A 262502-nucleotide genomic window follows, 5' to 3' on the forward strand; every position below is an offset into this window, starting at 1 on the left:
GTGAGAGCATGCATCCAGCTTCACGTGTTTTGCTCCTATTGGTCAGAAGTCAGTGATCCACTGACAGATGGAGCTGGACACGTTCAGCTGGGAGAGTTTGTCTTGTAGCATTTCTGGGATGATGGTATTGAACGCACAGCTAAAGTCCACAAACAATATCCTTGCCTTGCATATGTCTTTGGGTTGTCAAGGTGTTTGAGGATGTAGTGGAGGCCACTGGCGTAAAGCAGTTTCTATGGACCCCTGCAAGGTCTCGTGCTCTCTCCCAGCTTGGATAGAAAGTTGTTGTGCATAAAACCAGTCTATTAATGCCGAATTATTCAGCAATACACCCTCCAAACACTAGCTCACCAGGGATTGTTTCATTATGCAGGGTAGCCTACTATCTATAGCTATATACTGTAGCCTACCATATTTAGCTGCTATTTAGGGGCTATTTATAAAAGAGAAATAAAGGGATATGAGAGGCTCAATTAAAGATGTTGCAGAACTGCTTCAATTCAAAGGGCTTTATTGGCATGGGGAACGTGTGTTTACATTCCCAAAAGCAAGTGGAATAGAGAATAAACAAAAGGGAAAATAACAAGGGAAGTAAACAATGATAAATGAACAGTAAACATTACTCACAAAAGTCTTAAAATAAAATAGACATTTCACAGTTATATTATTGGCTATGTACAGTGTTGTAACAATGTGCAAATAGCTGAAGTATGAGAGGGAAAATAAATAAACAGATAAATATAGGCTGCATTTACAATGGTGTTTGTGCTCCACTGGTTGCTATTTTCTTGTGGCTTCAGGTTACAAATCTTGCTGCTGTGGTGGCACAATGTGGAATTTCACCTAATAGATATGGGAGTTTATCAAGATTGGATTTGTTTTCAAATTCTTTGTGGGTCTGTGTAATCTGAGGGAAATATGTGTCTCTAATATGGTCATAAATTTGTCAGGAGGTTAGGAAGTGCAGCTCGGTTTCCACCTCATTTTGTGGGCAGTGGGCCCACAGCCTTCATTCCCCTGAGAGCCAGGTCTGCCGATGGTGGCCTCTCTCAATAACAAAGCTATGCTCACTGAGTCTGTACATAGTCAAAGCTTTACTTAATTTCTGGTCAATCACCACAGTGGTCAGGTATTCTGTTACTGTGTACTCTATGCTCAGTTTTTTGTTGATTATTTTCAATGTGTCAAGTAATTATCTTTTTGATTTCTTATAATTTGGTTGGGTCTAATTGTGTTGCTGTCCTGGGCTCTGTGGGGTTTGTTTCTGTTTGTGAACAGAGCCACCGTACCAGCTGGCTGAGGGGACTCTTCTCCAGATCCATCTCTCTGTAGGTGAGGGCTTTGTTATGGAAGGTTTGATAATCGTTTATTTTTAGGTGCTTGTAGAATTTAATTGCTCTTTTCTGGATTTTGATAATTAGTAGGAATTGTCCTAATTCTGCTCTGCATGCATTATTTGGTGTTTTACATTGTACACAGAGGATTCTTTTGCAGAATTCTGCATGCAGTCTCAATTTGGTGTTTGTTCCATTTTGTGAATTCTTGGTTGCTGAGTGGACCCCAGACCTCACAACCATAGAGGGCAATGGGTTCTATAACTGATTCAAGTATTTTTTACCAGAACCTAATTGGGATGTCAAATTGTATGTTCCCTTTGATGGCGTAGAAGGCACTTCTTGCCTTGCCTCTCAGATCGTTCACAGCTTTGTGGTTAAATGTGGTGATGATGTTAAGGCTGAGGTAGGTCTAGTTTTTTGTGTGCTCTAGGGCAACAATGTCTAGGTAGAATTTGTATTTTTTGGAACACCATTATTTTTGTTTTACTGAGATTAACTGTCAGGGCCCACGTCTGACAGAATCTGTGCAGAATATCAAGGGGCTGCTGTAGGCCCTCCTTGGTTTGAGACAGAAGCACCAGATCATCTACACACAGTAAACATTTCACTTCAGAGTCTAGTAGGGCGAGGCTGGGTGCTTCAGACTGTTCTAGTGCCCTCGCCAATTCATTGATATATACAGTATGTTGAAGAGGATGGGGCTCTGTGTGTTTTTTGCCAATTTTAACCACACACTTCTTGTTTTTGTACACTGATTTTATAGTGTCATATGTTTCCCGCCAACAACACTTTCCATCAATTTATATAACAGACCCTCATGCCAAATTGAGCAAAAGCTTTTTTGAAATCAACAAAGCAAGAGAAGATTTAGCTTTTTATTGTTAGTTTTTGCCAATAAGGGTGTGCAGGGTGAATACATGGTCTGTCGTACGATAATTTGGTAAAAAGACAATTTGACATTTGCTCAGGAAATAGTTTTCACTGAGGAAATGTAGGAGTCTGCCGTTAATGATAATGCAGAGGATTTTCCCAAGGTTGCTGTTGCCGCATACTCCACGGTGTCACGATCGTCTTGATAAGAGAGAGAGGACCAAGGCGCAGCGCGTGAAAAATACATCTTCTTTTAATGAAAGGAAAAACAAACACTTACAAAATGAACAAAACAACCGATCGTGAAGCTAAGAAACATAAGTGCTGACACTAAACACTTTGTCTATGTCTATCTCCCACAATCACCTAAAGCCTATGGCTGCCTTAAATATGGCTCCCAATCAGAGACAACAATAACCAGCTGTCTCTGATTGAGAACCAAACCAGGCAACCATAGACTTTCCTAGAACTCTCTCCTGAACACAACCCTATACACTATACAACACCCCCTAAACAATACACACACCCTAAACTAGACAAAACACACAAACTTCCCATGTCACACCCTGACCTAACTAAAATAATAAAGAAAACAAAGAATACTAAGGCCAGGGCGTGACACACGGTAGTTATTGGGGTATATTTGATAATTTAACTTAGAAAACCATCAACACCACAGGTCTTTTTGTGTTGAAGGTTTGTTATTTTGTCCTGTGGTTCATTCAATGTAATCGAGAGCCGTGCGTCCTCCAAAACACAACCCAGCCAAGCCGCACTGCTTCTTGACACAATGCCCGCTTAACCCGGAAACCAACCGCACCAATGTGTCGGAGGAAACACTTTTCACCTGGCAACCGTGTCAGAGTGCATTGCGCCCAGCCCGCCACAGGAGTAGCTAGAGTGCGATGGGACAAGAACATCCCTGCCGACCAAACCCTCCTCTAACCCGGACGACGCTGGGACAATTGTGCGCTGCCCCATGGGTCTCCCGGTCGCGACCGGCTGCGACAGAGCCTGAACTCGAAACAGGATCTCTAGTGGCACAGCTAGCACCACGATACAGTGCCTTAGACCACTGCACCACTCAGGAGGCCCACCTTGTCATTGTTGTTAATTTTCTTATTTTGTCTGGTTGAAATGTTTAGATCTGAGAGGTCAAATATACTATTTATGCTTTCTATTGCCAAGTTACACCTGAAATGTTTTGTCAGGAAGTTGTCTAAAAGGGATTGAATTTAATGTTGGCTAATTGTTTTCTGGTAAGTTTCTACACTACTTCCATTTATACCATTTCTTAATAGTATGCAGTTTGTTCGGCTTTGATGCTTCATGATGGAGCTCTGGTCTGTTCAAGTAGGCTGTGAATTTGCTCTGATCTGATAGAGGTGTCAGTGGGCTGACCGTGAATGTTCTGAGAGACTGGGTTGAGGTCGGTGATAAAGTAGTCTACACTACTGCTGCCCTGATATGAGCTGTAGGTGTACCTACCGTAGGAGTCCCCTCGAAGCCTACCATTGACTATGTACAGACCCAGCGTACGACAGAGTGGTGACACATTTTTTTATTTTTTTAATCGTAGTTGTGTCTATGGGGGGCATATTGGGAAGGGAATGCTGTCACGTCCAGGTAGATGTTTGTCCCCCTGTGTGCTTTGGGTGTCAGGTTCTTGTTCAGTTCTGGGTTACTGGGGATGGCAGAGGAGTAGAAGAGAGAGGAGCCTGGAGAGGAGAGGAATGGGAGATGTAGGGACAGGGTAGAAAGGTGAGCGGGGAAAGTGTAAAGGGAGGGTGGTGTCCTGGTGATTGAAGGGGCTTTGTGAGTCAAATCTGCAGTAAAATTGGTTAGGTTTATTCGGAAGTAGGAGATCGTCTGCTGCCGTGATGTGTCAAATAATCATTGACTGGCGGATGCACCCCAACTTTTATGGCAGAGGCACTTTCTCAATGACTATGGGCTCCACAGTGCCTGAGTTTGGATGGTTTCACCAGTCACAAGTGTGTAGCAATCCATACGCAATTGTAACCCAAACCACATGGGCATTTACAATAAAACATGCAATTTTTGAAAACTATGGTTTTCAGTGTTGAACTCAAACTAAGAAAATATTGTTTTTCAGGACATTATCCAGGGCATTAAGTTAAATTAAAGTATTGCTGCCACAGGGTTGGGCAGCTTTGCATTTGGGTTTTTCTATAAATAAAGGGGCCAATGTGTGGCATCAGGGTCAACATTTCAAATTGGTTAGATACACATTTAAACATGATTTTCTTGCAGCTTCACATATGTAGTTACAGGAATAAGAGTATATATAGGCACAATCAGACCATAACTCCTATCAACAACAAAACATCTTCATGTCATTCAAAATGTCGCATGGAACATGGACACCGCATGTTTCATTGTCATGGTAGCCAGGTCTGTTTGTGCTTTAGTCAACTTCTCTATCATTTAGAGCCATGTTAAACCTTCTAGAGGAATGAAAAAGATAAACAGCATTTCTGTATGTTTAATAGTTTATATAATAATTTAATACAATAAAATAATACAATGTGTTCTGTCAGTAAAATCATTGACAATAATAACCAATAATGAAATAATTATAATCAGTAACCTCTTCAAGCAGTGTGTGTGTGTGTGTGTGTGTGTGTGTGTGTGTGTGTGTGTGTGTGTGTGTGTGTGTGTGTGTGTGTGTGTGTGTGTGTGTGTGTGTGTGAAAACTAGACATCACATTCTTGCCTCCTCTGTCCTGGTTTCCTCCACTCCTTGAAAGGGCATTGGACCCTGAGGGAAGGAACCTTCCCTCCTCTCCCAAAATGTGCTTTGCATTTCTTTCGTTCCTCAAGTCCTCTCTCCTCGCCTAATTCTCAAAACCCATTGGATAAGAAGGTGAGAGGGGAGGGACCTCTGACCTCATCCAATGGGTTTTGAGAAAGAGACGAGGAGAGAGGATGCAACGAATCAAGGAAATGCATTTGAGAATCTCCCAAGGACAGAGGAAGTAAGTATTTGACCGTTATTAACATTTTTTGACAGTGCCAGACTGACTGACTACCATAATACCCATGGCATGTGCAGAAACAACCCCTAGCCCCTACTGCCCAGAGTCTAGACAGTTGTGGAGATCTGAGAGGGGTTGAGGGATGGTGGCATGGTGAGAGCTCCACCTTACCCTCCGATAGGCTTGGTGGGATTTTGGTGGTATTGCTTACCCCTGTTCAATTTTCTCAGATCTCCTTGGTAGAGAAAAGGAAAGATTGGTCAGATTGGTCAAGTCAGTGAAATAGGGACACAGGTTGACAATTACATTGGTATAAGTTTTTATGCTTTTTTACTGCTTTTCACAGATGGATCCAAGGACCCAGAGAGTGGGCGCACAGAAGCAGGCATTTACGTTCCTGAATTTGATGTGCAGATACGTAGAAGACTAACAGATGAACTTTCAGTATACTCAGTTGAACTGTTGCCGATAATAGTTGCCCTCCAGTGGGTAGAGGACATACAACCTGTTAGAATTATAGTATGCTCAGATTCTCTGTCTGTAATGAATAGTTTATCATCTGGTAAATCTAATAGGAGTGACCTCCTATTGGAGGTATTAATGTTATTATGAAACATTTAGAGAATATGTGTATTAGTGAGATCCTGCTGGGTCCCAGCACATTCGGGTGTGGAAGGGAATGAAATTGTAGACCAGTTAGCCAAAAGAGCTTTGAAATGAGATATAATTAATATTAATGTTCCACTGGGTAGAGGTGAGGCCAAATGTAAGATCAGAGACAATTTGATAGATGTGTGGCAGAAGAGATGGGACTCTGAGCCCAAGGGCCGGCATTTATATGCCCTCCAAAAAAAGGTCAGTGGACCAAGATTAAAAAGTCAGATTAGGAAGGAATAGGTGGTACTTGCTTGATTGTGTTTAGGACATTGTACATTGAACACCTCATTACATCTGGTTGGCTAACATGTGAATGGTTTGTGTCTAGAGTGTATGGTCGATGAAATGGTGGAGCATGTGTTGTTATATTGTTGTAAGTATGTTGAATATAGGGGAAAATTGAAGTGTAGGATCATTGAGGTTGGATGGGGTTGAGGGGGTTTGGAAGGGATTTGGGGGATTGGGGAGGGTCTATTAGAAGCTAGTAGGGTGGCGGCATGCACCTTTAACGTTGGTTTACGGACCGTCATCATATCATAGAAGAAGAAGAAGAAGAAGAAGAAGAAGAAGAACCCTTCAGCCTAGACGAGTGTCTAGGGACAAGGGTTATTTTCTGGACACTGCTTGAAGAGGTTACTGATTATAATTGTTTCATTATTGGTTATTATTGTCAATGATTTTACTGACAGAACACATTGTATTATATTATTGTATTAAATCATTATATAAACTATTAAACATATAGAACCCTTCAGGTGTGTGGTGGACCTACAGCATGACACTTGAGGCATTGGTTGGATGTTTAATTCCATTGCTATATACACACAGATTTACACAGGTAAGATGGACACACCCATGGCACCTATTAGGCTGATCCAACAGGTCTGGGTAGCTGGAGTCTTGCTGTCTATTTAAGATGGAACCAGAGAACAAGGCTGATGTTTTACATATTCCTAACCAATTGTGTTTTTTGTTTCTTTCTTTGCGTTGTTTGTACATAATGTTGCTGCTACCGTCTCTCTTATGACCGAAAATAACTTGTGTACATCCGAACTGTGATTACTCACCACGGACTGGCAGAATCCTTTTTTCCCTTTAACGAGTCCGACGAGCCCAACGTGAATGATATACTGCTTTCCCGGGAACAGGCCCAGATCCCTGTCATTTGCATGAAGAGAAGGCGGAGAAAAAGGGGTCAGAGGGCAGGCTGCCTTCTGAGAATGCGTAGGCGATCGAATAAACCCTGACTTCCTTCCATTCTGCTAGCAAAATTGCAATCTTTGGAAAATAAAATCGATGACCTACGCGGAAGATTAAACTACCAGCGGGACATTCAAAACTGTAATATCTTAAGCTTCATGGAGTCGTGGCTGAACGACAACATTATCAACATACAGCTGGCTGGTTATACGCTGTATCGGCAGGATAGATACAAGACAAGTGGTGGCGGACTATTTATTTTTGTAAATAAGAGCTGGTGCACGATATCTAAGGAAGTCTCAAGGTTTCGCCAGAGGTAGAGTATCTCATGATAAGCTGTAGACCACACTACCTACCTAGAGAGTTTTCATCTGTATTTTTCGTAGCTTTCTACATACCACCACAGACTGATGCTGGCACTAAGACCGTACTGAATGAGCTGTATTCCGCCTTTAGAAAACAGGAATCCATCTTACCAAATGTCTATCAGCATGTTAAATGTGCAACCAGGGAGAAAAAAAACTCTGGACCACCTTTACTCCACACACAGAGACGCATACAAAGCTCTCCCTTGCCCTCCATTTGGCAAATCTGACCATAATCCTATCCTCCTGATTCCTGCTTACAAGCAAAAATTAAAGCAGGAAGCACCAGTGACTCGATCAATAAAAAAGTGGGCAGATGAAGCAGATGCTAAGCTACAGGACTGTTTTGCTAGCACAGACTGGAATATGTTCCGGGATTCCTCCGATGGCATTGAGGAGTACACCACATCAGTCATTGGCTTCATCAATAATTCCTTCCAAGATGGCGTAGCAGTGCAGACGTGGTTTGTCATTCTCCCATGTACATTTTGTATTTTTCATATTATTTTGTATATATTTCAATTTATTTTCAATCTCTTTTCCATTTTTAAATTAAATATACCTTCCGGCAACACGCCTCACCCAATGTGATACGGATCCGCTATTTTTAGACCTTATAGCCAGAACCTCCATCAGAAGCTGGCCATCAGAATCTAACCAGCTAATTAGCTACTACCTATTTAGTCATTGTCAGCAACTGCTAGCGGCACTTACCTTCTGCAAAAACACCAGCCGCTTTGAGCCTGGATAATACTTGCCAGCCTGCCAGTATCGGACTGTTTTCTCCACTACAACACTGGATTCCTGCCGTAAGCCCTGGACCATTACTCCTGATCATCACAGCTAGCTCGCTGCCACCGAGAGGCCCAGCCCCGAAGCTAGCTCTGAGCCAGGCCCACCTCCCGGCCTGCTCAGTGATCAATCAGCTTCACAGCTGATGCCTCCCGGACTCTACCTCAACACGGCTAGAATCCACTACTCCACCGGATCTTTGCCGTAAGCTCGGGACAGGGCTAACGGCCCTGTCCCGAAGCTAGCACCAGTTAGCCGCGAGCCAGGCGCATCTCCCGGGTAGCAAACTAAATTACTACAACTACAATACCTCTTTTGCCAACTGGCCTGGACCCTTTGTCGACACGGCGCCCCTTCGTACCACCACGACTGGTCTGCCGACGTAACTCCATCCGCTGTGCCCTCAACCGGACTTTGCCGGACGTCGGAGCAGACGGTTCTACTAGCCCCAGCCTGCTAACTTTAAACGGCGTGTCTCCCGCTTGCTAGCGTAGTAACGACTACCCCGGCTTCCCTGTTTCATCTATTGATGTTCATTGGACCCTATGATCACTTGGTTACATAGCTGATGCCTGCTGGACTGTTCATTAATCACGGTACTCCATTTTGTTGATTTTTTATTTTATTTTTTGTTTATCTGTCGGCCCCAGCCTCGAACTCAGGCCCTGTGTGTAGTTAACCGACCCCCTCTGCCCATTCATTGCCATTTTACCTGTTGTTGTTGTCTTAGCTGATTAGCGGTTGTTGTCTTAGCTAGCTCTCCCAATCAACACCTGTGATTTCTTTATGCCTCGCTTTATGTCTCTCTCAAATGTCAATATGCCTTGTATACTGTTGTTTAGGATAGTTATCATTGTTTTAGTTTACCGCGGAGCCCCTAGTCCCACTCAACATGCCTCAGATACCTCCTTTGTCCCACCTCCCACACATGCGGTGACCTCACCCAGCATAACTAGAGCATCCAGAGATGCAACCTCTCTTATCATCACTCAATGCCTGGGTTTATCTCCACTGTACCCGCACCCTCCCATACCCCTGTCTGTACATTATGCCCTGAATCTACTCTACCACGCCCAGAAATCTGCTCCTTTTATTCTCTGTCCCCAACGCACAAGACGACCAGTTTTGATAGCCTTTAGCCGTACCCTCATCCTACTCCTCTGTTCCTCGGGGGATGTGGAGGTTAACCCAGGCCCTGCGTCTCCCCAGGCACTCTCATTTGTTGACTTCTGTAACCGAAAAAGCCTTGTTTTCATGCATGTTAACATCAGAAGCTTCCTCCCTAAGTTTGTTTTACTCACTGCATTAACACACTCCACCAACCCTGATATCCCTGCCGTGTCTGAATCCTGGCTTAGGAAGGCCACCAAAAATTCTGAGATTTCCATCCCCAACTACAACCTTTTCCATCAATATAGAACTGCCAAAAGGAGGAGGAGTTGCAATCTACTGCGAGATAGCCTGCAAAGTTCTGTCATATTTTCCAGATCTATGCCCAAACAGTTCGAGCTTCTAATTTTTTTAATGAATCTCTCCAGAAATAAGTTTCTCACTGTTGCCACCTGTTATAGACCCCCCTCAGCTCCCAGCTGTGCCCTGGACACCATATCTGAATTGACTGCCCCCCATTTATCTTCAGAGTTCGTTCTGTTAGGTCACCTAAACTGGGATATGCTTAACACCCTGGCAGTCCTACAACCTAAGCTAGATGCCCTCAATCTCACACAAATAATCAACGAGCACACCAGGTACAACCCTAAATCCGTAAACATGGGCACCCTCATAGATATTATCCTGACCAACTTGCCCTCCAAATACACCTCTGCTGTTTTCAATCAGGATCTCAGCAATCACTGCCTCATTTCTGCATCCGCTATGGGTCTGCAGTCAAACGACCACCCCTCATCACTGTCAAACGCTCCCTAAAACACTTCTGCGAGCAGGCCTTTCTAATCGACCTGGCCCGGGTATCCTGGAAGGATATTGACCTCATCCCGTCAGTCGAGGATGCCTGGTCGTTCTTTAAAAGTAATTTTTTCACCATCTTAAATAAGCATGCCACTGGCCTCCCGGGTGGCGCAGTGGTCTAGGGCACTGCATCGCAGCGCTAGCTGCGCCACCAGAGTCTCTGGGTTCGCGCCCAGGCTCTGTCGCAGCCGGCCGCGACCGGGAGGTCCGTCGGGCGACGCACAATTGGCCTAGCGGGTTAGGGAGGGTTTGGCCGGTAGGGATATCTCATCGCGCTCCAGCGACTCCTGTGGCGGGCCGGGCGCAGTACACGCTAACCGAGGGGGCCAGGTGCACGGTGTTTCCTCCGACACATTGGTTCGGCTGGCTTCCGGGTTGGAGGCGCGCTGTGTTAAGAAGCAGTGCGGCTTGGTTGGGTTGTGCTTCGGAGGACACATGGCTTTCGACCTTCGTCTCTCCCGAGCCCGTACGGGAGTTGTAGCGATGAGACAAGATAGCAATTACTAGCAATTGGATACCACGAGAATTGGGGAGAAATGGGGCTAGAATTTAAAAATATATATATTTAAAAAATTTAAATAAAAAAAAGCATGCCACTTTCAAAAAAATGTAGAACTAAAAACAGATATAGCCCTTGGTTCACTCCAGACCTGACTGCCCTCGACCAGCACAAAAACATCCTGTGGCGGACTGCACTAGCATCGAATAGTCCCCGGGATATGCAACTTTTCAGGGAAAAGTCGGTCAGGAGTCAGTCAGGAGAGCAAAGGCTAGCTTTTTCAAACAGAAATTTGCATCCTGTAGCTCTAACTCCAAAAAGTTTTGGGACCATGGAGACCATGGAGTCCATGGAGAATAAGAGCACCTCCTCCCAGCTGCCCACTGCACTGAGGAAAGGTAACACTGTCACCACCGATAAATCCACGATAATCGAGAATTTCAATAAGCATTTCTCTACGGCTGGCCATGCTTTCCTCCTGGCTACCCCAACCTTGGCCCACAGCTCCGCACCCCCCGCAGCTACTTGCCCAAGCCTCCCCAGCTTCTCCTTCACCCAAATCCAGATCGCAGATGTTCTGACAGAGCTGCAAAACCTGGACCCGTACAAATCAGCTGGGCTAGACAACCTGGACCCTCTGTTTCTAAAATGATCTGCCGCCATTGTTGCAACCCCTATTACCAGTATGTTCAACCTCTCTTTCGTATCGTCCGAGATTCCTAAAGATTGGAAAGCTGCCGCGGTCATCCCCCTCTTCAAAGGGGGTGACACTCTAGACCCAAACTGTTATAGACCTATATCCATCCTGCCCTGCCTTTCTAAAGTCTTCAAAAGCCAAGTTAATAAACAGATCACTGACCATTTCGAATCCCACCGTACCTTCTCCGCTGTGCAATCCGGTTTCCGAGCTGGTCACGGGTGCACCTCAGTCACGCTCAAGGTACTAAACGATATCATAACTGCCATAGATAAAAGACAGTACTGTGCAGCCTTGGTTTCTCAAATGACTGCCTCGCCTGGTTCACCAACTACTTTTCAGATAGAGTTCAGTGTGTCAAATCAGAGGGCCTGTTGTCCGGACCTCTGGCAGTCTCTATGGGGGTACCACAGGGTTCAATTCTTGGGCCGACTCTTTTCTCTGTATATATCAACGATGTCGCTCTTGCTGCGGGTGATTCCCTGATCCACCTCTATGCAGACGACACCATTCTGTATACATTTGGCCCTTCTTTGGACACTGTGTTAACAAACCTCCAAACAAGCTTCAATGCCATACAACACTCCTTCCGTGGCCTCCAACTGCTCTTAAACGCTAGTAAAACTAAATTCATTATTTTCAACCATTCGCTGCCTGCACCCGCCCGCCCGACTAGCATCACTACTCTGGACGGTTCTGACTTAGAATATGTGGACAACTGTAAACTCTCCTTCCAGACTCATATTAAACATCTCCAATCCAAAATAAAATCTAGAATCGGCATCATATTTCGCAACAAAGCCTCCTTCACTCATGCCGCCAAACATACCCTCGTAAAACTGACTATCCTACCGATCCTCGACTTCGGCGATGTCATTTACAAAATAGCCTCCAACACTCTACTCAGCAAACTGGATGCAGTCTATCGCAGTGCCATCCGTTTTGTCACCAAAGCCCCATATACCACCCACCACTGTGACCTGTATGCTTTAGTCGGCTGGCCCTCGCTACCTATTCGTCGCCAGACACACTGGCTCCAGGTCATCTATAAAACTATGCTAGGTAAAGCTCCGCCTTATCTCAGCTCACTGGTCACGATAACAACACCCACCCGTAGCACGCGCTCTAGCAGGTATATCTCACTGGTAATCCCTAAAGCCAACACCCCTTTGGCCGTCTTTCCTTCCAGTTCTCTGCTGCCAATGACTGGAACGAATTGCAAAAATCGCTGAAGCTGGAGACTTATATTTCCCTCACTAACTTTAAACATCAGCTATCTTAGCAGCTAACCGATCGCTGCAGCTGTACATAGCCTATCTGTAAATAGCCCATCCAATCTACCTACCTCATCCCCATATTGTTTTTATTTACTTTTCTACTCTTTTGCACACCAGTATTTCTACTTGCACATCATCATCTGCATATCTATCACTCCAGTGTTAATTTGCTAAATTTTAATTACTTCGCTACTATGGCCTATTTATAGCCTTACCTCCTCACGCCATTTGCACACACCGTATATGGACTTTCTTTTTTCAATTGTGTTATTAACTGTACGCTTGTTTATTCCATGTGTAACTCTGTGTTGTTGTTTGTGTCGCACCACTTTGCTTTATCTTGGCCAGGTCGCAGTTGTAAATGAGAACTTGTTCTCAACTAGCCTACCTGGTTAAATAAAGGTGAAATAAAATTAAAATAAATTAAAAAGTGCATCGATGACGTCGTCCCCACAGTGACCATACGTACATACCCCAACCAGAAGCCATGGATTACAGGCAACATCCGACACTGAGCTAAAGGCTAGAGCTGCCGCTTTCAAGGAGCGGGACGCTAACCCGGAAACTCATAAGAAATCCCGCTATGCCCTCCGATGAACCATCAAACAGGCAAAGCATCAATACAGGACTAAGATCGAATCGTATTACACCGGCTCTGACGCCCGTCGGATATGGCAGGGCTTGCAAACCATTACAGACTACAAAGGGAAGCACAGCCAAGATGGAGCCGACGGAGACGGTCGCCTCGCTTCGCGTTCTTAGGAAACTATGCAGTATTTAGTTTTTTTACGTATTATTTCTTACATTGTTACCCCATCTTAAGTCTTATTACATACAGCGAGGAAGAACTATTGGATATAAGAGCAACGTCAATTTACCAACATCACGACCAGGAATACGACTTTCCCGAAGCGGATCTTCTTTTTGGACCCAGGACAATGGATTTAATCCCAGTAACCGAACCAAAACAACGGCGCCGCAGAAGGGGCAGACGGAGCGGCCTCCTGGTCAGGCTCCATAGATGTGCACATCGCTCACCGCTCCCGAGTATACTACTCGCCAATGTCCAGTCTCTTGACAACAAGGTCGACGAAATTCGAGCAAGGGTTGCCTTCCAGAGAGACATCAGAGATTGAAACATTCTCTGTTTCACAGAAACATGGCTCACTCGGGATATGTTATCAGAGTCGGTACAGCCACCCAGTTTCTTCATGCATCGCGCCGACAGAAACAAACATCTCTCTGGTAAGAAGAAGGGCGGGGGTGTATACGCGACTCGAGCTGGCAGCATTCTGGATCATTGCTACTCTAACTTCCGCGACGCATACAAAGCCCTCCCCCACTCTCCTTTTGGCAAATGGGGCGGCAGGTAGCCTACTGGTTAGAGCGTTGGGCCTGTAACCGAAAGGTTACTTTCTGACGGGCCACCCCCAGGTGGTGAGGGTAGGAAACAACATTTCCACCCTGCTGATCTTCAACACTGAGGCCCCACAAGGGTGCGTGCTCAGCCCTCTCCTGTACTCCCTGTTCACCCATGACTGCGTGCCCATGCACCCCTCCAAATCAATCATCAAGTTTGCAGACGACACTACAGTGGTAGGCTTGATTACCAATAACGACGAGACGGCCTACAGGGAGGAGGTGAGGGCCCCCGGAGTGTGGTGTCAGGAAAATAACCTCACACTCAACAAAACAAAGGAGATGATCGTGGACTTGAGAAAACAGCAGAGGGAGAACCCCCCATCCCCATTCACGGGACATTAGTGGAGAAGGTGGAAAGATTTAAGTTCCTCGGTGTACAAATCACGGACAAACTGAAATGGTCCACCCACACAGTCAGCGTGGTGAAGATGGCGTAACAGCGCCTCTTCAACCTCAGGAGGCTGAGGAAATTTGGCTTATCACCGAAAACACTCACAAACTTTTACAGATGCACAATCGAGAGCATCCTGTCAAGCTGTATCACAGCCTGGTACGGCAACTGCTCCGCCCACAACCATAAGGCAAACTACCTGCCCTCCAGGACACCTACATCACCCTGTCACGGGAAGGTCAAAAAGATCATCAAGGACAACAACCACCCGAGCCACTGCCTGTTTACCCTGCAATCATCCAGAAGGTGAGGTCAGTACAGGTGCATCAAAGCTGGGACCGAGAGACTTAAAAACAGATTCTATCTCAAGGCCATCAGACTGTTAAACAGCCATCACTAACATTGAGTGGCTGCTGCCAACATACAGACTCAAATCTCTAGCCACTTTAATAATTGGATGTAATAAATGTATCACTAGTCACTTTTAACAATGCCACTTTATATAATGTTTACATACCCTACATTACTCATCTCATATGTATATACTGTACTCTATACCATCTACTGCATCTTGCCTATGCCGCATGGCCATCGCTCATCCATATATTTATATGTACATATTCTTATTCATCCCTTTACCCTTGTGTGAATATTTAGTTGTTGTGAAATTGTTAGATTACTTGTTAGATATTACTGCACTATCGGAACTAGAAGCACGAGCATTTCGCAACACTCACATTAACATCTGCTAACCATGTGTATGTGACCAATAAAATTTGATTTGATTGATTTTGACATGAGCCTACCAGATGAGCTAAACTACTTCAATTCTCGCTTCGAGGCAAATAACATTGAAACATGCATGAGAACACCAGCTATTCCGGAAGACTTGGTATAGGCGGCCAGGAGAGAGCTTAAGGGCAGGTAGGGTACAGGCCGGTGCTGATGGAGGACGATAGCACCCAGCAACAGTCAACAAAGAGCTATTTTAAAGTTTAATACTTAAAACCAGCAAATCAAATTGTTTTGGGACAGACTTGGTGGAGACAACCAAGCACTGAAGGTGATCCTTCGTAAAGATTGCCACTCCCCCACCTTTGGAAGATCTATCTTGCCGAAAAAGGTTATAACCAGAAAGGTTAACATCAGTATTCAAAACACTCTTCCTTAACCACGTCTCAGTAACGACCAACACATCTGGATTGGAGCTGTGGACCCACACTTTCAATTGATCCATTTTAGGTAATAAGCTTCTAGTGTTAACGTGCAGAAAACCCAGGCTTTTACGGGAGCAGAAATCAGTGAAGCAGATATCAGAGGACAAGTCAGAATTGGGGCTAGCAACAGAGGATGGGCCAGGGTGTACATGCACATTTCCAGATATCATCAACAGTAATAGAAACAAGGCATCGCATAGGACAGGGAGAGAGCTCTGCAGTGCTGATGTATGACATCTGAATGTTCATCAGATGGCAACAAGATCATATTGTACATCAATTTCATCAGGTGTTTAGAATAGGATGGGAGGCCAAATTCTGTGTATTTAATAGAGAGTCAGAGTCCCGAGTGTAGGAACAAACAGTCTGTCACACGGTTGGGTAAAGAAAGTTCGTAGTCAACAAAGCATGCAAGAGTCATGAGGCAAATAGCAAAATAGCAAGGGGGAGACAGGCCAGGGCAGATTGCCACGTGGAATCCAAGCAGCAGTGCAGCAGGCAATGGGAGTAGGTGTCACCCACTTGGGAGAAGCTTTTATTTCTGGAGGCAGATTTCTTTAAGAAAATGCCAGTGGATGGTCTTTGAACAGCAGGAGGGGGCTTCAAGGCCTCTGGATCTGGGTGGGGTAGCCTGGCATTTGTTGGGCTCAAAGGCTTCGACACCTCTCGCTTCACACTCCTAATTGAAGTTGAACTCTTTGTCCTAGCAAAGCTTCGTAACCTGAGCATTCAGTCCTTATGAAGTAAAATATATCATTGTAATTGGCTTTTGAAAGTTAAAAAAAATGCTTCAGACTAAGCATTACTCACTCAGCTACAGGTGGGATGGTGTTTTCAGCTCTTTGCTTGTTTGCCAGAGGATTTGATGTATAGTTTGTGAATAATAATCATTGAGTGTAGGAAGCATTCCAACTAAATTCCATCCAAAAATCAGGTTGTAGGTTTGGAGTTTCGATTTGGAGTGAAGGTTATGTTGTTTAGGGTAGCATCCTGAATATTCCCCCCCCCAAAAAATCTAAGTTTGTCTAACTCTAAATCTATTTTTAAAAACATGCTGAACAATGTGAGAGCTCATCTGCTCATGACCTCTCTCTCTCTCGGGTAACAAACACTTATCTAATGTACTCACATGACAAAAATGTGCCTATTATCAATCACTTTGTAACGATCCAAACAGTTGTCCACGACAAAAAAATGCTCACTGGTACCCTAGTTAATAGAAGGACCCATTTAGAGGTGTGGCCCATGCCTAGAAACTGACGTATTGAGAATGTGCTCAGTGCCAGCAGCCAGCGCTGGAGGGGGACATGAGCCTATAAAACATCTCGAGCCCTCTCTAACTTCCTTACAGGCGGTGCTCTTTCAGACCGGTTTTACTTCCTCCAGTCTCCCTCGCTTCTCTCTTCCTTAACTCATTGTTGGATTACTTATCTAGATCCGTAAACATGGCAACGCTGAGAGCTCTGAGAAAATTCTGCCAGCAATCTAAGCATCAAGTGTGCAGTCTACATATGTCCGCATCAAGGTATGTATTAACATTGAGATATCAAATAGATTGTTTATCTGTCTTGGAGGACTATGATAGGTTACTTTCTTTCGATATGAAAAATGCTTCTTCTTTTTGGAAGGTAGCCTATCCGGTATTTTCTCCTTGTCAATGATATTTAACGCTCGACACTTTCCCTTATGTTTGTTTTCTATCCTGTACACTGTTACCCGATGTCTCTGCGGATACAACGTTTCTGGTTGTGCTTTGATGACAACGTTATGTAACATTTTAAATGATACATTGTAGCGAAGAGCGATATTGAAGCAATGATCTTCGTAATGCGCCCCCTAACGTTATGCCGGTATCACTGCAAATCTGCATGGCTGATGAAATCGCACAGAGCACTTGCATTGTGTGTATTGTAGGCAGGCAAGTTCCCAATGGGGGAACGTTGTCACCAACCAAAGTGATCAGTATTCTCATGTCCTGTGTGTTTAAAACAGGCTTTTGCAGACTATTCTGTGCTGTAACTGTTTGCCTAAATGTATTCGATTAATTCCAAGAAACCCTGTTTTATTTGAGGCATGCCTTAATGCAGCACGTTCCTTATGGCAAAGTAATGTTCCACACAGTCACCCAGAAACATAAACCACGTGTGACTATGCACATGATTTACATCACAACTGATTTAGCCCCTTTTAATCTAGCAGGAGATGAGTCTCTTTTGGAGCATGCAAATGCATGATGCATTTGAGTAGTAAGTTATGGTCAACATAGGACAGTATAAAAAAAAAAAAACTTACACTAGTTTATAAAACCATAACAACACAGACCATGTATACTTGAGTTACCTGTATACTACAAGTTATATGAAGGCAAACCTGTTGGGCAAGGATACTCAACTCTTACCCTAGAGGTCTGGAGCCTGCTGGTTTTCTGTTCTACCTGATAATGAATTGCACACACCTGGTGTCACAGGTCTATATCAGTCACTGACTAGAGGGGAACAATGAAAACATGCAGCGTTGAGTTTGAGGGCTGTAGGGGCTACATTTCAAACTTGCATTAAGACAAATCCCATACTTGGGAACAGAGTTTGCACAGCCTTGCTGATCCATCCATAACTGGGAAACATGTTAAAACACATTGGCTTGGCTTCTAGTTCAAAGATAACAATCTTAATTATTTGGGGCTGCTGAAAATCCTTTCCCTATCATGGTACTGGTACTATGTGAAGTAGAACTGGTCTGGGAGGAAAGGCAGCTAAGTGAGAAAAGTATATGCATTTTTGTGAAAGGTGTATTCTTTGGGTAGAAGTTAAGGCCTATTGAGTCCGCTCTGCATTTGCAGTTCTCCAATTGCTTGTGATGACCACTCATGTACTTTATCCTGTCAGAGGTTAACAACTCATTAACATTGTCAGTTGTCAACTGTTTGCTGAGAACTCAACACATTTCCAATAAGGTTGTCCAAAAATACTTAGTCTAAAACATTATGTTCATGCTCTGTGTGCGTGTTGGAAGCTGGGCAGTGGGGGTGTTGTTGCCAAATTTTATGCCCTAGTGGAGTCTCCTCCAAGACCTGCTATCCTGCCCCCATAGAAGATTTGAATGTGTCTATGGGTCTTTAATTACTAGTGGCAGAATCAAGGGATGGTTACATCACTTTGGACGGCTCATTACTCCTCAGTTATTACTCCTCTGTGTGCATGCTATTACATAAGCACTGCTATCTAGTTTAACACATTGGACATGAATGTGAATAGAGCAGCATTCAGGTTTCATATTCACCCACTCTGCACTCCACCCTAAGGCCAACCAGTTGACTTGAAGCCCGGGGTTTCCAATAAGTTTCTTAAATAGCCTGAACCACATTGTAACTCATGTCTTGCTATGTTTAGCCGCCATACTCCTCATGCATGGGTAACCCAGGAGCCCTGTACTTGGTGTGACTGTACTTGGCCATCGCTGGCTTATGGCGGCACTCCTTGCTGGTTGAATGCCATGCACTCTCACTTTGGTATCGACAACTAGTCTGCAGGACTATAAGTCACGTACCCACCACAGTGTATACTTTCCCCTGACTGTTTACATGTTCTGCTGTCCTTTAACATCTGCCTCCGATTCTAAAGACAGGAAGCTGTGGTCATCTCAGGCAGGAAGTTGGCCCGTCAGATCCGGGAGGAGGCCAGGGCCGATGTAGAACAGTGGGTCTCCACTGGCAACAGGAGACCCCACCTGAGCGTGGTCCTTGTAGGAGATAATGTAGCCAGTCACTCCTACGTCCTGAATAAGACCCGGGCTGCAGCTGATGTTGGTATGTAAACACACACACTCAATACTTTACTTACCTGTGCTGAAGCTGAACTCTACACAGCAGTGTACATACATCAGCTTGACTTTGAAACTATTTTATGAGTTCTATGACTCTTCAGTGTGGCTTTCTAATTCCCTTTTTCTTCCTGGTCACCATTCATCTATGGCACTGCTCATATTCGTTGGGGATATAATGGGCTCATAATTCCTTTTCTCTTTTTCTTCTCTGCAGGTATCAGCAGTGAGACCATCCTGAAGCCCTCCTGTATCGCTGAGGATGAACTCATGGACCTGATCTACAAACTCAACACAGACCACCGGGTGGATGGCCTGCTGGTGCAGCTGCCTCTGCCAGGTAAGTAGTGGCTTTAGAGCGAGGTGGCGAGGCATTGCTTTGGAAAGGGCCTATGGAAAGGGACATAGAAGGAATGACAGTTTGAAGCTGTTGTTTTGAGTATTTATGGCTATTATGGGCATATCCTTGAATGATTTGGCCTATTTACTGGACAACATCCATGTATATGCTGACTGGTAACCATCACTCTCATTGTCTTCTCACAGAACACATTGACGAGCGGCGCATCTGTAATGCTGTGTCCCCCGACAAGGATGTGGACGGCTTCCATGTGGTCAATGTAGGCCGCATGTGCCTGGACCAGTCCAGCATGCTGCCCGCCACTCCCTGGGGAGTCTGGGAAATCATCAAACGCACAGGTGAGGTAGTGGGAGGAATCTCTCACCCTCTGTTATATGAATGGAATTAGACTGTTATGGGGAGCAATGTCAACTCTGTCACTGACTGTTTATCTCCGGTTCCCAGGAATTCCTACCCTTGGAAAGAATGTTGTGGTAGCGGGACGCTCCAAGAATGTGGGCATGCCCATTGCCATGTTGCTGCACTCGGATGGACGCCATGAGAGGCCAGGGGGTGAGTAATGATGTCAGGATAACTAGGGCCAACAGTAATAGGGTGTATGTAAAGGTAGATTAACAATGGTTAATAGAGACAATACAGGGTTTTCTCTTAAAGTTTAAATATTGAAGTTGAAAGGGAATTTGTGGATCATGGCCCTGGCATTTACTTATTTTTTGGTTCCGCAGGTGATGCCACGGTCACTATCTCTCACCGTTACACACCAAAGGAACAGCTCCGTCAGCACACAAGAATTGCAGACATCATTGTTGCTGCTGCAGGTATGGATCCTCTCCTCCTACTGAAGATATATCTTTACCTTGTCTAATACCTGTCTCTCTTATTCTGCATATTTGTAAACATATTCCTGTAAGTTTATAGAGCTATTTTTGTATCTCTTGAGGAGGTTGCCTTGGGTGGGTCTCTTATAAACTGATCTCACTCTAAACCCTCTCCTAATCTTAGGGATTCCAAACCTCATCACCGCAGACATGATCAAAGAAGGAGCAGTCGTTATTGATGTTGGAATAAACAGAGTGCATGACCATGTGACTGGCAAGGACAGACTTGTAGGGGACGTGGATTTTGAAGGTAGGAGTTTCTAATCTAGACAGACTTCACAATTTGTCTTATTTTACATTTATCCTGACACCTACTGTGTTCTCACACACATTTTCTTTCCAACACTCACCCTTTATCTCTCCATGTGTAGGTGTGAGACAAAAGGCTAGCTTCATTACCCCAGTGCCTGGAGGAGTAGGACCCATGACAGTGGCCATGCTTATGAAGAACACAATCAAGGCAGCTAAGAACCTCCTGCTGACTCCCGCTGAGAGGATCCGCATGGTAGCCTCTTCATAACAGGCCATACCTGACTCCATCAAGTGACACATTCCATCCCGCCACCCCTTCCCTTTTTACTCTGAGCAACTCGGCGAACTCCACTGCACACAGACACAGATCGAAACATGATTGCTTTAGGATTCTCAACTTGCTGGTACCTTCCACTTTCATAATCTCCACCTGCCATTTCAGACAATTACCATTTCAGCCATTCAGCTACACACAAGCTATACGCCTTACAAAAGTATTCATCCCCCTTGGCGTTTTTCCTATTTTGTTGCATTACAACCTGTAATTTAAATGGATATTTATTTGGATTTCATGTAATGGACATACACAAAATAGTCCAAATATGGTAAAATGAAATTTTAAAAATAACTTGTTTAAAAAAATTCTAATGAATTAAAAACGGAAAAGTGGTGTATGCGTATGTATTCACCCCCTCTGCTATGAAGCACCTAAATAAGATCTGGTGCTACCAATTACCTTCAGAAGTCACATAATTAGTTAAATAAAGTCCACCTGTGTGCAATCTAAGTGTCACATGATCTGTCACATGATCTCAGTATATATACACCTGTTCTGAAAGGCCCCAGAGTCTGCAACACCACTAAGCAAGGCATACCACCAAGCAAGCGGCACTATGAAGACCAAGGAGCGCTCCGAACAGGTCAGGGACAAAGTTGTTGAGAAGTACAGATCAGGGTTGTGTTATAAAACATGTCTGAAACATTGAACATCCCAAGGAGCACCATAAAATCCATTATTAAAAAATTGAACGAATATGGCACCACAACAAACCTGCCAAGAGAGGGCCGCCCACCAAAACTCACAGACCAGGACAGGAGGGCATTAATCAGAGAGGCAACAAAGAGACCAAAGATAACCCCGAAGGAGCTGCAAAGCTCCACAGCGGAGATTGGAGTATCAGTCCACTTAAAGCCGTACACTCCACAGAGCTGGACTTTATGGAAGAGTGGCCAGAGAAAAGCCATTGTTTAAAGAAAAAAATAAGCAAACACGTTAGGTGTTTGCCAAAAGGCATGTGGGAGACTCCCTAAAGATATGGAAGAAGGTACTCTGGTCAGATGAGACTAAAATGTTGCTTTTTGGCCATCAAGGAAAATGGTTTGTCTGGCGCAAACCCAACACCTCTCATAACCCCGAGAACACCATCCCCACAGTGAAGCATGGTGGTGGCAGCATCATGTTGTGGGGATGTTTTTCCATCGGCAAGGACTGGGAAACTGGTCAGAATTGAAGGAATGATGGATGGCACTAAATGCAGGGAAATTCGAGGGAAACCTGTTTCAGTCTTCCAGAGATTTGAGACTGGGACGGAGGTTCACCTTCCAGCAGGACAATGACCCTAAGCATACTGCTAAAGCAACACTCAAGTGGTTTAAGGGGAAACATTTAAATGTCTTGGAGTGGCCTAGTCAAAGCCCAGACCTCAATCCAATTGAGAATCTGTGGTATGAATTAAAGATTGCTGTACACCAGTGGAACCCATCCAACTTGAAGTTTTGCCTTGAAGAATGGGCAAAAATCCCAGTGGCTAGATGTGCCAAGCTTATAGAGACATACCCCAAGAGACTTGCAGCTGTAATTGCTGCAAAAGGTGGCTCTACAAAGTATTGACTTTGGGGGGGTGACCAGTTATGCTTGCTCAAGTTCTGTTTGTTTTTTTGGTCTTATTTCTTGTTTGTTTCAACAACAAAAAAATATTTTGCATCTTCAAAATGGTAGGCATGTTGTGTAAATCAAATGATACAAACCACCCCCCCCCAAAAAAATAATTCCAGGTTGTAAGGCAACAAAAATAGGAAAATGCCAAGGGGATAAATACTTTCGCAAGCCACTGTATTATTTTTATAATGTACTTTCTATGAGACCTTTTGTTTTAGGTGAATTTGAACTACCTGTTTATTTATTTCTCTGCGTTCATTTGTCAAATATGTTAAAAGCATTCAAAAGTGCAAGAGAGACCGGCAAGAAAGGCAGTTATGTCTATCTCCACAATACCCTTTAGATCACACAAGCACTGTGAGTTAAGAGGATTAAGGGCTAGAGTTATGAAATGTCCGAAAAAAACGAGTCTGTTAAACACACCATAAGCTTGACATTTACAGTGTTTCAAAAAGACCTTTGTAAATATAATTTTTAAATAAAATGTTATTGCAAATGGATGGACTTCATTACTGCATTGCCATGTTGTGGTTGTTTTTTTGGGGGTGAACAGGTGCTTATAGCATAGCTCTGCAACAGACACACATCAGTCTTACTATGATAGGTCATCTCTATTGTAAAGATTTACAGGTAGGCCGTTATATTTCCAAAATATCACATCATCCAATAATTGTAACCCTCTATTTCAACCCTTAGAGGAGGTGATAGTTTTGAGTATGATATAAATCTTTATTTTATATCAGTCCTATTAATAAGAAAAAAATAACAATATTCTGACAATGATTACTCTGTCCATATTATAGGAGGCTCATAAAATTATATGATCAGTGTGCAGGAGGACCGTAATCGGAAGCAGACATACTTACCAAAGTTCCCGGAAAAGCTTCGTGGAATAAAAACAGTTGCACAATACAATTTTTTTGGGAGTGGACATGTTTTGTATTTCTCCATTTATTTCTAGAAACATCGGCAATTCTTTAGAGACATACGACTAATTGATTGACCTAACGTTAACATACACCGCGTACATTTTCGACTATGGGGCGCAGTAGATCGCGCGACAGTTCCGCCGATACGAGCACGAACAGCCAAGGCAGAGAGAAAAAAAACATCCAAAAAGAAAAAGCGAAGACGTTCCTCTTCATCCTCGTCCAGCAGCAGTGCAAGTCCGACCCCTTTAAAGAAAGCCTCACATTCCCTCAGCAAGAGCCAAGGTTTTCGTCACTCGATTATTAAATCATCATTAGTAGTAGTAGGCATGTAACGTTAAACAGTCCCACTAGAATGTGTATAACTGCTATTAGCAACACTGATACACTACAGAGTGGCTTCTTTTTGTATTGGGTTGTTCAAAAACAGTCCGTGGGAAGCCAGAAGTTGAATACAATTCCATTTCAACTTACTAGGACGGTTGGTCATTAAAATGGGGGAATTTTAGTCAAACTATCTAAAGGAACGTATTATTAAACGGACTTTCCAAACGTCGGTATGTTATAGACCCACTTCCTCTCTGCTTACCTGATGTCAAAATAAAAGTACCCCACAAGTTATACCATTTATTGCGCACGTACAGGACTTTATTTTGAATGAGGTATGAAGCGAGGAAGTGGGTCTACAAACGCTAATTTCTAACCGACGTAGAATTCAATGCAATTCAACTTCGTGTTCAACAATGTGTAGTGCTTCAGACAATGCACATCCTCACACAGACATATCTATTATCTAATGTGTCAGAATATGGTAATGAAATGCATTTTATTATCAATGCCGACAATGTACCTTTGTTATACCTTTGCTTCAGATGGGAAAAGGAAGGGAAAAAAAGAAAAGTTCCTCATCTTCCTTGTCAAGCTCTTCTTCATCCTCATCATCCTCAAGTGATGAAAAGGCCAAGAGGAAGGAAAAAAGGAAAAAATAAGAAGTTAGAGAAAAGAAAGTTGAAGAAAGATGAAATTGGAGGAGAAAAAAAATAAGTTAAAGCAATTGGAAGAAAGAAGAGCATCCCTGCTTGTAGATTTGATGCCCCCCCCCCCCCCCCAGCCTCTAGGCAGTGCCCCCCAGCCCTTCCTGGAGTTGTGGCAGAGTGGTGATAGCACAGAAGATCACGAACCAGGTATGGTCAATGAAATCATTTAGGAATTTGCGCCAGCAGTTGAGTTTACACTTGTAGCTGTCTCACGTGTTCGAATTTTATGAATCACATGCGCCGAATAGAACAGGTGTAGACCTTACAGTGAAATGCTTACTTACGAGCCCCTAACCAACAATGCCGTTTCAAAAAATACGGATAAGAATAAGAAATAAAAGTAACAAGTAATTAAAGAGCAGCAGTAAAATAACAATAGCGAGACTATTTATACAGGGGGGGTGCGCACCGGTTGGTTGAGGTAATATGTACATGTATGTTATTAAACAGAGAGTAGCAGTGGTGTAACGGGGGGGGGGGGGGGGGGGGGGGGGGGGGGGGCAATGCAACTAGTCTGGGTAGCCATTTGACTAGATGTTCAGGAGTCTTATGGCTTGGGGGTAGAAGCTGTTAAGAAGCCTCAAGGCTGTCATAGTGCCAGCCTCCGTCTGCGGTGGTATGTAAACAGCTATAGACCACACTACCTCAGGCGAGCAATAGAATTTTGTCTTATGTTGTCAATGATTGGATGTTTCTTTGTTACCTAGCTCAACAAGGAATGGAAAATGAAACCAGACATAAAGCTGAGCAGATGGATCTTTTGTTTTGTCCATTCTTTAGCAATGACAGGTGAGCAGAAAGCCAGGCTATCCACCAAGAGGCCCCTAACGAAGGAGGAGTATGAGGCTAAGCAGAGTGTCATCCGCAGGGTGGTAGATCCTGAGACTGGATGCACCAGGTACACCAACGCTATAGACAACATGAATGTTCCCAAGGCATCTATGGCTCAGTAGTTTCTCTCTATTCCTATATGGGCTGGGTTTGTGCTGGTTTTTATTCCTTGTGTAAGGGGAGAAGGAGAGATCATTGAGGAGATTGTCAGTAAAGAGAGACACAAAGAGATCAACAAGGTAAATGGAAATCCATCAAAGGCCACGTAGCTGTGTGTGCTTTTGGGGGTTAAAATATGTTGTCCTCTACCCCCCAAAAATGCCTACCTAACATTCACCCTCCAATCTTGTCACAGCAAGCCACAAAGGGAGACGGAAACTCCTTTCAGAAGAAACTAGGATTGAACATGTAGAGGATCACCCCTGATGCCAAGGTTATGGTAGAAAGGAGCCATTTATACTATTCTGTCTAGATAGGACAGGAGAATAAAACTCCAGTGAATGTTTGGCTGTGACATGATCACTATGTGTCTCCAAAATGAAAGTGAAAAACAACCCTTTCTGTGCATATCTATGACTGTACTGTGACTCAATCATATGATGTTTGGTCACACTTTAAATTAAGTTTGGCCAGACTTTACATTTAATTGCTCAAATTAAATGTAATAACATTTAGATTTTACTTGACCAGCATCCTTTCATCACAATTCACTTTGGACTTTCTCTGAATGCATCAGAACGGCCATGACGGCCTGACTGTCAATGTTTTATTATTCAATTCCATTATACATGCATTCAAACTGAACCCAAAAACCCAAGTCAGCTGTGTAATGCTGTTTACGTTATAGTTTTTTACCATGTACACTGAACAAAAATATAAATGCAACATGTAAAGTACTGGTCCTGTGTTTCATGTGCTGAAATACAAGATCCCCAAAATGGTCCATATGCACAAAAAGCTTATTTCGCTCAAATGTTATGCAAAAATTTGATTACATCCCTGTTCGTGAGCATTTTATCCGTTGTCAAGATAATCCATCCACCTGACAGGTGTGGCATATCAAGAAGCTGATTAAACAGCATGATCATTGCACAGGTGGGAACAATAAAAGGCCACTCTAAAATGTGCAGTTTTGAGGGAGCATGCAATTGGCCTGCTGACTGCAGGAATGTCCACCAAAACTGTTGCCAGATAATTTAATGTTAATTTCTCTACCATAAGCCGCCTCCAATGTCATTTTAGATAATTTGGCAGTACTTCCAACCAGCCTCACAACCGCAGACCACATATAACCATGCCAGCCCAGGACCGCCACATTCCCGCTTCTTAACCTGTGGAGTCGTCAGTAATAAAGCCACTTTTGTGGGGAAAAACTCATTCTGATTGGCTGGGCCCCTGCCCAATCATGTGAAATCCATAGATTAGAGTCTAAAGAATGTATTTCAAGTGACTGATTTACTTATAAACTCAGCAAAAAAGAAACGCCCCTTTTTCAGGACCCTGTCTTTCAAAGATAATTCGTAAAAATCCAAATAACTTCACAGATCTTCATTGTAAAGGGTTTAAACACTGTTTCCCATGCTTGTTCAATGAACCATAAACAATTAATGAACATGCACCTGTGGAACGGTCGTTAAGACACTAACAGCTTACAGACGGTAGGCAATTAAGGTCACAGTTATGAATACATAGGACACTAAAGAAGCCTTTCTACTGACTCTGAAAAACACCAAAAGAAAGATGCCCAGGGTCCCTGCTCATCTGCGTGAATGTGCCTTAGGCATGCTGCAAGGCGTCATGAGGACTGCAGATGTGGGCAGGGCAATAAATTGCAATGTCCGTACTGTGAGACGCCTAAGACAGTGCTACAGGGAGACAGGACGGACAGCTGATTGTCCTCGCAGTGGCAGCCCACGTGTAACAACACCTGCACACGATCGGTACATCGGAACATCACACCTGCGGGACAGGTACAGGATGGCAACAACAACTGCCCGAGTTGCACCAGGAACGCACAATCGCTCCATCAGTGCTCAGACTGTCCGCAATTGGCTGAGAGAGGCTGGACTGAGGGCTTGTAGGCCTGTTGTAAGGCAGGTCCTCACCAGATATCACCGGCAACGACATCGCCTATGGGCACAAACCCACCGTCGCTGGACCAGACAGGACTGGCAAAAAGTGTTCTTCACTGACGAGTTGCGGTTTTGTCTCACCAGGGGTGATGGTTGGATTTGCGTTTATCGTCGAAGGAATGAGCGTTACACCGAGGCCTGTACTCTGGAGTGGGATCAAGGTGGAGGGTCCGTCATGGTCTGGGGCGGTGTGTCACAGCATCATCGGACTGAGCTTGTTGACATTGCATGCAATCTCAATACTGTGCGTTACAGGGAAGACATCCTCCTCCCTCGTGTGGTACCCTTCCTGCAGGCTCATCCTGACATGACCCTCCAGCGTGACAATGCCACCAGCCATAATGCTCATTCTGTGCGTGATTACCTGCAAGACAGGAATGTCAGTGTTCTGCCATGGCCAGTGAAGAGCCTGGATCTCAATCTCATTGAGCACGTCTGTGACCTGTTGGATCGGAGGGCGGGGGCTAGGGCCATTTCCCCCAGAAATATCTGGGAACTTGCAGGTGCCTTGGTGGAAGGGTGGAGTAACATCTTACAGCAAGAACTGGCAAATCTGGTGCAGTCCATGAGGAGGAGATGCACTGCAGTACTTAATGCAGCTGGTGGCCACACCAGATACTGACTGTTACTTTAGATTTTGACCCCCCCTTTGTTCAGGGACACATTATTCAATTTCTGTTAGTCACATCTGTGGAACTTGTTCAGTTTATGTCTCAGTTGCTGAATCTTATGTTCATACAAATATTTACACATGTTAAGTTTGATAAAAAATAAACACAGTTGACAGTGAGAGGACGTTTCTTTTTTTTGCTGAGTTTATGAACTAACTAAAATCTTTGAAATTATTGCATGTTTCGTTTATATTTTTGCTCAGTATAATAGTATTTTTGGGGGGGATAATTATCCTTGACCATTGCTGTGTGCATCGGATATTTACTATTTCAGTTACAGGTTAAAAACCTAATCTTACACCTGCCATTAAAAGAATGTTGAGACAAGAACCCACACATTTCATTTCTGTTCTTCATACTTACTTTATACACTGTACATGGAAACACAAAGAATGGGTAAAATAACTCTAAAACTTCAGAGTAATACAAAGTATGTTGATACTGTATATAGCCACGGTATTGGGACATTTTTACAGCCAGGTAAGGTAATTTTGATGTGATCAAATTCAGTCAGCATTGCCATTTCAATAAGCGTGAGATGAAACATTTTTAAGTGCAGAGTGGAGGCTTGATATGATACGGGTGCAAGTAGTTTTATTTGTAATATATTCCTATGTACATGTATACTATTTCCCTGTCGATACAACCAAGCAGACATAAAAGTCATACCAACGTCTCATTGGTAAATAATGGTCCTTTTCATTGACCATACAGCAAATCCTACTGGAGGATTATTCCAGAGGCAGAACAGGGAAACAGCAAATTTAAGGCAAAAAGGGAAATGTACTGTAAGGCCTCTGGTAATATCTGCATTTGCCAGTAGGATAACTATGGGGATTGTCTTTGTGTAGAGGTGTCTGAGTTTAACTGATGATTGCACAGATCTACCTTTACATTCTCCAGGTGTCAATGTCCAGTTGACTGATACAGTATCTCTGGAGCAGGATGATGCTTTAAAGAGCAGCCATGTAATAATTGTTAGAAGGGTGCATGTTTTCTTTAAGCTGGATGTGCTAAACTGTCTTATCCAATTTCACTGTCAGGATGCACAGAAAGACTCAGTGTTATCTACAGAGAAATCCATGTGGGTTGCCCTTAGAGTTATGTGCTACTTAAAGAAAAGGTAACCATATCATATGAACAGTGACTTGTAGCCTACTACAGTATCAGTTACAACTGCATTGCTTTACCACATAAGCCCCTCCAGCTCAACTGACTGGATATTTACCATGCCTGTTGCATGTTTGTGTATTTGGGGCAATGCTTTCAGAGTCACCCTGGAATGTGCCTATAGTCAGAAATTGAACAGGAATAGCATGATCTCATATATGTATGAGATTAATTGGTGGTTAACTAAGGATTCTAGAACATTGGGTTCACAATAGCCTCATTCAAACCTTGTGCTAACATGCGAGTTTTATGATTTGATCAATATGATCCAATCACTATCTGATCAAGGTTTGTCGCTTCTAGATATTGTATTACAATGAGGGAGTTCTGTTAACCTGAGCTTCGGTGCACTGGTCTATGGCCCGTGAAGTGAACGGGCAAATGCGATGAGGGAGGAGCGCCCTTCTAAAAATTGAACAGTAATCTGCGCAGCTCGGCCATGTTGTCAACAAGGAAGCATGCTGTATCATCCAGAAACATACAGCTCTTTTTCCTTAAATATATGTTCAAATTTTCAAACTAGTTTTCATTGGGAAGGTAATCACAATCACAAAGCAATCACTTTTGCATGCGAAAACACAGAATCCTACTCATTACTTCACGTGCCTTATCTAGCCTAGGCTAAACTTATGTTTTGAGCAGACTGCAAACTGTAAACCTGGCCAGATAATTGAATCTCATCAATGGCTGCATTTACACAGGCAGCCCAATTCTGATATATTTTTCATCTAATTGGTCTTTTGACCAATCACATCAGAAAAAGATCTGATGTCATTGGTCAAAAGACTAATTAGTGTATTTTTTGTTGTTGAATTGGGCTGCCTGTCTAAACGCAGCCAAAGTGCCTCATCCTGACACCGTGTTCGCATTGTGAACAGATTAGCTGGTGCCTCCCTGTATGCAAAATATTTGACAGCTATTCTTTCAAAAATAAAAATATATATTTTAAGACAATTACTGATGCCATAAATCAACCGTGCTACCTGTCAATAATTTGAGGCCGTTATAACGATAATTTAACACGATTATTTGACCATCCAGATCTGTTTACCCTTGATTGATATACAGACACAATGTGTGCCTAACTACCTACGGAGGTGATCAGGAAGGTCTGATGACAATCAGATCACAATCAGAATCAGAATGTGAACAAGATCAGGACAAAGTGTGAATGTTAGTGCCAGCTTGGCTGTGTTTGCACAGGCAGCCCACTTCTGATCTTTTTTTACTAATTGGTCTTTTGACCAATTAGATCAGCTCTTTTTCCCTTAATTGGCCAAAAGATCAGAATGGGTCTGCCTGTGTAAATACAGCAGTATAAATAGGGCTATAGACAGTCTGGTGCCTCATTCATTCCCTACCAGAGCAATCTGTTTGGATTGAGACGACCCCACTTCACCATGATGGTCCTCCCTCCCCATACATCCCTCACACAGTCTTCCTTATTTTCCCAGGATCACGCAAGAAATGTAATTACAGTTCAACCAAGATGCCATTTGTCTAAACAATTTTCTATGATCATGTTTATACTCGTATGTCTCAAATCACACGGCACCAAGACATTCTGTTTCTCTACTTCTGCATGTGCCTGCTTAACTGATTGTCGATGCATTGTGGCATTCTTTCTCTATGGTGGATCTGCTGCTGTGGCATGTGTGTGGGTAATATTGAACCTTTTCACTAACATTTCAATTCTCATTGGTCGATTACTGTTATAGTTCTACACTGGTTTGAAACAAGTACAAATAATTTCAATGATAAACTCACGGTCAATCATCTTAAATTATGAATCAACACTATTGAACAAATCTGAACTCTATGTTCCTACTTTCCAAAGCATATTTTTTACATTATCTACAATCTACAAATTGTTCATCGGAGGCTTCAACAAATTACTCCCAATTGAACCTAAATAGTATTGTCTATGTGCATAATCATCCAGTGCCTTATTTACAGCTTAGGAAGTGATTGTATTTCATATTTTCTAAATATATCGTACTGTGCTTTCGGAAAGTATTCAGACCCCTTGACTTTTTACACATTGTTACGTTACAGCCTTTTTCTAAAATTGAATAAATTGTTTTTTCTCGTCACCAATCTACACACAATATCCCGTAATGACAAAGCAAAAACAGGTTGTGTGTGCAAATGTATTATAAATAAAAAAACGAAATATATTTACAAGTATTCAGACCCTTTACTCAGTACTTTGTTAAAGCACCTTTGGCAGCGACTACAGCCTGGAGTCTTCTTGGGTATGGCACTACACGCTTGGCACACCTGTATTTGGTGAGTTTCTCCCATTCTTCTCTGCAGATCCTCTCAAGCTCTGTCAGGTTGGATGGGGAGTGTTGTTGCACAGCTATCTTCAGGTCTCTCCTGTTGGAAGGTTAACCTTCACCCCAATCTGAGGTCCTGAGCGCACTGGAGCAGGTTTTCATCAAGGATCTCTCTGTACTTTGCTCCGTTCATCTTTCCCTCGATCCTGACTAGTCTCCCAGTCCCTGCCGCTGAAAAACATCCCCACAGCATGATGCTGCCACCACCATTCTTCACCGTAGGGATGGTGCCAGGATTCCTTCAGATGTGACCTTTGGCATTTAGGCCAAAGAGTTCAATCTTGGTTTCATCAGACCAGGGAATCTTGTTTCTCATGGACTGAGAGTCCTTTAGGTGCCTTTTGTCAAACTCCAAGCAGGCTGTCCTGTGCTTTTTACTGAAGAGTGGCTTCCATCTGGCCACTCTACCACAAAGGCCTGATTGGTGGAGTGCTGCAGAGATGGTTGTCCTTCTAGAAGGTTCTCCCACCTCCACAGAGGAACTCTAGAGCTCTGTCAGAGTGACCATTGGGTTCTTGTTCACCTCCTTGACCAAGGCCCTTCTCCCTTGATTGCTCAGTTTGGCCGGGCGGCCAGCTCTAGGGAGTGTCTTGGTGGTTCCAAACTTCTTCCATTTAAGAATGATGGAGGCCTCTGTGTTCTTGGGGACCTTCAATGCTGCAGACATTTTTTTGTACCCATCCCCAGATTTGTGCCTCGACACAATCCTGTCTCGGAGCTCTACAGACAATTCCTTCGACCTCATGGCTTGGTTTTTGCTCTGCCATGCACTGTGGGAACTTATATATGTGCCTTTCCAAATCATGTCCAATCAATTTAATTTACAGGTGGACTCCAATCAAGTTGTAGAAACATCTCAAGGATGAGCAATGGAAAAAGGATGCACCTGAGCTGATAGCAAAGGGTCTGAATACTTATGTCCTTTACATTTTTTTATTATTTACATTTGCAAACATTTCTAAAAACCTGTTTTCACTTTGTCATTATGGTGTGTGTAGATTGATGAGGAAAACATTTAATTTTATCCATTTTAGAATAACAACGTAACAAAATGTGGCAAAAGGGGTCTGAATAGTTTCCGAATGCACTGTAGTAATAGCAGATACATTAATACAAGTCTTGTGATTTGCATGATCAGTCAATCTGGTAGAAATACAATACTGTGCAAGGCAAATACCTCTGCTGTGTATTGGCTGCTGCGGATGATTGCTTGAGAAAACGAAACACTATGTAGTTAACAGAACTAAAACACTTAAGTTCACAAAAAAAAGTATATATACATTTATATCTATCTAAAAATTATTAAAAAGTGTATCCTGAATGTGATTGTGTATCTCCTCAGTGTGAAGAGGATACTAGATAATGGCCCCTAGGTAGACCTGACCCCAGCTCAACATACAATATTATAGACAAGCCGTGATCATCTTCAACTATACAATCAATCATCCCAAACGAGGTCCACAGAGCAGTTTCAGCCTGTCTCAAAGGACATCTTGGATTCAGCTTATCCCTTCACATATAGTATACAATTTCATACGGCCTACTTTGGCACATCACCTTACAGTAATACAGGTTTGCCCTGAAAGTGATATCTATAAATATACCTGTTGTGTAGGCAATGATTGCAGTAGCCTATAGCTAATGTAACATGTTCTGTATGATAGCACAGACAATAATTGGGTTCTCAACTGTAACCAAAAAGCAATTGGTACACAAACCTGGGAGTATTGCAGCTGCTGAAGAAATGCCATGATTCTATATTGGCTGTATTTGTGTGGTTCTGGAGACTGTAGACTGCCATGGTGCAAGGAGGATAAAACACACCTGTATAACCCAGGGTGGAAGATGGGGGACATTGATTTATCAGGACTTAACCCAAACCTGCAGCATGGGGGCGCTGAATTACCACAGAATGGAACCAGCTCCACTCTGAAGCCCCAGTCCAGGACACACTATGTATATTGATATGGTATTACAGACATTGATAAATAAACACTAAAACAATATTTAACTTTTTCTTTAGCACTCTCTTGCTATTATTGGCCAATGGTTTGTGTGTTGTGCATGCATGTTCCTTGCTTAAATAAGATGCTTCTTAAAAGGCTTTTCTCCATTGTATCACTGTCTGAAGTAAAAAGAGCCTCTGACCGTAGATTTTTGTTGATTCAGGTATATTGATGGTGTCGCTTTACAAAGACTGGTTCGTAGCACCTAAGGTTTTCAATGCTGTATTCTCTCATTCTACTTCCTGTCTCTATATTTAGAGCCTTGAAAGCCTACGTTCAGCATCTCTCCCCCATCTTGAAATTACTTGTCATTTTAATTTATTTAATTATTTTGCAGGCTTTCCTCCTTTCTCAATTTCATCCTCTTCTTCTCTAACTTTACACACTCTCCTTATCCTCCCTCTCTTATCTACCTCTCTAACCCTACTTTGGGTTGAAAATCCCCGGTTCCAGCTTGGTGCTGCCACTGCGGCCCCAGCAGCCTGCTGCCATGCTCATGCTGCGCTGGGCTGGTCCCGGGCCGTGCTGGCTGTGGCTGTGGCTGTGGCTGTCTGACTGGCTCTGTGTGCGTTCTGGTCTGCTGTGGCCGCTGCCGGTGGACGAGCTGGGGGCCGGCTGGGCGGAAATGGTGCGCAGCAGGTGGTTCCGCTTCCGCAGAAAGTCGCTTTTTGCACCCAGACCAAAGCTGCCTTTCCGTAGGACCATGCGGGCACTGCTGGTCTTTGGTGGCCGGGAGCGCTGGTTGTACTCCAGCTGAGAGAGGTGGGTCGCATAGCCCTCAGTAATGAACTGTTGGGACAGGCAGGGGAAAGAGACAGTCATAAAATGTAATGGTGTGCTGCATATAGTAAACTATAGGACCAGGACTAAACTCAAAATGTCAGAAGTGCATGTGTATCGTACCTGGCACTGAGCTTGCATCTTCTTGGAGGGTCGGCCAATGATGTAGATCTGGGAGGGAGAGAGGCCGATGGAGGTGTAGACGGAAATGTCTTTGGTAGAACCGTAGCCAGCAAAGATCTTCATGTGAGCCTGTGGAACCAGCAAATTAAGTGTCATCTATAAATTCTGACCAAGACAACTTATTTTCTTGAAAGTCTCTCTCATCTTTTTGTTTGCCCCATCTCCTCAATCATCTCTTCTCCCTTCATTGTCCCCCATCATGCATTTTGCACCATTCCCCTTAGCCCTCAACCTACCCCCAGCCTGTTACCCACCTTCAGTCCCCTCCAGAAACCCACCACCCAACCCCCACTCCCATCCTGACCTCCATGAGTGACTTGAGGAAGTTGGCCTTGTGTCTGAGTGGGTCGTGGACCAGGCCGTCACAGAAGGACACGATGCCATGGGGAAAGTTATGCTGAGACAACCAGGCCACCACTCTCTGCTTCTGCATGTCTGGACGCCCTGTCACATAGACGATCAGATAGCCCAGGTCCTGCCAGTGCCTGGAAAGAAATCAAACAGTATAAGAAAGAGTGGAGAGAGTGCAATACAATGGGTTATAGAAACAAAAACAGAGATCAATCATTTTGGTGGTTATGACTATCCACCAAGTGATGCCAGGTGCATATTACCTGACCACGTCGACTGCTCCGGCGCGCACTTTGGGGTCGCTCCCCATGATGGACACACTGGCAGCAAATGAGCCGTCTATACTGAACACCACAAACTCTGTCCCACGGGGAAGCACTGTCAGGTAGCTGTCTGCAAATGTGTGGTCCCCCCTGGCAGTGATGGGACACAAAATAATTTAATGATGGAGGAGGAGAGACGGATACAAATGGAAAGAAATTAAGAAACATATTATAAAAAGTATCAGAGAAATGTAAAAGCGAGGTCACCACGTATCAGGCCTCAGGACTGGATTGGCTGAACGAGGCCATAGAATAGCGTGCCATAGATGCCAGTCTCACCTGACCACCAGTTTGACCGGATAGACACCAACCCCCAGCCGTTTGCTCTCTGGGATGATGAAGGACACGCGGCCGCTGCTGTTGGTCAGCTCCGTGTCAAAGTACATCCAGTCTCCAGAAGGGGGCTGGGTCATGATGTGGATGTCCACCTGTAAACATAGAGATATACGACCACTATGAACACAAACATATAGGATTTGCACATACATGTGCTGTGTGTTGGATTGAAAACAAATACAGATATGACTCATGGATGGAGGGATTAGTACATAAGATGGGAGGTACATATTTGTATATAGGCCTTTGTGTTACACACATACTGTTTTCATTGTTGTAATGATAAATAAAAATAATGATTGCTGAGAGAGAGCGAGAGAGAGGGCCCACCTTCTCCCCTGTCAATGTGACCATGTCAAGAGGTCCGTACATGAAGCGGCCAGTCACGATCTGCTGCCCATCTTCTGTGAACACTGCATCGTTCACACGATGATTGGCTGTCACATTCTGTCAAAGACACACACTCATGAATAGATTGAGACAATTACAGTGTTAGCCTATAGAATGAATCTCTTCAAGTGTTCAACACTGTTCTGATTGGACCAGACTGTACCCTGATCTTGACGTGGGTTCTCTTCCTGAGCCACTTCTCCCGAGGTTTGGTTGGAGTGAACTCTGACACCTCCTTACCATCCAGCTCCAGTATGCTGGAGTTTTCATGCCTCATCACCTAAAAGAAACATATAGATGACCCCATACCTACTCACCATGCCTACACTAGTGTAAAGAGAGCGAGAAGCACAGGCCATGGATGTTTGGGGGGTGAGCTTACCTGTCGCAGCAGGAAGGACACTACATCAGTGGACTCCCAGTAGGATGCATGGAAGAGGTGCGGTAGTGCCACCGTGGGGAAGGCTGTCAGGGCATCAGGGCAGTACAAGGCAAAGTCCATACGCTTGGTTCCCCACCAACGTGCTGCGACTGCACGGTGAGAGGGGGTACATGGGTAAGGGTGGGGTGGCATGGGGGCAGAGGGGCAAAAACATCCCAATACACACCCCTGGAAAGGTTAAAACATGAACCGTTTGAAGGAAGACTGCATTCATTCATAAACCACTATCAAAGCCCAGATAGTCCACAGCAGTTCCTCAGCTAGAAGGGAAGTAAGACAGGAGTTGAAGAGTGTTACTCCCAGCTGACAAAGCTTTGAAACAAATATAGGAGGGAAGATAATGTTTATGCAATAATTATATTGTTAAAGTTAGTACAAGAAACATGAGTCAATGTTAAAGCAGCGTAGTTATTTGTATTAGTATATGAAACATGAAGATGGGATTAAAAAGACACCAAATAAAACATAACCAAGTGGATTCACACTGGGACTGTCACTGATCAATTAATGTTTGCCTCCAGAACAGGCTGGGACAAAAATATCTGAATAACATTTTGTTATTGTTTCACTCTATTGAACCTTATCTGTTACAGTGTCCATAGGGCTCCACCACATGGCAGTGGTAAAATTGTGTGATGGTTTTGTAAACATATCTTCCATTTTGTTGGTGGTGGACTGCTCATAAACTCACCTATGTTCAATGGTGTTAACTGTGAGGCAGAGACTGGTAAATTGGGCCAGTAGCCTTCCCGCTATATCATTTGGATGATGGGTATGTTACACTTTTAAAGTGTAAAGTTTGTTGGGACTATTGTATACAATAGACATATTCCACCAGGGAAGAGGGTTGGGGTCAGTCCTTTCAGAGCAGAGTTCATCATAGAAACAGAGAGGGAGAGGGAGTCAAGCTGGGAGATGTCTAGGGTAGACAAGAAGCATATTGAAAAGAGATTGATTGCACAATAAATTAGGATTTAAAGAGGAGGAGGATAGGAGTCAGTAGCAGCATCAGCCTGGCTTTGGTACAGAGTTGATAAGGTCCAGTCTCTTAGAAGAATACCTTGATCCACCTCTGCCTGGGAGTCCAGGGAGACCAGGTCATATATGGTATAATCCAGGCCAGCTGACAGGTGTCTCTCTAACTGACCAGAGCCACAGGGGCTTACACCTCTATTAGCGTCTGGGTCTGCCTCTGGGTCTGGTTGTGGCCCGTTGTCTGTGTCAGTAGATCCTCGGACTGGACCAGTCCTTTCTTTTCTATGGGATTTAGGGGGGCCTCTCAGGGAGAATTTGGTTTGTGATGTCAGGGCAATTTGGGACAAAAGGCTGAGTTTTTTGGTTTGGTTAATTTGGCATGGTTGTGCTATGGGAAACAAAACAAAAAGAAAGAAACCAGGTGAAAATGATTGATGGATAATGACAAAGGAAATTGGTGTCATACAGTATAATGCAGTTAATTCCAGTTTACAAACATACATGTGAAGTACTTTTGCTACAACCAGAAAATGTCTTCAAAACAAAATATTCAATTGAGTGTCCGATTGGGCCTCAGATGAACTGAAAAAAAGGTTGTAATTATATATTCAACAAAACCCATTTTCATACTTTTTTTCACAACATATTGTGCACTCTCAGTTTTGTTGTATTCCTAAACAGTGAAAAAAGTTTTTCATGGCATTTCTTCCAATAACCATGAACTAGAAATGATCTCATCAATGCACTATTGCAACTTCCCAACGGAGTACATTGTTAGTAAATGTTTTTAAAGTCATGTGATACTTCTGTAGGTGTTATTAGGCCTTATATAGGACATATCCGCTACTTTGGGAGAAAATCTTTACATCAAACACAACAGAAGCTTGGTCACCTAGGCAGACAGTGCGACAGGGAGCGAACAATGCAGGAATGATTCAGCTAAACGGGTCTCTACATGCATGGCAAACATTAAATAAATGCAGAACACAGCCTTTGCATTTATATTCAAACAATGGGTCAGAGTAAGACAGACACGCAGTGAAAGGAGGTGAGCTTTGGTTTCTTTAGTAGTAGAGTGATAATCTTCTGGCACATTGTATTTGAACAATGGACAACGTTCACTGTTTGCTCCCTCTATGATGAAGGGGCTTAGAGCAGTGCAATGCATCACAGGTGTCATAATGTGTTGGAGCTAGCTAGCAGGTAACTATGTGGTTATTCCGTGAATGCAGGCACAACTGGGTCCCTACAGAGCCGCTCGGGATCCGGTGCACTGAGTGATGTGTGCAGTCTGAGTAAGGACGGTTAGAATGAGCGAGAGAGAAAAGATTGAGAGGAGATTGAAGGAGTGCGGTGGCGTAGGAAGATAGAACAGGACAGAAAAGAAAAGCGGGGGTCGAACTAAGGAGAGAGAAGAGATTGACTGAAGGAGGAGTTGAGAGAGAGAGATACTTGTGGTAACGAGAACACTTACTGTTGGCTATGTTGGTGGCAGTGTAACTGTCTGCCATTCCTGAAACCTGGCTGGCAATGCTGACCTCACTGGCCCTGCGCAGGCCCCGGCAGTGGGGGCCCGTAACGGGGGAGGAGGGGTACGAACTGTCCATGAAGACACCACCATGAGACTGAACAACATCCGCTATTGAGTCGAAACAAGGAGATCCCATTAGACATAGACAAGACAAGAGGAGGATGAACAGCGAGGGAACAGGATGAGAAGGAGGGGGTTGCAACCAAGAAATGTGATGGACCACACCATGGTTTCAGAAACCAGCAGGTGCCAACGTCAGATTTCTTGGACAATCAGTGAGTGATCAGATAGTGAACTGATTAATACAACAGCATGTTAAAAGTGAGATGTTACTCCATTGGTTGTCACAGCACTATGCCTCAAAGTTTTTAATATCTGTCAAATGACTAGCTGGATTATTATTACCATGCATTACTAAAGTGGTAACAGTCTCATTTAGTATGTGAAGCTAATCAACATGTTGTTGTAACAAAAAAGTCAGGAGATACTATATTCACCACCATCACAAGCAGAAAAACACAAGGATACACAATTACAATGCAAGGGGCAGGGTTCCATGATTCAAGCAGACATCTGAGCAACACAGTCAGTTCAGCTTCCAAGCCTCAGATTTGGCTAAATCCACCAGAAGACAGTTCTCTAGTCACAGTGTTATGGTTTATATGGAGACCTTTGCCTACCACCTTAAACACAACCCCCAACTCTTGTATTTGATGTTGAGGAGATGCTGCAGCAGCAAAGAAACCACATCACAACAATGAGTGCAGGAAGTGGCACGCTATTTTCATACCATTACAGAGGACATAAATCATTTATGGTAATAGCGAAAGAAGGACAGACTCTTCCAGGTCAAGGTTTCATTCACTGTGGTACCCACTGCGGTCTCTGTAAATCATAAAAATGCCAACAATAATGACTATTGCATTTTGATGAGCAAAATCACCTCGTTGTTTAGAGATTCCGAGGGCCATGCTAATGAGCTATAATAAAAGGCAATGGACTGAATCCTGCAGAACGAGGGCTCATATAGGACATGATTGACCTGGAACAGCCAGTAATGTGACCCCAACTCTTGACTGGGGTAACATTCCCAAAGCCTTCTAATACACCAGTATTGGTAAGGGTGTGAAAACATACACACACAGACAAAGTTGGTGTGGAAAGAGGGTGCAACTAACACAAAAAGACATGTACGACACAGAGTGAGAGACATCGGGGGGGATGCAAGTGAAGAGGAGAGGCTACACACACTCTAGAACAGCAGGTGTGGCCTTGAGGGAGCCCTCCTGCCAGTTTAGCACGGGCACAGGGATGCAGGTCTCGCTGATAGGTTCCTGACAGCGGAAAGAGAGGGGGGTCCCACTATCGAGCAGGAACTGAGGGTTGCTCTGGACTGTCTCCACTAAAAGGGGAGGTGGGGGATCAGAGGGTAGGTGGCAGAGTTTTCAGGGTAAGGGGGTAGGTTTTTTCAGAGATGGGGGCAGGAGGTCGAGAGAGGGGAAAGGAAGACAATGAAGACACAGAAAACATGAAGCAATAACAAGAACAACAGAAATGTGAAACAGGAATTGCGAGTCAAGCCCTTAGAGCTACAGGAAATACTGCAGTAGAAGTAACTAAGGCAACAACAGGTTGTAGTAGAGCTAAGGAGAGCAGGATGATGCTGTTCTTGGATTCTAATTCAGGCTCTGTTGGTTCTAACCAAAGCCATATATAGTATACAGTGCATTTGGAAAGTATTCAGATCCCTTGACTTTTTCCCACATTTTGTTACATTACAGCCTTATTCTAAAATTGATTAAATCGTTTTTTCCCCCTCATCAATCTACACACAATACCCCATAATAATAAATGGTTTTTTGAAAGTTTTGCAAATGTATTAAAAATAAAATACTGAAATATCACATTTACATAAGTATTCAGACCCTTTACTCTGTACTTTGTTGAAGCACCTTTGGCAGTGATTACAGCCTCAAGTCTTCTTGGGTATGACACTATAAGCTTTGCACAGCTTTATCAAGACAAAGGATATGATTGTGGACTACAGGAAAAGGAGGACCGAGCACGCCCCCCCATTCTCATCGACGGGGCTGTAGTGGAGCAGGTTGAGAGCTTCAAGTTCCTTGGTGTCCACATCACCAACAAACTAACATGGTCCAAACACACCAAGACAGTCGTGAAGAGGGCACAACAAAACCTATTCTCCCTCAGGAGACTGAAAAGATTGTCATAAGACTCCTGAACAGCTAATCAAATGGCTACCCAGACTATTTGCATTGTGCCTCCCCCCGCACATTGACTCTGTACCGGTACTCCCTGTATATAGCCCTGCTATTGTTATTTACTGCTGCTCTTTAATTACTTTTTTATTTTATTTTTATTTTTTGTATTTTCTTAAACTGCATTGTTGGTTAAGGGCTTGTAAGTAAGCATTTCACCTGTTGTATTCGGCGCATGTGACAAATAAAATTAAATTTTGGGAGTTTCAACCATTCTTCTCTGCAGTTCCTTTCAAGCTCTGTCAGGTTTTAGAATAAAGCTGTAACGTAAAAGGGAAGGGGTCTGAATACTTTCTGAATGCACTGCATAGAGTTCCCCCATTTTATTTCTTCATTTTTCTCAACTTGAAGCTATTTTCGGTGCCTCTCTCTATAGCAATCAACAGACCACTGGCAATAGGTCTCGGAGACATTCCCGGCACGTGTGGGAAAGAAGTCAGAAAACAAACAACATAATCCATCACATTTGTCAGTTTCTACACACTCTGCTACATCACACAGAGTCCCCAATGGTTAATCAAAACAAGGGCTATATGACCAATGAATGTAACAAATGAGTACATTTTTTGTTTGTATATATTTCCACAACAGATATATGCTCATACAGGTACTGGCGTGTGTGTGAGTGAACTCTTCCAGCTCTCATTCCAGTGTGCTCACCCAGTAGAGCGGAGTTGCCGTCCCCCAGGGGAAATCGTGTGTAGCGGGGTACGTTGAAGGGGGGCAGGAGGTGGAACTTCTTCTCCAGGAGGGGCTCCAGGCGCGAGGCCGAGGGGTCGGCTGGATGGAACAGGTTGTAGACCTGCTGGCAAGCTGGGCGCAGCTGGGCCACTAAGGGGTGACAGACGTTGACAGGCATAAAAGAAGGGGGTTTCAAGGAGATAAGACCCCACAGTACCTCCTTGGTTTTCACTACCCGATTCATAGCACAAAAATGTTCACATATTAAAATAACACATTTTTAAAGCACTTTATTCATTTTCCCTCTGTTTAGGTGGGATTACCATCCAGCACAGGAATGACAGTCTTCCTCAGGGCAAGGACAAGGCCCAGAGGAGAGCCGAAGAGGAAGAAATCTGCCACCTCAAAGTCAAACTTCCCCAGACAGCCTGCATCCTGGAAGGTGCTGCTGCTGGACCTGCGGGAGCACGGGTCGGTCCGCAGGACACTAGAGTGTAGGCTGAGGGGACAACAATAGACAAACAGCAAGAGTCAGAAGGAGGGAAGCACATACACATCCACATGTATACACACAAACACAGAACACAGTAAGACAGAGATCAATGTAGGTAAAAGATAACAGCAACCCATGACTCTACAATATCACATGCATAGCCATACCCTTCTCAGTACAGTGACAGTAACTATTATCCATCAGCTACTTCAATGATGGAATGTAACTGTAGTAACATAGATCCCGTCACACCTGGTTAGGAAGGCCTGGTGGTGTTTGATGGTGTCCAGCTCGTATGTGGAGTCGCCGCTCCTTTTGCGCGGCTGCTGTCTCTTGGAGTCGTCTGGTCCTCCTGAGCGGGGGATGTCGATGTTGCTGAGGCTCAGGTGGCGGCTGCCCTCCAGGGTGGGAGAGGCAGAGCCGGGCCCACTGTTTATGATGATGCCTGGGGAGAGAAGGTCCTGGTCCTGCAGGGAGGGATGGGGGGGGCAGAGGTTGGGGAATGTATGCTGAACTTGACTGACATGCAAACGGCACCAGACCTAGGTTGGACGCTGGATAAGTGTCCTTCTCAGCGGAGAAATGTGGTGGTGAAATAGTAGTGTTGTAACTTTTATTTCGAGCTAATAGGTGAGTGAGTGTCTGTGATTTGGAGTATGCGTAACGATGTAAAGCTTAGGAACAGAGAGAGTAAATAAGCATCAAGGTTTAGGTCTTACCTGTACGCTGATTACACTGCCCCTGCGGCTGCTGTTCTGGCTGTCACCAATAGTTTGGTTGCTGCTGCACAATGCGTCAAACCCCAGGATCCCTCCCACACAGTCCCCAATCAGGCACACCTACACAGAGGTCACAGGTCAATTTACTAAAACAGATCAGGTCATTAGATATCAAACAGGATGCAGATAACGGCTTCCAACCCCTTTTAAAATAATCAGCTGTAATAACCACATAATCAAACACACCCACAAACACACATTTGCAGGCGCACACAAGTCAAAATAATCTGTCAAATGATGTGAGCCTCTCAAATGATGTGAGTCTCTCACAATTTGTTAGAAAAATGTATACTAAATTCAACTTGCGACAAATATTGAATGCTAGTGTCATTTTTCTTACCTAAAAAGAAACAGAAAACGCCTACATAATTCAGAAACAGAAAACACCCACATAATTCATTTGGTGCTGAAAGGATTCAAATCCAAATTATGTTTTTCATAAGAAATCTCCTCTTTGACTTGGAAACATGCTCTTGCCATTTTAGAGCTCCAAATAAAGAGCAGGCCAGGCCCGTATCAACGGAGAGGCTGACAGGCCCGTATCAACGGAGAGGCTGACAGGCCCGTATCAACGGAGAGGCTGACAGGCCCGTATTAACGGAGAGGCTGACAGGCCCGTATTAACGGAGAGGCTGACAGGCCCGTATTAACGGAGAGGCTGACAGGCCCGTATTAACGGAGAGGCTGACAGGCCCGTATCAACGGAGAGGCTGACAGGCCCGTATTAACGGAGAGGCTGACAGGCCCGTATTAACGGAGAGGCTGACAGGCCCGTATTAACGGAGAGGCTGACAGGCCCGTATTAACGGAGAGGCTGACAGGCCAGTATTAACGGAGAGGCTGACAGGCCAGTATTAACGGAGAGGCTGACAGGCCCGTATCAACGGAGAGGCTGACAGGCCCGTATTAACGGAGAGGCTGACAGGCCCGTATTAACGGAGAGGCTGACAGGCCCGTATTAACGGAGAGGCTGACAGGCCCGTATTAACGGAGAGGCTGACAGGCCCGTATTAACGGAGAGGCTGACAGGCCCGTATCAACGGAGAGGCTGACAGGCCCGTATTAACGGAGAGGCTGACAGGCCCGTATTAACGGAGAGGCTGACAGGCCCGTGTTAACGGAGAGGCTGACAGGCCAGTATTAACGGAGAGGCTGACAGGCCCGTATTAACGGAGAGGCTGACAGGCCCGTATTAACGGAGAGGCTGACAGGCCCGTATTAACGGAGAGGCTGACAGGCCAGTATTAACGGAGAGGCTGACAGGCCCGTATTAACGGAGAGGCTGACAGGCCAGTATTAACGGAGAGGCTGACAGGCCAGTAGCAGCTCCTCACCTGGCCAGAGAAGGTTGCCCCGTTCAGGGACCTGATGAAGTCATTGTACACCTGGTTGGCTCTCATGATGACGGTGGCCACAGCCTCCTGGTACTGGGGGGCGGAGGTGGCCAGGAGAGGCAGGGCAGCCAGGGGGATGTGGTCCTGACTGCTAGACATACAGCTCTCATCATAACTGTATGGGCTGAGACTGAAGCCAGGGATACGCACACAGGGGAAGGTTAGTAATAGTAGTTGGTTGTGTACACAATATCTACAGTTGTGTAGTGTGTGTGTGTCCCTCACTTGGTCACCAGGGAGAAGGCCTCAGCGCAGATGGCGGGACAGGGAACCAGACGGATGGCGATGCGGCCCAGCGCAGTGGGATAGTGCACGCGCATCACTGCGTCAAAGGCTGTGCTGATAGTGTTGATGTCGCCTTGCTTACTGGTCTGGTCCCCTCCACCCGTGTCCAGGATGTTGCCCCCATGTAACACCAGGATCAGCACATGAATCTTAGAAGGCTGCAGACACTGCTGGGAGGACAGGTCCTATTATGGGGGAGGAAAGGAGGGGGAATGGATGGAGTGAATGGGAGGTAAAGAGAAAAGGCAGGATGAGGGACATTAGAGAGATCTGTTAAACAAGGGAAATGAAGCCATTCACCATAGAACCATGCTTCTGGCTTGGCTACTAAAGTATCATGACCACTGACAACATGCTTCTTGACTTACTCACAAAACCACACTGAGACAATAACAAGGCTCTGTGGTTGCACACACCTCTTTAGTATATAGCGAAACATCTCATTGTGTGTTCAGTGTGCACTTCCACTTCCTTCAGATATGAAACTCAGGAAGCGTACACAGTTTGTGATAACTACACCCTATCAAGCAACAGCATGCCTGTGCAGCTTTCCTCTTCACACTCAGAGCATCATTAAGAGACGCTGATCAACCTACACCCCAGCTGGTCACACTGCAAACGCTTCCAACTTTAGCCAACCACTACAACAACAAGAAAAACCAAGGGCAAAGACACATTTGTATACAAATACAAAACCACACTCACATAAAAAGGGAAAACGTAAATGTGAAGTTTTTGTGTGTTCAAAAACTCACATTTTTCACAGAGGCTGTACACAGTACACTCCACGGCACGGCTACAGTTCAGAGGATATTTCATAAGGGATAGGGGGTTTGAGGAGTAGAGGGGGTGGGCTAGGGCAAAGACAGGAGCAGGGCGGTTACTACTGGGTCTGTTAGGGTGTCTGTGGATCTACTCTGGCCCATAATGCAATGGGACAGGAAGTTTACTTACTGACTGGTGCTTGGTTACGGTGATGGTGGGAATGGTAGAGCTATAGGCTTGGCTGCTAACAGAGCCACGCATCTGAACACAAGAGGACAGAGAGTCTGAAGGAGTGGACCTCTCTCTGACTGCCACCACTAAAGCCCTACACAGAATATTCACTTCAACACCTACTGTTAGGCTTGAGCGCTTTAGTGGCTGGGTGACTGGGATTTAAGTTTCCTTTTAGCTCATACCTCCTGCATGTTTAATGTTAATATTTTGTCTGAATATGATCTCAGCCAGACCGCATCTACAGTTGAAGTCGGAAGTTTACATACACTTAGGTTGGAGTCATTAAAACTAGTTTTTCAACCACTCCACAAATTTCTTGTTAACAACTATCGTTTTGGCAAGTCGGTTAGGACATCTACTTTGTGCATGACACAAGTAATTTTTCCAATAATTGTTTACAGACAGATTATTTCACTTACAATTCACTGTGTATCACAATTCCAGTGGGTCAGAAGTTTACATACACTAAGTTGACTGTGCCTTTAAACAGCTTGAAAAATTCCAGAAAATGATGTCATGGCTTTAGAAGCTTCTGATAGGCTATTTGACATAATTTGAATCAATTGGAGGTGTACCCGTGGATGTATTTCAAGGCCGACCTTCAAAATCAGTGCCTCTTTGTTTGACATCATGGGGAAATTCAAAAGCAATCACCCAAGACCTCAGAAAAAAAATTGTAGACCTCCACAAGTCTGGTTCATCCTTGGGAGCAATTTCCAAACGTCTGAAGGTACCACGTTCATCTGTACAAACAATAGTACGAAAGTATAAACACCATGGAACCACACAGACGTCATACCACTCAGGAAGGAGACGCCTTCAGTCTCCGAGAGATGAACGTACTTTGGTGCGAAAAGTGCAAATCAATCACAGAACAGCAAAGGACCTTGTGAAGATGCTGGAGGAAACAGGTCCAAAAGTATATATAGCCACAGTAAAATGAGTCCTATATCGACATAACCTGAAAGGTCGCTCAGCAAGGAAGAAGCCACTGCTCCAAAACCGCCATAAAAAAGCCAGACTACGGTTTGCAACTGCACATGGGGACAATTATCGTACTTTTTGGAGGAATGTCCTCTGGTCTGATGAAACAAAAATAGAACTGTTTGGCCATAATGACCATAGTTATGTTTGGAGGGAAAAGGGGGAGGCTTGCAAGCGAAGAACACCATCCCAACTGTGAAGCAGCATCATGTTGTGGGATTGCTTTGCTGCAGGAGGGACTGGTGCACGTCTTAAAATAGATGGCATCGTGAGGAGGAAAATTAGGTGGATATATTGAAGCAACATCTCAAGACATCAGTCAGGAAGTTAAAGCTTGGTCGCAAATGGGTCTTCCAAATGGACAATGACCCCAAGCATACTTCGAAGTTGTGGCAAAATGGCTTAAGGACAACAAAGTCAAGGTATTGGAGTGGCCATCACAAAGCCCTGAACTCAATCCTATAGAACATTTGTGGGCAGAACTGAAAAAGCGTGTGAGAGCAAGAAGGCCTACAAACCTGACTCAGTTACACCAGCTCTGTCAGGAGGAATGGGCCAAAATTCACCCAACTTATTGTGGGAAGCTTGTGGAAGGCTACCCAAAACGTTTGACCCAAGTTAAAGAATTTAAAGGCAATGCCACCAAATACTAATTGAGTGTATGTAAACTTCTGACCCACTGGGAATGTGATGAAAGAAATAAAAGCTGAAATAAATCACTCTACTATTATTCTGAGATTTCACGTTCTTAAAATAAAAGTGGTGATCCTAACTGACCTATGACAGGGAATTTTTACTACGATTAAATGTCAGGAATTGTGAAAAATGTAGTTTCAATGTATTTGGCTAAGGTGTATGTAAACTTCCGACTTCAACTGTGCGTAACATGTTACGGATTTTGGGTCTGGCTGTCATGGTGTTGTTGGTATACCAATGTTCAGTTGAAAAGCCCTTCACCCTCCCAAGTACCTACCTCATCTAGTCTCTCCTCACTGGCTGCCCTCTCATAGTCCCCTGCCATATCCTTGTACAGCTCTCCTGCAGAAACATCCACAGACACACTTTAACGTCGAGAATCAGAGTAATATAACACTGTCGGTAAAAAAAGACACTGACACGAACTCCATCTCCTCTGTCTCGCCTATCTCCCATAATACAACACACAGCGTTCGTCTCCATACCAGGGATGTCTTCTGCGTCAGCTGCCTCAATCTTGTCTATGAGGTCATTGGAGTTCCACTTGGCGATCTCCTTGGGGAAAATCTGTTCATCATCTGACAAGTCCTCTGTGGGGAGAAGGGACAGGATTTGTTTTACCAGGTGTCCATATTACCAAGTATAACACCTGTTCAGTCAATGTGCCATTTTATCCCATCTACAATATATTCAGCAGTGGTGGAAAAAGTACCCAATTTTCATACTTGAGTAAAAGTAAAAAGATACCTTAATAGAAAGTTACTCAAGTAAAAGTGAAAGTCACCCAGTGAAGTACTACTTGAGTAAAAGTTTAAAAGTATTTGGTTTTAAATATACTTAAGTATCAAAAGTAAATGTAATTGCTAAAATATACTTAAGTATCAAAACTAAAAGTAGAAATAATTTCAAATTCCTTATATAAAGCAAAGCTGACTGCACCATTTTCTTGTTTAAAAAATGTATGGATAGCCAGGGGCACACTCCATCACTCAGACATTATTTACAAAAGATGCATGTGTTTGTGAGTCCACCAGAACATTGGCAGGCAGTAGGGATGACCACGTGTTCTCCTGGTAAGTGCGTGAATTTCACAATTTTCCTGTCTTGCTAAGCATTCAAAATGTAACGACTACTTTGGGTTGTCAGGGAAAATGTATGGAGTAAAAAGTACAATATTGTCTTTAGGAATGTAGTGAAGTAAAAGTTGTCAAAAATATAAATAGTAAAGTACAGATACCCCCCAAAACATAGTACTTCAAAGTATTTTTACTTAAGTACTTTACACCACTGATATTTAGGGCCCTGTTTTTCAAAAGTTATCTATCTGGATTTTGCCTATCAGATAGGATTAAATGCATAGAAATAGAATGAGGGTGTCCCCATTCAAGTCAATGATTCATCCGTTCTTTTCATTATATTTCTATGCATTTAATCCTACCCTAGAGGCGAAATCCAGATAACATTTGAAAAACTGGGCCCAGATGACCAGTCACAGATCATTCTCAAACATTCTGTGACAAGGAACACTGAACTTTTTAGACATTTATATGTTCACAAATGTGAAATGGGCTTCCGTGTACTGGCTGAGTACAGATAGAGATAAACATACAGTACACCCTGATCTCTACCATAGGATATTATGTGGCCAATCATTGTAGATAAATATTAATACTGATAAAGTAATTACTACCCTGAATTGTATGTGTTCCTTTAGAAACCATAGTGGCTTTGGAATAGCATAGCCTCCTCAATCAAATCACCAAGCCACTGGGATCTTTCAGTGAAATCACATTACACAACCTGTAGCCTATGCACGTCTGCTTTATCGAAAGGTCACCACTCAAACCTCCAAAACAATGTTTTGCTGGTCCTCAGTTGCACAGATCAGGGAGAAGCTCAGACCAGGTAAAGAAGCTGAGCAGTATAAAAACTGCTACATGAGCAGGAGCATTTATCAGAGTACGCTCAAATACTTTTCAGCGTGAATTTATTCAAATGATGCTACAGAGCAGTAGCATTCATGTGTCACATTGGTTTAATCATTCCATGATCTGACATGCAATGGTCATGAATGGATACAGTGTAAGTACTGTGGCACTACGATGACGGAATGTTACAGCTATATGCCTACTATCAGACTTGATTCTGTCAATTTAATTACAGACATATTTATGCATATTACATATGCCTGTATGTATGCTATTGTCATCCTTGTAATCTCTATAAATTGTGTCACCATCTGATCATGGTAATCTTAATGAACGGCTCATACAGGGACAAGGCATGGGTGTTCTCAGCTCTTATATGCTACTGTACTACTCACAAGGAAAATGTAATGAGGAAAAGATTCCATGGAACCAATGTCAGTACTTACTGTCCTATTACATTACAAACCCCACCAAACTGCTGCTCTAGAAATCCTTGCTCATTATGGCAATGTTTTCAGAGTTCATTACCAAGGGATTAACTCATGAAGAGTTTGAGTAGGGTTGCTTGTATAATAAAATAGTTACAGTGAAATATTATTTGATTATGTTTCAGCATTTAGTTTCCACATTTTAATTGATTTGAAATTTACTAATCAGGTGTTCAATGAAAAGTTAAAGACTCCCGATAGCCACATACTGGGGTGTGCTTAATGGTATATACATACCACACTGTATGATGGTTAGTGGAAAAACAGATGAATCCAGGGATGAAACAACAATTTATATATTCACCAGAAACAGCTACCATCTCATTGTGAACATAAATAATGGCACAAACACCAAAAGCATACAGCTATATGTATTTGAACATGCAGGTAAATGCACATTTACAATGCAGTTACTTCATGACATCTCATGAACAGTTTCAACAGTTGATACAGATTTAATCCACATTGTATCTATTTATTTAAATGATACTGATGCTAAGGAAACATGCATCGCTTTATTATTCTTATTTCATTACTTCTTACTTTATTATGTCATATAAACAAATCTAAGTTAATCATGCTTCCACACATACAGGTAATATAACATTTTGTGGATTGACATGATGGGATGATTGACTCAACAGGCAATGTGTGGTGGATGTGGGGAGGTGATGAGCTTTATGAAGTACAGACTTAGTCTTTACGAACTGTCTGATAAGTGCAATAGGGAGGGCGTAAAGGTGTGTGTTGTGTGTGTGTGTAGGACGGCAGGGTGAGATAGTTTTGTCAATGGGGAACAGGTGAAGGTAGAGGGTGATGATTTCAGCACTTCTTCAGGACAAGCCAAAACCCGGGGTGAGTCCTCTCCTGGGCTCACCCAGCAGATGAACCGAAGTGTTGAGCTACACCCACCTATTTCAACCGCAGGCCAAAAGCATGCTGGGTATCTGGGTAGCTTAAGAACTGATCTGTGTTGAAGAGACGCATGCAGAGTCAAAGGAGGAAGCAACAGTAGGGTTACGGGAATGGAACACACTACTAGTGTTGTCTACTGTAACCTACTCTAGGACTCTAAGAGGACTATATCAAAATGGTGGTTTTACCGTGAGCATCAAAGAACTCCTCTTCTGAGCTGTCCTCGGAGTCTCGTGCTATGCTCTGCATCCTCCATTCAGAGAGGCTGTGGCGTGATGGGCTCGCTGAAACAGAGGGGAACAAACCGTACTGCTGTTATTTTAAGACCCAACTGCATCATATTCCCACTGATGCACACTCCTACTGACGCACGCGCACGCACGCACAGTCTCTGTTATGCTTGACTTAATCACAGATCAATTGCTCAGTGGTCAGGAGGGGGCGTGAAGAGTGGAGTCCAACATAACACAGACACACTGACAGTCAATTAGCACACAGAAATGTCTCTTTGAAAGCCTGGCTGGCCCATGCTGGATGCTCATGGGCTAGGGAGCGCAGCTGTGCCTGTCAACCCAGAGAGGGGAGCAGCAGAGGTGGAGCGGAGGGTCAGTGTGAAGAGAGTCCGCCTCCTCTAGCCTGTGATGTCAATACAGCTGCTATAAATAGCCCAGGAGAGTGCAGTAGAGGGGGATAATAGTAGTAATGGGGGGAAAAAATTCTATACAGTTACATATCGGGATATTATCTTTGACGATATATCGTAACGTATTGACAAAAACGCAATATTATTTTTGCGCTAGCTGGCTGTACCTGCACCAAAACTCGTTTTCTCATGGCTCTCTCTTGTACTTCTGCAGCAGACACATGGTGAGCAATATGTTTGGAACATTGAATCGCAATAAAATCACAGTACCAAATAGCAATACATATCGTACCGGCACCTAAGTATCGTGATAATATCGCATTGTGAAGTCCCTGGCAATTCCCGGTCCTAGGTAATAAGGGGTGAAATGAGGCTGACTGGCGGAGAGAGAGGTTCCAGGTGGCAGGCAGGATTCTGACTGGTGCGTAAAGGTGGGGATGGGGGTTGTACTGTCTGTAGGAGAGGGGTTTGTCCTTAGACTGTATATTGAACAGGCAGGTAAACAAAATCTGGATAAAGCAGAGACAGTACTCAATAACACATGATGTCTGTACACCACCTGCTTGTTAAACAGTCCAATATCTCCACACGGATACAGATGATTGGGCTCAAACATCTCACCTCCTCTCTTGGATGAGCGGGAGGATCTGGAGGAGGTGGACCACTGCTTGGTGAGCCCTGCTCGTTTTGTTTGGAGCGTGTCTCCCCCGCCCCCTGCACTGACCACCTCAGTTTCTAAGGAGCTAATGGTATCTTTGGCCTCCTGGTTCTTGTCTGGGGATGAAGCAGCACCATTGGCCTCGGTGGCCTCCTCTGCCTGGCTGAACTGGGCCATCTTCTGGGCCAGGGCCAGCTGGGTCTCAAGCTCCAGCTGTCTGATGTCCTCAATGGTCAGGCCGTACCACTCATCCTGCCAGCACCAGGCCTGCCGGTGGGCCCGCACCATCACCTTTCTCAGCCCTGAGGAAGGGGAGGGGAGATTGTTTTAGACAGACAGCACTGGAAAACATAAATGCATCCCACCTGGCCACCACCTCCAGCATCTTGACACGATTTCAGCTGAAGTTTGCTAGCTAAACTAGTCAGCAGCAGCATGCCTGTAGTATGGAAACACTACTTCTCTTGGACCAAGCACTCATATAGCCAGCACCGGGGAAGGGATATATTAAGGTACTGTTCATAGTACTCTTTCAACGCCTAATCGCATCTCATACGCACCTACATCATGGATGAAGCGCTCAATCTTGGACTGCATGCCCCAGTAGCGGAACTCCACCTTGCACAGTTTGTAAGCACACATGATGGGCGTCTTCCCCGGGTTGTTGTTGTACTCCTCGATCCAGTCCTCCTGCAGAGGGCCTCTCTTGGTCTTGTCTGACCTGTAGATCCGAGGGTCCTCCTCTTGCATGTACTCATGTGGGGGGATGGGATCTTTGACAATGTCAATGGGGTCTGCAAGAGAGTCTGATGTGAACACGTGCCAAACATAACATGTACATATGAGCAGGTGGGTTGTTGGGGTGTCCACATTTTCCTATATAACATAGCCAGTCGTTTATGGCTGTTGGTCAAAACAAAATTGTTTAACAACCAAGTTATTTTGACACGTTAATTAAATCTAGGACACTTAATAGTACACACTGGATTTGGTATTTCTAGGATAAACCTTTTCTCTTTTCGGTCCACAGCTGCGATGAACCAGGGTAAAAATGTAATTCATGACATATCAGGAACACTGGCAATGAATTGTGTAAATTGGGTCACTGCATGCCCTCAAACCATGAGCATCTGAGCAGCGTGACAGCCTCTCTGTTGCCGCCAACAACAGGAAAACAGCTGCAGTGGTAGCAAACGGCCACCAGTGGGCCTCTACTCTACTGGCTGCTGTGTGAGCCCAGGAGCTTCCCTCTAACCCTTGTGGAGGTCATGCGTCAGGAAGCCCTCAATACTAATCATGACTATTTAAAACAAGACCAATTCCATAGGTCTGTCATTTTGTGAGGAAAAATCTTCACCATCTAACAGTGCTGTCAATTTAAACACTATGGTCTCAGGCTATAGTGTCCTTCTAATCTCCCACTATTTGTCCCAGACTGGCACCACAGGTTCTTACCCAGAGTCCTTAGCCTCTTCTCGACTGGAGACATGTTGAAGACGTCTGGCTGGTTCCCTGTGTCTGGCTTGTAGTACGTCTCAATGTCAATGGAGAACTTCTCAACAAAGGGACAGGTGTACCTGGAGGAGAAAGGACAGCAAGCTTAGAGGTCACAGTAATAAATAACCACAATATGGTGACCTGGCCACACTATATACTCACAGGGAAATGACTGGTGGAAACATCTTGATGTCTCTGTTATTGAGTGGGTTCTTTGTTAAATGATGGGCAGGCCCAAAATATGCCTACATGGCAAGAGTTAGCTACTGCTTGTCTTTGTCTCTGTCTGTCACTCTCAATCTTTCTCACCCGCACTCTCTCTCTGTTTCTGGCTCCAGGCGAGGTGTAGAGGTGCTAGCCCTGCCCATCTCTCAGTCGTCTGCAGCAGAGCTGTCACTGCTTTGATAAATGTGTCAGCAGATGGCTCCAGTCTATCAATACCTTGACAGTGTTTTCAAGGGGCGCTTCTCATTTCAGCAGCCTCACACCTGCGGCTCTGCCCAGGCCCCAGACAGACAGACACTAAGACTGGGGAGGGTCATCAACTCTTAATGACAGGCTGGCTAGCAGAGCTGCTGATCTGAAGACTGTCCATGTCTTGGTTGGCATGCTCAGCAGTGTTCTGACAACTGCTCTGGGAGATTTGCTTGGCTCTTTATTTGGCTCTTAGTAACAGTATTTTCCTGAAGGGACAGATTGGATAAACAATCACTCCCTTATGGATAAGGTTTGACGTTGAGTATAAGCTTAGGGGAAACAGTCTCATCATACTATACTGAAGGGGTTGCCGTCTCAACATGTTAAGCTTTTCCTGTGGAAGTGGGGGAGGCGCCCTGACTGTATAGGGGTATAAGGGTAGTACTTCTCTGTGTGGGGTGTAAGGGTGGTACGCCTGTGTGCGTGGGGGTGTAAGGGTGGTACTCCTGTAGGTGGCAGTAGTCTCACACCTTGTGCGGGTGTAGGGGTAGGCGTTCCAGGACTCCTCCTCCACCCGGAGCGCTGCCTTGGGCAGGATGGAGCGGAACCAGCTGGGGATGTGCATGCCGATGTGGTAAACCTTGTGGGTGTACTGTCCGATTCCCCCTGGGCCGTCATCGTACGGCTTGTTCTCCAAGATCTCTACTCCGCTGCCCTCGCCACAGGTCTCATCCCGGCTCTTTTTCTGTTCAGATCAGAATAGATTTTCAGTGACGGGTTAGGTGAGGAAGCATAGGTCAAAGGTCAACTGAGGACTGAAATTAGGTTAAACAAGGGAGGTCAGGAGAAGCACACTGCTGGAAAGACAACAAGTCAAGTGTGGCATCCCCCTAAACCCAAAACAATTCAACTGCTACAAATGTTGTTTTTATGAATCTAAAACACAGATGACGTGGTCATTTAGCATCAACAAAATCAGTGAATCACCAAGACATGATGTTGCTTGAGTACCTGATTCCATTAGGCTCAAGGCTGTTTCTAGTAGGTCTAGAAAGCACCAGGTCTGTTATTTCACTTGTTCCATAGACGACACAAAGGTTTTCTGCCATAAAACTAATGTTTGAACAAACTCTACCCTGCTGGTAAAGTTCCAGACAGCTGACAGTTGTAAACACACCATGTCATGACTCATGTGTGGACAATAACCATTGCATCCAGGTATGACCTACACTGCTTACTCAGGAGAGTTACCCAGCCAGCTCAGTGAAAAACACCTTTCCCATATTTACATTCCAGGTACACCACAGAAAGGGGGGAGAGTGGGGGGCTGAAAGGAGACGTCATAGGGGACTAAATGGTTGGATGACTTTACTGTTCAAACAGAACGCAGTGAGATCCACCAGGGAGAGGCTTCATGATGTAAAAATGAGGGAAACAGGAGTGCTAAAGGTACACTAGGTAACAGAGTCCAAGTGCTGAGGACGCTGAAAACTTGAGGAGCAAAGGGCAAGGACTACAGTACAACATTTCCAGAGAGTCTGAGTTAATAATAGAGTCAACATGTAAATGTAATGCCTGAGCCACTTCTATTCTTCACTTTGAAACTCTGATACATGTACTTGACTAATTACAGACAGCATTTCCGGCATGGAGAAGGAGAGCAGGATAGTGAAGGAGAGCAGGGTAGTGAAGGAGACCAGGGTAGTGAAGGAGAGCAGGATAGTGAAGGAGCGCAGGCAGTAAATCAGTGGTGTGGTGGGGAGATGAGATGGTGCGTGAGGTGTCCAGCCCTCCGGCCCTCATTACCTCTGACAGGTCGTTCATTAGCCACCCACCCTGCTCTCAACAGCCAGACACAGCTCCGCAGACACAGCTCCGCAGACACAGCACCGCAGACACAGCACCGCTCCACAGACACAGCACCACAGACACAGCACCACAGACACAGCACCACAGACACAGCACCACAGACACAGCACCACAGACACAGCACCACAGACACAGCACCACAGACACAGCACCACAGACACTGACTGAACAACTGCTCTTTCCATGACAGACTGACCAGGTGAATCCAGGTGAAAGCTATGATCCTTTATTGATGTCACTTCTTAAATCCACTTCAATCAGTGTAGATGAAGGGGAGGAGACAGATTAAAGAAGGATTTTTAAGCGTTGAGACAATTTAGACAACGATTATGTATGTGTGCCATTCAGAGGGCGACTGGGCAAGACAAAAGATTGAGGTGCCTTTGAACAGAGTTTCCATGGGTATCAAGTCTGGCCCACCACCCAAAGGACATCCAGCCAACTGAGGTAAGCATTGGAGTCAACATCCCTGTGGAACGCTTTCAGCACCTTGTAGAGTCCACACCCTGACGAATTGAGGCTGTTCTGAGGGCAACAGGGGGTGCAACACAATATTAGGAAGGTGTTCATAATGTTTTGTACACTCAGTGCACACACACACACACACACACACACACACACACAAACAAGCAGAAGCTCAAAAACACTCCGCAAAGCATACAGTATAGGCCAATGTACGCACAGCTGCACACACACACGCCCACAGCCAGACGCTTACACAAACGGACATACTGTAGTGTTATACACCCACACACACTTGCAAGGCACTTCATTAGCCTGCTGACAGGTGCCTGTGGCCTGCGAGCCTGTGTGCCACTGGCCAGTATCAATCCTGCTCTCCTGCTAGAGGTTGGCTCTTGGTGCTCTGCATCTCACAAGAAACCATCAGGAAGATAAAAAAATCTGCCAGGTAGCCTAACGGTTAAGAGCGCTGGGCCAGTAACCGAAAGGGAGCTGGTTCGAAGCCGAATAGGTGAGAAATCTGTCGATGTGCCCTTGAGCAAGGCACCTAACCCTAATTGCTCCTGTAAGTTGCTCTGGATAAGAGCGTCTGCTAAATGACTCAAATTGAAATGTAAAGCTGAAGGAACCCATTAACCAGAAACAGGTTGAATCAACATGGGTTCTACATCATTTCAACTGAAACGTTCAATATGATGGCGTTGAATCAACATGGAAAACTGATTGGACTTGCATAAGGGAATTGTCTTTTTTTCACCCAACCTTTTACCTTAATCCAATGACACGGTGAATCTTTTAGTTGATTTGACGTTGAATTCACATTAGTTGACAGTTCAACCAAATGTAAAAACTAGACGTTGAACAGACGTCAGTGCCAAGTGGAAATAGGCCTAATGTTCTGGTTGGATCTGTGTGTCAACCATAAAGGGTCTCTAACAAAACTGAAACAAAGCAAAAGGAAGAGGAAGGGAATGCAGGCAGGGGTAATTCATTGCTATTTCAGTGTCTTTCCTCATGGTTTTGACAGGCTTCCAGGAGTTAAACCCAAACAGAAAGAGTATGTAAGGAAGAATTACATTCAGGAAGGAAGGAAGCTACATTATATGAAGCTATTCAGGAAGGACTAAATATAGAGGACAGTCTGTCATTAAACTATCTGTTGGTGCAGAGTGATTTGTGCTTTTTGATGTAAGTTTCAGTATTATTATAATTATTTTTACATTAAATGCACTATGCATTACATGGGTTGAATGCTGTAACACAGAATAAAACAATTCTAAAAAGTCCCCTGATGGTAATGACTGCCCATGACTGGTTATCACTTATTAACCATCAGTTATTCATGTTACTGAAGGCCTACCTTGATAAAATATTGTATTTGTTGTATTTGATAACTTTATTATTTCATTCCAAGTCATCATCTCATCTCCATAGAGCTGCTGTCTGACAAAAATCACTATTTTAGTAGTTCTTCAAAGTAAATAAAGCCTACTATTTTGACTGCTGAATACCAATACCTTGCAAAGCAACTGCTCTCTACGTATCCCCTCTTGATCTCGCATTCTTCTGCCTCTTATGTAGCAAGCGTAAAATAAACATAGGCCGGACATGTAGCCGCAGATTATGGATTATGGTCATAGTAGTTAATGATCACGTTTTCTGTGCTAAACCATGTAGAACATTGGCCTGTTGGAAACTACAGCTCCCTACTACATCGCACAGTTCGGGCATGATCGGATTTATCTCTACAGAAACTGCAGCCCAGTGTGCACATTGAGCTCACAGAAGAAAAATAAATAATTGAATTCAAATAATTTAACCGACATCAGTCAATTAGTTGTTTAAAAAATGAAAAATAACCGAAATGTTGGTTAAATCGCTCAGCTCTACTTTCTGTTCAGCTTCCTCACAACTACATGGCTGGCTGTATTGACTGGAGGACAGCATTATATCCTGGTACATGCCATATGGTATCAAATCAGGGAGACATAATTCCTGCTGAGAAGGTTCTCACTTTTCTGAAAGAGCAAAATGATGGGTTGTGATTAAACACGGGAGGGGGGAGGAAGAGAGCGAGAGAGAGTGCCGACTTAATTTCACTTACACCCTGCATTTGTGATATCTTTGTAAATTTAAGTCGCAATAATGAACTCACAATTAACTATCAATTAAGGAGGCAGCGTGATTAGGTATGAAGATAAATGAGAGACAGCAGTGTGGAACATGGAGTCAGGAGGAGTCTGGCCGGCTGGAGTGACGATACTCATACAGTACAGAGAAGAGTTTAAATTGAACTGAGAGGCCCAGGCAGGCTTGAGCCACTATGCTTACACTGGGGATGAGTCAGGGACCAGCATGCTGCCTGGGGTTGCCCTAGCAACATACACTAATGAAGACAGGGTATCCACACTGCCTTCTACTCTCTCCAAAATATTTTTCTCTCCGTTTCTTCACTCTTCTCTCCCCCTCTGTATCTCTCTCCTACTTTTCCCCTGTTTTCCCCCCACTGTTTCTTCTCTCTCACGCCTTACTCTCTCCAACTCTCTCTCGAACAAAACCTGACTGCCGGCACGCTGCTGATGTCATGGTTACCATGGTCACGGAAACTTCACACCAGCGAGAAAGCGAGGCAGCACAGAGAAGGCTGAGGTCAGGGGGACACGTAACTATGGGTCACTGATCCAAACGGACAATTTGACGCCATCCCTCCTCCATCCCTCCTCCATCCCTCCTCCATCCCTCCTCCATCCCTCCTCCATCCCTCCTCCATCCCTCCTCCATCCCTCCTCCATCCCTCCTCCATCCCTCCTCCATCCCTCCTCCATCCCTTTCCTGCCTGCCTCAGATTGTTAACAACCCATCCATGTGGCTTACCTCTCTGTTCACTTTGCTGAGGTTTACAATGTGCTTACGGCACTGGCCCAGAATCAATGGCTCTGGAGCTCAACCCCATTCGTTAGAAATAACTGATCAGCCTGACTTCCTGCTAGTGTCAAAGCCCTTCCTCTGATAAAGTCCAATTAAAACATGTCTAGTACAAGTCCACACACCTGGATCATGTAGAGCTGGGCGATGCGGTACTCGTCCACGCTCATTGGCATTGGGATCCGATACTCCTTGATCAGCATGGTGAGTCTGGGGTGGGGGGAGAGGGGTCAGAAGGAGGGGGGAGGGACAGAGGGAGGGGAGGGGGGCTGGAGGTGGGAGGGACTGGGGGACTTCTATGTGTGGCTCGTCAATTCACTGCTGGCGTCCTCATCGGTGGTGCCTGTGGATGAAAGGAGAGACATAAATGGTAACATAGATGAACAGTTAACAGCAACTGATGATCTTGTCCCGTGTGGCTCAGTTGGTAGAGCATGGCGCTTGCAACGCCAGGGTTGTGGGTTCAATTCCCACGGGGGACCAGTACGAAAAAGTATGAAAACGTAAGCACTCACTACTGTCTGGATAAGAGCGTCTGCTTATCCCTGGATAAGAGCGTCTGCTAAATTACTCAAATATAAAATCAACAGCTTCTAGGTGGTAGTTGGTCATAGAGTGGGTAAAGTTAGCCAGCAGTGGGTCTTGAAAAACAGACCTCTTAAAACACAAAGAAAATGAAATCCACGGCCTAGGAACGTTCTTAAAGCAGATTCCACAGAATTAATCCACAAATAACAAAACCATTCCGCATGCCTCAAGGCTACAACAGTGTGGCTGCAAAGAACAAAAGTTCAAAATCCTAACCAAAACTTTCCTGTATTCAAAAACAGTCCTTTGCCTTAGGAAGTGAAATACCTCTATTTTCACAACTAAGGACATAAAATGTCATTCTCAACTGGCTCACACCCAGATAGACAGAAATGGATGAAAGGAAAGATGGAGTCTCCGGTGTCGTTCGCTCAGATCCACAGCTCCTTTTTGAGGGAGATTATAAACTCCACTCCATCCAACAGTGGTCCTTCTGCACGTCTCAGATCCCAGGAAAGCCCCCCCCAACCCTGGGCTCAGTTCTTATATACCCCAGCCCAGAGCCAGAGGGCAGGGGCACGCACCTGAACGCCACACAGGACCAGAGTGTGGAGAACAGCCAAGCCTCTAAATGCCACAGCAACAGTCACCTCAGCACCACATGCCAAGAGCCAGCCACTCTCCCAGACCTGTTGCTCGATCACATAGGAGGCTCATTCAGCATAAGAAGGATTACACCCGCTGGGGGTGGGGGGCATTGCAAAACTTCCTCAGAGCCCCTTATGCATGTATGCTGCTTAACAGTCATTACTATGTGGAATTATGCATATCATAATGTTAATTTTTAACAATATGACCGGAGACTGAGACAGAGTGTACTGTATCTACCTGGACCAATAGGGCAGAACAACACCTGATGACTACACAGAAACAGAACACTGAGCTCTGGTCAAAACACACTTCCTCATTCCAGGTCCTCACTGCCAACCATGTGTCAATAATCCAACTGAATTGTAACTAAATTGTCTATGTAATGCAATCACTGATCTGTATTATCATACCATTATCATGTATTATCATACCCTCCAGTTAGTCTCCAGGATCTGTATTCACTGCCTTAGATTGTTTCCACTGATCCAATCCCTTTTCCCTATTCTCCTGAAACCTAACCTAGGGAGAGAGAGAGAGCAGAGCACAGAGCAGAGTGCAGGCCTGACACTGGCAGCCCACGGTCATCCACTAGTGATTACCCCAGCATTGCATAACCATAGCAATCCCCCCAATAGCAGCAACTGTGGTCCTCTCTGGCTCTCAGCCATTCCATCTAATCACGCTAATATTCCCACTGCGTCACTCATCCACTGAACAAAGGCTGGCTTTGAGAGAGGCTCCTAGTGACGCCGCCTGCCACGCTCAGGTCCTTGACCTGTCGAGAGCCCCCCCCCCTTCCTCCCTCCACTTAACCCGTTAAAAGGTGAGTGACGCACCACTAGAATACAGAGGACATGGAGGGGACCCATCCAGGTCGACATAAACACTTCTACATCAACACTTAACAGTGATTGAGAGGCAGGCAACACTGGCTAACAGTGTGGGAGGGCGGTGGAGTTGTGCAGTTTTTAAATCTCTTCCTCCTCCGCTATTTCTTTCTATTCTCCACACAGCGGCCTGCTCTAGATGGGACGACACATCCACAAAAGCAGAGCGGAACATCGTGCTCCGCTTAAAATAACCACTCTCCTGGGAAACACTGGAGATAAAAGTAGGCTAGAGAGGGCTACAGAGGAGGCAGGGGCACAGGAGGGAGCCCGGGGGGGTGCAGAAGGACATGCCCACGTTGTTTGGAGAAGAGATAACATTACTGTAGATAGAGAATCGAATACAGACCACCACTCATCATGCTGACACGCCTGAAGCTGAACAGGTCATTTCAATGTAAAAGGACCCATGAGCACCAACATGTGAACCATAGGAGCATGTCAAATCTGGTGTCAAATAAAAGCTAAGAGTATCTATATTTTTGAAGATAAGGCATATATACATTTTTCACCATTTTCTATCCTTAATGTTAAGGAACAAGCAAAGGCTTTGATTTCTGGTCAAACGGCTCAAAAAGGAATCTTAGAAAACATCTGGCCTTGATTTCAACATCCAAAGTCGTTTTTTGGCACGTTCCACCCCGGCTTTAATTTCAATTTCAACAATGCAAAGCAAAAAATGTATTTTTTTGAAATATTTGCTAATTTATATAAAAAAAAAAAAACTGAAATATTACATTTACATAAGTATTCAGACCCTTTACTCAGTACTTTGTTGAAACACCTTTGGCAGCGATTACAGTCTTGAGTCTTCTTGGGTATGACACTACAAGCGTTGCACACCTGTATTTAGGGAGTTTCTCCCCTTCTTCTCTGCAGTTCCTTTAAAGCTCTGTCAGGTTGAATGGGGAGTGTTGCTGCACAGCTATTTTCAGGTCTCTAAAATTTCTAATAACCAGTTTTTGCTTTGTCATTATGGGGTATTGTGTGTAGATTGCTGAGGAAATAGTTTTATTTAATCCCTTTGTGTACCTATATAGGATACGTCACCGAAGAGAATGACATTCATATACATAATTATACATTTTTGTGTAGTACAGATCAGAGACCTATGATGAAATTCTGTTACCACAATTCTGGGTGTCAATCCACTTCACTTAAGGTAGTTTAATAACCAAAATATATTTTCTCTAAGTCAAGGTGACATGTCATAGCCGAAACCCCATTCCTTCTACAGACATCTTTTAATCTTAGCAGATATTTAACCGTTTTTTGGAAAACGTGGTCACACACTGAAGGAGATTTTACCTAAATTCTGTTACCAAACTTTGCATCTGCACAGTTCTTCTTCCAAAACTTTCAAAGTAATGTTATTTGTTTGGCATTAAGTTTTAAAGTGAAAAATCTAAGTGCAAAAGCGGACATAAGCGCTCATAAAAACAAAAAGTTTCAGCGCAATTCCGTTTCTGTGGAATTGCCCAACACTACCTTTTAATCACCCTTTAGCCTGGTTCCACTGTGCCAAAACACATGATCTAATCCCTGCAGCTTTGTAATATTGAGCATTGATGTGGAAACAAAAATTGTGAAATCGATTTTCATAACTCCATGCTCTAGTGCTCTTATAGTCAAACTCATAATGATGAAACGGTCCATTGCGATCAATGTCGGTCAACACAGCAGCAGCAGGACTGATTCAATTCAGGCACAAGCCGGGATAATGATTGGGGTTTAAGATAATTAATTAAATAGCCTATAGCAAGGGAGGGTGCATACTGGTAAAAATATTTATTTTATATATATTTATTTTTTAATCAGGGTAGCTCATTGAGACCAGGTCTAATTTTCAAAATGGGGCAAATTCAACACGAACATTCCAATAATAAAAAAACTACAGGTTACAATTTCTAAAAACTACAATTTCAACACAATACATTTTGATATTTGATCAAAACAAATGTATTCTCATTTAACAAATTCAAAATTAGACTCTAAATTGCCCTAGTGGCACCAGGGAATCAAGACGCAGGGAGTTCTGCAGGTTATCCAACTTGTAAGTCGCTCTGGATAAGAGCGTCTGCTAAATGACTTAAATGTAAATGTAAATGTTATTCCAACAATTGGGGTCATTAAAACTGAAGGCGGACTTACCCAATGCAGTCCAGACCCAAGGAACCTCAAGAGTTTAACAGGTTTGGTAACTCATGTTTTCATACTTCAACAACAAAGTTAGGTAAGTCAGAAGCTTGTGTTGTAGAACTTTGTAAACAAAAATGTAACAGTGAAGGGATCTATGGGACTTTAATGAGTACCAGCCAACCTTTTGATACAGGATGCAGTGATGCTCATTAAAACTGTCCCCTGTGATAAAGCAAAGGGCACTATGGTAGACGGCATCCAGAGGTTGAAGATTCGTGGCTGCTGTATTCTGGTAAATGATGTCACCATAGTCAAGAACTGGCAGGAAAGTTGACTGTACAATCTGTTTCCTGCTGTTTAGAGGCAGAATAAGGCAGACACTGTTTAGATGTTATCTAGGGGAAGTGGAACAGGGGGAAATCTACACAGAGAGAGTGAGTGAAAGATTAGGCTGCGTTTTAAACTCAAAGTAGACAGCCCTTGGCTCTAAACCCTCAGCCCTTGAATTACGTTTTACATCGTCACATCCGAGTGTACCTTAAATGTCCCTTGCCCAAGCTAGGGAGAGTGATGATCGGAGAGGCAAAGTCCTTGAAGTGACCTTAAAAACAACCAACCTAAAGCTATTAATGTAATGTTACCTAGTAAGCTAACATATCTAGCTATCACTCATGTCAGGTAGATAGATACAGTTACCCATAGCTGGCTAGCTAGTTTTATAGTTTGGTAATTTATTCCAATGAATCTAGCAACGTTTTATAGTCTCCTCACTATGAGACTAAGCCAATTTTCCAACACTAAAATCAATGTATATATACATTTTTTTAGCAAGCTAGCTTCATACTTTTTCCTGACATGCCGAAAATGCATCCTTTTTTATAAAATTTGACACTTCGCAGCCACCAGAGTTTGACATGTGACTACAGTTTGTGGGTCATATTTGAACTGTGGGTCATATTAACCACGCAAGTGACCAAAGTTGTTCACTCGCTCCCTCGGGCTAAATCGAGGGCTGAGGGGGCAACGTTAGTAAATTGGACCTCCACTTAAGATGGCAATCAAACTGCATCCGGTTTCGATGGGGATTCCCCTAAGGGAAAGTGGATGGGCAAGGGCTGAGGGGGTAAAAATAATATGTTTGGACTGCAGCCTAAGTAATTGCATCACCACCCAAATGGACAAATTTAGGCCTACTTCTCTAGTGCTATTTTATGAAACACACCCTCTTACACCCACAGATGCTAATGCAGTCTTGAATACTGAAACACGCACAATGACAGAAACATACAGTATTCTGCCATGCTCAAAAACACACTGCTGACTGTTCAGCAGTCAAGACAGAGGAGAGAAAGGCCCCTGTGTCCTTGTCCCTACAGACCTCTGGAGTCAGAAAATGTGAGTGAGTGAGTGATGAGTGTATGAGTGTATGAGAGAAAGAGAGATGGATAGAGAGATTCCGACACGCCGGTGCACTGTCACGGCGTCGCTCTGTCCAGGGAGACCTGACGGGAGCCTGTGGGCAGCAATGATGACGCTGCAGAAAGGGATTGTGCTGACGCTTGCGAATATGGCCCAGCCCGCCTCACTGTCTGCCACACAGCCATCAACATATAAGACTCATGAGCCTCTCGCTTCACCACTCAGAGATGGGGGAGAGGGAAGCCTCTCCTCTATCACAGTTACTCTTCTGCTCCCTTCCCATCTTCTCCCTCTGTCAATGTCTCTTTCAATAATCTATTTATGGCGCTCTCTCAGTCTCTACCCAACTTGCAGAGCCTCCTGCAAAAGACACACTCACGAACTAACACACCAGTAAGGTCAAACTCCTCTAAAACCTTTCTGTGCATTAAACAGACAGGCTGGAGAGAGAGACCGTAGTAGGGCTGTTGCGGTGACCGTATTACCGCCAAACCGGCAGTCAAGAGTCATGAAGACAGTCAAATTCCACGTTACTTTTTAGTCACAGTAATTAGGCTTCTCCATGCTCTGATGCTGCTGATGGTCATTAGTAGCCTACCAAACTTGCTAACTGCCTGGTACTCAGCCCTCTCTTGTCCCTCTAATCACTCTAACATCACAGCAAATGTAATCAAAAATCTAATCAAACACTTCCTGAGAGCCCATCAGCTCATGTTGCGCAACATTTCTATAGGCTATGCAACTGTGTGAGAAAACAGAGTGATGGCCTCTATTAAAAAGAGGAGAATCCCATCAGCTTTCTATAGGCTAGGCCTACTACACTGCTCAAAAAAATAAAGGGAACACTAAAATAACACATCCTAGATCTGAATGAATGAAATATTCTTATTAAATACTTTTTTCTTTACATAGTTGAATGTGCTGACAACAAAATCACACAAAAATTATCAATGGAAATCAAATTTATCAACCCATGGAGGTCTGGATTTGGAGTCACACTCAAAATTAAAGTGGAAAACCACACTACAGGCTGATCCAACTTTGATGTAATGTCCTTAAAACAAGTCAAAATGAGGCTCAGTAGTGTGTGTGGCCTCCACGTGCCTGTATGACCTCCCTACAACGCCTGGGCATGCTCCTGATGAGGTGGCGGATGGTCTCCTGAGGGATCTCCTCCCAGACCTGGACTAAAGCATCCAGAGCGAGACATGATGTCCCAGATGTGCTCAATTGGATTCAGGTCTGGGGAACGGGCGGGCCAGTCCATAGCATCAATGCCTTCCTCTTGCAGGAACTGCTGACACACTCCAGCCACATGAGGTCTAGCATTGTCTTGCATTAGGAGGAACCCAAGGCCAACCGCACCAGCATATGGTCTCACAAGGGGTCTGAGGATCTCATCTCGGTACCTAATGGCAGTCAGGCTACCTCTGGCGAGCACATGGAGGGCTGTGCGGCCCCCCAAAGAAATGCCACCCCACACCATGACTGACCCACCGCCAAACCGGTCATGCTGGAGGATGTTGCAGGCAGCAGAACGTTCTCCACGGCGTCTCCAGACTCTGTCACGTCTGTCACATGTGCTCAGTGTGAACCTGCTTTCATCTGTGAAGAGCACAGGGCGCCAGTGGCGAATTTGCCAATATTTGTGTTCTCTGGCAAATGCCAAACGTCCTGCACGGTGTTGGGCTGTAAGCACAACCCCCACCTGTGGACGTCGGGCCCTCATACCACCCTCATGGAGTCTGTTTCTGACCGTTTGAGCAGACACATGCACATTTGTGGCCTGCTGGAGGTCATTTTGCAGGGCTCTGGCAGTGCTCCTCCTTGCACAAAGGCGGAGGTAGCGGTTCTGCTGCTGGGTTGTTGCCCTCCTACGGCCTCCTCCACGTCTCCTGATGTACTGGCCTGTCTCCTGGTAGCGCCTCCATGCTCTGGACACTACTCTGACAGACACAGCAAACCTTCTTGCCACAGCTCGCATTGATGTGCCATCCTGGATGAGCTGCACTACCTGAGCCACTTGTGTGGGTTGTAGACTCCGTCTCATGCTACCACTAGAGTGAAAGCACCGCCAGCATTCAAAAGTGACCAAAACATCAGCCAGGAAGCATAGGAACTGAGAAGTGGTCTGTGGTCACCACCTGCAGAACCACTCCTTTATTGGGTGTGTCTTGCTAATTGCCTATAATTTCCACCTGTTGTCTATTCCATTTGCACAACAGCATGTGAAATGTATTGTCAATCAGTGTTGCTTCCTAAGTGGACAGTTTGATTTCACAGAAGTGTGATTGACTTGGAGTTACATTGTGTTGTTTAAGTGTTCCCTTTATTTTTTTGAGCAGTGTATATTTATTTCTCAACTTTCCTAATATTAAGCACATTGCTTATCTTAACAACAGGAGTATAGTCTACCTAGATGGCATGAAAATGAACCACAGGAAAAGCATCCTCCATTCACTATTTAAGTGCAGAGATGTATTTTCCCCCCTGCCCTTATTTCGGAACAGGTGCATGATAATGGTCCATCCTAAATAAATACAAATTTCACACATATATTATTTAGTATATGTAAAGACAATATTAAATCAAGAATAGTCTGATGGGTGACAATATTAGCCTATCACTTGTGAATTATATATCATCACTTGTGAATGATGCCCAGCTTAATGCAAGAAACAATGCCTTTTGTTTGTGACTTTTTGTAATCATAGTCGGACACCTCATGTAGCCTAGCCCATAGGCCTATATGTTTGATAAAAGGTTTGTATCAGAACTAAAGTAGCCAAATAACTTCTTAAATGAAGCACATTCATCTGCTTTACGACGAGTGTATAGCCTAACTGGCATACTGAGCGTGAGCTTCAAGTTTGGGAAAGATAGTTTTCACCATAAAAATGCACCTTTATAATAAAATAATTACATGTATAATGGCATTTGTGGTCACTTTTGATAATGCTGTTTTCCCGCTAATGGAACATTTGCGCTTAAAGCCTACTGCCATGTGAGCATTGCTGCGCTTATAATGTAAAAAAAATAGCATAATAGTTTACCAACATTTAAAAGCTAAGCCTCATTGCTTTTAAACTTTTTTTTATGCTTGTGGTTGTAATAATTTGGGATCTATCGCATCCCACAACTGTCTCAGACTATGTTTGGAATATTTATTTCTTGCACAGAATAGGTCAACTTTTGTACTATGGGGGATAGTAGATTGGCATAGGTTAGTGCTTTTGCTGTTTGTTAGGCCTACTCATCTATTTGGCTGATGAAAAGTAAATGTGGACAGTTGTTCCAATATCTTCAATATGCACTTGTAGCATGTGAGAAAGACCCAATCACTTGATGGAGAGCTGTGTGAGTGAGATGAGAGGTGCTTCAGAGCGGGCAGCATTTATGGAGAAGGCATACAATTTTTTAGGGTACATTACGGCCACATGCAGGGGATGCCGTCGGGAAATTCGAGGCATTATCATGTGCTTCTCAAAATGTGAATGACAGACTGATGAAGTGTGTACAGCTGGCGCAAAAAACAAAGCAGAGCTCATGCCTTTCAAGCGACTTTTTTCAAATCAGAGTTGCATCGCGCAGCCTTACAATGTATTAAAAATCTAAACATGTAGCCAAACGTTTGTAGAACAACTAAAGTTACATTAATAACTCTAAATTAAGCATATAGGAGTACCTATTTCTTTGTTAACCGCTCAACACAGAATAGCTGCATGTGCACACTCCCTCAAATCTTTTGGAGAAAATATCCTTTCTATTTTATTCAGCTTAGTTCAATTGTATTCTTCATACTATCAAATAATATAAAATAATGCCACAGAATTCTAACCAAATCTTGTCTGCTAAATGAACTAGTGTAGCCCACAGACATATGGCATAGCCAGATCAGGAACAAACAGAAGGACAACTCATGGTATGCTATTCTGTTATGAAATAGACTACATTTTCTTCATATCATGTTTCTTTAGAGCTGTCTAAAATAAATAATGGATTTATTGTGAAGATGTAGACTATGTTACATGGATTTAGACTTTTTAAAACATAGATGTTCCAAAAGGTCTGCATCAGTAGCTTGTAGGCTGTGTGTGGAAGCCAGGAGATGCCAAATGTGTTTGTTAATTAACGGTCAAATACCGTGACAAGATTTCGTGACCGCCACAGCTCTAGTCTGGTGCACTGATGGTTGACACAGGTACTTAAGGGGAACGGAGAACAGCATCCTAGCAAACCTCCCCATCAAACAGGTAATTACTTCAATTACTCTTCTTAGTCTTTTTTACTCCATCTTTTCTACTGAACAGTGTAAATCAGCACTGTTCCTCAACCGAACACCATAATCTTTCTAATAATGGCTTAGTAGTTTTCCCAGATTGAGCAGCACTGATACAGCAGCACTGTATCATTTTAGTCAATAAGATTTCTTGCAACGTAAGCTTAACTTTCTGAACATTCGAGACGTGTAGTCCACTTGTCATTCCAATCTTCTTTGCATTAGCGTAGCCTCTTCTGTAGCCTGTCAACTATGTGTCTGTCTATCCCTCTTCTCTCCTCTCTGCACAGACCACACAAACGCTTCACACCGCGTGGCCGCTGCCTGGTGGTCCCAGCGCGCACAACCCACGTGGAGTTCCAGGTCTCCGGCAGCCTCTGGAACTGCCGATCTGCGGCCAACAAGGCAGAGTTCATCTCAGCCTATGCTTCCCTCCAGTCCCTCGACTTCTTGGCACTGACGGAAACATGGATTACCACAGATAACACTGCTACTCCTACCGCTCTCTCCTCGTCTGCCCACGTGTTCTTGCACACCCCGAGAGCTTCTGGTCAGCGGGGTGGTGGCACTGGGATCCTCATCTCCCCCAAGTGGACATTCTCTCTTTCTCCCCTGACCCATCTGTCTATCGCCTCCTTTGAATTCCATGCGGTCACAGTTACCAGCCCTTTCAAGCTTAACATCCTTATCATTTATCGCCCCCCAGGTTCCCTTGGAGAGTTCATCAATGAGCTTGACACCTTGATAAGCTCCTTTCCTGAGGATGGCTCACCTCTCACAGTTCTGGGTGACTTTAACCTCCCCACGTCTACCTTTGACTCATTCCTCTCTGCCTCCTTCTTTCCACTCCTCTCCTCTTTTGACCTCACCCTCTCACCTTCCCCCCCTACTCACAAGGCAGGCAATACGCTTGACCTCATCTTTACTAGATGCTGTTCTTCCACTAATCTCATTGCAACTCCCCTCCAAGTCTCCGACCACTACCTTGTATCCTTTTCCCTCTCATCTAACACTTCCCACACTGCCCCTACTCGGATGGTATCGCGCCGTCCCAACCTTCGCTCTCTCTCCCCCGCTACTCTCTCCTCTTCCATCCTATCATCTCTTCCCTCTGCTCAAACCTTCTCCAACCTATCTCCTGATTCTGCCTCCTCAACCCTCCTCTCCTCCCTTTCTGCATCCTTTGACTCTCTATGTCCCCTATCCTCCAGGCCGGCTCGGTCCTCCCCTCCTGCTCCGTGGCTCGACGACTCATTGCGAGCTCACAGAACAGGGCTCCGGGCAGCCGAGCGGAAATGGAGGAAAACTCGCCTCCCTGCGGACCTGGCATCCTTTCACTCCCTCCTCTCTACATTCTCCTCTTCTGTCTCTGCTGCTAAAGCCACTTTCTACCACTCTAAATTCCAAGCATCTGCCTCTAATCCTAGGAAGCTCTTTGCCACCTTCTCCTCCCTCCTGAATCCTCCTCCCCCTCCCTCCTCCCTCTCTGCGGATGACTTCGTCAACCATTTTGAAAAGAAGGTCGACGACATCCGATCCTCGTTTGCTAAGTCAAACGACACCGCTGGTTCTGCTCACACTGCCCTACCCTGTGCTTTGACCTCTTTCTCCCCTCTCTCTCCAGATGAAATCTCGCGTCTTGTGACGGCCGGCCGGCCGCCCAACAACCTGCCCGCTTGACCCTATCCCCTCCTCTCTTCTCCAGACCATTTCCGGAGACCTTCTCCCCTACCTCACCTCGCTCATCAACTCATCCTTGACCGCTGGCTACGTCCCTTCCGCCTTCAAGAGAGCGAGAGTTGCACCCCTTCTGAAAAAACCTACACTCGATCCCTCTGATGTCAACAACTACAGACCAGTATCCCTTCTTTCTTTTCTCTCCAAAACTCTTGAACGTGCCGTCCTTGGCCAGCTCTCCTGCTATCTCTCTCAGAATGACCTTCTTGATCCAAATCAGTCAGGTTTCAAGACTAGTCATTCAACTGAGACTGCTCTTCTCTGTGTCACGGAGGCGCTCCGCACTGCTAAAGCTAACTCTCTCTCCTCTGCTCTCATCCTTCTAGACCTATCGGCTGCCTTTGATACTGTGAACCATCAGATCCTCCTCTCCACCCTCTCCGAGTTGGGCATCTCCGGCGCGGCCCGCGCTTGGATTGCGTCCTACCTGACAGGTCGCTCCTACCAGGTGGCGTGGCGAGAATCTGTCTCCGCACCACGTGCTCTCACCACTGGTGTCCCCCAGGGCTCTGTTCTAGGCCCTCTCCTATTCTCGCTATACACCAAGTCACTTGGCTCTGTCATATCCTCACATGGTCTCTCCTATCATTGCTATGCAGACGACACACAATTAATCTTCTCCTTTCCCCCTTCTGATAACCAGGTGGCGAATCGCATCTCTGCATGTCTGGCAGACATATCAGTGTGGATGACGGATCACCACCTCAAGCTGAACCTCGGCAAGACGGAGCTGCTCTTCCTCCCGGGGAAGGACTGCCCGTTCCATGATCTTGCCATCACGCTTGACAACTCCATTGTGTCCTCCTCCCAGAGCGCTAAGAACCTTGGCGTGATCCTGGACAACACCCTGTCGTTCTCAACCAACATCAAGGCGGTGACCCGCTCCTGTAGGTTCATGCTCTACAACATTCGCAGAGTACGACCCTGCCTCACACAGGAAGCGGCGCAGGTCCTAATCCAGGCACTTGTCATCTCCCGTCTGGATTACTGCAACTCGCTGTTGGCTGGGCTCCCTGCCTGTGCGATTAAACCCCTTCAACTCATCCAGAACGCCGCAGCCCGTCTGGTGTTCAACCTTCCCAAGTTCTCTCACGTCACCCCGCTCCTCCGCTCTCTCCACTGGCTTCCAGTTGAAGCTCGCATCCGCTACAAGACCATGGTGCTTGCCTACGGAGCTGTGAGGGGAACGGCACCTCCGTACCTTCAGGCTCTGATCAGGCCCTACACCCAAACAAGGGCACTGCGTTCATCCACCTCTGGCCTGCTCGCCTCCCTACCTCTGAGGAAGTACAGCTCCCGCTCAGACCAGTCAAAACTGTTCGCTGCTCTGGCACCCCAATGGTGGAACAAACTCCCCCACGACGCCAGGTCAGCGGAATCAATCACCACCTTCCGGAGACACCTGAAACCCCACCTCTTTAAGGAATACCTAGGATAGGATAAAGTAATCCCCCCCCCCCCCCCCCCCTTAGAGTTAGATGCACTATTGTAAAGTGGTTGTTCCACTGGACATCATAAGGTGAATGCACCAACTTGTAAGTCGCTCTGGATAAGAGCGTCTGCTAAATGACTTAAATGTAAATGTAAATGAGTGAAGCAAGTTTCCTGCAAGATGCTACCTAGAAAATGTCATAACAGAAAACAATCGGTAATCTTTCAACAACTAGAATCAACTGACAATTATACAGATGCCCGTCACTCATGTACCACCAGCAACCTTCACATAGACCGCTTGCGCCACGCTTTACCTAGAAAAAAAAACACCCCCTCTCAAGTCTAAAAATAGAATGGACACAATAATCCAAGCATACTCAAGCGAGCAGAGCGCTTGACGCAGTACGTTCATAAACTCAGCAAAAAACTAAATGGCCCTTTTTCAGGACCCTGTCTTTCAAAGATAATTTGTAAAAATCCCAATAACTTCACAGATCTTCATCGTAAAGGGTTTAAACATTGTTCCCCATGCTTGTTCAATGAACCATAAACAATTAATGAACATGCACCTGCGGAACAGTCGTTAAGACACTAACAGCTTACAGACAATAGGCAATTAAGGTCACAGTTATGAATACATAGGACACTAAAGAGGCCTTTCTACGGACTCTGAAAAACACAGAAAGAAAGATGCCCAGGGTCCCTGCTCATCTGCGTGAACGTGCCTTAGGCATGCTGCAAGAAGGCATGAGGACTGCAGATGTGGCCAGGGCAATAAATTGCAATGTCCGTACTGTGAGACGCCTAAGACAGCACTACAGGGAGACAGGACGGACAGCTGATCGTCCTCGCAGTGGCAGACCACGTGTAACATTTGCACAGGATCGGTACATCCGACCATCACACCTGCGGGACAGGATGGCAACAACAACTGCCCGAGTTACACCAGGAACGCACAATCCCTCCATAAGTTCTCAGACTGTCCGCAATAGGCTGAGAGAGAGGCTGGACTGAGGGCTTGTAGGCCTGTTGTAAGGCAGGTCCTCACCAGACATCACCGGCAACAACGTCGCCTATGGGCACAATCCCACTGTAGCTGGACCAGACAGGACTGGCAAAAAATGCTCTTCACTGACGAGTCGCGGTTTTGTCTCACCAGGGGGTGATAGTCGGATTCGCGTTTATCGTTGAAGGAATGAGCGTTCCACCGAGGTCATACAAATAATTACACATGTTAAGTTAGCTTAAAATAAACTCAGTTGACAGTGAGAGGACGTTTCTTTTTTTGCAGAGTTTAGAATATGCCCATTACCTTCTAAAAATACAGTCTCCGCCACCCCCTTGGTAGTGACGCAATAGCAGCACACAGCGACCTCACAGCACTTATCTGGTGGGCTGAGGATTTTCTACTAAAACTAGTCTACTGAACCAATGTGGATGGGTGTTATCTGAAGGGTTTCTCAGGGGTTTATAAATAAAGTTATTTGAATTCAAATGAATTGATTAGTGGTGGCCAGCAGCAAGGGAGTAAAATCTGGTGTAACATCTTGATGTGTGCTGCACCCAGATCTCTCCCTGCTAACCTCTCTGTACTGCTAACTTGAAAATCCTCCATATGATTGCTTGAGCACAAGTTTGTGCCATCACTTGCTCCCCTCTCAGGTGGCACACTGACCTCTGTCTTGTGGATGGTGTTGCTGTAGGTCTTGCTAACCAAGACAGAGTATGAGCAGGACATCAAACAACCCTCCTCAAAACCCCTGACACTGTACTGACACAGCATCTCTTTTCCCCCTGACATGACTGTGAAAATCCTGGATGACACTGCTGACTGTGAATACACCTTTCATAATGTTAGACATGGAAGAGCACAGGCTGCGTTTGCAATGAGACTGATACCTCAATGTCCGCTACTAGCCTGAGGCCCCAGGTACCTAGGGAGGTCATTCAAAACTAGGGCTGTTACGGTGACCTTATTACCACCACACAGGAGTTATAACCACAGTCAAATACCACTTGATAAGTACTCAGCGCTCTATTGTCCCTCTAATCACTCTGACATCAATGCAAATGCAATCGAAAATCAAATCAAACACTTCATGACAGCCCTGACATTCAGAGTTTGAGCAGAATAGGATCACCTGTTGCTCAGTGAGAGCCAGCTCCTCATAGCTGGTGGATGCATGGAATTAAATAAGTGTTCCTTTAAGCCCATGTTGCACAGCATTTTTATAGGCTATGCAATTGTGTGAGAAAACAAGAGTTTTGATGGCCTCTATTAAAAAGAAGAGGATCCCATCAGATTTCTATAGGCTAGGCTTAACTCAACTTTCCTAATATTAAGCATATTGCTTCGCTCTATAACCGGAGTAGCTTACCCGGCTGGCATGAAAATCAACCGTTGGAAAAGCGTCCTTCATTCGCTATTCTAGCGCATACGGATGACGTAATTTTATTTACCCTGCCCCTGTTCCGACAGGTGCATGATAACTGCCCATTATAAATCCAAACTAATTTGACACATATTATTTTGTATTTGTAAAGACAAGATTAAATTGAGAATAGTCTGATGGGTGAGAATATTATCACTTGTGAATGATGCCCAGCATGGGCAAGAAACAGTGCATGCATTTTTTTTAAATCACAGATGCTTGCATCATGTAGCCTAGCCAATAGACCTACATGTTTGATAAGGTTTGTGTAAAAACGGCTAGCTGGAGCCGTCTGAGCAATTGACTTCTGAGCTCTCATCTGCTAGTGACTTGAGCACTCTACTTTGGTCTGACCCCACTAGAAACGGTCTGGTAAGAACCAGACAGATGTGTCCATATCCAAGCAGGGCAGGAAACTGCAGACGGAGCAGCTAACTTAAGGTCTAGCATGGCAGAGGGCTCCAAGCCTGGTGGGATAGGGAGCTGCATACCCGATAAGCCAGGGGCCCACGAACCGAGCAAGCAAAGCAAACGCAGGGCCTAGCTTGGTAGGATACCTAGAGACTGACAGAGCAGCAAACTTAGATGCTACTACTGCAAGGGACTGTGGACAGAATGGTAGAGGACTGGGGCCTTAGTAGTAATGCAGAAGGCCAGGGACGTAAGCCAGAACAGTGTGAGCCTGCAACTAGGGCCAGAGACTGAGGGCCAGGTAAGGCCAGAAACCGAGAGCCTACTGGGGGAGGATAGACTGAACCTTCCAGGAAGGCAGGGAACTCTAGATCTACCATGGGGGCAGGATAGGCTAAACCAACTTAAGGGGAAGGACACTCAAAACCTTAACACTTCACATCTACCAGGTAGGCAGGAAACAAACTGACTCAGGCCAGGAGGGCCTAGAGTACGCCCTCCTGAGCTCTTCCTGCTCATGACACAGGTCCTCGTATTCCCTCTGCAGCTTCCAACTGGAGAGGGTGTGGTCACTCCATGACCACAGACAGGGCCTGGAGCAGGGCTGGTAGTCTCTTAGATGAGAGAGGTGTGTAGCGCCTCGCAGCTCATCTTCCTCAGGTGCATGACGGCTTTGTGTGACAGTGTAGGCTGAGGTGGGTGGGGACAGTCGTCTCTTGGCATGACGCACAGACTCTTCTTCGGAGCACCTCAACTATAGCAGGTCAGAATCCGGCAATATGAAGGACCATGTAAAAAGGGCTAGCTGGAGCTGTCTGAGCAGTTGGCTTCTGAGCCCTTACCCGCTAGTTACTTAAGCAGACTCTACATTGCTCTGACCCCACTAGAGGGGGTCCGGTAAGAACCAGGCAGATGTGTCCATATCCAGACTTTTATTCTGTTAGTCACCACCACACAGTTGCACACACACATTTTCATCAGAAGTGATCTTGTGGTTATTGCAAATGCACGCACACATTTTTCTAGAAAACACACTGAAAACTTGGTCCCCAGCCAAACTTCTGTCCTCATTGGCTGAAGACGACAACTACTCTGAGCTAGAGTGGGAGAGTCCAAATGTCCATCCAGGCACACCGATTGGCTGAAACCAGGAGACCGTGATAGACAGCTGAGAAAGGGAGAAAACAGGACTGTGGGGAAAGTCAAGTGCACAGGCATGACCTTTCTTACAGTTTGTATCACAACTAGTGGCCTGTAGGCCAAAGACCCCTGGATCACGGTTGGAAAGCTCATAGCCTACAGAAATATGTGTTCTTATAAGCTAAATCGCTATTCGAGTGTAGGCTACGGATTCCATTTTTTTGTGGGCCATTCTAAAATCAAAAATTATTCCACACATACAATACTTTCTGAATGCACTGTAGCATACTAATGTAACGGCCCTGGGTTTATAAGCGCGAATATCGACTCTGCCGCTTGAGCATGCTTTTGGGGCTGTCGACTTCGGGCTAAAAGGTTGAGGTTTCGAGACCTGCGCCCTGCCTGTTTCATTACATTGGTGTCAGAAGTGATTGGACCTTGCATCCACGAACGCGCGTGTGCTTGGCCAGTGAGCGCATTCCTATAAGACGTTGAGTCGCAAGCTAGCACGAGGGCACGCTCTTTGAAAGGAGGGAGTTGTGTAACGACCCTGGGTTTATAAGCGCGGATATCGACTCTGCCGCTTGAGCATGCTTTTGGAGCACAGTCGACTTCGGGCTAGAAGATTGAGGGTTTGAGAACTCCCTGCCTGTTTCATTACAGTATTCACACCCCTTGACTTTTTCCACATTTTGTTACGTTACAGCCTTATTCTAAAATTAATTAAATTGTTTGTTTTCCTCATCAATCTACAGACAATACCCCATAATGACCAAGCAAAAACAAGTTTAGACATTTTTGCTAATGTAAGGTAACAAAATGTGGAAAAAGGGAAGGGGTCTGAATACTTTCCGAATGCACTGTATATGTAATGTCCAGATTAAATTGAGAATAGTCTGATGGGTGATAATATTATCAAGTGTTTGTGAAAATGTGAATGAGAGACTGATGAAGTGTGTGCAGCCTGTGCAAGAAACAGAGCAGCCTTAGGCTATATGTTTTTATACACTAATGTTTGTATCACAACTAATGCTCATGATTTTGGAATGAGATGTTCGACGAGCAGGTTGTCCACATATTTTTGGTCATGTAGTGTATGTATAACTTTATGAGCTGGATTGACTGTCTCTGCAATTAATTTATTTTTCTTTGAGCTTGTTAGCATATTTAGCTAGCAGCTTCCATGGAAATGTACTATTACTAGTGCTAATTTTGTTAGCATTCTGGTAATAGATGTCCAATGTGCTTTGAGTTTTTTGTGTACTAACCTGGTAATACCGTGAATCCCGGGATGAGAGAAGGACGGTATGACACTGCCCAACCCTAAATTTAACTTTCCATGGTTCCAGAGATGAAAGATGGCGTCGACGGAGACAGGCAACATCTTATGAGTTCCAACCCAATTTTGCTAGATAGTGACTTTTATCTTGTTTATCTTAACTTTTTTTGTACAGAATGTTCATACTATTATCACATATGACCGCCAAGCACTTCTGGATAACAGATCGACAGTTACTAACCTTGATTTCAACTTCGAATAGAATTTCAACTCAGCTGTTCATACCAGACCCTATTCCTTTGATCCATGGGCTACCAAAACACTGCAGGCGTAAACGCGGGACATGACGTTGAGTCCTAGTGAAAATGAGGCGAAGAGAAAATCGAATGGTGCTCCCCTCCGTTCTATTAGCATATGTCCAGAGATTTGAAAAGCTGCAATATTATATGTCTTACTGAAACGTGGCTGGATGATGATGCAATGCACGTAGTACTCGGTGGATTATCCATGCAGTGGCAGGATAAGACGGCGGCTTCAGGGATAACGAAAGGAGGCGGTGTGTTTTTTTTCATTAATAACAACTGGTGTGCTGCTTCGAATGTGAAGAAAATCTTGAGCTCTTGCTCACCCGATATAGAACACCTTATGGTAAACTGCAAATACTTTTGTCTACCAACAGAGTTCTAATCCGTAATTATCATGGCTGTCTACATTCCTCCACAGGCCAACACCACTCTGGCACTCAACAAACTATATGGGGCCATAAACAAACAAGAAACCGCTCACCCAGAGGCAGCATTTCTGGTGGGTGGAGACCTTAATGCGTGAAGACTTAAAACCGTCCTACCGCACTTCTACCAACACGTCTCCTGCGCCACTAACCTCTAGACCACTTTTATTCTATCCACAGAAATGCCCTCCCTCATCCTCCCTTTGGCAAATCTGACCATGACTCCATTCTCCTGCTTCCCGTTTACAAACAAAAGCTCAAACAGGAAGTACCAGTGATGTGCTCAATACGAAAGTGGCCGGACGAAGCAGATGCGAGGCTACTGTTTTGCTAATACAGACTGGGATATGTGTTACAGGATTCATCCGACATGCATGCTGGGCTAAAGGCTACAGCTTACAATGAACGGGACACGGACATGGACGCATACAAGAAATCCCGCTATAACCGCAGACGAAACATCCAACATGCATTAGGACAACATAGGAGGAAGGTAAAATCCTATTACACCGGCCAAGACACTGGTCGTATGTGGTAGGGCTTGAAGACGATAACGAATTACAAAAGGGAAACCTAGCCATGAGCTGCCCAGTAACGCAGAACTCCCAAACGAGCTAAATGCCTTCTATTCTCTCGTCGAGGAATATAACACTATGCCTTGCGTGAAAGCCCCTGCTTTTCCGGATGACTGTGTGATCTCTCTCTCCATGGCCGATGTAAGCAAAACGTTTAAACAGGTTAACAATCACAAGGCTACCGGGCGCGTTCTCAAAGCAGATATTTTCGATCTCTCCTTGTCCCAGTCTGTAATGCCAACATGTTTCACGCTGACTACCATTGTCCCTTTCCCCAAAAGCTCCAAGATAACCTGCCTAAATTACTATCGCCCTGTAGCACTCACATCTGTAATAATGAAGCGCTTTGAAAGGCTGGTCATGACACACATCAACACCATCATCCCAGACCCACTCAAATTTGCATACTGCCCCAACAGATTACGTAATCTCAATTGCACATCACACTGCCCTCTCCCACCTGGACAAGAGGGGAAATAACTACAGCTCAGCGTTCAACACCATAGTCCCCTCCAAGCTCATCACCAAGCTAAGGACCCTGGGACTGAACCCCTTCCTCTGCTACTAGATCCTGGACATCCTGAAGGGTCAGCCTCAGTTGGTGAGTGTAGGCAACAATACCTTCCCCACGCTGACCCTCAAAACAGGGGGCCCTCAGGGGTGTGTCCCCTCCTGTACTCCCTGTTCACCCACGACTTCAACACCACCACCACGGGGGTGATAGGCCTGATCACCGATGGTGATGAGTCAGCCTACAGGGAGGAGGTCAGAGACTTAGCAGTGTGGTGCCAGGACAACAACCTCTCCCTCAATGTCAGTAAGACCAAGGAGCAGATCTTGGACTATAAGAAAAAGAGGGAAGAGCACACCCCCATCCATATCGACGAGGCTGTTGGGTAACAGGTTGCGAGCTTTAAGTTCCTTGGTGTCCACATCACTAAGGACTTAACATGGTCCACACACACACACACACCTGCACAGTCGTGAAGGTGTTGAAAAGTCACAAGGCTAAAAAGATTTGGCATGGGCCCTCAGATCCTCAAAATGTTATACAGCTGCACGATCAATAACATCTTGACTGGCTGCATCACTGCTTGGTATGGCAATTGCACAGCCCTTGACCGCAAAGCGCTAGAAAGGGTGGTGCGTATAGCCCAGTACATCACTGGGGACTAGCTCCCTGCCATCCAGGACCTCTATATCAGGCAGTGTCAGAGGAAGGCCTGAAAAATTGCCATAGACTGTTCACCCTGCTACTGCCCGGCAAATGGTACCGGAGCATCGGCTCTCAGACCAACAGGCTTCGAGACAGCACAATCACTAAACTTTATAATACACACACACACATTCAAATACTACTACGCACGCGCACACACAGAACACAAACAAACATACATACACAAACACATTTTTACACTCATCCTTTGCTGCTGCTACTCTGTTCTTTAATTTATTCTTATCATCATCATCTAGCCAGTTGCCTAGTCACTTTACCCTGTATCATGTACATATCTACCTCAAGTACCTCGTTCCTCTGCACATTGATCTGGTACTGGTACTCCCTGTATAGAGTTCCATTTTTGTGTATTTTATTCCTCGTGTATTTTATTTTAAACTCTGCATCATAAGGAAAGGTTCGTAAGCAAGCATTTCACTGTAAAGTCTACACCAGTTGTATTCGGCACATGTGATAAATACAATTGGAGATCCTGGGCTTAAACCTCACATAACATGAAGCTTAGCACTACTGGAACCAGCAGGACAGGATCAGTAAACACACAAACATCTGTGCATCTTGACTGGTGGGTAACAGCACACACACACACACACAAACTTCCCGTTTAACACCCTCTACTACACCCCACTTATTTTTTCCAGGTAGCGCTCTGTGGCTATTCTGTGGTATTCAACTCCCACGGAGGAATAGGCCTACTAGGGAAGGGCTATTCACGTAATAGCAGCAAAAGCTACGAGTAAAACAAGCTAAACAATAACATTGACCTCTTTCTTCACATAATTCGTATCATAGTGAACACAACATTTACTGTACATAAACACATCTCACAAACAGGCAGTAGGAGCAGTGCGGAACAGCTGGTGCTGGCTGTCGTCACGGCGACATGCGGAATCCTGGGAGGGAGGTGCTGAGTCACAGGAGGCATTTTACCGGTCTCTGTTAATGAAATATAACCCCGTTTCTGAGAGGACGGCTACGAGGGGGAGTGGCTGGGGAGGGTTGTAATGGAAGAGTTGGGAGGGTTCCCTCATGATGCACCAATAATAAAACCCATTTAAATACAAGTGAAAAATGTTGGGCCCTGGTCAGCCTAAAATACCACATATCACTTTCACACAGTCGCCTTGACGTTGCAGGAACAACGTTAGCCATGACAACCACTCCAAACACAGCTCAGTGTATAGTAAGAACCCCATAAGTGGCTCTGTGGGCTTATCTCCCAATCCAGTTAAAATGTCAAAGGCTTAGGACAATAGTCTGTGTGACTCGTGGTAAGAATTGCCAGCATGTCTACCCACCTCCCATGACCAGATAGGAGGAAAACAGATGTGGACATACCGTGACTAGAAAAAACTAAGTAGGAAAATGTATAAATATTGTTTAACAACCATGGCAGCCCAGGGGCTGGGCTCTTGCCATCCCCACAGGGCAGCCTCCCATGGTCCAGACAGTGTGCCATGAAGCAATCAGTCATGGCCTCCCCCTGACCTGTGCCCCTCCACAAGCTGAGCAGGAGGGATGCACAGCACAATCTGCCCTGGCCCTGTCCTCTACTCATCATTCCGCTACGAGGAGAGAGTTAAAAATACTCTACACCCACCGAGCATCTCTTCCATCATGTACCTCCTCCTCCAGCTGACCCTAGTTTAATCAGAGAGAAAGAAACAGAGCTGGATTTTGCTACTCCTATAACTTCTTGATACTCCTATAACTTTGTGTACGTGTTGAGCTACTGAACGCTTCCATGATACGCAGCTCAAGTTGAGCAACAAGTAGGTTGTTAATTATCCACCGACCGTGATCTCTCACTGCACATCAAATCCTGTTGCTAAACCAGCTGCAGTACCCCAATGTAAAACTCACCTTACTCTGATTAGTTAGATGAAGTACGGCTGTAAACATCAGGGGATGAATAAGTAGAAGGGTGCAGGACTAAATTGTTTTACAATGGAGGAAGGGGATAGCCACTGATGATTAGACCACTGTGATTAGTAATTGGACCAGCATCCAGGCCGCCAGGTTGTCATTGGTGTAGTGTATAGTAAACAGATGTTGGAGTGCAGGCATTGATTACAGTGAGCTCCTGCACGCCAATACTGTACTAGTAGCCTACAGTAAGAGGGCATCATTTGTTTTAGGCTATGTTCTGCAAGCCATTGTCCTGCCTTGTTAAGGCCAGAAACCACAGGGTCTCTTTCTAAACTCGGCCCGTCACTCAAATCAACACCATACCGCCACCTGAAACACTGGATGAGGTGAGGTGACCTTGTATGTAAATCACACTTGAATTGATCAGTTAAGTGCCGAGGTAGAATGAAAACTCCCATTGGTGACATTCTGTCCGGGTAGCTTGCTCGAAGAGCTGGAATGTTCTGCGTAACAGAGAACGGCCTTACGTAACTCAAAGACGGAGGGGAAAAACACCCCTGCTGCCACCATTTTTGGCCCTCAGTTCATCCCTGCAAGTCCAACCAGACCAGGTCTCGTCCTGCTAATGGTTTCCCTGTACCCATGCCAAAGTTGTATTTTAGCCTGTAATTTAACATCCCTACTCTTCCTCATTCCTCCCCACGGGTAAAAGTTCCAAACATCTTCAAGTCATTTAGCAGTACATCATAGCAAAACAGAAAAGAAAAACAACCGGCTAAGCAGTGTTAGACACCTCGTAATGTGCTTACAATGAAGTCAAGCAAAAACCTTCAGGTTTGGGAGAGACCATTTCCATAGAATTACATATTAATTAATGTCTCTCACTCCATAATTTAGACTTAAAAAACTAACTTACCACCAAAAGGTGTGTGAATTACCACAGTTCTCATGTATTCATTGTTGCCTTGAGTCGAGGTCCTCTGCTACCTATAGCCTAACTCATGTTGTGAATGATATTGCTGCTGTGTCCTGGCAATGAAATCTACTACTATACAGACAATGTAAGAGGAGGAGAGACAACGTGCATATTCTGTGTGATTTTTGGCCAATGGTTTTTGAAGAGGCGGGAAGTATTGCTCTTCTCCTCTACATTGAGCCCCTAAACCCAGTCTATACTCTCAGTCACTGCTTAAACTGGAGGTTACCATGGAGACATAGAAGGCTCTGTCATGATTGGCTGCTGGGATGCAGTCAGCGAGAGAGTAGAGTGGAGACCAGACTGCCAGAGCTTCCTCCCTCTCTACCCTCTAAAGCTTGTGACAAATAAAATGTTTTCTTTGATTTACCCCTCACTATATATATATATATGTTTCCCCATTCTTCCTAATAGTGCATCAGTTCCATTTTCCCATGTTCTCCCACTTGTTTCCTTCCTCTCCCTCTTGTTACTATGTTGTGTAAATGTATACAGTAGGATTCTCACATTCCTCTATGCTATGAAGCCAGTGTCTTGGTCTCAGTGTAGTCCACATCATGTAAATCCACACAATGCAATTTCCCTCTGTTTTATAACATGGTAATAACTTCACAAATATAACCATATATGTAGGCCTATTTGTTGTACAAAATTAAGAATAGAAAATATTAACCACTAGTCCAGGGATTCTCAAAGTTCGGAGTTTATGTAACATATTAAACCAATTTTGGCCAAGGGATCTGTGGAATAAGTTTAGAGGGTGTAATACAATAGAATGTAATATTATGAATCTTCAATTTGTTCTTATGCAGCGTTCATGAGCTAGTCAGACCTATGAGAATTTGCCTCATAGCAAAATGTGTAGAATTGCAGGACATTAGCTTTAAAGGTGCAACAACAAAACATCTCTGCCCCATGACAAAATGTGTAGAACTGCAGGACATTAGCTTTAAAGGTGCAACAACAAAACATCTCTGCCCCATGACAAAATGTGTAGAACTGCAAGAAATTAGCTTGAAAACTGCTAAAATGTTCTCTCCGATGCCAAGAGACGAGCCTTTAAAATGTTTCTTCCCAACGCCAGGGACTTGGTTTGCCCAGCCATGCACTGCCAAAATCATAGTAGAACTCCTTATATGCTATTTTTATCTCACTCAGAAGTTTTCTGATTATGGGAGGGTCCCCTGATGAATTTTCGATCACAAAAGGGGTCCCTGGCCTTAAAACGTTTGAGAACCCCTGCACTAGACGTACCATGGTGTCTCTCTCGTCGTGGAGAGATAGGCACTGTATTAGTCAGACGACTAGGATGATCCCGATAACTTGATTGATTTTATGGTGATTATGTAACTTGTTGGGAAGCATGTCCTGCCATCTCTGTCTGAAAATAGAAGTTATAATTGAATGTAGGCAAGTACTTACTTCAAGCAATATTTCAAGCAAATAGATATCATCCACTGGTACACGTAGTAAGCACATAAACCCGATAGGTTATCCTTGACCACTTCACATTTCAGTCATTTAGCAGATGCTCTTATCCAGAGTGACTTACAGAAGCAATTAGGGTTAAGTGCCTTGCTCAAGGGCATAGACAGATTTTTCACCTAGTCGATTTGGGGATTCGAACCAGCAACATTTTGGTTACTGGCTTAATGTTCTTAACCGCTAGGCTACCTGCCGCCCCAGATGCTAAGCATACACACAAACAGAGAGACAGAGAGAAAAAAAGCCTGTGATGGTGATGTAGACTCAAGGGGTAAAGTGAAGCGTTAGTTAGTTTGGCTGTCCTCCTGCAATGGGGACAGAGGGACAGAACAAGAAAAAAAAGTGTGCAACGGGAGAGGGTAATACCTTTGTCTCAGATTATTCACCTTGAAATGTATGCCAAACAAACAATTGACTTCAAAGTTCAATAAACCATCAACTCTATGCACAAGGACTACTTTGAAAAATGTAGACAGAACATTTTACAAACATGTAGTGGAAGAACTGTGCAGATGCAAAGTTTGTTAACATAATTACAGTAAAATCTCCCTCAGTTTTTTTATACCATGTTTTCCAAAAACTCTTAAATATCTGCTCCGAATTAAGATTCAAAGATGTCAGCAAAAAGAATGGGATGTCAGCTATGACATGACACCTTGAGTTTGAAAAACATTATTTTGGTTATTGAACTACAGTACGTGAAGTGGATTTAAAATCAGGTAACGGAATTACAGTAACAGAATTACATCATGGGTTCCTGATCTGTACAATACAGAAATGCATAATTATGGATATGAATGTCATTCTCTTCATGGTGATGTATCCTGAATAGGTACAAAAAAGGTAGAAATATGCAATATCCTTCTTTTGCATATTTGGGTATTCTACACAGTGGCTATTATTGTAATGAGCTCCGGACCAGACTAAATCTGAAACAATCATTGACATCGGTTTCACAAGTTTGGACATCGCAGTAAAGTTCAGTACAGTAGATAGGTTTTCTACAGTAGCGTACAATACACTGTACTCTAGTGTGCTCTACTTTTCTTTACTGTACTCTTCCACTGTGCTGTCAAAACATGTGAAACATAGAAGTCTATGACTGGTTCAGATTTGGTCCGACCTGGCCTCCCGAGTGGCGCAGTGGTCTAAGGCACTGCATCGCAGTCCTAGCTGTGCCACTAGAGATTCTTGGTTCGAGTCCAGACATTGTCGCAGCCAGCTGCGACCTGGAGACCCATGGGGCGGGCGCACAATTGGCCCAGCATTGTCCGGGTTAGGGGAGGGCTTGCCCGGCAGGGATGTCCTTGCTACTGTCCTCGCTGTGGCGAGCCGGGCTCCTGTAGCGGGCCGGGCGCAGTGCACACTAACACGGTCGCCAGGTGTACGGTGTTTCCTCCGACACATTGGTGTGGCTGGCTTCCGGGTTAAGTGGGCATTGTTTCAAGAAGCATTTTGGCTTGGTTGGGTTGTGTTTCGGAGGATGCACTCGACCTTCGCCTCTACCGAGTCCGTACGGGAGTTGCAGCGATGAGACAAGACTAACTACCAATTGGATAGTTACGTGGTGGCATTGTGGTGGCATTGTCATGCTGGAGGGTCATGTCAGGATGAGCCTGCAGGAAGGGTACCACATGAGGGATGAGGATGTCTTCCCTGTAACGCACAGCGTTGAGATTGCCTGCAATGACAACAAGCTCAGTCCGATGATGCTGTGACACACCCCCCCAGACCATGACGGACCTCCACATCGATCCCGCTCCAGAGTACAGGCCTCGGTGGAACGCTCATTCCTTCGACGATAAACGTGAATCCGACCATCACCACTGGTGAGACAAAACCGTGACTCATCAGTGAAGAGCACTTTTTGCCAGTCCTGTCTGGTCCAGCGACGGTGGGTTTGTGCCCATAGGCGACGTTGTTGCCAGTGATGTCTGGTAAGGACCTGTCTTACAACAGGCCTACAAGCCCTCAGTCCAGCCTCTCTCAGCCTATTGTGGACAGTCTGAGCACTGATGGAGGGATTGTGCGTTCCTGGTGTAACTCGGGCAGTTGTTGTTGCCATCCTGTACCTGTCCCCCAGGTGATGTTCGGATGTACCGATCCTCTGCAGGTGTTGTTACACGTGGTCTGCCACTGCGAGGACGATCAGCTGTCCGTCCTGTCTCCCTGTAGTGCTGTCTTAGGCGTCTCACAGTACGGACATTGCAATTTTTTGCCCTGCCCACATCTGCAGTCCTCATGCCTCCTTGCAGCATGCCTAAGGCACATTCACGCAGACGAGCAGGGATCCTGGGCATCTTTCTTTTGGTGTTTTCAGAGTCCGTAGAAAGGCCTCTTTAGTGTCCTATGTATTCATAACTGTGACATTAATTGCCTACCGTCTGTAGGCTCTTAGTGTCTTAACGACCGTTCCACAGGTGCATCTTCATTAATTGTTTATGGTTCATTGAACAAGCATGGGAAACAGTGTTTAAACCCTTTACAATGAAGATCTGTGATGTTATTTGGATTTTTACGAATTATCTTTGAAAGACAGGGTTCTGAAATAGGGACGTTTCTTTTTTTGCCGAGTTTACTTACATGTACATATGACCTCAATTACCTCGACTAACCCGTACACTGACTCGGTACCCCCTGTATATAGCCTCGTTATTATTAGTGTTACTTTTTTTACTTTAGATTATTTAGCAAATATGTTCTTACTATGCATTGTTGGTTAAGGGCTAGTAAGTAAGCATTTCACAGTAAGGTCTACTACACCTGTTGTATTCAGCGCATGTGACAAATAACATTTTATTTCATTATCTTGTGTTGATGTATTTCCAATAATCATTTAAGACTTTCTCTCGTAGATGTTGTCTAAGACCCCTTTTCCATCTGTTTGACCAGAAATCAAAGCCTTTGCTTATTCCTAATTGTTAGGATGGAAAATGGTTGAAATGTATATATGCCTTAATTGATCAAAAATAGACTCTTAGCTTTCATTTGACACCCAATTTGATATGCTCCTAAGAACTTCACGTTGGTGTTCATGAGTCTTTTTAGATGGAAATGCCAGAAAAATCAATAGAATATAGCGAGAAAGAGAGAGAGCAGACAAAAGAAAGTAATGAAACAGATAAGGGGAGAAAGAGAGGGGAAGGAAGAGAAAGAGAAAGAAAGGAGAGCACATCTTGCCGTGACGCCAAGACCTCCGTCAGAGAAAGAGAGAGAGCAGGGGTGGGTGAGGAGGGTGGATGCTGGTTTATTTATAGAGATGAGAGATGCCTCTTTTACTTCTTCATTTATAAATTACAGCAGTAAATCAGCCCTCATCCTGAGGGATTTGAGCTCGGAGCTCCCCACAGTGTGCCACTATTCAGGGCTATTTAAAAACACTGCTCCCCTCACTGGGCTCCCAGGTTCTGGAGCGGCATTGCTGCACCAAAACACAGCAGCAGCAGCACCACAACAACCCACTGGCCACTTATGCAACAGGCTAGCACACTCCTCCACCCGATTAATACTCAACGAAGGAACAACACACAGAATGAGAAAGAGTGCTCATCTCCACGCAACACACAGAATGAGAAAGAGTGCTCATCTCCACGCAACACACAGAATGAGAAAGAGTGCTCATCTCCACGCAACACACAGAATGAGAAAGAGTGCTCATCTCCACGCAACACACAGAATGAGAATGAGTGCTCATCTCTACCTGGGTATTTTTGGTCTCCTCAGGAGATGAGCAAAGCAATTTCTTGACATAGAAACTAGGGATGCACCGATATGACATTTTTGGCCGATACCCAATCCTTTCCTTGCCAAAAAAACGATTTTTACAATGTTAGCAGCCTTTTAAGCATTCTAGTACAGTTAAATATTTTAAACACACACACTGACCAAAAGGTTATTTTGTTGCCATATACGTATGTTCCCATTATCAGTAAAACATAACCTATTTCTTTCACTTATTTGCTGTGCTGTTTCGTTGTTCATTTGTTCAGTCATTTCATCATACATGTCAAGCGGTGACGTTTCAGCTCTGTCCATCCGTGTCCTCTTGTCGTGGGTGCTCTTCCATGGTGCGCACTGTCACTGTCCGTTTCCATCTTGTCCAGCTGTATCTAACATTTCACGTAAACTTTGTTTCTTGCAGGCAGCTGTATGCTAGCTGTGAGTGTATAAAATGACCCACTATCTTCCTACCTGTTGCCACTGTGTCAGATATGCTGCAATGGGCCAAAACACCTTCGTTCACAGCCAGTTGAGGAGTGTGTGCCATGCATGGCAAACTGGCGACTCCGCATTCTTCCAAAGCCTTTGTCATGTTACGTGCATTATCACGTAGCACAGCGTGTACTTTGTTCTTGGGGATTTTCCAAGTCTCAAACATGTTCTCCAATGCCATTGAAATGGCAGCAGTGGTATGAGAACCAGCATATTCTTGAGCATGCAGACTCAACATGCTCATGGGGCTGACATCGCTGGTCCAAATGTCAGGCGTGAAGCTAATAGCAGTGACGCCCATAGCAAGTAGCTCATGGATGTGCATTTCAACAATACTGTGTAACTCCGGTAGGGCAACATCTGAAAACTAGCGCCTACTTGGTAGTGTGTACCGGGGCTCGAGGTGCTCGACGAGTCGGCAAAAGCAAACATCATCCACAACAGAGAACGGTTGATTGTCAAGGGCAATGAATTCCATTATCTTGCCGTTAATGGATTTCGCCTTTGAGTTGTCTCGCTGAAATTGTCTTACTCTTTCAAACGACTGCTGGACTTGAACTTGTTTAGCTGTTGGAAGTGTGCGCTTTTTTTTTTCTGCTTTTGTTCTCAGTAGTCGCTGAACGTCTGGGGGTGATGCACTTTCAAATGAGTAATTAGGTTTGTGGTATTGAACGATTTCACTTTCTCCCCTCCTCGGGAAATAATAGCAGCACAAACATTGCATATGGCTTTTTGTTATCTTCCTTTGAAACTTCAAAATAGATCCACACAGCAGACATTGTGGGTTAGGTTAGGAATGCTGTGTTGCACGTGTAGCGCTGTATTTTTCGTGGCTTCATTATGTCATCTACCTACGTTATCCAGGTATGCACGTCACCTTTGACATCGGTTTTCCACATCGGCATTAAACAATACATAAAGCCGAGGTTAGCATTTTTAGCTAATATCGTCCGATTCCGATATGCTTACCGACATATCGTGCATCCCGAATAGAAACCTCTTACTTTTAGGCCTAGTTAGATAAGTCTTGGCAAGTTGGCAAAGGCCTATACATAAACAGTCTTATTCTGCATAGAAACCATGGTTGACTGAGTGTAGGCTATATGACACACAGCTCCATACATCTACAAATTACATTGTAGTCATGTCTGAACAAACTCAAATAAAAAAATGTCTAACAATAAAACCGGTATCCACAGGTCTATGATACAGAGAGATACACAGAGGTCCACAGACAGAGAGTAATGGCAGAAATATGGACTGGTTTTGGCAAGCATGTAGAATATAAAAAATGGAGAACCATGTTCTTTAATCATTTTAACATCTGGGAAACTATAAGCCATTTCAGACAAGGAAACTGTTCACCTTCACAAGGTGTATGCTTAAACAATCCTTATGGCTTATTTTCCAGGCAGCATCCACCAAAGAACTAAAGAGGGACAAATGGGAGATTGGTGTGTCTGAGTGATGTCTCATGCACTTCGTTGTGCCAGTATGCACTAATGATGTGATCACAGTCTTCCCAGAAGGGTACTACTCCGTGTAGTGCGGAATTTCTCCCACTCCAGTAACTCCAATTCATCGGGCCTCTGTGCTGTGGTCAAACTGTTTACTCTCTAGAGAGGGCCCTGTGGCACAGGGAGAGAGGGGATAATGTGGACACTTCCGACTGCAGCATACGCACAGGGAAAATATTGGAGGACGGGGTGAGGGGTGATGAGATGCTGGTGGTGGGTTCTGTCTATTTTTAGCTACATAGAAGTCAGGTGTCTGTGGCCAGTGGAAAAGAACGAGGAGCGTGGGTAAAGTGACAAGAAGCAGCGCTGTCGCTCTTATTTGACATGATCCCTGTGAGTCAGAGAGCGCCGACAGGCACACTCCACAGGGAGAGGGAAAACACAGACACAAACTGACAGACATACACAGTCAGGCATATACAGTAAAGGAGAGAGGGACACATACAGTGGGGAGAACAAGTATTTGATACACTGTCAATTTTGCAGGTTTTCCTACTTACAAAGCATGTAGAGGTCTGTACTTTTTATCATAGGTACACTTCAACTGTGAGAGATGGAATCTAAAACAAAAATCCAGAAAATCACATTGTATGATTTTTAAGTAATTAATTTGCATTTTATTGCATGACATAAGTATTTGATCACCTACCAACCAGTAAGAATTCCGGCTCTCACAGACCTGTTAGTTTGTCTTTGAGAAGCCCTCCTGTTCTCCACTCATTACCTGTATTAACTCCACCTGTTTGAACTCGTTACCTGTATAAAAGACACCTGTCCACACACTCAATCAAACAGACTCCAACCTCTCCACAATGGCCAAGACCAGAGAGCTGTGTAAGGACATCAGGGATAAAATTGTAGACCTGCACAAGGCTGGGATGGGCTACAGGACAATAGAAAAACAGCTTGGTGAGAAGGCAACAACTGTTGGCGCAATTATTAGAAAATGGAAGACGTTCAAGATGACGGTCAATCACCCTCGGTCTGGGGCTCCATGCAAGATCTCACCTCGTGGGGCATCAATGATCATGAAGAAGGTGAGGGATCAGCCCAGAACTACACGGCAGGACCTGGTCAATGACCTGAAGAGAGCTGGGACCACAATTTCAAAGAAAACCATTAGTAACACACCACGCCGTCATGGATTAAAATCCTGCAGTGCACGCAAGGTCCCCCTGCTCAAGCCAGTGCATGTCCAGGCCCGTCTGAAGTTTGCCAATGACCATCTGGATGATCCAGAGGAGGAATGGGAGAAGGTCATGTGGTCTGATGAGACAAAAATAGAGCTTTTTGGTCTAAACTCCACTCGCCGTGTTTGGAGGAAGAAGAAGGATAGTACAACCCCAAGAACACCATCCCAACCGTGAAGCATGGAGGTGGAAACATCATTCTTTGGGGATGCTTTTCTGCAAAGGGGACAGGACGACTGCACTGTATTGAGGGAAGGATGGATTTGGCCATGTATCGCGAGATCTTGGCCAACAACCTCCTTCCCTCAGTAAGAGCATTGAAGATGGGTCGTGGCTGGGTCTTCCAGCATGACAACGACCCGAAACACACAGCCAGGGCAACTAAGGAGTGGCTCCGTAAGAAGCATTTCAAGGTCCTGGAGTGGCCTAGACAGTCTCCAGACCTGAACCCAATAGAAAATCTTTGGAGGGAGCTGAAAGTCCGTATTGCCCAGCGACAGCCCCGAAACCTGAAGGATCTGGAGAAGGTCTGTATGGAGGAGTGGGCCAAAATCCCTGCTGCAGTGTGTGCAAACCTGGTCAAGAACTACAGGAAACGTATGAACTCTGTAATTGCAAACAAAGGTTTCTGTACCAAATATTAAGTTCTGCTTTTCTGATGTATCAAATACTTATGTCATGCAATAAAATGCAAATTAAATACTTAAAAATTATACAATGTGATTTTCTGGATTTTTGTTTTAGATTCTGTCTCTCACAGTTGAAGTGTACCTATGATAAAAATGACAGACCTCTACATGCTTTGTAAGTAGGAAAACCTGCAAAATCGGCGGTGTATCAAATACTTGTTCTCCCCACTGTACATAAACAACATCCAATATACAAATCTAAAAAAATACGAGTGTGTTTTGTTTGTGAGGCTGTGAGTTAGTGTGAAGGCCTACTTCACACTAACGCACAGCCTCACAAATAAAACACACTCAGGTGACAGATAGGCCTTGGCACAAGAGGACCACAGAACGGTGTGATGAGTGGGGGGCGGCAACATTAATTTTAAGCAGAGCGTGGAACTTGCTGATTAAATTTGCCAATCCAGCATCTACCAGGGGATTGAGGTCCTTGCTTCGTTTGAGCAGGCATAATTGCATTTTCTGCTTTAATAGCTGTGCACTTCCCTGATGGAGATGGTGGGTCCCAGAGTCTCTGGGCTCGTCACCTCTCTCCAACCAGCCCTTTAGAATGACACCACATAACACAGCTTCATTGCACAAGACACTTCACGTCCACAAAGGATTTGGCTGCAAATTTGACAAGAACCTACCCCACAAAACATGAAGCATAGATGCCTCTAAAAGTCGGACAAGGCAAAACACACCCCCACCTCCCAAACTTAACACTCAATACCTTTTAGGGCAAAACAACACTACAGAGAGGCAAACTGCAGGATTCACAGAACAAAGGACATTTTCACCAGATACCTCTGCAACCTTTTCTTTTTCAGCTGGGATAACCTGTAACAGGTTCCATAAAACATCATGACACACGTTATTAGATAACTAACGTTTAAAGGTGAAAAAAATGACAATTTTGATTACAAAAATTATAATTGTCTCATGGTAGGGTGGGGTATGCAAATAGGTGAATTTATGCACTTCCATCTCCTAAATGTTTTGGCGTTCAGGTCCAAAAAGTTACTTTCTGACCACTTCTACCACGGACAAATATAAATCTAAAAAGTTATGTTCAAATCAAAAGGGGTGCAGTTAAAAAGTGATTGAAATGAAATGGAACGACCCAGGAGAGAGGATGTGGACTACACAGTGAAGGATGAAAAAATAATGACACCCCTCCACCATAGACTCAGTGGGGAAGGAGACCTGGCTAAACAGAGCCCTCCTTAGTTTAGGAGCCCCGTCTCACCATTTTTGGAACAACCACCACCCAGGAGGGGGAAGGCAGAACAGTGTTCTCCTACACCAACACCCCACCTTCTTCCTGTCCCAGACTGCACCTCTGTGGGAGCGTTAGCAGTGATGTGCCATTAATCAGTGGTCTCATCAGGGATGCGTGGGGACAGGTTGTACTACCATAGTCTCCGTCATCGGCTGAGTGCGCCAGACCAGCATCGCCTGTTCTGTTGAAGGGAGGTGAGACAGGGAGCAGGCAGGGAACGGCTGTGTTTGTGGGGGGGTTACAGAGTTTGTGGGGGGGTACAGTAGACAGGGATTGCCATGGTAAATGTGCCGAAGCACAATGTTCCATTCAGGACTTGGCAGCCAAGTAAATGATGAAGGCTCATTTAAAATATTGTCAAGACAACCACTTCAAGGACCAACCATGGTAAAAGTTACATTAAAACGAGCAGGCTTGTTGTAATAAACTCTGGTACTCAGAGGCACAAACGCAAATGTCACTTACAACAGCACATATATAGAAACAGTACACAGGAAGAAACTGTATCTAAATCTGTGGTCCATCGTCATAATCACATTACTAAGCAGCCCGTCTCTGAAGTCTTGAGGAACATGCAGATATTCATTCAACTCATAACAAGTAGAACAATGCACTTTATTTCTTACACAGCAGATAATGAACTGTGGTAAGAGAAGAACCATGTGCCAATGACATCATCATCATTGCTTGTAGATAACATCTTTGCTGACTAGCACCATGCAAAATTGATAGAGCCACAGACGTCGGTCAATAAGGTTGACGAGGAATGCATGGAAAGTGGACACATCAGAGGTCATAAAAGTGACATAGTGGTCCTTTCAGTTCAACTAGCTACATAAATCCCTGTATATATATATACAGTGGGGAGAACAAGTATTTGATACACTGACAATTTTGCAGGTTTTCCTACTTACAAAGCATGTAGAGGTCTGTAATTTTTATCATAGGTACACTTCAACTGTGAGAGACGGAATCTAAAACAAAAATCCAGAAAATCACATTGTATGATTTTTAAGTAATTAATTTGCATTTTATTGCATGACATAAGTATTTGATCACCTACCAACCAGTAAGAATTCCGGCTCTCACAGACCTGTTAGTTTTTCTTTAAGAAGCCCTCCTGTTCTCCACTCATTACCTGTATTAACTGCACCTGTTTGAACTCGTTACCTGTATAAAAGACACCTGTCCACACACTCAATCAAACAGACTCCAACCTCTCCACAATGGCCAAGACCAGAGAGCTGTGTAAGGACATCAGGGATAAATTGTAGACCTGTACAAGGCTGGGATGGGCTACAGGACAATAGCCAAGCAGCTTGGTGAGAAGGCAACAACTGTTGGCACAATTATTAGAAAATGGAAGAAGTTCAAGATGACGGTCAATCACCCTCGGTCTGGGGCTCCATGCAAGATCTCACCTCGTGGGGCATCAATGATCATGAGGAATGTGAGGGATCAGCCCAGAACTACACGGCAGGACCTGGTCAATGACCTGAAGAGAGCTGGGACCACAGTCTCAAAGAAAACCATTAGTAACACACTACGCCGTCATGGATTAAAATCCTGCAGCGCACGCAAGGTCCCCCTGCTCAAGCCAGCGCATGTCCAGGCCCGTCTGAAGTTTGCCAATGACCATCTGGATGATCCAGAGGAGGAATGGGAGAAGGTCATGTGGTCTGATGAGACAAAAATAGAGCTTTTTGGTCTAAACTCCACTCGCCGTGTTTGGAGGAATAGAAGGATGAGTACAACCCCAAGAACACCATCCCAACCGTGAAGCATGGAGGTGGAAACATCATTCTTTGGGGATGCTTTTCTGCAAAGGGGACAGGACGACTGCACCGTATTGAGGGGAGGATGGATGGGGCCATGTATCGCGAGATCTTGACCAACAACCTCCTTCCCTCAGTAAGAGCATTGAAGATGGGTCGTGGCTGGGTCTTCCAGCATGACAACGACCCGAAACACACAGCCAGGGCAACTAAGGAGTGGCTCCGTAAGAAGCATCTCAAGGTCCTGGAGTGGCCTAGCCAGTCTCCAGACCTGAACCCAATAGAAAATCTTTGGAGGGAGCCGAAAGTCCGTATTGCCCAGCGACAGCCCCGAAACCTGAAGGATCTGGAGAAGGTCTGTATGGAGGAGTGGGCCAAAATCCCTGCTGCAGTGTGTGCAAACCTGGTCAAGAACTACAGGAAACGTATGATCTCTGTAATTGCAAACTAAGGTTTCTGTACCAAATATTCAGTTCTGCTTTTCTGATGTATCAAATACTTATGTCATGCAATAAAATGCAAATTAATTACTTAAAAATCATACAATGTGATTTTCTGGATTTTTGTTTTAGATTCCGTCTCTCACAGTTGAAGTGTACCTATGATAAAAATGACAGACCTCTACATGCTTTGTAAGTAGGAAAACCTGCAAAATCGGCAGTGTATCAAATACTTGTTCTCCCCACTGTATATCTCAGACTATGCACTGAATCTTATCTGGCCCATAGAGATAATGCAGCCTCCAGGGGGAGTGGCGGAGCATGGGAGAGTGTGACAGTAGGGGAGGGTGGGGCTCAGGAAAGGGAAAGGGGATACCTAGTCAGTTGAACAACAATGCATTCAACTGAAATGTGTCTTCCGCATTTTACCTAAACCCTCAGAGAGGTGCGCGGGGCTGCCTTAAAATTCACGTCATCTGAGGATGGTATGGTCAGGCCAAGACGCTCTCCTGCCCCTCTCACCGTTCTTTTGCTCCGGTACAAAATAGAACTTGCATAAGTGCTAGGGTGAAATTCCACATGTCAAAGCCAGAAATACACTCAAGGAATTAAGAGGCACTCCAGGTTACCCTGTCTCCCATTGGCTACATAGAAACACCCAACACACACACAAATCAACAAGCAAATAAAGACACAGACCTACACACACAAACAAACAGGAACACAAACACAGCCTAGTTAGTTATTGATGTGGACCTGGTGACTGAGAAGGGGTTGTTACTTGAGAATGATTCAGTTACAGTGATAGCCTCTGACAAGCCAAAGCAGATGAAAAAAATGAACATAGAACAGTAAAAGGTCGCTGAGTCAAGACAATTAACAATTTTACCTCAGTACAATTAGGACAAATATTGACACCAGTTGTGCACATACAGAGTACATAAGGTTGATGCGCTTAACATGAAGCGCCTCTTATTAACTTATTAAGGAGTTTCCCCCAAGAAGGAGCATTTAGGCTGTAAGCTCGTTTGTGTTGAGTCTGTGCACTCTGCCATCTACTGCGATCGATGCTCATCAGTCTCTCTGCTCTCCATGCTCAGTGATCTCATGGTATCTTGTATCTAATCAACTCAAATTATACAGGTTCAAAAGGAACAAAAACAAGCACCGCACAGCCCTGAAAGTCTCAAAAATATCAACTGACAGGAAGTGTGTCTTGTTTTGTTTCCTGAACGCAAATCTGATTATGCCAGTAATGTAGAAAACACTGGTGTTCTAGACAGGCTTAGTGTGGGAGTGATATTTAATGCATTTTGACTACAATTGACTCAAATTACGTCAAGAATGTAGACTTATGTTATAGCTACAAAAGTAGAATGAATTAGGCAAAAGGCTTAATTCAAACATGAGCATGGCAACAATTTAGGTTGATGACTTTTAACCAGGTAATCAGATAATTGTATTGGAAGGTGTTCTTATAAACTGCGTATGAACATTATTTTTGTTATTAGGCTAAACGGAGTGAATACACGTACAATGCTGTTTGGCCATGTTTTATTACAGGTCCTAATAACAAATTGCTTTAAGTAAACATGCATTGGCCATAGTGATATATACACTACCAGTCAAAAGTTTTAGAACCTACTCATTCAAGGGTTTTAATATATTTGACCATTTTCTGCATGGTAGAATAATAGTGAAGACATCAAAACGACAAAATAACACATATGGAATCAAGTAGCAACACCCCCAAAAAATAGTGTTAAATCAAAATAGATATTATAATAGATAGATATTTGAGATTCTTCAAATAGCCACCCTTTGCCTTGATGAAAGCTTTGCACATTAGGCATTCTCTCAACCAACTTCACCTGGAATGCTTTTTCAACAGTCTTTAAGGAGTTCCCACATATGCTGAGCACTTGTTGGCTGCTTTTCCTTCATTCTGCGGTCCAACTCATCCCAAACCATCTCAATTGGGTTGAGGTCGGGTGATTGTGGAGGCCAGGTCATCTGATGCAGCACTCCATCACTCTCCTCCTTGGAAAATAGCCCTTACACAGCCTGGAGGTGTGTTGGGTCACTGTCCTGTTGATAAACAAATTATAGTTCCACTAAGCGCAAACCAGATGGGATGGCGTATCGCTGCAGAATGCTGTGGTAGCCATACTGGTTAAGAGTGCCTTGAATTCTACATAAATCACTGACAGTGTCAACAGCAAAGCACCCCCCAACATAACACCTCCTCCTCCATGCTTTACAGTGGGAAATACACATGCAGAGATCACAAAGACACGGCGGTTGGAACCAATTCTCTAATTTGGACTTCAGACCAAAGGACAAATTGCTGTGGTTGCCATTCTGGTTAAGTGTGCCTTGAATTTTAAATAAATCACTGACTGTCAACAGCAAAGCACCATCACACCTCGTCCATGCATCACTGTGGGAACGACACGTGGCGATCATCCATTCACCTACTCTGCTGGAACCAAAAAATCTCAAATTTGGACTCATCAGACCAAAAGGACAGATTTCCACTGGCCTAATGTCCATTGCTCGTGTTTCTTGGCCCAAGCAAGTCTCATCTTCTTATTGATGTCCTTTAGTAGTGGTTTCTTTGCATCAATTCAACCATGAAGGCCTGATTCACAGTCTCCTCTGAACAGTTGATGTTGAGATGTGTCGGTTGCTTGAACTCTGTGAAGCATTTATTTGGCCTGCAATTTCTGAGGCTGATAACTCCTCTGCAGCAGAGGTAACTCTGGGTCTTCCATTCCTGTGGTGGTCCTCATGAGAGCCAGTTTCATTATAGGGCATGATGGTTTTTGCGACTGCACTTGAAGAAACTTTCAAAGTTCTTGAAATTTTCCGGATTGACTGACCTTCATGTCTTAAAGTAACGATAGACTGTCGTTTATCTTTGCTTATTTGAGCTGTCATTGCCGTAATATGGACTTGGTCTTTTACCAAATAGGGCTATCTTCCGTATACCACCCCTAACTTGTCGCAACACAGCTGATTGGCTGATTAGCTGATTCCACAAATTAACTTTTAACAAGGCACTCCTGCTAATTGAAATGCATTCCAGGTGACTATCTCATGAAGCTGGTGGAGAGAATGCCAAGAGTGTGCAAAGCTGTCATCAAGGCTGTCATCAAGGGTGGCTACTAGAATCTCAAATCTATTTTGATTCGTTTAACACTTTTTTGGTTACTAGTTGATGTTTTCACTATTATTCTACAATGTAGAAAATAGTAAAAATAAAGAAAAACCCTTGAATAAGTGGGTGTGTCGTACTCATATATACACACGCACTGACCTGTTCAAAACTTAGGGGTCACTTAGAAATTGCCTTGTTTTTGTCCATTAAAATAACATCAAATTGATCATTAATACAATGTAGACATTGTTAATGTTGTAAATAACTATTGTAGCTGGAAACAGTGATTTTTAATGGAATTACAACTTAGGCGTACAGAGGCCCATTATCAGCAACCATCACTCCTGTGTTCCAATGGCACGTTGTGTTAGCTAATCCAAGTGTTTCATTTTAAAAAGCTAAATGATCATTAGAAAACCCTTTTGCAATTATGTTAGCACAGCTGAAAACTGTTATGCTGATTAAAGAAACAATTACAGGTTCGATTACAGGCTCAAAATGGCCAGAAACAAAGAACTTTCTTCTGAAACTCGTCAGTCTATTCTTGTTCTGAGAAATGAAGGCTATTGCATGCGAGAAATTGCCAAGAAACTGAAGATCTTGAACAAAGCTGTGTACTACTCCCTTCACAGAACAGCGCAAACTGGCTCTAACCAGAATAGAAAGAGTGGGAGGCCCCGGTTGCACAACTGAGCAAGAGGACAAGTACATTAGAGTGTCTAGTTTGAGAAACAGACGCCTCACAAGTCCTCAACGGCAGCTTCATCGAATAGTATCTGCAAAACACCAGTCTCAACGTCAACATCGAAGAGGAGACTCCGGGATGCTGGACTTCTAGGCAGAGTTGCAAAGAAAAAGCCACATCTCAAACTGGCCAATAAAAATAAAATATTAAGATGGGCAAAATACCAGACACTGGACAGAGGAACTCTGCCTAGAAGGCCAGCATCCCGGAGTCGCCTCTTCACTGTTGACGTTGAGACTGGTGTTTTGCGGGTACTATTTAATGAAATACACTCAATTAGTATTTGGTACCATTGCCTTTAAATTGTTTAATTTGGGTCAAATGTTTCAGGTAGCCTTCCACAAGCTTCCCACAATAAGTTGGGTGAATTTTGGCCCATTCCTCCTGACAGAGCTGGTGTAACTGCGTCAGGTTTGTAGGCCTCCTTGCTCGCACACGCTTTTTCAGTTCTGCCCACAAATGTTCTATAGGATTGAGTTCAGGGCTTTGTGATGGCCACTCCAATACCTTGACTTTGTTGTCCTTAAGCCATTTTGCCACAACTTCGAAGTATGCTTGGGGTCATTGTCCATTTGGAAGACCCATTTGCGACCAAGCTTTAACTTCCTAACTGATGTCTTGATATGTTGCTTCAATATATCCACAATTTTCCTTCTCATGATGCCATCTATTTTAAGACATGCACCAGTCCCTCCTGCAGCAAAGCACCCCCACAACATGATGCTGCGACCCCCGTGCTTCACGGTTGGAATGGTGTTCTTCGGGTTGCAAGCCCCCCCCTTTTTCCTCCAAACATAACAATGGTCATTATGGCCAAACAGTTCTATTTTTGTTTCATCAGACCAGAGGACATTTCTCCAAAAAGTACGATCTTTGTCCCCATGGCGGTTTTGGAGCAGTGGCTTCTTCATTGCTGAGCGGCCTTTCAGGTTATGTAGATATAGGACTCATTTTACTGTGGATATAGATACTTTTGTACCGGTTTCCTCCAGCATCTTCACAAGGTCCTTTGCTGTTGTTCTGGGATTGATTTGCACTTTTCACACCAAAGTACGTTCATCTCTAGGAGACAGAACACGTCTCCTTACTGAGCGGTATGACGGCTGCGCTGTCGAATGGTGTTCATACTTTCAGACTATTGTTTGTACAGATGAACGTGGTACCTTCTGGCATTTGGAAATTGCACCCAAGGATGAACCAGACTTGTGGAGGCCTACAATTTTTTTTTTCTGAGGTCTTGGCTGATTTCTTTTGATTTTCCCATGATGTCGAGCAAAGAGGCACTGAGTTTGAAGGTAGGCCTTGATATACATCCACAGGTGCACCTCCAATTGACTCAAATTATGTCAATTAGCCTATGAGAAGCCTCTAAAGCCATGACATAATTTTCTGGAATTTTCCAGCCGTTTAAAGGCACAGTCAACTTAGTGTATGTAAACTTCTGACCCATTGGAATTGTGATACAGTGAATTATAAGTGAAATAATATGTCTGTAAACAATGTTGGAAATATTACTTGTGTCATGCACGAAGTAGATGTCCTAACCGATTTGCCCAAACTATAGTTTATTAACAAAAAATTTGTGGAGTGGTTGAAAAACGAGTTAATGACTCCAACCTAAGTGTATGTAAACTTCCGACTTCAACTGTATATACATACATACATATAAATTCAGCAAAAAAAGAAAAGTCCCTTTTCATGACCCTGTCTTTCAAAGATAATTTGTAAAAATCCCAATAACTTCACAGATCTTCATTGTAAAGGGTTTAAACACTGTTTCCCATGCTTGTTCAATGACCCATAAACAATTAATGAACATGCACCTGCGGAACAGTCGTTAAGACACTAACAGCTTACAGACAATAGGCAATTAAGGTCACAGTTATGAATACATAGGACACTAAAGAGGCCTTTCTACGGACTCTGAAAAAAACAGAAAGAAAGATGCCCAGGGTCCCTGCTCGTCTGCGTGAATGTGCCTTAGGCATGCTGCAAGGAGGCATGAGGACTGCAGATGTGGCCAGGAGAATAAATTGCAATGTCCGTACTGTGAGACGCCTAAGACAGCGCTACAGGGAGACAGGACGGACAGCTGATCGTCCTCGCAGTGGCAGACCACATGTAACAACACCTGCACAGGATCGGTACATCTGAACATCAAACCTGCGGAACAAGTACAGGATGGCAACAACAACTGCCCGAGTTACACCAGGAACGCACAATCCCTCCATCAGTGCTCAGACTGTCCACAATAGGCTGAGAGAGGCTGGACTGAGGGCTTGTAGGCCTGTTGTAAGGCAGGTCCTCACCAGATATCACCGGCAACGTCGTCGCCTATGGACACAAACCCACTGTCGCTGGACCAGATAGGACTGGCACAAAGTGCTCTTCGCTGAAGAGTTGCGGTTTTGTCTCACCAGGGGTGATGGTCGGATTTACGTTTATCGTCGAAGGAATGAGCGTTATACCGAGGCCTGTACTCTGGAGCGGGATTGATTTGGAGGTGGAGGGTCCGTTATGGTCTGGGTTGGTGTGTCACAGCATCATCGGACTGAGCTTGTTGTCATTGCAGGCAATCTCAAAGCTGTACGTTACAGGGAAGACATCCTCATCCCTCATGTGGTACCCTTCCTGCAGGCTCATCCTGACATGACCCTCCAGCATGACAATGCCACCAGCCATACTGCTCGCTCTGTGCGTGATTTCCCGCAAGACAGGAATGTCAGTGTTCTGCCATGGCCAGCAAAGAGCCAGGATCTCAATCCCATTGTGCACGTCTGGGACCTGTTGGATCGGAGGGTGAGGGCTAGGGCCATTCCCCCCAGAAATGTCCGGGAACTTGCAGGTGCCTTGGTGGAAGGGTGGGGTAACATCTCACAGCAAGAACTGGCAAATCTGGTGCAGTCCATGAGGAGGAGATGCACTGCAGTACTTAATGCAGCTGGTGGCCACACCAGATACTGACTGTTACTTTTGATTTTGACTCCCTCTTTGTTCAGGGACACATTATTCCATTTCTGTTAGTCACATGTCTGTGGAACTTGTTCAGTTTATGTCTCAGTTGTTGAATCTTATGTTCATACAAATATTTACAAATGTTACATTTGCTGAAAATAAACACAGTTGACAGTGAGAGGACATTTCTATTTTTGATGAGTATATATATATATAACATTACACACACATTTGCAAAAAAAGGTTAAGGGGATTGAAAGTGATTACATTGATGGAAGCTACAATCTATCTGCAATATTAAAGCTGATCTCCCCCCTAAAAAGATAAAAACGATTATATGTTGGCAGTGGTTGCAGCCGGATACCAGTCATTTTCTGCAAACATATCCCTAATTGCTGATGGTAAGTATCGACATCATCAAGTGTCATGATGAATGAATGGCTAATAATAATATAATGAATGATTAACTTAAGTCATTACACACAGTAACTGTAATATGAAGTGTAAACGAATCTGGTCAATGATGAATATGAGTTGTACACAAACGTGCTTCTGCTCTTTCCGTTTGTTTCTCCCAGAAAGGAAATTAAGAAAACATGAGCTCCCTGTTGCAGGCGGAACAAAAACAAGAAAAGAGAAATGTCTGATGAGCTCCTGTAAGCACGCACGAATGCACACACAATTAGCCTCCTGTCCACCTCTCCCACCCAGAATCCCACTCAGTGCAGTGGAAAAAGAGAGGCATGCTGTGACCCAGGGCCCTGATGCTCCACTGTGCTGGATACGCTGGACACACACCTCAGGGTGAAGGAGCTCTCAAGTTTCAACCTCCTCACCACTGGCCTATCACACTCCTTGCTTACTCCGAACTTGTTCTCTGTGTGTGCGTGTGTGTATGTGTGTCTCCAGACTGACCATTTACTCACATTTTGTGACCCTTTGATATGGTTGTGCTAGTTACATTTTATTTTTTTTATTTTTTTTTATTGGTCGCATCGGTGCGAGCTGCACATTCTACATGGTCACCTCACTCCAAACTAAAACCATGATTTGGTCAAACACTTATTCCTGTAATAAAAGTCTCTGCCCTCCACCTGTCTGTCATGCGCCTGTTTCGCTGTGGCCTGCTGTTGTGATGAGCGAGCCACTCTCTCCAGCTCCGCCCGCACTCTGAGGAAAAAAAAGTGTTCTGATTGTAGGCTGAATAATGATAAGTGAGAAAGTAAGACGCACAAATATCATAACCCCCCCCCCCCCAAAAGTGCTAACCTCCCCTGTTATTGTAATGAGAGGTTAGCACGTCTTGGGGGTATAATATTTGCGCATCTGCAACTTTCTCACTCATCATTAACCACATGGTAGCATCCACATTAATGTAGAAGTGTTCATTAACATATTATATTCTTATTTACAATAAAAGTGACTCCAAAACGACAATAGATTATTTACCACTAATTTCTATTGGGCACAAAATAATCTGAAACACAACCAAAACAAACAGCAAATGCATAGAGTCACAAGCTTGATGTAGTCATTACTTTGCCAGCAGCTACAGCAAACTACACACCGCTGTCTGAGTTAAGAAGTTAAGCTCCGCTGTGCTGTGCATTACAGACTATTTAATTCCCTTCATCTGAACATCGGAGTGTCATCAACAATCATGCATGTCAGGTCAGTGTACACAGCGTAATAGAGAAAGAACAGACATGCTTCTGTCATCTCCAAAACAGAAACTGCATAGACAGGATTTTGAAAGGCTTGAGTTTTAAAGGTTAAGACTGCCTCCGAGGGGTGTGGCAAACACTAATCTCTAGTGGACATACTACGTAAACGGTACCATAGAACTGTCATAATACAACATGATCCGTGAGATCGACTTGTATTGGTTTCGTGGCTCGGGTTTTTCGTCACTGGTTATTTGGATAAATCACAATTTCGCAGGAGTTAGCATCTTCCAACTTTTAGAAGGGGAGGGGACATTTGGCCCATAGACTTGCCCGTAACTTGCAAAGCGAGAGGGTGGAGCTCTTTGTTTAGTTTCCGATCCTCATTCAATCTCTAGTCTTAACATGTATGGACCCTGAACTTAATTGAGCACCTAACCAAGTACGCAAAACTTTAGTTCTGGGTTAACCGAGATTAGACTAACACTGCCTGAGGGAGAAAGGATCCTAGCACTACACATCTGTGCATAACTGCTGTGTGAGAACTAGGGATGTTGGCTGTCACGAAATTTCATCAGCCGGTGATTCTCAAGCAAATAGCTGTCGGTCTCATGGCAATTGACCATTAATTAACATAAACACATTTAGCATTTCCTGGCTTCACACATAGCCTACAAGCCACTGATGCAGACCTTTTGGAACATCTACATTTTTAAAAGTCTAATAAATCCATGTAACATAGCCTACATCTTCACAATAAATCTATTATTTATTTTAGACAGTTCTAAAGAAACATGATATGGAGAAAATGTAGTCTATTTCAGAAGAACAGAATAGCATACTCTGATCTGGCTATACCATATGGCTGTGGGCTACACTAGTTCATTTAGCAGAGAAGATTTGGTTACAATTCTGTGGCATTATATTATTTGATAGTATGAAGAATACAATTGAACAAAGCTGAATAAAATAGAAAGGATATTTTCTCCAAAAGATTTGAGGGAGTGTGCACATGCGGCTATTCTGCGTTAAGCGGTTAACAAAGAAATAGGTACTCCTATATGCTTAATTTAGAGTTATTAATGTTACAAACTTTAGTTTTTCTGCAAATGTTGGGCTATATTTTTAATCAATTTTAAGGCTGCATGATGCAACTACTGAAGATTTCAAAAAAAGTTGCTTGAAAAGAATGAGCTCTGCTTTGTTTTTGCGCAGGCTGGACACACTTAAATCAGTCGTTCATAAACAATTTGAAAAACACTTGATAGTGCCTCGAAATTCCCGGCACCATCCCCTGTGTGTGGTCGTAATGCACCCTAAAAAAATCCATGCCTTTTGGCTGTTGTTCCTTTCTCCCTGAATGCTGCGTGCTCTGAAGCACCTCTCACTCACATGGCTCTCTATCATGTGATCAGGTCTTTCTCACAGACTACAAGTGAAGACAGACACTTTGCCAATTTAGAAAAACATTTAATCAGACCCTTTGCTATGAGACTTGAAATTGAGCTCAGGTGCATCCCGTTTCCATTGATCAAACTTGAGATGTTTCTACAACTTTACTGGAGTCCACCTGGGGTAAAATCAATTGATTGGACATGATTTGGAAAGGCACACCTGTCTATATAAAGTTCCCACAGTTGACAGTGCATGTCAGAGCAAAAACCAAGCCATGAGGTCGAAGGAATTGTCTGTAGACCTCCGAGACAGGATTGAGTCAAGGCACAGATCTAGGGAAGGGTACCAAAAAATGTCTGCAGCATTGAAGGTCCCCAAGAACACAGTGGCCTCCATCATTCTTAAATGGAAGAAGTTTGGGACCACCAAGCTGGCCGCCAAACCAAAAACCATCAAGCCCTATGATGAAACTGGCTCTCATGAGGACCGCCACAGGAAAGGAAGACCCAGAGTTACCTCTGCTGCAGAGGATAAGTTCATTAGAGTTATCAGCCTCAGAAATTGCAGCCCAAATAAACGCTTCACAGAGTTCAAGTAACAGACACAAGACACACTTCAACAACAACTGTTCAGAGGAGACTGCGTGAGTCAGGCCTTCATGGTCGAATTGCTGCAAAGAAACCACTACTAAAGGACACCAATAAGAAGACTTGTCTGGGCCAATAAATACGAGCAATGGACATTAGGCCAGTGGAAATCTGTCCTAATTTGAGTCCAAATATGAGATTTTTGGTTCCAGCAGAGTAGGTGAATGGATGAACGCCACATGTGTGGTTGCCACCGTGATGCATGGATGAGGTGTGATGGTGCTTTGCTGGTGACACCATCAGTGATTTATTTAAAATTCAAGGCACACTTAACCAGCATGGCAACCACAGCATTCTGCAGCGATACGCCATCCCATCTGGTTTGCGCTTAGTGAGACTATCATTTGTTTTTCAACAGGACAATGACCCAACACACCTCCAGGCTGTGTAAGGGCTATTTGACCAAGAAGGAGAGTGATGGGGTGCTGCTTCAGATGACCTGGCCTCCACAATCACCCGACCTCAACCCAATTGAGATGGTTTGGGATGAGTTGGACCGCAGAGTGAAGGAAAAGCAGCCAACAAGTGCTCAGTATGTGGGAACTCCTTCAAGACTGTTGGAAAAGCATTCCATGTGAAGCTGGTTGAGAGAATGCCAGGAGTGTGCAAAGCTGTCATCAAGGCAAATGGTGGCTACTTTGAAGAATCTAAAATCTATTTTGATTTGTTTAAAACTTTTTTGGTTACTACATGATTCCATATGTGCCATTTCATTGTTTTGCTGTCTTCACTATTATTCTACAATGTAGAAAATAGTAAAAATAAAGAAAAACCCTTGAATGAGTAGGTGTGTCCAAACTTTTGACTGGTACTGTATGTGCAGGAGGTTTCTCTCTCCCTGGACAAGATCACCTGACTGAATACCTGCCATAACCCCACCATGGGGCACTCTGTTCAATGTTGACATCAGCAAACCGTTCGCTCACACGAAGCCATACACGTGGTCTGCGGTTGTGAGGCTGGTTGGACGTACTGCCAAATGCTCTAAAACGACATTGGAAGCGGCTTATGGTAGAGAAATTGGTATTCAATTCTCTGGCAACAGCTCTGGTGGACATTCCTGCAGTCAGCATGTCAACTGCACGCTCCCTCAAAACTTGTGTTGTGTGACAAAACTGTACAATTAAGAGTGGCCTTTTATTGTCCCCAGCAAAATGTACACCTGTGTAATGATCTTGCTGTTTAATCAGCTTCTTGATATGCCACACCTCTCCTGAATGTTTTGGCATTTTACATCCAAAAAGTAACTTTCTGATTACTTCTACCATGGGCAAATATGTATGGACAGTTCTGTTCTAATCAAAATGGGTGCAGCCAAAAAGTGACTTAAATCCAATGGAACGACCCCTTAAGCATTTTTAATCCCTTTCTTTTCTTTTCTGGCAATAGACATGCAATGTTGACGTCATTGAGGAGAACATCCGCTCTATCAGTGTGTTGAAGCTGTGTGGCTTGAGAGACGCCATGTTGCCCTTTGCACAAGCCTGGAGGGTCTTCACAACCGGCTACAGTAGGGGGGGTTCAGCTACTTTGTCAACAAAATAAAGGGAAACGTGCGCCTTTTGGCCCGACAATCATACATTTCCTGAAAAAGTGTGCATGCTTTCAGTACGGTTCCACTGGGAGAAGGGGCAACCTTGGGTTGAGTGCCCCTGTGGTAGAGCGGACGCCCATCAGAACAGTGGCATTGCATCAAGTCTGCCCTTCAGTGCAGAACCATCATCTGGGCAGCAGTGGCCACAGCCCCCTTTCAGCACTGGAGAATGAGTCACCCTGTAGTGGGGAGTGCACCTCACCATGGAAGCCCACAGAACCTAACCAAACTGACAGCTGCATGAAGAGACATGGTCAGGAGTTCACAACATAGTACTAACAAAAATTGATGGATAGCACATCACTCTTCAGTTTGGCAGACTAATCAAGCGAAACAAACATGCAGGTGATGCTGCAGTCAGAGCTTAATAATTCCAGTTATTAAAAAGACTGATGAGAGACCATTACAAAACCTGGATAAAAAACACAAGATCAGTCTAAGAGGCTACCATGTATAACTGATCTAATCAATATCATTATTTCCTTTTCATAACATAAACGGTTCAGTTGCACAACTTATATTGTAAAATACATTGTGAAAATAGCAGTTGACAAAATATGAACACAGAGACCAAGATGTGTCACGGTGTCAGGAGATAACTGACTAATATTTACACCCTAAAAGACAGAAGGTCAACAAACAGGGCCTTCCTGCTACTGCTCTCAATATTCTTGAGCAGGGATGGGAAACTGTTGGCGCCCACTCAGTCGGGGTTTTAACTTACTGTTGAGAGTTAGAATAGTAGAATATGGGGATGTAGGTAGATACCCGATAGGTTGGACTATTCTCTTCATCACTCATTTTGAAAAAACATTTACTAAAAACTAAGAAATCAATCTACCATCATTTAACACAATGGAAAAATCGAATGATTTATTATTTAAATATTGAAAGTGTGTGGGCTACAGAGAGAAACAAAATGGTGCAGTTTCAGGCCATGTGGCAGAAAGTGATGCGTGCGCTGGAGATACGGTTGTGTGCACTTGTGGTGTTCACTATATATACACAAAAGTATGTGGACACCCCTTCAAATTAGTAGATTTGGCTATATCAGCCACACCCGTTGATGACAAGTGTATAAAATCGAGCACACATCCATGCAATCTCCAAAGACACACATTTCAGTAAGGCCATTCTACTGGCAAAGCTCAGTAACTTTTAACATGGCACCGTCATAGGATGCCACCTTCCCAACAAGTCAGTTCATCAAATTTATTCCCTGCTAGAGTTGCCCCGGTTAACTGTAAGTGCTGTTATTGTGAAGTGGAAACGTCTAGGAGCAACAATGTCTCAGCCGCGAAATGGTAGGCCACACAAGCTCACACAACTGGACCGCCGAGTGCTGAAGCACGTAGCGTGTAAAAAATCATCTGTCCTCAGGTTACAACACTCACTACCAAGTTCCAAACTGCCACTGGATGCAACGTCAGCACAAGAACTGCTCATTGGGGAGATTTGTTAAATGGGTTTCCATGGCCAAGCAGCCGCAAATAAACTTAAGATCACAATGTGCAATGCCAAGCGTCGGCTGGAGTGGTGTAAAGCTTGCCGCCATCGGACTCTGGAGCAGTGGAAACGCGTTCTCTAGAGTGATCTGGCAGTCTGACGAATGAATCTGGGTTTGGCGGATGCCAGGAGAACGCTACATGCCCCAATGCATAGCGCCAACCGTAAAGTTTGGTAGAGCGGGAATAATGGTCTGGAGCCGTTTTTCATTGTTCGGGCTAGGCCCCTTAGTTCCAGCGAAGGGAAATCTTAACACAAAAGACATAATGACATTATAGACGATTCTGTGCTTCCAGCTTTGGGGAAGGCCCTTTCCTGTTTCTGCATGACAATGCCCCAGTGTACAAAGTGAGGTCCATACAGAAATGGTTTGTCGAGATCGGTGTGGAAGAACTTGACTGGCATGCACAGAGCCCTGACCTCAACCCCATTGGGATGAATTGGAATGCCAACTGCAAGCCAGGCCTAACCGCCCAACATCAGTGCCCAACCTCACTAATGCTTGTGGCTGAATGGAAGCAAGTCCCCGCAGCAATGTTCCAACATCTAGTGGAAAGCCTTCCCAGAAGAGTGGAGACTGTTATAGCAGCAAAGGGGTGGACCAACGCCATATTAATGCCTATAATTTTGGAATGAGGATGTTCGACTAGCAGGTGTCCACATACGTTTGGTCACATACTGTAGTTGATGTTTGTATGATGTTGTCATTTGTATTGTTCATAAAATAAAATCTTACCCAAAAATTATTAAAAGTTTGGCTGTGCATCAGCAGTTTCTCTCTTGTCATGTCAGTCACTCAATTAGTCTAGGCAGCTGACATGGGCTATCTAAACTTGTATTAATCATGGCTTAATTGCAGACCGGGGGCCCCCAATTTATTTTGTCACTCTCTCTCAAAAATCATTAAAAACTGCAAACATTTCTCTCCACCCTATAGCAAAATGTGTAGAATTAAAGGAAATTTGCTGTAAAATTCCACATTCGCTTTCTGCCCATAGCAAAATGTTGACTGGCTACCCAAGACTCCTTGCTCTGGCCAATGCTATGCCACGCCCAAGGACATTAGCTCCTTCTCTGTAATGAGCCTGAGTACCTCCCTGACCCTTCACCGAACGCATTTCGGGCCCGTCCGATTGTTCCAGAAACCGATGGGTTGAGCCAGAGCCACGTGGGTAAAGCGGTAGTTTGAAAATTCATCATTGCCTTTGATACTCTGATTGGTTCGAGATGATCCAAATAGCTGATTTCACCGTTTTGTACCATGCCCCTTGTGCCCCTCACCACAAACGACTTCAATTATGACAGTCTCAGACTAAAGTATAAAGCAAACGACATAACTTTTTGTGAGTCGTCAGGCTAGGCAAAATGTGTAGAATTGCAGAAAACTTGCTTTAAAACGGCAACATTTTCACTACGCCCCATGGCAAAACGGGTAGAATTGTAGCAAATTCACTTAGGGCCCCCAAAAGGCTCAGGCCGGCTCAGACTGCATATGTGGGTACACAGACCCACAGCAGCCCCTCAGGATGAGTTTAAAAAAATTGTGGCCCAAAGTTGCCCATCACTGTTCTAGAGATAAGCATAGGTTGGGCTAAGTTATGCATGTGCATGATGAATTAGAACTGAATCCATAGCTGCAGATTCTCAAGACATTAAAAGGTAGTGTTGCAATTTTATTTACACCTCACATGTGCAACATGTTACACAATCTTCAGATGATAACAAGCACCACTACAAGTGACAGGCTGAGGCAACAATGAAACCATTCCCCAAACCAATAACAAGATTGAGGGAATGAAGTGCTATAATGCGTCTCTTTTCAACAGCATTTAACAAATTCAGAGTAGTTCATTAGTTCTCTCGTGCATTAATTGATCTCTTTAGTGTGCTGATGAAGACATTGTTGATAGTGACTTGTTGACTGCCTTTCTTGGATGTGATAGCCGTTTCTCAGGCTCCCTCTCCGGAATCAAACCCTAATTCCCCGTTACCGCATCGCATCATCCACCTACTAGGCATACACTTACATCTGATCATGAGCTATGATGAGAACATAGTGAACATTTCATTTGCAATTGGATATTGAATTGCTGTTCTCTGTGGGGGGAAAGGACTGACATTGTTCCTAGATTTTCACTGTGATCCAAAGTAAACCCACCATCTTTACACCAAGTCAGTTACCTAGCAACATCACGGCATTATATTCACAAATTAATGGATTGCAATGTTCAGCGCATACCCTGGATAAAAAGGATGCACACCAGTACGCTGAAATAGAATACTATAGCACTCACCCAAAATCAAAGTTCATTGGCCCATTCCCTCTGTTTTTTCAAGAGCGCGTGCTTATTCCTCTACTCAGCAGACATAGAAATACAATACAGGGTGGCATTTAATACCAGCTTGAAATGTTACAATGTACCCCACAATTAATTGAGACAGTTTCCTTTCCTTTGTCTTGAGGCCGTTTGATAGTTTAACGACTTCATGTAAAACAGGAATTAGGGACAGCTGATCATCAGTCTCGAGCTGCATCCAAGTCCTCACATTTCCTTGACCAAATAACTACGGTGGCCCTAAGCTTTATGGTAGTACACCGACGGAAAAGCCATGTACTGAACGTCCTTGACTTCACTGTATCCAATAGTAATTCACACACGAGTTGCCTTCTGCTTTCATTTCAGTTCCCCCTCAAGCGAAAGAGACGCTCAGATAGTGCAGCGGATTCAAACACTGGTAAAAGAGAAGTTCGTATATCCTCCTGAATCAAGAGTATATGGTGAAGAGACTCGCCATCCTGAGCTTCGGAGAGCCGTCTAATCTTGTTCGCTATTCGTGAACCACAGCTATGCATTTGCTTCCCTCTCGCGCTCAGGTCAAATGGAATGCGCCTCCTGTTGGCCAAATGATCGTGCACAACCCATTTCCGCAAACAGAGCAATATGATGCATTCTTATGAAAGGATAAAGTGACGTCAAGGAAAAATTCAGGTTGTGCATATGACAGTGGTAATGCTATAGCTATACAATCAACCTGGACTCATAACATCACCAGCCGGTCGATCTTCAAGGCATTCCGATCACCAAATATAGAAAACCCAACGATAAAGCCTTGCGTTCCTATTGCTTTTCATTCGTTTCACGCATTGCGGGGGATGCACTTGATTCAGCAGCCCGAGTGCCGGGAAGGCAAATTCTTCCTATTTTGAACCATTTAATGTATCTGAAGCTTGTACTCAGCCTACCCGGCAGGCCCAGAGAGCAAATCAGGTGCACCTACAGGTTAACGATGGGCAATCAGATAGCTCAGATCGCGGTGTCGGCACAGTTTTCTTGAGCCACAGACTGTTAAAAGCCTCGAAAGCACAGCAAAGTTGATACTGTGGGATTTCAAAACTTTTCAAACCATGACTTGAGAGAGACTCAACGAATACATCAAATAGGTGCTGTTTTTATGTGTACATTCATGTTTAAATTGTTAGTCAGCACCACTGTCAACACTTTGTTCTATACGTTTTATAAGCCATAAACTGCACACGTTTACAACCAGCATTACAGCTGCAATGAATGAGTATAGCAAAGTGTTCCAATAAACTTGCTTTGTTATTATTAGAATATAAGGCGAACGCGGCAAATGTTTCTTGTTCTAATCTCATCATGGACAACTTTAGCATTTTAGCTACTTTGCAACTATTTAGCATGTTAGTCAACCCTTCCCCTAACCCTTATAATAGCCTAGCTAATGTAACCGTTAGCCAATTAACAACAAGTAATTGAAATTCGTAACATATCACTTCATTTGTATAGCAAATTTGTACTAATTGTAATTCGTAACGTTTCATTTGAAATATATGATGGACGTCCACAAATTAATACATGCCATATAAAACGTAACATATCATGCAAAATGGTGGAGACATATTTACATTTACTATGTTGGCTGGTGATCACTGCTTTAAAGCAATGTAGGGCCTTGCGGCCAGATGTTGTTGCATTGTTTGTAGACAGACCTTTATATACAGTACCAGTCAAACGTTTGGACACACATACTCATTCCAGGGTTTTTCTTAATTTGAACTATTTTCTACATTGTAGAATAATAGTGGAGACATCAAAATTATGAAATAACACATATGGAATCATGTAGTAACCAAAAAAGTGTTAAACAAATCAAAATATATTTTATATTTGAGATTCTTCAAAGTAGCCACCCTTTGCCTTGATGACAGCTTTGCACATGTTGGCATTCTCTCAACCAGCTTCATGAGGTAGTCACCTGGAATGCATTTCAATTAACCGGTGTGCCTTATTAAAAGTTAATTTGTGGAATTTCTTTAATTCTTAATGCGTTTGAGCCAATCAGTTGTGTTGTGACAAGGTAGGGATGGTATACAGAAGATAGCCGTATTTTGTAAAATACCAAGTCCATATTATGGCAAGAACAGCTCAAATAAGCAAAGAGAAATGACAGTCCATCATTACTTTAAGACATGAATCTCAGTCAATCCGGACAATATCAAGAACTTTGTTTCTTCAAGTGCAGTTTCAAAAATCATCAAGCTCTATGTTAAAACTGGCTCTCACGAGGACTGCCACAGGAAAAGAAGACCCAGAGTTACCTCTGCTGCAGAAGATATGTTCATTAGAGTTACCAGCCTCACAAATTGCAGCTCAAGTAATTGCTTCACAGAGTTCAAGTAACAGACACATCTCAACATCCACTGTTCAGAGGCGACTGCGTGAGTCAGTACTTCGTGGTCGAATTGCTGCAAAGAAACCACTACTAAAGGACAGCAATAATAATTTCTTGGGCCAAGAAACACGAGCAATGGACATTAGACCGGTGGAAATCTGTCCCTTTGGTCTGATGAGTCCAAATTTTAGATTTTTAGTTCCAACCGCCGTGTCTTTGTGAGACGCAGAGTAGGTGAATGGATGATCGCCGCATGTGTGGAAAAGCATTCCAGGTGAAGCTGGTTGAGAGAATGCCAAGCGTGTGCAAAGCTGTTCAACAAGGTAAAGGGTGGCTACTTTGAAGAATCTAAAATATATGCTTCGTCAACATCTGGAATGTGCATTGTAGTCTTCATCAAGCCCAGGCTGCTCTGTTGTCCATTATGTGAGCGATAATGCCTATTACTACTATCTATACGTTCATCACACATTCACAAAAACACTAGATAGATCTACTTCCCTCACAGACCAAAGTTTGATTGTGAATAGGTCAACAAATTATAGCATATGGAGGGTGCTGTCTTACTGTTTTCCCAAACAGATCCTGTTTACCATTTGATTATGCTCTATAAAATATTTTTAAGGGGCAAAAGGAAATCATGTAAGCCACGATAGCGTTCACTGAGGCACAGATAGAACAATGAGCCAGATATTTCACCAGATGTGTAAATGTGAAGCATCCGGGTGGCGTTTCCACCCACTACCAAATATGGTGATGAGAGGAAGCCCAGTGGCCGCTAGTGGAAAAAATGGGCCGAGATGGATTTTGGCCAACATTCTGCACCTTTTCTCATCGATGGAATAGTTTTCTTTCTGTTTCCAAAACTAGAATCTGTAACAAACCGAGTGGACTGCGTTTTGTAGACTGTACCCTTTGCCAAAGTTTCAAAAATTGTTTAGAAGTTATTGCGCACAGAGTAGCCGTTCCCCTAAGGGAAATATGCAAATAAATGTCAGCACGCGCCAATAGGCTCTCACTAGCTCGTGTTTGGTTCTGCCAACCTCCTTGCTTGTTCGGCCCACTATGATACATTTGCTCCCGTTGGAAACGACAGGCTCTGGTCTATCTTGGGTTAGTTATACAAATCTTTGACTGATGTGTTGGTCCGTCTGACTCCAGGTGGTGGCGATAGTGCGCAACAGTATGGAGCCAATTTCACGCCATATGTATTGAATTTAAAATAAAATAAATCGTAAACATGAAAAATAAAGTTGAAAATGCAAACAGTATATTTTCGAGGAAGGGTGAAATAATGGATGTTGAAATCAAAAACCGAATAATTAAAAGCAAAATGTATAGATTTGTAAACAAAAATAATGACATCAAAAGCAAAACCTCCAAACTTGCAGGCAAATAATTTTAAAGCGAGAGCTAAGCTTTATGACAAATGATTAAAACAAATATTTGAAAATGAATGCAAAATCGTTTTCAGTTTAACTTTCCCAACAACCAATCATATTGAATCAATTTTGCCTACGCTCTTGCCTGCATTTACTACATTTTGGTTACGTTACTCATATCTTTGCTTTCGATGTCTGTTTTTTTGCTTTCTCTCCCAGTGTTTTCAATACCGAGTTGTGTCATTATTTTTCCGTGAAGGGCGGGGTTTAGAGGGAGGCGTAGACAATGAGTCTCCATTGGTCCACTAGTTCTGGAGTGACGGTTCATCCTAACCCAATCAATGAACATGATATACAGGATTTTCTTTCTATTGGCTACTTAACCAGACGGCCTGACTCCACTACCACCCGCCAAATCTTTCCCCCATGTACTAAACAGTTATCAACACCTGCGCCGAACTTTGGGCAACAGGGGCCTGTTGCACAAAACTAGGATAAGGGATTAAGCCAGGATATCTTGGTGATCCTGGCTCAATTGACCCGTAATCCGGTTGCACTAAAGATGGATAGGGGGCAGGAGGATATGTTATGGTATAAATTACCATGGAGATTTATTCTGTGGAGCTAGCCTGCTCCAGACCAGGCTAAATTCCAGGATCTATTTAATCTCATCCCTAATGTCAGTCAGCAGTCACCACAAATGGAAACCAATAGTTATTTCACTGCTCACTATACATTGTTATCACATATAACTAGACCCACTGTTATTATTTAAACGTTTGTGATCATTAATTTCAATGATTTTGGATAAAAAATGATTTTTAGATGATGTTGCTATCATTAGATAATTTACAGTTTCCCATAGACTATAAGGCTATATATAAAATGATAGAATATTAGGGCCACAGAGGGGAAAAAAACACAAGTCATAATATTGTAACCAGTTGTTTTAAAGGAGGACAGTTGTTAAAATGACAGATGTGGGGCATTTCGTGAAATTGTACTTCAGTATGGTTTCATAAACAAAGACATGCTGATGTGCCAGAATATTAAGTATCACATTGTCATAAGTATCAAAACTGTAAAAACAATATGTAGCTTTTCTGCAGAAAGAACCAGCCTCATAAATTTATGACTTTATCCTTTTTCTTCAGTGTGGCCCTAGTACTCTGTCATATAAACAAATACACATTCCATATGAATATAAAAACACAATGTGTAACATTATGTTCCTTTATTGAATAAGGACAAAACAAAGCAGGTAAACCATCAGCTCCTTTCGAAACTGAAGTCACAGTGACTCTACAAGATGGAAAGCACAGAATCCAAGCATATTATACAAAATGATACATACACATTCAAAGGTCTGTATATAACACACCCTGCATGTCTGCACACTAAAATAAATGCAGGACAAATCCATACACATCAACTGAACAGACAAATGAATGGATGCAGTAGCCTCCCTGCAGCCTTGTATTACACACAGTATACCGCACAAACATCATAAGAGGCCAAATTCGTCAAAAAACGAACCCAAAAAAACCCAAATTCCTCTGCCACCGCAGGACATATTTAACCAAAATTGAAAGCACACATACTAACTAAAATAATTCAACACATATTGGTCCCTCAGCAGCCGACCACTGTCGTCATCAGGGAAGATTGCCGGATTGTCCCAGTCCATGGCTGGTGGCACTCTGGGGGCCCTCTCCTTCCTCAGGCAGGCCACATTGTGGAGGACAGCACAAGCCACAGTAATATCACATGCCCTAACAGGGCTGACCCTTAATTTGTGAAGGCAGTGAAAGCGTGCCTTCAGGAGGCCAAAGGTCATTTCAACTCTGGCCCTGGTCCTGGCATGGGCATGGTTGTAGGCCTGCTGTGCTTCCTGGGGGTCTGTGAAAGGTGTCAGGAGAAAAGGCTGGCAGCCATACCCCCTGTCTCCCAGCAACACACCAGAGAATTCACCTGTCAACACAAAATCTCATCATTACTACCTCATAAACACAGTGATATTATTGACACAGCCATGATGGTTATAAATAGGGGTTGTGTGGCTTACCTTGTGATAGGCACTGATAGATTTCAGAGGCCCGAAAGATTCTGGAGTCATGGACTGAGCCAGGCCATTTTGCCACAACATTGCTGATCACACAGTCAGCATTGCAGACCATCTGAAATCATAAGATGAGGAATATTACACCAATCAATGCACATCACTGGCAATGCAGAGTGTTCGTCAATGGACAATATCAAAAAGTTATGTTCACCTGAACATTAATGCTGTGAAAGGATTTCCTATTCACAAAATCGGCCTCATGGGCACCTGAGGGGGCTTTTATCCTTATGTGTGTGCAGTCCACTGCACCAATGACATTGGGGAAACCTGTCACACAAAGTAATGAGTATCCTACTATGTGTTAACAGTTGTCCTGTAATTTGTAGATCCTCTTACCTGCAATCCTATAGAACTCCTCTTTGATGTCACAGAGTCTTCTGTGGCCAGGGAAGGAGATGAAGACATCTGCTAATGCTTTGATAGCCAGACACACACTCCTTATTGTGCGGCAAATTGTGGCCTTGTTCAGCTGTTCTGCATCCCCCACTGAGTACAGGAAGGCTCCACTAGCAAAAAAGCGCAAGGCCACACAAACCATTTGCTCCACACTCAGTGCATGGCTCCGTGCAGTGCGGTGCTTAATCCTGGGACCCAGTAGTCTGCATAGATACCTGATGCCATCTGCAGAAAACCTGTATCTTTCATATAGATGGTCATCAGGGAAGGCCAGTGGGTCCAACCGGTCCCTGAAGACCCTTTCTCGCCTGAAGGCTCTCCTCAGCACAAGTGCTTCTTCATCCACCACATCTCGCACGAATGGGCATGCCATTGTCAGAGCAGAAAGGAACACACAATTTTGGGCCTTCATATAGGCTAGTGGCCACACCTGGTGCTGGGGGGGTGGGCAAAAGAGGGCGATGCCTTATAACGATGACTTGGTTGTACTGATTGCTGGGAAAATAAAAAAAACCTTAGAAAGATGCCACCGTCCTGTGTGCTCACAATAAGAGCTCATATGTCATGGCTCACTTGACTTTACGAGAATATACCAAATTTTTATTTTGAGCTGTGTCATCTTCTTGGAGCTGGGGGAGGAAAGAAAAATAATGATTAATACATTTGTGTTACAGTTAGCATACAGTGTACATTGAAGGCATATCTCACCTCCCTCTCAAGTTTTTTTATTTCAAGGTCCAGTTTCCTAATTGTCCTCTTTTTTATTTCGGACTCCAGTGCAAGATTTTCCATCTTTTTCTTCTTGTACTGAATGTCTATGTCTGCCAGTTCTATTTGGCGCCGGAGGTGGTTGCCATACAACTTTCTGATAGCTTGTGAGCTCTGTGAACACAATACAATTAGCGCAGCTGGAATTTGGCAGGATGTGGTGTCCTTTTATTAATACGCACTATGTTGCCAGGCTGGTTTTCCCACTGTATAGCATCTGGGTCCTGTAAAAGAAATTAGATTTTTTGATTTTGATGAGGACTCCTCACCATTGTAGAGTAAATAGTACTTTCACAGTCTTAACATGATACCTCATGCCTTCTGGAATCCAGAGAGATGGTCTCCTCCTCATCATCGTCTCCATCATGTGCTGTTGCTGCTGCACTGGGGCCTTCACCCTATCACATTTAATCGGATTCATATTGAAGCTAGTAGACAAGACATGCCAGGCCTACAGTATGCCTTTGATGGAGTACTCACTGGATCAGCATCGTCTGGTGCTTGTGCTGGTGGCTCTAACAGGAACACAGTGCTGCCAGACACTGCAAGGCAATAGGTAAACCAAAGTCAGACAGTCCAAATTGATTCAATATGAATGTGGTTGTATCCCATGTAGAGATGGAAGGACATACCTTGAATGAAGCGGGTGGCATCTTGGGAGGAACCTATGCTCGTCTCTTTCCCCCCAGGGATCCCCTCTAAGACGGGCCTGCCTTTATTTAGCTCCAAGGCCATGTCCTCTGCTGGGGTAAGGTCAGCCTTTGGTGACCCACCACCCGTGCCTTGTCTGTGGGTATTCTTTTTCACTGCTAAAACAGTACAGACAATGTGTGAGCAGGCACCTTCTGGGTACAATATATGCTTGTGCTTTGTTAAATATTAGTCAGGGACCATACCATTCTGCAGAATGTTCTTGTATTTGATTTTGACCTGCTGCCATGTCCGTTTTGGCCCGTTCATGTTTAATCTACACACACACACACACACACACACATTTAATGGAGTCACACTGCAAAAAATTACTTGGTATTTTTGTCTTGTTTTCAGTAAAAATATCAAAAAATTTATCATAGCTTTATACAGTGTGATGGAGTTACTTTACACAATTTCACTCATATCTGCAGTGCATTTCAATTAAAAATTTAACCGTTTCATAATTACAGTACAACTGCATTTTTGGAGATGTGAATTAAATATTTGAATTGTAATTGTGATGTTTCAGCGGAGCGGTGAGTGTGTAATTGTGCACTACTTACGCATTCAGGCGGTCTGCAATACTTTGCCACGCTTTTTCTCTTTGCTTTATCACTGTGGCGGTGTTGCCTTTCTTCTTAATTATATCTTTTACCTCCTCGTATGCCTCCATGAGGATTTGTGCTTCCGACGGGGAAAAGTACGCGGCTCTAGTTGCCATGGTAAATCAGTTAATCTGTGATCTGTGGCGGGGTCTATTTGAGTGAGCCGTGAGCGCGCACCTATCCAGGATTGGTTTCACCTGGCTTAATGAATCCGTGTCTGCTCATCCTGGCTTGGTCTTTGTGCAACCAATTAAGCCTGGACGCACATGTTTTGGCTTCATTGAGCTCAGCTGAGTCATTTATCCCGGATGTCTTAATTCTACTTTTGTGCAACAGGCCCCAGGTAATTAATATGTTTACCTAAGTAGTTACATGTTTTGTCATTAAATGTATTAGATAGATAGGCATCTAATATCAGTACATTATTGACCCGTGACTGACAATTTTTGAAGTACGTTAGCTTAGTTGGCTGGCTTTGGTGTCAGACCAGGTAGCCAAGTGGAATGAATCGCAAGACTGCATGTCTGTAACGTTACAGTTAGCCACTGCCAGCCGTAGTGAAAGGTGTGTCTTAGAGAGAGAAACATGCATGTGTCTTATGTCCTCACAGGCGTTATGGAGAAGTTCCTCAACAGATTGCAGCAGGCAATGCAACACCTTCCTCTGGTTTTTGATTAGTTTGCCAGCATCATTGAGATTATAATTATCAGATCACTAGCAAATCAAGTAGACTTGCCTCAAAAGGTAGTGCAGAGCTTTCCAACCTATATAGTCTAGTCAATGCTGAAATGGAAGAAAGATGTGCCCCATCAATTGTTGAGTTGGATGGTGAAATGGGACGTCCTAAACTGATTGTGTCAGAACAGCACCTTCGACAGGTGATTGAAATGGATCTGCCTGTACCTTGCAACTGCTTGGCATCTCATCAAAAACTGACTAACGTAGAATGCAGGAATACGGTATCATGGTGAGGGGAACATACAGCCAAATGATAGACGAGGAGCTGGACAATCTGGTGGACACAATCAAGACAAGTTCACCACAATTAGGATGGTGAGTTAACGTCTGAAAGCACTGGGTCATCGAGTCCAGTGGACCCGAGTGTGGGACTCAGTGCATCGTGTAGATGATGCAGGAATACAGGAAAGAATGGCACAGGAAAGAATGGCACAACTTGGATGTGTTGTCAGAAGAACATACTCTGTTCGTCTTTCACTCATACATGTGGACACCAACCACAAGTTGATCAGGTAAGCTAAGACCCCTTCAGCTCAGTGGTACACATTTAGTCATATAACTCATAGCCCATACAATGCTGCATCTGTTGTATTTTACTGCAAGATTGCTGATTTGGCAAGTATACAAAACGGTCTTTCAACAGATATGGCTTTGTAATATTTGGTGGCATACTCACCGGTACTATACTTTCTAGAGTATAGTTAGGTGTAGGCCACCTGCCTAAATTCTAATCCCTACACTGAGTAGAGAAGACAAGCTGTGCTGTTTCATGCATAACTGTTAGTTGGACATGGTGCGACCTTCTTGCTGGTAAAATGTATTGTGCGAGAAATGGCGGTGGAAATGCCTTTTATGCACAAATATTGATATAACCATCATATCGAAGTAAACTTGAAGTCACACGATGATACAGTATGTTGTGTGGTCTTCCCACTACGACTCCCACTTTGAACAGTTATGGCGGGATGTGTGGATGGCCATGTCAAACATATTTTACAATGTCCTACACAGTTTGGAAGATGAGGGCTCCCTTGACCCGTCAAATAGCCTTCACCTATTCTGTGCGCACTATGTATTCCTCCCGCGCCGCCAAGCAGAGCTAGACACCTTTACCAATGGATGGGATAAACATTCTCTGCACACTGAGCAAAATCTGACCCCCAACCAACTGTGGGATATGGGACAAGCACAGAATCCTGTCACTTTCCGTGGCAATGTAGAGGTATAGATTTAAAGGAGCTAATATGAAAATGTAATTAAGTCTTATCTAAAAAATAAAATAAAAAAGTGGTTGTTTGTAAATTAGCATGATTTTCCATGTTTAGGATTTAAACAACTTGGACGGGGACAATGCCTGCCTCCCGGAGGAGCATGCCCAGGGAATTGTGGTCCCACCAGTGGAGTGCCCACTGACAGAGCAGGATATGACACTGCTCAGAGCAGCCATCGAGACAATGGACAAGATATTTATGCATCTGTTTTGAACTATGTGCTGCTACTTATGGCTGAGTTATCCTTATACCTCTGCTTGATACTGTCGCGAGGAATAACTGTCTAGTCCAGTAATTCTACATTGCTGCAGTGTTATTAAATGTGGTCGCAGCAAAATGAGACCAATTGGCTGATTTTGATTGGTTACTAATGTTGTGGAAAATTTGATCCAAAGATTCAGGTAGATTATTTAATTGTATAATAGAAAAATATTTAATCAAGCAGCTGCAGGGGAGATCTCTGCTTTCACAGGGAAGAACTCGAAGAGTAAATGGTTACATGTCCCTTATATAGTGAGAAGTAATAATACAATCCTATTGTTACACAAGTTATTTATACAAGCAACAGTTCCAGAACACAATGGCCTTGTGTTAGGGTGCAGACTTAACATGGGTCTATGAAAGGCATATCACAGTCCAACACAGAATAGGCTACAGAACAGCTCACCCAAATTCTGCCACCACACGATGGACAACATAATCAATGTTTATTTAAATTACTAAAATGTAGTTTAAAATAGAAGTGTTAGAATACAAATAGCTGCAGTCAGTAAATGTGAAAACGTTTCATTTTCCTTAATTTTATTTTAACTATATGAGAAAAGGCAATCCTTTTGATAGAAAATAAACCTTCAAATAGAAACAAACTGTCATGTGATACATTATGTAATGTAGAAACAAGTGATAGAATTAAACAGGTGGAGTAATGAATAGGATTCTGTGTTCACATGGAAAAGTGATTACTTTTGATAACGTCCCAATGAAAACTAGTTTGAAAATTCCAACATTTTATGGAAAAGATATGGATGTTTTTGGACGATGCACCTTGTTGACAAAATGACGGACACTTCATGGGCCATAGACCGATGACCTGCGGCTCAGCATAATCAATAAAACACCAAATCTCACATTTATTTTAGACTAACATTTAATTTTCAACAGCGGAGATTTGTATAAACTTTGATGTCTGTCTCTGACATTTGCAACACTGTTTCAATATTCAAATTCGATCTCCAGCTATCCCATTGTAATGAACCTGTTAGGAAGAGACAGACAGGCAGTGTTTATCAGCTCGTTGAAATCATGAATCAGCAGAAATGTGAGATGTCTAGATGCTTTTTATGGTGGAGATCAAGTTTATAAATTGTCTGGCTGGGCTGATGAGACAGTGGATTGCGCAGTCAGATGGAAAATAGGCATTTTAACGTCATAGATTTAGCCCGTGATAACTTATGGAATAGACACTGGCGGAAATGCTGTTTTAACCAATCAGCATTCAGGATTAAACCCACACATATAATTAAGTGATAATGGCCGAGAAGATGGTGTTTGGTGCCAATATTATCCTCCAAACACCGGCTTTGAGGGCATTATCACTTTTATACAAAGGGTTACCAACATATTCAAATAATGATTGACATATTCCCATAAATGTTGATGAATATATTCATACTATTTCATCCTTCCACAAGATATAGTCCAGACCCCCCCCCCCCCCCCCAATTGTATAATAGTAAAAAGATATGGGTATTTAAAGTATTTTGCTCTGTGATCCAATCTGATGCACAATTTAACGGTAGAACAGACTTACTTTTTACGTTTGTAGGCTACGAATACTGTAATGTCAAATCCCGAGTAGCCTAGACATTATTTGTAAACATAATACATATAACCATTGCAACTTTTCTGGCCATGAGTTAATATTCCCAAAGTAGCCATACAACCAACAAATTACCATGTGCATCCTTCATTTAATTGGGCCTATTAGATTATTTTTATATATTTTTGTTCTCTATGTATCTGAAAGGGAGTGCAGTTTATAACATACAGTAGTATTTTGCATTGAAGCGTATAGGCTACCACTAAGTAGGCCTACTGTATTTTTTTGAGTAGACAATATTTCAGAATTCGGAGGCAGTTTTAGGTTAGGGAGAAAGTAAATGCAAAACATTATTGAATTCAAACGATCTGTTTACATGTCGACAACAGTTAGCAATTGTTTGTGTTTCAGAAACCGTCAGATCTGCCGACACCTCTAAAGACATTTGATCAAGTTCGCCATTGATATTTCTTTTAGATATAGGCCTACAGTCTTGGCCTAATTCCAATACTTCCAAAGTATGCAAGCACAGTATTAGTTCATGATGACCATAACACAACCAATCTTACATATGGAAAACAAGGAGAAACCTAGCAGTATCCTTCCTGAGCCATGGGCATCTGATGTATGGGGTTATTTTATGTCCCCCATAAATTGTACCATTTAGGAGGTACCATAATCTGTCATTTTTATTTCTCATACCTTTCTCCTAATTTAGTGTCATCAAACCAGATCTGTGGTCACAAACCGGAAAAGAGCTCGGGAGATAATGAGCGAGAATCTTGAGGTCACCTACAAGGGAGAAGAGCGTGACTTTCTGAAGAAGGAGTCAATACAAAGGAAACAAGACGAGGAAAAAGGCAAAAGAGAAGTTGGAGAAGACTGCTCAAAGAGGCACTGTTAGCAGATTCCAAACCAAGGGATGAAAAGGCTTCTTTTTTTTTTACCCTGTGAAAGGATGAAAAGGATGCATGAACATAAAATTCAGACTGATCAACAAATGTGTCCTACCTCATTGTGATCTGTGTTGTAAATAAAGAGCACCTATTGAAATCAATTATATTTATCAATCTGTCTAAGAGGAATGATGTCAGTATTTTCTATAATTTTAATGGAAATAAGTTGTATTATACTGGGCAATAAATACAAAGATGCAAACAATGACTTTAGTACAATAGTTTATCCATAATGTGGTGTGTAACAGTGTGGTTGGCACTATTCCTTTTGTACATACACTTGAAAGCAACGCTATTGTATTGGGTTGCACAACAATCGTCTGTGGGAAGCCAGACTTACTGTGCCGGTGGACAGGACTTTTGGTCATGGGGGGGGGGGGGGGTTTAAACAAAATATCTAAATCGTATTATTAAACAGACTTTCCAAACGTGTGTCTGTTGTAGACCCACTTAACTCTGCTTACCCCATGTTTAAAAAATAAATAAATAAAAAAGTCCCCCAGAAAGTGTATTGAATAATACCATCCATTAGATAGTTTGTCTCAAAATACCCCCGCCATAATTACCAACAGTCCTGCCCACCGGCAGTAAGATGAAATGGATAACTTCTGGCTTCCCACGGACTGTTTTTGTGCAACCAAATACAATTAAAAGCAACGCTAGTGTATGTAAATACATGCTAAAAGCACCTATCCCTTTTGCTGTTACTCATTAAATATGTTTAAAAGATGCTATAGCTACTATAGTAAAAAGATACTGTAACTATTATAGTATATGTTATATTTACTATAGTAATATAGTTAGTAGCTACTAAGTATATTAGCTATAGGTAGAACTCATCCATTGTCAAAATGCCTTACACTATAAAATCCATGCACGTTTCATTAAATGATAGGGGCATTGCTACATAACATGCATTTTGTTTGTTTTCATAATTTTTTATTCATACAAGTAATATTGAAATTAGGCATTTCCAAGGGGAGCACAAATAAAACCAGGAAATTCATGTCAAGTACAGCTCATAGGTCACTTTTTTGGTCAAAGCCCAACGTGCCATCGCAGTAAAAAAAAAAACTTGTAGTTTTTATCGGTCCAATAAAAGTATTGACTAAGAGCTTTGTCTTTTGAGTCTTGTAGATCTTTAGCCTGGAGAGTTGGTCCAATTAAATTCAATAACATTGCACTTTGCCTGTTAGGATCTTGCATTTCTCTCTGTTTCTGCCAAGCATTCACGTACAAGCCCCCTGGCATGAATGATACCTTCAAATAAAAACAATAGAAAAGGTAAAAACACAATTAACTGCTGGAGTCCATGAAACATCAAATTATAACTTTACAGAACCCAATGGTGCATTGTAAGGTTCCACAAGGTAAGCACTAGCTCTCGAGAACCAAAGGGGGCATACAGCCCTCCCTAGGGTTCTCAGTCAAACATATGGACCACAGCTGGGCCAATATGTATTACAGTCCTGACGCTCTGTTTTAACGTTTAGAAATGTTAATAACCCCTGCTTGCGATATGGTTATGGACACCTTTGGAACTTTCACATCACAGAGAAAAGAGAAAATACCAAAAATACACTTATTGTACTCCTTTTTAAAACCAATTCCCACAGGTGTTTTGTGTTGCACATTTTGTGCGACACTTCATAAGCTAATGAAAACTCAGGAGGGACCAAAAAAGGCTTGAAGTTGTGTTACACCAAAAATCTCAGTGGGAATATGTAGTAAATGAGCTAACACTAAGTGTACCTCTACTGGTTACCTTTAAGGACCTGGATTTGTCTTAAGCATTGATTTGGGGAAAACTTTGCCACAGATGGAAACCACTTGCATATTTGACTTCACCCTCTATTGTGATCTCCAAAGTTTTGGCATCTTCCATAAATTGCAGCTGCGAATCCGACATAGAAATAATTAGAAGATGAAGCTCCGGTAATATGGATAACTATTGAAAGATAGCTCATATGCATTTTTCTACATTGTAACGGTCCAAACTTTGGTAGGTAGGCTGCTGGCAGGCTTCAGCCGCGGTACAGCAATGCCAAGTCAGCACATGCTCATGGTTCTCAAAGGGGAAGTGAAATGACAGGCTACAATGACTTTGCTCATGAATGCCACAAATTACATGTAACTATAATTCCTAGAATTTTATTTCACGGGTGACTTTTCATTATCTGGATAGATACTTGTGGTTTCTAGCTAACTTTACACCAATCAAAGCAGTGGAGCGTGTAGTGAAGCAAAACTTTAGTGGTCAAAATCATTAATCTTGGCGTGACGGTGGAGCGAGTTTGCAATCATATTGCTATCATATCACGCAATTTAACCATTTATAAAACGGTCATATACAGTACCAGTCAAAGGTTTGGACACCTACTCATTCAAGGGTTTTTCTTTATTTTTTTCTACATTGTAGAATAATAGTGAAGACCTCAAAACTATGAAATAACACATGGAATCATGTAACCAAAAATTCTCTCAACCAGCTTCACCTGGAATGCTTTTCCAACAGTCTTGAAGGAGTTCCCACATATGCTGAGCACTTGTTGACTGCTTTTCCTTCACTCTGCAGTCCCAACTCATTCCAAATCATCTCAATTGGATTGAGGTCGGGTGATTGTGGAGGCCAGGTCATCTGAAGCAGCACTCCATCACTTTCCTTCTTGGTCAAATAGCCCTTACACGGCCTGGAGGTGTGTTGGGTCATTGTCTTGTTGAAAAACAAATGATAGTCCCACTAAGCCCAAACCAGATGGGATGGCTTATCACTGCAGAATGCTGTGGTAGCCATGCTGGTTAAGTGTGCCTTGAATTATAAATAAATCACTGACAGTGTCACCTATTGTTCACCGAATACCTTTTTTGCACTATTGATTAGAGCCTGTAAGTAAGCATTTCACTGTAAGGTCTACCTGTTGTATTTTGTGCACGTGACAAATAAACATTGATTTGACCAGAAAAGCACCCCCACAGCATCACACCTCCTCCTCCATGCTTCACGGTGGAAACCACACATGCGTGGAGATCATCCGTTCACCTATTCTGCGTCTCACAAAGACATGGCGGTTGGGACCAAAAATCTCACATTTGGACTCATCAGACCAAAGGACAGATTTCCACCGGCCTAATGTCCATTGCTCGTGTTTCTTGGCCCAAGCAAGTCTCTTCTTCTTATTGATGTCCTTTAGTAGTGGTTTCTTTGCATCAATTCAACCATGAAGGCCTGATTCAGTCTCCTCTGAACAGTTGATGTTGAGATGTGTCTGTTACTTGAACTCTGAAGCATTTATTTGGGCTGCAATTTCTGAGGCTGGTAACTCTAATGAACTTATCCTCTGCAGCAGAGGTAACTCTGGATCTTCCTTTCCTGTGGCGGTCCTCATGAGAGCCAGTTTCATCATAGGACTTGATGGTTTTTGCGACCGCACTTGAAGAAACTTTAAAAGTTCTTGAAATTTTCCGGATTGACTGACCTTCATATCTTAAAGTAAAGATGGACTGTTGTTTCTCTTTGCTTATTTGAGCTGTTCTTGACATAATATGGACTTGGTCTTTTACCAAATAGGGCTATCTTCTGTATACCACCCCTACATTGTCACAACACAACGGATTGGCTCAAAAGCATTAAGAAGTAAAGAAATTCCACAAATGAACTTTTAACAAGGCACACCGGTTAATTGAATTGCATTCCAGGTGTCTACCTTATGAAGTTAGTTGACAGAATGCCAAGAGTGTGCAAAACTGTCATCAAGACAAAGGGTGGCTACTTTGAAGAATCTCAAATATATTTTGATTTGTTCAACACTTTTTTTGGTTACTACATGATTCAATATGTGTAATTTCATAGTTTTGATGTCTTCACTATTATTCTACAATGTAGAAAATAGTAAAAATAAAGAAAAACCCTGGAATGAGTAAGTGTGTCCAAACTTTTGACTGGTACTTTGAAATTGTAGCAAATTTAATCAAAATAAACAGAAATTCCTTATTTACATACGTATTCAAACCCTTTGCTATGAGACTTGAAATTGAGCTCAGGTGCATCCTGTTTCCATTGAACATCCTTGAGATGTTTATACAACTTGATTGGAGTCCACCTGTGGTAAATTGAATTGATTGGACATGATTTGCAATGGCACACACCAGTCTATATAAGGTCCCACAGTTGACAGTGCATGTCAGAGCAAAAACAAATCCCTGAGGTTGAAGGAATTGTTCGTAGAGCTCTGAGACCGGATTGTGTCGAGGCACAGATCTGGGGAAGGGTACCAAAAAATTTCTGCAGCATTGAAGGTCCCCAAGAACAGTGGCCTCCATTCTTAAATGGAAGAAGTGTGGAACTACCAAGAATCTCCCTACAGCTGGCCGCCCAGCCAAACTGAGCAAAAGGGGGAGAAGAGCCTTGGTCAGGGAGGTGACCAAGAACCCTATGGTCACTCTGACAGAGCTCCAGAGTTCCTCTGTGGAGATGGGAGAACCTTCCAGTAGAACAACCATATATGCAGCACTCCAGCAATCAGGCCTATATGGTAGTGGCCAGTCAGAAGCCACTCCTCAGTAAAAGGCACATGACAGCGCGCTTGGAGTTTGCCAAAAGGCACCTAAAGACTCTCAGACCATGATAAACAAGATTCCCTGGTCTGATGAAACCAAGATTGAACTCTTTGGCCTGAATGCCAAGCGTCACATCTGGAAGAAACCTGGCACCATCCCTACGGTGAAGCGTGGTGGTGGCAGCATCATGATGTGGGGATGTTTTTTTAGAGGCAGGGACTGGGAGACTAGTCAGGATCGAGGCAAAGATGAACGGAGCAAAGTACAGCGAGATCCTTGATGAAAACCTGCTCCAGAGCGCTCAGGACCTCAGACTGAGGTGAAGGTTCACCTTCCAACAGGATAACGACCCTAAGCACACAGCCAAGACAACGAGGAGTGGCTTCGGGACACGTCTCTGAATGTCCTTGAGTGGCCCTGCCAGAGCCCAGACTTGAACCTGATTGAACATCTCTGGAGAGACCTGAAAACAGCTCTACAGCAACACTCCCCATCCAACCTGACAGAGCTTGACAGGATCTGCAGAGAAGAATGGGAGAAACTCCCCAAGCTTGTAGTGTCATACCCAAGAAGACTCTATGCTGTAATCACTGCCAAAGGTGATTCAACAAAGTACTGAGTAAAGGGTCTGAATACTTATGTAAATATAATATCCGTTTTTTATAGATTTGCCCCAAAAATATAAAACCTGTTTTTGCTTTGACATTATGGGGTATTGTCTGTAGATTGATGAGGGGAAAAAACAATTTAATACATTTTTGAATAAGGCTGTAACGTAACAAAATGTGGAAAAAGTCAAGGGGACTGAATACTTTCCAAAGTCACTATATATATATATATATATATATTAAATACACCATGACAGCGCAATACACAAGGGGTGGAACAGTGGCAAAGGTACCAACAGGACAAACAGAATAATATTAGTCTGAGGAGATATTAAATAAGGGAATTAAGTCTCGAAGGGAAATACGTTTTATTGTAATTTACGCCTCACACTTTCATTAGTCGGATCCTTTTGTGATATTTGGGTAACCATAATTCTTTTTATTTATATATACAGTGGGGAGAACAAGTATTTGATACACTGACAATTTTGCAGGTTTTCCTACTTACAAAGCATGTAGAGGTCTGTAATTTTTATCATAGGTACACTTCAACTGTGAGAGAAGGAATCTAAAACAAAAATCCAGAAAATCACATTGTATGATTTTTAAGTAATTAATTTGCATTTTATTGCATGACATAAGTATTTGATACATCAGAAAAGCAGAACTGAATATTTGGTACAGAAACCTTAGTTTGCAATTACAGAGATCATACGTTTCCTGTAGTTCTTGACCAGGTTTGCACACACTGCAGCAGGGATTTTGGCCCACTCCTCCATACAGACCTTCTCCAGATCCTTCAGGTTTCGGGGCTGTCGCTGGGCAATACGGACTTTCGGCTCCCTCCAAAGATTTTCTATTGGGTTCAGGTCTGGAGACTGGCTAGGCCACTCCAGGACCTTGAGATGCTTCTTACGGAGCCACTCCTTAGTTGCCCTGGCTGTGTGTTTCGGGTCGTTGTCATGCTGGAAGACCCAGCCACGACCCATCTTCAATGCTCTTACTGAGGGAAGGAGGTTGTTGGTCAAGATCTCGCGATACATGGCCACATCCATCCTCCCCTCAATACGGTGCAGTCGTCCTGTCCCCTTTGCAGAAAAGCATCCCCAAAGAATGATGTTTCCACCTCCATGCTTCACGGTTGGGATGGTGTTCTTGGGGTTGTACTCATCCTTCTATTCCTCCAAACACGGCGAGTGGAGTTTAGAGCAAAAAGCTCTATTTTTGTCTCATCAGACCACATGACCTTCTCCCATTCCTCCTCTGGATCATCCAGATGGTCATTGGCAAACTTCAGACGGGCCTGGACATGCGCTGGCTTGAGCAGGGGGACCTTGCGTGCGCTGCAGGATTTTAATCCATGACGGCGTAGTGTGTTACTAATGGTTTTCTTTGAGACTGTGGTCCCAGCTCTCTTCAGGTCATTGACCAGGTCCTTCCGTGTAGTTCTGGGCTGATCCCTCACATTCCTCATGATCATTGATGCCCCACGAGGTGAGATCTTGCATGGAGCCCCAGACCGAGGGTGATTGACCGTCATCTTGAACTTCTTCCATTTTCTAATAATTGTGCCAACAGTTGTTGCCTTCTCACCAAGCTGCTTGGCTATTGTCCTGTAGCCCATCCCAGCCTTGTACAGGTCTACAATTTATCCCTGATGTCCTTACACAGCTCTCTGGTCTTGGCCATTGTGGAAAGGTTGGAGTCTGTTTGATTGAGTGTGTGGACAGGTGTCTTTTATACAGGTAACGAGTTCAAACAGGTGCAGTTAATACAGGTAATGAGTGGAGAACAGGAGGGCTTCTTAAAGAAAAACTAACAGGTCTGTGAGAGCCGGAATTCTTACTGGTTGGTAGGTGATCAAATACTTATGTCATGCAATAAAATGCAAATTAATTACTTAAAAATCATACAATGTGATTTTCTGGATTTTTGTTTTAGATTCCATCTCTCACAGTTGAAGTGTACCTATGATAAAAATTACAGACCTCTACATGCTTTGTAAGTAGGAAAACCTGCAAAATCGGCAGTGTATCAAATACTTGTTCTCCCCACTGTATATATATATATACCGTGTCCACTTGGCCGCCTGAGCCATCGAGCAAATTAAAATAGGGGGAGCAAACTTATGTTTTTGCACCTCCACTTTTTTGGGGGGAATAATTATAATAATGCATTGGATAATGTGTCAATTTTCACTTAATTTTGAGCTAGTCTGTATAAAAATTATAATTTTATGTGTGTGTGTGTGTGTATGTATATATGTATGTATAAGAGGTGCAAAAACATAAGTTTGCTCCCCCTATTTTAATTTGCTCGATGGCTCAGGCGGCCAAGTGGACACGGTTTGGCTCAGTCGCAAAGAGAATTAACTTTGCAGTGGTTTCTGATTAATAAACAACGCCACACTGGTGGGTGGTAACATTCAAATAAAACCCAGCCCTGAAATTAGATGTAGGTTGGAAATAATTTGTATTACATATCATGGGAAAAGACACCGCATTCACACGGATTTGCACGAAGTGGGCAGTTCGGATTTGTCACTTCAAACTAGAGTGGTGATGATACCAGTATTGCAATATTTTTTCTATGGCAAAAATTACAACATGAAGCAGACCAAACTATTTGATCCTTTAAAAACCTGCTGCATGTAATATATTGGAAAATAAATAAATGTGACTGGATGACAACATAATGATGTTCGTTTCCAGCATTTTCCGTTTTCCTAAAGAAGTTTAATCCGCTTCGTGCTTTGTTTCCTTGCCACGACACTAAAGAGTATCGCAATACTGGTATCGTCCCAGTCCTACTTCAAGCCCAAATATATCATACTTTTGACTAAAACGATCACTTATTGACTTAAATAGTTGTGCAAATCATAAGCTCTTTGGCGTTTAAAGCGGAGATCTGCATTTGTTGAAACATCGCCATTGGTCGCACCAGTCGCATTTGTTAATATTTTTGAAAACGGGGCAGAGGTGCATTCTGCATTGTGGTAAAAAAAAAAAAAAAAAAAATTGGAGTACATACATACTGTACTGTTCTACCATGCGTGCAATGGTGTGCAATGATGTCAGAGGGAAGAAAAACTATATTTGTTGTTTTAAGTAACATCTTTGTTGTTGTAATATCGCAAACGGATGTGGCAGTTTCAACGCTACAGATTCCAACTTTCAGTTATTTTTGGATGATAATTAAGTTGAATTTTCAAAATGTCAAAAAAAGTATTGCAAGCGAGGGTATTGAACCATATTGCAAGCGAAGATTAACATTTTGTCAGAGTGTCTGGGCATTTCCACCGCACGGGCAGATAATTTTGTGAACGGACTAAGGCGCTAGCATTACAGTGCATGAATAGGCAAGCACATACCTCGCTTTAGTCTCTCCATGGCACTTTTGCTCCCAGCATAAGTTGGTCTTATCTCCTTCCCAAGCTCTTCAATAATGGATAGCAGTTCTGCATATTTACTCTGAGGCACTTGACTTCCACTTGAACTCTGTGATACAATGAAAGAATGGTTTGAAAATGAAACAGTGTGACTTATGTCAATTACATTAGTCACCAACATACACTCAGTGGCCAGTTTATTAGGTGCACAATCCCGTTCATGAAAATGGTTCGCTCCTACAGACAGTTAGTCACATGGACGTGGCTTGCTATATAAAGCAGGCAGACAGGCATCCAGTTACTGTTCGATTGAACATTAGAATGGGCAAAACGAGTGACCTCAGAGACAGTGTAGTATTTCAAAAAAAAAATTGCCTTTATTTATCATGCCAGGCAGTTCCATTATCTCAGAAACGGCCGGCCTCCTGGGCTATTCAGGCACGACAGTGTCTAGGGTTTACCGAGAATGGTGCAACAAACCAAAACAACATACAGTCAGTGGCAGCCCTGTGAGCAAAAACAGCTCGTTGATGAGAGGTCGAAGGAGAATGGCAAGAATCGTGCAAGCTAACAGGCGGGCCACAAACAGGCAAATACCGGTGCAGTTCAACAGTGGTGTGCAGAACGGCATCTCGGAACGCACAACTCGTCGGTCCTGGTCACGGATGGGCTATTGCAGCAGACGACCAAACCGGGTTCCACACCATCAGCAAAAAAAAAAAGAAAAAAAAAAAAGAGAAGCTGCTCCACAATCACCAACACTGGACAATATTGAGAAGTAGACAAACGTCGCCTGGCCCGATGAATCCCAGGTTCCTGTTGAGTCATGCTGATGGCAGAGTCAGGATTTGGCGTAAGCAGCATGAGTCCATGTCCCGATCCTGCCTGGTGTCAACGGTACAGGCTGGTGGCGTAATGGTGTGGGGAATGTTTTTCTGGCACACGTTAGGTCCCTTGATACCAATTGAGCAACAATTCCATGCCCAGAAGAATTCAGGCTGTTCTGGAGCCAAAGGGAGGTCCAACCCAGTACTAGATGGGTGTATATAATAACTGGCCACTGACTGTAAATGATACCAGAAATATTCTATGGAAATTCATGCTTTGTGCTGCAAAAAAACATTTGGCAACATTTAAAATGTGTGGTATAATCTATCACATTAGATAATGCATTGCCATCATCCAAAACATATTTTACAATTTCAGTCTTTACCTGTGAAAAGCTGAAAGATGGTGGTCCATAGTCATTCACTACTGGCCTGTAAGATTGTAGTGTTGATATGCTTGTTGAAGTAGAGTGAACAACAGCAACTGTTGAAGGAGTGAAAAAATTAAAAGATATACAGTATACTATATGCCACATGCAATACATGCATGCATTATTAAATTGATTTGGAATGAATCATTTAAAGTTGACCAGGAATAAGTGGCTGAAACGTTAGACTTTTTTTATTTATTATTTACGGCATTGTTTCAATGAGTGTGTTGCATTACTTTTGTCCATTTTAACTTGACATACATGGAGACTAATGGAGGCTGTATGGAGGGGTGAGATGGAGATGCAATGAGGCTCAGAGAACACTGGGTGTCACCAAAGGGTCAAAGAACGGTCCACATCCAGATCAATCATTAGCCTTGGTGAAACAATCATGGAGGAAGCCGTACGGGTAGAATTAAGAAGCCAAAGTGATACATTTAATATACACTGTTACAGCATCCAACCTGACAGAAAATCTGACAATAGAGTACGCATGTTCTGTTTTGGTAGACGAGTGAACAACCGAATTATAAACTTTACGGATGCACGAGAGGGAAAGGGTTTTATGATTAGTGATAATGGCGGATATGAATCAGCTCTCAGGATCTGACCCTATACATATAACTGGACAAAAACTACAGTCACGGGCTTCCCCCAGGTATTCATTACAACATCGAATTTTACAACCGACAAAACAGAGTGAAGACTAAACATTAACTGAAATGTCCTCCTCACCTTGGTTCACGGAAGTTCCGAGAACATGCTGATGGAGGTTGGGCTTGTAAGACATTCCTAAAGACATTGTAAATTAAAGAAATAAAAATCGTCCTAAAATCCAATGAAGCGTCTCTGTCTCCCTCAGACACTTTTTGTTTACAGCAGAGCAGCACCGGCAAATATGGCCGTCACTTTATATTGACACCCACAATGCAATATATCCTCACAATAGCAAATACATTCTTATTTGACCCCAAAAACGACTTTCTTACGATAACTATTACAAAATTAATTTAAAAAAATACACGATTTATTCAATTATTTTTCTTTAAGCTTTTTGTTATAGTGTATTGGGTTATAGTCTTAAGGCAAAATATAAAAAAGTTCATGTCAAACTCGGATGACTGAATAAAAAAAATTGATGACTGACCATACAGCTCCTGTAGCCTGTGCTAGTAATACGGATAACGTAACTCAAAAAATATTGCTATGCAATGTAATAAGGATATTATTACAATTAAATAAGTATTATCCTACACATATTGTTGTTACAGTATAATGTTTAATAATGAAAAAATATATCCTAGGCGTAGGCCTACTCTTACGTCATTTACGCTACATAATCATGACATACTTATTAAGCAATTAGTTACGAGGTGTGGTATATTGGCCTTATTGCTATTATAAACTGGCTACAAACATATTTAGAACATTAAAAATATATATTTTGTCATACCCGTGGTATATGTCTTATACCACGGCTTTCATCCAATCAGAATTCAGGGCTCGAACTACCCAGTTTATAAAATGTGAATAATAACAAGCATTGAACTACTTTGCTTGAGGCTGTGTAGTGGGGGGGGGGGGGGGGGGGAGCAGGTCCTAAAATAGATAGGTAATAGGTAACATTGGTAACATAGGTAACATTTATCGTTATCAGATGAAAATATATATCAATTGACACATATTGGGAAAACCAGATAGGTAACATTGGTAACATAGGTAACATTTATCGTTATCGGTAACATTTATCGTTATCAGATGAAAATATATATCAATTGACACATATTGGGAAAACCAGATAGGTAATAGGTAACATTGGTAACATAGGTAACATTTATCGTTATCAGATGAAAATATATATCAATTGACACATATTGGGAAAACCAGATAGGTAACATTGGTAACATAGGTAACATTTATCGTTATCAGATGAAAATATATATCAATTGACACATATTGGGAAAACCAGATAGGTAATAGGTAACATTGGTAACATAGGTAACATTTATCGTTATCAGATGAAAATATATATCAATTGACACATATTGGGAAAACCAGATAGGTAACATTGGTAACATAGGTAACATTTATCGTTATCAGATGAAAATATATATCAATTGACACATATTGGGAAAACCAGATAGGTAATAGGTAACATTGGTAACATAGGTAACATTTATCGTTATCAGATGAAAATATATATCAATTGACACATATTGGGAAAACCAGATAGGTAACATTGGTAACATAGGTAACATTTATCGTTATCAGATGAAAATATATATCAATTGACACATATTGGGAAAACCAGATAGGTAATAGGTAACATTGGTAACATAGGTAACATTTATCGTTATCAGATGAAAATATATATCAATTGACACATATTGGGAAAACCAGATAGGTAACATTGGTAACATAGGTAACATTTATCGTTATCAGATGAAAATATATATCAATTGACACATATTGGGAAAACCAGATAGGTAATAGGTAACATTGGTAACATAGGTAACATTTATCGTTATCAGATGAAAATATATATCAATTGACACATATTGGGAAAACCAGATAGGTAACATTGGTAACATAGGTAACATTTATCGTTATCAGATGAAAATATATATCAATTGACACATATTGGGAAAACCAGATAGGTAATAGGTAACATTGGTAACATAGGTAACATTTATCGTTATCAGATGAAAATATATATCAATTGACACATATTGGGAAAACCAGATAGGTAACATTGGTAACATAGGTAACATTTATCGTTATCAGATGAAAATATATATCAATTGACACATATTGGGAAAACCAGATAGGTAATAGGTAACATTGGTAACATAGGTAACATTTATCGTTATCAGATGAAAATATATATCAATTGACACATATTGGGAAAACCAGATAGGTAACATTGGTAACATAGGTAACATTTATCGTTATCAGATGAAAATATATATCAATTGACACATATTGGGAAAACCAGATAGGTAATAGGTAACATTGGTAACATAGGTAACATTTATCGTTATCAGATGAAAATATATATAAATTGACACATATTGGGAAAACCAGATAGGTAATAGGTAACATTGGTAACATAGGTAACATTTATCGTTATCAGATGAAAATATATATCAATTGACACATATTGGGAAAACCAGATAGGTAATAGGTAACATTGGTAACATAGGTAACATTTATCGTTATCAGATGAAAATATATATAAATTGACACATATTGGGAAAACCAGATAGGTAATAGGTAACATTGGTAACATAGGTAACATTTATCGTTATCAGATGAAAATATATATCAATTGACACATATTGGGAAAACCGAAACATGATGTAGCCTACTTGCTTACTGAGATTTTGAATAGATTTGCAATGCACAAATTTGTGCTTAAAAAAAAATCAAGTCAAGGACAGACAACTCATAGAAACTAGATACATTTTGGCTTCTGACGTGTGTTTCGCGCCATGCCAATCACATGCTACTAGAGTAGTGTTTAACCAATCAGGGACGCAGTAGCTAGATTTTTAAAATAGTTGTTATTGTGGGCACAGTGCGTGGTGGTGACTTGGTTAGTCGGTTTCTGGTTATGCGTTTGTTTTCTAGCTAGCGTAACGAGGAACACTGCAAAACCTATAACGCAAATTCGTGCATATACTGTCTAGTTGTTGGAGATTTGAGATGGCGAAAGGTAAGTAGCGAAACAGGGGGTTTTGAGGAAGTTAACTTAGTTAGTTATCCAACGTTACTGTATCTAGCCAAAGACGTTAACGTTACTTAGTACAGTCGTAACACGTTGCGTCTCTAATTTGACAAAAGTAAGCTAGAGAGAGACGTTAAATGTTTTTTTATTTTGATAAAATTGACAAGCTACATTTGAGATATATATTCATAAATGTACATTTTCAAAGATGCCCAGATTTCAAGGCTTCAGTCAAGTAACGATTAATTTGTAGTTTTTACTAAATTGCCTCAAATTACATAACTAGTAACAGTGCATTGTACAGTACAAATAATATTTGATGTATGATGAAATGCGATCTGTCCTCATTTTATTAATATTTTTCTGTATGGTGGCTTTTGTATTTATGTGCTCTGCTCTCGTGCCCGACTTGTTTATATTTGTCCCCAATTTTTGGGGACTAACTAGCTAGCTAAAATAAACCTTGGATATGGTAGGCTATATCAAGGTCAACCTAGCTAACCTCCTGACATGTTTGCCTTCAAAGGGAAGAAAAAAATGCTGACCACCAACAAGGGACCCGAGGGAACCCTTCAGCCCAAACAAGTCGAAAAGGAGACAAAGGAAAATAAACCAGAATTTAATGGGGTAACTTGTTATTGTGTTGGAAATATAGCACTAATACAGGCTGGTATTGGTCATCAATACTTTTCAGGTGTTAGCTAGCTAAGTTACACCAGTGCATGTTGCATACATTCACCCATTATGGAAACATTAATGTGTTGCAGGATGCAGGTAATGGTGAGAGCACGTTACCAAGTCTTCGGAGTCCCAGCAAACCTAAATCTCCTCTCTGCAACAACTCAAGTTCTCTCAGCCAAGAGGAAAATGTGCCTGAGAAATTGACTCTACAAACTGAGAAATCAAAGCAAGGGAAAGGTAACCCACCATTTGTTTTTCCCATCCACCACCAATAATGACAATGGACTTTTACCATCTCGTTTTCTAAACCATACAATATTGATTATCGTCTGAATAAGACCTTAAAAACCCACCAGATGTCAAATAAAATTGTCTTGGTCGCGTATACGTATTTAGCAGATGTTATTGCGGGTATAGCAAAATACTTGTTTTGTGTTCCTAGCTTGAACAGTGCAGTAATATCTTAATACACACATGTAAAAGCATGGAATTAAGAAATATAAATATTAGAACGAGCAGTGTGTGTATACACTACATGACCAAAAGTATGTGGACACCTGTTCATCAAAATTCTCATTCAAAAATCATGGGCCTTAAATTTGGTATTGCCCCCCCACTTTCTGCTACACTATATACAAAAGTATGTGGACACCACTTCAAATTATTGGATTTGGGCATTTCAGCCAAACCTGTTGCTGACAGGTGTTTAAAATTGAGTCATGCAATCTCCATAGACAAATATTGGCAGTAGAATGCCTTACTGAAGAGCTCAGTGACTTTCAATGTGGCACCATCATAGGATGCCACCTTTCCAACAAGTCAGTCCGGTCAACTGTAAGTGCTGTTATTGTGAAGTGGAAACGTCTAGGAGCAACAACTGCTCAGACTCATAGTGGTAGGCCACACAAGCTCACAGAGTGGGACCGCCTAGTGCTGAAGCGCGTAAAATAATCATCTGTCCTCGGTTGCAACATTCCAAACTAACTCTGGACGCAACATCTGCACAATAACTGCTTGTCGGGGGCTTCATGAAATGGGTTTGTGTGGCCGAGCAGCCGTACACAGCCTAAGATCACCATGATCAATGCCAAGTGTCGGTTGGAGTGGTGTAAAGCTCGACGCCATTGAACTCTGGAATAGTGGAAACGCATTCTCTGGAGTGATGAATCACGCTTCACCATCTCGCAGTCCAACGGACGAATCTGGGTTTGGCGGATGCCAGGAGAACGCTACCTTCCCCAATGCATTGTGCCAACTAAAGTTTGGTGGAGGAGGAATAATGGTCTGGGGCTGTTTTTCAAGGTTCAGGCTAGGCTTGCTAATGCCCCCATACAAAAAGTGAGGTCCATACAGAAATGGTTTGTCGAAATTGGTGTGGAAGAACTTGACTGGCCTGCACAGAGCCCTGACCTCAACCCCATCGAACAACTTTGTGATGAATCGGAATGCCGACTGCGAGCCAGGCCTAACCACTCAACATCTGTGCCTGACCTCACTAATGCTCTTGTGGTTGAATGGAAGCAAGTCCCCACTAAAATGTTCCAACATCTAGTGGAAAGCCTTCCCAGAAGAGTTGAGGCTGTTATAGCAGAAACGGGGGGACCAACTCCATATTAACACTTACTTTGGCCGCCTTTCCTTCCAGTTCTCTGCTGCCAATGACTGGAACGAATTGCAAAAATCACTTAAGCTGGAAACATATCTCTCTCTAGCTTTAAGCATCAGCTGTCAGAGCAGCTTACCGGTCACTGTACCTGTACACCGCCAATCTGTAAATAGCACACCCAACTACCTCATCACCACATTATTTATTTTCTTGCTCTTTTGCACCCCAGTGTCTCACTCCAGTGTTAATGCTAAATTGTTATTATTTTGCCTCTGGCCTATTTATTGCCGTACCTCCCTACTTTAATACATTTGCACACACTGTACATAGATTTTTTTTCTATTGTGTTATTGACTGTAGGTTTAACTCTGTTTTTGTTGCGTTGCTTTGCTTTATCTTGGCCAGATCGCAGTTGTAAATGAGAACTTGTTCTCAACTGGCCTACCTGGTTAAATAAAAAAAAAAGAATGCCCATGATTTTGGAATGAGATGTTCGAGCAGGTGTCCACATACTTTTGGTCGTGTGATGGAATGAATAGACTATAGGGCTAGAATATGTAGTATATGTACAGCGGTAGTTATAGGATGGGCCTTGACTAGAATACAGTGTATACATATGAAGTGGGTAAAACAGTGTGTACCGTAAGCATTATTTAATGTGACCAGTGTTCCATGACTGTACATAGGGCAACAGCCTTTACTGTGCATGGTAGTGTAACCGGGTGGTAGCCGTCTAGTGACAGAAGTTCAGGGCAGGGGCCAACTAGTGGTGACTTTAACAGTCTAATGGCCTTGAGAGAGAAGCTGTTTTTCAGTGTCTCGGTTCCAGCTTTGCTGCATGTGTACTGATCTAGCCTTCTGGATTGTAGCGGGGTGAACAGGCTATGGCTTGGGTGGCTGAGGTCCTTGATCTTCTTGGCCTTCCTGTGACAGCGGGTGCTGTAGTTGTCGTCCTGGAGGGCAGGCAGTGTGCCCCTAGTGGTGCGTTGGGCAGACCGCACCACCCGGTGGTTGCAGACGGTGCAGCTGCCGTACCAAGCGGTGATGCAGCCAGACAGGATGCTCTCAATTATGCATCTGTAAAAGTTTGTGGGTCTTATGGGCTGCTGTTGCACCTTCACCATCACCCTGTCTGGGTGGACCATTTCAGATTGTCAGTGATGTGTACGCTGAGGAACTTGAAGCTTTTCACCTTCTCCACTGCAGCCACGTCGATGGCCACGTGCTGTCTCCTGAAGTCCACAATCAGCTGTTTTGTTGAGGGAGAGGTTATTTTCATGGCACCACTCTGCCAGGGACTTCACCATCGTTGTTGGTAATAAGGCCTACCACTGTGTCGTCTGCAAACTTGATGATTGAGTTGGAGACATCGTGCGTGGCCACGCAGTCATGGGTGTACAGGAGGGGGTGGAATATGCACCCATGTGGGGCACCTGTGTTGAGGATCAGTGTAGTGGTGCTGTTGCCTACCTTCACCACCTGAGCGGCAGCCCATCAGGAAGTCCAGGACCCAGTTGCACAGGGCGGAGTTCATACCCAGGGCCTCGAGCCATGCAACGATTTCGCTCCATATGTTTTGTTTACCTCTAAATTCTTTGATAGTCAGGAGATCGAAGTTAAGTGACCTTCAGAATAATTTCCTGTGTGTGCATAGCAGCAGTGTCCACTGACCTATGTCTTATGACACAACTAATTGTTTATTTAGGCAGTATGTTTTGCTTATGAAACCAGGTCTGATGTACATTGTGCTTCATTCCCAACTATTCTATTCAGTGAGACAGAATCAAGTTAACTCTCAAGCTGGCGTGTCTCGGCAAGAGGAGAATAAAGTGAGGACCTGCTTGGCTCTTCGACCCAGAGAAACAACTACCTTGAAGATCAAGGAGGATCCTAAATCGCACCCCAACCCAGGGCGTGCGCCAGATGTCCCCATGCCCAAATCTAAGGGGGGAGCTAGTCAAAAAGTCAAAAAGTAAGTAGTGCTGACACGTCAATAAAATATTTGTTTAAATGGAGAACAGTATTTGTTGGTCAGGCCAGCACTTCGTGACCAGATCATCTGACCATTGGCGCATACGCTTGTTTCAGAATGGATTAATGTATTCTCTTTTCATCCAGAGCACAAGGCAGTGCTGCCCAAAACAGGAAGGTCACAGATTATTATCCGATTAGACAGAGTTCCAGAAAAAGCAAAGCTGAATTGAAGGTCAGTATATAATGCCAAAGTGAGTTGTGCTTTAGGATCACCCATACTACCCCCACAAAAAAGTATTGCTCAGAATTGAATAATGTGCAGTAGATGGATGCCTCTTGAACGCTAAACTTCCTACAATGATTTTAATCAGAACAGGACATCCATTCATCTAGTGTGTGGTGGTTTTTAGTAAAAAAATATATTTAAAAAATGTAATTCTCGGGTCAGAATTTAAGCAAATGCTCTCAATTCTAGTAGTAGCAGCTTGAACTAGTTAATGTTGAAGAACATGGTTATGAATAAATAGCCTAGGCTACATCTAATAGCTGTATTACATACATGAACTCAGACCTGGCTGATCAGGGATTGTCTTCTGTGGAATTCATAATTGTTGGACAGGTTTAAATGTTTTTTCTTATCGTAAACCCTCCAATTCGAACTTGGGAGAGGATCATTTAGAACGCCTGAAGCTTAGAGTACTTGTGTTCACGCAAGTGTTAAACTTCAAGAACATTGATCCTTCCTTTACAATCGGAGCATAGTATGCCTGTAAATGTAACCTTTATTTAACTAGGCAAGTCAGTTATGAACAAATTCCTATTTACAATCACTGCCTACCCTGGCTAAACCTGGACGACGCTGAGCCATTGTGCGCCGCCCTATGGGAGTCCCAATCACGGCCGGATGTGATACAGCCTGGATTCGAACCAGGGACTGTAGTGATGCCTTGCACTGAGATGCAGTGTCTTGAACCGCTGCGCCACTCGCGAGCAACACAATGCGCTGCTTTTTAAAATGGACAAATCTTTCTTTAGGGTCTAATTTGCGCAAATTCAAACTACAGAGTCAATTAAAAACATATCTGTATTGTTTGACAGCCTCAATATTTATTGAGTCACTATAATTACTCATTAAAAACCACACTCTGCCAACAGAACGAAGAACACCGACATCTTGATGACCTGATAAAACATGGAGTTGAAGAAGGACTGCAGGTTGGTTTTGAAATGAAAGTCATATTTTACTGACCCTGATCATCTGAACCTGGAATTTGATTTTTACCTACTTAAACCCCAATAGGTAAAAAATATAGAGGGGAAGGGAAGAGGAGTGTTTGCCGTCAGATGTTTCAAGAAGGGTCAATTTGTAATTGAGTATCATGGTGACTTGTTGCATCTGACTGATGCCAAGAAGAGAGAGGCTCTGTATGCCCAAGACCCTGGGACTGGCTGCTACATGTACTATTTTCACTATCTCAGCAAAACCTACTGGTAAGTCATCTACACAAACTTAATTTTCAGTTTATATTAAGTAACCCTGACATACACGGAGTACACCAAACATTAGAAACACCTTCCTAATATTGAGTTGCACTCCCACACGCACACACACAAATGGTGTGCCTGGCACCTACTACCCTACCCCATTCAAACGCACTTAAATCTTGTCTAGCCCATTCCCCCTCTGAATGGCATGTAGATGACAATCCATGTCTCAAGGCTTAAAAATCCTTCTTCAACCGGTCTCCTCCCTTTCTACACAGAGGGTTTAAAAAATATATATATAATGATTTTTGAAGTAGATTTAACAAGTGACATCAATAAGGGATCATGGCTTTCACCTGGTGTCATGGAAAGAGCAGGTGTTAATGTTTTTGTATACTCGGTGTATGTATTGCCACAATATTGTCAGCTAGCTCATGGATGTTTTCAAATCTTTCATTTCCTTTACAGTGTTGATGCTACAAAAGAATCAACTCGCCTGGGAAGGCTGCTAAACCACAGTAAAAATGGCAACTGCCAGACCAAGCTCCATGACATGGATGGAATACCTCATCTCATACTGGTGGCTTCCAGGGACATTGTGGCAGAGGAAGAGCTGGTTTATGACTACGGAGACCGTAGCAAGGAATCAATATGTGCTCACCCATGGCTCAAATACTGATGTGCCACCAGAGTATTCTCTCAAGAGAATGACTAGGTGCATTAATTTCTTCAAAAAGAGAACCTGTTCTCTTTGTTTTTTAAAAATCCATTCCATTGGCCCTAAGGTGCAAACTGCTTTCCGGTGAGACAAATTAAGTGCGCCTGATGTTTTTCTGTCTTCTGCTTTTTCAAGCTTTACTTTTGGGCAAAACAGTGGCAGTATGAACAAGGTAGAGGACATCCTTTTAAGATTGCACATGGGTTAAATTTGTTTTTAAAACTATCAATTTATTGCTGGATTTGGATGGAGTTTTTATACATATTTAGGCCAGTGTGTCCATGACGTGTGAAATATATTTTTTAACATACTAGCTATTGTTTTTAGGTTGCTTTTATATAAGTGATTCATTTATCAAGCTAGGTATGGTACTAGTTGACGCAACAATTTTCATATGAGCGTCAATGTCCTGGCTTCGGGGAGAACAGCTTATACTTGATTTGAAAATGTAGCTTTTGTTGCAATGGGTGAAACATCCTAATGAATTTTGAATACAATGTAAGTTGCTCTTTTTGAGCATAAATGAACTGTGTACATAGACAAATCTTTTCATAAATCTGGCTAGCATGGAAGCTCAGTTTGCAAAGCATAGAAAGGCAAGCTTATTAATATTCAGACGTGCAACAGTCCAGCATCCTTGTATGAGTATTTCACAACGTGCAACAGATTAAATATATTTGGTGTGATTTTCTAACAGTAATATTTTTAAATGGTTTTCTTTACAGGTGCTCTATTGTTTGAGAGGTCAAATGGTAGAGTTCAGAAGCCCTTTGCGCTAGTATAAAAGTTATGTTCAATCACTCAGTAAAAAGCAAAGAAAATGTCCAGAACTTGCATTAAAAAAATTCGGGGTGAACAATTTTGTCAACACTTTTTATATAGACTCTTATACCTTGTGGTGCCCCCCTGCCCTCAGAAAAGCCTAAATTTGTCATGTCATACACTCTACATGGTGTCAAGCGTTCCACAGGTGTGCTGGCACATTGACTCCAATGCTTCCCACAGTTGTCAAGTTGGCTGGATGTCCTTTGGGTGGTGGACCATTCTTGATATACATGAGAAATTGTTGAGTGGGAAAAAAACCTAGCAGCGTTGCAATTCTTTGACACAAACTGGTGCGCTTGGCACCTAATACCGTACACCGTTCAACGGTACTGGTCTTGCCCAGTCACTCTCTGAATGGTACCCATACACAATCCATGTCTCAAGGCTTAAAAATCCTTTAACCTGTCTCCTCCCCTTAATCTACACTGATTAAGTGGATTTAACAATTGACACCTATAAGGGATCATAGCTTTCACCTGGTCAGTCTCGTGGTAAGAGCAGGTGTTAATGTTTTGTATACTCAGTGTACATTCAAAAAATTAACTATTTGCTAAAACATTCCAATGGCAGTAGGGTGCTCATGTAGTCTTGGAGGTCCTGTCTCTAACCCCCCGGCTTGAATGTTGGTCTTTGCAAGGTTCCATCTGTTCATCCAGAGTTTGAGCCAAATAGTGATGAATGTTCAACCAAAAAGGAATCCTGTTACAGCTCATTTTTGTACAAAGTTCAAGGAAACATGAGTTTGGCGTGCATCTACCATGTTATCTACCTATAGTGCAGAAATAGGAATTTTCCCTTAACTATTAATGACATGACACAAATCTATAAAAACAATGCCGAGATACTTTTAAAAGGCGTAATTGTTCTAGAGTTTAAAAATGCCATTAATTCATTAAAAAATGTAAAATTATTCTAATACAAAGAAAGCATAGGGGGGAAAAGTGTGCATAAAAATGTTTGGTTTATCGTTAGTTAGTATTAATGCTTTAGGTCCTTCTCACACCGGTTGTCCTCATTTCCGCCTGAATGAAAACCTACAAAAAAAAGACATTAGTTCAGAATGCATTTGAGAAAGCTTGCTCTGCAATCTTTTTTTGCCAACACAATTTAGGTTCCTAGAAGCTACTGGTCTTTACAAAGGAGGTGAAGGGGGAGTGCAGACCATAACAATGCTGACCACAACAGCCAAGCTGGCCTCGAAGTGGTCAGCAACAATTACATCTGCTTTCTCTCTTCATTCAATCACACAGCATCAGCACAAACAGCCAGCCGGTCACAAGCAGGTCATTATAAGGCAGAGATGGACTGTGAGAACAAACTACCCCTGGTTGTCCATCCTGTGATACCATGATGAATGGCTCTGAAATACTTAATGTTTTTTCAGAGTGTAAATCAACCTCTTCAAACTACATGCTTTTCACACACTTCACTATGGATGTTAAATTGTTATGCAACTTTCATTTGTGAAAAAAGCTCATTGCTTACAGCTTTCTGATGGTATTTTCCTCTTTTGGTTCCTCTTCTTTAGTCTCATCTGTTGTGTCAGGAACCGAAGGGGATGGAAATTCCAGGTCAGCCTTTACCATGGCATGCTTGCCCTGTGAGTGCATCCCACTGCAAGAACAGAGCACTTCATTAAAAGGGGAACAGCAGCAAATTTATGGAATTTGTCTCACTACCTAAACTTCTCTGAATTAGTGTTGGACTATCTCAAAGTGCCTCTCCCCTGAGGAAAACAGCAAATCTACTGACAGTAATTACATTCTGTCAGCGAACATGCACTGAACAAAAATATAAATGAAACATGTAAAGTGCTGAAATAAAAGATCTCAGAAATGTTCTGCACGCACTAAAAGCTTATTTCTCTCAATTTGTTTAAACCCCTATTAGTGAGCATTTCTCCTTTGCCAAGATACTCCATCCACCTACCAAGTGTGGCATATCAAGAAGCTGATTAGACAGCATGATCATTACACAGGTGAACCTTGTGCTGGGAACAAAAGGCCACTCTAAAATGTGCAGTTTTGTTACACAACACAGTGCCACAAGTGTCTCAAGTTGAGGGAGCATGCAAATGGCATGCTGATTGCAGGAATGTCCACCAGAGCTGTTGCCAGAGAATTGAATGTTCATTTCACTACCATAAGCCGCCTCCAATGTTGTTTTAGAGAATTTGTCAGCGCGTCCAACCAGCCTCACAACCGCAGCCCAAATGTAACCATGCCAGCCCAGGACCTCCACATCTGGCTTCTTCACCTGCAGGATTGTCTGAGACCAGCCACCTGGACAGCTGACAACTGGGTTTGTACAACCGAAGAATTTCTGCACAAACTGTCAAATTGTTTCAAGGATGCTCATCTGCGTGCTCATTGTCCTCACCAGCGTCTTGACCTGACTGCAGTTCACCGTCGTAACCGACTTCAGTGGATAAATGCTCACCTTCGATGCCCACTGGCATGCTGGAGAAGTGTAATCTTTACGGATTAATCCCGGTTTCAACTGTACCGGGCAGGTGGCAGACAGCATGTATGGCGTCATGTGGGCGAGTGGTTTGCTGATGTCTACGTTGTGAACAGACTGCCCCATGGTGGCAATGGGGTTATGGTATTGGCAGGCATAAGCTACGGACAATGAACACAATTGCATTTTATTGATGGCAATTTGAATGCACAGAGATACCGTGACGAGATCCTGAGGCCCATTGTCGTGCCATTCATCCGCCGCCATCACCTCATGTTTCAGCATGATGATGCATCGCCCCATGTCACACAGATCTGTACACAATTTCTAGAAGCTGAAAATGTCCCGGTTCTTCCATGACCTGCATACTCACCAGACATGTCACAGATTGAGCATGTTTGTGATTCTTTGTATCGACGTGTACGACAGCGTATTCCAGTTCCCGCCAAAATCCAGCAACTTCCCACAGCCATTGAAGAGGAGTGGGGCCTAAATAATTTAATTCAATTGACTGATTTCCTTATATGAACTGTAACTAAGTAAAATCTTGAAATTGTTGCATATTGCATTTTTTTGTTCAGTGTAAATTCGGGAAGCCTAATTGATTAATATACCACAAACATTCACGGGTTCACAACTTTTGACCTTTTCTGAGATCTCTGCCAAGCAAGAGGGGAACAGCAGCCCGTGGGTTTATTGCACATACAACAACACACGAATGAGGGAACTCTTAAAACAACACTGTCACCGGCAGTTTTCAAAATACATCAGACTTTACCACATCACCCAACAAGCCTTTTAATATAGGCGTATTGTCAGAAGCTATTTCTTTTTTTCAATGCCTTTCGCTGTAGCCTAAACCAAGCAGAAAATGCGCAAGTCCTGTGCAACACAACACAACTTTCACTTGAGAAATGTATACAGAAGCAAACATTTCACCCACCTTTTTAGATAAGAATATATCTGCATACCTTTCTGTCATGTCAACCATCTGCTTGTCTTCATAAACGTTCACTCACGTAGCCTATTATGGGGTAGCAAATCTAGTCCAGTTTCTAGACCAGGGATGAGCGACTGATGGTGGTGGGGGCCACAAAAAAATCTGAATGTATGATACTGGGCCGCAGTGGCTCACAGGTCTGAGTACCCACATCCATACCCACACGTGCGGTCAGAACCGGCCCTAGCCTTTTGGGGGCCTTAAGTGAAATTTAGTTTTGGGGTCTCCCCTCCACCTTGCGAGCAAAACAGTTTAGCGGCCCTCCTCTCTACAGTGTTTTAAAGTTAATTTCCTGCAAATCTATTTAGCAATTTTATAACTCATTCCATGCAATTCTATACATTTGGCTCAGGGAGATCGTTCAAGATTGACTTTGAAATTGGATGTCTTTCCATGTCCTGAGGACGTCGGGAAATTCCATCAAAACCAGCCACTAGGGGCAAATGTGTGCTATTACCATCAAGTAGGCTTGAGTTTTGTTACGGGGATGGCAGATGGGTGTAATCCCATGACTCTGGATCAGAAGGTTGTGTGTTTGATCCCAGTTGTGGACACTTTTTTTTTAAACTTTTTTTTATCCCTATCCCAACCCTTACCTTAACCATTCGGGAATGAGTGCATAAACTTAACTTAGAAATTTGATGTTTGGAGAAATGGAACGATGCAGAGCAGCAGGAGCAACCCAGGGTGTCAAAAACACTTTAAAATCTGACGTTTGGAGAAACGTGGATAAACGTCTATTTCTACAGTGAGATTGTGAGAGCTTTTTAATTTTGCCATAGGGTGGAGAGAAATGTTTACAGTTTTTAATATGATATCTGAGTGAGTGACTAACAAAGTCAATGGGGGCCCCCCAGTCAGTAATTCGAACATGATTACTACAGGTTTAAATAGCTGGCTGCTAGACTAACTTATCAATCTAAAAAATGTTAGCTGACATGGGCTAATTGAGTGACGGTCAGCAGGAAAACTGCTGATGCACAACCAAATTTCAAAATTGCACCTTGTGTATTCTACTATTCTAACTCTCAACAGTAAGTTGAGACCCTGACTGAGTAAATTTGTTTGTCTTGTTAAATTGATCCACGGGCCTACAAAAGCTGCCAGTTGCCCATCCCTGTTCTAGACAGACATACAAAGTAAATTGAAAGCAGGTGAGGGGTTCTGGTGGTTCTGTTATGGCTGTGTGGGGCATTTCCCTGAAATGGCTTAGGTCCAATAAACCCCTTAGAGAGCAAGGTAAAAGCCAATAAATACACAGCCATTCTGAGTGATCACCTTCAACCTATGGTGAAATATTTATCTTCCAATGACAATGACCCCATCCACAGGGTAAAGTTGTCACTGAATGGTTTTATGAAAGTTCTAACTATGTAAGCCATATGCCATGGCCGTCTCAGTCACCAAATCTATATACTTTGTATCCCTCATTAACTCGAGTGTTTCCTTTATTTTGGAAACTGTATCTCTGTCTATGGGATAATCTCTGTCTAGATTATCCCATAGTAGGCTATGTGAGTGAAAGTTTATGAAGACAAAAGCTGTGGAATTATTAGACTTTCTTATATAAAAAGGTGGGTGAAATGTTTGCTTCAGTATACATTTCCCGAGCACTAAAGTTGCACTGGACTCCGGCATTTTCTGCTTGCTTTAGGCTACAGAGAAAGGCCTTGAAAGAAATAAATGGTTTCTGACAATTATGCCTATAGTAAAAGGCTTGTTTTGTTGGGTGATGTATTTTGAAAAAATCTATCACACAAAATGTATATGTCGTATCTCACAATTGATTGGGCTTTGGTATGTTCACTGTAACAGAACGTTTATTTTTTCCCTATAGATTTGCTGTATTCCACAAAGTTATATCTAACTTTGTGATCTAGCTCTACCTCACTCTCCCTGAGTGAGGTATGCACTTTGACACAGTCCAACACTTAAGTCTGAGGTTTAGGCACTTCTTAGACAGAGTTCCCCTTTAAATATGTGTAAATGTTGGTTGGGGGGACTGGTCAGGTCTGGCTCTGTATTCTACCTCTTGTAGAGCTGCAACTCTTCCTGGGCCACCAATAGCTGTGCCTTGAGCTGGTTCCTCTCCTGAAGCACCTCCTTCAGCTCCTGCATTGTGAAGCGTGGTCTGTTGGGATCTTTCATGTCTACCACCAGTTTGTTTGGTCCTAGTGTTTGCTGAGAGAAGGTATTGATTAAAGGGATAAACTCATAACAAAAAGGAGTCCACACAACTGTGTGTTGCAAAGTAGAGTGTATAGCAACCCAGTGAAACGTAAAACAACCTTTACATACCCTGACAGAACCTAGTCCAGTTAGACATGACCACGTTATGGGAAATTAAATGTATCGATTCTGTCCACAACTGTTAAAAATTCCTGGTCTGAAAACATCAAACTCACCTCTTCCTGACCGACAGAACTTTCTCTCACGATTCTATCCAGTTCACTTTTCAAGTTGTCTCGTTCCATTTTCAACTCCTCCAGCGATAGGTTGTGCTTATTCACTAACGTTTCAAACATCTCCAAAACACGAACAATTTTGTATTGCAAATCTGAGACTTCCTCGCCTGTATTAATTATTTTCAACAAATCTCTGCCAATGACGTATGAAATGTCATAAACATCTTCCACTGTCAGCCCAAATGCGTCCTTCTCGAACGCAGAAGCGGGTGAGGACTTGGACTCGTTCAACTCTTCCATTTCTCGTGTTCCAAAAACGCACCGAATTGAGTTGAAAGAAACACGAATATGTTTTCTCAACCGGTGGGACCGATTTCTCAAATCCACCGTTATGACATTTAACATAGAATAAACGTATGAACTGTAATAAATGTAGTTCCATGCGAGCTACAGTAGCCACTTCAAGTTAGTAACTGAATGGACCATCCTCTTTGAAAATGTTCAATGGTTGACCAGAGTATAGTGACATACAAATAAGCCAATAGTGATAGCCTGTTCCGCCGCTTGTAACAAGAGAGCAACGTTTCCATGGCGACCGTGAAGCCATGCGCATAATCGGCTAAACAGCACGTGATGTTTCCCCGTTATTTTCAACTTTGTACTTGGAACTTCAATGTCTGAAGTTAGATTGACATTCCGTCAACCAGAGGGCCTTGTGGGCATCAGAAAGCTTGAAGGGATCCCTGAAAAAGCAGCGATAAAATCATCAGAATTAACAAGGCAAACAAATATGCTAGAACTGACAGGCATTAAAACATTGTGCAATTTTATGTTTGAGTGTCCAACAATTGAGCAAACACTGAGAACAGGTTGAAAACAATATCTATTGGAAAAAATAGCCTTTGATCATAGTCACATCACATTAAAAACACTGCAATTCTATATGTTTGAGTGTCGAAAATTGAGCAAACATTGAAACTGGGTTGAAAACCATATCTATTGAAAAAATAGCTTCTGATCATATTCACATCACAGGTAGTCAACAATATGCCAGCTTGTAATACAGTCTACTTACTGCTAGTATAAAGCACCATATCTGTACAACAAAATATTTATTGAAAAGGCACAGGATATCTCAGATAGCACATTCTTCTCTCCAGAATGAATCTCTCATTGTCCCATCAGGACAACTTTGTCCTGACAATCCCACTTGGCATAATGCTTTTTATGACTTTCTTCATAGGTTCATCTTACTCACTTTAGGCCTCAAAACACCAAGCTCTCCTGTCAAACTACGCCCTGAATATGAGTCATCTGACTATCCCAGCCTGAGCACATATTTTTGGTACTGTATTCAACCAGTACTCCAATAATTCACCCTCTGGCGCTCCCCTACACCCTCTGGTGGTAACTGGCTGTTGGACATTCCCATGACAATTGTTGGTGCAAGGACTCCCATGACAATTGATGGTGCACGGACCACAAGCCCATTCCTGTACTGTTTGTACTTGGAGACCACCAGCACGGGACATTATAGGTCCCAGCTAATGGATGCTTCAGTGCCTCCTGAGCCTGCTTCGTGTGCAAATAATCTCCTCTCTTCCACATATCTGGCACCTCCTCTGGTCGCCTCATGTCTCCGGAGAAGATGCTGAACCTGGAGAGGTGCAATGAGAGAAATTAAAAACTCAGGTTACACCCTGCCAATAAATGTCCTAGCCATGCCAATACTACTACTGAGATCAATAGCAATACTTTGGTTACACTTAAGATTGTTCATGAAGTGAGAACAATGAGTTCTCCAGGGAGGACATCATGCATGTGGATTTGTGGCTTGTGGCACATGTGCCCTTCTAAAATGAATGGAAGATGGAGGTAGTAATAGTGAGTTGCTTGATTAGTATATTGGCAAAGGAGTTGAAAATATTTATTATGATGAGCTGATTAAAGATCTGAATTAAGATCTACACATTATCAGCCAATAAGAATACTCCCACCACACATCATGCAAACATGATCACAAGGAAGTATTGCATTTGAGATTACATGAGGTACTGTGCTTTGGTACAGTGGAGGTGCTTGGCTCAAGAACAATGACATCAAAAAATTTGAGAAAATACAATTAAAGTTCATACAAAGGACATAATATTCTGATTGGCTGTAACGTTGGCTCGTCTGCAATCAACCCTGCTGCTACCATCGGCATTACTGCAGTGAATATCCTGTCCAAAGAAGCACAGACGGAGACATAAGTGAAATTACTATTGAGAGTTGTGGTGTAATGTGACTTCTTTACAACACTCAGGTTGGCGAGGTAGGCGAGCCAGACCAAAACGAAGTAAGCTACTCAAATAATCATTATCATCCATCACAATTTGTTTGTGGAGTGAGGTAATTTGTCTCCCCTTCATGAGCTTTACAATACTTTTTTATTTACCTTCATGAAATGATTATGATAGTTGAAAAATGTCATGTCACAGAAGGGTGCTGAAACTTCATCCAGGTTCACTCCAAACAAGCATTGGTAAAACAAAGTTTGTTTTACTGGTCAGAAACCACGTTTCCATCCACAGTTTTTATGCGAGTAGTCATACAGTATAAAAATAAAATACAACGAAAGCTGTGATGGAAACAGGAAGTTTCGGTACAATTTTATAAATGCACACACAAAATATGTTCGTTCGACATAGTAGCATCTTTTTGTGTTGGTAAAATTAAGTGCAAAATGCAAGAAATTGTGGTGGAAACGCCTTTTATGCACAAATATTGATATAATAACCATCATATCGAAGTACATTTGGAGTCACGCGATGATATGGTGTATGGTCCTCTTAAACTACAGATTAAATAGATTATAATTAATTTGACAGGGTGGTGAAAGTGCATGGTGATGAGCTTGATGCTCTTTTCCAATAAATATCGAGGGTTTTATTCTGGTGACATGATTGTTGCACGACTGCCGTTTGGGAAATACAAATATTACCCATAATAATCTCATCATGTAGACTAGCCTACCCGCACTGTATCTGCCAACTGTTGGCTAGAGCTCATGTACCAAGACCAGAGTAGACATGTGCTATTTAACACAACAGTTTTTGTGACAAAACTATTGGTAGAGTTGAAAATGCGATATAAACACATTGAACTTTTGATTTGTATTTGGTACATTAAAATGTAAGCAAAAAAAAATAATATGTGTGCACAACGTCATCACACACTGATTTTTATCGGCAACAAGTCAGTTTGATGGAAACACCATTGTTGGGTGTGGACATCCCATGATGTAAGTCCGAAAAGGGCTCTTTCCATTTTTTGGATATGGCTCACCAGGTTACAATCGAAAGAGCCAGTGAAGACTGGTAACCCACCCAAATGGCTGTGACCTGGGGTTTTGGCCTGCTTGTTCCGGTGGCGCCTCAGGGTTTTGGGTGGCACATTAAAATCACGGGCAGCTGCCTTAAGGCCCTGCCCATTTTCAATAGCATTCAAGGTATAACGAAGCACATCTTTACCATAGCCATGTACCATGTTTTGTGCTGCTACCATGTTGTGTTGCTACTATGCTGTGTTGCCATGTGATGCTGCCTTGCTATGTTGTTTTAGGTCTCTCTTTATGTAGTGTTGTGTTGTCTCTCTTGTCATGATGTGTGTTTTGTCCTATATTTATATTTTATTTGTTTATTTTTAATCCCAGGAGGCCTTTTGCCTTTTGGTAGGCCTTCATTGTAAATAAGAATTTGTTCTTAACTGACTTGCCTAGTTAAATAAAGGTTAAATAAAAAATGAAAATAGCCACCAGAATCATAATTTCTTGTAAACTCTCATCTGAAAATAAAAAATGAAATGTATTTTAGTAATCAAATCAAATTTTATTGGTCACATACACATGGTTAGCATGCAGTAATATGCAGTAATATCTAACAAGTAATCTAACAATTTAACAACAACTACCTTATACACACAAGTGTAAGGAATGAATAAGAATATGTACATATAAATATATGGATGAGCGACAGCCGAACGGCATAGGCAAGATGCAGTAGATGGTATAGAGTACAGTATATACATATGAGATGAGTAATGTAAGGTATGTAAACATATAAAGTGGCATTGTTTAAAGTGACTAGTGATACATTTATTACATCCCATTTTTTATTATTAAAGTGGCTAGATATTTGAGTTAGTATGTTGGCAGCAGCCACTCAATGTTAGTGATGGCTGTTTAACAGTCTGATGGCCAATGTTGGAGAATGGTTGAGAATTGACCCCTAATCTAACCCTAACACCTATTCTGACCCTAACCTAACTCTACACCCTTCTGACCCTAACCTAACCCTATTCTAATCCTAACCGCTATTCTAACCCTAACCCGTATTCTAATCCTAACCCTGACCCCCATTCTAACTCTGACCCCTAATCCTAATACTAACCCTGCTAACTGGGGGCTAGTAAGCTATGCTAGCAGACGTTAGCTAATGCTAACTAGCTGGCTAGCATTTATTTAACTTCATACTTCCTGCTAGTGAGGTTACTAGTTAGCTAACTGGGCTAGCCAGTGCCTAAATTACATCTAGAAACAAATGATCAACCATAAAGGGGCGAGATGCCATTGGAGTGGGGGCATCTTGCCCCCAACATACTAGCCTAACATATTACTACTTTACTCAAAAACAACATTTTTCTCCCTAAACAAGTGGATGAATAATCTTAAGGCAACTCTACATGTATATATAAAAAACAATTGATCTAACTTCATTTGTTATATCTAAAACTTTTTCTAAATTACAAAAAATGTGATCAATTTACCACTAAATTGTTTTGATGGAATGTCTTAAAAAATATTGATGAAACAGATACAATTTGTAGTTGATCAAGACTAGTAGCAGCCAGAGGAACTGTTGAAAAATGGAACTGTCTCGCCCCATAGTGCCCTAATGCCCGGGAAGCCGGTGTTTGGAGGATATATTGTCAGGGGTGTTGTGGCGGGCCAGCAAACTGTGCCAATATATCTTCCAAACACCGGCTTCAAGGGCATTGTAACTTTTATACAATGGGTTACCAACATATTCAAATAATGATTTACATATTTTCATTAAAAACGTTATTATGATGAATTTATTCATACTATTTCATCCTTCCACAAGATATAGTCCCGACACAAATCTAGGGTTGCTACCCAAGCCGGCTGGTTAGCTCTATCGGTTCGGTTGCCAGAGACACGACCCAGACGTTCAGTCTTTTTGTTCTGTATCTACGGACGTGACCCAGTGGTTCAGTCTTTTTTTTCTGTATCTATGGATGCTTCCCAGTCGTTCATTCTAAATATTGTCTTACTGGCTGGTAATGTTTTTATCCCTTGCTTGCTAGCTAGCCAACTATGGGTAACTTAATGTCACGTCAAACAGCAGCTGTATTTGCATTTGTTTTAGCATTTATTTGGATGCATCCATTAACAATGAGCTAATGAGGTGCGATTTCGCCTGGCATCGAAAATGTGCTCTCTCGTCAGGGCACTGTTGTTCAGAGGAGCTAGCCAACAACAACACAGCTAACACAATCACTTAAATTATATATTTTTTATTTTCAACTTTATTTAACCAGGTAGGCCAGTTGAGAACAAGTTCTCATTTACAACTGCGACCTGGCCAAGATAAAGCAAAGCAGTGCGACAATAAACAACAACACAGAGTTACACGTGGTATAAACAAAAGTACAGTCAATAACACAATAGAAAAATATATATACAATGTGTGCAAATGGGGTAAGGAGGTAAGGCAATAAATAAGCCGTAGTAGCGAAGTAATTACAATTTAGAAAATGAACACTGGAGTGATAGATGTGCAGATGGTGGGGCCTCCTGTCTCAGCCTCCAGTATTTATGCTGCAGTAGTGTATGTGTCGGGGGGCTAGGGTCAGTCTGTTATATCTGGAGTATTTCTCCTGTCTTATCCGGTGTCCTGTGTGAATTTAAGTATGCTCTCTCTAATTCTCTCTTTCTTTCTTTCTTTCTTTCTCTCTCTCGGAGGACCTGAGCCCTAGGACCATGCCTCAGGACTACCTGGCATGATGACTCCTTGCTCTCCCCAGTCCACCTGGCCGTGCTGCTGCTCCAGTTTCAACTGTTCTGCCTGCGGCTATGGAACCCTGACCTGTTCACCGGATGTGCTACCTGTCCCAGACCTGCTGTTTTCAACTCTCTAGAGACAGCAGGAGCGGTAGAGATACTCTCAATGATTGGCTATGAAAAGCCAACTGACATTTACTCCTGAGGTGCTGACTTGTTGCACCCTCGACAACTACTGTGATTATTATTATTTGACCATGCTGGTCATTTATGAACATTTGAACATCTTGGCCATGTTCTGTTATAATCTCCACTCGGCACAGCCAGAAGAGGACTGGCCACCCCTCATAGCCTGGTTCCTCTCTAGGTTTCTTCCTAGGTTTTGGCCTTTCTAGGGAGTTTTTCCTAGCCACCGTGCTTCTACACCTGCATTGCTTGCTGTTTGTGGTTTTATGCTGGGTTTCTGTACAGCACTTTGATATATCAGCTGATGTAAGGGCTATATAAATACATTTGATTTGATTTGAAGTAGAAATACTGTTGTGCAAAAGAGAAAAAAGTAAATAAAAACAATATAGAGATGAGGTAGATAGTTGGCTGGGCTATTTACAGATGGGCTGTGTACAGCTGCACCGATCGGTAAGCTGCTCGGATAGCTGATGCTTAAAGTTAGTAAGGGAGATATAAGTCTCCAACTTCAGCGATTTTTGCAATTCGTTCCAGTCATTGGCAGCAGAGAACTGGAAGGAAAGGCGGCCAAAGGAGGTGTTGGCTTTAGGGATGACCAGTGAGATATACCTGCTGGAGCGCGTGCTACGGGTGGGTGTTGTTATGGTGACCAGTGAGCTGAGATAAGGCGGAGCTTTACCTAGCAAAGACTTATAGATGACCTGGAGCCAGTGGGTCTGGCGACGAATAGGTAGCGAGGGCCAGCCGACGAGAGCATACAGGTCGCAGTGGTGGGTGGTATATGGGGCTTTGGTGACAAAACGGATGGCATTGTGATAGACTGCATCCAGTTTGCTGAGTAGAGTGTTGGAGGCTATTTTGTAAGTGACATCGCCGAAGTCGAGGATTGGTAGGATAGTCAGTTTTACGAGGGTATGTTTGGCAGCGTGAGTGAAGGTGGCTTTGTTGCAAAATAGGAAGCCGATTCTAGATTTTATTTTGGATTGGAGATGCTTAATATGAGTCTGGAAGGAGAGTTTACAGTCTAGCTAGACACCTAGGTAGGTAGAAGCTGTTGAGGAGCCTTTTGGTCCTAGACTTGGCTCTCCGGTAACGCTTGCCGTGCGGTAGCAGAGAAAACAGTCTATAACTTGGGTGACTGGAGTCTCTGACAATTTTATGGGCTTTCATCTGACACCGACTATTATATAGGTTCTGGATGGCAGGAAGCTTGGCCCCAGTGATGTACTGGGCCGTTCACACTACCCTCTGTAGCGCCTTACGGTCAGATGCCGAGCAGTTGCCATACCAGGCAGTGATGCAACCGGTCAGGATGCTCTCGATGGTGCAGCTGTAGAACCTTTTGAGGATCTGGGGGCCCATGGCAAATCTTTTCAGTCTCCTGAGGGGGAAAAGTTTTTGTCCTGCCCTGTTTGGACCATGATAGTTTGTTGGTGATGTGGACACCAAGGAACTTGAAACTCTCGACCCGCTCCGCGACAGCCCCGTCGATGTTAATGGGGGCCTGTTCGGCCCACCTTTTCCTGTAGTCCACGATCAGCTCCTTTGTCTTGTCACATTGAGGGAGAGGTTGTTGTCCTGGCACCACACTGACAGTTCTCTGACCACCTCCCTATAGACCATCTCATCATTGTCGGTGATCAGGCCTACCACTGTTGTGTCGTCAGCAAACTTAATGATGGTGTTGGAGTTGTGTTTGGCCACGCAGTCATGGGTGAACAGGGAATACAAGAGGGGACTATGTACACACCCCTGAGGGGCACCAGTGTTAAGGATAAGCGTGGCAGACATGTTGTTGCCTACTCTTACCACCCGGGGTGGCCCGTCAGGAAGTCCAGTATCCAGTTGCAGATGGAGGTGTTTAGTCCCAGAGTCCTTAGCTTAGTGATGAGCTTTGAGGGCACTATGGTGTTGAATGTTGAGCTGTAGTCGATGAACAGCATTGTCACATAGGTGTTCCTTTTGTCCAGGTGAGAAGGGGCGGTGTGGAGTGCGATTGAGATTGCGTCATCTGTGTATCTGTTGGGGCGGTATGCGAGTTGGAGTGGGTCTAGGGTGTCCGGGTGGATGCTGTTTATGTGAGCCATGACCAGCCTTTCAAAGCACTTCATGGCTACTGACGTGAGTGCTACGGGGTGGTAAACATTTCGGCAGGTTACCTTCGCTTATCTTGGGCACAGGGACTATGGTGGTCTGCTTGAAATATGAAGGTATTACAGATGCGATCAGGGAGAGGTTGAAAATGTCAGTGAAGACACTTGACAGTTGGTCTGCGCATGCTTTGAGTACACGTCTTGGTAATCTGTCTGGCCCAGCGGCTTTGTGAATGTTGACCTGTTTAAAGGTTTTGTTCACATCAGCTACCGAGTGCATTATCACACAGTCATCCAGAACAGCTGGTGCTCTCGTGCATGCTTCAGTGTTGCTTGCCTCGAAGCGAGCATAAAAGGCTTTTAGCTCATCTGGTAGTCTCGCGTCACTGGGCAGCTCATGTCTGGGTTTCCCTTTGTAGTCGGTAATAGCTTTCAAGCCCTGCCACATCCGACAAGCGTCAGAGCCGGTGTAGTAGGATTCAATCTTAATCTGGTATTGACGCTTTGCTTGTTTGAAGGTTCATCTGAGGGCATAGCGGGATTTCTTATAAGCGTCCAGATTAGTCTCCCGCTCCTTGAAAGCGACAGCTCTAGCCTTTAGCTCAATGCAGATGTTGCCTGTAATCCATGGCTTCCTGTTGGGATATGTACGTACAGTCACTGTGGGGATGACGTCATCGATGCACTTATTGATGAAGCCAATGACTGAGGTGGTGTATTCCTCAATGCCATTGGATGAATCCCGGAACATATTCCAGTCTGTTCTAGGAAAACAGTCCTGTAGTGTAGCATCCGCGTCATCTGACCACTTCCGTATTGAGCGAGTCACTGGTACTTCCTGCTTTAGTTTTTGCTTGTAAGCAGGGATCAGGATGGAATTGTGGTCAGATTTGCCAAATGGAGGGCGGGGGAGAGCTTTGTATGCATCTCTGTGTGGGGAGTAAAGGTGGTCTAGGATTTTTTTCCCCCTGGTTGCACATGTGACATGCTGGTAAAACATTTGTTAAAACTGATTTAAGTTTGCCTGCATTAAAGTCCCCGGCCACGAGGAGCGCCGCTTCTGGGTGATTATTTTCTTCTTTGCTTATGGCCTTATAGAGTTGGTTGAGAGCGGTCTTAGTGCTAGCTTCGCTTTGTGGTGGTAAATAGACGGCTACGAATAATACAGATGAGAACTCTCTTGGTAGATAGCTTATCATAAGGTACTCTACCTCAGGCGAGCAATACCTCGAGACTTCTTTAATATTAGACATTGCGCACCAGCTGTTATTGACAAAAAGACACACACACCCACCCCTCGTCTTACCAGAGGTAGCGTCTCTGTTCTGCCGGTGCATGGAAAATCCCACCAGCTCTATATTGTCCGTTTCTTCGTTCAGCCACGTCTCGGTGAAACATAAGATGTTACAGTTTTTAATGTCCCGTTGGTAGGATAATCTTAATAGTAGGTCATTCATTTTATTTTCTAACGATTGAACATTAGCAAGGAGAATGGAAGACATTGGGAGTTTACTCGCTCGCCTCTGCATCCTCTTTTCCGGCGTATTTTCTTCACGCAAAAGGCTTGGATCTGGGCCTGTTCCAGTGAAAGCAGGATATCCTTCTCATCGGACTTGTTAAAGGAAAGAGTTTCTTCCAGTCCGCGGCTTTTCTGATGTCCAGAAGTTATTTTCGGTCATAAGAGATGGTAGCAGCAACATTATGTACACAATAAGGAAAAAAATAAGTTACACAAAATGCAAAAAATATAACAAAATTTCACAATTGGTTGGTAGAATGTAAAACGTCAGCAATGTTCTTCAGCGCCATCTTTATTTTGACCCCATCCTTCCCGCTAATTGTGCAACTTTAGATGGTTTTTGGTTGTCTGAGTGAGGGAAATTCTGCAAATGAAGAGGACTCTATGTATGTGTAGACGTTGGGGCATTGGCAACCCGTCATTCAGGGCAGCGCGCCACCTGTTTTGAGCCCCACCCGTTTAGCTAAAATATATATATTTTTGCCTGTTTTCCATGTTATTTTGGTATTAATATATGTCACATGTCAGTTTGGAAACAATGTAAAAAATATAACAATAATTTAGTTAATAAAGCTGCATACAAACAGGGTGTCTTTTTTGCTTTCTTGAGTAAGGCAGCTCCAAAATGCAGGTGTTTCAGCATAGCTCAGTGCTTTCTGTGGTGGTGGGGGCAGCCAGTGGCAAATACAGAGCGTAGGGGTAATGTTCTCTAGTTGCGCTGTGATTGGCTCAGTGTTCTGTCACTCAGCTCGAAAATTCCAGCCCCTTGGGTGCTATCATAGAATTACATTAGAAGTGCCCATCCAAGGCTCAAGGTCATTGGCCACAGATAAAATTACATTTAATCACGTTAAATCTACAGTAGCTTTGATTGGACTGATCATGTCAACATCATACTTTCAAAATCTTAGCTAGCAAGCTAGCAGTCATCATCATGAATCAAGTCGACAATCTACTGGCAAATCATTTTCAATCCTTGTCATATGAAGAGAAATAATGAAGAGAAATTATAGATAAAACGTATCAGTGCTCATCAGCCATTGAACATAAACATTACACAAGTTGGAAAACGCAAATTCAACAATGAGTGGTTTGAAAGGAATCAGTAGCTAACTGCAAGCATTGTAAAGCAATCGCTAGCCTGCTATTCAGTGGCGTGGGTGTGTGGTCCAAGCCTGGGTTTAAGGGTCTCTTTTCCAAGCTTAAAAGGATAAACATTCAACATTGGCTATGCTGTCAATGAAGCATGACTTCTGCCGTGCTCAAAACTGGAAACTCAGAACTGGGAAATCTCAGACTTCAGTGAGTTCAAGACAACTGGGAACATGGAAAAAACAAATTCAGACTGGGAAAATACATTTTGAATGGTCATTCGACTTGGAATTGGAAGTCGGGCCTCTTTCTTGAGCTCCGACCTGAAGATCACTGACGTAGTCATGATTTGACCTTGATTTTTTCAGAGTTCCCAGTTGTCTTGAAAGCACCATAAATCCAGAGAAAGCCAGGCTTTGATGACAACAATGGCCCATGAAGGACCGCCACACCACATTCCTGTTCAAATGATCACAGCACAAGGTGAGTCCAAAAATGTATTGTATGCTGCTGCATAAATTATGTAATATACCACAGAGATATGTATGCTGCAGCTAAGAAAGTAATACTAAGTGTATGTTGTGCAGTAAGCTGTTAGTAGCACATGTGCCTCACCCTAATAATTTGGTCCCTTTTCCCCTCATTATTTAGCCTACCGTTCTGACTTGGTGAGGCACATGTAGCCTAAAGCCTGTTTTAGAGAAATATAATCACTCATTGTCTGCTTATATGCCCCCTTTATTTATCCTACGGTCCTGAACAGGATTATAATAAATTCCCGCCTTTCCATGCACACTCCTTTCCCTGAATTGCATTGTGAAAGCCTTACACCTTAATATCATATTTTATAATTTAGCTAGTCATGTTGGCAACTGGATTACAAATGAATTACATCAGTAATTGTGCGATGGCAGGGATGCAGGGTTGTGTTCCAAACAAGTGTGCTTGCTCCAGTTCCACAAAGGCACAGCTAGGAGAGCTCAAAAAGCACCGTATAAACCAGGTTTCCAACCATTTCATGAGGATGAATTACCTGAGGCATGAAAATAAAGTCACGACTGGGCTGATAAACATGCAATGTTTATCCACAAAAAGGCCTGTATGGTTGAAACATCTCTGGTGGGAAAATGCGCAAATTATTTTATGCAGGTTTTAGAATATTTGCATGAAAATCTGTCTTGGATGGATGGAAATCTAGCGAATGTTGAAGACTCTGTAAGTCATAAAACTGCATTGAGATTACTTAGGAACTGTGCACTTCGGAGAGGTTAATAGCCACTTGGACACACCAGTTAGTCCACTCACTCAAACCCTTGTCATTTGTCTCATGTTGCACTACCTCACATTAAGATATTATCATGTTACTGAATGTATCCAGAGTATTTTCCAATTTTGTTATCAACAAATGCAGCAAAGAGTACAGTACGTGTAAAGTGCACAAAATCAGCAGTGTAATGTTTGGATTCAGTCTTGTGTCAGGTAAACTGTTGTGGCCTCACCTTTGGTCTAAGAAACATTCCTATATTCTCCAAATTGTTGCCCTTCAATTGCCACCAAATAAAAATGTTATTTGTCACATTAGCCAAACACAAAAGGTGTAGACCTTACCAGCCCTTAACCAACAATGCAGTCAAGAAAATGTTTTAAAAAAGTAACAGTAACGAGGCTATATACAGGGGGTACCAGTACCGAGTCAATGTGCAAGAGACAGGTTAGTGGAGGTAATATATACATGTAGCTAGGGGTAAAGTGACATACAGAAGAAATATTAAAAGTAAGAAACATTTCAAATGTATCCCTATCCACAGGTCAAGACCCACAATGGTAAACGATCAAAATAAAAATAAACCTGCTCATGATAACTATTGTGTCCAAAATATAGAGGCACAAACATACACACACTAACATTTGTTTATTTGACATGTATAAAGAGGAACCACAGTAACAGCAATCTTTACTAAAATATATTACTAGATTTTAATATATAAAATACATGTTTAATACAGAGGAAAGAGAAAAGCAAGCATTTTATGCTCCCAGAAGCAAAAGAAGGGTTCAACATACTGTATAGACCCCTTGTGCCGTCACCCTCTCACATTATATTCCATCCCTTTTCAGCCTGGGAAAGTAGCAAAAAAGTCCCTTTAAAAAAAGGTGAGACTTGTTCATTGTCAAGTACAGAGATTCCCTTTGTGTGCCAACATTTTTAACCAATGTCCTGTAACTACATAGCCAGTATTACATACCCAGTGTTAGAGACATTCAGTGTCTAGGGGGCACATAAGAGATGCAAAGAATAATTTGTGATGTGCAGATTAAGTCCCTATTGAGTAAATTTCCTATTGTATATAAAAATACATAATTGTACTTATGTCCATGTGTATAGTTACTGATCGAGCGGTTCTTGGATCTGCGGGTAATTGGTCAAATCTAGAATCAAATGCAGTAACCTAAACAGCGTTGGAAGATCTCTAAACATCTTCACCCCCTGGTCTTACTGATCATGCATGTAGTGATATGGAAAGAGGTGAGGACGAGACTACAGTCCCAATTACATATAGGGTCAAGCTAGGGAAGTAGCGGGAATGACACCCTGGAACTTATGCAGAGACATCGAATAGGGACTGTGTAAAAATGTGCTTTTCCACATGATCTGTGCGCCAATGTCTCCCTCCTTCCCCCACACAGCAACCAACATAGAAAAATAACAAAAAAAATACAGTGACGCACTCCAGAAAAAGGCTCCCAAACAATGTGCACCAAGAGGCTGTCCCAGATATGGCCTAATTCAATACTCTTGTCATTTTATGATGTTAAAGTGATCCTGTCCATACTAATACAATTATATGCACAACGGTCTTTTAAAAGTAGCTATAATTAAAAAGCTCAGAGACACAAAATGACATTGTTCCATTACAAACGATTTGCATAATTTCATAAACATTTTCCCTTTCAGTTCTTGATACCATTATGGTCCACAAAAACAAAGAATACCGCCTCGGTGGCACATTGTGGTTTATCTATAAAAGAAGGATAGAGCGTATCTCTTTCACAGGCAGAAAGCACCGAGAGATAAAACCAGGCTGAAGAAGAGGGGAGCACAAGTTCCAGTTTGGCAAAAGAAATAGGCAGAGAGTTTTGGTTTGGGACAGAGGATTGTCTGGTTGGAGGCAGCTCAAAAGATCCCTGTGTCTCAGATCAACCCAATCATCCACTATGAAGATGTCCTCTAGCCTGTTGCTGTCTACCTGAACTGCAATGACGAGAAAACACACAAATTTGAAACAATAATTTACCATTAATGGTGCAGCATAAGAGCATTTTTCAAATGTGGCATTATGTGGCAATGTTTTCAGTATGTACTACCCTAAACATGAACACAAACCCAGCGATTATGTTCTCTTACCATATTTTTAGGCGGTAAGTTGGGTTTCTGAGCCAAGTCAGGTTTCCTCATGACACTAGGCTTGGAGGGTTTGGGTGAGAAGGGTGCAACAGGGGCAGGCGAGGGGTCAAGGCCGTTGCCCTCTGAGAGGTCTGCTGCTGGAACACCTGCAATATCATAGTGCTTCTTCCTGAGCTCTCCCAGGCGCAGACGCTCATTACCCAGCTGATTCTCCAGCTCCAACACCTTCACCTACTCATACAGTAGAGGGTTACAATCAAACAGAAACACATGCATGCAGACAGACTCAAACAGACACACACACACAGGGACTCACCTGTGACTCGATTTCCTCCATTTTTAGCTTGATGAGAGACATTCCAGAGAAGTCCATGGTATCTGCAGAAGAAAAAGGCAAACATAAGTCATATGGCTGTGTTTGATAAGTGCCTGAGGGGATTCACATCTTCTGTTTGGTCGGACACACACACACACACACACACTAACCCTTGTCCTCCAGGTGCTCCTGGCCTGTCTTGGTGGAGGCCACCACGTTGGCTGCCATCTCGTTCACATGGCGAGAAGCCTGCTGGAGAGCTGTCAGTTTCGTACTGTTGCGGTCTGCTTTTACCTAAACACAGAGGAGAGAGGGAGGGTGAGAAATAGTGATAGGGGCAGAATTTGAATATATACAGTATCAGTCAAAAGTTAAAACACAACTCATTCAAGGGTTTTTATTTTTATTATTTTCTACATTGTAGAATGAACACGTCAAAACTATGAAATAACACATATGGAATCATGATGTAATCAAAAAGGTTTTAAATCAAAATATTGATTTTTTATTTAAATTCTTCAAAGTAGCCACCCTTTGGTGACACTCCGATCCCTACTCTGCCTTGACAGCTTTGCACATTCCTGGCATTCTCTCAACCAGCTTCGCATGGAATGCTTTTCCAACAGTCTTGAAGGAGTTCCCACATATGCTAAGCACTTGTTGGCTGCTTTTCCTTCACTCTGCAGTCCAAATCATCCCAAACCATCTCAATTGGGTTGAGGTCAGGTGATTGTGGAGGCCAGGTCAAATAAACCTTACACAGCCTGGAGGTGTGTTTTGAGTCATTGTCCTGTTGAAAAACAAATGATCGTCCCACTAAGCACAAACCAGATGGGCTGGCGTATCACTGCAGAATGCTGTGTAAGCCATGCTGGTTAAGTGTGCCTTGAATTCTAAATAAACCACTGAGTGTCACCAGCAAAGCACCCCACACCACCTCCTCAATGCTTCAAGGTGGGAACCACACATACTCTGCGTCTCACAAAGACACGTTGGTTGGAACCAAAAAATGTCACATTTGGACTCACACCAAAGGACAGATTTCCACTGGTCTAATGTCCATTGCTCATGTTTCTTTGCCCAACCAAGTCTCTTCTTATTATTGGTGTCCTTTTAGTAATGGTTTCTTTGCAGCAATTTGACCATGAAGGCCCGATTCACGCAGTCTCCTCTGAACGGTAGATGTTGAGATGTGTTTGCTACTGAACTCTGAAGCATTTATTTGGGCTGCAATCTGCGATGCAGTTAACTCTAATGAACTTATCCTCTGCAGCAGAGGTAACTATGGGTCTTCCTTTCCTGTGGCAGTCCTCATGAGAGCCTGTTTCATCACAGCGCTTGATGGTTTTTGCGACTGCACTTGAAGAAACAAAGTTCTTGACATTTCCAGATTGACTGACCTTCATGTCTTAAAGTAATGGACTGTTGTTTCTCTTTGCTTATTTGAGCTGTTCTTGCCATAATATGGACTTGGTCTTTTACCAAATAGGGCTATCTTCTGTATACCACCCCCACCTTGTCACAACACAGCTGATTGGCTCAAACGCATTAGAAAGGAAAGAAATGTCACAAATTCACTTTTAACAAGGCACACCTGTTAATTAAAATGCATTCCAGGTGACTCCCTCATTAAGCTGGTTGAGAGAATGCGAATAGTGTGCAAAGCAAAGGGTGGCTACTTTGAAGATACTACATTAACAGTTATTTCGTTACTACATTATTCCATGTGATATTTCAAAACAGGAAGCAAGCCTTAAACGAAAATAAAAACCCAATTTCAGTTTCAGCTTCCTCACAAGACAATGCATATGAAATTTGAAGGACAGTTTGTCGTCCAACCATAAACCTAGGTATTCCTTTTCTAGCTGAGAGCGAGATCTGGTAAAGGTCATCATTATTTTTTTTGTGCATTCAAGACCATATAGGTGGATCTGCAGTGACTGAAAGGCAGTCGAACTCTTCAACCTCCTGAACCAGAGAAGGATCTTTTGAATCGAAGACCTAGTCATCTGCATACGGATGCAACTTGTCTGGTTGCAGCCCATTTCCCAAGTCATTAATACAAATTAACACAGAAGCTAAAAATGGAACCGAGGGAATATATGAGGGATAGAGGAAAATAAACAGAGATTGTTAAGGGGAAAGGGAGCACTGAGTTCAAACGTTTGTGTGAGTTTGTTTCTCACCTTGGAGGATGCGACCAGCTGTGCCGTGCTGGCAGCGATCTCGTGGGAGCAGACAATGAGCTCCTCATATTTGCCAGTGTGCAGCACCACCTTATCAGCAGACTCACTGTGGGAGAAACCAAACAAACAACACATCATCATCCCAATCCTCTAACATGGGACATTTCTGTATCACTCACACAATAACCACACTATGATAACAAGCTGAGACGACCCTCATGATAATGCACTTACACCATCTGCGTAGCTCCCCATCCCACAGCTTTGGAGGCAGAGATGAGTCCCTCAGTCCAACGGGAGTTCCTGGCGTAGAATTCCTTAATAGTGGCTGCACCCTAGAGAGAGAGAACATCAAGTCCAGCAGTGGTCAGGACGTTCATCTTTTAGCTAATGATAGGATGGATTTACATTTTCAACATTTAATTTTATATTTCAAGACTCACCCTTCCACCCTCAACAATCTCCTTCTGTAGGTCGGTGGATGTCAGGACCAACAGGTGGATGGCCTGAGTGGGATAGAGGAGAGGAGGGAATGCAAAAAATATATTAAAAAATATATATAACACACTGTGGCTTGTAGGCCTCGCAAGGTCTCGCACCCACTGTGCAATTTGGTGTAGGATCGGTGATGATCTGGGGGTGCTTCAGCAAGGCTGGAATCGGGAAGATGTGTCTTTGTGAAGGACGCATGAATCAAGCCATGAACAAGGTTGTCCTGGAAGAAAACTTGCTTCCTTCTGCTCTGACAATGTTCCCCAACTCTGAGGATTGTTTTTTCCAGCAGGACAATCAAGGTGTGGATGGAGGACCACCAGCTCAAGACCCTGTCATGGCCAGCCCAATCTCCAGACCTGAACCCCATTGAAAACCTCTGTAATGTGATCAAGAAGAAGATGGATGGTCACAAGCCATCAAACAAAGCTGATCTGCTTGAATTTTTGCGCCAGGCAGGAGTGGCATAAAGTTACCCAACATCAATGTGGAAGACTGGTGGAGAGCATGCCAAGATGCATGAAAGCTGTGATTGAAAATCAGGGTTATTCCACCAAATATTGACGTCTGAACTCTTCGTAAGTTAAAACAGTATTGTGTTGTTTAAAAAATAAATATTAAAATATTTTCTTTGCATTATTCGAGGTCTGACAACACTGCATATTTTTTGTTATTTGACCAGTTGTCATTTTCTGCAAATAAATGCTCTAAATAACAATATTTTTATTCTGAATTTAGGAGAAATGCTGTCAGTAGTTTATAGAATAAAACATTACAATTTTACCCAAACACATACCTATAAATAGTAAAACTAGAGAAACTGATCATTTTTCTTAATTTTTTCCAGAGCTGTATATATATATTTTTTTTAAATGGAGCATTATTAGGATGCCGATCAGACCTTTTGTGTAAGTCAACCGAAACAGTCATCTTACCTTCATCAGGTCTGTGCAGCTGTAGAGGATTCTATAAAACAAGGAGTAATATCATGGTGAGTGAAAGGGGATGAATGCATAAACAGTGCAAGTAACACATTGTACTGACCTCTCATTGACCTCGAGTTTGACCCCTGAGGTGTCCATTCGGGCCTGGTTCATCATTTCCTTTAGATACAGAAAGACTGCAAATGAGAGATGTCTAGATACAGAATGACTTACCCACGTTGTAAAACATAGGGTTGAGCTTTATATGGCATTCCTCGCTACAGTACGGTGCTCTAGATTCTATATGGTTGTGATCCTCACATCGATTCTGCGCACTGCCTTCTCAATTGCGGCTGATGTGGCTGCCATCTCCTTGTCCACCAGATCTCCCAGCTCATCCTGTCGCACATCCATGCCTTTAGGTCGCAGCTCCTAAACATTGGAAGAGGAGATGAGATTAAGAAGTAGGAAAAGAAGAGCGGGAGAAATGGAGAAGACTGCCCAGTAGCCTCTCACCTCCCCCAGCCTCAGGATCTTTTCAACCACTATGCGAATGGAGGCCGGGTCTGCCCTCTGAAGGGAGGCCTTGGACTTGAGATCCTTCAGGAACTGCAGACTCTGAGTGGCACAGCCCCTGCAATTCTCTGTCAGACCTGCAGAGTGCAAAAGTGCAAGATACACTCTGTGACACTATAATCACACACCAAATGGATTCAATATCTCATCCAGTAAGATACAACAAGATGCCTGTTTCAAACAATAATTCATTCTATTTGAAGAGAAGAATGTTCTTACGGTCGGAGTGGTCAGTGGGAGCCAAGTGTGCTGTGGCACTGCCGTTGATGATGGTGTCAGCAGCCAGGTGGGAGAAGTTGGTCAGGGCCCTCAGTAGCCCACCAGCATCTAGAGAACAGAAACACGACCAGAGAGAGAAGGTATCACTGCCAATTCTAACACAGCCCAGCTCTGTCACTTATGACTATCACTGTGGTTGCTCAAAGACTACTAATTACAGTATATCAAAAACACGAAGTACCAAGTAATGAGCAACTCACCTCCCATGTTCGTCAGGTAGTCGGAGTGACCTTTTTTCACTTTGTCAATGGAGCCCAAAGTGGCCTCTGCCCGACTGACCAGGTAATCTGTGGTGATGGAGAGACAAAGGAAACGTTTGAACTGCAATATTGTTCTAGATCCAAAAATAATGAATGGAATGATGAGTAGATATACCGGATGAATAGATAAACGAATGGATCTCTCACTTTCTATTCTAAGTGACATGAACACCACTACTAGCTAAGGATCCCTAAGCACCCTCTCTGTGAGCATGTTCACTTATTTTAACCTGGGGAGCTGGTGCAGCGGATATGCAGGGGGTCGTCCAGCTTGGCCACAGCATCCTGAATGATGCACTCAGCCTCAGAGACCGTTCCCTGCAGCAGGGAGAACTGCTCCTCCAGCAGCTTCTGCTGCAACTGCACCTCACGTCTTGACTGCAAAGATGCAACAGTCAAACCCACAGTCACAGGGAAAAATAGATGGCACATACATACTAATGGGTTATCTTATATTGTGCACAGACAGCCAAATAGTTCATTGATTCAAGAAAATGTTTCACTTTGCACTGCACAGTGAGTAATGTGGGACTTGACCAGCGGTGTAGCTTTTACATGTCTATTTTCTCTTCTGCTATCAGCAAATTATATAGACAAGACAAAGCAGCGGACTGAGCTAGTCACTGCTCTGTGCTGCGTTGTCCTGACTCACCTTCTCCTGCAGCTTGCCCTGCAGCTCTCCCAGCTCCCTGGTGCTCCGTTCTCTCTCCTGCTGCAGAGAAGACTGCTGCAGCTGTGCAGCCTGGCTCAGGGACGACAGCTCGGCCTCCTTTTCACTCGCAGAGCGCATCAGGCGCTCTTTCTCCGCCTGAAGCGCCAACATAGAGCTGGTCAGCTGTTCCCCCACCTGGGAGAGAGGGAGTGATGGAAGGAGGAGAGAGAGGAGTGGGGAGAGAAGAGACAGAAAGAGGGAGATTGCATAACAATAGGTGCATTAACTGTTGTGAATACAAGCATTTTCTGATGTTTGTGAGACTTCATATGTTATCACAGAGTGCAGCTTCCTATGGGCTTTTCAGCCAATTATGGTTTTCATGACAGGAAAGTGCAACAATTCTTTTGCATGAGGGTGAATCAGATGAGCCATTACATAAGCGAGGGAATCCACTTTCTTTATTCAATATTTACTGCATCATCACCACACACACACACCTTCTCAGTGCGCTGCAGAGTGCCTTTGACATGTTCCACCTCAGCCCGCTTTTCATCAAAATCCCTTTTAAGCTTCTTCATCTCAAACTTCTGCTCCTCAAGCTGCAACAAGAAGAATATTCAGTAATTTTATTAAATGGCTAATACAGTACTGAAATATAACATTAACGGTACTAGATCACTATTGTCAATACTCAGAATGAAGTAACCTTCATGTCAGCGTCCAGTTTGATGCGATCCACCTCGAAAGCCAGCTGCTGCTTGGTCCTCTCCACCTCCTCCTGGGTCTGCTGTGTTGCCGACAGAATCTTCACAGTGTCTGCACTCTGCCAGCACAATGTCACATGCACACTTTGTTAAACATTCTATTAACATTAAACAGAAAAATAATGCTCAGGTGAGTGTACAAGTAGTCACTTTTGCTCCCAATAAACCAAACAGAAAACCACAGAACGACAACAGAAGTAAGTGAGGTTCTGTACCTTCCTGAGCAGTTCAGCATGGCTGGACACCAGCTCAGTGTGCTTCTCCTTTAGCTTGGTGTAGCGCTGCTCTGTGGCCTGGGCTCTCGCTGGACAGTACAGAAGGGGTCAGAGACGAGAGAGAGATGTCAGAATGCGTTTTAAATAAAGTGTGACTGAACACGTATGCCAGACTTAGTGAGTGGCCTCTTACTCTCCGCCTCTCCGAAGGTGGCCTGCACGATCTCGTGTTCAGCGTTGCGGCGCCGCGTGGCCTCCAGCTCCATGCGCAGCTGTTCATTCTCCACCAGGGCACGCTGTTTCTGCACCCGCTGCTCTTCCAGCTCTGTCTCAAGGCTGTTAATCTGGGACTTGAGCTGTGTGATGTAGCGCTGGGCCTGCAGGAGGGAGGAGGCAGGCAGGCAGACAGTCAGTCACCATAGTAAACCTCCTTTGGATAGATTATCAAGTACCACCATGGCATGGCACTAGTGGATGAGAGCCTCAGACAGGAGAAACATGTGTTGAGTGGAACAAAATAATTCTGAAATGTATCAATGTTGGGTTAGGATGGATTGATTGATTCAATAGTGATAGCTATGATGCTAACTACTAACATAAAAACATACAAATTCTGAGTAGTTTAACAGGCCACATAAGGAGCCAGCCATTTGCAGAAACCAGGGTAAACAGTACATCTCTCCCAAAGGCATGGTCTTCTCTGAACACAGACATCATTTTCCATTCTGAGACTAGTTGCCACATTCCACATGTCAAGATCAGTCTTTGCATCCACCCAACACATTACCTAAATTCATTTCCCATTTACACAAACAAATGTCCACCAGTCACAACTTTGTTATACATAATTAACATTTAAATATACTGAAGAAAAATATCAAATGCAAAAATTTCAAAGATTTTACTTTGAAATCAATTAATCAATTAAAATTAATTAATTAGGCCCTAATCTATGAATTTCAAATAACTGGGAATACAGATATGCATCTGTTGGTCAAAGATACCTTAAAAAAAAAATTTTTTAAAGTAGGGGCATGGATCAGAAAACCAGTCAGTATCCGGTGTGACCACCATCTGTCTCAAGCAGCGCGACATCTCCTTCGCATAGAGTTGACTAGGCTGTCGATTGCGGCCCGTGGAATGTTGTCCCACTCCTCTTAAATGTCTGTGCGAATTTGCTGGATATTGGCTAGAACACGCTGTTGTTCACATTGATCCAGAGCATCCCAAACATGCTCAATGGGTGACATGTCTGGTGAGTATGCAGGCCACCGAAGAACTGGGACATTTCAGCTTCCAGGAATTGTGTACAGATCCTTGCGACATGGGGCCGTGCATTACCATGCTGAAACATGAGGTGATGGCGGCGGATGAATGGCATGAGAATAGGCCTCAAGATCTCACCACAGTATCTCTGTGTATTCAAATTGCCATCTAAAAAACGCTAATTGTGTTCGTTGTCCGTAGCTTATGCCTGCCCATGCCATAGGGCACTGTGGTGGTGGGGTTTTGTTAACAACTTTGACATCAGTAAACCACAGGCACACACACTACCCCATACGCGCTGTCTGCCATCTGCCCAGTAGTTGAAATTTGGATTAATCCGCGAAGAGCACATATTCGGTTGTGCAAACCCACAGTGTAATTAGCTGCCTGGTCTCAGACGATCCCGCAGGTGAAGAAGCCAGATGTGGAGGACCTGAGATGACATGGTTACACGTGGTCTGCGGTTGTGAGGCCGGTTGGACGAACTGCCAACTTCTCTAAAACAACGTTGGACGCGGCATATGGTATCGAAATTAACATAAAATTATCTGGCAACAGCCCTAGTGGATATTCCTGCAGTCAGCATGCCAAATTGCACACTCCCTCAACTTGAGACATCTGTGGTATTGTGTTGCGTGTCAAAACTGCACATTTTAGAGTGGCCTTTTATTGTCCCCAGCACAAGGTGCACCTATGTAACGATCATGCTGTTTAATCAGTTTCTTGATATCCCACACCTGTCAGGTAGATGGATTATCTTGGCAAAGGAGAAATACTCACTAACAGGGACGTAAACAAATTTGTGCACAACATTTGATAGTATTAAGCTTTTGGTACATATGGAACATTTCTGGGATATTTTATTTCAGCTCAAGAAACATGGGACCAACACTTTATATATGTTGCGTTTATATTTTTGTTCAATGTAGTATTATTACAAAGAGGAACAATAGATATCTTTGTTAACACGCACATCCTTAAAAATGCATAGGTGCTGAGCTAAAGACTGAATATGCTGCCAATTAACCGCCTTTATTGACAATGTTTCAATCAAACATGGCTCTTCATCAGGTATAAAGAGCAACAAGTCATTTATTATTGCAACAAGCATTTAAATCAACAAATGTGTACAACTGTAAAAATCTGTTTAAAGGAGTTAAAACACATGTCTACTTACCTCTCCTTTGACCCTTTCCAGATCTGCCCTCAATAGCGCCAAATCCTGCTGGAGATTCTCAATCTGGATATCCCTGGAGACCAGAAGACATTCACTAACCATTAGCATACATAAGCACTGGCACACAACAAGAAAATATCCAAACATACAGTACCAGTCAAAAGTTGACACCTACTCATTCAAGTGTTTTTATTTTTACTATTTTCTACATTGTAGAATAATAGTGAAGACATCAAAACTATGAAATAATACATATGAAATCATGTAGTAACCAAAGAAGTGTTCATCAAAATATATTTGAGATTCTTCAAAGTAGCCACCCTTTGCCTTGACAGCTTTGCACTCCTGGAATTCTCAACCAGCTTAATCTGGAATGCTTTTCCAACAGTCTTGAAGGAGTTCCCACATATGCTGAGCACTTGTTGGCTGCTTTTCCTTCACTCTGTGGTCCAATTCATCACAATTTAGTTGGCTTTGGGTGATTGTGGAAGCCAGGTCATCTGATGCAGCACTCATCACTCTCCTTCTTAGTCAAATAGCCCTTACACAGCCTGGAGGTGTGTTGGGTCATTGTCTTTTTGAAACACAAATGATAGTCCCACTAAGCCCAAACCAGATGGGATGGCGTATCGCTGCAGAATGCTGTGGTAGCCATTCTGGTTAAGTATACCTTGAATTCTAAATAAATCAGACCGTGTCACCAGCAAAAATATATAAAAAATAAAAAAACATTAAACATTAAAAAATGTTTTAATCACACCTCCTCCTGCATGCTTCACAGTAGGAACCACACGAGGAGATCATCCCTTCATCTTCATCTGCGGTTGTAACCAAAAATTCTCAAATTTGGACTCAGACCAAACGACAGATTTCCACTGGTCTAATGTCCATTGCTCGTATTTCTTGGCCCAAGCAAGTCTCTTCTTATTGATGTCCTTTAGTAGTGGTTTCTTTGCAGCAATTCGACCATGAAGGCCTGACTCACGCAGTCTCCTCTGAACAGTGATGTTGAGATGTGTCTCTTATTGAACTCGGAAGCATTTATTATTTCGGCTGCAATCTGAGGTGCAGTTAACTCTAATGAACTTATCCTCTGCAGCAGAGGTAACTATGGGTCTTCCTTTCCTGTGGTGGTCCTCATGAGAGCCAGTTTCATCATAGGGCTTGATGGTTTTTGCGACTGCACTTGAAGAAACAAAGTTCTTGAAATTTTCTGGATTGACTGACCTTCATGTCTTAAAGTAATGATGGACTGTCGTTTCTCTTTACTTATTTGAGCCGTTCTTACCAAATAGGGCTATCTTCTGTAACCACCACTATCTTGTCACAACACAACAGATTGGCTCAAACGCATTAACTTTTAAGGCACACATGCTCATTGAAATGCATTCCAGGTGACTACCTCATGAAGCTAGTTGAGAGAATGCCAAGAGTGTGCAAAGCTGTCATCCAGGCAAATGGTGGCTACTTTGAAGAACCTCAAATATATTTTGATTTGTTAAACACTTTTTTATTTACTACATGATTCCATATATGTTATTTAATAGTTTTGATGTCTTCACTATTATTCTACAATGGTGTCCAAACTTGACTGGTACTGTATGTCAGTTAAAAAATGAATCAATCACCAGGTGAGTTCAACACGGGTTCTGTATGCAGCAAACATGTTACTTAGTAACAATTTCAGTTATACAATTTGAATGAACTTCCCATAATGTTACCGTGAAACATCAAACAGCTACTATTTGTAAGGACTACCATAGATTTTTAGAGCAATAATAAAATTGCAAATTACTTTGCTATTCCTACTACATGTAATGGAAATTCTACATGTCCACATTATTATTTGTAGTGGCAGTTAAGACCCGAAACAGACAGTTACGTTGGCCACACACTACCTTCTCAGACTTTAGCTAACGTTAGCAAACGGTCGCAGCTAACACAAAACAAATTAAATATGTTAGCTAACTATTTCACTTGTTGAACGCACCCCAGTTTACATATCCTTTATTTTCAAGCACACCAATGGTAAAAGATGACAATGACTAACCTGTCATTGGCAGGTCCGAAAGTCTGATCAAATTTGTCGAACTGCTAAAAGAAAAAGTCAGATGACACATTAATGTTTACACAATCTATAGCCAAAATTAGTGATACCTTTATTAATAAGACATGAAAATCCAAGGGGCCAGACCTGTAATCTCAGAGCTCATGACCGTGACCTATGAGTCATACCTGTGGCACCATCATGCTGGGCATGGTGACGTCGCTGACATTGATAAGCGGTTCTGGGTCATCATCGTCATCATCCTCCTGCTGCTCGGGCTCATCCTCACTTGCGATGACCACCACTGGCCTCGCATGCTTGGCCAGGGAGGCCGCATGCAGGAAGTTAGGAGGAGACTGAGGATGAAGACACATAAATAAGACAGAGGACTGTAAACACAGATGGATACATTATCTAGGAAGTGTGGTTGAGTCCCAATACAGTGTCTTTCCCCTACTATGTCTGTTTATGCTCTCACTTCTGGCAGCTTGGGGATCTGGATGAGTCTCTTGAAGTACAGCATGTCTCTGGCTTTGTTGAAGAAGGTCTTGAGGCTGTAAGGCAAGGCAAAATATTCCAACCACTGATTCAAATGATGCTTCCAAAATAGGAATATAACATTTTCGAAACTGTGTTGTTTCATATACAGTATGTGTATAGGACAGAATGCAATAGAATACACTTCAGGTGGTAGCGGCAGGTGGCCTATTGGTTAGAGCATTAGACTAGTAACCGAAAGATTGCAAGATCGAATCCCCGAGCTGACAAGGTAAAAATCTGTCTTTCTGCCCCTGAACAAGGCAGTTAACCCACTATTCCTAGGCATCATTGAAAATAAGAATTTGCTCTTAACTGACTTTCCTAGTTAAATAAAAGGTAAAATAAAAATAAATAAATTGATCTGAAGAGAAATTAGTTGGTTATCTTAGGTACAAGATACCCACTATCCAGAGGCACTAATACATCAAGCTTCCTCTCTGCCATCTTTCTGGGCTGATCATTGTGCAGGTCGATAACATTAACACGTCACCTGGTACACTGCTCAGATTCAACCTCTTTTCACTTTCAGAGGTGTGCATAGGATACCGATGTCATGATGACACATTGAAATGGGTGGAAGTTGGGTGGTAGGGATGAGTATATTTGCATCGACTCAGGGTAACACAGGCCAGGGAGAGGCAAGATTGTGTTGCAGCCTCCCCTATTGTACTTAGGCTCCCTCCCTCTCTTCCCTAACGCCCTCATTTAATAACAGCCTGAGGCCCTGGGTGACTTACCTGTGGAACTGGTCATGAAAACGATCACGGTGTCCTTGCAAGGTGTCTGCTGGGAGACCTGAAATCCAGGACATGCAAGAGACAGTCACTAAAAAGACTGAAACAAGTGTTGTTATCAAGTCACCAAAGTATAGTTTTAAGCAAGTAGAAATACTAAACTACTATTAAAATATCAAGCATACCGATTTCTGATCTCTAGTTATGTAACTCTCATTGATGTTACAGTACATGTTGAAAAATAGAATCAAGCAGTTAAGTTTGTGGAACTGACAGCGTTTGAACTACTTTGCCGATATGAAATACAGTCAATCATAATGTCAGTAAAAAATATCAAATTCCCAGTTTAACGACATATCCACAGTTAGCATATCGCTTAGTTGTCAAGCAAATGTATTTTGCATCGATCAAATTGGCTGGCAGGCAAATTGACAACTGAATTGGAAAACTGAATTGGAAAACGTGGGTTGGGACCAGGGGTGAAATAGGCAGTACTGTACGGTATGGCGTGCCAGCAAAATAAATAGTGGTGGTACGCCGTACCGGTAAAACGTGAGCCTATCACAATTAATAGGCTACAACATGCCAAACAAACTATAAGCTATTAAACATTACTGCATGTCAGACGTATAAAAATAAAAATAGGGAATGGACTTTAAACCAGGTAGTATACGCTCCAAATTGCGTTGTGGTTTGAGGATTACAATCGCAGAATGTCATTACAATACATGTAGGTGTTTTGTAACAGATCTCTTTCCATTCACCAAATTGCCGGTGCACAGGGCACTGTTGGGGTTTGTATGCTGAAATAATTTTGTGAGTGGGCGAATGTGCGCAGGTAGCCTACAGGAGCGCTTTTGTTAAGTGATTGTTTGACAATCAGATGAAAACATCATGACTGGTTGTGTTTATGCCACAACAACAACAAAAAAGGTATAAACGGCGTATCCATAAGGCTAGGGGAATCTAAGCTTTCCCTAAAGTTAATTTAATTGGCAAAATTATATAGCTTAATTAGCTTACTCCTGTCTATACATAAATAAAATCATTCAAAATAGGCTACTACACCAGAACGCACGATAAGGCCACAGAGGATCATTAAAGATGAATTTAAAAAAAAACTGTGGATAGCCTACAGTCGGAAGTGCCCGCAATTTGGCAGCACGCGCTGTAAATACCAAACAGATTATTGTTGAGTTGTGACAGTCAGTGTAAAGCAGAGACCCAGCCAGGCATATCGCAATATTTAAAAATACAAATCGCGGAAAAACAGTTTGGAAAGCAAATGGCTGTTGATGTAAAGATATGACTCAAGTCTGTCTTTTAGTTATCAACATTCTTAACTTAATTGAGCTAACAGTAGCCTTTCTTATTGGCACCAGCTGAGAACATCGGCCATCTCCCCGGTGAGGGCTACCCTGTCATTTTTGTAGTATAAAAAACAATGTGTGCGCAGACTTGGGTGTCCCATACCATTAAGCAATTACAATGTACTTTCACTTACGGTTGGGACAGCATGCTATGGCGGGCAAGCTGCAGAAGGAGGAGCAGGCTACTATTCCCCGTCGTTTATCAGTGCAATTTTGACAGCTAAATAACTGAAATGTTGACAGTTCATCTATATGGTTGTTTCATCGATAGGATTGCGTTCCCAAATGTAAGAGGACTCCCATTTGCAGAAATTGGCAAATGCTTTCTAATGATCTAAAGTCGCACTGTTGCTACTGCCTGTAAACACATAGCCCACTTCAAAGTGAATGATGGCAGGCTTGTGTGGCAAATGGCTTATTTGCATATAGGTCTACTGTTGCTCCAATTTGCTATGGCCATCGGTCTCTGGACAGGACAGATGTTTTTATTTCCTGCAGTGTCTATTAATTGTCCAAATGCACAGCCACTTTCCCACTCTATATTGCTATAGAAATTTCAAAAATGCTTTACTATAGCACATTCCCAAACATTTTATACCTAAAAAAAATTACCATATGTAAAAAAATATATATTAAAAAGGTGTCTATTCTTCCTGGGGGTGTAAATTAATAGATTTTAATAAGATTTCATGTTGCTAAAATGCTGTCAGTTCCACTTTAAAAGATACATAAGTGGTCAAACGTACAGGCATGCAGTTTGAAAAGCAGCTTGACGGTGAAGTGGTAGAGGTGACTGCAGTCCTGGATGACCTGGACGAGGGGGGACAGGCGACACTGGCCTGACGTCGTCGTAGAGATAGCAATGGACGTGTTGAGCTGCCGGATCACTGCAGATCACAGAAACACACCAATGTAGGAAAAACATAAACACATCCACACAAACACATGGCCTCAATTGGCAGGATTTGGAATTGATGGCTTGCCTGGGTGAAACACTTCTCTGTCACTGGTTCAGAAATACAACACTGAGACAATAGCTCACATATTCATGAATCACCCACTGAGTGGGTGTAAAATAGTTCTCAGCAGATCTAGGGTGGGTAGAAGGAAGAATGCAGTTAGGAGCTCCCATGTTTCCTAAGTACCAGATGTCCAAGTTAGTAAGTCAGGCAGGGTTGTTTACAATTGCAGAGTTTGTTTATGGTTGTTCAGGATGACAGGCGGCGACAACATCCTGCAGGGCATGATGCCATTACAGCCAATCAGAAGAAACATAATTAATGTCCTCTAATTGCAAACATTTAGAACTTATTAATATGGTTTTGGTGAAATTACATCGGAGGGCCCTAATCATATTAAACAAGTGGTTTAGAAATGTGTTTAATTTACACAAGGTAAACATCCCTTGATAAAGTATAGTCATTTTGGGCGATTAAGTCACTCCCTCGACAGCAGCACAAGTGTGCTCACAAGTTTTATTTAGCTGGCTGCTATCCTGTCCCTATTCCATTTCCGAAACAAACAGTTGATGGAAACAGGCCACTGCACTGTAGCTCTGGTTACCCATCCATTGAGAGGTGGAGGTAGGTAAATAGGGGAGAAGAGGGAGATTCTCACCTGTCTCGGCTAGCCTCAACTCTGCATCCAGGTAATCAAACACTTTCACAGTGAGCTGGAACCTACAGGAGGGAAGTCAATACCACCCTTAGTAACACAAGGCTAATGACTTCCTTAAGGAAAGACCAGCAGGCTCTCTCCCCAGTCTCCACAGTACTCCAACTAAATGGTATGATAGTTTCCTTTGAATCAGAGAGCATGACATTTGTATCTTATATCAATAATTGACTTCCCCTGAGTTATGCCAATCAAATGTATACGGATTTCTATGACATCTGTATGATATTCTGATAACTCAATAACAGGAGAGGGAGTGCACAGCCAAGAGTGCCAGGGATGTGTGGAGAGGGAGGAGTAGAGAACACTCACACATTATTGACATCTGTTCCTGCAACACGCTCTAGAACCTCATCTGTCACCTCTAGGTTGGATCGGATTTCAGAATGCTGCATGGAAGACAAAAGGATGGCAAAAGTGATCCAACATTAAAACGATCTAAATCACATTAATTCAAATTACATACATTGTTTGTTCAACTAGGTGGCATTTTGTGAAAGCACTTGTGGCAAAGCAATGCATACAATGGTAAGATTAGCCAAGGTCCCATGGTAAAACATGCCGTCCCCCAAAACTGTAGAGGGTGCTCTTACCTTCGTGTGAAACTCCATCTTTGTGCAAAGGAGCTTACAGTACAGAGCCACCAGCTGTCCATATCTGTCATGAAGGTTGCCCTGGAAACAATAGGAGCAAGCAACAAGCATTACGCTTTGCGGCAACAAATATTTAGCTTTGCTTTATTTGAAGATGGAAAGAAGAAGCCTTTCCTCTCGACACACTCCTCTCTTCAAGACATGCTCCAGTACTTTGGCGACTAGTAAGTATGTTTTAAACCTCCCACTTTGGGCTGGATGTGTCAATGTGTAGTTCATACATGCATAATCTATGAACAGAATTACTGTCTTAATTACTGCCTCAAATAGCCATGAAATCCCTAGTTTGAAAGCAACTGTTTTCTGGAAGCTGTGCTACGCCATTTTCCCTACATTTCCCCCCACATGGGCCAGCCCCTCACCATTTGAGTGACAGCTAGCAAGAATCACACACAGCCGCGCAAGAGAGAGAGCAATGACGTAGTACGCAATTTTCGGGGACCACTTTTGGCTCGTGAGCGCTACTTTCAGAACTACTGGCTAAAAAGTATACAAAAGTACCAGATAATCTAACTGCAGCCAACAGAGATCAACTCTGGCTGCACAAGAAGCACAATTACTGTATGAGGGGGAAAAGAAGATGATTGAAAAGAGGTTTTCAAAACTTCTGCATTTTTACCTAAATAAAAAAATTTAAGCAAGGGATATTTCCCCATTTTAAGTAATTTGACATTGAATTTCTTCACCCAAAATCTCAACCCATTCAAGCACCCCTTGACAAAAACACAGCACAATCCCCACTCACCCATAGTTGCCCCATCTCAACTATGTTACCGTGATGTCTCATGCAGTCCTGAAGGCTCTGGAGGGCAAAAGGGGGAGTGATAATGTCAATTCAATAATAGTACTGTAACTTAATTTTCAATTTAGCAATTATACAATTTCAGCATTAAGCCAATATTACTGGACTAATTAAGGCCATGGAGGTCAGCATAAAAAAAACAATGCTTAATTAATACACCGTCTATGAGTTTGAGAGCTCTGCTCAAAGCAATACGGCATTGTTGTTGTTTTTTTAAATGTAGGCTACCAATTAGGCAGGACTTTTAGGCAGGAATTAAAAACCCTAATACAGAGTAGTGTATAGAGCGGAGAGCAGGTTTTTACATTATGGTGGCCATCCCGCAGCACTTTGTGAAGCACGTGACAGAACTTCCAGCTGAGGATGGAGTTGCTGGACAAGGGGATGCCCAAGGCATAGGACCAGAAGGTAAAGGCCCCCTTCTCCCTGTAGGTCCCCAGAATTATCCCTGTAGGGGCCATCAAGGAAGAGCCAACCAGCAAAATACAAAGCCAAAATAATACCTTCACTTGGTCCCTCACATATAATTTTACTTTCTCTCCCTCTCATGTGCGATGGAGAATAAAATCACACCATTTCAGCCCCTCTATTTTACTACATTACATATAACAAAACACAGTTTAATAATGTATACTGAACACTAAATCATCCCAGGAGCATAAAATACATTGTAAATTGAGGAGAGTTAGCAAGTCATTATTCCACTGTACCGTGTGCACGTGACCAATAAACTTTGATTTCATTTGATAAGCATTGTTGCCATAGAATACATTTAGCAGTAAAATATCCTGGGTGAATGCTAGGTTGAAGATAACTTATACCATGGCATTGATGAATACTTGTTTCGGATTGGCTTGAAGGGCATTCTAGAGCGTGCATTACTTCCCTATAACGCATGGTATATCAGCACGGTAGAATTCAATGGCTATATACTCAGGACTCCATGCGTTCTCTGGAAAACAATTCAACTCCGTGGGAGGTTAGTTCCACTCCACTAGCGCGCCGTGGAACACACCTTCAACATTGTTTATTATTTTCCATAGAACGCATAGCCCCTCAATTATTCCTTACATAATAATTCCATGCAGAAAATAAACAAATTCACTGAACCAGCGCCAGAGCGAAAATGACAGAGAACGGTAGCAGTACAGAAAGTTTGCAATTGTAGTGAATTTCAGATAACTACTCAACAAACACATGGCATAACTGTTTGTCATTTTATTCATTTAAACTTTTTTCAAATGATCTACAGCCACTTTATTACTTGATTTTTCCGTCCGCTGGTTACATTTTCAATGCTAATCCTGCAGAATCAGCAACAGCACTGGTCCAATGAATGTGTTAATTTTCAAACGCTCTGCATGGAATTATTTTGGTCTTAACCTTCATTATTTTTATCGTTGGAGTGATGTATAGCCTACATGGCAAAAGTCAGCTCTAAAAACCAATTACCTTTACAGAACACATGATTACATTGTACAGTATATCAAACAGGGTTGGGGTTCAACAGTGTAACTCCCCAGTGGTTAAAAACAGCCCAGTTATTCGGCACAGTGGGTTATCAGGCATACAAAGTTTGGAGCACATAATAGCAAAAAAGGTTTACTGTTCCCAGTTTGGTGTTATATTGAAGGATACGGCGTGCATGTTTCTCTTTCACAGGCGCCTCGTTGGAGTTGATGGCTTTGCTGATGCTGCTGAGCTGAAAGAGAGAGGAGAGAAAGGACGGGTTGAGGCCATCAGTTACTATGGCTACTGAACTACCACTCAGTGACAAAGCATATTTTAAAGGGATACTCAGGATTTTGGCAATGAGGCCATTTATCTACTTCCCCAGAGTCAGGTGAACTCGTGGATACCATTTATATGCTTCTGTGTCCAATATGAAGGAAGGAAGTTAGAAATAGTTTCGCGAGTCCAATGCTAACTAGCTTTAGCACAATGACTGGAAGTTTATAGCTATCTGCTAGCATGCTAGTAGATACCCATAGACTTCCAGTCATTGCACTAATGCTTATTACAGAGGATTTTGTAATAAAAGTTAATAATCTCTCAATCATCTGGTTGTTTTAGGCTACCGTAAGTAATGGGGACTGAAAAAGCCACTAGTATATCTGTTCTATATACTTGGGTGTGTCCCCCCCAAAAATGTTGTGACCAACTTTTTATTTAGTTTTGTAATTTTATTTTCTGTCCTGGCTTCTCAGGCATCTTGGCCAACAGGTAGAACTAGTCTGAGTGAATGGAGAGAGGAAGTGAGAGAAGCAGATAGTCAGAGCTAGGTCTCAACACTTTCCTCAAAGCGTACGCGTTTCAGTGGCGATCGGTGACGTTTAAGCTGAGGGAGGAGTTTTTTAATTAATGAGCATGGCCTTATTTCTATTACAGCATATTGGATGACTGTCATTCAAATTCCATTCACCCAGTTTAATATCAATAGGTTTAGGCTACTACATGATACTCAAATTTTCCATATACAGTGACACATTCAATACCACCTTGCACACTCTTGCCTGCATCTAGGTGACCTAGGGTGTACTCAGTAGTCCAACAGTTGCAAACCGTTTTTATTGGAAAATTCAGGTATTTATCCCAGTTTCCTTCTGTTTAAGAAATGTTTTTCAACAGAATCGGCAGAATGAATACACCCCTGATCACACGCAAACAGTTCACTTTCATAGCCACATACAAAACACCTTGTTTTCCTTCTCGCATCTACGTGCTCTTTTCCTATCTCCCTTTTCACGAGCAGGCCCAGTGACAAATTAGTAAAACCAAAAGAAAAAAAGTTTACCTTGACTTGGAAGAGTTCCAGTGTTGGATAGTCATACCCAGCTAGCTAACATAGCATCCTCTGTTCGAGTAGGCGAAAGGAGCTAGCTAAGTAAGTGAACCAAACGTTTTTTTTTGTTGAGAAATCTCTCTGCCCCCGTCTCAAACTGTTGTCTTTCTCTTTGAGTCAACTACTCAGCACATGTTATGCACTGCAGTGCTAGCTAGCTGTAGCTCATGCTTTCAGTACTAGATTAATTCTCTGATACTTTGATTGGGTGGACAACATGTCAGTTCATGCTGCATGAGCTCTGATAGGTTGGAGGATGTCCTCCAGAAGTTGTCATAATTACTGTGTAAGTCTATGGAAGGAAGGGGGTGAGAACCATGAGCCTCCTAGGTTTTGTAATGAAGTCAAGCTAGCTGTCCTCGGGCTCCACCATGGCACTACCCTACAGAGTACTGTTGAGGCTACTGTAGACCTTCATTGCAAAACTGTGTTTTAATCAATTATTTGGCGACGAATATATTTTGTCTAGTTATCTAGAAAGGACAACTTCTTAATTTTTATTAAATTCACAGGAGGATGGTCCTCCCCTTCCTCCTCTGAGGAGCCTCCACTGGTGCTTGTACAGTACATGGGGTTGCCCAGTCATTGATAAAGGCTTAGTTAGTAACACCAGAAGATAAGGGGAATACTCTGAATCCCAAACATGACAAGCATATTGTGACATCTGATACAAATACCAGTGTCTTTTCAGCCAGTCACCCTTAGTCTAGCTTGTCCCAACATAAGATCCGTAATGCATCTTCAACAGTTATGAACATGCAGAGAACAAGCTATTTTCTGACTGACCCATATGGACCCACTGAAGACAAGCTCTACCGATTTCAATTAATAAATGAGGGAAATATGGGTAACACATAATTCTGTAGCACATGTCCAAATTCTGACTCCAGACTTGAGTGAAGGGAGGAGCAACAGCACTGAACAATGGACTAACAAAGCATTCCTCACACAAGAACACAGAAGCATTGGCCAATAGAAACTCATTCTGAGGTCACCACCCACTCACTGCGGCCCTGAATGAATACACATCAAGTGAAAAGGACAAGACGTTCAGAGCTCTGGATCCCCTGTTCACTCACAGCCTGCTGTTCTATTTAATTTAAATTCATTACATAACCAACTGACTAATCCAGCTTGGAGTGACATGCATGAGCTGTTATGGTTCATTTATGCGGATTCTCTGGTACTGTCATGGCCTTCAATAACCCACAAGTCCTAAACCACCACCCCGACAGAAGAGACAATGGTATGTTACACCGAGCAGCGGAAAATGTAAGTCTGTACTCACACACGCATACATTCTGCCCCACTGAGTCACTCAATCGCAAAATAATCCCACAAACAGGCTCACACAGACTTACACATTTCCTTTACCAACTTGCTGTATACACAGTCACACAGTTAATTCCCTCACTCTAGAATGCACACATCTTATCATACACATAGGGGAGGAGGAACACAATCTCCGCACCCGGAATTCAAGGCAGGCCTGGCAAAATTTGCCAGCAATCCCAGAAATGCATAAAGACCTAATTTAGTTCGTGAAACGCAACAGACCACAACCCACCAACCTCCTCCAAAACATACAGTCACTAAACAAAGCACAGGGGGGCTACTGTGCGCCTAAGGGGAGAGTTGGAAGGAGAGAAAGAGACAGAGTCTTGGTTAATGTGGACCCCTCCTTGTGAGGCTACTGCTAGTGCTAGCTAGCCCCCTGGCTTATAGGGGTCCAGAGCAAGTGGTGGTCTGGAGGGGTGCATGACAATGAGGGGTTTGTGGGAGGAGGAAGACCCGTCAGCTGGGGTAGAAGATCGGGTTGAGGGAGGCCACGCTCTGGCACAGAGGCCTTGACAGATAGCCATGGAGCAGCATGGCTGCAGGGAGGCTCCCTAATACATTCAGACTAACTGTCACTCAGAGAGGAGAGGGAGAAGTAGAGGGGGAGGGAGGGAAGTAGAGGGGGACAGAGAGAGTGTGAGTGAAAAAGATAGGGAGTGTGAGGGCGAAAGGACACGAGGGGGAAGGGGGAGGAAGGGAGATCCTTGTTACACTAACCTTATCAGAAACTGCATACAGTGCATAATGCAGTGAAGTGTGAGCAATGCAATTTACAGAACTGCTTGAAATCTAGAATTGGAGATTGGCAATGTCACAAACCAACAAAAGACCTACCCCATCCCCCACTCATTCATACAAAGAAACAAACATCATTAAAACATTCAACAGCAATGCCATAAGGTCAGAAAAGTTTACATTAATCTGGTTGGAAACAGGAGAAGCTGGTCAACTGTGATCTATGTAGGCCAGAGACAGTCTGACACCATAACATTGAACCTGGTCCCAAACATGTCTAAAATCCCCCAATAGAGGGAGAAGTAGTGAGAGGGATTGAGGGAGAGATGATCCCAGCCTAATCCCTGAGGCCAGTCGGAAGATTCATCACCAGAAACTCGCCACACACACACACTCCGCTTTCACCCCTCCCATCCCCGATCACTCCCTTCTTACCTTTTCATCTTCTCCCTTCTTGCCTTTAAGCAGCAGTGTGTCTATGTGCTTAGACATCCCTGACAGGAGGACTATAGCTAGTGGAGACAGCAGCAACACCTCTAGTCTACTCCACACTGGGCAGTCAGGTGCCCTGCATCGACTCTAGGTATTGCATTTCTTATCAGCTTAATTCAACAGACTGCTGCTGCGGCTCTGGCTGTCAAGGTCAGACACAGATCCAAGCACTGCACGGCTGCCACTATTAATGCTGTTAATAAACTAGTGTAAACACACTGCTAATGAGGCTGAACAGACTGTCTGGTTATGTGAGCATTAACTAGTCTAGCACTAATTCACTGGGAGTGTTGAGAAGAGTGGAGCAGCAGTCTAATGCACTGCATCTGTGCTAGAGGCGTCACTACAGACACCCTGGTTCGAATCCAGGCTGTATCACAACCGGCCGTGATTTGGATTCCCATAGGGCGGTGCACAATTGGCCCAGCGTCATTGTAAATAAGAATTTGTTCTTAACTGACTTGCCTAGTTAAATAAAAGGTTAAATAAACAAAAAAAACATTTAATTTCAACAAGTCAGTTTCAATTATCATTATCCCAACATCAAATACTAGCTGTTTTCATAAAACAGCCTTTCATGACCATTATGTAAATGGCCATGTGTTACATTTCTCCTTGACTCCTGCTTTCTTGTATTTTGTCTCCCAGACAGCACAACAATTGCTGGCTCAGTCTCTTACAGCAATGATACAGACAGAAATCTGAGCCCTAGACTGGCCTTTGATTAAACTATTCTGTCCTCACCCCTGCTGCTTCTTCTCCTAAGCGAGACATCCTACACAGATATACAGTGCATTCAGAAAGTATTCAGACCCCTTGACTTTTTCCAAATTGTATTATGTTAGACTTTTTTTTCCTTTTTTTTATATATATTAAATTGTTTCCCCCATTATCTACACACAATACCCCATAATGACAAAGCAAAAAAGTGTTTGGAAATGTCTGCAAATGTATTAAAAATAAAAAGCTGAAATATCACATTTACATAAGTATTCAAACCCTTTACTCAGTACTTTGTTGAAGCACCTTTGGCAGCGTTTACAGCCTCAAGTCGTCTTAGGTATGACACTACAAGCTTGGCACACCTGTATTTGGGGAGTTTCTCCCATTCTCTCTGCAGATCCTCAAGCTCTGTCAGGTTGGATGGGGAGATTTTCTGCACAACTATTTTCAGGTCTCGCCAGAGATGTTCGATCTGGGCCACTCAAGGACATTCAGATACTTGTCCCGAAGCCACTCCTGCGTTGTCTTGGCTGTGAGCTTAGTGTTGTTGTCTTGTTGGAAGGTGTACGTTCTCCCCACTGAGGTCCTGAGCAGGTTTTCATCAAGGTTCTCTGTACTTTCTCCATTCATCTTTCCCTCGATCCTGACTAGTCTCCCATTCCTTGCCGCTGAAAAACATCCCCAAGCATGATGCTGCCACCACCATGCTTCACCGTAGGGATGGTGCCAGATTTCCTCCAGACGTGACGCTTGGCATTCAGGCCAAAGACTTCAATCTTGATTTCATCAGACCGGAGAATCTTGTTTCTCATGGTCTGAGAGTCTTTAGGTGCCTTTTGGCAAACTCCAAGCAGGCTGTCATGTGCCTTTTACTGAGGAGTGGCTTCTGTTTGGCCACTCTACCATAAAGGCCTGATTGGTGGAGAGCTGCAGAGATGGTTATCCTTCTGGAAGGTTCTCCCATCTCCACAGAGGAACTCTGGAGCTCTGTCACCTCCCTGACCAAGGCCCTTCTCCCCCGATTGCTCAGTTTGGCGGGCGGCCAGCTCTAGAAGAGTCATGGTGGTTCCAAACTTCTTCCATTTAAGAAGGATGGAGGCCACTGTGTTCTTGGGGACCTTCAAAGCTGCAGACATTCTTTGGTAACCTTCCCCAGATCTGTGCCTCGACACAATCCTGTCTAGGAGCTCTGACATGTACTGTCAATTGTGGGATGTTATATAGACAGGTGTGCCTTTCCAAATCATGTCCAATCATTTGAATTTACCACAAGTGGACTCCAATCAAGTTGTAGAAACATCAAGGACAATCAATGGAAACAGGATGCACCTGAGCTCAATTGAGTATCATAGCAAAGGGTCTGAATACTTACAGTACCAGTCAAAAGTTGACACACCAACTCATTCAAGGGTTTCTTTATTTTTACTATTTTCTACATTGTAGAATTATAATAGTGAAGACATCAAAACACATATGGAATCATGTAGTAACTAAAATTGTTAAACAAATATTTAATATTTTTCAAAGTAGCCACCCTTTGCCTTGATAGCGCTTTGCACACTTGGCACTCTCAACCAGCTTCACCAGGAATGCTTTTCCAACAGTCTCTCCAACAGAGTTCCCACATACTGAGCACTTGTTGGCTGCTTTTCCTTCACTCTGCAGTCCAACTCATTCCAAATCATCTCAATTGGGTTGAGGTTGGGTGATTGTGGAGGCCAGGTCATCTGAAGCAGCACTCCATCACTCTCCCTCTTGGTCAAATAGCCCTTACACAGCCTGGAGGTGTGTTGGGTCATTGTCCTGTTGAAAAACAAATGATAGTCCCACTAAGCACAAACCAGGTGGAATGGCGTATCGCTGCAGAATGCTGTGGAGCCATGCTGGTTTAGTGTGCCTTGAATTCTAAATAAATCACAACAGTGTCACCAGCCCCACACCTCCATGCTTCACGTTGGGAACCACACGTGGCGATCACACGTTCACCTACTCTGCGTCTCACAAAGACACGGCGGTTGCAACCAAAAATCTCAAATTTGGACTCAGACCAAAAGGACAGATTTTCACCGGTCTAATGTTCATTGCTTGTGTTGGCCCAACCAAGTCTCTTCTTATTATTGGTGTCCTTTAATAGTGGTGTCTTTGCACCAATTCGACCATGAAGGCCTGATTCACGCAGTCTACTTTGAACAGTTGATGTTGAGATGTGTCTGTTATTGAACTCTGAAGCATTTATTTGGGCTGCAATCGGAGGTGCAGTTAACTCTAATGAACTTATCCTCTGCAGCAGAAGTAACTCTGGGTCTTCCTTTCCTGTGACCGTCCTCACGAGAGCCAGTTTCATCACAGCGCTTGATGGTTTTTGCGACTGCACTTGAAGAAACAAAGTTGTTGACATTTCCCGCATTAAAGTAATGGCCTGTCGTTTCTATTTGCTAATTTGAGCTGTTCTTGCCATAATATGGACTATTTTCTGTATACCACCCCTACCATGTCACAACACAACTGACTGGCTCAAACGCATTAACTTCTTCGGGGTAGGGGGCAGCATTTTCACTTTTGGATGAATAGCATGCCCAAATTCAACTGCCTGCTACTCCTCCCCAGAATATAAGATATGCATATTATTAGTAGATTTGGATAGGAAACACTCTGAAGTTTCTAAAACTGTTTGAATGATGTCTGAGTATTACAGAACTTATGTAGCAGGCAAAACCCCGAGGACAAACCATTCAGAATTTTTATTTTTTGGGGGTCACTGTCTTTTCAATGAGTTTTCATTGGGACACCAGATTTAAGGGACTTGTTTGCAGTTCCTACCGCTTCCACTGGATGTCACCAGTCTTTGAAAATTGGTTGAGGTTATTCCTTTGTGTAATGAAGAAGTACGGCCATCGTAAACGAGGTTCACTTGAAGTAAATTGTTTGAGAGAGGCACATTACCAAAAAAGTTACGTCAGTTTGTTTTCTTTTTGTATTGAACACAGATCATCCCGTCTTCAAATTGATCGATTATTAACGTTTAAAAATACTTAACGTTGTATTACAAAAGTAGTTTGAAATGTTTTGGTAAAGTTTACATGTAACTTTTGATATATTTTGTAGTGACGTTGCGCAAGTTGGAAGCTGTGTTTTTCTGGATGAAACGCGCCAAATAAATTGACATTTTGGATATATATCGATGGAATTAATCGAATAAAAGGACCATTTGTGATGTTTATGGGACATATTGGAGTGCCAACAAAAGAATTTCGTCAAAGGTAAGGCATTAATTATATTTTTATTTCTGCGTTGTGTCGTGCCTGCAGTGTTGAAATATGCTACTCTCTTTGTTTATTTATTATTATTTTTTTATTTTTTAAATTTTTTTTATTTAACCTTTATTTAACCAGGTAGGCAAATTGAGAACACGTTCTCATTTACAATTGCGACCTGGCCAAGATAAAGCAAAGCAGTTCGACACATACAACAACACATAGTTACACATGGAGTAAAAACAAACATATAGTCAATAATACAGTGAAAAAAAATAAGTCTATATACAATGTGAGCAAGTGAGGTGAGATAAGGGAGGTGAAGGCAAACAGATATATGTATAAATAAATAAAAATATAAAAAGGCCATGGAGGCGAAGTGAGTACAACACAGCAAGTAAAATAAAAAATAAAAAAACACTGGAATGGTTGGTTTGCATTGGAAGAAAGTGCAAAGTAGAGACAGAAATAATGGGGTGCAAAGGAGCAAAATAAATTAATAAATAAATACAGTAGGTAAAGAGGTAGTTGTTTGGGCTAAATTGTAGATGGGTTATGTACAGGTGCAGTAATCTATGAGCTGCTCTGACAGCTGGTGCTTAAAGCTAGTGAGGGAGATAGGTGTTTCCAGTTTCAGAGATTTTTGTAGTTCGTTCCAGTCATTGGCAGCAGAGAACTGGAAGGAGAGGCGTCCAAAGGAAGAATTGGTTTTGGGGGTGACTAGAGAGATATACCTGCTTGAGCGCGTGCTACAGGTAGGTGCTGCTATGGTGACCAGCGAGCTGAGATAAGGGGGGACTTTACCTAGCAGGGTCTTGTAGATGACCTGGAACCAGTGGGTTTGGCGACGAGTATGAAGCGAGGGCCAGCCAACGAGAGTGTACAGGTCGCAGTGGTGGGTAGTATATGGGGCTTTGGTGACAAAACGGATGGCACTGTGATAGACTGCATCCAATTTATTGAGTAGGGTTTTGGAGGCTATTTTGTAAATGACATCACCTAAGTCGAGGATTGGTAGGATGGTCAGTTTTACAAGGGTATGTTTGGCAGCATGAGTAAAGGATGCTTTGTTGCGGAATAGGAAGCCAATTCTAGATTTGACTTTGGATTGGAGATGTTTGATGTGGGTCTGGAAGGAGAGTTTACAGTCTAACCAGACACCTAGGTATTTGTAGTTGTCCACATATTCTAAGTCAGAGCCGTCCAAAGTAGTGATGTTGGACAGGCGGGCAGGAGCAGGCAGCGATCGGTTGAAGAGCATGCATTTGGTTTTACTTGTATTTAAGAGCAGTTGGAGGCCACGGAAGGAGAGTTGTATGGCATTGAAGCTCGCCTGGAGGGTTGTTAACACAGTGTCAAAAGAAGGGCCAGAAGTATACAGAATAGTGTCGTCTGCGTAGAGGTGGATCAGAGAATCACCAGCAGCAAGAGCGACATCATTGATGTAAACAGAGAAGAGAGTCGGTCCAAGAATTGAACCCTGTGGCACCCCCATAGAGACTGCCAGAGGCCCGGACAACAGACCCTCCGATTTGACACACTGAACTCTATCAGAGAAGTAGTTGGTGAACCAGGCGAGGCAATCATTAGAGAAACCAAGGCTGTCGAGTCTGCCAATGAGGATGTGGTGATTGACAGAGTCAAAAGCCTTGGCCAGGTCAATGAATACGGCTGCACAGTATTGTTTCCTATCGATGGCGGTTACGATATCGTTTATGACCTTGAGCGTGGCTGAGGTGCACCCATGACCAGCTCTGAAACCAGATTGCATAGCGGAGAAGGTGTGGTGTGATTCGAAATGGTCGGTAATCTGTTTGTTGACTTGGCTTTCGAAGACCTTAGAAAGGCAGGGTAGGATAGATATAGGTCTGTAGCAGTTAGGGTCAAGGGTGTCCCCCCCTTTGAAGAGGGGGATAACCGCAGCTGCTTTCCAATCTTTGGGGATCTCAGACGACACGAAAGAGAGGTTGAAGAGGCTAGTAATAGGGGTGGCAACAATTTCAGCAGATAGTTTTAGAAAGAAAGGGTCCAGATTATCTAGCCCGGCTGATTTGTAAGGGTCCAGATTTTGCAGCTCATTAAGAACATCAGCTGACTGTATTTGGGAGAAAGAGAAATGGGGAAGGCTTGGGCGAGTAGCAGAGGGGAGGGCAGTGCTGTTGTCCGGGGAAGGGGTAGCCAGGTGGAAAGCATGGCCAGCCGTAGAAAAATGCTTATTGAAATTCTCAATTATAGTGGATTTGTCGGTGGTGACAGTGTTTCCTATCTTCAGAGCGGTTGGAAGCTGGGAGGAGGTGTTCTTATTCTCCATGGACTTTACGGTGTCCCAGAACTTTTTTGAATTTGTGTTGCAGGAAGCAAATTTCTGCTTGAAAAAGCTAGCCTTGGCTGTTCTAACTGCCTGTGTATATTGGTTTCTGGCTTCCCTGAAAAGTTGCATATCACGGGGGCTGTTCGATGCTAATGCAGAACGCCATAGGATGTTTTTCTGTTGGTTAAGGGCAGTCAGGTCAGGAGAGAACCAAGGGCTATATCTGTTCCTGGTTCTAAATTTCTTGAATGGGGCATGCTTATTCAAGATGGTGAGGAAGGCATTTTTAAAAAAATGACCAGGCATCCTCTACTGACGGGATGAGATCAATATCCTTCCAGGATACCCCGGCCAGGTCGATTAGGAAGGCCTGCTCGCTGAAGTGTTTCAGGGAGCGTTTGACAGTGATGAGTGGAGGTCGTTTGACCGCTGACCCATTACGGATGCAGGCAATGAGGCAGTGATCGCTGAGATCTTGGTTGAAAACAGCAGAGGTGTATTTGGAGGGCAAGTTTGTTAGGATGATATCTATGAGGGTACCCGTGTTTACGGAATTGGGGTGGTACCTGGTAGGTTCATTGATAATTTGTGTGAGATTGAGGGCATCAAGCTTAGATTGTAGGGTGGCTGGGGTGTTGAGCATGTTCAAATTTAGGTCGCCTAGCAGCACGAGCTCTGAAGATAGATGGGGGGCAATCAGTTCACATATAGTGTCCAGAGCACAGCTGGGGGCAGAGGGTGGTCTATAGCAGGCGGCAACGGTGAGAGACTTGTTTTTAGAGAGGTGGATTTTTAAAAGTAGAAGTTCAAATTGTTTGGGAACAGACCTGGATAGTATAACAGAACTCTGCAGGCAGTCTTTGCAGTAGATTGCAACACCGCCCCCTTTGGCCGTTCTATCTTGTCTGAAAATATTGTAATTGGGGATAAAAATGTCTGAATTTTTGGTGGTCTTTCTAAGCCAGGATTCAGACACGGCTAAAACATCCGGGTTGGTAGAGTGTGCTAAAGCAGTGAACAAAACAAACTTAGGGAGGAGGCTTCTAATGTTAACATGCATGAAGCCAAGGCTATTACGGTTACAGAAGTCATCAAAAGAGAGCGCCTGGGGAATAGGAGTGGAGCCAGGTACTGCAGGGCCTGGATTCACCTCTACATCACCAGAGGAACAGAGGAGAAGTACGATAAGGGTACGGCTAAAAGCTATGAGAATTGGTCGCCTAGAGCTACTAGAGCAGAGAGTAAAAGGAAGTTTCTGGGGGCGATAAAATAGTTTAAAGGAATAATGTACAGACAAAGGTATGGTAGGATGTGAATACAGTGGAGGTAAACCTAGGTATTGAGTGATGATGAGAGAGATCTTGTCTCTAGAAACATCATTGAAACCAGGTGATGTCATCGCATATGTGGGTGGTGGAACTGAGAGGTTGGATATGGTATAGAGAGCAGGGCTAGAATCTCTACAGTGAAATAAGCCAATAAACACTAACCAGAACAGCAATGGACAAGGCATATTTACATTAAGGAGAGGCATGCTTAATCGAGTGATCAATAAGGGTCCAGTGAGTAGAGGTTGGTTGGGGTCGTGGCGATCCAGACAGCTGGCCGGGTATATGGCTATCGGTAGCAGCATAGGATGGAGGTCTGTTTGTAGATACCTCGTGCGTTTCCGTCGGTAGGTTCCGTGTAGTGGGGTTTTGTTCAGATAGCAGCCGATAAGACAGCTAACGATTAGCGGGCCTCAGATGAGCGTTCAGGTAACGTCGGGACGGAGGTGCCGGTTGGATAAATCCCTCGGGCAGATAACGTCGGCAGTCAGTCGTGAAGGCCCGGTGGGGTTCCGTATCTGCAGCAGCAACAAAAGAAACGGGTCCGGATGGTGATGGAACTCCTCAGCTGGCTAGCTCCAGCATGATTTGAGTTTGCTCCGGGGTCGACGTAAGCCAATAGTCACACGGTATGCAGCTAGCTAGCTGCGAAATCAAGGTGCAAGTGTCCAGAGCCTGCGGTTGGAATCCGGGGAAACTGAGAGAAAAAAAGTCCCGGAATGCTCCGGTCCGAGTCGCGTTGCACAAAAGTGCCGGTAGATTATCGAGCTAAAGGAATAGCTGATGACCGCAAAACGTGGGCAGCTGAAACACCAACGCTAGCCAGCAAACCGGCTAATTTCGGGGCAGCTACAGATTAGCTTCTGGCTAGCTATCGGAGTAGCTTCTGGTTAGCTTTCAGGCTAGCTTCTGAATTAGCCCCTGGCTATCTTCCACGATGGATTTTCAGATTGAGGTAAATAATACTTATTGTAATTGGTGAAGCGGGTTGCAGGAAAGCTTTTGCAGGAAAGCTTTTGTAGTTGAGTTCTTGGATAATAAAATAAATTAAAGATATGTGAAGAAAAGGTGTAAATATATATATATACAGGACACGACACGACAATACGGAAAAAGACGTCTGAACTGCTAAGCCACCTTGGAACCTGTTTACTGTTGTGCTATCATCAGATAATAGCATCTTATGCTTTCGCCGAAAAGCCTTTTTGAAATCGGACATGTTGGCTGGATTCACAACGAGTGTAGCTTTAATTTGGTATCTTACATGTGTGATTTAATGAAAGTTTGATTATATATCATTTTATTTGAATATGGCGCTCTGTATTTTCCCTGGCTATTGGCCAGGTGGGACGATTGCGTCCCACCTATCCCAGAGAGGTTAAGGAAAGAAATTCCACAAATTAACTTTTAACAAGGCACACCTGTTAATTGAAATGCATTCCAGGTGACTACCTCATGAAGCTGGTTGAGAGAATGCCAAGAGTGTGCAAAGCTGTCATGAAGGCAAAGGGTGGCTACTTTGAAGAATCTCAAATAAATATATATAGATTTGTTTAACACTTTTTTGGTTACTATATGATTCCGTGTGTTATTTAATAGTTGTGATGTCTTCACTATTATTCTACAATGTAGAAAATAGTAAAAAATAAAGTAAAACCCTGGAATGAGTAGGTGTCCAAACTTTTGACTGGTACTGTATGTAAATAAGGTATCTGTTTATTTTTAATACATTTGCCAAAATTTCTAAAAATACCCCATAATGATAAAGCGAAAAACAGGTTGTGTAGATTGATGAGGGGAAAAAAGATAATCAATTTTAGAATAATGCTATAATGTAACAAATGTGGAAAAAAGTCAAAGGGTCTGAATACTTTCCGAATGCACTGTAGGTGACGCAACAAGGACTTGCCATTGCTTCAAACCATCCTACAATGGTTGGATATAAAGGGGAGTGTTCTGTGCTGGAGACACACACTTCCTCTTCTGGACAACAAGCCTGTGAGATTCTGATAGAACCCAAACATCCCAAGCGATCCGTCTTTCCCACACCCACTCAAGGGAGGCAGAAGTCTACTACCACTGCAGTGTTACCTTAAAATGGTACTACAGTCATTCCAGTCTCCTCCTCCACCTCTCAAAAATGTTCACATTAGCCCTGTGTGTCAGCACCATGACTATGCTACCGGATGTTTGTGCTTTCACTCCCCTAAGTGTCTAACTATGCTGTGCCACCCAAAATTGATGATGTCAGCTGTAAATAATAATAATAACCCTTACCAAACCACCCCCACCATAGCTCCCCTGGCTTCTTCATTTTCCCGTAGATGCTTGGACAACCCAGGGAATTGTACACTGGCAACAAGGATGCGTTGCACTTAAAAGCAACAGGTCAAACTGAGGTAAGTTAGTCATCTAGGTAAGTACTTAAACAGCAAGAAACTGGTTACAGTAAATGGAAAGAGTGTGTGTGTGAGATGTCCAGAGTCAGACTGTTTTAAAACTCGTTTTGACCACCAGACAAAAGAAAACGAAAACAGTGACACAACTGTGGATTGTGAATATTATGATTTCCCCATTGTAGCCAATTCAGTTGCAGTAATTCCATTACTGATTTTTTGTAATTTCGTTACCAATTTGGAACTCCAATGTGAATTGTCCGCATGCAAATTGTGAAATTCCAAACGACGAGCTATTGTGGTGAAATATAACGATGCATAATGTCAGCAGCTGTCTGCCTCTCCATCTAGCCAACTATCGCTGTATCTATATTGCGTTTAGACTTAAATTTAAAGAACACTTAGTTGAAACATAAGGAAAAACAAATGATCTTTCATTGTGGTGTTGAAAACCAGTACTTTCTGGTGGATGTCATTTTCATGGACAGATGCAACTACTCAACGTTTTCCCAGCTGTACTAGCCTCCCTCCACAGCAACCATCTGAACCTGAATGATGCCTGGGCAGTGGTCACAGATAATGCCTGAAAGGAGTGATGCCCAACAGTGTCCATATAACCTGTCTCTACCATGTCATCAATCTGGAGGGTGAGACATGGCAGCACTGCAAATACTTTTCTGAAGTTGCATCACTTGTGACATGGATGAGATCTGTCTTCTTCAAGAAGCCTGCCACAAAGAGAAGACAGGTGAGCTTCCTCATTATGAAGGAGTTTGTGCAGGCCAAGGCTCCTCCTGAAGCAGTGAGCTCCAGATTAAATAGCTGGTTAGAGGCAGTGAAGTACCATGCAGAGCATGTTCATCTGTACAGAGAGTTTGTTGGCAGAAAAGTAATCAACCCAGGCAGTCACAAATATCCTCAGCCAGCTGGAAACAGAGGAGAATGTGCAGGCCCTCACTGTTAAGCTAACCTTTATCTCGGAGGGCTGCGTCAAACTGATGACAGCTCTGTCAATCCTGGAAGGAACCCACCATCCCACAGCAGTGTCTGCATACAATGTCATTGAGGATCTGGGCTCTTACCTAGTGAATGGAACGGCAAAAACATGTGGGTATGGCGCCAAGACCGCTCCATGATGCATTCTACACATCCAGCCAGAGAGGTCTACAGGCTGGCTACGGTGTTCGATCCTAGGCAGGCTCCAGCCACGGAAAAGCAGATTGAAGCCTGCACACAAGTGAAACCCATGGCAAGCCCATCAACAGAGCTCAGTGAAGAATGGATTGCCTATCAGCACTGTGTGTCACCTGCTTTGGAGCTTTCGGATTACTGGAGGGGCCTGAGTGCGAGATTCCCAAGAGTTGCAAACGTGGCAGTGCCCTACATCTACTTCCCAGTCAGCTCAGTCGACTGTGAGAGGAGTTTCAGCAAATACAAGACTCTACTCACAGACAAGCGAGAGGCACTCACCGAGCTCAACACAAAGAGGCTGACAATCATGTACTTCAATGGAGATGTCTGTGATAGATGGAAAACTTACAATGGGCAGACATAGGCGCTCATAAGTTAGTTCCATAGGTTTTGCCTATTGCTGCATTATTGCCTAGATTCTTGCATGAATCTTTTTTTAAATGTATTTATAATGAAACACTTATGTGAAGCACTTTATTTGACAAAAAACAATATATGCAAAGTTTAGTTTTTTTTACATAAGTATAACTCTAGTTTTGCCTATTGCTTGCTGCATTGTTGCCTAGATTCTTGCATAACTTTTTTTCATTTATAATGAGACACTTAGTAGAACTCTGTATTGAAGCACTTGCTTTGATTAAAAAAATAGCGCAATGTTGTGTTGCATCATTACAATTGTACGGTTATATTTTATTAAATTGTTAACGTTTTATTCATTCACATTATTAGACACGCTTTCTGATGATAAAATTAGCATAAATCATAAAACACAGAAAGAATTTAAATGGAAAAAAACAGAATTTGGAAAAGAAATCTAATGGATTTCATAGGACCCTACTGACTAATGGCTAGACCTAAAGCCAGTCACTGTTTGGGTGTAACATGTCAGGATCTCATGTCTATGGCAGCGCTGAACAGAGACGTGCCAAGGGCATGTGACTGCGCCTCTTACATGATCTGATGTGCTAATCTTTGACAAATTTAAACACCCAGTCAACAATGCAGTCAAAGGGACCACACAATCTCCCTCTCCTTCCATCTAGCAGGCCAAAGGAATGTATTTTCTCTTCCTCATTGATTCAGTATCATCACTGCCTAACTTTGTCTGGCTGACCTTGTGTGCCTATAGGTTCTAGTGTTGTCATGAAACCAGTATTGCGATACTATGAAACCAGATTTTCCTTGGCAAAAAAGAAAACAAAGCAGACTAAACTCTACAGTTCTTTAAAACCTACTTTGTAAATTATTGTACATTAGCTTGCAAAATAAACAAATGTGACCCTGGGTCACAACATAAGGCTGTTTTTTTCCAACATTAGAACTGTTTTCCTCAAACTTTGTCCGCTTCATGTTGTTTCCTTTGCTTCCTTACTTCCTAGTATTCTGATACTGGAAGTGTGACAACACTAATAGGTTCTGTATTTTTGCAGCAAATCAATCCAATATATTCAAATGGGGTACTGTAACAAAGGCACAAGGAGATGGCAGAGATTTCTCTTGCCAGGGTCACACAGGCTGTTGCCGTTTTGCATTTGCAGGACGTCCAGTCATTCCAGATGGAGCAGTCCAGCAGGTTACAACGTAATTTCAACTTCGGTGATGCATTTGCCATGCAGCAAACCATCCACAGGAAGTTGTTTCTAAAGTTAGTTTGCACTACTATTTCAATACACTCTATAAAGGATAGCTCTGGGTCTGCTGCCACAGTCTCAATTAACGGATTTAGGAAAAAGAGCAAGGGGAAAGTCAGGACAAGGTAGCCAAACAAGAATGATTAGCTTAACATGATAGGCCTTGTATTGAGAACCAGGACTTCCCTGAGAGGCAGACACTGTATTGCCAATCAGATCCCTGATAGTAAGTAAATGACACTGAAGAAAATAAAAGCAAATACAAATTCTAAAATACTTCAACAAAAAAAGGTCTACTACTGACGATGTCATTAACACGACATCGTGTAATTTCCTAATAAATTATTTGGAAATAGATGATTAGGCAATCAATTCTGGATGATGGTAATGATACAGTTAAAATGTCTGGACAGTGAGACGTATATATTTTTGCGATAGCGACATGGCTGATCAATGTAAAGGAATTATGCCTACATCTCAACCTCAATTATTCATCACAAGCAACCACTACCAGCTACTTGAATGGCATACAGAACGTTCAATTATGTTGGGAATAATGATTCGCCACGCGGGGTGCCACTGGCCTACCAAAATAGCAACTCGTGTGATGGACCAGGTGCAGATTTTGCGTCAAAACGTTCTCGAGCATCATATTACAGTTATACAGTTCACAAGCGCTGTTTTGGGAAACACGCTACCCTGCCTGTGCGCAAATAAAATTAACATTGGAGAAATTAAAGACCTCACATGCTATTTCAAACACTGGTTTGTCGAAAAGCGCCAAAACAAACAGCTGAGCTGGGCAAATGCATCCACCATCACAAGGTTATTCATATTTACCTGCTGCTTGTCAAAATGTTCCCTCTCCGCACCTAAATTGGTTTCTGTCATTTTGGTTTTCACCCTTGAAGGCACCCGTCGTATGGAATTCATCCTCGCGTCTTGGAAGCCGGTTAAACTCTTAAAGGATATTCGACATATGGAGTGTTTGTAACAAATTCCCACTCGAGGAAAATGTTCGGTTATAAAACCAGTGAAAGTATTTATCTCCTTCAAGTTTTTGGTAGAAGCAATGCACAAACAACTGGTTCCAGGCGTTAGACGTCCGCGAGTGACATTTGGAGGCAGCAACCTTAACCAGATGAGGTAGAAGCGAAATGAATGTAACGTTTCTTTTTACGTGGGGATCGTCGTCTACGGAGGATACCACAGTAGTTCGCACATAGAATCACGGGGGGAGCCCATGCTACAGGGAGACCGTTTACGTCACTCATGAAGTAGGCTATTAAAATGGCACGGGTTTATTTTTATTCACCTCACAACTGGAATGTTATTATAAGACTACAGAGCTGTTGTGATGATATAGCTGGCGTTTTATCAGCAGACCCATGGAAGCCCTTTCCCCCCCCCCCCCCAAAAAAAAAATCAGAATACGTGTTATGAGATAGTAAGTTATAATTATGAGATAGTAAGTCATTATTATGAGATACGTTTAGATGATCTGTATCACATGAATCCAATGTGCACTTTGCATCACGCCCTCCAACTTTCAAGGATAACCTTATGTATATATTATCGTCAATCACACGTGTGAGTGTGCATGTGTGTATTAATGGATTGGAGAGTTTTGTTGATGTGTGTTGGTGCCTGTTGGATGACATCAGGTTGACATCAGATTTAATAAATTCATTAATTCAATTCATTCCATTAATGGGGCAATCTGGGATTTGTACATCCATTTTTGGACTTATTATTAATATATAGCTATTGATTCTTGAATAAATGCCTCATGAGCAATGGTCTTACCCCATCAGAACTCAAAATATAAGCTTGTTTTACTCCGTTATTTGTAAACAATGTCATTGTAAACAAACACTGTATAGTTTCAAAACTATAATTTTGATCTGGATGGTCAGTAATTGCATCCATATGTGAGAGTCCTTGCATCTATATATTTGAGAGTGGTTACATTTCTCCTACCCCATTCCTCAGCTGTTTAACAAAATAAGGTGACGGCGAAGGCGCTTTGTTATTGTTTGAATCCCAGATTGCCCCTTTAAAAGGCTCGCCCTGCAGGACTATTTAAAGATCTTATCTGTCAGAAAGATATCAGTTTGTCTCCGTGGATGGTTTGTCCTCTGACAAATCAATGGTAAGTTTCAGTGTTCCTCAAGGTTCCGTTTTAGGACCACTATTGTTTTCACTATATATTCTACCTGTTGGGGATGTCATTCGGAAACACAATGTCAACTTTCACTGCTATGTGGACGACATACAGCTGCTGTACATTTAGATGAAACATGGTGATGCCCCAAAATTGCCTACCATCGAAGCCTGTGTTTCAGACATAAGGAAGTGGATGACGGCAGATGTTTTACTTTTAAACTCGAACAAAACAGAGATGCTAGTTCTAGGTCCAAAGAAACAAAGAGATCTGCTGTTTGATCTGACAATTAATCTTGATGGTTGTACAGTCATCTCAAATAAAACTGTGAAGGACCTCGGCGTTATTCTGGACCCTGATCTCTCTTTTGACGAACATATCAAGTATATTTTCATATTTTTTCCGTCTTCGTAACATTGCAAAAATCTGAAACTTTTTGTCAAAAAAAATAGCAGAAAAGCTAATCCATGCTTTTGTCACTTAGACTACTGCAATGCTCTACTTTCCGGCTACCTGGATAAAGCACTAAATAAACTTCACTTAGTGCTAAATACGGCTGCTAGTAATATAATTTTATCATATTACTCCAGTGCTATCTTCTGGCTTCCTATGAAGGCTAAGGCTGATTTCAAGGTTTTACTGCTAACCTACAAAGCATTACATGGACTTGCTCCTACCTATCTCTCCATGTTGGTCCTGCCGTACATACCTACACATATGCTACGGTCTCAAGACGCAGGCCTCCTTATGGTCCTTAGAATTTCTAAGCAAACAGCTGAAGCCAGGCCTTTCTCCTAGAGCCCAATTTTATGGAATTGTCTGCCTATCAATGCAAGAGCCGCAGACTCTGTCTTGACCATTATTTCTTTACTGAAGACTCATCTCTTCAGTAGGTTCTATGATTGAGTGTAGTCTGGCCCAGGGGTGCGAACGTGAACGGCAAGGCACTGGAGTGACGAAGAGTGGGTTGAGTTACTGACCTGATCTTCCTGTCCAGTCTTGCGCCCTCTTGGACTCATGCGGTGGAGGAGATCTTCGTGGGCTATACTCAGCCTTGTCTCAGGGTAGTAGGTAGGTGGTCTGTTGACATCCATCTCTCTCTCTCTCTCTCTCTCTCTCTCTCTCTCTCTCTCGCTTTCTCGCTCTCCCTCTTTCTCCTCCCAGAGAGAGATCTTATTTGAGTCAGAAAATTATGTTCATTTGAGAGGGAAGATAACCTTGCAGGGAGCCTATCAAACTGACAAACTCTAGAAAAAAATATAAACTATTGGAACTAATTCTTAAAAATAACTGATGTTGGCACAAGATTGAAGGAAAGTTGAAGCATAACTAATGAAATTACAGTTAACAAACACATATGCTTAATCCAGTATAGACTAATGTATAGAATGTATTATACAAGTCAAAATTCACAAATTCTACAGCACAATGGCAGAGTCATGTCTTAAGTGTAAATCTAATAATGACTCACTGATCCATGCTTTCTGGGAATGCTATGAAGTCCGGAAATTTGGGGTTGAGCTAGAAAGTTGGCTGTCAGAAGTATTATGAAATACATTTTATTTTAATCTATCTGTCTGCATGTTTCAAGACATGAGATATGGGTGGTGTAGTGAGATACCCAATGGGCTGGACGATTCTCTTCTCATCACTCATCTTGAAAAAACGTATACAAAAAATATACAGTATATAATGTATATATACAGTGGGGAGAACAAGTATTTGATACACTGCCGATTTTGCAGGTTTTCCTACTTACAAAGCATGTAGAGGTCTGTAATTTTTATCATAGGTACACTTCAACTGTGAGAGACGGAATCTAAAACAAAAATCCAGAAAATCACATTGTATGATTTTTAAATAATTAATTTGCATTTTATTGCATGACATAAGTATTTGATCACCTACCAACCAGTAAGAATTCCGGCTCTCACAGACCTGTTAGTTTTTCTTTAAGAAGCCCTCCTGTTCTCCACTCATTACCTGTATTAACTGCACCTGTTTGAACTCGTTACCTGTATAAAAGACACCTGTCCACACACAATCAAACAGATTCCAACCTCTCCACAATGGCCAAGACCAGAGAGCTGTGTAAGGACATCAGGGATAGAATTGTAGACCTGCACAAGGCTGGGATGGGCTACAGGACAATAGGCAAGCAGCTTGGTGAGAAGGAAACAACTGTTGGCGCAATTATTAGAAAATGGAAGAAGTTCAAGATGACGGTCAATCACCCTCGGTCCGGGGCTCCATGCAAGATTTCACCTCGTGGGGCATCAATGATCATGAGGAAGGTGAGGGATCAGCCCAGAACTACACGGCAGGACCTGGTCAATGACCTGAAGAGAGCTGGGACCACAGTCTCAAAGAAAACCATTAGTAACACACTACGCCGTCATGGATTAAAATCCTGCAGCGCACGCAAGGTCCCCCTGCTTAAGCCAGTGCATGTCCAGGCCTGTCTGAAGTTTGCCAATGACCATCTGGATGATCCAGAGGAGGAATGGGAGAAGGTCATGTGGTCTGATGAGACAAAAATAGAGCTTTTTGGTCTAACTCCACTCGCCGTGTTTGGAGGAAGAAGAAGTATGAGTACAACCCCAAGAACACCATCCCAACCGTGAAGCATGGAGGTGGAAACATCATTCTTTGGGGATGCTTTTCTGCAAAGGGGACAGGACGACTGCACCGTATTGAGGGGAGGATGGATGGGGCCATGTATCGCGAGATCTTGGCCAACAACCTCCTTCCCTCAGTAAGAGCATTGAAGATGGGTCGTGGCTGGGTCTTCCAGCATGACAACGACACGAAGCAAACAGCCATGGCAACTAAGGAGTGGCTCCGTAAGAAGCATCTCAAGGTCCTGGAGTGGCCTAGCCAGTCTCCAGACCTGAACCCAATAGAAAATCTTTGGAGGGAGCTGAAAGTCCGTATTGCCCAGCGACAGCCCCGAAACCTGAAGGATCTGGAGAAGATCTGTAGGGAGGAGTGGGCCAAAATCCCTGCTGCAGTGTGTGCAAACCTAGTCAAGAACTACAGGAAACGTATGATCTCTGTAATTGCAAACAAAGGTTTCTGTACCAAATATTAAGTTCTGCTTTTCTGATGTATCAAATACTTATGTCATGCAATAAAATGCAAATGAATTACTTAAAAATCATACAATGTGATTTTCTGGATTTTTGTTTTAGATTCCGTCTCTCATAGTTGAAGTGTACCTATGATAAAAATTACAGACCTCTACATGCTTTGTAAGTAGGAAAACCTGCAAAATCGGCAGTGTATCAAATACTTGTTCTCCCCACTGTATATACACTACTGGTCAAAAGTTTTTAGAACACCTACTCATTCCAAGGTTTTTGGGTGGGAACCACACATGTGGAGATAATCCATTCACCTACTCTCACAAAGACACAGCGGTTAGAACCAAAAATCTCAAATTTGGACTCATCAGCCAAAGGACAGATTTCCACTGGTCTAATGTCCATTGCTCGTATTTCTTGGCCCAAGCAAGTCTCTTCTTATTATTGGTGTCCTTTAGTAGTGGGTTCTTTGCAGCAATTCGACCATGAAGGCCTGATTCCCGCAGTTTCTCTGAACAGTTGATGTTGAGATGTGTCTGTTACTTGAGCTCTATGAAGCATTTATTTGGGCAGCAATTTCTGAGGCTGTTAACTAATGAACTTATCCTCTGCAGCAGAGGTAACTCTGAGTCTTCCTTTCCTGTGGTGGTCCTCATGAGAGCCAGTTTCATCATTGCGCTTGATGGTTTCTGCGACTGCACTTGAAGAAACTTTCAAAGTTCTTGAAATTTTCTGGATTGACTGACCTTCATGTCGTAAAGAAATGATGGACTGTCATTTCTCTTTACTTATTTGAGTTGATCTTGCCATAATATGGACTTGGTCTTTTACCAAATAGGGCTATCTTCTGTATACCTCCCCTACCTTGTCACAACACAACTGATTGGCTCAAACGCAATAAGAAGGAAAGAAATTTCACAAATGAACTTTTAACAAGGCACACCTGTTAATTGTAATGCATTCCAGGTGACTACCTCATGAAGCTGGTTGAGAGAATGCCAGAGTGTGCAAAGCTGTCGTCAAGGCAAAGGGTGGCTACTTTGAAGAATCTCAAATATAAATTATATTTTGATTTATTTAACGCTTTTTTGGTTACTACATGATTCCATATGTGTTATTTCATAGTTTTGATGTCTTCACTATTAATCAACAATGTAGAAAATGGTCAAAAAAAGAATAATCTTTAAATGAGTAGCTGTTCTAAAACTTTTGACCGGTAGTACGATGCTCCAAAGATCATTTGGAGCATCATGACCGTATATATTTTTTAAGAAATAGATTTTTCTCCACCACTACAGTGCTGTCCATTTATCACTGTCAGAGAGTATGTCATTCTGATTCTGTGCTTTGGCCTGTATTATCATAATAACCACAAAGGAGGGGACATGCAGGTTGGATAATGGCCAATATGACCTAATAAAATGCTTTTTGGCCTCACACGATGCAATGAGCTATGTAGGTGCTTAGAATAGAGCCAAGTAGGCTTGCCATGCAGCCACCAACTCTTTTCAGGCATGGCCACATCACTGCAAAAGCTAATTCAACCCATCTGACGCAGTTATGTACTTCATTTGCTAATCATAGCCTATAGTCTACCCTTGTAGGCCTGTTCTGTGAGTGCACAGCAGCATATTATGTGGATAGGCCACCTCTCATCCCATTGTTTGAAAACAGCCTGTCTGCTGTTTTCATTGTGGGATCAAATTTAACAGCACCCACATCACTGCAAGCGAGGAATGACCAGCAACTACTGTACCCATAAAAGGCTAAGTTAGATCAAGTGAGCATAAAAGTAAAATAGTCAAGTGTTATTTTGCTGATTTTGTCCTTCTTTTATTCTCAAACTCGAGTACTACTTTACCCTTAAGCTAAGAATACTATTTTCTCTGTGAAAAAAAGGGAGGCACTTGTGGAAATCATTGCCTGCTTTTAGGTCAACAGGATTAAAACAGGGAATGGATGTATCAGAAAAGTAATCTTAGATTAAACCCAGAGAGAAGCAGATGTAAAGGATTAGGCCTACATTAGGACAATGCATTCAGTGACATGTTTGAGAAAATGAATATGCATAACAGTAGGCCTTAATACTTAATAAAAAGTACACAATTATGTAATAGAAAACAACATCCACCAAACTTAGATTAAAAAACAGCTTTATAAAAAGAGGCTTACAAAGATTACGAAGTTCAGTTTGATCAAAAAAGCCAAACACCAGAAAATGTACTGTCACTTTGTTTGTAGTGGGGGAGATATTGTAATAAACAATAGGGGAAACAGAAGGGAATGAAAATTATTTGATGGACACCATAGGAGAAGGTTATTCAATGCTGAATATTAACCATTCTAGAAATGTATAGTGTCATCCTGTATAGTATGATTTGGACAGTAGGATAATTGCCAGTTATAGTTGACACCTTTTTTGGAGAAATTAAAAGGACTGAAGGCTTGCTCCTCTGAAAGCATATAAGAGCTTGTTTTGTTTTGGCGTGTGCTGCAGAAGTGCAGTGATCCAGCTGCCACTGGACACATGCTCAGACAGTGGCAGCTGGTAGGGTGCACTCACTGTATGGAGGAGCTGCCTATGGGAGCTACAGGTGTAACAAGATAGTTTGGAGCATCATGACCGTATCATCAGTGTTTTTGAAAGCTAATGGTGAGATGCCACTAGGTCAGGGGTGGGCAACTTTAATGGGGGTGGGGGGAACAAAAAATCTGAACTCATCTTGAAGGGCCGCAGTGGCTCAAGGGTCTGTGTACCAACATCCATACCCACACTTGCAGTCAGAACCAGCCCTAGCCTTTTGGGGGCCCTAAGCAACATTTTGTTGGGCACCCCACCTTGCGAGCAAAACATTTTAGTGGCCTCCTCTTGACAGCAGAGAGAAAAAATGTAGGTTTTAAAGTGCATTTCCTGCAATTCTACACATTTTGCCATGGGGCGTAGAGAAAATGTTGCAGTTATAAAGCAAGTTTGCTGAAATTCTACACATTTTGCTATGGGCAGAGAGAATATTTTGCAATTTTATAACTCATTTCATGCAATTCTTCTCATTTTGCCATGCAGTGGGGAGAAAAATTTGCATTTTTACTGCTAACTTCCTGGAATTCTACACATTTTGCCATAGAATGGAGAGAAATGTTTTGGTTTTTTAATATGATATCTGATGATAATAGTCGATAATTCGACTATGTGTCACACCCTGACTTTAGTTATATTTGTTTTCTTTATTTTTTGGTTAGGTCAGGGTGTGACAAGGATGGTTTGTTTAGTTTTTGTATTTGTCTAGGGGTTTTTGTCTTGTCTAGGGGTTTTGTCTATCTATGGGGATTTGGTATGGTCTAGGGGATTGTAGGTTTATGGTGGCCTGAAATGGTTCCCAATCAGAGACAGCTGTTTCTCGTTGTCTCTGATTGGGGAGCCTATTTAGGTTGCCATTTTCCATGTTGTTTTTGTGGATAGTTGTTTTCTATTTTGTGTGAGTATCTGACAGAGACAGAACTGTTGCGGGTTTTTTTGTTTCAGTGTTAAGGTTATTAATAAACATCATGAACACGTGCTGTGCTTTGGTCTACTCCTTCTTCCTCAGATGAACATTGTGACACTATGATTACAAGTTTAGATAGCTGGTCGCTGGAATAAATTATCAATCTAAAAAAGGTTAGCTGACATGGGTTAATTGAGTGACTGTCGGTGACTGACATAGCAAGAGCAAAACTGCTGATGCATTTAGAAATTGCCCCTTGTCAACAGTATGTTTTTGGAAATTGATCCGCCAGTTGCCCATCCCTGCACTAGGTAATATCTTGCTTCACTATTTGACAAAATTCTTTGAGATGTTGTAATACAGACAGGTGCACCTGGAGATCTCACTGACCCTACTTGACGTGGTGGAAGAATGCAAATGATGACTTTAAGCATTTTGAAATACCAAATTGGGGATATGAGGGAGTACTTTTTTCGTTCACCTCACACAGAGCAGTGTTTTAAAATTGTTTATGAGACATATTATTCAAATCTGTCACTAAGTAATCACAGATCATCCCTGGACAGAGCACTGCGATCATGTTTTATTTTATTTGAACAGTGGATTAGTACCTTGATGGGGAGATTGAGATGTTTCAGGGTGAAGGTGACAGAGAATGTGACAGAGAATTCCTTTTTGTTGTTTTCCATTCCATACTTAGAGTCTATCTGCTATTTAAACATCATGGTTGCAGGACCTGAATTTCCTGTTCATGGCACCGTGTGGAGCAGCCACTATAACGCTCCGGAGTCAGGTATGCAGGTGTGTGAAACAGGAAAGATTTGGGGACTTCAGGAGCACAGAGAAGAGAGCAAAGGTTTGCTTGCACCACAGGACAAACTGGCTCTCTCACATTCCTCTCCTGCCCTGGTTAGCTATGGCTTCAAACCGCCCAACCTCATCACTGGCATTGTCAGTTCCACTGCTATGGCTATGTGAAAGGAAAAGGCCCAGAAAGGCTAGAGCACAAAAATGCAAGCATGAAAGCCTGAGGCTCTGCCAACCCTCAAGAAACTTGTCTGACCTCAACTTCCAATTAAAAACTGTAAGCTTAATCTTTGGAAATGGGTCACAAATCACACGTTTTTTAAATATTGCTAGTAGATTACATCGACAATGACTTGTAATTCCAAATACAGTAACAGGGTAATTTTTACCACAGAAATTAGAGCTCAATTTGCTCATGGGGATGAATTGTATAGACATAGTGATACACATAGCCAACAGAAGTGCTTATGTAAAGACACAAAGATAATCAAAATCAAAACACATTCTATTGGTTGTCTACAAATATTTTGCTGATGTTATCGCAGGTGCAACGAAATGCTTATGTTTCTGGCTCTAACAGTGCAGTAATACCTAACAATACACAAATAAAAAATTCTAATAACAATTACGAAATGTATTGAATATAAATATATATAATGGTGTGAAATAGGCAGTATGGACAGTATTTGAATAGAAAAGGTGTGTACTGCTGTAGTTATATAGGATTAGCCTCAAATAAAATACAATATATAAATATGAAGTGGGTAAAACAGTATGTAAACATTATTAAAGTTACCAGTGTTCAATGACTATGTATATAGTGCAGTAGTCTGTGGGGTAGAATACCGGGTGATAGCCGGCTAGTAACAGTGACTAAGGTTCAGGGCAGGGTACTGGGCCAAGGCCGGCTAGTGGTGACTATTTAACAGTCTGATGGCCTGGAGGTAGAAGCTGTATTTCAGTCTCTCGGTCCACAGCTTTGATGCACCTGCACTGTCTCTGCCTTCTAGATGGTAGCGGGGTGAACAGGCCGTGGCTCGGGTGGCTGAGGTCCTTGATGATCTTCTTGGCCTTTCTGTGACACTGGATGCTGTAGATGTCCTGGAGGTCAGACAGTGTGCCCCCAGTGAAGCGTTGGGCTGACCACACCACCCTCTGGAGAGCCCTACGGTTGTCAGGATTTCTGAAAAGGAGAGCAGATGGTCCTTCCCACTTCCCACTTCCTCTACTTATTTCTCCAACCACCCTCCTGTGAACAAGCATGTGTATGAAATAACACATATGGAATCATGTAGTAACCAAAAAAGTGTTATATTTTATATTTGAGGGATGTAGTGCTCCGGCAGCACTACACCCCTGCTCCAGCGGCACCTAGCCTACACCTCACGCGTGATGCAGAAACGATAGACAAAGTCTTGCTGTTTTATAAAAATCTGACAATCTGTTAAACAAATATATTTTAAATTTGAGATTCTTCAAAGTAGCCACCCTTTGCCTTGATGGCAGCTTTGTACACTCTTGGCATTCTGTCAACCAGCTTCATGAGGTAGTCACCTGGAATGTATTTCAATTAACAGGTGTTCCATGTTAAAAGTTAATTTGTGGAATTTCTTTCCTTCTTAATGCGTTTGAGCCAATCAGTTGTGTTGTGAGAAGGCAGGGGTGGTATAAAAGAAGATAGCCCTACTTGGTAAAAGTCAATATTGTAAATAAGAATTTGTTCTTAACTGACCTGCCTAGTTAAATAAAGGTAAAAAAAGAGAAGCAGAGAGGCTGGCCTGAGAGAGGCTGGACTGGGGGCTTGTAGGCCTGTTGTAAGGCAGGTCCTCACCAGACATCACCGGCAACAACGTTGCCTATGGGCACAAACCCACCATCGCTGGACCAGACAGGACTGGCAAACAGTGCTCTTCACTGATGAGTCACGGTTTTGTCTCACCAGGGGTGATGGTCGGATTCACGTTTATCGTTGAAGGAATGAGCGTTACACAGAGGCCTGTACTCTGGAGCGGGATCGATTTGGAAGTGGAGGGTCCGTCATGGTCTGGGGCGGTGTGTCACAGCATCAGACTGAGCTTGTTGTCATTGCAGGCAATCTCAAAGCTGTGCGTAACAGGGAAGACATCCTCCTCCTTCATGTGGTACCCTTCCTGCAGGCTCATCCTGACATGACCCTCCAGTATGACAATGCCACCAGCCATACTGCTCATTCTGTGCGTGATTTCCTGCAAGACAGGAATGCCAGTGTTCTGCCATGGCCAGTGAAGAGCCTGGATCTCAATCTCATTGAGCACGTCTGTGACCTGTTGGATCGGAGGGTGAGGGCTAGGGCCATTCCCCCCAGAAATGTCCGGGTACTTGCAGGTGCCTTTGTGGAAGAGTGGGGTAACATTTCACAGCAAGAACTAGCAAATCTGGTGTAGTCCATGAGGAGGAGATGCACTGCAGGACTTAATGCAGCTGGTGGCCACACCAGATACTGACTGTTACTTTTGATTTTGACCCCCCCCCCTTTGTTCAGGGACACATTATTCCATTTCTGTTAGTCACATGTCTGTGGAACTTGTTCATTTTATGTCTGTTGTTGAATCTTGTAAATATTTACAGATGTTAATATTGCTGAAAAGAAACACAGTTGACAGTGAGAGGACGTTTCTTTTTTTGCCGAGTTTATTATGGCAAGAACAGCTCAAATAAGCGAGAAAGAGAAACGACAGTCAAATCAAATCAAATTCTATTAGTCACACGCGCCGAATACAACAGGTGTAGTAGACCTTACAGTGAAATGCTTACTTACGAGCCCCTAACCAACAATGCAGTTTCAAAGAAATACGGATAAGAACAAGAGATAAAAGTAACAAGTAAATAAAGAGCAGCAGTAAAATAGCAATAGCGAGAATATATTCAGGGGGGTACCGATGCAGAGTCAATGTGCGGGGGCACCGGTTAGTTGAGGTAGTATGTACATGTAGGTAGAGTTATTAAAGTGACTATGCATAGATGACAACAGAGAGTAGCAGTGGTGTAAAGAGGGGGTGGGGGGTTGGCACTGCAAATAGTCTGGGTAGCCATTTGACGAGATGTTCAGGAGTCTTATGGCTTGGGGGTAGAAGCTGTTTAGAAGCCTCTTGGACCTAGACTTGGCACTCCGGTACCGCTTGCCGTGCGGTAGCAGAAAGAACAGTCTATGACTAGGGTGGCTGGAGTCTTTGACATTTTTTAGGGCCTTTCTCTGACTCTGCCGGGTATAGAGGTCCTGAATGGCAGGAAGCTTGGCCCCAGTGATGTACTGGTCCGTTCGCACTACCCTCTGTAGTGCCTTGCGGTCGGAGGCCGAGCAGTTGCCATACCAGGCAGTGATGCAACCAGTCGGGATGCTCTCAATGGTGCAGCTGTAGAACCTTTTGAGGATCTGAGGACCCATGCCAAATATTTTCAGTCTCCTGAGAGAGAAGAGGTTTTGTCGTGCCCTCTTCACAACTGTCTTGGTGTACTTGGACCATGTTAGTTTGTTGGTGATGTGGACACCAAGGAACTTGAAGCTCTCAACCTGCTCCACTGCAGCACCGACGATGACAATGTGTACGTGCTCGGTCCTCTTTTTCCTGTAGTCCACAATCATCTCCTTCGTCTTGATCACGTTAAGGGAGAGGCCCGTCGGTAAGTCCAGGATCCAGTTGCAGAGGGAGGTGTTTAGTCCTAGGGTCATTAGCTTATTGATGAGCTTTGAGGGCACTATGGTGTTGAACGCTGAGCTGTAGTCAATGAATAGCATTCTCACATAGGTGTTCCTTTTGTCCAGGTGGGAAAGGGCAGTATGGAGTGCAATAGAGATTGCATCATCTGTGGATCTGTTAAAGCGGTATGCAAATTGGAGTGGGTCTAGAGTTTCTGGGATGATGGTGTTGATGTGGGCCATGACCAGCCTTTCAAAGCACTTCATGGCTACAGACGTGAGTGCTACGGGTCGGTAGTAGTTTAGGCCGGTTACCTTAGTGTTCTTGGGCACAGTGACTATGGTGGCCTGCTTAAAACATGTTGGAATTACAGACTTGAACAGGGAGAGGTTGAAAATCTCAGTGAAGACACTTGCCAGTTGGTCAGTGCATGCTCGCAGTACACGTCCTGGTAATCCGTCTGGCCCTGCGGCCTTGTGAATGTTGACCTGTTTAAGGTCTTACTCACATTGGCGGCGGAGAGCGTGATCACACAGTCCTCCGGAACAGCTGGTGCTCTCATGCATGTTTCAGTGTCATTTGGCTCGAAGCGAGCATAGAAGTAGTTTAGCTCGTCTAGTAGGCTCGTGTCACAGGGCAGCTCTCGGCTGTTCTTCCCTTTGTAGTCTGTAATGGTTTGCAAGCCCTGCCACATCCGACGAGCATCAGAGCCAGTGTAGTACGATTCAATCTTAGTCCTGTATTGATGCTTTGCCTGTTTGATGGTTCGGAGGGCATAGCGGGATTTCTTATAAGCTTTCTTATAAGTCCCGCTCCTTGAAAGCGGCAGCTCTAACCTTTAGCTCAGTGCGGATGCTGCCTGTAATCCATGGCTTCTGGTTGGGGTATGTATGTACGGTCACTGTGGGGACGACGTCATCGATGCACTTACTGATGAAGCCAATGACTGATGTTGTGTACTCCTCAATGCCATCGGAGGAATCCCGGAACATATTCCAGTCTGTGCTAGCAAAACAGTCCTGTAGCTTAGCATCTGCTTCCTCTGACAACATTTGTATTGATCTGCACATTTAACATGCTGATAGAAATTTGGTTAAACAGATTTAAGTTTCCCTGCATTAAAGTGTCCGGCTACTAGGAGCGCCGCCTCTGGGTGAGCGTTTTCTTGTTTGCTTAGGGCGGAATACATCTCATTCATTGTTGTCTTAGTGCCAGCCTATGACTGGGGTGATATGTAAATAGCTACAAAGAATACAGATGAAAACTCTCTCGGTAGGTAGTGTGGTCTACAGCTTGTCATGAGATACTCTACCTCAGGCGAGCAATAGCTCGAAACTTCCTTAGATATCGTGCACCAGCTGTTGTTTACAAAAATACATAGACCGCCGCCCCTTGTCTTACCAGACGCCGTTGTTCTATCCTGCCGGTAGATCGTATAACCAGCCAGCTGTATGTTGATGTTGTCGTCGTTCAGCCACAACTCCGTGAAGCATAAGATGTTACAGTTTTTAATGTCCCATTGGTAGTTTAATCTTCCGCGTAACTCGTTGATTTTATTATCCAAAGATTGCACGTTTGCTAGCAGAATGGAAGGAAGTGGGGGTTTATTCGATAGCCTATGAATTCTCAGAAGGCAGCCCGACCTTTGGCCTCTCTTTCTCCACCTCCTCATCCAGATCACGGGGATCGGGGCCTGTTCCCGAGGAAGCAGTGTATCCTTCGCGTCGGGCTCGTCAGAGTCGTGAAAGGAAAAAAAGGATTCTGCTAGTCTGTGGTGAGTAATCGCAGTCCTGATGTGTAGAAGTTCTTTTTGGTCATAAGAGACAGTAGCGGCAACACGATGTACGAAATAAGTAAAAAAATAAGTTACAAACAACGCAAATAAAGAACAAAAACGTCTGCCATCCTCTCCGGCACCAATATACTCTATCATTCATCTTACTCTATCCATCATTACTTTAAGACATGAAGGTCAGTCAATATGGAAAATGTCAAAAACTTTGAAAGATTCTTTGTGCAGGCTGCAGAGGATAACTTCATTAGAGTTAACTGCACCTCAGATTTCACTGTTCAGAGGAGAGTGCATGAATCAGGCCTTCATGGTCGCATTGCTATAAATAAACCACTACTAAAGGACACCAATAATAAGAAGAGACATGCTTGGGCCAAGAAACACGAACAATGGACATTAGGCCTCCAAATTTGAGATTTTTGGTTCTAACAGCTGTGTCTTTGTGAAACGCAGAGTAAGTGAACGTGTGATCTCTGCATGTGTGGTTCCCACAGTTAAGCATGGAGGAGAAGGAGATGTGATGGTGTGGGGGTGCTTTGCTGGTGATGCTGTTAATGATTTATTAGAATTCAAGACACACTTAACCAGCATGGGTACCACAGCATTCTGCAGCGATACGCCAGCCCATCTGGTTTGCGCTTAGTCGGACTATCATTTGTTTTTCAACAGGACAATGACCAAACACACCTCCAGGCTGTGTAAGGGCTATTTGACCAAGAAGGAGTGATGGAGTGCTGCATCAGATGACCTGGCCTCCACAATCACCCTACCTCAACCCAATTGAGATGGGTCATAATCAAAAAATGATGATGTAGGCCACACTGTCCCGCAAAATCATCTTGTTGTCCCGCATTTTAGTATTTTAAAATGTGGTGGTCACCCTAGCCCCCCTCCCAAGGTAGGTCCGGCCGGCCAGGTCGGTAGATACAGTGGCTTGCGAAAGTATTCAGCCCCCTTGGCATTTTTCCAATTGTGTTGAAGTACAACCTGGAATTCAAATGGATTTTTGGGGGGTTTGTATCATTTGATTACACAACATGCCTACCACCTACCAAATATTTTTTATTGTGAAACAAACAAGAAATAAGACAAAAAAACAGAACTTGAGCGTGCATAACTATTCACCCCCCCAATGTCAATACTTTGTAGAGCCACCTCTACAAAGCAATTACAGCTGCAAGTCACTTGGGGTATGTCTCTATAAGCTTGGCATATCTAGCCACTGGGATTTTTGCCCATTCTTCAAGGCAAAACTGCTCCAGCTCCTTTAAGTTGGATGGGTTCCGCTAGTGTACAGCAATCTTTAAGTCATACCACAGATTCTCAATTGGATTGAGGTTTGGGCTTTGACTAGTCTCAAATCTCTGGAAGACTGAAACAGATTTCCCTCAAGATATTCCCTGTATTTAGCACCATCCATCATTCCTTCAATTCTGACCAGTTTCCCAGTCCCTGCCGATGAAAAACATCCCCACAGCATGATGCTGCCATCACCATGTTGTTCTCGAGGTGATGAGAGGTGTTGGGTTTGCGCCAGACATAGCCTTTTCCTTGATGGCCAAAAAGCTACATTTTAGTCTCATCTGACCAGAGTACCTTCTTCCATATGTTTCCACATGCCTTTTGGCGAACACCAAATGTGTTTGCTTATTTTTTCTTTAAGCAATGGCTTTTTTTCTGGCCACTCTTCCGTAAAGCCCAGCTCTGTGGAGTGTACGGCTTAAAGTGGTCCTATGGACAGATACTCCAATCTCCGCTGTAGAGCTTTGCAGCTCCTTCAGGGTTATCTTTGGTCTCTTTGTTGCCTCTCTGATTAATGCCCTCCTTGCATGATCTGTGAGTTTTGGTGGGCGCCCCTCTCTTGGCAGGTTTGTTGTGCTGCCATATTCTTTCCATTTTTTAATAATGGATTTAATGGTGCTCCTTGGGATGTTCAAAGTTTCAGACATGTTTTATGACACAACCCTGATCTGTACTTCTTTACAACTTTGTCCCTGACCTGTTTGGAGAGCTCCTTGGTCTTCATAGTGCCGCTTGCTTGGTGATACCCCTTGCTTAGTGATGTTGCAGACTCTGGGGCCTTTCAGAACAGGTGCATATATACTAAGATCATGTGACAGATCATGTGACACTTAGATTGCACACAGGCGGTCTTTATTTAACCAATTATGTGACTTCTGAAGGTAATTGGTTGCACCAGATCTTATTTAGGGGCTTTATAGCAAAGGGGGTGAATACATATGCACGCACCACTTTTCCGTTTTTTATTTATTAGAATTTTTTGAAACAAGTAATTTTTTAGTAGTAAGCTGTGTCATGAGAGGAGATGCTCATTACAGGGATACAAGTCCTTTGTGAAATGGTGTGAGGCCAATTACTAGGACCTGAATGTTCTGAAGACCAAGGAGCTAGTGGTAGATTTTAGAAAAAACAAAGATGTTTTAATCCCATTTCTATTAATGGTTTAGAGATTGGCAGTGTTGACTCTAAGTACTTGGGTGTAATAGTGGACAACAAACTGAACTGGAATGAGAATTCTCAGTGTCAACAAAAAAAACTATCCAGACTGTACTTTTAAAAGAAGCTTAGATCTTTTAATGTATGTGACAAAATGCTTTGTATGTTCTATAGCAGTGTCGTGGCGAGTGTAGTGACCTATGCCATTGTGTGCTGGAAAGATAATTTATCTAAGGAGGACTTAAACAAGCTCAACAAAATCATTAAGAAAGCCAGTGCTACAATTGGCTGTAGACTGGAATCAATGCAGGACATGATCATAAAAAGGCTGCAAGTAAAAACACATATGATCATGGACAATGACACAAACATACTCCACAGCACTTTAATGCAACACAGGAGCATTTTCAGTAGCAGGTTCATCCTGCCCCTTATGTTCCACAGAGAGGTTTACCCACAGCTATGTGGCTTTTTAATGAGTGTAATTGATTAACTGTTTTATAAGTCCTATCAGAAAATGTAGTTGCCCGTTTTCCCCCAGAGTAGGATAGAAAACAGAACTGGAATCAGACTATTATTTTAGGGATACTATGGTGCATATGCCCTTGTGTCTTAATATGTTGTTTTTTATCATGTGTTGGTCATTGTTGCGTATCCTGTCATTGAAAGTTGTCGTAGAAATTACCACCAGAGACACTTGAAGTCTATATTAAATTAATCATTATTTAATATCAGCAAGCTGGAGAGGTTCCAACAAACTCAATGCACCAAGTAGTTTACAGCTGTCAGGAGCTCCGCCCTGGCAGTCCCGTTAGTTCTCTTACATACTGCTTACACAGACAAGTTATATTTGCATGATTTAGCTTATTCATTATTCATAATTAATTCATCATTAACGTTTGGTTCATGCATGTGACCAACCAATACCTCCCAAGGCTTCTTCACTACAAGCTGAGACCTTGAAACTGAGACACCCCTTTCGGATCTTAAAACAATGTTCTGGGCGTACTGCCAAATTGCATTATACTGATAGTGAGGATTCCTCCCAGGCACGATCAATCAATCAGTCACTTGCATGAACCCAGTCGAATTGGTTATTAGAAAAGCACAAACATGACATTTTCCTTCACAAAGTCATTGATGATGCATGCTGTGATAAAACAATTTCCCAAATTGGGATTCATATTTAATACTCTACTCTCTAGCTAACGTAAGCTAGCCATCTAGTCCACCCTTGTCTGCAAAACACTGTTACTAAAAATATAATTTTTTGATATAGCTAACTGACTCTCGGTGTGTTGGCAGTAATGAGGAATGTGTATAAATTATCTATGGTTGGTTAGTTGGTTCTCAGCTGGCTAACAATATTGCTGCCAATTTAGTGACGCTACCAGCAAGCTGGCAATATTGAAATGTCCATGTTAGGTGTGCAAAGCTAGCCAGTCTAATAGAAATCAATACAATTAATGGGGTGAATAAACTGTGTATTGTTGTTGTAGGTGGTACATAATCCGATTCCACCAGCATGTGTTCCCAACCCCAAGCTCTGCACAAGGTGAAGGTAAATTTGCTAAGATATTTACGAGCTGACGGCTAAAATAGCTCTATTTACAGTAAGCATGGCATAAACATGAATTGGACCACAGAGAACCTTCCAGACCATGTAATCAATTTCGTCTACCCCTTTTCTCTTCGTAAAACTCAGGTTATCTGGAGTCCTTCCACAGGCCCTGCTGAAAAATACTCCAAAGCGGTAGTATGAGGGAGGGGACACACCTTGTGGTTATGGAGCACAACAGGATTGTTGGACAAAAACCAGCAAGGGACAGTGAAAGGTATAAAATCAAGACAACAGTAATGACACAACCACCTCATTCTTCTCTCTGCAGATTCTCAAAATACAATATAAAGACACGTCTACAAAATTCCCCTGCTACTATTGACGAGAATTATCTGTCAAAGTCAATGGGCTGGGGGAGGTTTACAGATAGGTCTTTGAGATGAGGAAAGGGGGTTGTGTTTAGAGACAGTAAATGTATTGTTGTGTGTGAGAATGATTGAAAGGTGCCATTTCTCCTCAATCTCCCATACACAGCAATACATACTGTGTCGGAACTGCCCTCCTAAGACTTTCACACCTTTTGCAGCCCCCCCCAGATGTTGACTGATATCTATTTTCAAAAGCAGCTCCCAATGTCCCACATTGTCCCTAAATAAATACACTAGTCTGTCTCTAAACACTTAGGTCCCAATCAGTTGACACTTTTATCAAAAAAGTATAAAATGGTAACACCACAACCATGTGATTTTTGGTATCCATTACTGGGAGTTACAGGATAGGTACTGTTTGGTGTAGCACAGAGAACTTTCAACCAACCTTAGCTTGGCGATGCTGTCTGCGTCCTCAATTCGTAGAAACAGGAGTCTCATAAAATGTCTGTGTCCAGCTGCAGGGGGTCATTTTTTATTTAGAAATTTGCTATATGAAGTAATTCAACAATGTTTACTCCACCATCTTGTCTATTTCAAGTCTTCTCTCATTGGTTGAGACAGGTGTCAGTCATCATGACATGCGGCACTTTGGGGTGGACACTCGATCAATGAGAGAAGACTTGAAATAGATAAAACGGCGGGTACACTGTTGGATTACTTCATGGAGCAAAAAAGTATTTATTTTATTAATGGAGCATTTTCTAAATTCAAACCGGTGCTACACCAAACAGTACTTATCCTGTAACTCCCAGTAATGGATACCAAAAATCTTTGGTTAAATCACCTTATCTGGTGTAACAATCTGTAGCGAAGAGAACTAGTGATTAGCAGATGATGGAGAGGTGGTCATGATGAAATTGCCATTCCAAAGAAACATACAGTAAATTCAGGGAACACTACCTGTTCACTACCCTCCGGGGATGTGCAACTCAATCCTGGGCCTAACATCACCGAGCCAGCGATACTCACCGGAGTGGAAAGCAGTGGATGGCCTCGTCCACTGATCGTCGCCGAAGTGGGTGAGTGCTATGGTCCCATGGTTTCTCTCGAATCACCCGGCTCCAGGATAGATTTTGACTCTTCAAACATACCCAAGTCGCTATATGCGATCCCTGACTCTGCTTCTGGTACGCAAGCTGTTTGAATTAGTTCCCCGCATCCAGTGCAGGCGGGAGGGATTGTTAATTGCACTACCGAACTGCACCTAATCAAAACGAAACAAAACGGCCTAAACCCAGCTGTCAGAAAACACAGAAAATGAAACTTTTTTCAATGTGTCAATCACTCTCGAGTCATCTGGGACCCACGAGCTAAGCCCACGGGACTACTAGGGGGGCACTTGAACATTCGTAGTGTCATTACAAAAAGTGATCAAATTCAACATTTACGCACAGACTCCAACCTTGACTTCCTCTGCCTCTCAGAGACATGGCTCCATAAAAACTCTCCATATGCTGCTTTGATTGTGCCTGGCTACAATGTTTTCAGGAGAGACAGGATTGAAGGAAGAGGTGGGGGTGTGATGATTTACATTAAAGAACATATCCGATGTAAACAAATTGAGTGGTCATGTGATAATGAACTAGAATGTATTGGCCTGAACGTTACACTGTCTCCCCAAATGTCTTTTACCCTTATTGGAATGTATAGGCCACCTTCCACCAAAAGTGTGTTTTTTGATCAGTTTAATAACATGCTTAGGGAATGTGATTTTGGGAAAGAGGTCATCTTAATGGGAGATTTTAATATTAATTATGAAGACAAGTCTTGTAGGAAAACCCTCAAACGGATCACTAATACCTTTGACCTTACACAGCTAGTTAAAGGGCCAACCAGGGTGACTTGTTGCTCTAAAACACAGATTGATTTGGTGTTCAGTAATAAACCAGAGAGAGTGACTAAATCATTCAATATGGTTACTGGGCTATCTGATCATAATCTGACACTTATAGCCAGAAAGCTGTCTAAGAGCAGGTTTAACCTCTCTACTGTTAGAAAGCCTGATCAACTAAGAATACCTAAGAGTGAATTAAACTAATTTGAAAACGCAATTAAGGGAATTAACTGGAATGATCTCTTGTCCTATACAGACGTGGAAGCTGATAGTCAGGTTTTTATATCCACAATCCAGACTACAATAAATGGTTTCCTAAAGAAAATCACATCCAAACCTGGCCAAAAGAGCACTCTTCCTTGGCTAGATGGAGAAATCTGGAAATTGATGAAAGAACGAGATTATGCTCTAAAAATAGCCCTAAGATCCAAATTAGAGCATGACAGACGTAGGTTTACCATGTTGAGAAATAAGGTGATGAAAGAAATCAGACAGGCCAAGGCAAACTTTTTTATTAACATAATTGGTGAAGCAAAGGGAAATTCTAAATTGATCTGGGAGAATCTAAAAAAGTTAACAGGGAAAGACCATAGTAACACTGCAAAAATACTAGAAATCATGGTGATGCAGTTGAAATAGCAATAGCCTTCAATTCCTACTTTATTGACTCTGTCAGGGTACTGACACAGAACCTCTTCACTGGTTTCTTGGGCTCAGTGCTAGTAAATGACACTCAACCAGTCTTCATCATAAGGGAGGTTTCTGAGTCAAAGGTGAACAAGGTGATTAGCTCACTAAAGAACTCTAAAGCCAAAGATGTGTTTGGGCTGGACTCTACCTTTCTTAAAAACTACAAACTCATTGACCCCATTACTAAGGTCACCAACACATCTATTGGTCTCGGGGTGTTTCCAAGGGTATGGAAGTCGGCCATAATAACGGCCATCTTTAAATCGGGCAACCCTGCTGACGTGAGTAACTACAGGCCCATTAGTATACTACCTGTGGTGTCAAAGGTTGTTGAAAAGTGTGTAGCAGAATAACTGATTGCTCACCTCAACAACAGCCCCTTCACATTACACTCCATGCAGTTTGGCTTCAGAGCGAAACACTCCACAGAAACGGCCAACTGCTTTCTTCTGGAAAATGTGAAGTCCAAGATGGACAAAGGGGGCGTTGTTGGGGCTGTGTTTCTGGACCTAGGGAAGGCTTTTGATACTGTTAACCATGAGATTCTCATTTCAAAATTGTCCAAGTTCAACTTTTCCCCCGATACCTTGAGATGGATGAAATCATACCTTGAAGGCAGAACTCAGTGTGTCAGAGTGAGCAAGGAGCTGTCGCCCACTCTTAGCTATGATGTGGGCGTGCCCCAAGGGTCAATACTGGGGCCCCTCCTGTTCAGCCTGTACATTAATGATCTGCCTTCTGTCTGTACCAGGTCTGAAGTTCAAATGTATGCAGATGATACAGTGATATATGTGTATGCAAAGAGCAAACAACAAGCTGCACAAGAACTCACTACTGTAATGGTCCAGGTTACAAAGTGGCTCAGTGACTCGTGTTTGCATCTCAATGTGAAAAAAACTGTTTGCATGTTCTTCACAAAGAGGGCAACAGATGCTACTGAGCCAGATGTCTATGTGTCAGGGGAGAAGCTCCAGGTGGTATCTGATTTTAAGTACCTTGGCATCATACTTGATTCCAACCTCTCTTTTAAAAAGCATGTGAAAAAGGTAATTCAGATAACCAAATTCAACCTAGCTAATTTCCGATTTATACGAAATTGTTTGACTACGGAGGTAGCAAAACTGTACTTCAAATCTATGATACTCCCCCACTTAACATACTGCTTGACTAGTTGGGCCCAAGCTTGCTGTACAACATTAAAACCTATTCAGTCTGTCTACAAACAGGCTCTCAAAGTGCTTGATAGGAAGCCCAATAGCCATCATCATTGTTACATCCTCAGAAAGCATGAGCTCCTGAATTGGGAAAATCTTGTGCAATACACCGACGCATGTCTTGTATTCAAGAACCTAAATGGCCTGGCTCCCCCTCCACTCAGTATTTTTGTTAAACAGAAAACCCAAACATATGGCAGCAGATCCACAAGGTCTGCCATGAGAGTTGACTGTATAGTTCCCTTAAGGAAAAGCACCTTTAGTAAATCCGCTTTCTCTGTGAGAGCTTCCCATGTCCGGAATACACTGCCATCAGAAACACATAACTGCACCACATATCACACTTTCACAAAATGCATGAAGACATGGCTAAAGGTCAATCAGATTTTTGAACATAATCCCTAGCTGTGTATTGCCAATTTCCATGTTGTCTGTTGTCTGTAGCTTGTGAGGTGTGGAAACACTTTGTTGCTTTTATGAATTTTGTCTTACTGCTTTTAGTTCTATGTTGCTCTGTCTGTATGCTACGTCTTGCTTGTCCTATGTTGCTCTGTCTGTATGCTATGTCTTGCTTGTCCTATGTTGCTCTTGTAACAGTATAACTTTAGTACGTCCCCTCGCCCCGACACGGGCGCGAACCAGGGACCTTCTGCACACATCAGCAACTGACACCCACGAAGCGTCGTTACCCATCGCTCCACAAAAGCCGCGGCCCTTGCAGAGCAAGGGGAAACCCTACTTAAGTCTCAGAGCAAGTGACGTAACTGATTGAAATGCTAGTAGCGCGTACATGCTAACTAGCTAGCCATTTCACATCCGTTACACTCTGCGTGTGCTCACTGCTCAATGATTGTTTATATTGTAATTGTTTTTAATAACATGCCCAGGGACTGCGGTTGAAAATTAGCCGGCTGGCTAAAACTGGCACTTTTACTGAAACGTTGATTAATGTGCACTGTCCCTGTAAAAATAAAATAAACTCAAACTCAAACTTGTACAGCAGTGGGAGGAGTTGTCATGATCAAACTGCCTTTCGGCTCCTCTTGAGTCATCTTCTGCTTGAAATCCAGCATAATGTCCAATCCATCGAGAGGGATACAGTTCACAGGATACAGTTTTGCTACATAGACACACGCAGGCAAAGGAATTATGTTTCTCTCTAAGAATCCACGCCAGAAAGAAGCCCATGCACCACACAGTATTGTCTAAGACAAAAATATATAATAAATTATACTCCATGGCACAGTTTGAACGACAGTTGAACTGTGCCAGCATATCACCATTAGGATAGACTAGTTGAACATGCATAGATGTGCATAGGCACAGAGATTACATTAAAAAAAATATCTAGCCTAATAGAAAGAAATATGGATTAACCCTCAATATTATAGTCATAGCTTGCCGTTTAGTAGCCATATCTATGACTAAAAACTGAACAGGTTTTACAGTTGAGATAAAATATATCTGACTGTAAAACCACTTCTATTTTTAGTCATAGATATGGCTACTTATAGTTGTTTAGATACTTAGCTAGATAGAATAGATACCTACTGTATCTAGCTACTTAAGTTAGCAAACATGTTTTCTCCCAGCAATACACAATATGGATTTCAGTAGGTACACTAAAGTTAGCTAAATATTTGTATGAACAATTCTACAACAGACTTGAAATGAACAAGTTCCACAGACATGTGCCTAACAGAAATGGAATAATGTGTCCCTGAACAAAGGGGGGTCAAAATCGAAAGTAACAGTCAGTATCTGGTGTGGCCACCAGCTGCATTAAGTACTGCAGTGCATCTCCTCCTCATGGACTGCACCAGATTTGCCAGTTCTTGCTGTGAGATGTTACCCCACTCTTCCACCAAGGCACCTGCAAGTACCCGGACATTTCTGGGGGAAATGACCCTAGCCCCCACCCTCCGATCCAACAGGTCACAGACGTGCTCAATGAGATTGAGATCCAGGCTCTTCCCTGGCCATGGCAGAACACTGACATTCCTGTCTTGCAGGAAATCACACACAGAATGAGCAGTATGGCTGGTGGCATTGTCATGCTGGAGGATCATGTCAGGATGAGCCTGCAGGAAGGGTACCACATGAAGGAGGAGGATGTCTTCCCTGTTACGCACAGCTTTGAGATTGCCTGCAACAAGCTCAGTCCGATGCTGTGACACACCGCCCCAGACCATGACGAACCCTCCACTTCCAAATCGAATCCCGCTCCAGAGTACAGGCCTCTGTGTAACGCTCATTCCTTCGACGATAAACGTGAATCCGACCATCACCCCTGGTGAGACAAAACCGTGACTCATCAGTGAAGAGCACTGTTTGCCAGTCCTGTCTGGTCCATCGACGGTGGGTTTGTGCCCATAGGCGACGTTGTTGCCGGTGATGTCTGGTGAGGACCTGCCTTACAACAGGCCTACAAGCCCTCAGTCCAGCCTCTCTCAGCCTATTGCGGACAGTCTGAGCACTGATGGAGGGATTGTGCATTCCTGGTGTATCTCGGGCAGTTGTTGTTGCCATCCTGTACCTGTCCCGCAGGTGTGATGTTCCGATGTACCGATCCTGTGCAGGTGTTGTTACGTGTGGTCTGCCTCTGCGAGGACGATCAGCTGTCCGTCCTGTCTCCCTGTAGCTCTGTCTTAGGCGTCTCACAGTTCGGACATTGCAATTTATTGCCCTTGCCACATCTGCAGTCCTGATGCCTCCTTGCAGCACGCCTAAGGCACGTTCACGCAGATGAGCAGGGACCCTGGGCATCTTTCTTTTGGTGTTTATCAGAGTCAGTAGAAAGGCCTCTTTAGTGTCCTAAGTTTTCATAACTATGACCTTAATTGCCTACCGTCTGTAAGCTGTTAGTGTCTTAACAACCGTTCCACAGGTGCATGTTCATTAATTGTTTATGGTTCATTGAACAAGCATGGGAAACAGTGTTTAAACCCTTTACAATGAAGATCTGTGAAGTTATTAGGATTTTTACGAATTATCTTTGAAAGACAGGGTCCTGAAAAAGGAACATTTCTTTTTTTGCTGAGTTTAGTTGGCTTGCAGGAAAATGTACTTACTTAGCTAGCCAACGTATTTGTCATCTGCCTTTTTGGTGCTGGCAAATCAAATCAAATTTTATTTGTCACATATGCCGAATACAACAGGTTTAGACCTTACCGTGAAATGCTTACTTACGAGCCTTTAACTCTTAACTTATTTCTTGAACTGCATTGTTGGTTAAGACAATATTTACTAAATATTTACTACATAAACTAAAGTAAAAAATTCAATAAAAAGTAACACAATAAAATAACAGTAACGATGCTATATACAGGGGGTACCGGTACCAAGTCAATGTGCGGGGGTACAGGTTAGTCGAGGTAATTTGTACATGTAGGTAAGGGTAAAGTGACTATGCATAGATAATAAACAGCGAGTATCGCTGTAGCTGAGCATCTAGCTAAATCCAACTCTTTATTTCGAATCCTCTTCACTATATTCCGGTTGAAACATGTATGGTTGAATGTCACCATGTAGCAACAAAAAAAAAATCTCCAATTTCGAATTCGTGTTGATGAGAGGAATCACGTGAAGCCATTGTGGTCTGGTCAGTTCTTTCAGTTTTTCCCAAAGGATTGTGTTAGTGTCCGCCTCCCTTTCTAAAAAGCCTGCCTTGGGGGAGGGACTGGGCCAGAATATGAACACAGCCCCACACAAGTTGTAGTCTTTCAGAGTCTGGAAAAGAATGTGTCAGCTTGTATATTTAGCAATGAATCCTGAAAGATGTCCAATGGCTCTATCGAACAAGGACAACCATATCCACACGCACAAAAACTTATAGTGCGATCAGTATCACATAGAGCATTCGCGAAATGCCACAAAGCAGGACTACATTTATTGTCAGATTTCTAGCAACAACTGGGACCTAAAAGACACCCACCATTAAGTGTATGTATCAAGACGGGTATGTACGGGTACCTTGGTATACCTAACGATTCCACCCCTTTTTGGGGGAAAACAAACACAAATCACTGAAGCTGGAGACTCATATCTCCCTCACTAGCTTTAAGCACCAGCTGTCAGAGCAGCTCACAGATCACTACATCTGCACATAGCTCATCTGTAAATATCCCATCCAACTACCTCATCCCCATACTGTTATTTATTTGATTTATTTTGCTCCTTTGCACCCCAGTATCTCTACTCATCTTCTGCACATCTATCACTCCGGTTTTTAATTGCTATATTTGTAATTATTTCGCCACTATGGCCTATTTATAACCTCCCTTATCCTACCTCATTTGCACACATTGTATGTAGACTTTTTCTATTGTATTATTGACTGTATGTTTGTTTATTCCATGTGTAACTCTGTGTTGTTTGTGTCGCACTGCTTTGCTTTATCTTGGCCAGGTCGCAGTTGTAAATGAGAACTTGTTCTCAACTAGCCTACCTGGTTAAATAAAGGTGAAATATATATATTTTTATAAAGACGTCAATGTAATTTCACATATTTTACACACCGGTATTTTATTAGCCTAAACACATAAATTGATTATTGTATGTGCAACAGACATGTCGAGTGATTACTTTGTAACGCTGCCCGCCCTCGATCGCTCGTGTTACACAGAAAAGTTCAGATAGAGCCATCTTCCCTCATGCCCCTTCAGTCTCCCTACTTCAAACTGGAGCAATGACCCTACACAGTGTCCAGACATTTCCTACCTGGACATCTAGAGAGATCTCCAGTTAAGTTATAAGCTCTAAATAGCCATTCCTGCTGCTATATATACTGTATATATCTCAGTGAGATGCTTGATTTTTCAGGCTTGGTTAGCAGTCCTACGTTTATTGATGCTGCTAGCTTGAGTGTGGGTGCCTGCTTGATTTGGCAGTGGTCTGCACAAACCATTTAGCTTGAAAATACCTTGACATCTGAGTCCACAGGCCTTCTTATCCAAATGGAATACATTTGAGTTGTTTTTACAGTTTAATGGTACATGCATTTAAATTCTAAATTCATTAGCGCAGCCGTACATTTTCACATGGAATAGTTAATGATAGTTTCCTTTTTATTTTCATAAAATAGGAATTTACACAGCAAATAAAATGAAGAACTACAGATCTCTGGAAGCACACAAATGATTTACAAGTGGATGGGTGCAGGTGATTTACCATGTAAAACCTGAAGCTTCTGACTGCACTATCTTCACGACCCAGGTCAAACCATCCTGGAGGGTTACTGAGAAGCCTCACAACACCTGACTGGCTGTTAAAAATTATGTGAAGATAATAGCTGCTCACTGTGACTGGATGAAAAAACAAGATCCACTACCGATAACATTCTAAGATTTTCAGAGAACTTCAAGAAAAAAGAACTTACCCTGGTCGTTTTCTTTGATATAGAAAACGCATTTGATAAGATTCAAGATTCAAATCTTAAACTACCACAAATCTTAAATTACCACTCTCCATCAGAAACATCACCACAAGCTTCCTCCATAACCGCACAATTAAAGTGAAGGTCTCTACAGCAAAATCACCACCATTTACCCCTGAAGCAGGTGTCCCACAGGGGGCAGTCCTAAGCCCACTACTTTTTCTACTGTACATATCAGACATGTATTAACCCCCACACACCACTGGTCAAGTCTCACAGTTTGCCGATGACTTTTGCTATTGGTCCAGTCCAAATGTCATTAACTTGCTGCAAAAAAACCCCAGCAGTCTATTGAAGAGATCGAGACGTGGTCTAACATGTGACGCGTAAAGCTGAATCCACAAAATACTCAATGTGTCCTCTTTACAAGAAGCACCAGCAAAAAAAAACAGATCTCAAGCTTTACGGCGAAATAATAAAAGTAGAAAAATAAGCAAAATTCCTTGGAGTCACCTTTCAGAAGAACATGCATTGGACAACACACATAGCGAACATCAAGAGAGAGGGACGAAAAAGACTCAACCACTCAAAAACGCTGTGTGGAAGAAAATACGGAGCTTCACCTTAGACAGTGCTGAAAAGTTTTACAAAGTCAGTTACATCCGATCTCTCTTTGAATATGCCCTACCAGCCTGGACATCAGCTTCACCACAGCAGATGAATCAACTACAGATAGTCCAAAACTTAGAAATAAAAATGGCCTACAGACTACGAAGATACATGAGTAATAATTACACCCACAGCATATCTGGACTCACATCAATCAACAATAGACAGTCAATCATTGGTCAGAAGTTCATCAACAGAGCCATCCATAATCCATGGATGGCTCTGTTGATGGACCACAGACACACCCATGTCCATAATGTTGAAACTGACCTAAACATATCCCCATATTCACAACATAATCATGCAAGACTGACTTTAATCCCACATCATAGTTTTTTACAAAAGTAACACAAAATAAAAGTATTAAAAAATATATTAAAAAATAAACTAAAAAAGTGTGCGTGCACGCATGTATGTACGTATGTGGCTTGATTATTTTACCCCACCCCCTTCCCTTTCCCCTCATAGTTTCAAGCTTTTACTTTAATACATTTGGTTTTAAATTAAATCAAATGATGTCGGGCAAGGAAAATAGTTCAATATTTTACTTCTGTTATAATAAGTATTTTAAATCTACTTAGACTCGATGGATGCCTTGATTGACCATACCCTCCTTCCTTGCTCCTGGTCTTCCTTGCCTTTTCCACTTATCCATTTGTTTTTATGGACAGAAAAGAACAGAAGCTCTGAGCTGCCCGATCAGGCCCATTGTCTATATTGTCGTGCATGCAGGGTAAGCATAAACAGTAACTACCTACCTTTAAAGTGCACTTAAATTTATCAAATATTAAAAGCTGACTTCATGTTGGGGGTCAATTACATTTAAATTCCAAAAATGTACTTCCTGAAAGAGCAGTACTTTTTTAGCATTGAAATCTGGATTGGTGTAAATTAAATGAAATTGGCCCCATAACTGACTGCCTTCATTTATTCTTCAGACTAGATAAAAGCTGTTCACATAATTGTTGCCGTCCTGTTCAAGTTCGAAGCCTCTGTCTGCCTGGGTTACACAAGCGTAGCATGTACCAGCATCGCCTGTGTATGGAACAAGGTATCTACCAAAACAGTAGAACCAGCGATGATTAAAGACATTGAATTCTACAGTGAAAAAGTTTTTTAAAATGAGGAAGAGGTAGGGAAAGGAGACCCATCCCCAAAGCTTCAACTTCACAGGAAAAGCAGCTGCTTCAGATGCTCTCAGCAACAAAGAAATTTCCCATTGGCCTCAGTACATTCAAGGACCATACTGACTTTTTCACCCCCAAACCCTGGTTCAATAATCTCCAAGTTGTTACAGATGAGCAAGTTTCTCAGGTGGAGAAAAAAACAAAAGATCAGGCTGCTTGTAAGGCTTGGCACCATAATAGAGCAGGACGGATCACAAGCTCCTTTGCACACAGGGTTGCTCACACATCACTGGAAGAACCATCCCAAGCACTTATTAAAGACAAAAAGACAAAAGACAAAAGTCGATCAGTTAACAACCAACTCCAAAGGCCATGCATTCTATGGGGCAAGGACCATGAGGTGGAAGTACAAATATGCTTTCGTCCCAGTGGCGAACTGTCATTTAGACCAGGTGGGGCAGAGGTTGAGCCCCACTTTGTTGTTGTTGCCTGTTTTGCATGTTATTTTGGGATTAATACGTGTCACATATCCGTTTAAAATAGTGTAAAAAAAAATAAATCTCTGAGTTAATAAAATCGCATACAAACTTGGTCTCTTTTTTGCTTTCTTGAGTAAGGCAGCTCCAAAATGCAGGTGTTTCCGTTTAGCTCAGTGCTTTCTGTGGTGGTGGGCCAGCCAGCGGAAAATACAAAGCGCAGGGATTGGTAATGTTCTCTAGTTGCGCCGTGATTGGCTCAGTGTTCTGTCACTCATGAGGACACTAGGTCACCGCAAAATCTACGGGGATAGCTAGAAAATTCAAGCCCCTCTAGGGTGCTGCCACAGAGTTACATTAGAAGTGCCCAGCCAAGAAGGCTCAAGTTCATTGGGCACAGATAAAATTACCTCAAATCACATTATATCTACAGTAGCTTTGATTGGACTGATCAACATCATACTTTCAAAATCTTAGCTAGCAAGCTAGCAGTCATCATCATGAATCAATTCAACAATCTACTGGCAAATAATTTTCAATCCATGTCATATGAAGAGAAATTATGAAGAGGAATTATAGATAAAATGTATCGGTGCTCATCGGCCATAAACATTACACAACAACTTGCAAATTCAACAATGAGTGGTTTGGAAGGAATTAGTGGCTAACTTCAAGCATTACAAAGCAATCACTAGCCTGCTATTCAGTGGAGTGGATGTGTGGTCCCAGTCTGGGTTTAAGGGTCTCTTCTCCAAGTTGAAAAGGATAAACATTCATCATTGGCCATGCTGTTAATCCAGCATGACTTATGCCGATTTCAAGATAACTGGGAACTTGGGAAAAAATGAGCTCCGACTGGGAAAATATGTCATCCAACTAGGAATTCCAAGTTGTGAACTCGGGTCTCTTTCTAGCGTCATGATTCAACCTTGTCTTTTTTTCGAGTTCCCAGTTGTCTTGCTGACATACAGGTATTTATCAAAGCTGCACACTCCCTGTTTTCCATTTCGTCCCGCAGAGTCTTCACAACCTGAAGAGGAAGAGGCCCATCAAGAATATGGAACCGACCATTCAAGACGCCAATCACCCGCTCTATAACAAAATGCACATTCATATTTTCATTGTATTATTTTAGTTTGTGAAATACACTACATGGCCAAAAGTATGTGGGCACCTGCTCGTCGAACATCTCATTCCATAATCATGGTTATTAATATGGAGTTGGTCCATCCTTTGCTGCTATAATGGGCTCCCGAGTGGCGCAGCGGCCTAAGGCACTGTATCTCAGTATCACAACCGGCCGTGATTGGGAGTCCAATAGGGCGGTGCACAATTGGCCCAGCGTCGTCCGGGTTTGGCCGGTGTAGGCCGTCATTGTAAATAAGAATTTATTCTTAAATGACTTACCTAGTTAAATAAAGGTTAAAAATAAATAAAAAACAATCCTTTCAAAAATGTGTAAAATAACAAACTCCACTCTTCTGGGAAGGTTTTCCACTAGATGTTGGAACATTGTTGCGGGGACTTGCTTCCATTCAGCGACAAGAGCATTAGTGAGGTCGAGCACTGATGTTGGGCGATTAGGCCTGGCTTGCAGTCGGCATTCCAATTCACCCCAAAGGTGTTCGATGGGTTTTGTGGTCAGGGCTCTGTGCAGGCCAATCAAGTTCTTCCACACTGATCATGACAAACGATTTCTGTATGGACCTCGCTTTGTGCACGGGGGCCTTGTCATGGTGAAACAGGAAAGGGAATTCCCCAAACTGTTGCTACAAATTTGGAAGCACAGAATGGTCTAGAATGTCATTGTATGCTGCAGCGTTAAACTTTCCCTTCACTGGAACTAAGGGGCCTAGCCCGAACCATGAAAAACAGCCCCAGACTATTATTCCTCCTCCAACAAACTTTACAGTTGGCATTATCCATTGGGGCAGGTAGCGTTCTCCTGGCATCCACCAAACCCAGAGGGGTGTGAATACTTTCTTAAGGTAATGTATGTATAGTTTATAGTTATCGTTGTTGGTGTGGATGGCCCTTAACTTCAAAACCTCTAATGGCCAAAACGGCTAAGGTATTGTAACGACCCTGGGTTTATAAGCGCGGAAATCGACTCTGCTGCACGAGCATGCTTTTGCGGCACAGTCGATAGCGTGCCGGACCTCGGGCTAGAAGGTCGAGGGTTCGAGACCTGCTCCCTGCCTGTTTCATTACATTGGTGTCCGAAGTGATCGGACCTTGCATCCACGACAGTGCGTGTGCTTGGCCGGTGAGCGCGTTCCTGAAAGACGTAGAGTCGCAAGCTGGCGCGAGGACGCGCTCTTTGAAAGGACCTGCTCCCTGCTGTTTCATTACAGTATAAAATTATAAACTGAGTTATGAAGATACAGCTGGACTCACCTCTGTGCTATGAACATACATGAGATTGTCCACCACCAGTATTTTCTCACCCCTACAATACAGATGTGGGAGAAATGTGATTATGACATTAATACACAACAATTCAAAATCATGCTAAAGCCTAACTATTGTCAACATTTATAATTATACACGTCTGACAATGAATGACATCTCTAAATATTTGATATACAGCTTTGTGTCTATGCTTATAAAAGGTTGGTAAAGATACTTTTTTTTAAAGCAAAGTATACTGTGAAGGTTGTGAATTTGGCGGTAAATTTTGCCCTCACGAGAAATGAGAGATGCAAAACTCTTGTAAAAACTGCTGTAATGAACACTTATGAGAATGATGGACTGAATTTTCTGGACTTTACTACTTTAAATAATACTTTTAAGATCAATTGGATAAAACAATTCCTAAGAAGACCCACTTCTATGTGGAATTTTATTCCTCATCATGTCTTCTCTACTTTTGGTGGCCTTAACTTCATGTTGTTTTGCAATTATAATATTGACAAAATTCCAGTGAAACTTTCTGCTTTTCATCGGCAGGTTTTCTTGTCATGGTCCTTAATTTATAAACACAATTTTTCTCCACACAGATATTATATATGGAATATTCGGGATATATTGTATAAAAATACTTCTTAGTTTTTTGGTTCCGAAATAATATCCTATTGGTGAGCCAACTGGTAAATGCAGAGGGTCTTTTACTCAATTATAAGGAATTCTTATCACTTTACAAGGTCCCTGTAACACCTAAAGATTTTACAATTCCCTCAGGTGTTGCTCTGTTATTCAGGAACGTGTCAAGACCTGACCCTCAGAGCCTACCTTCTATTGACCCTGTTGACTCATCAGTAGGAAAGATTTGTTTCTCTTTTGGTCCATTCAACAACAGAGCGATACGAACCTTGTTTCAGCAGGATGTTGTATCTATCTATACCTTATTGGAATGGATTTATTGATAATATCTGTTGGAAAAAAGTTTGGATGTTGCCACACACATACCTACTTGTAAACAAAATTAAGGAAGTTTCCTTTAAAATTATTCATAAATATTATCCTGTCGACCACTATATGAAGAAGTTTAAGGAAAACATTAACTCAAATTGCTCCTTTTGTAATGACCACCCAGAAATAATGTTGCATCTTTTTTGGCATTGTATTCATGTAAGAAAACTGTGGCAAGACATCAGTAGATTTATAATTGAACACATTTATGAAGATTTTGTGGAGAGATGTACTGCTTGGATTCTTTACATACAATAGAAATAAGCTGAAACATTTTTATGTAATTAATTTCATTATTCTTTTGGCCAAATTTCATATACACAAATGTAAATTTACTAACAAAAAAACACATTTTCTTACCCTACAAAAAGAAATGGAACTATATTTTAAGACAGTTAAATACTCTACTAACAAAAAAGCTGTTAGAATTGTAAATGTATGTATGTCCCTTAAGGTCCTTGTGTAATTGTAATGTGATATTGTACCCCCTAACTCGATTGTCCATTATATATAATCTATATATACTTGTGTTCCTTTATGTACTTTCTGTATTGATTTGTTGTTAATAATTTAAAAAAAATACATTAAAATAAATAAATAAACATAATAAATATTTTAAAAACTCTACTTACTTCCGGAAGCTGTGTAGTGGGACCAAAAAGAGATATGATTATTTAAAACCTCTGGTAATACTCTAATTAGTTTTACTCATTTTTTGGGACTATGACATTTATGAACTAATATAAGGGTGTTTGTTTATTTATTTGCGCTCTTTAGATTTACGGAAGTCGCTATCAGAACAAGAGGAAGGAAATTCAAATAGCCATTTTCCCCAATATGTGATATGTGTGCGCACGCGCAAATGATGATAGTCATCCAGGTTATAGCTAGCCGCTAGCGAGTAGAAGAGACTGGGAGAACTGGAATAGCACGGAAAGAACAACTCCAATCTAATTTTAGGGAGTTCCTCAAGTGTACCATGACGGTAATTGTTTACAAAATAACACAAAATACATTACCATCGACTTCATATAATAATTTGTTAACTATTGCTATTTTAAAGATGTTGTTTCATCAAGATGGCGTCTCTCTGCCCGTGGCAGGCATAGCATTAGGAATTACAATACTGTAGTGGCAGCCATGTCGACAAGCCAGCGAGTTTAGGTTAGTTAGATAAATTAGCTAGCCATCTAAAGATACTTTGGCCTGATAACCGTCATTAGCTAGCTAGGTTGCTTTTACCAGGTTGGCATGTCGTGTTGATTTTGTAAATAAATGGAAATTCTCCTTCATATAGTTATTGATCAAAGTTTTCATGCACAGCCGTTACTTAAACCTAGCTAGCTAACGTAAGCTAGACAGCTATCTATGTAATTTAGCGATGCATGAATGAGTGATGTTGTTTTGCCACTTGCAATCTAGCTAATTAATCTCTGTTTAGAACGACCCCCTTCATTAATTAACTAGTTTTGTAGCTCCGGTATGGGCTACGGCCTCCCTTTTTATAGGTGTGCAACTTTAACACACCAGCTGCCCATGGCCATCAGGATCTTCATTGGGTGTATTGGTAGGGTTGGAGAAAATACCTGCATTGCCATTACCTGTCCAGGAGGAGGGTTTTTCACTTCTGAGATTGCTTTTTGGGAAAAAAATACACAATCTTTAGTGAATCAATGTTAGTGTAAGGGAGGTACAGTGTGTCCAGTTGCGTCGGTGTGACTGACGAGTAACCTTGCAAAAGAAACTTGTTGGGCCTCAGAACTAATGTCTATGTTGCCTAAAGATATGTTACCATGGTTACTCTATGGATATCAGTCTGACAGAAGTCGCTGTAAAAAAAAAAAGGTCTGTCTCTACAAGCCAGAATATTGAATACAATGATGACATTTTAAATGCACTTTACCTGTTGTCTATGTTGATGGTCCTTTTGGTGGTAGGAAGTGTAGATGGGGTAACGACAGGAAAGTGTTGTTTACCTGACCTTTGGCGGCGCCGTTAGGTTCTGTTTGTATTTGCCATCACGTGATGCACAATATGTAAACAATAGCCGAATGTAACAACGTTGTCCTTATGTAGGAGGTAATCCTAGACAACATTTCAAATGTTATTAACCTAAGCGTGTTCCCTCGCAATCAGTGGAAGTGCTTGTGACTTGCTCATTCGTTGAACACGGCACCTGTATAACAAAAACCAGTTAGCAAGTAGGAAATTAGTTTCCTAGTTCCGACTAGCACGTAAACGCAATATTGTGTGAATTGTTGAAAATACAAACCGATTTTCAGACCAGCGTACTGAAAGTTCGATTAATAACACTCTTGATATTTTGTCCTAGATTACCTAGGACAAAATCAGAGGGCAACAAAGTACGTTCAAAATAAGTTTATTCAACAGTCTGACTTGTGATGGGATTGTTCACAAAAAGTGAGCCTACATGTTAGAGGCGAGAGTGGAGTCTTCCACTCTCGGAATTGTAGAGGCTAATGTCTAGGCCTTAGCTCCATGTGTTAACACAGGCTTGAGTCGTCATTCATTTCCCCTCAAACCTAGTGGAGGGGACACTGTTTTGTGCTGAAACAGTAATCACAGATTGCTGCTTTAAAGGACCAATAACTATAAGGTTGAATAGTGTGTGTGTTTTCTTCGATTTAGGCACGTGACGCCGATTCGACTGATTTGCTACCCTTGATGGGCTCTCTTTACACGGACAAAAGAAAACACATTATGGAATCATCCAAATCGCCCAGAAGCTCCAAACACCACCATTCACGATCGAGGTCACGCTCCAGGGACCGAAAGCGCAAATCAAGTAAGTTAAATGCACTGAATTTGATAATGCATAATGTTTGTAGCTTGAGTTAACACATTCTGGTCACTTGGTAGGTCACACATCCATCTTCAGATCCCAGGCAAACTGGTCATGGCATTTGTCTTTTGACATAAGTTTAGGGACAGAGCTGTACCTTGTTGACAGAAAAGTCAGAAATAGTCAAGTGCAACAGGTGACTCATCAGGTTCTAGACTGAGTGGAACTCGGGTCTAGTTGTATATACCTTGCGTGTTATTTCCCGACCTGTGACCGTGTTCGGGTTGGGAATGCGCCATTTGCATCACCGAACAGTGCCCAATAAATAATTAAATCCAGTTGTTTGATTGACATCCATATTTGATTTGGGGAGGGGGGAATAGAATCTAGTAACTGGATTTCATAATTTCTTGTGCACTGCTAGGTAATGTAAGGGATGCCAGTTTAATAAAACTGTCTTCTGACTATGATATACAGTCGTGGCCAAAAGTTTTGAGAATGACACAAATATTAATTCTCACAAAGTCTGCTGCCTCAGTTTGTATGATGGCAATTTGCATATACTACAGAATGTTATGAAGAGTGATCAGATGAATTGCAATTAATTGCAAAGTCCCTCTTTGCCATGCAAATGAACTGAATCCCAAAAAGACATTTCCACTGCATTTCAGCCCTGCCACAAAAGGACCAGCTGACATCATGTCAGTGATTCTCTCGTTAACACAGGTATGAGTGTTGATGAGGACAAGGCTGGAGATCACTCTTGTCATGCTGATTGAGTTCGAATAACAGACTGGAAGCTTCAAAAGGAGGTTGGTGCTTGGAATCATTGTTCTTCCTCTGTCAATCATGGTTACCTGCAAGGAAACACGTGCCGTCATCATTGCTTTGCACAAAAAGGGCTTCACAGGCAAGGATATTGCTGCCAGTAAGCTTGCACCTAAATCAACCATTTATCGGATCAAGAACTTCAAGGAGAGTGGTTCAATTGTTGTGAAGAAGGCTTCAGGGCGCCAAAGAAAGTCCAGCAAGTGCCAGGACCGTCTCCTAAAGTTGATTCAGCTGCGGGATCGGCGCACCACCAGTACAGAGCTTGCTCAGGAATGGCAGCAGGCGGGTGTGAGTGCATCTGCACGCACAGTGAGGCAAAGACTTTTGGAGGATGGCCTAGTGTTAAGAAGGGCAGCAAAGAAGCCACTTCTCTCCAGGAAAAACATCAGGGACAGACTGATATTCTGAAAAAGGTACAGGGATTGGACTGCTGAGAACTGGGTTAAAGTCATTTTCTCTGATGAATCCCCTTTCTGATTGTTTGGGGCATCCGGAAAAAAACTTGTCCGGAGAAGACAAGGTGAGCGCTACCATCAGTCCTGTGTCATGCCAACAGTAACGCATCCTGAGACCATTCATGTGTGGTTGCTTCTCAGCCAAGGGAGTGGGCTCACTCACAATTTTGCCTAAGAACACAGCCGTGAATAAAGAATGGTTCCAACACATCCTCCGAGAGCAACTTCTCCCAACCATCCAGGAACAGTTTGGTGACGAACAATGCCTTTTCCAGCATGATGGAGCACCTTGCCATCAGGCAAAAGTGATAACTATGTGGCTCGGGGAACAAAACATTGATATTTTGGGTCCATGGCCAGGAAACTCCCCAGAACTTAATCCCATTGAGAAATTGTGGTCAATCCTCAAGAGGCGGGTGGACAAACAAAAACCCACAAATTCTGACAAACTCCAAGCATTGATTATGCAAGAATGGGCTGCCATCAGTCAGGATGTGGCCCGGAAGTTAATTGACAGCATGCCAGGGCGGATTGCAGAGGTCTTGAAAAAGAATGGTCAACACTGCAAATATTGACTCTGCATCAACTTAATGTAATTGTCAATAAAAGTCTTTGACACTTATGAAATGCTTGTAATTATACGTCAGAATTCCATAGTAACATCTGAGAAAAATATCTAAAGACACTGACGCAGCAAACTTTGTGGAAATTAATATTTGTGTCATTCTCAAAAGTTTTGGCCACGACTGTACAGTACCAGTCAAAAGTTTGGGGACACCTACTCATTCAAGGGTTTTTCATTATTTGTACTATTTTCTACATTGTAGAATAGTGAAGACATCAAAACTATGAAATAACACATGGAATTATGTAGTAACCAAAGAAGTGTAAAACAAATCAAAATATTTTTGAGATTCTTCAAAGTAGCCACACTTTGCCTTTATGACAGCTTTGCACACTCTTGGCAATCTCTCAACCAGCTTCACCTGGAATGCTTTTCCAACAGTCTTGAAGGAGTTCCCACATGCTGAGCATTTGTTGGCTGCTTTTCCTTCACTCTGCAGTCCAACTCATCCCAAACCATATCAATTCAGTTGAGGTTGGGTGATTGTGGAGGTGCAGTATGCAAAAATCGCGCCGCCATTTCCTGGTTGCAAAATATTGTATTTTCAGCAGTTTGAAGCTGGTGTACAAAACCGAAAGTAAATGGCGCAAAAACGAAAGTTAAGAATGGGAAGCATAGAAATAGCGCAGATAGAACAGACCTCACGCTTCTTGGACTTGCTTTCAATGAGTGATGAGTCTCAAACTCGCATTTCTATGTGAATTTGGTCGGGTCACCCCAAAAAGTAACATTGCAACTTTAACTGTGTATAGACGGCGTGCGCTCCAGGGCTAAGGCAACCCTAATTTGAAGGTGCAATAGAATTGGTCACTGTTCTCACCAATCCGTTTTGTTACTTTTACAGGTGACAAAAAGCACAGACGAAGTCGGAGCAGGAGCAAAGAGGTAACTAATATTAGTTCATTTTAGTGAACTAAAGTACAGCATTGTCACCATCTTGAATGTCGTTAGTTTTTTGTCTTAGATCATGGTAAGTACCAAACAACAGTGTAGGCTATTTCACCTGAATCAAAGTTTAAGATATTAAGATGGGCATGGAATTAATTCAATTGAAGAAGAGAGAAATATTTTTTTATTTACATGAACTTATTCTTCTTGGACATCTGTCACTAAGTGTAGCCGTCCATACTAGATGGTGAAGATTGAATATGTAGGATATTTTTCTTTTGAATAAATCCTGTGTGTAGATCACATGATAACATTTCTACAATAAATCACACTCAGCGTGCTAAAGCACGAAGAGACACTGAACTGAAGACGCTGCTGACATAGCAAAATTATATGTCTACTACTCGGACAGGTAACTATCAGCCATTCAAATTCATACTTGCCTCCTAGAATTAAGAAAATAAAGGAAATTACAGCCTTTTACTGGGTTCAATTCAAGCTGCATTGTTATTACAATTACTCAAAGACAAACAGTCTGCTGGCAGTAACCTTATTATTCCAATTCATTCTTAGCCTGCCTTTTGAAAGCTGCGCTTGTAGTTGGGGAAGGGAATGTAGTGTTACATGAACCAAAACAAAGGTATTAAAGCTGTCTCTGAGATGATCTACGGTAACCTACATTGAGTTTAAGGCTTTTAATACATGTACCTACCGTTATATATTTGAAACAAAACTAAGTAGAAGTGGCTGTACTTACTTGGTGCACTTGAGTAGGTGGTGGACATGACAAAACATATGCACTATAAGTTGGATTTACTAGTCTAAATACACTGAACAAAAATATAAATGCAACATGTAAAGTGTTGGTTCCATGAGCTGAAATAAAAGATCCCAGAAATGTTCCATATGCGCAAAAAGTTTATTTCTCTCAAATTTTGTGCACAAATTTGTTTGCATCCCTGTTAGTGAGGATTTCTCCTTTGCCAAGATAATCCATCCACCTGACAGGTGTGGCATGTCAAGATCATTACACAGGTATATCTTCTGCTAGGGACAATTAAAGGCCGCTCTAAAATGTGCGGTTTTGTCACACAACACAATGCCACAGATGTCTCAAGTTTTGAGGGAGCGTACAATTGGCATGCTGACTGCAGGATTGTCCACCAGCGCTGTTGCCAGAGAATTGAATGTTAATTTCTCTACAATAAGCCGCCTCCAGCGTCATTCCAGAGAACGTGGCAGTACATCCAACCAGCCTCGCAACTGCAGACCACATGTATGGCGTCGTGTGGGCGAGCGGTTTGCTGATGTCAACACTGTGAACAGCGTGCCCCATGGGGCGGTGGGGTTATGGTATGGGAAGGCATAAGCTACGGACAATGAACACACTTGCATTTTATCGATGGCAATTTGAATGCACAGATACTGGCGAGACCCTGAGGCCCATTTTTGTGTCATTCATCCTCCGCCATCACCTCATGTTTCAGCATGACAATGCACGGCCCCATGTCGCAAGGATCTGTCCCGGTTCTTCCATGGCCTGCATACTGACCATACATCACCCATTGAGCACATTTGGGATGCTCTGGATCAACATGTATTCCAGTTCCTGCCAATATCCAGCAACTTTGCACAACCATTGAAGAGGAGTGGGACAACGTTACACAGGCCACAATCAACAGTCCGATCAACTCTTTGCGGAGATGTGTCGCGCTGCATGAGACAAATGGTGGTCACACCAGATACCTACTGCTTTTCTTATTCACGCCCCTACATTTTTTAAGGTCTCTGTGACCAACAAATGCATATCTGTATTCCCAGTCATGTAAAATCCATAGATTATGGCCTAATGAATGTATTTAAATTGACAGATTTTTTAATAAACTGTAACTCTTAATTTCAATTACTGGGTTTTATATTTTTGTTCAGTATACATTGGAGTTGGAGGGCAATTCATTGAAACATTTCTCTCCAGTTAGCCTATCAAGCTGTGAAGACTATCAAGCTCCTTCGAGCCGTTTATACTTCTGACATACAGTGCATTCTGAAGTGATTCAGACCCCTTGACTTTTTCACATTTTGTTATGTAAGAGCCTTATTCTAAAGTGTGTGTGGTATGTATGTGTATATAAACTCAGCAAAAAAAGAAACGTCCCTTTTTCAGGAACCTGTCTTTCAAAGATAATTCATAAAAATCCAAATAACTTTAGATCTTCATTGTAAAGGGTTTAACCTTTCTAGGACACACGTTCCGCTAGCGGAACCCCTCGACAACATTCCGCTGAAAAGGCAGCGCGGGAAATTAAAAAATATTTTTTAGAAATGTGTAACTTTCACACATTAACAAGTCCAATACAGCAAATGAAAGATAAACATCTTGTTAATCTACACATCGTGTCCGATTAAAAAAAAAAAAAAAAAAAAAAAAATTCCTAGCCAAAGATAGGAGTCACAAAAAGCAGAAATAGAGATAAAATTCATCACTAAACTTTGATGATCTTCATCAGATGACACTCATAGGACATCAGGTTACACAATACATGTATGTTTTGGTCGATAATGTGAATATTTATATCCAAAAACCTCAGTTTACATTGGCGCCATGTTCAGAAATGCCTCCCAAATATCCTGAGAAATTGCAGAGAGCCACATCAAATAACAGAAATACTCATCATAAACTTTGATGAAAGATACATGTTTTACATAGAATTGAAGATACACTTGTTCTTAATGCAACCGCTGTGTCAGATTTTAAAAAAACTTTACGGAAAAAGCAAACCGTGCAATAATCTGAGACGGCGCTCAGATAGAAACAACATTTCTCCGCCATGTTGGAGTCAACAGAAATACGGAATTACATTATAAATATTCCCTTACCTTTGATGATCTTCATCAGAATGCACTCCCAGGAATCCTAGTTCCACAATAAATTGTTGTTTTGTTCGATAATGTCCATTATTTATGTCCAAGTTAGCTACTTTTGTCAGCACGTTTAGTACACATATCCAAACGCTCGTGCAGGTCCAGGCGAACGTCGGACGAAAACTTCAAAAAGTTATATTACAGGTCGAATAAACTTGTCAAACTAAGTATAGAATCAATCTTTAGGATGTTATCATAAATATTCAATAACGTTCCAACCGGAGAATTCCTTTGTGTCTATAGAAGTAATGGAACGCAAGTCGATATCATGTGGAATGCGCGTGACCAGGACCTGGCTCTCTGCCAGACCACTGACTCAAACAGCTCCCATCTGGCTTAACATCACAGTAGAAGCTTCATTCAACGTTCTACAGACTGTTGACATCTAGTGTAAGCCGTAGGAAGTGCAAACAGATCCATATCCCACTGGGATTTCAATAGGCGATGAGTTGAAAATCAACCAGCCTCAGAATTCCCACTTCCTGTTTGGATTTTTTCTCAGGTTTTTGCCTGCCATATGAGTTCTGTTATACTCACAGACATCGTTCAAAGTTTTAGAAACTTCAGAGTGTTTTCTATCCAATAGTAATAATAATATGCATATATTAGCATCTGGGACAGAGTAGGAGGCAGTTCACTCTGGGCACGCTATTCATCCAAAGTGAAAATGCTGCCCCCTATCCCTAAAAAGTTACACTGTTTCCCATGCTTGTTCAATGAACCATAAACAGTTAATGATCATGCACCTGTAGAACGGTCGTTAAGATGCTTACAGACGGTAGGCAATTAAGGTCACAGTTATGAAAACTTAGGACACTAAAGAGGCCTTTCTACTGACTCTGAAAAACACTAAAAGAAAGATGCCCAGGGTCCCTGCTCATCTGCGTGAATGTGCCTTAGGCATGCTGCAAGGAGGCATGAGGACTGCAGATGTGGCAAGGACAATAAATTGCAGTGTCTGTACTGTGAGACGCATAAGACAGTGCTACAGGGAGACAGGATGGACAGCTGATCGTCCTCACAGTGGCATACCACGTGTAACAACACCTTACATCCGAACATCACACCTGCGGGACAGGTACAGGATGGCAATAACAACTGCCCTAGTTACACCAGGAATGCACAATCCCTCCATCAGTGCTCAGACTGTCCGAAATAGGCTGAGAGAGGCTGGACTAAGGGCTTGTATGCATGTTGTAAGGCAGGTCCTCACCAGACATCACCGGAAACAACGTCGCCTATGGGCACAAGCCCACCGTTGCTGGACCAGACAGAACTGGCAAAAAGTGCTCTTCATCGACGAGTCGCGGTTTTGTCACACCAGGGGTGATGGTCGGATTCGCATTTATCGTCAAAGGAATGAGCGTTACACCAAGGCCTGTACTCTGGAGCGGGATCAATTTGGAGGTGGAGGGTCCGTCATGGTCTGGGGCGATGTGTCACAGCATCATCGGACTGAGCTTGTTGTCATTACAGGCAATCTCGACACTGTGCGTTACAGGGAAGACATCCATGTGGTAACCTTCCTGCAGGCTCATCCTGACATGACCCTCCAGCATGACAATGCCACCAGCCCTACTGCTCGTTCTGTGTGTGATTTCCTGCAAGAGAGGAATGTCAGTGTTCTGCCATGTCCAGCGAAGAGCCCGGATCTCATTCCCATTGAGCACGACTGGGACCTAATCGGAGGGTGAGGGCTAGGGCCAATCTCCGGGAACTTGCAGGTGCCTCGGTGGAAGAGTGGGGTAACATCTCACAGCAAGAACTGGAAAATCTGACGCAGTCCATGAGGAGGAGATGCACTGCAGTACTTAATGCAGCTGGTGGCCACACCAGATACTGACTGTTACTTTTGATTTTGACCCCCCATCCTTATTTCAGGGACAAATTATTCCTTTTCTGTTAGTCAAATGTCTGTGGAACTTGTTCAGTTTGTCTGTTTGTCTTAACATATGTAAAAAAAAAAAAATGTTACGTTTGCTGAAAATAAATGCAGTTGACAGTGAGGACATTTCTTTTTTTGCTGAGTTTTATATAAAAATCATCAATCTACACAATAAAAAGCAAAAGCAGGTTTGAGAAATTTTTGAAAATGTATTATTATTTTTTTATTACATTTTACGTAAGTTTTCAGACCCTTTACTCAATACTTTGTAATTGCTGCCAAAAGGTGATTCAACAGACTCGAGTCTACTTGGGTATGACTCTACAAGCTTGACACACCTGTATTTGGGGAGTTTCTCCCATTCTTCTCTGCAGATCCTCTCAAGTGATGTCAGGTTGGATAGGGAGTGTTGTTGAACAGCTATTTTCAGGTCTCTCCAGAGATGTTCGATCGGGTTCAAATCCGGGCTCTGTCTGGGCCACTCATGGACATTCAAAGACTTACACTCCTGCGTTGTCTTGGCTGTGTGCTTAGGGTCGTTGTCCTGTTGGAAGGTGATCCTTTGCCCCAGTCTGAGGTCCTGAGCGCTCTGGAGTAGATTTTCATCAAGGATCTCTCTGTACTTTGCTACGTTCATCTTTGCCTTAATCCTGACTAGTCTCCCAGTCCCTGCCTTTGAAAAACATCCCCACAGCATGATGCTGCCACCACCATGCTTCACCGTAGGGATGGTGCCAGGTTTCTTCCAGATGTGACGCTTGGCATTCAGGCCAGAGAATCTTGGTTTCTCATGGTCTTGAGAGTTTTTAGGTGCCTTTAGGCAAACTCCAAGAGGGCTGTCATGTGCCTTTTACTGTGGAGTGGCTTTCATCTGGCCACACTATTGTGAAGGCCTGAGTGCTGCAGCGATGGGAGAACCTTCCAGAAGGACAACCATTGTTGTAGAAAATATTAAATCAAATACTTCTCAGATACAGGCGCTTGTAAATTCAATTAGACTTTATAACAAAAGTAACAGAAGCCGAGCAATTCCATGGAAAAACTGCCTCCTCATTCTTAGTGCTGGGCTTTTATACAGTTTTACACTTACATAACATCGTCACTCCACTTTACGAATCATGTTGTCTTACTTAGTTTCCATTGTCTTATTGGCGCAGATATTGGGGCATAGATTCTATTAGTGGCGTGATATGCATACCCCTTAGCTAATATTCCTGTCCAAAGGTCTTCACAAGTTCAGACCTATATTGTCTATGTATGATTAACCCATGTGCGTGTCCAGTAGCCTTCACAAGATCAGACATGGCGCAGACCAGACACGTCTTGTTAGTGTATCTTGCCTCATCTACACAGATTCTGCTTACGTTCTGTTTTTTACATGTCCAATGATCCAGCATTGTACACTCACATGGGCTTCAGCCTTCATTCTCCTTACACATGTCTAATATTTAAACTTATATTGATTTATTCTTTCTACTTCAAAGAGAACCGTATAGGTACTGAGAATCATCAGATGACTGGAAAATCTCCTACACCATCTCCACAGAGGAACTCTAGAGCACAGTCAGAGTCACCTTCCTGACCAAGGCCCTTCTCCCCCGATTGCTCAATTTGACCGGGCGGCCAGCTCTAGGAAGAGTCATGGTGGTTCCAAACTTCCTCCATTTAAGAATGATGGAGGCCACTGTGTTCTAGGGGACCTTCAATGCTGCAGACATTTTTTGTTGTTGTACCCTTTCCCAGATCTGTGCCTCGACACAATTGTGTCTCTGAGCTCTACGGACAATTCCTACGAACACATGGATTGGTTTTAGCTCTGACATGCACTGTCGACTACGGGTCCTTTATATAGACAGGTGTGTGCCTTTTCTAAATCATGTCCAATCAATTGAATTCACCACAGGTGGACTCCAATCAAGTTGAAGAAACATCTAAAGGATGATCAATGGAAACAGGATGCACCTGAGCTCAATTTCGAGTCTCATAGCAAAAGGGCTGAATACTTATGTAAATTAGGTATTTCAGTTTTAAATTTGCTAAAATTTCCACGCCTGTTTTTACTTTGTCATTATGGGGTATTGTGTGTAGATTGATGATAAAACAAATTATTTAATCAATTTTAGAATAAGGATGTAACACAACAAAATATGGGAAAAGTCAAGGGGTCGGAATACTTTATGAAAGGCACTGTATGGTCGGTCGGTTTCTGGTGATAAGTCTAAATCTGTCTGAAATGAGCAAGAGTTCTCAACATGCTTTGGTATTTTCTGTATCAAACCGTTGTACTAACGCTCTTTGTTGCACTATTTTCCTGAAAGAGACAACTTCTTCTTAAAACAGGCACGAAGGAGGGACTCTGAGAAGCCATCAAAATCTCACAGCAAGTCGGATGAGCAGCCGGAGCAGACTGAGAGGGGCAGGGAGAGACTTTCTGCAGAGAATGGGGAGGAGCGACACCGGCGCAAAGACAAGAAGGGGCGGAGCCACTCCAGGTCACACTCACGGGACAGGTGGGTCTAAGTTCATGGAGATGGTACATGCTGTCTTGATATGTATTGAGACTAGTAACCGTAAACTGGGGAGCATTTTATTTTCACACTGTTTTAGACGTCATCGCAGCAGAAGTCGGGACAAACGGAGATCGCGGTCCCCGCGGGAGAAGAAGAAGAGGGCCAGCTCCCGGTCGGGTTCAAAGACCAAACACCGCCACAGGAGCAGGAGCAAAAGCAGGTGGGTTTCTCTTGCTACTCTCCCTACCATTCTTTGTGTTTGTCTTTGGTAACTATCTATCGCAGTCCTGGCTACCTACCGGTCGGTCGTTACTAGTTACCACAGCCACAAAGTCATAAACCCCGCCCACTTCTACACTTTCTCTTCTGTAATTTTAAATCTAACCACACTGCTGACCTTATGCCTAACACTAACTATAATTTTTGTTTTCATACATTTTTACAATATATCCCATTTTGACTTTGTGTTTGTGGTAACTAGTGGAAACCCTACCAGACAGCGCTCACCTTACTGCTGTCCCCCACCCACTCAGCAATGATGGTATTAATGCCGTTTTAGGTTCTCAGTTGTGTGCCGCGCCTCCATGTCAGTACGTACTTCATGTTCCACTTCTAATCAGTTTGATGGCTCGTTGCAGTGATGTATGACCGCATGCTCTTAGACATCCAACAATCTGTTAATGCCACGTTTTGCGTTTGAGAGCTAGCGCTTTGTACTTGCATAGCAATCACCATACAATTTCTCTATCGGGGCTGTCACGGTTTTTCGACATGGCATCTTGTAGTCTGGTTCTAGATATGTCATTAGGGGGTTTTGAAGCTGACATCCTCTACCATTGACAATGGCTGCATATCAACAGTAATCATTTCTGTCATCAGCGCTGTGATTTTCTTTCTCATTCCCTAATCACACTGCTACCAGCAACGGGTTGGGTCTCATGGTGACTCCCTTTCAGCATTGCACCTGTTCTGCCACTGTAGCTCAATTCCACCACAAAGTTTGCATTTCATCACCTTCTCATTGAACTTTTCAAAGTATTGCCATACAGGACGTTGCTGCTGTCACTTCCCTGTCTCACTCTGCCATTTTTCCAAATGTTAACGACGATGATGTGCGGAGCACTTTATATCTATGGCAAATAATTTAAAAGTTTAATATCTCCTACTAACGTTACAGCATTGTTGCATTAGGTAATTGTTACTTTTTCCGATGATGGTCAGGACCTGTTAGTGGTAGTTTTGTGATGACTGCACTGTGGTTGTCATTTTGTTTAAAAAAAATTGTTTCGGGTAGGGATTTTTTCCCCTATATGTTTACATGTTCACACCCCTATTGGTAACCACTCCTGTGTGCCTAATGTATGCCCCTCTGTCAGTTTGTAACCGTGTGTGTGAGAATGCATATCTTTCTGTGGATCTTGAAACGCTATGATGTCTCTTTAGGGAGCGGAAGAAGAAGACTGATAAGGTGCGCAGAAAAGAGAAGAGTCGTAGCAGGTCTGTGAGCCCCCCGGCTTTCCGGGGCAGAAACAATGCCATGGACGCACAGGAGGCGCTGGCCAGAAGGTACTGCAGTGACTTAGAGGAACTGTGACCTGAAGATTTGTTTGTTGAGTGTCTGTTAGGTAGTTCATGTTTTAATGCCATGTGCACCAGTACAGTGAAATTCCTTTCTTAAAAACTCCAAACCCAACAATGCAGTAATCAAAATCAATGTTGCACTAAAAATATCAGAACAAAAACACACCAGAAATGGAAATAAATAAGAACACAAGAAGGTAAGTAGCTATATACAGGGTCAGTTCCAATACCATATTTAAAATGTGGAGGGATACTGGAGTGGTCGAGGTAGATATGTACAGTGTAGAGGTCGACAGATTATGATTTTTCAACACCTATACCGATTATTGGAGGACCAAAAAAAAGCCGATACCGATTAATCGGCCGTTTATTACATTTTTTAAAAATTATTATAATATTTTTTATTTGTAATAATGACAATTACAACAATACTGCATGAACAATTAATTTTACTTAATATAATACATCAATCAAATCAATTTACCCTCAAATAAATAATGAAACATGTTAAATTTGGTTTAACCTCACTAGGGGACGTGTGACGGTAGCGTCCCAGAAATACTCATTATAAGAATTCATAAAGCATACAAGTGTTATACATCGGTTTAAAGATTAACTTCTTGTTAATCCAACCACGTTGTCAGATTTCAAAAAGGCTTTACGGTGAAAGCATACCATGCGATTATCTGAGAACAACGCCCAGCAGACAAATCATTACAAACAGTAACCAGCCAGGTAGAGGAGTTACACAAGTCAGAAATAGTGATAAAATGAATCACTTACTTTTGATGATCTTCATATGGTTGCACTCACGAGACTCCCATTTACTCAATAAATGTTAGTTTTGTTCGATAAAGTCCCTGTTTATATCCAAAAACCTCCGTTTTGTTCAGGAATCCACAGGCTCAAACGCAGTCACGAAAAATCCAAATAGTATCCGTAAAGTTCGTAGAAACATGCCAAACGATGTTTATAATCAATCCTCATGTTGTTTTTAGCCTAAATAATCGATAATATTTCAACCAGACAATAACGTCGTCAATATAAAAGGTAAATAAAGGCGCGCTCTCGATCTCGCGCATGAAAAAGCTCTGGGCCACTGCAGTGTCCACTCATTCAGAGAGGTCTTACTCGCATATTTTTCAGAATACAAGCCTGAAACTATTTCTAAAGACTGTTGACATCTAGTGGAAGCTGTGGGAAGTGCAATTTGAGTCCTAAGTCAATGGATACTGTAATGGCATTCTATAGAAAACTTCAAAAATAAAAACATCCCACTTCCTGGATGGATTTTTCTCAGGTTTTTGCCTGCCATATCAGTTCTGTTATACTCACAGACATTATTTTAACAGTTTTGGGAACTTAAGAGTGTTTTCTATCCAAATCTACCAATTATATGCATATCCTAGTTTCTGGGCCTGAGTAGCAGGCAGTTTACTTTGGGAACGCTTTTCATCCGGAAGTGAAAATAGTGCCCCCTACCCTAGTGAAGTTAAATAATGCAAAAACAAAGTGTTGGAGAAGAAAGTAAAAGTGCAATATGTGCCATGTAAAAAAGCTAACGTTTAAGTTTCTTGCTCAGAACATGAGAACATATGAAAGCTGGTGGTTCCTTTTAACATGAGTCTTCAATATTCCCAGGTAAGAAGTTTTAGGTTGAGGTTATTATAGGAATTATAGGACTATTTCTCTCTATACCATTTGTATTTCATGTACCTTTGACTATTGGATGTTCTTATAGGCACTTTAGTATTGCCAGTGTAACAGTATAGCTTCCGTTCCTCTCCTCGCCCCTACCTGGGCTCGAACCAGGAACACATCGACAACAGCCACCCTCGAAGCAAAAGCCGCGGCCCTTGCAGAGCAAGGGGAACAACTACTCCAAGTCTCAGAGCGAGTGACTTTTGAAATGCTATTAGCTACTAACTAGCTAGCCATTTCATATCGGATACACCAGCCTAATCTCTGGAGTTGATAGGCTTGAAGTCATAAACAGCGCAATGCTTGATGCATTGCGAAGAGCTGCTGGCAGACGCACGAAAGTGCTGTTTGAATGAATGCTTACGAGCCTGCTGCTGCCTACCACCGCTCAGTCAGACTGCACTATCAAATATCAATCATAAACTTAATTATAACATCATAACACACAGAAATACGAGCCTTAGGTCATTAATATGGTCAAATCCGGAAACTATCATTTCGTAAATAAAACGTTTATTCTTTCAGTGAAATACGGAACCGTTCCGTATTTTATTTAACGGGTGGCATCCATAAGTCTAAATATTCCTGTTACATTGCACAACCTTCAATGTTATGTCATAATTACATAAAATTCTGGCAAATTAGTCCGCAACGAGCCAGGCGGCCCAAACTGCTGCATATACCCTGACTCTGTTGCACAGAACGCAAGAGAAGTGACACAATTTCCCTAGTTAAAAGAAATTCATGTTGGCAGGCAATATTAACTAAATATGCAGGTTTAAAAAATATATACTTGTGTATTGATTTTAAGAAAGGCGTTGATGTTTATAGTTAGGGACACATTGGTGCAACGACAGTGCTTTTTACGCGAATGCGCTTGTTAAATCACCCGTTTGGCGAAGAAGGCTATGATTCAATGATAAATTAACAGGCACCGCATCGATTATATGCAACGCAGGACAAGCTAGATAAACTAGTAATATCATCAACCATGTGTAGTTAACTAGTGATTATGTTAAGATTGATTGTTTTTTATAAGATACGTTTAATGCTAGCTAGCACCTTACCTTGGCTCCTTGCTGCACTCGCATAACAGTTAGTCAGGCTGCCATGCAGTTTCCTCGTGAAGTGCAATGTAATCGGCCATGATCGGTGTCCAAAAATGCTGATTACCGATTATGAAAACTTGAAATCGGCCCTAATTAATCGGCCATTCCGATTAATCTGTCGACCTCTAGTACAGTGCATTCGGAAAGTGTTCAGACCTCTTCCCCTTTTCAATATTTTGTTACGTTACAGCCTTATTCTAAAATTGATTAAATAAAAATCCTCAATCTACACAATGCCCCGTAATGACAAAGCGAAAACGGGTGTTTAGACATTTTTGCTAATTTATAAAAAATATTTAAAAAACACATACCATATTTACATAAGTATATCGACCCTTTGCTATGAGACTCGGAATTGAGCTCAGGTGCATCCTGTTTCCATTGATCATCCTTGAGATGTTTCTACAACTTGATTGGAGCACCTGTGGTGAATTCAATTGATTGGACATAATTTAGAAAGGCACACACCTGTCTATATAAGGTCCCACAGTTGACAGTGCATGTCAGAGCAAAAACCAAGCCATGAGGTCGAAGGAATTCTCCGTAGAGCTCCTAGACAGGATTGTGTTGTGGCACAGATCTGGGGAAGGGTACCAAAAACATTCTGCAGCATTGAAGGTCCCCAAAAACACAGTAGCCTCCATTCTTAAATGGAAGAAGTTTGGAACCACCAAGACTCTTCCTAGAGCTGGTCGCCCGTTCAAACTGAGCAATCGGGGGAGAAGTGCCTTGTTCGGGAAGGTGACCAAGAACGTGATGGTCGAAGGACAACCTTCTCAACATCCTTTATGTTTCTACAATTTGATTGGAGTCCACCTGTGGTAAATTCAAATAATTGGACATGATTTGGAAAGCCACACCTGTCTATAACACTCCACCAATCAGACCTTTATGGTAGAATGGCCAGACGGAAGCCACTCCTCATAAGTCACATGACAGCCCGCTTGGAGTTTGCCAAAAGGCACCTAAAGGTCTCTGACCATGAGAAACAAGATTGAACTGTTTGGCCTGAATTCCAAGCGTCACATCTGGAAGAAACCTGGCACCATCTCTATGGTGAAGCATGGTGCTGTGGGTATGTTTTTCAGCAATAGGGACTGGGAGACTAGTCAGGATTGAGGGAAAGCTGAACGGAGCAAAGTACAGAGAGATCCTTGATGGAAAACATGCTTTAGATTGCCCCAGTCTGAGGTCCTGAGCAAAGGTTCACCTTCCAACAGGACAACAACCCTAAACACACAGCCAAGACAACGCAGGAGTGGCTTCAAGACAAGTCTCTGAGTGGCCCAGCCAGAGCCCGGACTTGAACCTGATCAAACATCTCTGGAGAGACCTGAAAATAGCTGTGCGGAGACACTCCCCATTCAACCTAACAGCTTGAAACAATCTGCAGAGAAGAATAGGAGAAGCTCCCCAAATACAGGTGTGCCAAGCTTGTTGCGTCATACCTAAGAAGACTCAAGGCTGTAATCGCTGCCAAAGGGGCTTCAACAAAGTATTGAGTAAATGGTCTGAATACTTGTGCAAATGTGATATTTCAGTTTTTATTTAATTATTTTTGCTTTGTCATGTATTGTGTGTAGATGAGGGGGGAAAATAATTGAATCAATTTTAGAATAAGACTGTAACGTAACAATGTGGGAAAAGTCCAGGGGTCTGAATACTTTCCGAATGCACTGTACATAGGACTAATTTGTTGTATTACTTGTGAGGCACAGCTGAGTGAGCTTAATATTATTTAAAAAATGTACCTGACTGAAGGCCTGCATCTGTTCAGTCTGAGGGGAGTGAGGAAGCAGCGTTGAGGCTGCATCTCATCCGATTCACCGTCCCTCCGCTCTCCCTCCCTCCACTGAGAAAAGGGGACACAGACTTCCAGCTGATGGTGAATCTCAAGAGTCACTACATTATTTCTGCCTTGTGCAGCAATTCATGTCACTCCTATGACCAGAGAAAGTGAAATATTCCTTCATATGGGAAAAAAAAACACAACCCGCTAATACAGTGCGAGCTTATCGGAACATTATGCTATACTCATTCACTGCTGCGTCAGTGCTGGTTGTAGCTTGACTGGAATTAAGGTAAATGCACATTTGTATGGCTTCTAAAAGTGTATATAGTGCTGAATAACAACTTAGTCAATAAAACAGCAGCTCTTTGCTCTATTCGTTGAGTCTCGTAGTCATCGCAGTATTAACTTTGGTGTGCGTTCGAGTCTTCTTTTTACAGTTTATGGCCAGCTGTAGGCCTATAGGTGTGTTTAATTAAAAAATAAAATCCTCAAGGCTTTATCGTTGGGTTTTCTACAGAAATGTTTGGTGATCGACCAGTCAATTGCGATCAACCAGTTGGTGACCACTGGTCTAGGATGATGGAGTTGTGTGCATAACCAGCCTCTCAGCACTTCATGATTACAGATGTGAGTGCTACAGAGCGGTGGTAGTCATTGTGGCATGAAGCCTTAGTTTTTGAGAACAGACATTATGGTAGTGAGATTTCAGACTGGACAAGGAGAGGTTGAAAATTGAACATGAATAAGCCTGCCAGCTGATCTGCACATGCTCAGAGAACGCGCCCTAGAATGCCGTCCAGCCCTGCGGCCTTGTGAGTGTTGACCCGATTGACCTTCCGCATGTCGGCCTCAGAGCGAGCTCTCCTAATCCTCTGGGTCGGTGGGGGTGCTCACGCATGGTATGGTGTTATTGTCTATGCATCCATAAAATGCATTGAGTTCATCTAGAAGAGAGGCGTCGTTGGGCAGATGTCAGTTGGGTCTTCCCCTGCCACATGCATTGGAACCAGTGTAGTATGATTCCGCCTAATTCCTATATTGCTTGTTTGATGGCTGCGTGGAGGTCGTATCGGAACTTCTTGTACTTGTTAAAGTAGCGGACAATCTGCTCCTAAAGCCTGGCTGATATATGAACACTCTTTACTTGCCTCTATCTCCAGGTTGGAAAGGGCAAAGAAACTGCAAGAGCAGAAAGAAAAGGAGATGTTGGAGAAACAGCAGCATCAGGAGGTACCTGCAGGTGAGACGCTCTCCTCGGCCATCAATTACACCTACAAAAAAAATGTTATCCATGAGGAAAACCATAAAAACGGGTCACTAACATAGACCCACTTTGTTTTTTGCATTTCTAGTTCTAGCCCCCCTGCTGTCTGACACAGTAGTAGTTGCTGCTGCAGCTGCTACCAACCCTGTCCTCAATGTGGCAGCTCTCCTGGCCTCAGGGACCCAGGTCACGCCCCAGATCGCCATGGCAGCGCAGATGGCAGCCCTACAAGCCAGAACCTTAGCAGAGACTGGCATTGCTGTGCCCAGTTATTACAATCCCTCTGCTGTCAACCCCATGAAGTTTGCCGAGCAGGAGAAGAAAAGGAAGAAGCTCTGGCAGGGAAAGAAGGAAGGGGTAAGATTTTATGCTATGTAGTGCAATACGTAGAGCACTGGTTATTTGACTGGTTACTTTGTAACATCCGGAATGTAGAACTAGTGACTTAATGAAAATAAATATTGAGAAAAACATGCAACTTTGCTTATGGTGGCATGATTGTTGCAAGTTACTAATACATGCAAATTGTTTGTTTTGAAGGACAAGTCACAGACAGCTGAGTTGTGGGAGAAGCTGAACTTCGGAAATAAGGACCAAAATGTTAAATTTCGTAAACTGATGGGCATCAAAGTATGTATAACGGAGTCCTTTTATTTTCTCATTCGAGTGTGTACCATGCTGCAGAGCCTTGCATTTCTAACACTGTGGTTTCTGTCCTGTCAGGGGGAAGAGGAAGGCGAGGCCTCAAAGCCACTCAATGACGAAGGCCTGAAGACCCTGCAGCAGCAGGAGGAGATGTTCCATAACCTGGACGTTCAGTATGAGATGGCCAGGTCCCAGACCCACACTCAAAGAGGCATGGGACTAGGCTTCGGATCTTCATTCTCACGGGGCATGGACACCATCTAATGCCAAACCATGCACTGCCTTGCCCTTGCTTTCTTTCTCATTGGTCTCTCCACTCACAGCTAACACTCAAGCTTGCATGGATGTTGTTGCATTGGATCTGTCATTTTATTTAGAAACAATCTCACGTCTTTTAAACATTCTCATGTAAATAGATGCCGAGTTTTTCTCAGTGTACATCTTTTCAGAATTATGCAATAGTTTAATGACAGTGATGCTGGCTGGATTTAGATTTCTGTTTGAGAAATGTGATTGCATATCTGTTTTTTACAAAAAAATATATATATTTTGGATGGTTTGAAATGGAACATTATGTAGATAAAGTATAATTATTCTGTTTATGTTCATTTACCAAGTTTCTTTACAAATTGATCTGAATCCTAATCTCAATATGTAGTGTTGTCTTTGTTTCCTTTCTACTGAATGGAAATGTAAAACAGTGGATCATATTACTAAGATGTCTACCAGGCATCTGATGGTTTCATGGAAAGAATGAAAAATAAACGTACATATGTTCTTGAAATAAAATTCAATTTGTGTTGAAGTGGTCCCAGGTGTTTGTTTAGGCCATACATGCTTTTTACACAGCAACAAAAATGATGTTGGTGTAACAAACATTGTATTTCCAAAGGGTCTTTGCTGAGAGAGGATGCAAACAGCATTGATTAATTAACACTGGAACGTGAATGGTAAAATGCACACTTAGGCTTAATCTGGAAATGGCTAATGCCCAAAGATTTGAAGTCCATTAACAACAAATTACATGACTGCTCTTGACATGGATCAGGCTCAATTATTGACAAATAATTTAATAAAATGCCCCTTCACAATAGCCTGGTGAAATATCGGTTGTAAATGACATTTTGTGATCTCAAAATGGTCAAATCCAGTGGTAAAATTCATCAAGCAGTCACAAATGTTCTCTAATGTAATTTCTGGTGCAGTTAGGCTTCATGTCTCTGGAGCCCACTTTTTGTACCAGGCTAAATCCTACTTGCATATTAGTAAAATGTCATTAAGGTAACAATGTTTCTACTTGAGTAGGATATTTCAGTACTCTTTCCACCCCTGCATGACTCCAACTGCCTGTCTTTATACTGTATTTCTTTTAAAGACTACTTGTGACACCCAGTGAAATCACACCCTTTTGGTTCCTGTGAGGGGGTCTAGTCAAATCAGCTTTAGTGATCCAGAAACAACAGGGAACACTACAAGAGTACACTACAGACTATTGAGATGGAATTGGAACAGATTAAATATGAACTGGTCTTTTCATAACCTACATGATCTGTGTATACTGAGGTTTACATGGAATTATTGGATAAGGAATGACTTAGAACTGTCAGAACTGACTCAGCTTTCATTGTTAAAACATGTATGTCAGCATGTACAGTTATGCATGGTTGTGCCCCGGCTGGTGAATTTAAATGTATTTCAGTGTATTGTACTGTTGTATATAACTATATAGTCTGAGATTAGAGGAGACAGTCTGCTCTAGATAGATGGTCATTATGGACCATGTCAAATGTAGCCTGAAATCCAGTCTGTCTGTGCTAACATTACACTCGTTGCTAGTCCTGTTTGGCATGACAAGAACTGGCAAGGGGTGGAATGTTAGCACAAACAGACTGGATTTCAGGCTTAACAGACTGGATTTCAAGCTATGTCAAATTGTCCTTGGGTTTCAACTGTACTGTGGCTACATGACAATCCTTCTACTGTCAACTCATGAAGTTTGAAGAGCAGGAGAAGAAAAGGAAGAAGCTCTGGCAGAGAAACAAGGAAGGGGTAAGATTTTATGCTATACAGAGAATGTAGTCCAATATGTAGAGCACTGGTTATTTGATGGAGCAGATTATCTTCACTTTGAAATTGTCCAGTGTCAATTAAAAAAATTATGTTTTATAGCACCAATATGCAAAACAAATATTAATGTTAGCCGGGTAATTATTAAATGAGATGCCATCAGCCAAAACTTCCAGGGGTGATGCGGGGCACTTGTTGGTTGTTTGGAATGAAACAGTCTTCTTTAGGTACATAGTTACAATATGATGACAATTTAATAACATAAAACAAAAAATAACAGCTTGGTAATGTTTCTGTATTGGTGTATGGGACACTTAAAGACGTGTGTTATGCTTGTATGTTACAACAAAAAAGACATCTGTACACAATGTATTTTTTTATTTTATTTAAAAAATACATTATATGCAGTGCAGCTGTCAGTTATCACGGGTTAACGCTGAAGGGATGGAATCTAGGCCCGGTGTAACATAGACCAGCACAGGCTCATTTCGATCATTGTATCCTGTGTTTAAAGTTGTCCAATTTGGATTTGGTATGAAAAGTCTGATGGGATTTCAATCCTTTATCCTCTCACTGTGTACCGTAACATGCTGACAACACCGGCCACGCATGTTGACTTTGTCCATCCACACCAGATATGATCATCACCCGCAGCTTAAAATAGCAAATCCAACTGTGAACCAACTATATTAAAGTTGCAATATGCAGAAATCGCTCTGCCATTTCACGTTTTCTCAAATTTGAATAGTTCTCGAAGCGCTTCAAGAGCAAGAAACAAACAAGCAATATATAGTATCATGACAGGTCTACCAATAGAGGCCAAGCCTTTGAATGCTAATTCCTCTGAAGATTGAGAGGGTCAGTTCATGGCTTGAGTGGAGGGAGCTGGTCAGAGGATGGTAGATGATAGTGATGGAGCCTGCAGATGAGCAGAGGGCAAATCTGGGGACCAGACTGAGTCTTAAAGCCACTGGACTGGGCGATGCCCCAGCAGCTCGAGTACCAGAAAGCTCACCACACAGTTCAGAATAGTAGCCAGTCGTCCTCATTACGAGCCCTCTGCCTTAGCACTGCTATATTCCTCAATCTCCCATTCCCTCCATGCTTCAAGCCACACCTGAAAGTATGTTATCAAAGGATTAGGAACTGGCAGCCAGGTGAAACAAAAAAGTGTCCAGATGCATTTTTCAAACAAAAACATTAGTCAGCTAGCCAAAACAAAAACGATTTATCCTCTCAGTCAATCTGCAAATCCGTGTCTCAAAAACACCAGATACAGTGCCTTCAGAAAGTATTCAGACCCTTGACTTTTTCCACATTTTGTTACGTTACAGCCTTATTCTAAAATTGATTAGATAGTTTTTTTCGCTCATCAATCTAGACACAATAACCCATAGAAAAAAAACTAAGAAAAAACAGTTTATTTTTTGCAAATGTATTAAGTGTTGCTGCACAGCTATTTTCAGGTCTCTCCAGAGATGTTCGATCGGGTTCAAGTCCGGGATCTGGCTGGGGCCACTCAAGGACATTCAGAGACTTATCCCGAAGCAACTCCTGCGGTGTCTTGTCCTGTTGGAAAGTTAACCTTAGCCCCAGTCTGAGATCCTGAGCGCTCTGGAGCAGGTTAGAGTGTCTATAGCTAGGTTTCCATCCAATTGGAGACAGATTTTCATGCAAATATTTTTTCATTTGCATAAAAACAATACGTGCATTTCAGAGTTTCCTTTGGGAAAATTTGGCTCCTGACAACATGAAGATTTAAATTTACCGGACATTTGAGAAATTTACCAGACATCCATATGCATTCAGATGCGCCATCAATAGACTAGGGATTTTGGCCAAAGGAGCCACATTTATGCGTCCTCATAATAAACCTATAACAAATTATAAAAACACTATTCCTTGGGTTTAGATGTGTAGCATATGGAAAACTGTATAGCCTATTTTTAAAATTGTTTTTAGGCTACTTTCCGAAAACAATAATTGTCCACCTCACGGTTCAGTTGTCGGATATATGATCACTAAATGCATCAGGGCATTGTGTCCACTGTATGATATTCAAATAAAAAAATGTATATACTGTATATAAAGGAAGAGAAGCTTAGGCCAAGCCCCAGAGAGATAAAGAAATGCATGTCGGTGTCGTAGCATGCCACCAGCATATCGCTATCGATCTCTCTATGTCAGATGGCTAGTGTGTCTGCTATACAGATATAGACTTACAGAAGGTGATTTTTTTATCAGAATATTTTGTATAAAGATAAGTTCAACTGTCAGAGTCAGTTGGAGTGCCAGTGTGAACTGCCTTCATATCATAGGCCTGCAGTAGCTAAAGCTTAATAATAGCCACACCATACCAAACCTTAACAAACGTTTTTAAACTTGATTAGGGTAATATCAAAAGTAAGTCAAGCCATTTTATGGGACTCCCGAGTGGCTCAGTGGTCTAAGGCACTGCATCTCAGTGCTAGAGGTGTCACTACAGACCCTGGTTCGATTCCAGGCTGTATTACAACCGGCCGTGATTGGGAGTCCCATAGGGTGGCGCACAATTAGGCCAGCACCGTCCAGGTTAGGGTTTGGCCGGGGTAGGCCGTCATTGTAAATAAGAATTTGTTCTTAACTGACTTGCCTAGTTAAATGAAAGGTGGAAAATATGAGCAGGCTATTATATTGTGGCGAACACAGCATTGGATCTACAGTTGGAACTTAATTTGGCCAAAGAGAGCACACAATTAAAAAGACAGATCAAATGTAATTTAGCCAATGAAAATGTCTCAACAGAATGAAATAAAACAGGTGTGCATAGGCCTATTTATAGAACTGGTTTTGATTAATAAATAGGCTGACAATGATATACAATACTGATAAAAACATATAAATAAATGTACGTTTAAAAATGACATCCTATCTGAATAGGAAGTGGCCTACTGTGGCTGCGTCAAAGCCAATCCTGGACAATATGGCCAGCTACAATTTTAACAGCTGGCTATTAGCTGGCAATTAGACCTACCGGCTAAGGGGAACCCTGGTGCATCAAAATTGCGTTTCCATCAAATTGACTTGATGTCATTATTATTTTTTATCCGACGTGTAGGCTACTTTACTCTCATAAAAAGGTTGGATGGAAACCTGGTTAATGCCAAGCCATTTTGAGAATGGTGAAATGTATATTTTGGATGAACATGTTCAGGCCTACAGGAGACTTTTTAAGTACCCTAATCAGATTAAAACATGGTGACTGGTTGTGTTTATGACACATATAAAAGGTAATACATTTTAAAAGTTAAATGATAAATATTTAGCCTATATTGAAGTGTTGGGTTCCAAATGCGCAAAGAATAGCTGCCCGGATTGGAAAGGAGGCAGAGTGTGTGTTAAGAATTCCCTTATAACTGGGCCTGCTTTCCTGAATAACTGGGTCTGCCGGGAGCATATGTGGCCACATTTTTGTTGTTATTCAAATTACATTTTCAATGTAGCCTAGAGTAGAATTTTGTACTCACTTGAAAACAATAAAATGCAATTATTCATTGCATTGTGGTGTTCTATGCTAGTCTCGGTAGGATAATTGTATTGTCCCTAACAAGATCAAAAGGGGAGCTTTTTGAGCTGTGTGTCTCATGTCTTCACTGTTCTTTCATGCGCAATGATGCACCTGGCCTCTCCGCTGCCTATTTGTTCTTGTGGATTCATATTACAATTGATGCAGCTTTAAATTATTTTATATGTGGCATGATTGCTAGTTAGCCTATTGCAGATCTGGACAAACGATCCACCTACCACA

The 262502-nt window shown here is 42.8% G+C and overlaps 8 protein-coding genes and 1 long non-coding RNA gene across 19 annotated transcripts; 4 read left to right on the plus strand and 5 right to left on the minus strand.

Moving 5' to 3' along the window:
• Window positions 1–16981: 16981 nt before the first annotated feature.
• LOC139576738 (bifunctional methylenetetrahydrofolate dehydrogenase/cyclohydrolase, mitochondrial-like) lies at window positions 16982–23448 on the plus strand. Its single transcript, XM_071403148.1, has 8 exons — window positions 16982–17215; window positions 19311–19495; window positions 19727–19849; window positions 20056–20208; window positions 20315–20422; window positions 20596–20688; window positions 20873–20998; window positions 21120–23448. The coding sequence occupies exons 1-8, from the start codon at window positions 17136–17138 to the stop codon at window positions 21266–21268; spliced, it is 1017 nt and encodes a 338-aa protein (XP_071259249.1). The 5' UTR covers window positions 16982–17135; the 3' UTR covers window positions 21269–23448.
• Window positions 23449–26466: 3018 nt separating this feature from the next.
• Window positions 26467–112901, minus strand: LOC139576737 (membrane-associated phosphatidylinositol transfer protein 2-like). Of its 7 annotated transcripts, XM_071403142.1 has the most exons (27): window positions 112013–112901; window positions 104007–104082; window positions 59883–60100; window positions 55032–55246; window positions 54043–54164; window positions 53148–53381; window positions 52551–52889; window positions 51475–51570; window positions 48441–48545; window positions 48233–48297; window positions 45217–45461; window positions 44932–45121; window positions 43538–43657; window positions 43071–43285; window positions 42649–42824; window positions 42305–42475; window positions 40615–40767; window positions 39309–39473; window positions 37920–38222; window positions 36800–36948; window positions 36581–36697; window positions 36358–36474; window positions 35971–36119; window positions 35632–35781; window positions 35322–35502; window positions 34958–35086; window positions 26467–34843 (listed from the first exon to the last, which is right to left on the minus strand). In XM_071403142.1, the coding sequence occupies exons 3-27, from the start codon at window positions 59958–59960 to the stop codon at window positions 34478–34480; spliced, it is 4350 nt and encodes a 1449-aa protein (XP_071259243.1). In that variant the 5' UTR covers window positions 59961–60100; window positions 104007–104082; window positions 112013–112901; the 3' UTR covers window positions 26467–34477. The 7 variants fall into 7 exon arrangements, with proteins under 7 accessions (XP_071259243.1, XP_071259242.1, XP_071259244.1 ...); XM_071403141.1 differs by lacking the exon at window positions 104007–104082; XM_071403143.1 differs by lacking the exons at window positions 40615–40767; window positions 104007–104082 and having other exon boundaries at window positions 112013–112899.
• A 4110-nt stretch (window positions 112902–117011) lies between these two features.
• On the minus strand, window positions 117012–120795 carry LOC139576739 (putative nuclease HARBI1). 3 transcript variants are annotated; one of them, XM_071403151.1, is made up of 11 exons: window positions 120335–120795; window positions 119975–120045; window positions 119711–119887; window positions 119559–119620; window positions 119390–119476; window positions 119261–119302; window positions 119019–119192; window positions 118251–118939; window positions 118066–118181; window positions 117858–117969; window positions 117012–117763 (listed from the first exon to the last, which is right to left on the minus strand). In XM_071403151.1, exons 1-8 carry the CDS (start codon window positions 120490–120492, stop codon window positions 118880–118882), a joined length of 831 nt encoding a protein of 276 aa, XP_071259252.1. In that variant the 5' UTR covers window positions 120493–120795; the 3' UTR covers window positions 117012–117763; window positions 117858–117969; window positions 118066–118181; window positions 118251–118879. The 3 variants fall into 3 exon arrangements, with proteins under 3 accessions (XP_071259252.1, XP_071259253.1, XP_071259251.1); XM_071403152.1 differs by lacking the exon at window positions 118066–118181; XM_071403150.1 differs by lacking the exons at window positions 119019–119192; window positions 119261–119302; window positions 119390–119476; ... (2 more) ...; window positions 119975–120045; window positions 120335–120795 and having other exon boundaries at window positions 118251–119012.
• LOC139576741 (uncharacterized) lies at window positions 120729–125362 on the plus strand. The gene is made up of 2 exons (XR_011675165.1): window positions 120729–121626; window positions 124923–125362. It is a non-coding gene; the product is annotated as an uncharacterized lncRNA (long non-coding RNA).
• A 715-nt stretch (window positions 125363–126077) lies between these two features.
• Window positions 126078–135871, minus strand: LOC139576740 (cyclin-dependent kinase 2-associated protein 1-like). The gene is made up of 4 exons (XM_071403153.1): window positions 135707–135871; window positions 134927–135024; window positions 133696–133822; window positions 126078–126420 (listed from the first exon to the last, which is right to left on the minus strand). The coding sequence occupies exons 1-4, from the start codon at window positions 135771–135773 to the stop codon at window positions 126353–126355; spliced, it is 360 nt and encodes a 119-aa protein (XP_071259254.1). The 5' UTR covers window positions 135774–135871; the 3' UTR covers window positions 126078–126352.
• Window positions 135872–138502: 2631 nt separating this feature from the next.
• Window positions 138503–146018, plus strand: LOC139576742 (N-lysine methyltransferase KMT5A-like). The gene is made up of 8 exons (XM_071403154.1): window positions 138503–138686; window positions 139225–139325; window positions 139466–139616; window positions 142759–142957; window positions 143104–143191; window positions 144115–144174; window positions 144260–144450; window positions 144913–146018. The coding sequence occupies exons 1-8, from the start codon at window positions 138677–138679 to the stop codon at window positions 145121–145123; spliced, it is 1011 nt and encodes a 336-aa protein (XP_071259255.1). The 5' UTR covers window positions 138503–138676; the 3' UTR covers window positions 145124–146018.
• Window positions 146017–152362, minus strand: LOC139576743 (RILP-like protein 2). Its single transcript, XM_071403155.1, has 4 exons — window positions 151853–152362; window positions 151477–151628; window positions 147473–147601; window positions 146017–147021 (listed from the first exon to the last, which is right to left on the minus strand). The coding sequence occupies exons 1-4, from the start codon at window positions 152255–152257 to the stop codon at window positions 147000–147002; spliced, it is 708 nt and encodes a 235-aa protein (XP_071259256.1). The 5' UTR covers window positions 152258–152362; the 3' UTR covers window positions 146017–146999.
• Window positions 152363–165926: 13564 nt separating this feature from the next.
• LOC139576748 (huntingtin-interacting protein 1-related protein-like) lies at window positions 165927–202607 on the minus strand. Of its 3 annotated transcripts, none has more exons than XM_071403162.1 (32): window positions 202226–202607; window positions 184783–184846; window positions 183450–183592; window positions 183088–183144; window positions 182283–182363; window positions 182002–182078; window positions 181633–181694; window positions 180762–180902; window positions 178649–178706; window positions 177850–177925; window positions 177560–177727; window positions 177375–177415; window positions 175325–175397; window positions 173075–173258; window positions 172882–172970; window positions 172609–172725; window positions 172400–172501; window positions 171900–172094; window positions 171478–171625; window positions 171188–171274; window positions 170928–171035; window positions 170649–170785; window positions 170454–170564; window positions 170254–170312; window positions 170145–170175; window positions 169161–169223; window positions 168952–169052; window positions 168718–168823; window positions 166702–166825; window positions 166532–166593; window positions 166216–166446; window positions 165927–166062 (listed from the first exon to the last, which is right to left on the minus strand). In XM_071403162.1, exons 1-32 carry the CDS (start codon window positions 202316–202318, stop codon window positions 166054–166056), a joined length of 3198 nt encoding a protein of 1065 aa, XP_071259263.1. In that variant the 5' UTR covers window positions 202319–202607; the 3' UTR covers window positions 165927–166053. The 3 variants fall into 3 exon arrangements, with proteins under 3 accessions (XP_071259263.1, XP_071259262.1, XP_071259264.1); XM_071403161.1 differs by having other exon boundaries at window positions 177375–177418; XM_071403163.1 differs by lacking the exon at window positions 202226–202607 and adding an exon at window positions 188495–188584 and having other exon boundaries at window positions 177375–177418.
• Window positions 202608–236481: 33874 nt separating this feature from the next.
• On the plus strand, window positions 236482–257453 carry LOC139576749 (arginine/serine-rich coiled-coil protein 2-like). Its single transcript, XM_071403164.1, has 10 exons — window positions 236482–236622; window positions 238287–238443; window positions 241196–241236; window positions 248387–248556; window positions 248654–248776; window positions 250000–250122; window positions 255900–255979; window positions 256092–256360; window positions 256544–256633; window positions 256727–257453. The coding sequence occupies exons 1-10, from the start codon at window positions 236617–236619 to the stop codon at window positions 256910–256912; spliced, it is 1245 nt and encodes a 414-aa protein (XP_071259265.1). The 5' UTR covers window positions 236482–236616; the 3' UTR covers window positions 256913–257453.
• The last annotated feature ends 5049 nt before the right edge of the window (window positions 257454–262502 follow it).

Source organism: Salvelinus alpinus, chromosome 5 (assembly GCF_045679555.1).
Source record: "Salvelinus alpinus chromosome 5, SLU_Salpinus.1, whole genome shotgun sequence".
Classification (NCBI taxonomy): Eukaryota; Metazoa; Chordata; class Actinopteri; order Salmoniformes; family Salmonidae; genus Salvelinus; species Salvelinus alpinus.

What these genes read in the sequence shown, in the direction of transcription:
- LOC139576749 (XM_071403164.1), top strand. An exon ending in GGACCGAAAGCGCAAATCAA is followed by an intron (nt 238,444 to 241,195) that starts GTAAGTTAAATG and finishes TTACTTTTACAG; the next exon opens with GTGACAAAAAGCACAGACGA. An exon ending in GCATCAGGAGGTACCTGCAG is followed by an intron (nt 255,980 to 256,091) that starts GTGAGACGCTCT and finishes TTGCATTTCTAG; the next exon opens with TTCTAGCCCCCCTGCTGTCT.
- LOC139576739 (XM_071403150.1), bottom strand. Translation starts at nt 118,722, where the DNA reads ATGAAGGCCCAAAATTGTGTGTTCCTTTCTGCTCTGACAATGGCATGC. An exon ending in TTCACAGCATTAATGTTCAG is followed by an intron (nt 117,970 to 118,065) that starts GTGAACATAACT and finishes TTATGATTTCAG; the next exon opens with ATGGTCTGCAATGCTGACTG. An exon ending in CTATCAGTGCCTATCACAAG is followed by an intron (nt 117,764 to 117,857) that starts GTAAGCCACACA and finishes TTGTGTTGACAG; the next exon opens with GTGAATTCTCTGGTGTGTTG.
- LOC139576748 (XM_071403161.1), bottom strand. Translation starts at nt 202,318, where the DNA reads ATGAATTCCATACGACGGGTGCCTTCAAGGGTGAAAACCAAAATGACA. An exon ending in CTCTGCAGCGCACTGAGAAG is followed by an intron (nt 172,095 to 172,399) that starts GTGTGTGTGTGT and finishes CCTCTCTCCCAG; the next exon opens with GTGGGGGAACAGCTGACCAG. An exon ending in AAACTCGAGGTCAATGAGAG is followed by an intron (nt 170,176 to 170,253) that starts GTCAGTACAATG and finishes CTTGTTTTATAG; the next exon opens with AATCCTCTACAGCTGCACAG.
- LOC139576740 (XM_071403153.1), bottom strand. Translation starts at nt 135,773, where the DNA reads ATGTCTTTAGGAATGTCTTACAAGCCCAACCTCCATCAGCATGTTCTC. An exon ending in CATCTTTCAGCTTTTCACAG is followed by an intron (nt 133,823 to 134,926) that starts GTAAAGACTGAA and finishes ATTGTATCACAG; the next exon opens with AGTTCAAGTGGAAGTCAAGT. An exon ending in CATGGAGAGACTAAAGCGAG is followed by an intron (nt 126,421 to 133,695) that starts GTATGTGCTTGC and finishes TTTTATTTGAAG; the next exon opens with GTATCATTCATGCCAGGGGG.
- LOC139576737 (XM_071403141.1), bottom strand. Translation starts at nt 59,960, where the DNA reads ATGCTGATCAAGGAGTATCGGATCCCAATGCCAATGAGCGTGGACGAG. An exon ending in CCCAGCTCTACATGATCCAG is followed by an intron (nt 55,247 to 59,882) that starts GTGTGTGGACTT and finishes TGATCTGAACAG; the next exon opens with AAAAAGAGCCGGGATGAGAC. An exon ending in GAAGAGGCTAAGGACTCTGG is followed by an intron (nt 53,382 to 54,042) that starts GTAAGAACCTGT and finishes ACTCTCTTGCAG; the next exon opens with ACCCCATTGACATTGTCAAA.
- LOC139576742 (XM_071403154.1), top strand. An exon ending in GAAATCAAAGCAAGGGAAAG is followed by an intron (nt 139,617 to 142,758) that starts GTAACCCACCAT and finishes TATTCTATTCAG; the next exon opens with TGAGACAGAATCAAGTTAAC. An exon ending in GCTAGTCAAAAAGTCAAAAA is followed by an intron (nt 142,958 to 143,103) that starts GTAAGTAGTGCT and finishes CTTTTCATCCAG; the next exon opens with AGCACAAGGCAGTGCTGCCC.
- LOC139576743 (XM_071403155.1), bottom strand. Translation starts at nt 152,257, where the DNA reads ATGTTAAATGTCATAACGGTGGATTTGAGAAATCGGTCCCACCGGTTG. An exon ending in GTTCTGTCGGTCAGGAAGAG is followed by an intron (nt 151,629 to 151,852) that starts GTGAGTTTGATG and finishes ACCTTCTCTCAG; the next exon opens with CAAACACTAGGACCAAACAA. An exon ending in GAGTTGCAGCTCTACAAGAG is followed by an intron (nt 147,602 to 151,476) that starts GTAGAATACAGA and finishes CTGTTCTTGCAG; the next exon opens with TGGGATGCACTCACAGGGCA.
- LOC139576738 (XM_071403148.1), top strand. Translation starts at nt 17,136, where the DNA reads ATGGCAACGCTGAGAGCTCTGAGAAAATTCTGCCAGCAATCTAAGCAT. An exon ending in ACGCCATGAGAGGCCAGGGG is followed by an intron (nt 20,423 to 20,595) that starts GTGAGTAATGAT and finishes TTGGTTCCGCAG; the next exon opens with GTGATGCCACGGTCACTATC. An exon ending in AGGGGACGTGGATTTTGAAG is followed by an intron (nt 20,999 to 21,119) that starts GTAGGAGTTTCT and finishes CTCCATGTGTAG; the next exon opens with GTGTGAGACAAAAGGCTAGC.